Source organism: Eumetopias jubatus, unplaced genomic scaffold (genome assembly GCF_037043125.1).
Source record: "Eumetopias jubatus isolate StellerSeaLion01/CBP00866 unplaced genomic scaffold, mEumJub1_p1.0 scaffold_13, whole genome shotgun sequence".
In the NCBI taxonomy this organism is placed as follows: Eukaryota; Metazoa; Chordata; class Mammalia; order Carnivora; family Otariidae; genus Eumetopias; species Eumetopias jubatus.
In genome coordinates, this window is record NW_028274819.1 from 6606713 (window position 1) to 6831825 (window position 225113).

The 225113-nt window shown below is 52.2% G+C and overlaps 17 protein-coding genes and 1 long non-coding RNA gene across 41 annotated transcripts; 9 read left to right on the forward strand and 9 right to left on the reverse strand.

Annotated features, from left to right (window-relative positions):
- Positions 1 to 308: 308 nt before the first annotated feature.
- SART1 (spliceosome associated factor 1, recruiter of U4/U6.U5 tri-snRNP) lies at positions 309 to 15183 on the reverse strand. Its single transcript, XM_028118152.2, has 20 exons — positions 14798 to 15183; positions 12920 to 12977; positions 12489 to 12544; positions 11790 to 11916; positions 11562 to 11667; positions 11206 to 11283; positions 10990 to 11089; positions 10755 to 10897; positions 10467 to 10673; positions 9380 to 9504; positions 9165 to 9298; positions 8923 to 9065; positions 2814 to 2987; positions 2511 to 2621; positions 2082 to 2169; positions 1629 to 1719; positions 1373 to 1508; positions 735 to 824; positions 505 to 626; positions 309 to 393 (listed from the first exon to the last, which is right to left on the reverse strand). The coding sequence occupies exons 1-20, from the start codon at positions 15108 to 15110 to the stop codon at positions 375 to 377; spliced, it is 2421 nt and encodes an 806-aa protein (XP_027973953.1). The 5' UTR covers positions 15111 to 15183; the 3' UTR covers positions 309 to 374.
- A 1257-nt stretch (positions 15184 to 16440) lies between these two features.
- On the reverse strand, positions 16441 to 24646 carry TSGA10IP (testis specific 10 interacting protein). 4 transcript variants are annotated; one of them, XM_028117973.2, is made up of 8 exons: positions 24509 to 24646; positions 23600 to 23733; positions 22775 to 23496; positions 22467 to 22614; positions 20280 to 20450; positions 17609 to 17708; positions 17274 to 17398; positions 16441 to 16564 (listed from the first exon to the last, which is right to left on the reverse strand). In XM_028117973.2, the coding sequence occupies exons 1-8, from the start codon at positions 24635 to 24637 to the stop codon at positions 16441 to 16443; spliced, it is 1653 nt and encodes a 550-aa protein (XP_027973774.2). In that variant the 5' UTR covers positions 24638 to 24646. The 4 variants fall into 4 exon arrangements, with proteins under 4 accessions (XP_027973774.2, XP_087873871.1, XP_087873870.1 ...); XM_088017745.1 differs by having other exon boundaries at positions 17274 to 17434; XM_088017744.1 differs by having other exon boundaries at positions 23600 to 23728; positions 24513 to 24637.
- Positions 24647 to 49648: 25002 nt separating this feature from the next.
- Positions 49649 to 52018, reverse strand: DRAP1 (DR1 associated protein 1). 2 transcript variants are annotated; one of them, XM_028118415.1, is made up of 7 exons: positions 51708 to 52018; positions 51383 to 51455; positions 51178 to 51271; positions 50763 to 50882; positions 50549 to 50642; positions 50224 to 50312; positions 49649 to 49872 (listed from the first exon to the last, which is right to left on the reverse strand). In XM_028118415.1, exons 1-7 carry the CDS (start codon positions 51747 to 51749, stop codon positions 49767 to 49769), a joined length of 618 nt encoding a protein of 205 aa, XP_027974216.1. In that variant the 5' UTR covers positions 51750 to 52018; the 3' UTR covers positions 49649 to 49766. The 2 variants fall into 2 exon arrangements, with proteins under 2 accessions (XP_027974216.1, XP_027974215.1); XM_028118414.1 differs by having other exon boundaries at positions 50549 to 50663.
- Positions 52019 to 52163: 145 nt separating this feature from the next.
- Positions 52164 to 54440, forward strand: CUNH11orf68 (chromosome unknown C11orf68 homolog). 4 transcript variants are annotated; one of them, XM_028118400.2, is made up of 2 exons: positions 52164 to 52318; positions 53020 to 54440. In XM_028118400.2, exons 1-2 carry the CDS (start codon positions 52188 to 52190, stop codon positions 53777 to 53779), a joined length of 891 nt encoding a protein of 296 aa, XP_027974201.1. In that variant the 5' UTR covers positions 52164 to 52187; the 3' UTR covers positions 53780 to 54440. The 4 variants fall into 4 exon arrangements, with proteins under 4 accessions (XP_027974201.1, XP_027974202.1, XP_027974203.1 ...); XM_028118401.2 differs by having other exon boundaries at positions 53023 to 54440; XM_028118402.2 differs by lacking the exon at positions 52164 to 52318 and adding an exon at positions 52369 to 52737.
- A 12054-nt stretch (positions 54441 to 66494) lies between these two features.
- On the forward strand, positions 66495 to 71956 carry FOSL1 (FOS like 1, AP-1 transcription factor subunit). 4 transcript variants are annotated; one of them, XM_028118432.1, is made up of 4 exons: positions 66495 to 66584; positions 68835 to 69032; positions 71014 to 71121; positions 71537 to 71956. In XM_028118432.1, the coding sequence occupies exons 1-4, from the start codon at positions 66495 to 66497 to the stop codon at positions 71954 to 71956; spliced, it is 816 nt and encodes a 271-aa protein (XP_027974233.1). The 4 variants fall into 4 exon arrangements, with proteins under 4 accessions (XP_027974233.1, XP_027974235.1, XP_027974234.1 ...); XM_028118434.1 differs by lacking the exon at positions 68835 to 69032 and adding an exon at positions 69844 to 69852; XM_028118433.1 differs by lacking the exon at positions 71014 to 71121.
- A 564-nt stretch (positions 71957 to 72520) lies between these two features.
- On the reverse strand, positions 72521 to 74163 carry CCDC85B (coiled-coil domain containing 85B). The gene has a single exon (XM_028117844.2). It carries the CDS (start codon positions 74072 to 74074, stop codon positions 73466 to 73468), a length of 609 nt encoding a protein of 202 aa, XP_027973645.1. The 5' UTR covers positions 74075 to 74163; the 3' UTR covers positions 72521 to 73465.
- Positions 74164 to 76472: 2309 nt separating this feature from the next.
- FIBP (FGF1 intracellular binding protein) lies at positions 76473 to 80546 on the forward strand. Its single transcript, XM_028118186.2, has 10 exons — positions 76473 to 76680; positions 76874 to 77072; positions 77254 to 77380; positions 78239 to 78339; positions 78826 to 78959; positions 79299 to 79407; positions 79484 to 79547; positions 79822 to 79908; positions 79996 to 80093; positions 80425 to 80546. Exons 1-10 carry the CDS (start codon positions 76596 to 76598, stop codon positions 80492 to 80494), a joined length of 1074 nt encoding a protein of 357 aa, XP_027973987.1. The 5' UTR covers positions 76473 to 76595; the 3' UTR covers positions 80495 to 80546.
- A 154-nt stretch (positions 80547 to 80700) lies between these two features.
- CTSW (cathepsin W) lies at positions 80701 to 84136 on the reverse strand. 2 transcript variants are annotated; one of them, XM_028118184.2, is made up of 10 exons: positions 84019 to 84136; positions 83642 to 83726; positions 82684 to 82797; positions 82137 to 82291; positions 81941 to 82037; positions 81784 to 81864; positions 81556 to 81681; positions 81291 to 81355; positions 81012 to 81164; positions 80701 to 80930 (listed from the first exon to the last, which is right to left on the reverse strand). In XM_028118184.2, the coding sequence occupies exons 1-10, from the start codon at positions 84103 to 84105 to the stop codon at positions 80820 to 80822; spliced, it is 1074 nt and encodes a 357-aa protein (XP_027973985.1). In that variant the 5' UTR covers positions 84106 to 84136; the 3' UTR covers positions 80701 to 80819. The 2 variants fall into 2 exon arrangements, with proteins under 2 accessions (XP_027973985.1, XP_027973984.1); XM_028118183.2 differs by having other exon boundaries at positions 81012 to 81215.
- Positions 84137 to 87982: 3846 nt separating this feature from the next.
- EFEMP2 (EGF-like fibulin extracellular matrix protein 2) lies at positions 87983 to 94367 on the forward strand. Its single transcript, XM_028118243.2, has 11 exons — positions 87983 to 88031; positions 88358 to 88475; positions 88690 to 88738; positions 89384 to 89590; positions 90381 to 90503; positions 90785 to 90901; positions 91054 to 91173; positions 92439 to 92558; positions 92646 to 92772; positions 93033 to 93228; positions 94113 to 94367. Exons 2-11 carry the CDS (start codon positions 88365 to 88367, stop codon positions 94272 to 94274), a joined length of 1332 nt encoding a protein of 443 aa, XP_027974044.1. The 5' UTR covers positions 87983 to 88031; positions 88358 to 88364; the 3' UTR covers positions 94275 to 94367.
- A 717-nt stretch (positions 94368 to 95084) lies between these two features.
- MUS81 (MUS81 structure-specific endonuclease subunit) lies at positions 95085 to 101802 on the reverse strand. Of its 9 annotated transcripts, none has more exons than XM_088017721.1 (16): positions 101753 to 101802; positions 100255 to 100468; positions 100035 to 100164; positions 99714 to 99799; positions 99064 to 99162; positions 98878 to 98946; positions 98625 to 98710; positions 97960 to 98100; positions 97684 to 97779; positions 97470 to 97591; positions 97278 to 97375; positions 96605 to 96721; positions 96117 to 96506; positions 95937 to 96040; positions 95343 to 95426; positions 95085 to 95250 (listed from the first exon to the last, which is right to left on the reverse strand). In XM_088017721.1, the coding sequence occupies exons 2-16, from the start codon at positions 100387 to 100389 to the stop codon at positions 95184 to 95186; spliced, it is 1824 nt and encodes a 607-aa protein (XP_087873847.1). In that variant the 5' UTR covers positions 100390 to 100468; positions 101753 to 101802; the 3' UTR covers positions 95085 to 95183. The 9 variants fall into 9 exon arrangements, 6 of the variants coding, with proteins under 6 accessions (XP_087873847.1, XP_087873848.1, XP_087873850.1 ...); XM_088017722.1 differs by having other exon boundaries at positions 100255 to 100447; positions 101753 to 101785; XM_088017724.1 differs by lacking the exon at positions 101753 to 101802 and having other exon boundaries at positions 96117 to 96245; positions 96411 to 96506; positions 100255 to 100642.
- Positions 101803 to 102877: 1075 nt separating this feature from the next.
- CFL1 (cofilin 1) lies at positions 102878 to 106493 on the forward strand. The gene is made up of 4 exons (XM_028118039.2): positions 102878 to 102989; positions 105119 to 105426; positions 105679 to 105755; positions 105972 to 106493. Exons 1-4 carry the CDS (start codon positions 102987 to 102989, stop codon positions 106082 to 106084), a joined length of 501 nt encoding a protein of 166 aa, XP_027973840.2. The 5' UTR covers positions 102878 to 102986; the 3' UTR covers positions 106085 to 106493.
- Positions 106494 to 107667: 1174 nt separating this feature from the next.
- LOC148162587 (uncharacterized) lies at positions 107668 to 118801 on the forward strand. The gene is made up of 4 exons (XR_015766688.1): positions 107668 to 108263; positions 111390 to 111491; positions 117528 to 117685; positions 118478 to 118801. It is a non-coding gene; the product is annotated as an uncharacterized LOC148162587 (long non-coding RNA).
- On the reverse strand, positions 107673 to 119638 carry SNX32 (sorting nexin 32). The gene is made up of 13 exons (XM_088018038.1): positions 119543 to 119638; positions 111849 to 111953; positions 111356 to 111466; positions 111089 to 111210; positions 110783 to 110906; positions 110517 to 110621; positions 110218 to 110323; positions 109956 to 110031; positions 109644 to 109683; positions 108781 to 108867; positions 108502 to 108661; positions 108336 to 108421; positions 107673 to 108001 (listed from the first exon to the last, which is right to left on the reverse strand). Exons 1-13 carry the CDS (start codon positions 119576 to 119578, stop codon positions 107948 to 107950), a joined length of 1212 nt encoding a protein of 403 aa, XP_087874164.1. The 5' UTR covers positions 119579 to 119638; the 3' UTR covers positions 107673 to 107947.
- A 582-nt stretch (positions 119639 to 120220) lies between these two features.
- Positions 120221 to 121958, forward strand: LOC148162588 (uncharacterized). Its single transcript, XM_088018037.1, has one exon. It carries the CDS (start codon positions 120221 to 120223, stop codon positions 121400 to 121402), a length of 1182 nt encoding a protein of 393 aa, XP_087874163.1. The 3' UTR covers positions 121403 to 121958.
- Positions 121959 to 151226: 29268 nt separating this feature from the next.
- OVOL1 (ovo like transcriptional repressor 1) lies at positions 151227 to 161013 on the reverse strand. The gene is made up of 4 exons (XM_028118038.2): positions 160914 to 161013; positions 153809 to 154026; positions 151746 to 151935; positions 151227 to 151522 (listed from the first exon to the last, which is right to left on the reverse strand). Exons 1-4 carry the CDS (start codon positions 161011 to 161013, stop codon positions 151227 to 151229), a joined length of 804 nt encoding a protein of 267 aa, XP_027973839.1.
- A 7878-nt stretch (positions 161014 to 168891) lies between these two features.
- Positions 168892 to 172169, forward strand: AP5B1 (adaptor related protein complex 5 subunit beta 1). The gene is made up of 3 exons (XM_028118451.2): positions 168892 to 168949; positions 169293 to 169460; positions 169564 to 172169. The coding sequence occupies exons 2-3, from the start codon at positions 169311 to 169313 to the stop codon at positions 172045 to 172047; spliced, it is 2634 nt and encodes an 877-aa protein (XP_027974252.1). The 5' UTR covers positions 168892 to 168949; positions 169293 to 169310; the 3' UTR covers positions 172048 to 172169.
- A 20555-nt stretch (positions 172170 to 192724) lies between these two features.
- RNASEH2C (ribonuclease H2 subunit C) lies at positions 192725 to 195396 on the forward strand. 2 transcript variants are annotated; one of them, XM_088017403.1, is made up of 4 exons: positions 192725 to 192961; positions 193149 to 193339; positions 193423 to 193550; positions 195263 to 195396. In XM_088017403.1, the coding sequence occupies exons 1-4, from the start codon at positions 192790 to 192792 to the stop codon at positions 195366 to 195368; spliced, it is 597 nt and encodes a 198-aa protein (XP_087873529.1). In that variant the 5' UTR covers positions 192725 to 192789; the 3' UTR covers positions 195369 to 195396. The 2 variants fall into 2 exon arrangements, with proteins under 2 accessions (XP_087873529.1, XP_027974024.1); XM_028118223.1 differs by lacking the exon at positions 195263 to 195396 and adding an exon at positions 193845 to 193985 and having other exon boundaries at positions 192727 to 192961; positions 193423 to 193542.
- KAT5 (lysine acetyltransferase 5) lies at positions 194289 to 201792 on the reverse strand. Of its 4 annotated transcripts, XM_028118220.2 has the most exons (14): positions 201628 to 201792; positions 201462 to 201528; positions 201068 to 201136; positions 200840 to 200976; positions 200400 to 200555; positions 200236 to 200310; positions 200056 to 200130; positions 199135 to 199383; positions 198968 to 199057; positions 197224 to 197364; positions 197049 to 197142; positions 194932 to 195091; positions 194726 to 194807; positions 194289 to 194631 (listed from the first exon to the last, which is right to left on the reverse strand). In XM_028118220.2, exons 1-14 carry the CDS (start codon positions 201637 to 201639, stop codon positions 194497 to 194499), a joined length of 1542 nt encoding a protein of 513 aa, XP_027974021.1. In that variant the 5' UTR covers positions 201640 to 201792; the 3' UTR covers positions 194289 to 194496. The 4 variants fall into 4 exon arrangements, with proteins under 4 accessions (XP_027974021.1, XP_027974023.1, XP_027974020.1 ...); XM_028118222.2 differs by lacking the exon at positions 200400 to 200555 and having other exon boundaries at positions 201628 to 201789; XM_028118219.2 differs by having other exon boundaries at positions 201462 to 201639.
- Positions 201793 to 225113: the final 23321 nt, after the last annotated feature.

A 225113-nucleotide genomic window follows, 5' to 3' on the forward strand; every position in this document is an offset into this window, starting at 1 on the left:
TCATCAGATGGCCGAGTCATACTGAGCACACGTCAGACTCGAAGCCACCTCTGAGGAGTGTGGCTTGCCTCTAAAATCCAGGTGGATGAATGAGTGAACGAACTCATTTAATCTTCATGGGACATTCTATGAAACAGACATGTTTTGACTGTACGAATGGCAGAATTAAGGCTCAGAGAGGTTCAGTGACTTGCTTGAGGTCACACAGCAACCAGGGCCCGCCGGAGGGCAGTCTGTGGATGCTCCTCCCAGCACCGCCTGCCCCTCCTCCCGGGTCTAACCCTGGAATCTGCACCATGACGAAGGAGGAAAAAATAAGGAGGGAATTTTATTGAATATTAAAGTTGGAGAGGAGATCAGAAGGGAGATCGGCTTCACTTGGTGATGGTGTTCCTGCAGAGAGAAGGGGAGCCTGAGCTGGAAACCGGCAGGGGCCTTCCCGCCCCGTTGGGCACCGTGCCAGCCCTCACCCCTTGCCCCCACCCGCCGTGCCTCCCCACTCACGCGTTCATGCTCTTGCCGCTGCCACTGAGCACGATATACGGCGTCTTCTGGGCCTTCTGCTTCTCCTGGAGCAGAGCCACCGTGCCCAGGGGCGTGTCGCTGGAGCTCATCTTCTTCAGGAGCTGCAGGAGGAGGGCCAGTCAGCACAGGGCAGGAGCGGGCCCCAGGCCACCAGCCACCCCAGCACCGGCAGGTGCGGAAGCCGCCCCACGTCTCCACGGGCCACCCACCGCCTCCTCATCCAGCTTCTTCATCCGCCGCTCCGTCTTCATCTTGCCCGAGCCTTTCCCGTGGAAGCGGTGGGACAGCTGTCGGAAAGCCTGGGGCACGGGCGGGATCGGTGTTAGAGCCACCCACGCGTGGAGGGGGGCAGGGAAGGGTGAGGCCTCCCTCCCCCCCCGCCCCGCCCCTGTGCTGGGCTAAGGGGCTGGGAGGAGGACTGCAACCCTGGCACCGGCACCCCCCGGGGGCTCCCCAGAGTTGGGGAGACGGGTTCCGGGGCTGGACGTGCTGCAGTGGGGGGCACTCGGGATCCTGAGTGGCACCGGCACGTGGAGGCTAAGGCAACCAGAAGGCCGGGGCTCGGGGGCAGCACACCCAGGCGGGGATGCTGCCAGGGGGACGCTGGTGCTTGCGGGCAGCGAGCGCGAGTCAGCCCCCTGCCCGGATGCCACCCACAGAAAGGCGGCCCCTGGGGGAGGCCAAGCCACAAGGGAGCAGGCGGGCCAAGGAGCCAGGCCTGTGACGGGGCCCGCTGGGCCCACCAGGGATGCAAACTGGGGCCCCAAGGTCCCGACAGCTCACCGACCCGAGCCGGCGGTCGGCGCGGCCCCGCCCCCGTGACTCGGGCACCCCCAGCCCCGCTCACCTCCTTGGGCGTGAGCTTCCGGCCCGTCTCGTCCACGTACTCGATCTTCACGTCGGGTTTGTAGCCATCCTTCTCTTTGAAGTCCTGGGTGAAGCCGCGGTACTCCTCCCGCCGGCTGTACTTGTCATCGATGGCCCTGGGCCGAAAGCGGGGCCCTCAGGGCTGGCAGCTGCCCGCGCTGCCCCTGGGGGTCCCTACAGTGCCCCTCTCCCCAGCCCGAGGCCCTCTGCGCCCCCCCCCCCCCCCCCGCACTCACATCTTGTCCTCGATGCAGTACACGGCCGACGGCAGGGATTTGTTGGGTGCCTTCACCCGGGCCACCTTCTGCACGGTGGTCTCCAGCAGCCCTGGGGGCAGGCGGCGGTCGGACTCCGGGCGGCTGCCCTCAGTCGGGGCGGGAGCCTCCCACCAGGCTCTCTCCGCGCCACGGCCTGACCACCTCACCCGCCCGATTCCCCCCACCAGCCACACCGACACTTGCAGGGTGAGCGGTGCTTTGGGGAGGGAAGTGGCAAAGCCCTCAAAAACAGGGTGACGCGGAGCAGAAAGGCCAGAGGCTGCTGTGACCGCCCCAGGACCGGGTGCAGAGGAGCAGCTCCTGGGCCCTGGGGGAGCAGCTCACGGCCCCGGGACCAAGCGGCAGAGGCCGCAGGGGGAGCAGAGGAAGCTGAGCCGGCTCCCCGCCCCGCCGAGGCTCACGGCCCCTCACCTTTGTTCTGACACAGCAGCAGGGCGGCTGCTAGCCCTCTGTTCACGATGGGCTCCTCGTCCAGGATGGTGGTAGACGAGGCAGAGAACTGGGGGGCAGCACACAGGGAGAAAGGCGGTCAGTGGGCCACACTTCTCACCCCCCGACTCATCCCCAGCACACGCAACTGGGGTCCTTCCCAGGACTGGGGGCGCTGGGCCAGACTACTCGCACCACACTGAGCTCTGCCGACCCCATCACACGGCGGGACAGGGGGCGCTCTGAGACCACGGGCCCCTCGCTCAAGGTCCCCTAGCAAGGAAGGGGCAGAGCCGGGGCGGGAGCCCGGTGGGCAGCCTCCCCCGACCCGGCCGTGACCCGGCCGTGCCCCGGCCGTGCTCTCCTGCTCTTCCCCCCTCCCGGCGCCCCCCTCGCTCCTGCGCCCCTCACGTCCTGCTGCTGCTTCTCCTCGTCCAGGTTGACTGTGCTCCAGCCGATGTTCTCCTCCCCGTCCGACTCAGAGCCGCCGTTGGCTGAGCGCTCCTCGTCTCGTTCAAAGTCCTGGGGTCAGAGACTGGCATCAGCCCAGGGAGCCCCAGCCCCCCGGCCAGCCTAACCCGCCGGAGCACCAAGGCTTGTTACCAGTTACGAAGAACCTGACCAGGACCTGACTGGCGGGGGGGGGGGGGGGGGGGGAGCGGCGGAGAGGAGGGGAGGGGAGGGGAGGGGGAGGTAGGCCGCCCGAGGACCCACCATGAGCTCCTCCTGCTCCTCCCGGTTGCCGGCCAGCCCGTACGTGGGGATCTCGCCCAAGGTGCGGCAGAACTCGGACGTGGCATTGAACACGATGGCCCCCTTCCGCTCCGGGTCCTCATCCTCCTCCCAGCCGCGCGGGCGCGACTCCAGCTTCTTCACGATCTCCACCACCTGGGGGAGGGAGCAGCTGTGGGCAAACCCAGATGTTTCTGGGGAGGTGCCATCGAGACCCAGAAACCCCAAATCCTCCCCAGCGGCAGAAAGACAAGCCCCGCGACTGTGCGCAGAAGGCCTCGGACGGGTCTCCGCCGCCTGCCTGCCTCCCAGGCCGCTCTCCACTCCGCACCTACACCCACCGCGCTCCTCTGCTCCTAAGCCCTCAACGGCTTCCTTCTGCCCTTTAAATTCATATCCAAAGTCTACACGGCCCTTGTCCGACACCCCGCCGCCTCACGTCTTCGTCCGGGACTGGGGCCCCTTGCCGCTCCACTGCCACCCTCCCCTCACCCCCCGAACTGTTTCAGACTCAACATAAAAACCGCTTCTTCCAGAACCCTTCCCTGAGGCCACAGGGCGGAAAGATGCCCTGTGCAACTCCCACATGCTTCCAGAACTCACCCCCCACCCACCCTTCGGTCATGGTCCCAGGGTCCTGGGATCGAGCCCCGCATCGGGCTCCCTGCTCGGTGGGGAGCCTGCTTCCCCCTCTCCCACTCCCCCTGCTTGTGTTCCCTCTCTCGCTGTGCCTCCGTCAAATAAGTAAAATCTCTAAAAAATATATAAAAAATAACTAAAATTCATTTTGACCTGAGTGGCTGTACTTCTTAGTTTTTCACTACAGAACCATCACGTGAACGTATCTTAATCTAGTTCCCCTGCACAGCACGGATGGGCCTTCTCCGTTATCACAAATAATGCAAATACAAGCAGTGAGACGCTCATCTCCCGGAGCACCTGGACAAGTGTGTGTCTGGGGTACACATGCAGGAGTGGGGATGCTGGGCCAAAGGGCACACACACTTGCCTTTACACGAATTAGTCAACGCCTTCCCAATCTCATCAGAGTCCCCTACGTGCCTGTACGGTGTATGTAAAAATTCTGGCTGCTCTAAATCCCGACACTTGATATTGTTAAGGCTTTGACATTTTTGCCAAATGATGTGGGTATGATCTGGTCCGTCACTGTTTCAGCTTGTCTTTCCTTGACCATTCATGAAGTTGGGCCTCCTGGGTGTTTTGTTTTAAGAGAGAGAGCCCCATGAACAGGGTGGGGGGGGCAGGTAGGGCAGAGGGAGAGAGATCTCAAGCCGACTCCACGCCCAGCTCGGAGCCTGCCACGGGGCTCAATCTCACGACAACTGAAATCATGACCTGAGCCGAAATCAAGAGTCGGATACTCAACCGACTGAGCCACCCAAGAGCCCCCCTCATCGGGTATTTTATTGACCATTTACCCTTCCACTTCTGTGAACTGCCCATTGAGGTCTTTTGCCTATTTTCCTGTTTTGCCAATTTTTGTCATTTGGATATTCTTGGCACTAACCCGTTGATGGTTATATACACGTGGGCAAACGTCTTCTCCTTATGGTGCCTTTTTAAGAAAACCGAAGTTCTTACTTTTTAAGTAAATTATTAGTTTTTTTCCTCATGGTTTATGCTTTACATTTATACCTTAAAAAAATCTTTCTCTTGAAATAATCCAGTCACAAACAAAACCCCTCAGTGATTGCCCTTATAGACGGTCCCTAGAGTAGTCAAAATCATAGGGACAGAAAGTACGACAGTGGCGGCCAGGGGCCGGGGGAGGGGAGTCAGTGTTTAACAGGAACAGAGTTTCAGCTTTTCGAGGTGAGAAGAGCTCTGGGGGTGGCTGGTGGGGAAGGCTGAACAACAGCGTTGAGTGGATTTAATGGTTCAGGAGAACTGGACATTTATTTAAAAACGATGAAGATGGTAAATTTTATGTTCTGTGTGTTTTAATGCAACTTATGAAAGGAAAAAAATCTTTCTCTGCTACAAAGTCAACAATATCATTTCCTTAACCCTGTTCTGGAATGTTAACTTTAAAGTTCTTTATCTGTAAGTAAATCTTATGTAAGGTACAAGCCCAATTTCACTTTTTTCCAAATAGGTAAATGACTGTCCAGACAGCACTTGCTGAAGTGAGCACCCTTTCCCACTGGGACAGCCGCCATCTCTCCTGAGGAGTCTGGTTCCTGGGACTTCTACTCGGTCTCGGACCTGTCAGTCCGTCCTTATGCCACTACTTCACCACCTCAATTACCACAATGGATAAAGTGAGATCTGTCAGAGCAAAGCTCACCACTTTATTATTGAAAGTATCTTGGCTTTTGTTGGCCCCTTGATCTTCCAAGTAAATTTAAGAATTGGCTTTCCACATTCCACAAAAATCCCTTTGGGATTTTTACTGGAATTGCGTTTAATCTACAAATTAATTCGAGAAGATGAACATCTTTACACTACTGAGTCCTATCCACGAACACGGCTGTTGTGGCCTGAACTGTGTCCTCCCAAAATTCGTATGTTGAAACCCTGACCCCAGTGTGACTGTATTTGGAGACAGGGCCTTTAAGGAGATGATTAAGGTCAAAGGAGGTCATAAGGGCAGGGCCCTAATCCAGTGTTCTCATCCGAGAAAGGGACTCGAAGGATGCAGGCACCCAGGCCGTGAGAGAACACAGCAAGAAGTCGGCCACCTACAAGCCTCAGGAGAAACCAAACCTACCAACACTTTGATCTTGAACTTCCAGACTCCAGAAATTGAGAAATAAATTTCTGTTGCTTAAGCCACCCAGGCTGTGGCGTTGTCATGGAGGCCCGAGCCGCCTAACACGAGTGTCTGTCTGTCTACGACTTCCTTACTGTCTTCAAAGATGGACCGCAATTTTCTCCATATCGATCTTGCACGTCACGTATTCCTTTTTATTTGGTTGCAATCCAGCTTACCTCTCGTCCACTCTGCTTTCTATCGCTTATCCACGTTACTTCCCTAGCCATACTGCTTTCACAAACACTGTATTTTTTTTAAATTATGCTTTCTATCTTTTGCTGGCATATGGAAACACAACCGGCTCCCATCGGGTAATCCTGTACCCGGCAACGCTGCTAAAGCGTGCGTGGTCTGGCCCTCATTCCCCACCGCCCCACAGAGGCCACTTTAGACCAGAGCATCAGTGACCGCCATGCTGCCCAATCCAAAGGTCGATGCTCATCCCTGAGACCCAAATTCTCTGTGGCGGTGTCACAGATGCTTCCTTCCTTCCTCACAAGAGCCTCTTGTCACGGGACTCCCAGGACGACACCTTGTCCTCTCTGCCATGCTCACGCACTCTCCTTCTCTGGCTCCTCTCTCTTACCCACACTCACTGTCCTGGTGACTCCAGCCAATCCTATAGCTTTAACTCCTGTCTACACGCTCACGGACTTCCGCATTTAGAACTGCAGTCTTGGGCGCCTGGGTGGCTCAGTTGGTTAAGCGACTGCCTTTGGCTCAGGTCATGATCCTGGAGTCCCTGGATCGGGTCCTGCATCAGGCTCCCTGCTCGGTGGGGAGTCTGCTTCGCCCTCTGACCCTCCACCCTCTCATGTGCTCTCAAATAAATAAAATCTTTAAAAAAAAGAACTGCAGTCTCAGCCTCTCCCTGAAAAGTTCAAATTCATGTGTCCAACTGCCTGTTCAGTATGAATCACCACTAATAAAAGGGTACCTTAAACTTAACAAAAACCGAATGCTTTGTTATCTCCCCCCAACCTGTTCCTCCCCCGGCTCTTCCCATCCCAGGAATGGCCCTATCTGTTCCTTAACTCAGCAAACGGGCAGCTGTTCAAGTCAGAATTCTCGGAAGTCATCCTTAACTTCCTTTTTTTTTAAAAAAAAAAAAAGATTTTATTTACTTATTTGACAGAAAGGGACAGAGAGAGAGAGGGAACACAAGCAAGAGCAGTGGGAGAGGGAGAAACAGACCTCCTGTGCAGCAGGGAGCCCGAAGCAGGGCTTGATCCCTGGACCCTGGGATCATGACCTGAGCCGAAGGCAGACACTTAATGACTGAGCCACCCAGACGCCCCTCATCCTTAACTTCTTCGTACCCACTCGCAACCTCGCACACAATCCACTGACAAACACTGTTGATTCTACCCTCAAAATGCCTTCCAGATATAGCCATCTCATCTCCGTGGCTGTCACCACAGTCGAGCATCACTTCAACTGGACGACTACAACAGCTTTCCACTGGTCTTCCTCAGAGACAGAACTCTCGGCTAAATCTACCGCAACAGCAAGCGTCTGCCTGACGGGGCCTGTGACCATCTCCTTCCCCGTCACTCTCCCCGCCGCTCCTGCCACTGCAGCCACACAGGCCTCAGCCAACTTCCTGAACAAGCCCAGCTGGCTCCTGCCTCAGGACCTCGGGGGCCAGGTGCACCCTCATCTCGGAACTGTGCCCTTAGATGTCGCTGAGGCTCTTCATCTGGATCTCGAATGTCACCTCCTCAGGGAGACCCACCCTGACCAGCAAACATAAAAGGGGAGGGCTCCTACACTCCTCCTCTCTCCACGACATCACCTCTTCCTGTTTCTGCTCCCAGTGGTTTTCCCGCAGGATGCTTGTCTTTCACATCCCCCCGGGAGAACTAAAGTTCCACGAGGCCAGACTTCTGTGCTCTCAGCTACCGCCCCATGTCTCTGACCCTCTGACCCTCTTGACCCTCTTTACGGCAGCGGCGGCCCACGGATGGCCCAGCACCGGCTCTGGCGAGCCCAGCTTTACTGGATCCCCACCACGCCCGCTCGCCCAGTGATCCCAGGCCGCAGATGCTGCCAAGGCAGAGCAGCCGAGAGACCGCGGCCCCGATGCCTCCGACAGCCGAGCGGTCGGCCGGCGCCCGCTCCCAGGGACTGTCCCAAGTTGCTGCCCTGGCTTCCTCATCGCCTCAGTCTCGTGGACTCCACCGTGCCAAATCTGACCTGCCTCTCAGGAGCTCGAAGACGCCCTCCCCGCTCCTTGAAAGCCCCTCTCGGCTTGCGACGCCGCACTGGCCGCCGCACTCTGCCTCAGGGGCTGCTGCCTCTCGGGCCCCTCTGCGGGAGCCCCCGCACCCCCAACCACGGGGCCGCGGCGCTGGGCTCCCTGCTCCCGCCTCTCTCTCTCTGTCTCCCGAGGTGGCAGGGGTGCGGGGAGAAGTGTGGACGGCGGAGCTGGGCTGTTCAAACCCCAGTTCCGCCACTTACCAGCCCGTTACCCTGGCCCCACTTGCCCAAGGCCTCTGTACCTCAGCTTCCTCATCTACAAAACGGAGAGAAGGCGTAGCCCCGAGCATGAAGTGAGCTGACACACAAAGCGTGCAGGCAGGGCCCGGCCCAGGCCTGCGCCCACTGAGACTCAGCAATGCTCGCGGCCACAAGGCCCCACCGGCCTCTGCTCAGCTCACACCACCAGGCCCTCAAGTGTTCTAGGCCACTCCTCCCAGGACACAGGACACCTGCCGTCTCCGCCGCCCCAGCGCCCGGTCTGCCCGCCCACCCCACCCTGAATCTCGGCGAGATTGGCTCCTTGGTGTTATTTAAGTCTCAATCAAATGTCGCCCCCTGCAAGGTGTCCCCTGAACAGCGGACGCAGAACGCCAGCCCTCCGGCCATCTGCTCTGCCCTCCAGCGGACGGTCGCCCAGCTCCGGGCGCTACCGGAAGTGCGGTGTGCGCATGTGCGCCGGCTCCCCGCCGTCCCGCCCTCCCGCCGTCCCGCCCTCCGGCTGCCGCGGGAGAGGCCCGCTCCGCGAGCACGGGGCCCCTGCTGTCCTGCTCCCCAGTGACACAGCGCCTTACTCGCAGCAGGCACCCAACACCCAGCCACAGAGGGGAAGAAGACAGAGAAGGCTCCAACCCTAAAATATCTTAGAGCAAACGCACTGCTCGAGCTTAAAGAAATCTACCAACACCACATTAAACAAAAAAGAGGACCCGAACTGGAATGCAGATGCCATGGTCATGAGGACAGGTCACCCCAGACGCGCCTGTCCCCGAAGGCCCTGGCCCTGGGGAGGCCAGCATGCGCCCGCCCCGCACCCAGCCTCTGGGACCCCCTCACCTTCTCACCGCTGTCTCGCAGCTGCTGGAGCTGCTGGAGCTGCCGCAGGCGGCGCCCCTTTTCCAGCTGCTTCTGCAGCTCCAGCTCCGCCTCGTCCTCCTCCAGCACCTCTGGGGACCCGGCCTGTGGTGCTCCACCCTCCTCTGGAGGAAACACAGGAGACCCCTGCTTGGATCATCTCCTTGCCCCAGGGCGCTTGGCCCTGCCCTTGCCGCCCACCCTCGGCCGGCTGGGCTCCTCACCCTCATCGCTGATGTCCATGTTCTCCACGCGGGTGTCATCTGACTGCGGGGGCCGAGGTGCCTGCTCCTTCTCCTCCTCCTCTGGGGCCTCCTCGTCTGCCTCAGGCACTCGGCGCCGACCCCGGCCCCGCAGTCTGTGGAAAGGCCTCTCCAGTGAGCGTGAGCCCCCCTAGACCAGTCCAGCCCCCACACCGCAACCCTGTTTCCAAGCCCACCTGGAACCGAAGTCCCCGTCTTGAGTCTGGTCTCCAAGAGGCAGCAAGTCATCAGCCCGGACTACCACCTCCTTCTCTTTCTTGCGGATCTTCTTCACCCTCCGTTTGGTCTTTTTAAAGGTCACCTGAGGGAGGGAGAAGAGAGAGGAGACATGAAATGGGGAAGGTGGACAGCCACGAGCGCACAAGAATGAACACTTAAAAAAATTTTTTTTACTAGGGGTGGGGGAGGGCAGGAGGGAGGGACGGAGGTGTGGAGGAGAGGAAGAGGGAGAGAGAATCTTAAGCAGGCTCCACACCCAGCATGGAGCCCCACGCAGGGCTCCATCCCACAACCCTGAGATCAAGACCTGAACCAGAATCAAGAGGCAGACGCTTAACTGACTGAGGCCCCAGGTGCCCCAAGAACAAATACTTCTTCAGCATTCCTCCATGCCAGTCACTGGCCTAAGCACTTTACACACTCACTCACACACACACTGTATGAGGTAGGTGCGATCTCATCCCACCTCTAAGATGAGGAAAACCAAGGCACAGAGAGGCTAAATTCCTTGCCTAAGGTCACCCAGCTCCTAAATGGGAGAGCCAGGATTGTGAACCTTATTCTTCAGGCTCCAGAGTCCTGCTCTTAATCACGCAGCCAAGAATCTACTGAGCCAGACATCTACCTCTGTGTTCACAATCATCCCAAATACAAAACCCACACACAGTGTGGATTAAATTACCACTTAACCACACTGTTAAGAATCCTTGCACCGCCCTCAAGAGAAGGCTCCTGCCATTCCCATTTCAAACAGGGTGCCTCAGGCTCACAGTTAAATGACTCGCCCAAGGCACAAGCCGGCTGCGCCACGGAGCTCGAACACGAGCTCAGAACCTTCTGTCCCGGCAGTCCCTGTTCGGTCTACGCTCACCGTCTTCCCGCAGCACCGCCCCAGGGCTGCCGTACGCGGCTGACCACGACGGCCAAGCCCCTCACGCTCGCTCTTCCTCCCCAGCCGCCCCGGGCAGCACACGACCCCAGAGGAGAGGGAGGAATCCCACCCCAATTACAAGGTGCGGATGTGGATGCAGGCGAGGAGCTCACCATCTCCTCGGGCGTGAGGTACTCGGAGGCAAGCCGGGGCCCTGCTGTGCTCAGGGACTGGGCCTGCAGCCGCAACTTGGCCCGGATCTCCTCCAGCTCCCGCTCCCGCAGGCCATCAGCGGTGCCACCCTGCTCCAAGCGGAATGAGTGTGGCCGCTCGCCCTCGAGCTCCTCATCGTACTTGGACAGGATAGAGCGGGGTTTTTGCTGCAAGACAAGAGGTACTGGTTGGGACCCAGCCTGGCTCCTGAAAAGCCACAGAGCCCCCATCCTCGCTGCCCAGCCTGCCTGTGCCAAGTCATCCAGGCTCTCATCCTCTGCGTAGGGCAGGTAGTCAGGCTTCTTCTTCCGGAGCTCCACGTTCTTCTCTGCCCGCTCTTTATCTACGAGGTTCACGTTCACCAGCACATCCTCCTCCTCCTGCAGCACACCTGCGGATAGGGCAGGAGCGGTGGCCCATCATGCTTGACCTCGGCACAGCAGTGCCTCTGCCCCCCTACCCGAGCACCGAAGCTTAACCCACCTTTGTCCTTGAGAGTGAGGATCACGGTCTCCCCTTCTCGGAAGGAATCAATAGCATGTTCCACAGTGAGGCCCTGTAGGTCCCGGGCACTGTACAGGTCCTAGAGGGGAGGGGGAACGTCCAGCCAAGTCAGGAGCCCTGACCCACCCAGACCTGGGATCCCACCACCAAGGACGGCAATGCTCCCCACCCACTGCCTCCAGCCCGGCTGCTCACCTGCCGCCTCTGCCCAAACTCCTCCTCCACCAGAGTGCTGACCCCAAACTCTTGGTCCATCTCCTCCAGCAGTTTGGCCTATGGGATGAGAGGGGGGTGACCTATGACCTCAGGCCATTCAGTGTCACTGGAAGACATACGGGGAACAAGTGGGAGTGCCAAAAAAAAAAAAAAAAAAAAAAAAAAAAAAGCAGGCCTTATGGAGCAGCTGCTAAGGATCCAGAGCAGACACCACTGACCATGGACCTCTGACCTGTCTGAGCCCAGTGACCTCCCAAGGACAAGTCTCTGGCCTCACCAGCCAGTCAGGTTACCAGAGGCACTGAGCGACCACCCCCAGCTGCCCAGGCACTCACCCGCTTCTCTGCCAAGTCCTTCTCCTTCTGAAGCTGCCGGCTCCTCTCAATCCAGGCTGCAGTGTCATCCAGCCAGGGGTCATCCTCCCCCAGCGTCTTTATCTTTCTGAAGAGAGAAGAAAGTGGTCTTCTGGGGAGCCCCACTCCTGCTCCCCGCACCCGACTCAAGAGCTCCTTGGCAGCCCCCTCAGCTCCTTCCCTTGCCCACCCTGGCAGAGACCCCCTCACCCCAGCTTTTGGTTCAGGAGGCGCTTTTCTTTGGCGGCTGCCAGCTTCTCCCGTAGCTCCTCTCGCTGTCTCAAGGCCATAGGGTTGATGACATCGGCTGCCACGGGCTCCTCCTTGGTGCCCGCCTCTGGAAGGGGGGCCCAGACGTGAGGCTATGCCTGCCCATGGCTGGTGGGGAGAGGAGGGAGCCACTCACCCTGCCCCCTTCCAGCTCAGGGGGCCAGAAGGGGCCGGAGGGGGGGAGCTGATCCTTCACTGCCCTCCTCCCACTTCAGCCCCACACTTCCACGTCCCCCCCCAACAGCATGATGGGATCCTCCACACCTTACAAGGACCCCCCCCCAACCCCCCGCCGCCCCCAATCATGCTTTAAGAAACCAACAAACCCAACACCTGCATAGCCTAGATCAGTCTGCGGCACCTGTGCACGTGTCTCAGCCTGGCTACTGTGGCCTCATAGCGAGAGCAAGCACACGCTGCTAGCCATCTGAACTTAAAGAATAAGCCTATTCCCAGCCCCCCATCACGCCTGTAAGGAAAGGCCTTGTGCCTATCAACAAGTACGTACACACACACACAGGGCCACTAAATGGTGTGGAACCTGAGCCATAATCCAACCCTCCTCAAAGACCCCTTCAGATGGTCTTTCGCCTCTACCCAAATGCCCTTCCTCACCCCCATTCTCGGCCCCACACTCACCCTTCTTGACGGCATTGACCTCCAAGGGTTTCAACCCCAACTTTGCCCGGAGTTTACTGAGCACAAGAAATAGAAGTGTTAGGAGCTGTCAACGAAATAAGAACATCAAAAACATTTCTGGACAGACAGGGGGTGAAAACAGGATGGAACTGAGAGGTCCTAAGGGTTCCCAAAGCAGGGACTGACCCAGGCAGCCTAGGACATTGGGACAGACACCAGCCTCCAAATCAGGGAACGTGGGCGCTAGGCCTGGCCTGCCCCTAACCAGCAAAAGGCCATCTTTCCTCTTGGGTTTTAGTGTCCTCTTCTATAACTCAAATGGTGATGCTCCAATTCCAGTTAAAATGTTTAGTGGGTGAAAGGCCCCCGAAGAAGCTGTCCCAGAAGCCCCGTCAGAAAATAAAAGTAAACACAAGGGAGACAGAACTTACTTGGTCTCCTCGATGCTGAGTGATGAGGCATCTCCTGAGCTAGTCTTGGAGCTGGCCGCTGGAACAAGAAGCATGGCTGAGGAGCTGAACAAAGGGCCAACAAGCCACATCTCTGGCTCTAGCTGCAGGGACCCCCTCACCAGCACCTGGGCCTTATTGAGACACCCGAAACCAGCAGCCTTCCTTCACCCCAGTAGCTCCTTCTACCTCAGTCCTAATCTCTTGACACCCTGACTCTCTATATAACCTTCCTTTCCTGACCCAAAAGGTCCAACCTTGCTGCATCCTTCACCTTTGCCTCCGCTCCACTTCTGTATACTCTGTTTTCAGCCTGCACTGCCCTCCTTGGCCTAACTCTGATCGACAAGCTCCTATCCAAATGCAGAGACCAAATGCCACCTCCTTCTTGAACTCCTTTCAATGATTGATCCAAATGAACTGCTCTCCCCTGAACTCCACAGCCCCATCACTCACTTCCGAGTCTGTTTCTCTCCACAGGTCAGGGACCATGTTAGCAGCATGATTATGTCCTCTCTGCAGTTCATCCGGTCAAGAAATGTATTTATTGGTCTCTGATTTGTGATGGATGTTAAGAACACTGAGATAAAGCATTTCAGACCTCTTCTACCCACCTCACAATCAGCAAATAATTTCATGGAACCCCACAGACAGAAGTTGGACACCATCAAATGGAGGCCCCCACCCAGCTGCCACCCCCTGCTCATCCTTCCTGCCTCCCCACCCCACAACCTACCTCCTCCCCCTATATCTCACCTGGACTCTGGATCCCAACCTCTCCAGGCTCTCTCCAAGGTCACCAGCCTCCTTATTTTTAAATCCAGTGGATTCTTTTCAGCCCGAATTTCCTTCACTTTCTATGGCGTGTGATACTGTTGATTACTGCTTCTATATCTCTGTTCCCACAGACCCCATGATACAAGATTCGAGTTTTCCTGCCTTTCTGGATACTGTACCACCAGGCATTTTTGTAACATCTTGCTCCACCTATTACTAAAACGTTGGCATTTCTTAGGTTCTACTGTCCACTCTCTCACTCTCTCTCAGTGGACCTCATTTGCCACCTAAATACTCATGACTTCCAAACTGCTCTACCCAGCCCAAACCCTGCACATCAAATGCAACGCTCCCCAAAACTGAACTCTCTCCCCTCAAAAGTCTGCTTCTCTCCCAAAGTCCTCAATTTCAGTACACAATACAACCACCCATCCAGTTGCTCAAACCACAATTCAGGGAGTCATTCTCAATTCCTTCTTCCCACCCTCATCCAAGTGCTAAGCTCTCTTAATTCCTCCTTCAAAACAGTTCTTCAGTTTGTTCAGGTCTCTCCATCCTACTGCTACTCCCTCAGTGCGGCCCCTATCAGCCCTCACCTGACTTCCAGTGTTAACTACTCTTGGGCCAGTTCTCAGTACAGTGATTTTTGCAAAATACAATCAATGCATTCCCCAGCTCAAATCCATGGCTCCCTACAACCCTCAAGACAAAATTCAAGTTTCTATAGGGTCCTTTGTGCTCGGACCCGATTCATATCTCTGCTACGAACCCTACACGATTTGCCCAATACCAGATTTCTTCTTGGTTCTACACACGCTAGCACAACTTCATTCATTCGCTCAACATTTATTGAGGGCCTGTGATGTGCCAATTTTGAGAAAACAGAAAATCTCTGCCCCCGCGGAGCTTAGTAGACGAAGGCAATCTTTAATCCTAAATGACCGTAGGTAGACTCTTTAATAACACAGCCTCGAGGTGCCTGGGCCCCGGCGTGCTCGGGCTGCACACCCAGGCCAGCCAGCCCGCCCGCTCCCGGACCCCCGGCCCGGCCCGCCCCGCCCCCCCACAGGCCCCGCCCCTCACCGGCCTCGTAGCCGTCATCGCGCTTCTCCCGCTTCACGCGCCGCTCAGAGGGCTCTGCCTGGCTGCGCTCCCGCCCGTGCGCGCCGCTGCGGGCCTCGGCTTCGGCCCCGCGCCGCCCGCCCCCGCGTTCGCCCCCACGCTCCCGGCTCCGCTTCCGACGTTCGCCGCCGCTGCTGCCGCCGCCGCCGCTCCGGTGCTTGTGTTTTTTGTGCTCCCGGTGCCGCGGCGGCTGCTCGGTGGCGCCTCCAGTGCTGGCCGCCGCCGTCGTCCCGGCCGCCTCCTTCTCTCCGCGGTGCTTCTTTGACGACCCCATGGTGGTACGTCCGCCCCGAGCCCGGCCGCCGCCGAGCCCCGACGACGCAAAATGGGAATACTTCCGGGTCGCCCGGCAGCCGCTGTCGTGTTGCCGGAAACCAAGAGTGGCTGCTTCCGTCGTTCGCCTCAGAGCCCGCCCCAAAGGTTCATGGGAAGGCCGGGATCGGAGCCCAACTGCGCAGTTGCGGCCGTCTTGGTGTGGGGTGGCGGTCTTTTTAAGCTGGCGGTATCACTGCGCATGCGCTCCAGGGGGCGCGTGGACCCGGTTGCAGGTCCCTGAACTATAAACCCTTTAAGCCAGCAACCTGGGAGCTGGAGGCACCCCCCGGCCACGGGACGCTCCCTGCCTCGTGGTCTTGCCGTGGATGGCACCTGCCGCTCCAGTAGGCGTTCTCCTCCTAGTGGGCTCCCCCGGGACGTGGCTCTGTCGGGTGTGGGACGACGCATTATGTTCTGAGGACCCCCCCCCCTTTCACAGCCCATACTTCCGAGCCCCTACAACCAGTATTGTCAGCAAATGCTGCCTTCCCACTTTCCTTGGATTGTTGTTTACGGTCTATTTATTTGAGAGAGCACAAGCGGGAGGCGCAGGGAGAGGGAGAGAAGCTCGGAACTGGACCCTGAGATTACGACCTGAGCGGAAACCAGGAGTGGGAGCCTTAACTGAGCCCCCAGGCACCCCCATTGCGTTTTTTAATCTGTACTCTGAACTTCCTGAAACAGTACAGAATTTGGCACATCTGTGTATGTGAGCTCCCTCCCACCTTAGGGGCTTCAATTTGAAGTTACTTAAAAGTTAAAATCCCGCGGCTCCTGGGTGGCTCAGTCGTTAAGCGTGTGCCTTGGGCTGAGGTCGTGAGGATCGAGCCCCGCATTGGGCTCCCTGCTCTGCCAGAGGCCTGCTTCTTTCTCTGCCACTCCCCCTGCTTGTGTTCCCTCTCTCGCTGTGTCTCTCTCTGTCAAATAAATGAATAAAATCTTAAAAAAAAAAAAAAGTTAAAATCCCAATTCACATAATCCCTCCTCGGGCCCCTACCCCGCAGTTGCTCGGTCTGGTGGTCCGTTTGCAACCCACCTGTTATAGTGTGAGGTGTGCACCCCTTTAAAGACCCAAATCTTCCCCCCCCCCACGCCCGCCAAGTTCTCAAAGGCCATTATTGCTCTGTGAGGTGACCCACTCAGGAGCAGCTCCACAGCCAGCGCTCCTGGGTGATGGGACAAGCTAAGCCTGCTGCCACCTGCTTACCTCCTACTCCCAGCCTGCAGCCTCTTCCTAGCAGCACCAGAAATTACACACTGTATTTTCCATAAAGCGTTTAATTATTTTCTTAGGGGCTGGACTCTTGGTTTGGGCTTGGAGTGGAGTGCCTGTCAGGCTGGCTTCCAGTGCATTCTGTCTTTGCAGGGCTCTCAGAAGAGTGCTCCTTTCTCACCCCCATTGACCTGTGGCTCCTTAAAGACGGAGACACAGATAGAGACCATGGGCTCTAGCTCCCCACCCCCATGCCTGAGGAGACCTGGGCTTTAGGAGAGGAAAGGCCATGATTGACAATGTGGGTTCAAATCTGGCTCCTATGCTGTGTGGACTCTGAGCAAGTGATTTCCCCTCCTCAAGCCTCAGTTTCCTTATAAATGAGCCTCACAACCCCTGCTGTGCGCCAGGTTGTTCTAAAGCATAAGGGACAGTATCCCGGGGGTGATTCGTGTGACACCACCCCATAACAGGGGCTTGGTGTGTGGCCATTCAGCTGGCCACAGATTCCTAGACTGCCTCTGTGGCTTAATTGCTCGTGTGTCTTCAGGCAAAGCGCCTGCCCCTCAGGTCCTTAGTTTCTTTATTGGGATCTGGAGAACATAACCCTGGTCCTGCCTTCCTCGGGTGACATGGAGGACAGGGCCTGGGGAAGCACTTATTGACCGCTAGAGCTAGGCAGAGCCCTTCAGGCCAAGGGAGTGGACCAGGCCAGGACTGAAGCGTAGATTCAGGGTGGATCAGCCTGGTTGCCCACAAGTTTTCTCAGCTTTTCCCTGGATGTCCAGTCCAGGCTGGAGGTGGGCAGGGAGACAGCTGGGGGAGAGCCGGTAGGGCCCAGAGTGCTGACAATGGCACCCCTTCTCCCTGTAGCTGGGCAGAGCCAGCTCTTTGGCTAGACGGCCTCACCTGGGTTTCCTGGAGGTGCCCTTTGTGTCCCACTTTCCTGCCTCAGTCAGTAGCTGTTCCTCATCCAGTCCCAGTGCTGACAGCACCTGGGAGAAGCGCCGGGTCACCGTGAGCCGGGCATTGACCTGAGGAGAGAGAAGAGTTCCTGCTCTGCACCAAGGCTGCCGAAGACAAATGGTGCTGCGATTACTGAGAGGGTCCCAGGGCTTCCAGATGGGCAGTGGCCCAGGGCCCCGTCCAAAGGGGTCCCTCTCACCTTACATCCCTACCCACTCCTCCAGTGAGAAGTGCTGTTCTCAGGGAAGGGGCATGCTTGTCCAGGTGCTAGCCCTCACCTGCATGGCCTGCTGGAACAGGTAGGGCCGGGCCTGCACCCTGAGCTGGATGCCCTGCAGCTCTGCCTGATACTGAGCAAAGCGCTGTCGCTCCTGGCGCCTGCAGGGAGAGGGGCCTCTGGGCAGCTAACCATGAACACAAGCCAGCTCCACGTCTTGAGTCCACTCATCCTCACTGAGGACTCGACATCCTCCCCACCCTTACCTTGCAAAGCCATTTCATTCCCATCCTCGCCCTGTATTCCTCCTGAGGTCAGTGGTGTGGAAGTTATTTGCTCCATTTTACCCGTGATGAGCCTGAGGCCCAGGAGGGTTGAGGGACTTGGCCAAGGTCGCACAGCTGGGAAGTGAGAGACTGAGCCCTGAGTCCAGGTCCGCAGGCCGTGCAGCCAGGGCTCATCTAGCCTCCCAGCCACCCCCAAGGGAGAGCGGCCAGCACTGGATTCAGAGCAACTGGGTTTCTGCTTGCACAGCCTCTCCCCTCCCTGCATTTACACCCCTGCGCCCTCTCACACTGCACCTGTGAGGGGGAAGCCGGGGCTGTTGACCATGGCTTTGGGCAAGGCCCCACTCTGGGTTCAGTTTTCTCTGCACTATGGCAGGGTTTAGACAAGTTTGTCACCATTCTCTGTGGTTCTTATAAGCACACAACTTAGAAAATGGGATGAAGGAACAAAAGAATTAAGTTGCAAATCAAAGAACACTTCCTGAAAAGACCAGGGTTCCACGGGGGAAGCACACATCCGTTTACAAAAACCTGGTCTGTGGGCTTTTCTGAAATGTGTCTGCTCATCAGGCCGAATATCCGGGCAGCAAGGGGGGCCCTCTGGCCACACGGGACCAGGAATCCTGTGAAGCACGGAAGAGAGGTCTCGGGGTGTGTCGGCAGCACCCACACAGAGAACGGGGGGGGGGAGACAAGACTCCAAGACTCATGTTGGGGCCTCTAGCAAACATGCAGGGGCCCCTCAGAGAAACACCGCCTTGTCGGGCCAGGACTCCTGGCCATGTGCCAGGAAGGAGTCTTCCTCCATGCACGAATGAGAGATGAACTTGAAAACCCGTGGCCAGGAACAGAAGTTATTGCAAAACGGAGTCTTCAGCATTCATGAGGTAATTTCAGCAGTTACAAAAGGCGGGGGTGGGGAATGAGCCTGGCATTCAGTCTCTGTCGCGCCTATGATGTCATGCATATTTTTCCTTCTTGATTCTTGATGCTGTTTGTTAGAATTGAGAGGAAGTCCGTGTCTTGGAGCCCCAAGCAGAAAGGAAGCTTGTGACTGGATGTCGGCCCTGTCCAACATCTGAGAGGAAAAGGAAGGCACATAGCCTCGCTACCACAGGGTGACCTCTCTTGAACCCGCCCCCCTGTGCAGGGCAGAGCCTTTGCAGCTCAGAGAGAGCAAAAGTCACAGGATGTACGGGCTGAGAGACCCCCATGGAAAACATCTGGTCTCAGGTAGAAAATAAAAGAGGTGTGTGTGAAAGACTCCTCTCATGGACATCTGTCACTTGGAGTCCTGAACCTTACGCTTCCTGCCTTATTGAAAAAATAAACACACAAACAATGAACTTGAGAGGTCTGGCAAGGAGAAGGCATCTCCCTGATCCCTGGCCAAGGATTCCTTTAAAACACCCTTGACTTCTTAAGAGCCCTGGTTTTCTCATCTTCAAAATTGGGGATGATAAGCCTGAACTTCAAAGAGTAGGTGATCAGAACTCTGTTGAGTCCTTGGTGGCCCCGCTGCAGGGGCAGAGTCTCTGGTCTCTTCGCAGCCCTCCACTCAACCTTGACCTAGCTCTTCTCCCAGGATGAAAGGAGATGAGCTGTGGAAAGGGCAACCCTGCTGCCAGTGCACCCAGTAGGTGCTCAATGTCCACGGCCCCGGTGATCATATTTATTTGTGTTATCGGTTTCACTAGGTGGGGCTTTTGGGGGAAGACCCTGGCACACTTTATCTACAGATTGGGTATTCGAGCACTTGGGAGACGGGGTAGCAGGGTGGCTAAATGGCTGCCCAAATTGGAATCCTGGTTTTGTAACTCACTTGTGACCTTTGGCAAATTATTTGAGCTCTCTGAGCTCCGCTTCCTCCTCTGTCGAATTATGGGACTGATGATAATGCCCGCCTCGTGGGCCTGTTATATGAGTCTAAAAAAGATTTGCTTTTAAATACACGTTTGCCTCTTTCTTTTTAATGGTCAGCATATAGGAGGAGAATAAGCAGATGACTCTTCACCTGACGGCAAACAATGGTTGTGCCCAGGAGTGAGATGACACGTACTGTTTCTGTGCTCCGTGAATGATTTCAGTAATATCTACATTTTGATAATAAGCATGCCTGGCTTTTGAAATCAGAAAAACGGGATTTGAGCGTGTGGTAACGCATGTAGACCAGTTTAACCGTGAGCTTCTGACAGCTGCAGGATTGTTATCCTTAACTGGGTGACCTTGGCTCAGCCCCCTCTCCTCGAGTGCCTCAGTGTCTTCATCTGTAAAGTGCAGCCAAGTGGCCCGGCCCGCCTGCCACGGCTGTAGGATGGCTGTGGAGACTCAGCCCTGAGGGAAGATGAGAGCCAGGTCTCCTTTGTCCTTCCTCTGACATCTGACATCTTGCACAGCCTTCCCTGCCCTCTCCCCACCGGGCCCTCCCCAGCCCAGGCTTCCTACCTCAGCTCCTCCAGCTTGCGCTGGGTGGCCCCCGGCCCCCGGCTCCCTCTGGGTGTATAGGCCGCCAGGCAGCGAGCCACCTGCTGCTGGACCCGCTGCTCCCGGGCCCTCCGCAGCTCGGCCTGCTGCCGCTCCTCCTGCTGCTGCCGCTCCCAGGCCTGCAATAGGCTTCTTGGGTAGGGAGAGGGAAAGAAGAAGGTGGGAGAAGTCTACGGTTGCGGCGGGGGGCAGCAGTCTCATGGAGGCCAGGAGCAGGGAGAGGAGGATGGGGGCCCAAGGGAGGGATCGCAGGCCTGGGGCAGGGGGTTTGCATGGAAGTCTAAGGTGATGAGGGCTGCATCTGGGGCTTGCCCTCAGGCCCACCTCAAGGCCTTTCCCTACTCTTCCTGGAAGCGTCCTCCCACTGCAGCCAGCTGTGTGCCCCAACTCTGAACTTCCTCAGCCCTGTGGATAGTGCCCCTGTGCCCTCAGCCGTATGGCTAACTTCCCCTGGCAAAGCAGCTCTCCTGAGGGCAAGGGCCAGATCTTGTTCTTCTCTCTGCCTCCCATCTCTGGTAGGAACTAGGTTCATGCCTTTTGGTTTGAGGGACAGATAGATGAATGGATGGGAAACAGAAACAAAATAGTGAGGGAATCAATGGATGGATGAATGGTGTGGATGGTTGAGTAGACAACACCTAGCTCCACCTGGAATGTTCTTCCCCTAGCTCTGATGGCCAGTTCCTTGTCCATGAGGTCGTTGCTCAGATGTCAGAGAGAGACTCCCTGACCACCCCTTTCTACCTCCCAGGTATTTTCCATTTCTAGCTATACATTTTGTTCATTTCTTTACTCATTATCCTTCATCCCATATAGAGTGTAAGCCTCATGAGAGCAGGGTTCCTCACCCCTCTCTTCACCACCAGTGTATCCCCAGCCCCTAGAACAGTGCTTCACATAAACAGAAACTCAGTGTTGGTGAATTCATGCATAATCCAATCATGGCTGGACAAATGAAAGGGTAGATGCACTCGTTCACTCAGCACATATTTCTTGAGCATCAGCTGGGTGCCACGTCCCTTGTAGGGCACCGGGGAGGCCGTGTCCAATAAGATCTGGCACCTGTCCTCAGGGAGCTCTAAGCCTGTACACAGGGAGAGACAGGCAGCCTGGCACCCCAACGCAAGGCCGTGTGGCAAGAGCTGTGGCAGAGGCAAGCCCAGGGGAGAGCTTCCTGGAGGGAGCCTGACTTGGAAGTTGGAAGATGCATTGAGTTAGCTGAGTGAATGAGGGAGAGGAGCAGTCCTGGGAGAGGAAAAGCATGGGGCAATCTGGCCCTTCTGACTGGCTGGTGTGCGAGACAGGAACCTCCTTACTGAGAAATCTGGACTTTGTTCCAAGTGCACTGGGAAGCATGGGAAGCAAGCAGGGGACGACAGAGTAAGAATTGAGGGGTGCTATTAGAATGCTGAAATGGATTCTCACCTGCCACTCCTAACTAGTCACCAAGACCTGCTGAGCCAACCCCCAAATATCTCTTAAGTGGATTCCCCTCTCCATTCACGTGGCCAGCTGGTTCAGGCCCTTATCTAGACAATGCAACAGTGCCCCTTCCCAGGCTTCCCCCTCTGCTCTCATTGTCTTTTGTTCAAGCCCTAAGTATAGCAGCTGTCTACATAGCAGTATAGCAATTGCTGTCTTGCCCATCTGTCTCCTTTTCCAGCAGACCTTGACTTTCTTAGGGCTGGGTTCAAGTCTCTTTATCTTTACATCCTAAGCACCCACGAGTGGACATTCAACATACGTTGCATTAATCATTTAGTTAATAGATTAATGGATGAACAGAAGATGGGAAATGATTGAAAAGTGGCTTGTGCCAATAGACACCTGGCCAAGCAGACAGAGATGGATGGATGGGTGGATGGATGAGTGGGTGTGTGGATGGACAGATGGGTTGATGGACAGATAGGTGGATGGATGGATGGGTGAATGGGCGGATAGATGGGTGAATGGGTGGGAGGGTGTGGGGATGGGTGGATGGATGAGTGGGTAGATGGGTGGATGGATCCACAGAAGATTGGATGCCCAGAAGAGTAGAGAATGGATAAATGAAGGAAAGAGTGAGAGGCTGGATGACTCAGTGTCTCTGGAGAACTGGCTCCTCTCTACTCCCAGCCCTTTAGTCCCACCCTTCTCCTTCCACCTTACCTCGTGGCCTCCCGTCGTTTGTGGAAGGTACGGGTAGGAAAGTTGGCAAACAGGCAAGTCTCTTCATCTCGCAAGGCACAGGTCTTCCCACTCCGATTGGAGGCCTGGACAGCAGCCCGCAAAGCCTTCCAGGGCTGCTTTTCAGGGCCTATCCACAGTGGGACAAGTCAGAGAGTAGCCTCCCTCCCAGCCCACTGGGCAATCCTGCCCAGCACCTGGAGCACAGCACAACCCTGTCTCCCCAACTTAACCTCTCTTCCCAACTGTGTGGTTTCCTGGGGACCCAGGCATTGATAGCCCACACTCACCACAGTCCAAGTCTTGCTGTAACTGCCTCTGCAGCTTCTCCAGGTCCCATGGCCCCTCCAGCTCCTTGGCCCTTGACTTCCTCCTCTGTGATCCTCTGAGGTTGGAGCTGGAGCTGTTCCCCTTGCACTGCAGGTCACCCTCATTGGAAGCCTCTTCGCCAAAATTCTGCCCCTTTCTCTGAGAACCAGCCCTCCTTCTACGGGGGGCCCTGTGCTCCCCCACCTCGGGCTCCTCTGTCACCTCTGCAAATGGCTCCTCTTCTAAGATTGACCCCCTCCCAAGGAGGTGGGGCAGTTCCCCAGGGCTCATACCCCTCTCTGCCTCCTCAGCACCCGGGGCTTCCAGCTCAGTGCCTTCCTCGGACTTGGATCCTGATCCTGACCTCTTCCCAGGTGGCTGGATGTCACACTCACTGAGTGCCTCCGGTTCTTGGCTCTCCCTTTTGCCAGGAGAGATGGGGATGAAGCCGCGGGCCCCGAGCTGTTGGCTCCTCTCCAGGTTTGGCACCTCTGTCTTCCAGCAGAAGCCATGGGCCTCTGGGAGGGTGGCTGTGGACTTGCACCTGGCCTTGTACTTGAGGACTGCTTGGGGCAAAGGCATGGCCTGGTAGCCAGGGGCCGAGAAGGAGCTAGGCTGATGCAGAGCCCGGCCATCAGTGGTGAAGCTCTCCCAGGCCCACTGGAAGGGGAAGGAGGGTTTCCGAGAAGAAGAGGGGATGAGACTGAGGAAGGAGAGGACAGGGAGCAGGGGTCAAGGTCAGGGTGCGGGCCCGCAGTCGGGCCTGATAACCAGCATCCCACCCAGCCTGGCGCACAGATGCTTACTCTTCAGCTTCAGCAGAGCCATGCCCTTTCTTGTTCCGGGCCTGGGGCCTCCGGTCCTTCCTTGCCGTCTGCCCTGCGCTCTGAGACCTCGGCTGCTGGGCCGGAGTCACACCATCGCCACTCCCAGTCCTCCCCTAGGTGAAGAAAGGGAGGAGGCCCAGCTCTGAGCAGCCTCCTGGACCACCCCACACCTCCCCCAGGGGACCCTCCTCTTCTGTGCACCCTGGCTGGCCCCCTAAAACCAACTTGTTACCACTAAAACTGACTGATCACTACCTCAAGTTTTAATATTCAAAGATGCTGCTTACTGAGTACCTGCTGGGTGCTTGGGATTTTCACGCATCAACTCATTTGAACTTTCCCAAGGACCCTATATTCCACCGTTATCCCTATGAGATCTCATCTCATCCCAGAGGAGAACAATGAGGCTCAGAGAGGTGACATCACTTGACTAAGGTCACCCAGCCAGTAAGTGGAGTCAGGATCTGAACATGTTGAGTCTGTCCCCAGAGCCTAGATTTGTCACCATTGTACAATGCTGCCTCTGAGTCCCGGACAGCTCTTCTGAATGCCCCATGGGGCCCTGGACTTGCTAAGTCAAGGTGGAGGAACCTCATTATCTTTCCCGAAACCCTCATCCTTCTGCAGTGTTCCCCACATCGCTCCACTGGAAGCCTGGAAGCCATCCCTGGGTGAATTCCTCGTCTTCACCCCGAACCCTTGAGGCCTCCCTATGGTCGGTCCCTGCCGGCCTTGGGCCTTCCTGTCTCTCACCTGGGCCTCAGGTCCAGTCTCATGGCTCCTCCAGCACCTCCCTCAGCCCTGACCTCCATGCCCCCAGGCAGCCTGCCTGCCTCCAGGCAGTTGGAAGTCCCCCCCCCCCCCCCGCCCCCATGGGGCCTCCCTCACCTGCTCAGCCTGGGGGATGTCTGACAGAAACTTGAGCAGCCCCATGGTCCTCCCTGGAGCCCGGAGCCTCATGTCCTGCCCTGGTCTCCCCGAAGTAGTCCTGCTCAGCTGTTGGTGGGTGTTTCGCATATTGGTGTCCTGCCCCGTCCCCCACCCCCATCTGCCAGCCTTGGAACTGCCCGCCCCGCCATCTCTATGGCAACCAGTTCTCAGCCAGTCTCAAGGGCTCTGGCAAAAAGCAGGCCAGGGAGGGTCAGCCAGGGTATGTGGGGCCTATTTCCTTCCGGGGGGGGGGGGAAGTTCAGCAGGAGGCTGAGGAATAGTCCAGGGCTGGGAGTCCCAAGGCCCAGGGCCAAGCCCTGCCTCTGCAGGACTCTTCATTGACCTGATGGAAGTCCCCTGTCCTCACTTGGCCTGTGTTTCCCCACCTACCTGTGCAAGGGACCTCAAGACTTGACCATTTGGAAGGGTCCTTACACCCTAGGAAGATGGCCGGGTGGTCCCTGAGGTGGGCCCTCTCCCTCCACCTGCCTCCTGGGCTGCCCCACCCCCAGCCCCAGTGGAGGCCTCACAGAAGACAAGCTGAACTCTCTCGTGGCCTCCCAGGTCCTGACAGGGGAAGAAAGGCCAGGAAGTTGACCACCATGCCCAGGAGGGAGGCAGCAGGCAACCAGGGCCCAGAGGAGGCTCTGGAGGGAGTCAGAGCATTTGAATCTTACCCCAAACTTCTAAGCATCACCAAAATGCCTTGACTTGGTAAATCCCCATGGGACGCCCAGGGCAGACCAGTGTAACCAGCAGCATAGGGATGTGGGGCAAGCCAAGGCCCTAGAGACCGGGCGGCAGGGCTGGAGGCCTGGCTTGGCCCCTCACCAGCTCTGTGACCTTGGGCAAGTCACCTCTCCCCTCTGCAAAACTGGAAATCGTGGGCCCATCCCCTAGGTCTGTTGCAAGGATTAAATGAAATCATAAAGGCAGTGCACTGGATGAATGTTTGTTATTATTACTGCTATAACCATAATGGACTGTTCCTGGGAGGTCACAACCCGTAATGGTTAAGAGAACGGAGGAGGCGCTGGGGTTCAAATCCCAGTTCCACTTGTTCCTCTGTGTCCTCTTGGGCAGCGTTGGGCCGGTTGTAACGGCATCTACCTCCTGGGGTCACAGTGAGGATCGAATCAGTTCGTAGGTACAGGTCCACATAGAACATTCCAGCAGCTCATCCTAACTGCTATGGAGGAGCTGTTCCTCCTTAGCCAACAGTGCAGCCCCAGTGAGACCAGTAGAGGAAGCAGATCCCAGCAGATGCCCTACAGGTGTGTTTTTCCCAGACTTTTATTTCTGTAGACTCTCATCTGCTCTCAGACCCCAGCCCAGCTGGTTTCCCGGACAAACTCTGGGCCACTTCCTTCCTAGGCAGAGGGCAGGTCTGGGTCTCTCACGTTAATATTTTCATGAGGTGCGTGCAGACCTCTTTTCTTCTCTAGCCACTCTCACTTCTCAAGGGAGCTCATACGGTCTGACACAAGCCGTCCTTCGCCTTCCACCCGCCCCCAAGTTTATATATATCGGCCCTGACTTCTCCCATAAAGTCCAGACTCCTATCCACCAGACGTTCGACACGCCACTTGGATGATGAGTAAGCATCTTGACCTGGCATGTTGGAAATTAAGACGCTCCCCATCTCAGTCAAGGTCACATCCATCCTTCCTGTCGCTCAGACCAAAACCCCAGCGGCATCCTGGATTCCTCTCTCTCACACTCCACATCCCGTGCACTAGCAAACCCTGCTGGTACCACCTTCAGAATTCATGCAGAATCCAGCCGCTTCTCCCCACCTCCACCAGGAGCGTGCTCCCCCAGACCCACACTGGCTCTCATCTGGGTCACTGCAATGGCCCCTTCACTTGGCTTCTGCTCTTGCCCAATTCTATTCCGTACTCAGCAGCCGGAATGATCCGGTTAAGACCAGAGTCTGTCACACCTTTGTTCAAAACTCTCAAATGGATCCCATCTCTCATAGGGTAAAAGCCAAAGTCCCATGGCCTCCTAGGTCCTGCTTGATCTGTCTGCCCCACCTCTCTGCAGGTGCCATCCCTGCCCCCATCACTCACTCTGATCCAACCACACTGTTCCTTTAGCATACCAGTCAGTCCCACCTCAGGGCCTTTGCACTTGCTGCTGTTGCTTCCTGAAATGCTCTCTCTCCAGAATTGCTATGGTTCACTCCCCCACTTCCTTCAGGTTTCTGCTAAAATGTCCCCTGCCAAAGACGGACTAAGTGGCACTGTGCCCTTACTCTACTTCACTTACCATACTTCACATATATTCACTTATTGCCCGCCCAAGGATGTGGCTCCAGCAATCAGCCCTGTCCTCGGCCACTTTCCACTCTCTTCAGAATCACTTCTATCAATGCAAATGTGCTGTCATTTCTCTCTTGACCTCACTTCTCCTTCCCCAGCACTGCCCCCTTTCTTTGTTCCCCTTTGCAGCAAAACCTCCTGACAGAGTTGACCCGACTTGCCAACATCAATCTCCCCTTCCTGTTCTCTCTTGAACCCGCTCCCATCAAGCTGCCACCGCCTCTGCCCACTGAACCCGCTCCTGCATGTTCCCCAGCCACCCATTGCTAACTCACGGTGCTCTGGATCCTCCTCCTACTGTTCTGGCCGCTCCTTCCCCACTCCTTTGCTCGCTCCCCCTCCCCTCCCAGGAGCAGGCTCAGCCTGCGGGCTCTGTGTCCACATTCACAGTCCCGGTGGGTCTCATCCAGGTTCATCTTTGAAATACTGTCTGTCTGCGAATGAGTCTCAAAGTTCTCAGTACTCCTGGTCTCTCTCTCCCAGACTCGGAACTCCATCCCTCTCTCCCAGACGTCAAATTTCTGCTCCACTCCTCTGCCGGGATGTCTAATAGGCATCTCAAGGGTACCAGGTCCCAAACTGAGCCCTCTGTCTTTCCCACGGCCCTCCCCATCTCAGCCAAGTGCTTATCTATCCTCCCAGCTTCTCGATCCAAACCCTGGACTCCTCTTTCTCTTCTCTGTCCCGCGTGGCAGTTAATCCTCCTGTCAAAGTGTATTCAGAATCGGAACACTTCCCCCCCACCTGAGCTCACACCACTCTCAACGCTTATCTAAATTTACCATTTCAACCATTTTTAAGTGTACCATTCAGTGGCATTATTATATTTACAAAATGTTGTGCAACCCTCACCGCTATCGATCTCCGGAACATTTTTTTATGAAAAAAATGAAACTCGGGGAAGCCTGGGTGGCTCAGATGGTTAAGTGTCTGCCTTCAGCTCCTGGGATCAAGCCCCGAGTCGGGCTCCCAGCTCAGCAGGGAGTCTGCTTCTCCCTCTCTTTCTGCCTCTCCCTCTGCTTGTGCTCTCTCTCTCTCTCTCAAATGAATAAATAAAATCTTTAAAAAAAAAGATTCACTTTTAAAAAAGTGACACTCTATACCCATTAAATAATGACTCCCTAACTCCCCAGTCCCTGGCAGCCATCATCCTATTTTCTGTCTGTAAGTGGAATCATATAACATTTGTCCTTTTCTGTCTTCTTCCACTTAGTATAAAATCCTCAAGATTCACCCATGTTGCGGCATATGTCAAAGCTCCCTTTTTGAAGCCAAATAATATTCCATGAATGTATTTACCATATTTGGTTTATCCGTTCATCTGGGTGGTGGGCATTTGGGTTGTTTCCAGCTTTCGGCTGCTGTGAACAGTCCTGCCATGAACGTGAATGTACAGACATCTATCCGGGTGCTGGCTTCCCGTTCTCCCGGGTGAGGACTCTGAAGTGCAAGTGCTGGGTTATAATGGTAATTCTACGTTTACTTTTTTGAAGGATCATCATACTCTTTCCCATAGTTCATCCCACTCTTTCTCACATTCCCACCAGCAGTGCCCAAGGGTACGAGTTTTTCTGTATCCTTGCCAACACTTGCTGTGTTCTGTTTTTTTGTGTGGGTTTTTTTTTTTTTCCTTTTTTTGGTAGATTTTGTTGTTCGTTTATTTTTTGTTGATAGCAGCCTCCTTGTGGATATGACCTGCGGTGGTCTTGAAACCTCAAGCCCACAGTCCTGCAATGGCCTATGAGGGCTATCGGCCTGGCCCCACTCCCCTGCTTCTCCTGCTTCATCCTCTGCTGCTCACCCCACCCACCCCCCTTTGTTTCTAGCTATTTTCCGGGATACAGATACATGAGATACATCTCACCTCTGCCCCAGCCCTTCCCTCTCCCTGGATGCTCTGCCCACAGATATCTGTGTGGCTCAGTCCTTCACCTTCTTCCAAGGTAGTGCTCAAATGTCAAGTTTTCAGAGACCCCGCTCAGACCACCCTACTTAGAACCACAACCTGCCCCATAAATACACACTCGACCCCTCTCACTCGGCTTTTTCCCATTGCACTAGTCACTTTCTCACCTTCCCTTCTGCTATGGGCTGGCATCCCCCACCCCCAGATTCAGACTTGACATTCCAACCCTCAGCACCTCAGAATCTGACTGTGTTTGGGAATAAGGTTCTTAAAGAGGAGATTAAGGTAAAATGAGGTCATCTGTGTGGCCCTAATCAACATGACTGGTGTCTTTATAAGAGGCGATCAGGGGCGCCTCGGTGGCTCAGTCAGTTAAATGACTGCCTTCAGCTCAGGTCATGACCCAGGGTCCTGGGATTGAGTTCCGCATCAGGCTTCCTGCTCGGTGGGGAGCCCGCTCTCCTTCTGCCCCTCCCCCTACTCGTTCTCTCAATCTCTCTCTCTCTCTCTATCTCAAATAAATAAATAAAATCTTAAAAAAAAAAAAGAGGAGATCAGGACACAGACACACACAGAGGGAAGCCCATGTGAGGACACCAGAGGACAGTGGCCACCTACCAGCCAAGGAGAGAGGCCTTAGAAGAAACCAAACCTGCCAATATCTTGATCTTGGACTTCTTGCCTCCAGATTAGTGAGAAAACACATTTCTACTGGTTAAAGTTCTTTCATCTGTACTGCTTTGTCATGGCGGCCTAGCAAACGAATACACCTTTGATTGAATCCGATTCCTTGTTCCGTGGATCGTCCAGCTCTTGGCTCCCGAAGAGCAGGGTCTTCGTGTTTTTTCACAGCTGTATCCTCAGCACCTGGCACAGAGCCTGCACATCGGGGACCCTTGATAACTAGTTTGTGAGCGAATGGATGAACAAAAACACACTGCAGTGTGCTGGCATCTCAGACAGAAAGCTCAATGGAAGAATTTACAAATGTTTTCAGGTCGTTGCCTCTCATGAACCGCCCTTTGGCTTCCAGATTGGGACCTAATAGCTGCTTAATAAGGTGATGTGAATGCAACGTAATCTTTCAATAACTGACCGCATGTACACCAGCATTTTTTTAATTAAAAAATTGTTTTAATTTCGTTTATTGATTTTAATTTTTTAAAAGATTTTTTATTTATTTATTTGACAGAGAGAGAGAGAGAGATCACAAGTAGGCAGACAGGCAGGCAGAGGGAGAGGGAGAAGCAGGCCCCCTGCTGAGCACAGAGCCCGACGCGGGGCTCCATCCCAGGACGCTGGGATCATGACCTGAGCTAAAGGCAGACGCCCAACCGACTGAGCCACCCAGGAGCCCCCTCATGTATTTATTTTTATGTAATCACTACACCCAGTGTGGGGCTCGAACTCACAACCCTGAGATCAAGAGTTGCCTGCACTCGTGACTGAGCCATCCAGGAGCCCCAAACATTTCCCTTATTTTATTTTATTTTAATTTCATTTAACTTTATTTTATTTTATTTATTTATTTTTTTGAAGTAGGCTCTATGCCCAACGGTGGAGCCCAAACTCACAACCCCAAGGTGAAGAGTCACATGCTCCACTGACTGAGCCAGACAGTCCTCCCCCTACCACAACCAGCATCTTTTTTTTTTTTAAAGATTTTATTTATTTATTTGACAGAGAGAGACACAGCGAGAGAGGGAACACAAGCAGGGGGAGCGGGAGAGGGAGAAGCAGGCTTCTTGCTGAGTGGGGACCCCGCTGCGGGGCTCGATCCCAGCACCCTGGGATCATGTCCCGAGCCGAAGGCAGATGCTTAACGCCTGAGCCATCCACGTGCCCCTACCAGCACCTTTTTAAATATATACACACATACGTGGGAATAAAATATATCTCCCCTGAGGTGGAGCTCAGAAAGGAAGGAGAGCAGAAGGAGGGGAAAGCACTCTGTGGACTGGCAGGACCCATGTTGAGGCTTTCTCTTTGGGGCAATTTATGGGTGCTCCCGAGACCCCTCTGGGAACTTTCAACCAGAGCTGCCCCCCGCCAACTTCAGCCACAACCTCTGGCACCGGGAGCTTCCCTGCACCCAGGATGCCTTTCTCCGCACAGTCCCCATCACCCCATCATCATCGGGCACCCCCTCCTGTCAAGCTGGCCCTGGCCTGGCTCCCTACCCCCACGTCTTCTGCCCCTGGAGATTGGAGGGCTTGCTTCACTCTTGGATCATAGGCAGCCCCCTCCCTGTGCAGCTCTGTCACCAGGACAGCAGCGGCTGCCAGGTGTGTCACCTTTCCACTTCCAGTTCCTTGGGCACCGTCAGACTCCAACCCTCGGATCTTTCCAAATTTCTGGGAACGAAGCTTTCTGAGCCCCTCTCAAAGCCTGAGGAGGGAGGAAGCCCAGCCCACCACCACGGGCTTCTCTTCCCTGCCCGTCTGTCCACTTATACACCCACAGGGCTGGGGTGGGTGCTGGGGTTGGTGGTGCCCTCTCTGTTCTCCTCCTGTTCTGCCAGCAAGAGGGTCTGGAGCCTGCTTAGGAATGCTTGGCTTTCAATGCAAAAACTGAGACCTGAGACAGTGGGTCATTTTAATATCTTCTGAGTGTGTGTGTGTGTAATTTTTCAACAAAACCAAGATCATACTTTTTTTGCTTAATAGTATGTTATGCTCATCGTTCTGTGTAAGTGCAGAGCCACCTTGGTGTTCGCCATCGTCACTGGGGGGTCACAGCACGACCAACGTAATTTACTAAACTTGTCTCTTCCTGTCAAACATGCACGTGGCTCCCGCTAGCTTCCCTGCTACAGACATTGCAGCAGGGACATCCTTGTAAATGCACCATTGCACGTTGGGTATTTCTGCAAGACAAGTTCCTATAAGCACACTTGCTGGCTCTAAGCAATTTACATTTTGACAATGCCTAATCACTCCCTGCAAAGGTTCAATCAATGTAGATTTCTACCAGCCGTGTTTACATTCCCCCCAGCAAAGGTGTATTATAATTTTTTTAAAATCGTTAATTTGATAGATGACAAAATGTGATCTCATTGTTGCTATAACTTGCTTTCCCTTTATTGTCTGTGAGATTTGTGCATTTTCATATCTTTATGAGACTTTTGTGCTTCCTCTGTGAACCACCTGCTTGTGTCCTTCACACATTTCTCTTCTTCCAGTCCTCGGGAGCAGGGAGCTGAGTTTATGGCCTTTCTTATTTCACAGTGACCAGGGATCATCGATGGATACAAGGCCACTTCATGGTTTTGATTTTGTTTTTGTTCTCCTTTATCTTTAATCCCCAGGGTTTACATATCACTTAAATATGAATGGATTCTTGGGAACGATCTAATATCATTTTTATGCATTTGTGGATTTAGTGTATATAAATGCTATTATGCTATCAATCAATCTCATTTTTGTTCCTTATTCTTTGAACACTATGTTTTTAAAAGCTGTGTGTTGATTCTGAGTATTGCCTAGTGTTCCATAGTCTGCGTCCATTCCACATCACTAATCCATTCTCCTGAGGATGGCGGCCAAGGTTGCCCCCGACTCCTGCTTCCACAAGGAACACTGCCCTTGTACATTTCTCTTTGAACACCTGCACACGAATTTCTGTGGCTTATTTAACAAGGATCGAAAGTGTGGAGTCTTGGAAGAGCTGTATACCTCATTTCAGATTGCTCTCAAGAGCCTGTACTGGCTTATAGGCCTATAGATGTGACCAAAGATTTCTGTCTGCCCATACCCTCACCAAACATTTGGTATGATTCGTTTTATGAATTTTCACTCACCTGGTGGTTCTAAAATGCTATCTCATTGTAATTTTAATCGAATCTCACTGATTACTTCTTTGACCACATCGTCATCAATTTCTTGCCATATTGAGCCAAACCTTCTGTGAGTTGCCTATTTATATTCATTGCCCATCTCTCTACTGTGTTTCCTGTCTTTTCCTTATTGGCTTGCAGGCGTTCTTTATTCACTAGATTGCAACCATCTATCTGTCAATATTAGCTCTGAGGGTCTTTGTGGAATAGAAATCCTTAAATCTGATGTAGTTGGATCCAGAGATGTCTGCATAGAGGTTTGTGTTTTGGATGTCTTTTTTTTAAAAAGATTTTATTTATTTATTTATTTGAGAGAGAAACAGCATGAGAGGGGAGAGGGTCAGAGGGAGAAGCAGGCTCCCCGCTGAACTGGGAGCCCAACGTGGGACTCGATCCCAGGACTCTAGGATCACGACCTGAGCCAAAGGCAGTCGCTTAACTAACTGAGCCGCCCAGGCGCCCTTGTGTTTTGGATGTCTTAAGAAGTCCTTTCCCTACCCCTCGGTGGGGTATTCTCCTATATTTAGTCATAGATCATAGTTTAACATCTGCATTCAGAGCGAAATGCTCTACACTTTCCTTTTCTGGTACTGTCCCTAGCTGGTTTGAGAGTCATATGAGGAACTGGGCAGCCTTCTCTCATTCCTTGTCTTGGAACAACTGATACCTGATAAGGACCATTTGTTCCTTGAAAGTTTGCAGAATGTCCCTGTAAAAGCATCTTAGGACTCTTTTGTGTTGGCATCTTAGATGATAATTTTCTTTACTGGTTACTGATCTATTGAAATTTTTGATATTTTGGTGCCAACTTTGACATTTCATATTTCCCTGGAAAGGCATTCACTTTGATTAAGTCTTTATATTTACTAACATCCAATTATTTATAACGTTGTTTGATTTTTTTAAGTTTTTATTTAGTTAGTCATTTAAGTAGTCTCTAGACCCGATGTGGGGCTCAAACCCACAACCCCGAGATCAAGAGTCACATGCTCTTCCAAATGAGCCAGCCAGGTGCCCCTGATATTTGATATTTCAAACTTTGGTGGGGCTCAGGGGTCAGATCACATGGGGCCTGGTGGCCATTGTAAGGACTCTAGATTTGTCTTAAACATGATGGAAAGTGACAGGATATTGGAAAAACCCATTTTGCCACTTTTGGGGGGTTGGGCAGAGGGAGAAGGAGAGAAAGAATCTTAAGCAGGCTCTACGCCCAGCACAGAGCCCAGCACAGGGCTCAGTCTCATAATCCTGAGATCACGACCTGAGCCGAAATGGAGAGTCGGGCATTTAACTCACCGAGCCACCCAGGCACCCCTTCATTTGGCCACTCCTGAAACCCCAGGTCCACCTCAAGAGTATAAAGAGATGGAGTGGATCCTGAAGGGGAAACCTTGCAAGGACATAGATTTGGAAAGGGAGCCCCAAGACTGCCCTCAGGGAGTGGGACCAGGGACTGCCTTCTAATCTCCGAGGCTGAGGAGAAGGGCTTTAAGGAAGCTGCCTGGAGAGCTCAGGAGGGGCTCCCTGAAGCCTGGCAGCCCAGTGGGTCAGGGACACATGAGACTTCCGGAGAGGCTGTGGAACCACAGTGGGAACTGGCTTGCAGCCAGGTAACAGGAGTCCTGTCCAGAGGACTTCTGTCATCTGGCAGGGGGCACCCGAAGGAGGTGGGTGTGTGCCAGCCAAAAGAAAACTGGAACCAGCCAAAAGAGAGTCCCTGCCCACTTTCCAGGAGTTACAGTCGAGGAGGTGGCCCAGAGAGGAGCTGTAAGAGCCCATCTTCAAAAGCTGCCACCCAGCGACCGGCCATCTTATCCAGAGCCAACCAGGGAAGAACTCTCTGTACCCTTGTCTCTCCTTCTTCCTCCCCGCGCTCCAACGGCAGAGGGTTCTCAAGCCAGGGGAGCAGGAGGGAAGGGAGAAGCCAACCTGACTTCTCCCCATCCTCATCAGTGGGGGAGATGGGGCCCTCAATGGCTGGGGAGGAGGAAACTATGTCATCGAGGTTTGAGACTTGGCCATCCCACAAAGCTGGGCAGTCTAACGGAACTTACTGAATGACTTCAGATGATCATGGGACTGTAAGCAAACATGGTACAGGAGGTCAGGACAGAGAGAGAAGTTTGTGGGCAGAGAGAGAAGTTCCCTTATGAGCTTTAGAGGGAAAATGGGAGACAAAAATAATCTTTAATGATATCCCATGAACCTTGTTTGGTGAAAGTAGCCATCAAGTAGAGGATTTTGAGAGGGGGAGTGAGGTGAGCTGGTTTACGTTTTTAAAAGGTCCCTCTCACTGCTGGAGAAATTAGACAGAAGGGTCAGGGGGAACGAGGGACTCTCATCCAGGAAAGGCACTGGAAGGCTGGGGCCGGGAGAGGCAGGGGGAGGAGAGGAGAGGTCTGGAGACGAGACCTGGGCCTGCCGCCATTTAGAGGTCAGGAGAGGTCAGGAGGACATGGCCATGGAGCTCAGACGAGAGCAGCCAGTGGGGAAGAAAGCGGAGAGAGTGAGGGCTCCCAGCCAAGTGAAAAAAGTGTTTCAAAGAGGAGGGAGTGACTAAGTGTGAAGAGAGCCACTGGAAGTTCAAGGCAAGGCTAACGGAATTAAGGACTAAACTTGGCAACCTTACTTGCTCGCAGGCCCCTGCTCCAAGAACCAGACACAGGAGGCTTGTTGCAGACTTTGGCTGTTAGAATGTGGTTGGGGTTGGCCTCTGCCACACCACCCAGTACCCCTGGTCCCTCCTCACGGAGCCCCATCTGAAACTTTTCCTTTAGTCTAGGACAAAGTTTCTTTCCCCTGAAGAACTTACAGGAGCTCTCTTCTCCTTGGGGAGGGAGCTAAGTTACTACGTCTCCCACTTGGCTGCCAGGAAGCTCAGAGATGGACAGGATATTCAGTTAATAGAGCCGAGAGCACTATAGGGGCTTCGTATTTATTTATTTATGTTCTTGATCCTGATCTTCATGTTCTCTTTTCAATTCTCTTTTCACGTTTTTGGTTTTCCACTTCTATTTTTCTTTTATCTATCTGCCTGCTTCTTGTTGGAAACTACTCCATGTGCCTTGAGCATGAGGCAGGTATGCGAATTAATTCTGCTCATTCAGCAAATGCCTTTTACTTGTCAGGTCCCTTTGATTTGCAATTGACAGAACTATATTAAGCCAAAGAAAGATAAAATAAATGACTGGCTTATTTTACTAACTCATAAAAAGGGCAAGGGTGTACCTGAGCTGCTCGATTTTGTGTGGGTGGCAGGACTCAGGTCCCCTTGCCTCCGTGTGTGTGTGTGTGTCTGTGTGTGTATGTTACTCTCCTCATTTCATCTCCATTTCCCTCTCTCTGTCAGCTTCATTCTCTCTGATGGGAATGTAGGCTGCAGGGAGCTCCAGGTTGCTATCTTTGGACCTTTGCCACCAGTGTGAAAAGAAGTCTCTTCCTGGGTAGAAAAATCCCAGGGAAGGGCTCTGATATGTCCTGCCTTGAGTCTCATGGCCAACCTTGCACCAATCAGAGGAACCCAGTGGGAAGGGGACATTGACCAGCATTTCTGGCACTACCACCTGGTTGGAGTATGGGGAGCGGTTCTCTAAAGGTGGGGATGTGATTTGAGGTGGCCTGAAGGAAGACGGGCAGGGCAGACCAAACACCCACCACATGCCTACCATGTGCCAGGCAACTAGGAGGGATGCAGACGTGAATAAAACAAGCCCCCTGCCCTTGAGATGGTCACAGTCCAACGAGGGAGGTAAAACACGCACTGACAATTAAAATAAAATCAGAACATGGGAAGAACCTTGGAAGAGCAACAGGCAAAGGACTTGGGGTATTCCAAGGAGGGTGAGGGACTTCTGATTCTGGCCATGAGGACTTCCTCTGTGGACCAAAATGATCCTTTTGCCACAGACAACTAAGAAACTGGACAAACATAAGAAACAACTACTTTCAGATATTAGAAAACTGGTAGCACAGGACTGTAATCCATGGGCCAAGGGAAGCAAATGAGGTGAGCCCTACCATCACCCAGGTCATCTACATCTGCCATCTGCCGAGAGGTAAATCCCCTGCTGCATGCAGGGAGAGGAACCCAAACAGGGTCCATCAGTCTCACTGATTAAAGAGTCAGAGACCAGAGTTTGGACAGGCAAAAGGCAGCTAGGGTTTCTGAGGTAGAGCATTTAAGATGAAAAACCTATGTAGAAAAAGAGCCCTAAACCCTGTAGAAGGAGCCCCCTTAAGCTTTTGGAAGAACACTAATCTGCACATGGCATAAGGTGAAACCCCACAAAACTGGACAAGAACACATTTCAAGAGAAGAACAATTACTGCAGAGCTGAAGACAAATAATTCCCAGAGCTCACATAGAACTAGAATCTTTCTAAGAAGATTCTCTCCAGTCAGAGTAGAGAAATCTCACTGAATACACAGAAAATTCAGTAGAGAACCAGATGGGCCACGCCTTAGAGGTGGGCCTAAATCAACCCTTAAAGAAAGCTACTCAAGACCCACCATAAAAGAGCTTGAAATAAATCTTGAAATGATCAAATCTAACCCGCAAGTAACTAAATTACCAGGAAAAGTCCAATACTCTTTAAAATAACTCAGTAAAATCCAGATTAATAATGTAAAGTTCACAATGTTTGGCATCCAATAAAAAATTAATATACATACAAAGAAGGGGGGAAATGTGATTAATAACCAGGAGAAAATCTGCCCACAAAAACGAACTCAGAAGATGGCAATACTATCCAAATTGATTCAACTTAGTCCCTATCAAAATCTCAGCTGCCGGGTGCCTGGGTGGCTCAGTCGTTGAGGGTCTCTGCCTTTGGCTCAGGTCATGATCCCTGGGTCCTGGGATGGAGCCCCACATCGGGCTCCCCGCTCTGCGGGAAGCCTGCTTCTCCCTCTCTCACTCCTCCTGCTTGTGTTCCCTCTCTCGCTGTGTCTCTCTGTCAAATAAATAAAATCTTAAAAAAAAAAAAATCTCAGCTGCCTTTTGCAGATATTGACAAGCTGACCCTAAAGTTTTTGTGGAAAGTCAAGGGGCCCAGAAGAGCCAAACAATCTTGAAAAAGAACAACAAAGTTGTAGGACTCACATTCTCCAATTTCAAAACTACTATAATCAAGACAGCGTGGTACTAGCATTAGGACAGACATAGAGATCAATGGAGTAGAATTGAGAATTCAGAAATAAGAGCTCTTACATTGACGGTCAGTTGATTTTAGACAGGGCCATTCAATGGGAAAAGAATAGTCTTTTCAAGAGATGATACTGGGACTGCTAGGTTTTCACATGCGAAAGAGTGAAGTTGGGCCCCTACCCTACACCATATATGGAAATTAACTCAAAATTAATCATAGACTTAAACGTAAGAGCTAAAACTATAAAACTCTTGGGGGAAAAAAACACAGGAATGACCTTGGATTAGGCAAAGGTTTATAACTTAACAGAATTAAAAGCACAAATAATGAAAAGAAAAAAATAGATTTCATCAAAATTAAAAACTTCTGTGCTTCAGAGGACACCATCAATGAAGTGAAAAGGCAACCCACAAGATGGGAGACAATATTGGCAAATCATATATTTGATAGAGGACCTGTGTCCAAAATATATAAAGAACTCTTAAAATTCAACAGTAAAAAAGGCAAAGAACCCAATATAAAAATGGGCAAAGCAAGCACACAAAGAAAGAAAAAACAGAAACAGACTCATGAATACAGAGAACAAACTGGTGGTTGCCAGAGGGGAAGGAGAGGTAGGGATGAACAAAATAGGCAAAGGGGATTAAGAGGTACAAAGTTCCAGTTATAAAATAATTAAGTCACAGGGATGAAAAGTATAGCACAGGGAATATCATCAATAATACTGTAATAACGTTGTATGAGAACAGATGGTAACTACACTTATCATGGTGAGCATTGCATAATATATAAAATCATCAATTCACTGTGTAAACCACTGTGTAAACTAATGTAAACCTGAAACTAATATAATATTGTACGTCAACTATACTTCAAGAAAAAAAGCACATTAAAAAAGGATTTGAACTGGGGCGCCTGGGTGGCTCAGTCGTTAGGCGTCTGCCTTCAGCTCAGGTCATGATCCCAGGGTCCTGGGATCAAGCCCCACATCGGGCTCCCTGCTCCGCGGGAAGCCTGCTTCTCCCTCTCCCACTCCCCCTGCTTGTGTTCCCTCTCTCGCTGTCTCTCTATCAATAAAAAGTAAAAAAAAAAAAAGGATTTGAATTGACATTTTTCCAAGAATATATCCAAATAGCCAATAAGCACATGAAAAGATGCTCAGCATCATTCACTACAAGACAAAAGCAAAAAGCAAAAAGTAACAGGTGTCAGCGGGGATTTGGAGAAATTGGCATCTTGTGCTTTGCTGGTGGGAAGGTTGAGTACGCAGCTGCCATGGGAGACAGTATGGTGGTTCCTCGGAAACTCATAGAATTGCCATATGACCCAGATATACCCCGTCTGCACGTATATCCAAAAGAATTGAAAGCAGGGACTGGAATAGATATTTGTTCATGTTCACCCATGTTCATGACAGCATTATGCACAGTTCACAGTAACCACAAGCTGGAAACAACCCAAATGCCCCTCAGTGCATGAATGGATAAACAAAATGTGGTGTATACATTAATGGAATATTATTCATCCTTTAAAAAAAGAAATTCTGACACATGCCACCGTATGGGTAAACCTTAAAGATATTATGCTAAGTGAAAGAAGCCAGACATAAGGATAAATATCGTGTGATCCCACTTACATAAGATACCTAGAATAGTCAAAGTCAGAGACAGCGAATAGAACACTGGTTACCAGGGCCTGGGGGTAAGGGAGAAATGGGGAGCTGGTGTTTAATGGGGACAGAGTTTCAATTTGGAAATATGAAACGATTCTGGGGCGCCTGGGTGGCTCAGTCGTTGGGCGTCTGCCTTCGGCTCAGGTCATGATCCCAGGGTCCTGGGATCAAGTCCCGAGTCAGGCTCCCTGCTCAGCAAGGAGCCTGTTTCTCCCTCCCCCTCTCCCTCTGCTTGCTGCTCCCCCTGCTCGTGCTCTCTCTCTCTGTCAAATAAATAAATAAATACGATCTTAAAAAAGAAAGAAAGAAAGAGAGAGAGTGAGAGAGAGAAGAAAGAAAGAAAGAAAGAAAGAAAGAAAGAAAGAAAGAAAGAAAGAAAGAAAGAAAGAAAGAAAGAAAGAAAGAAAGAAAGAAAGAAAGAAAGAAAGAAAGAAAGAAAGAAAGAAAGAAAGAAAGAAAGAAAGAAAGAAAGAAAGAAAGAAAGAAAGAAAGAAAGAAAAAAGAAGTGATTCTGGAGATGGATGGTGGTGATGGTTGCACAACACCGTGAAAGTACTTAATGCCACTGAACTGTACCCTTAAAAGTGGTTAAAATGAGGGGCGCCTGGGTGGCTCAGTCGGTTAAGCAGCTGCCTTCGGCTCAGGTCATGATCCCGAGGTCCTGGGATCGAGCCCCGCATAGGGCTCCCTGCTCAGCGGAAGGCCTGCTTCTCCCTCTCCCACTCCCCCTGCTTGTGTTCCTGCCCTCACTGTGTCTCTCTCTGTCAAATAAATAAATAAAATCTTTAAAAAAAAAGTGGGTAAAATGATAAATTGTACATGTATTTTGGTACGATAAAAAAAGAAAGCATGTTGGGCGCCTGGGTGGCTCAGTTGGTTAAGCGACTGCCTTCAGCTCAGGTCATGATCCTGGAGTCCCGGGATCGAGTCCCACATCGGGCTCCCTGCTCAGCAGGGAGTCTGCTTCTCCCTCTGACCCTCTTCCCTCTCGTGCTCTCTGTCTCTCATTCTCTCTCTCAAATAAATAAATAAATAAAATCTTTAAAAAAAAAAAAAAAGCATGTAAATGGTGTAAACATGCCAATTAAAAAGAAGAGGTTGTCAGATTGCATTAAAAATGCAAGACTCAATTTATTTATTTATTTTTATTTATTTATTTGAGAGAGAGAGAAACAGCATGAGAGGGGAGAGGGTCAGAGGGAGAAGCAGCCTCCCCGCGGAGTTGGGAGCCTGATGCGGGGCTTGATCCCAGGACCCTGGGATCACGACCTGAGCCGAAGGCAGTCGTTTAACCAACTGAGCCACCCAGGAGTCCCTGCAACACTCAACTGTATTCTGCCTGCAAGAAACCCACTCTAAATGAAAAGACACAGATAGGTTCAAATGGAAAAGGTATATCATGCAAACACTAAGCCAAGACCTAAAGGAAGGAGAGGCCACTTTCAGCCAGGCCCCCAGGAAGGCCTCCCGGAGGAGGTGACACTTGAGCTGAGCTTTAAAGGCTTTGTAGTATTAGGGACTGTGAAGGCTAAGAAAGCCCACGTGGTGAAGGCATTGAGTGTGCACGTGCGTGTGTGTGCGCATGAGTGTGCATGAGTGTGTGCACGAGTGTGCATGTGCATATGTGCCTGTGTGTGTGTGTGCATGAGTGCGTGCATGTGTGTGTGTGAGATGAGTGGCATACAAAGAGTTAATTACCACACTGGTGGAGGGAGGTGAGCTGGGTTAGGTGCGGTTAGATAATTACTTTGGGAGGAGAGGAAGAATTTTCCAGTCATGAGTGCAGTAGGATTCAAACTCAGGGAGACGGGCAGCCGGGAGATTAAAACTGAGCTAACAAAGATGAATCTGGCCCCACAATGGAGAAAGACACAGCACTGGTGGTTCTCAACCCTGGCTGCACGTTAGAACCATCTGGGAAGCTTTTGTTTTGTCTTTTTTTGGAAAGATTTTATGTATTTATTTATTTGTCAGAGAAAGCGAGAGAGAGCACAAGCAGGGGGAGCAGCAGGTAGAGGGAGAGGGAGAAGCAGGCTCCCCGCAGAGCAGGGAGCCCAACATGGGACTCGATTCCAGGACCCTGGGATCATGACCTGAGCCCAAGGCAGACGCTTAACCAACTGAGCCACCCAGACATCAAATGTACCAACGCCTGGGGCATCCCGGCCAGTTAGATCAGAGTCTCCATAGATGGGCCCAGGTCATCAGTCGCCTTCAGAGCTCCCCAGTGATTCTAAGTGCAATAAGGGGTGAAACCCCCACCCTCGCCAAAGGTCAAGTGCACGGGGCCAGGGACTGGGTTTGCTCACAGTCGAATGCCAGTGCCTAGAACTGAGCCTGGCACAAAACAAACAGTCAACAGACCTCTATATATGTCAGTTAATCCTTACGACAACCCCATGAGGCAGGGAAAATGATGATGCCCATTTCATAAGAAAGAAACTGAGGCATAGAGAGGTCAGGTTATGGGCTACAATGTTATGTGACTACAAGGCTGATAAGCCTTGTGCTATAAAATACAGGCAGCATCACCCCAGAGCCCAAACTCTTATGAGGTGCTCTACTTCCTTAGGGGCCTGGATCCCGAGAGAACATCTGAGGAGGCCCCTAACTCCACCATCTGCTTCCCTCTCCCCCAGACTGAACCAGCTTCCCTGCAAGGTCATATGTGGCTCCAGACAGAGGGGGCAGGCGGCGCAGAGAACCCAGGAGGCAGAAACAGAAATTGAAGCACTTAGGGGAAGGGGAAAGTGAAACCTGCCCAGGTACCAGGCCATAGGCCACAGCAGAGACTCTGTGGTTGGAAACCCGCAGCATGCCCCTCATAGGAACAAGGAAGGGGGAGGTCCTCAGTGGCCAGGGCCATGCCTCTGAGCGCCTGGAACAGTGAGCCCACACACGCCCTATCTGTCTCCCTTCCCCTCTCCCTGCTTTCTTCCCCTTCCTGGGACCTACCACCGAGCCCTTAGGTGTTCACAATTTTGTTTTTGGTCTGCCAGTTACACCATCCCTAACCAGAATGGAAGCCCTCCTGAGAGCAGGTTGTCTTTTTTTTTTTTTTTTTGGTCTAGAGAAGGGGTCAGTTTAATAACATAAAACAGAACAAAACAGAAAAAACAGTCACCCAGAAGCCCCACTTACTGGTCAAGGTACTCATTCCACCCCCAGCTTCTTGCCCCATCCTCTGGCTCTTTTACACAGACACAGTCTTATGCTTTTCCAACGAGTGTTATTAGTTACGCCATGATTCAAGCTCCTGGGGTGGGGGTCACCGTGTACCCAGGTCCCCGATCACCACCCTGGGAGAAGGATGGAGGACAGAGGAGGGGTGGGTGGAGCCACTTGAGATTTTCCCAGGACACGTGTCTTCTGCCTGGCGGTTGTCCCAGGCTGACAGCCAGGATTCGGGGCAGAGGGACTTGTATACACGCCAGGAGCCGTCACCCCTTTCACAGTTACAGTGGAAATCCAGGCAGTCCCACCAGCAGTTCCTGGTCTGGTCCTAGTTGGAGAAGCAGCTGTCCAAAGGGGCAAGACGAGTAGCTCTTGACTTTGGTCTTGATGTCTTCTGATGCTGAGTCCCAAAGACACCCCTGAAGCTCGCAGCTCAGTGTGACCCTCAGCAAAGACACCAGAGTCGGACCAGAAGCCGCAGCTTGTCAAAGTTTTTGTGTGTTTGGGGCACCTGGTGGCTCAGTCAGTTGAGCATCTGCCTTCCGCTCAGGTTTGATCCCGGGGTCCTGACTCCTTGCTCAGCGGGGAGCCTGCTTCTCCCTCTCCCTCCACCCTCCCCCCTGCCGGTGCTCTGTCTCTCTCTCTCTAAGAAGTAAATAAAATAAAATCAGGGGCGCCTGGGTGGCTCAGTCATTAATCATCTGCCTTCAGCTCAGGTCATGATCCCAGGGTCCTGGGATCGAGCCCCACATCGGGCTCCCTGCTCGGCGGGAAGCCTGCTTCTCCCTCTCCCACTCCCCCTGCTTGTGTTCCCTCTCTCGCTGTGTCTCTATCAAATAAATAAATAAAATCTTAAAAATAAATAAATAAATAAATAAATAAATAATAAAATGGTTTTAAAAAAATCTTTTGTGTGTTCTTCCCCAGAGCCCAGAACAGGGCTTGGCACAGAACAGGGGCTCAGAAATATTTGTTGAGTGAATGAATGATAGAAACATACATGATCCCATAAACACTGCAGGGCCACCGTTTTCCTGTCCTTATGAGACACTGTCTAGGAAGATAAGTGGGTTTAGCTCATTTGGGAAGATAACAATTGGCAATATCTTCTGTTAAAATCAGGGGTGCCCGGGTGGCTCAGTTGGTTAAGCGACTGCCTTCGGCTCGGGTCATGATCCTGGAGTCCCGGGATCGAGTCCCGCATCGGGCTCCCTGCTCGGCGGGGAGTCTACTTCTCCCTCTGACCTTCCCCCCTCTCCTGCTCTCTCTCTCATTCTCCCTCTCTTAAATAAATAATAAATAAAATCTTTTAAAAAAATAAACCTGGGAGCATAGACAGGAGCAGCCCATGCTCCTTGGTTTGGGGCACTCCGCGCATCACCGCGTCCCAAAAAAGCCTCCCTTTGAAATGAGCTTTCCCTTCGGCCCATCCCCAATCCTCTTCCAGCATCCCATAGCCCCCCTCCCCACTCTTGTGTTTGACGCATGCCCTTCCAATCTGCTTTCTAGGCTTTGAGCCCCATATGCATCAGTGACGGGAGGCACCATTTACTTCACACTCTGTGCTGGGCACTTTGCTAAGCACTTAATGTAGCAAATCCCACTTCATCATCACCTGTCCCTGAAGGAGTTGCTACTGTTGTCCCCACTTTATAGATGAGAAAACTGAAGCAGAGAGACCTTCCATCAGTTGCCGCAAGTCACAGAGTAATTGGCAGGAATATACAAGATTGTCCTGCTCCTCTCTGTTTTTAGTTTCCATAAACATGGCTCTGCTGAGGATCTGGTTCTGTATTCTTCTGTTTTTCATGCAACACTGTGTGTTTAAGCCTTGTCCACACTGCTGACACTTAGCCTCTGGTTCTTCAGCACCTCAAACCATCCCAAGGACACATCCATTTGCGAGAGCTTTTACCCAGGAGTGGACCTGCCGGGGGGCACGTAGGTGTCAAACTGCCCTTTCAAACCTCCTGACTCCCACCAAAAGCATCAGACTTCCATTTACCAGCTCCCTACCAGCTCCCTTGTTTATGTGGCTTCCTATTCTCGCCAGTCTGGCAGGTGCCATGTGGGATCTTGGGTTTTCCTTTGCAGCTCTCCAATTACTGGGGTGGGTGCAGAGATCTTAGTCCTCGTTCCATTTTTTTTTTAATGACATTTGAACATACACATGCACAGAAAATAGGAAGGACATGATTTCAGAATAGAGTTCACTCGATGAAAGGAGGTGAGGGTCACCCAACTCCTGCCCCACTCCCCAGCTACAAGGACTCCGCTACAAGGACTCCACTGGCCCCCCTTTACTCTCCCAAAGGCTCTGCCCAAGGAGAGGGGCATCTGGGTTGCAGGTGTCATCCCCCTGCCATTGTGCCCATGGCCTGGAACAGCAGGAAGTTGGTTCCCTCCATGTCCTAGAGCCAAAACTTTTGCACCTGAGAAAGGATGGCCCTCGGGTGAGAGGAGGAGACCATTAACTCCCTTCTCCTTCCCCCCTACCGGCCCCCCCGCTCCCCGCACAGGGCAGGTGTGGATACGAGCTCCTCCTGTGCTCATACCACTACCTTCTTCCCCTTCGGGAAGCTTCTGAGGCCCTGAGAGGCTGCCACAAAAACACCCCCCAGCCATGTCAGGCCAAGTGCAGGGCTGGTGGCTCCTAAATCAGGCTCCTGGGTGGTGGCTGAGGTTATGGGAGCCAGGGGAGCCCATAGGGAAACCTGACAGGATCAAATTGCCATCCTCCAGGACTTTGCCCTCGCTGTCCCTCTGCCTGGAGCCCTCTCCTCAGTTAATGGGCTTTTCTACTCCAATCTCACCCTGGCAGAGTCTCCCCTGAACCCTGTATGGGATGGTTGGGGGCACCCTTCCTGCCCCAGGACTCCCGACTCCTCCCTAATTATGCTTTATTTTCCCCAGGGCACGTACCACCATCTGACATACTATTTGTCTTCCTAATTGTCTCTTTCCACCCATCAGAAATAAACTCCGAGAACACACATAATCGTCACTACCTAGCAGGCCATGGGTTCCCAATAGATAGATAAAATTGTTATGAGGTTATCATAAAAATGTACATCTTAAACGTGAGGCTTTAATGTATTTTTATATACAATCACCACCCAGTTCAAGTGGTGAAACATTTCCAGAGGGCTCCTTTGCGCCCCCTCCCAGCCAGCCCGTACCCCCTGTGGTAACATCATACTGCCTCCCACTGCCCGCTCCTGTGCATCATTTGAATGAGTTCGATCATAGCGTGTAGTCCTGCGTTCAGCTTCTTTTGCTCAACAGAATGTCTACGAGATCCACCCGTGATGTGTGCAACGATGGTTAGTGCTTTTCTATGCCTCTGCTATTGCCCAATATTCTATCATTTCTTTATTCATGCCCTTGCTGCTGGCACTTGGGGTGTCCCTGGCTGGGGGCTATGAACATTCCTGTATGCGTCTGTCGGGGGACATGTGCCTAGAAATGGAATCATGCGCGCAGGGAAGCGTAGGTCAACAGACTCAAGAAGCTGCCAAACCATTTTCTAAGGTGCTCGCAGCATCTGAGATTCCCACCAGCAGTGTGAGCTCTGGTGCCACTAGCCTCGTCTCCAGCCCCCCGCGATTGCACGCTGTTTCCGGCTCCCCGGGGGGTGATGGTGGCCTCTCCTCTCCCTGCTGAGTGAGGATGTTGGGTGCTCAAGGAACGTTTGCTGAACGAATCCTCAGGTGCGCTATGGAGGGGGCCTCTGCACTTGGCAAGGAGGGGTGGGTCTGTAACTTTCACCTGAGGGGGGCAGCGCCTGGTGGCCAGGCTGCCTCAGAAGCCGCGGGCCATTTCACACACTGGTCGCACTTACACCCCGGGGTGGAGCCAAAGCTGGGCTGAGGCATTCAGATAGGACTTGGCGCAAGGCTCCGAGGCCCCCTGATGGAAATAGAGAAGGGAGAAAATCATCCGGGCCCAGACAGAGCTCTGCAGATGGAATGTTGACAAGCCGCCGGCTCCTGGTGCCCAGGGGTGCCCACCGGGCACAGCCATCTTTCCCCTTCCCAGGATGCACCTAGAGGCCCAGTCAGGGGTACCGTCTCCCCGGGGCCCCTGCCCTCACTCGGGAGGCTGCACTCCTAACACTTGGCGAAGGCTGGGTCAGGCCCTTCCCAAAGGCCTGTGAGGTCCTGCGGCAGAACCAGCCAGTCGGTCACACCGGTTGGCTAGACCACTTTTCCTAGCCTCCCTCAGGTGGGACCTTGTGACAGGTCCAGTAGGAAGTGAAGAGGCGATGGGGCCACTTCCAGCCCTGGCCCCAAAACACCTCTGTGGGCTACAAGCTTGTCCCTTCCTCACTGGCCTTGAAAGTCATGGGTTGAAAACGATGGGGCCCCAAGATGGAAGGGGCCTGGGCCCTGAAGTCCCTCTTGGAGAAGCACTGTCACTGATCAGATGAACCCCATTATGAGTCTCACATGAGCAAGCAAGAAACATCCACTGCATTTGAGCCTATGTATTTTGAGTTTAAGTCAGCCCTTTGCCCTAACTAATAACTAGTACATACAGCATATATAATACTAACACAGGTAATCCCTAGCCCCATTTTACAGATGAGAAAACTGAGACACAGAGAAGCTATAGAACTTACTCCAGGCCAGCAAATGGAAAAGTCAGGATTTAAACCCAGGGCCTGGTTCATGCACCCAGGTCACGCTCATCAGCCCACCGCCCAGGCCGAAGAAGCGGGCCTAGAACACAGAGACGCAGGCCAGCGGCTCCTGGGTGTCTCCCCCTCACCTGTGCCTCCTCAAGTCTTTTGCCTGGAGGCCTGCTCCCGGCCTCCTTGCCTTCCCCAGTCATCCCAGCCTTGTCACTCTGCGCCTTCTCAGTTCAGAACCTCACCTCTGGACACAGCCCAGCCCCCGGCTCCAAGGGTCTCTTCCGCTCCCACGCCCACCCACCCATCACACCTGCGTGGCATGCCATCGGCTCCGTGGGCCCGGCACCCACCTTCCCCAGACTCGGGGGAGAAGACTGCCCGTCCTGCTCCTGGGCCGCTGGGGACCACCTCCTGCTCGTGGTCCCCGTCAGCCAGCGCTCTCTCAGTTACGAGTGACCAAAAGCCAACTGGCTTCGAGGGGGAGAAATGTTTATTGGCTCATGTGACTAAGAAGTCCAAGGCATACAGGGTTCAGGAAAGCCTGGGTCCCGGGGTCATCAGAAACGGGTACCTCTGAGGCCCCTGGCTCTCCTGCACCGACTCCATTCTCAGTCAGGCTCACCCGTCGGGGTGGGAACCGGCTGCCAGCAGCACCCAGCCTACACTCTGTCAGCTTTGCTACCCCAGGGTGGCCACCGTCACCCTCACCAGGGCTCTCTGCTGCCTCCAGGGCCATGGCAAAGCTAGCCATCTTGTCAAGACCTGTCCCCAACGGTCCCCCCTAAAGTCCCAAGGGCTCAGGCGTGTTGGCTGGCCCCTTAGGGTCATAACCCAGCCTCCATCGCTCACTGTGGCCAGAGTACGTGGTGCGATGTCCCCACCCCTAAACCCCAGGGAGTGGGCTCAGCTGCACACACTACAGGTTGAGTAGAAGAGAGATGGTCCCCAAAAGACAGCAAGGGGCTCTATAACCACGGCAGAGGCAGACAGGACTCAGGTGCCCCTCGGCTCCAGATGCCCGGGCCCATCCACACCTGCCGCCTGGCCTCCTATGCCCCAAAGACACTGTGGCATCAAAACTGAATACCTCAGTGCCCCTGCCAAACCCTCTCATCGTCCCCCGCCTCGCCCTGGTCCGGCTGGGGTCAGCCTCAGGCAAGCTCACCTCACTGCATCCATCTCCCTCCCGTCCTTCAGTCTCCTCCTTCGCTACAGCCTGCCTTTCTGCTATCTTCAAAATCAAAACCCAAAACTGTCCCTCTGTCCTCGCTCTGAGCCACAGCTCTTGTCTCTGCTTCTCAGCCCTGAGCGCTGCCTCCCCTCCCCTCCGTTTCTCACCTCCAGCTCCCCGCTGTCAACACCTGCCAAGCCTTCCCTAAAGCTTGCGAGCTGTTCTGACAGCTGACCTCTCCCTCCGGGGGGGGGGGGGGGGGGGCTGGGTGTGGCTGCTCTTCAGTCTCCTTTGGTGGCCTGCCCAGGCCCTACCCTCTCTCCCTGGGGCGAGGTCACCTACTCTCAAGGCTCATACAAGTCTCCAGGCCCCTAATATTCCAGAGCCCGTTCTACGCCTCCCCTCGGCAGCTTCTCGGGCACCCAAAACTCGCCACAGCCCAAGCTGCGACCCTGACACCTAATCTTGCTCTTTCTCTGTGTCCTCCAGCTGGAAAACGGCCCCTGCCCAAGTCGCTGCAGAAAAAAAAGCTGGCAGTGCCGAAGGCTTCCCTCCCTTTCAGCCCACAGCCAATCAGTTCACGGCACCCTTGAGTCTACTGGTAACTCGCACCTCAAGTCTGCCCACAGCCGCCATGTCTCCTGCCCAGCCTCACCGAGCCCCGGCTCCCTGAAGGCACACGTCTGCCTTGAGGGCCCCACGGTTCGAGGGTCTGCTTAGAAATGGGGGCGGACCTATCACCAGGGCCACTATCCTACTTGAAAACCCATCTTTGAGGCCCTCGATAGTCCCACCTACCTCTGCTCCCACTGCCCCTTTCCACATGCCCTTCATGGCACCAGGCACCGAGCTCTGCAGTTTTCAAGGCCTCTTCCCATTATTTGTCCCATCTGTCCCTTTGCAGCAGGCCAGAGCGGTCAGAAGAGTCTCCACCGGAGAGGTAAGCGGCCACTCGAAGAAAAACAGGAACCTCTCCGGGGTCACACGGCACAACGGAACAGGTTGTCCCCCAGCATAACCAGCACCCCTGGCTCCGGCCCTACACCACCGCTCTGCCTACCTTCATTCTGTCAGCACCCCTGCTCCTACCCGGGCAGAACAGTGGCCTCTGGGTCCTCCCTTCACTCAGGTGCTGCCCTGCCCGCCACCGCTCCTGGCCTCAGCTCAGCATGGGGAAAGCAGGTGGATGGATGGGAAGGTGGCCACGGAGCCCTGGACATAGGCTGGGACAGACACTGGTGTTCCCTTTTATTATTAATTTTTTAATAAATTTAAGAACAGCTCTATCTTCTCTCCTCCCCCCAGAGCAACTAAAACCAACTAAAAGGGGGCATGGCCTGGGGGGCAGAGGGCGCTAGGAGTCATAGTCTTCTTCATCCTCTGCATCAGGAGCTGAGGGGCCCGGGGGTGCTGGGGGCAGAGGCAGAGTCGAGGTGAAGGGCATGAAGGGTGTCGGAGGGCTGCAGGGCAGAAACAGGAGAGAAAGATCAGGCCCCTCTCCGGTGCCCATTTGTGCCCACTGAGCCCTACCCCACCCCCATGAGCATGGAGCCCATGGCCCTCTGTACCAAGGGGCAGCCAAGCTCAGAGAAGGGAAGGACCCAGAGCAGGTCACACAGCTCCTGCCCAGGCCCCATCCAATGGGGCTGGGTGCGGGTGGAGGAGGAGACCTTCTGAGAACAATCTCCTGCCATTAAGCCATGCTCAGTTCCCACCCCCCGCCCCGTCCCCCAAATCGGCCAGAAGGACAAGAAAGACAAGTCAGCCTTTCGGAGTCTGCTAGCCCCCTCTGGTACCACTGAACTGCTTACCTCTGAAAGTGGGCAGGGGGATGACTGGCCTGGGGTGGGGCCTGTGATGTCTCCTCTTCCCCATCAGTGTCTGTGTCGTCAGACTCATCCTGGGAGCAAGGCAGGGGTCAGAGAGGACAAGAAAAGCATGAGCCCATGACTGTAGAACCTAGACCCCTGGGAGTGGCAGGGACAGATGACTGATCTCTATAGCCTGATCTTTATAGCCCCAATTTACAAAAAACCATAGGTGAGGATGGGACCAGGTGTCCAGCCAGCAAGGCCTGATGCAAGACTGCCTGCTCCACACCATGGGGTAGGGCAGCAGGCTGGGGGCCTCACTCACCTCCTGTTCCGAGTCCGTCCCTGACAGCTTCTTGTCCTTGCTTTTGCTTCCCATCCCACCATTCTTCCGGCCACTGCTTCCTGGCTTCCGGCCCCTTCGGGAAGGTACAGTCCATCTGCCCAGAGATCTCACCACTCCCTGACCACCCCCCAACCACCCCCAGCCCCAGTGGCCTTGGCCTTCCTTGCCTGGACACCTGGCCCTGGCTCCCCACCTGCGGGTACCCTTGTCCCCGTCCATGTGGTTGTCTTCCCCGTCTCCCTGCATGTCAGGCACAGAGGCCACCAGGTCCTTCAAGAAGTCAAACTGCTGCTCCAGCTCAATGCACTGCTTCCTGGAAGGGGGGCGGGGAGGGGAGAAGACAGCATTCAGGCGGGGGCCAGATGTCTGGGCCCTCAGCAAGGGACAGCAAGGGTCTCTGGATGTCAGAATAGAGCCTGGAAAACCTCCACCCCATCTCCACTACCGGACCTTTCCGCCTGGCTAGACCACCCAACCCCTCCTCCCCCACTTCAAACCAACCAGTGTTTGAGGCATTGCTGGTCTCCCAGCAGCCTCCCACCTCCCCTAAGTGTGTGAACTCCTGGGGCAGGGTCCCACTGGGCCCAACCAGCTCCCAGGCCACTCACAGGTGGGATGTGGTCATGGTCTTGGCATTTCGGGACTGGGTCACCTGGCAAGCCTTCTTCAACAGCGACTCCAGGAACAGCTCAAGCGCCCGGGCTGAGGAGCGTCAAGGAGAACACGGGTGGGGGATCCCCAGCCTAAACAAGGCGACCCCGGGCTCCCTCCCTACCCCACGTCCCTCAACCTGGCCAGGCCCCGACAGGATACAGATGATGACAGGCACTGCCGCCGCCACCTTCCCAATTTCTTCGTCAGTTTGCATGATCTTCTTGATCCGCGCCTGGGGAGGGGGCAGAAAACTCGGACCCTGTCACCTCCGTCCCAGAAAGGGGTGCTGGGGAGGGCGGACCGAGAGAGGGTATCCCGGGAGAAAGGGGGCGGGGGGCACGGACGCGGGGAGCACGGAAGGGGGCGGGGCGCCCGTGCCCCCGAACACCGCGATGCGCCCAACGTCCCCCACCCCCCAGCCCGGCTTGGGCCCGGGCCTCCCGAGAGCCGGGCCCGGGCCTCCCGGACCCGGCCACGTGCTCACCGGCGGGAACCGCGCGTTATACTTTTTCTTCTTGCTCGGCATCTCAGGGCCTCTCTAGCCGCGCCGGGCCCAGCGCCGCCGCCCGCAGCTTCCCGGCCCCCGGGCCTGCTCGCCACCCGCCTGCCGCGGTTCCCCCGGGTCCTGGTGCCGCCTGCTCCGCCCCCGCCGCTCCCCACGGGGTCCTAGCGCCGCCGGTCAGGACGTCGCTCGCAGGGCCGGAGTGCCCTCCCCTTGGAGCCTCCCTGGCGGTGAGCGTCGCTCCGGGACCGGACCGCCACTCCCGCCGGCCCCCAAGCTTAGGAGAGCGAACGTTAGCCCCGCCCCCGAAGCCCCGCCCCGCCCCGGGTCCCCGACGGCCCCGCCCCCGGGGTCAGCCCCTCCCCTCGCAGGTCCCGCCCCGCGGCGCGGCCGCCCGGCCCGGTGGCCCCGCCCCGTGCTGCGCTTGTCTATAAAGTTGTTGTTGAGACGGCGGGCGCTAAGATGGCGGCGGCGGCAGCCGTGGCGGGGGCGGGGCGCGGCGGAGGCGACGGCGGCGCAGGCGGCGCAGAGCCCCGGCAGGAGCGGAGCCGGGCGCGGGGCTGGGCCGGCGCCGAGCGCGGCGAAGGCCGGAGGTGACGGCGGGGCTGCGGGAGGGGGCAGGGCAGGGCAGGGCTGGGCGGGGGCGCGGCCCGGGCTGTGGGCGCTAATGGCGGCGGGCGCGACTGGCCCGAAGCTGGCGCTTTCGTAGGCTCTAACAAGCCTGGGTTCCAGGCCGGCCACCGCCCCATTGGCCTTGGACTGGTCACTGCCCTTTGTGGGCATCAGTGTGCTCGTCTTCAAGTGGGCCCGACAGCTCCATCCTCGAAGGTGTGGCCCTATTGGGCCTGCCTCGATGCTGCGCGAACGTGCGCTTCTTTGCCTCCCTCCGTTAAATCCCAGCGCTCGGGGTTCTTGCCAGGTATTGGCAGGGCCAGGAGGTGTAGCGGGGCTGGTTGCTCCCACACCTGAATTCACATTTCGGCCTTGTCACTCGTTGCAGGTGTGACCTTGGGTAAGTCACTTCTCTCCGAGCTTCAGTTTTCTGGTCTGTAAATCGGGGAGAGTGGTAATAAGATCAGCAACAACCTTTATGCAGCGCTTATTCCACCTTAGGCGTTTAATGCTCAACAACTCTAGGGGACAGGAACAGTTGTCCGCTGTAAAGGTGAGGCAACTGAGGCAGGGACGTTAAGTCTTGCCCAAGGCCACCGAGTTTAGCCCATTGGCTGCACCTGGTACGGCCCAGCAAACTGTCGATGTGTCCTGGGCCTGCCCTAACTCCGTTCCTTCACAGCAGGATGGAGCCAGGTGAAGAGATGGAGGAGGAGGACTCTCCAGGCGGCCGTGAGGATGGCTTCACTGCTGAGCACCTGGCCGCAGAGGCCATGGCAGCTGACATGGACCCCTGGCTGGTGTTTGATGCCCGAACCACACCTGCTGCCGAGCTGGATGCCTGGTTGGCCAAGTACCCACCATCCCAGGTTACTCGCTATGGGGACCCTGGCTCGCCCAACTCTGAGCCTGTGGGCTGGATTGCAGCATATGGGCAGGGCTATGTCCCCAACTCGGGTGATGTGCAGGGCCTGCAGGCAGCCTGGGAAGCTCTGCAGACCAGCGGGCGGCCCATCACACCGAGTACCCTGCGCCAGCTGGCCATCACCCATCATGTGCTCTCTGGCAAGTGGCTGATACACCTGGCACCTGGCTTCAAGCTGGACCATGCCTGGGCTGGCATTGCGCGGGCTGTGGTCGAGGGCCGGCTTCAGGTGGCCAAGGTGAGCCCACGGGCCAGGGAGGGTGGGCGCCAAGTCATCTGTGTTTACACGGATGACTTTACGGACCGCTTGGGTGTACTGGAGGCAGATGCTGCCATCCGTGCGGCAGGCATTAAGTGCCTGCTCACCTACAAGCCTGACGTCTACACCTACCTGGGCATCTACCGGGCCAACCGGTGGCACCTCTGCCCCACGCTCTATGAGAGCCGCTTTCAGCTGGGGGGCAGTACCCGCGGCTCCCGTGTGCTGGACCGCGCCAACAATGTGGAACTAACCTAGTGTGGCCAACTGGGGGACACCACCTTCTGCCCCTTCCCCCCCCCCGCCCCCGGCTCCCTGCTAGGGATGGATCCTCCGAGCTTCCTCTTCTTTGTCCCAAGGAGTTTGAGCCCTCTAGCTCTGAGGACTACGCCAATTGGGAACTGCCTGCATCTTCGATCCCTTTGAACTCTTGCCCTCTGTTCAGGGCTGACTCTCGAGTCCCCACCACCTGGAGGCTCTGGCTCCCTGAGGGCCGGACCCTCAGCCTCTCTTTTCACTGCTGCTCCCCTCTGTCATCCAGGACCACAGGCTGGGTACAGATTCCCAGGAGGAGAGCCTTCCTTGGCCACCCTCACCCCCAGCTGTACCTCCCTCTCCTCCTGAATCTTTTCCTTCTCCTCCCTCACAAGAGAGAAAAATTAGTGCTTCCAGTCCTTCTTGGAGCCTTCACAGTCCAAGGGGCAAAGGCCCTGCAAGGCCTAAGCATGCTGTTTTGTTGGGGGGGAGGGGGTGATTGTACCCGCTCAGCCCTTGGCAGAGAGAAGGGATGCCAGGGCCATGGACATGGGGCCTGCCCCTCCCTGCCACCTCATACTGCCTGCACCACCTTCCTTCCTTCCTTTTACTACTTTGACATGTGCCTGCTCCTGGCATTTCAATAAAACCCAGTTTGGGTCTGTGTCTTGAGTGTTTTTTAAAATACTGGTTACCTGCTTTGGTTGCTGGGGAGAGGCAGGGCCAGGAGAGATTGCTTCTCTGCCCTAAGTGGGCACCCCTAACTGCCCCCAGTAATAAGATTCACCTCATTGCCAAGGCTGGGAACCTCGCTGAGAGCCTCTGCAAAGCCAGTCCTGCTTCTCCTCCAGCCCAAGACTCAGAGTCAGTTTCTCAGCGGTTTCCCGTAAATCCAGGGGCTTGACCCAGCAAAGTCTGAGCACAGGGTGTATCTGTGTCCGTTAGAGAAAAGTACCCTCTTGGTCCTGGCATTTCTAGGTTAGGGAATAGGGTCTGGTGAGCAGAGGATGGGCTAGACTTCGGCAGCCTGGGTTGGACATCCTTGCGCAGTAAACAACCTGCACAACCATAAGGAGCTCTGGAAGCTCCCGCGTTTGGACCCGCTTCTCCCACCCTGACTGTCCTGGGCCAGTGGACAGTTGGCATAGCACCTCAATACGTCTCATTTATAAGTCTCAACAACCTGCTTTGGAGATGTTGGTCCCATTGTGTGGTCAAGGAAATAGAAGCCAAGAGGGAAAAGTTCTCTCAGGGTCATGCAGTGAGTTGGGCAGAGTAGGACTTAACACCCTGGCCCTTGCCTCCTCTCAGACTGTTATCCAGGGCCTCACCCACCATGAGTTCTTCACAACCCACAAGGCACATTCACTCACATGATCGTGGGCAGCACCACTCAACTAGGCTACTGTAATCTGGGAGTCTGGCTCCGACATCCCCCAACCCTGTGCCTGGCCCTGGCCTTGATTGGAGGCCAGGGTTTCTGGCAAGGAGCCCCTTGGGACGCTGCTCTCGTGCCGTGCCGGAGCTGACTCAGCCTCCAGCAGCCTCACCAAATTGGAATTTGGAGCAGGGGAGCGGAGATGCCACTGGGTTGACTGGGTGGAAGTGGGTGAGTCATGAGATGCTGGCTCAGCCCCCTCCCCAGCTTCCTCCTCACCCCAAGTTTCCCCAGGGCTGAGTTCCCTCAGCCCAGCCCTGGGAAGTCCCAGAGCTAGGTGGTCTCGGACTTGGAGCCCATTGCCCTGCCTCCCTCAGACAAGCAATGCTTTGCACTTGACCAAATTGGGTCAAGGCTTGGGGGGATCCTGCCAGGCCCCGATGGGTCCCGCAAAGCAGCCCAGGTGGTATCAACAGCACCCTGATTCTCCTTTCCTAACAAAGCATTTCACACACTTTCCTCTCTCTTCCATCCTCATGGCCCTGCCGTAGCCCACTCCTCTCTCTCTCTCACACCACTGCAGCTTGCCTCCTCTGCCCCATTCCCTCCCACCGACCCCATCTCTCCCCCTACAGCCAGCTCTCCTCCTCAAAACCCTTCTGTTGGGGCGCCTGGGTGGCTCAGTTGTTGAAGTGGCTGCCTTTGGCTCAGGTCATGATCCCAGGGTCCTGGGATAGAGCCCTGCATCAGGCTCTCTCTTCAGTGGGGAGCCTGCTTCTCCCTCTCCCTCTGTCTGCTGCTTCCCCTGCTTGTGCTCTTTCTCTCTCTGTCAAATAAATCTTAAAAAAAAAAAAAAAAAACCCTTCCGTGGTTCCCTGTAGCCTGCAATATAGAGTCCACTCTCCTGAGGCAGCCATGACCCTAGACCCCTGCCAAGCCCCAGCTTCCCTCAGGTGCCCCTTCCTGCCTGTGCTCACCCCACTGGAACCAAATGGCACTTCCTTCACCCCTTGGCATGCAGCCCTGGGCCTCAGGATGTTCCTTCTGCTTGAACACCTGTCATTCAGCAAGGATCGGGAGGTTACTTATGTAATCACTTGATTGATGCCTATCTCTCGCTGGTTCCTAAGCCATATGCCCAGACTGTGGGGCTTAGTGAAAGCAAGAACAACATCTAAATCAGCCCTGTCCCCAGAGCCTCGCACAGTGCTTGGCCAGAGCAACCTCTCCATAAATTTAACCAAAATCCGAATCCAAATTTCAATCCGAATCCAGTCCCTACCTGTTCCTCTGGACTCCTCTCCTTCATTCTCTGCTTCACCCTTCTTGTTCCAGAAGCATGAGCTGCCTGTTGTTTTCTTGCAGGCATGCTGGCCTTTCTCACTTTTGTGTCTTGCTCATGCTGTCGCCTCCCATTTGGTGTGCCTGACCCTCATGTGCTTTCCTGGCTGAACACAAGTCACACCTACCAGCCCATCCTCCCAGAGATTTGTCCTTTCCCATTCACCCACACCCCAAGCTCCCATAACACCCACCCCGCTGTGGCTCTCATCTGTGTGTCTGGGGCCCCCCTGACGCAAGGACAGTAGCTCCACTTTATCCTGCAGGGTGTCTTCAGGGTCCAGCATAGGACCTGACCTAGCACAAGTGCCAAATAAACATTATTGAATAAAGGAGTGATTGAATGAAAGTCACTCTCTCTCCGGGCCTGTCTCCTCATTCCGTTCATAACAAGAGCGAGGCACTGTGCTGAGTGTTTCCCTCCATCATCTCATCGAAGTCTCACCTGGCTCTGTTATTATTGCTGTTTTGCAGAAAAGGAAACGGAGGCCCAAAGAGGTTCAGTAATTGGTTCCAGGTTACAAAGCCATAAGTAGCAGAGCCAAGATTTGAATCCAGGTCCTCCAACACCAGAGTGCCTGACGGCATTGTTGAGCCCCCCACTATAGGAAAGTGCTGTTAGAGTGAGGAGATGCAACGATAAATAAGCCCCGGCAAGGACTTAGGACCTGACTTGTAAACCACACAAGTTAGGTCCTCAGAACCGCTGGAGAGAACAGACTGGGCCAAGACCAAGGTTTCCATTTTACTGATGGAGAGACTGAGACCCAGAGAGTACAGTGACTGAACCTGCCTGGGCAGGAAGGATCTCCCAGGCCTATGGTAAAGACTGCTTCCCTCCCAGGCCAGGAACTCCCCAGGATCCACCCCCTCAGGCTGGCAGGGGATTCTGCCCCGTTTTGGAGTAAGGAAACAGCCCAGGCCCAGGGTGGGCTAGGCTGAGTAAACTTGGAGAAGCCGCTATGCTCAGCCCTCTTTTATAAAACCACATAGAGGATGACTGAGACCAGGGAAAGGAGACCCCCCCCACACACAATCTACCTCCTCCCACTCACATGTCCTGTGGACCCCAAACCCCAGGGAGGAGGCTCTGGAGGGGCTGGCTGGGGAATGGAGAGAATAGCTACCTGACCCCTGATTTCAGCTGGGGCCAGGGGGCTGAGCCAGAGAAGACAGGAAACAGCTGAGTTGGGAGAAAGTTTTAGCCGGAGCTTTGGTGAGGTTCTGGGGATTTTCCCAGCAGGGCAACTGCACCCCACTCCCGCCCACTGGGAGGGGCCCTGGCAGGGACGAGGCTTGGGTCACATAGCTGATTCATCCAGGGAGGGAAACTCCCCACTTCTCTGACGTGCATCCCGCAGACACTGAGGGGGTAACCTGAGGGCACACAGCCCAGAGACCCACTGAACCCATTTTCCCTTGATTATTGGCTTCGCACCAGGGCATGAAAGCCCCCCCCCCTCCATTTGGTGTGCCTGATGGACACATCAGGCTGCACCCCGCCGGCTGGACGGAGGGACAGAGTCAGGCAGTGGGGCAGGGTATGGGGCAGCTTCCCAGGGAATGACCTCAGAGACTGGAACCAAAGCAATGGCCACACAAGGGGCGCCCTGGCCCCCTCCCCTCACCCATTTGTTTAGTTGTGGATGCTGGGGGTCAGATAGTAAGAGCGAACGGGCGCATGACCTAGTCGGCACCTGGCACTCCTCCAAGCAGTTTGCATGCATTAATGCATTTTGGTCCTCACAGCCCTCATTTTACTGAGGAAGGAATTGCAGACAGAAGAGGTAAAGTAACTTGGCCATGGTCAAGGCTAAAAACACTCTGGCAGCCCCCACAACTCCCCCAAAATGCTTGTACACACCCCTGTGGCAGGGAGCTGTGTCCCCCGTCAATGAGCAGCTCTGGCTCCTGGGAACTCTACAGGACAGACATGTCACCCACTGGGCCCTGGTTCCTCCCAGGCTTAGAAAGAGAAAGCTTGTCCTGCAGGGGGGAGAAAAAAATCAGTCAAACCCCCAGAGGCCAGGAGAGGGCAGAGAAGCATTCCCGCCAAAATCTCCTCTCTTAAGGCTTTGACTCCTTTCCAAACCCCCATCCTTTCCTCCAGAGCCAGAGCCTCCCTTTCCGGTCTGCCAGCCCGGCGCCCCTCCCCGAGCCACACATACACACTCATGCAGGAACACACGGGCACGGGTGTGCCCTCTGAGTCCAGCCTCCAGATCCCTGCCCCTCGGCCGGGCAGGCTGGGGTCCTGCCGGGTGTTGGAGGGGCCCTGAGAGTTGGGGCTTTTTGAGGCATGGCCAAAGGCCCTCCACAGGCAAGTTCTGCCCCATCTGGCTCCCACTCACAGGCCGCATGACTCACCCCCTCGCCCCCCATGACTCAGTTTACATGGGTGCCCAGAGGTCCTCCCAGCAAGGGTGGGGTGGTTTACTGGCCCAGCCTCGGCCTGCCAGCCTTTTATCCCAGGATGAGCGTTTCATCCCCCTCCTGGCCCGGAGGAGGATCTGGCACCCTGGAGCCCAGGGGTGGGGGTAGGCCTCAGGTCCAGGACGATGAGGAGAGCCCAAGAACTGGGTGACAGGCCCTAACTGCCCTGGGCTTCGGTCTGCAGGGAGCAGGAACTGCTCCAAGAAACCTAAGGGGTGAGGCTGAGCGGGCAGAGCCGTCCTGAGCACTGACAGCAGGACCCCGAGGCCCTCCATGCAGAGGGAACGGTCCACAAGGCACAAAACTCGACGGCACGAACATGCTAATGCTTACTGAGCCCTTCTACAGGAAACCAGTCCTGTGCTATCCCCACCTAATCTCATTTACTCCCCCAACAACCCTGAAAAGCAGGTACAGACATTATATTATTTTCACAATGAGGAGACTGAGGCATAGAGAAGTTAAGAGAATGGCCCAGGTCACACAGCCAGAAAGCGGCTGAGCTGGGGCTCGAACCCAGGCCACCTGACTCCAGAACTCTTATGGTTATCCTCTGCTGCTTCCCCAAGCTGTGCTGGTTGCAGCAGGGGTGAGGGACCTGGGTTCTGCCCTGCCCCTCCCCCAGGTGGATCTCCACTGAAACTTCTGGTTTTAGGGCTTACGGTGTGTAAATTACCTGCAAGAAGAGAAAACTGAGGCTCCCAGAGGAAAAGGGGCTGGCCTGTTCTGAGGCTGCAGAACAGATCAGAGATGCAGGTGGCTGGGACCATGTCTTTGATGCTCTCTAGGATGCCCTGGGCTGGAGAGGGGGCTGGTCGGGGAGAGAAACCCAGGACAAGAGTGGGGACACGGCAGCCCTGTCCCTGACTCCTGCTTAATCCAGCCCCTTTCTCCTCTGGAGCCTCAGGGTCCTCATCTGCCTCATGGGGACAGGCCTGCCATCGCAACAGGGTGGCATGAGCCTCAAAGGACAGCAGAGGGACAGGTCCCTGTGCATGCTCAAACAGTAGGCCCTGGAAACAGCAGCCCACTCCCCACTTGTACCTCAACCTCTTCCTTGCTCGGGTCCCACCACATGACTCCCTCTGACCTTGAGAGCCTGGAGGGCCAGGCCCAGGAGACCTTCCCACAAGGGACTCCAGCCCCCTCTTCCCTAGATTCCAGCCTCAGCGAACTGGGCACAGGTCACTTCCCTGTTCAAACACCACTCAGGAGTCCCCTTGTCTCCCAGCCCAAGTCAAGTTCCTTGGCGGGGCATTCAAGGACCCTGGCTTAGGCCTCACTCTGCCCACCCTTCCAGCTCACAGCCCAACACACATTCCACCACATGCTCTGGACCTCAGCGTCCCCGGGCCTTTGTGCCCAACCACTTCAACCCCAAGAACAGCTCCCCCAACCTCAACTACTCCCCTGCCAGGAAGCCTGCCCTCCCCCTGGTGGGAAGGAATCCTTCCTTCCTGGGGCTTCCTGTAGTGCCCCCTGGTGCTCTCCAGCTCTCCAGCTCTGGCCCCCAGCATTGCCAGCCTACTGCCAGGGCTGTTTTCCTCAGTGTCTGATCACCTCTCGGCGCTGTAAGTGTCCTGGGGCCAAGACCAAGTCTTTAATCATCCCTACCTCCCCCACAGCTGGCTCCATTCAACTTTATATTCAGTTAATTCAGGACAATGGATATAGAAACTGGTCCATCATGCAATGGGGTCGGACTCAGCAATCAAAAGGAGCGAGCTGTTGCTCCGCACATCCAGGTGAGTCTCAGACCTAATGGTGTGAGACAGAAGGCAGACACAAAAGAGCTTGAACTATGGGCTTCCACTGATGTGAAAGTCCAAAGAGACCGAACTGACCTGTGGCAATAGAACTGAGATAAGTGACTTCCTGGGGGATGGGGGAGAGAATGACTGCAGAGAGGCAGGAGAGAACTTTCGGGGGTGGGGGAGGGTGGAAATGTTCTATATCTTGATTTGAACATGCTCACAGGTGTCTAAAATGATCACACAACCGACCAATACATGGTACTGAATGTAAAATATAGTCCAACGAAGTAGACCTTTTTTTTAATGGGGCAGATCTACATATACTTCGTGGAAGGATTTCCAAGATACAAGAAAACAAAAAAGCAAGGAGAAAACAGGATGCAGAGCAGGCGACCTTCTGGGTAAAAAAGATACACAAGAAGTGTAGTTTCCACCGTGTACCCTGGTGTAGCTTCTGGATCTTGAAGCATGTAAAAGTATTACCTAGTAAAAGAGAAATGCAATGAAAAATTTAAAAATAGAAGGCAAAGTAAAAAAGATCATGTTTTAAAATGACTTAAGGGTCACCTGGGTGGCTTAGTCGGTTGAGCTTCTGCCTTCAGCTCAGGCCCATGTACCCTGTGACCTAATAATTCCACCCCTGGGTACTTATCCTGGAGAAATGAGTGCGATCAGCCACCGAAGGACGCATCCGTTTATAAGAAGTTCAAGAACAGGCAAAAGTCATCAATGATGCTAGAAGTCAGAATAGTGGTACCCATGGGTGGGGAGTGGTGATTGAGGGGGGCCACAAGGAGCTTGGGAGCTGCTAGAAATGTCCTCTATCATGATGAGGGCAGTAGCTACACGGGTTTACATACACGTAACAAGTCATCGAGCTGAACATGTTGGATGAGCGCACTTCACTAGATGTATATTAAACTTCAATTTAGGCAGGAACCTAAATATAAGAACCAAAATTATAAAACAATTAGAAGAAAACATAGGGGTAAATGTTCAAATTTGGCAGTAGATTCATAGCTCTGACACTGGAAGAATGAGCAAAAAAAGAAAAAACAGAAATTAGACTTCATAAAAATTTTAAAAACTTTTGTGCATCAAAGGGTGTTCTGAAAAAATGTGAAAAGACAACCTACAGAATGGGCAAAAATATCTGCAGATCATATTTTAAATAAGGGTTTGCTAGACAGAATATATGAAGAACTCTTTTTTTTTTAAATGGTTTGTTCTTTTTTTTTTTTTAAAGATTTTATTTATTTATTTGAGGGAAAGAAGAGAGAGAGAGAGCACGAGAGGGAAGAGGGTCAGAGGGAGAAGCAGACTCCCCACCAAGCAGGGAGCCCGATGCGGGACTCGATCCAGGGACTCCAGGATCATGACCTGAGCCGAAGGCAGTCGCTCAACCAACTGAGCCACCCAGGTGCCCTGAAGAACTCTTATAATTCAACAACCACACACACACAAAAAAAACAAACAATTAGGGGTGTCTGGCTGGCTCAGTTCGTATAACATGGGACTCTTGATCTCAGGTTGTGAGTCCAAGCCCCACATTAGGCATGGAGCCAACTTAAAAAAAAATTAGAAATGGGCAGAGGACTTGAATAAACATTTGCCCCTAAAGTATATATAAATAGCAAAAAAGCACATGAAAATATATTCATCATTAAGGACCATGATCTGTTATTAAGGAAATGCAAATTAAAACACAATGAGATACCACATCACACCCTCGAGGATGTCTTTCATTTCAAAAACGGAAATAATAAATGTTGGCAAGGATGTGGGCAAATTAGAACACTCAAACACTGCCAGTAGGAATGTAAAATGGTGCAACCGCTTTGTAAAACAGTCTGGCAGTTTTTCACAAGGTGAAACAGAGAATTAACTATATGAGCCAGCAATTCTACTCTTAGGTACATATCCAAAATAAATGAAACATATGTCCACACAAAAACTTGTACACAAATGTCTACAGCAGCATTAGTCATAATACCCCAAAAGGAGAAACATTCAAATATCCATCAGCTTATGAATAAATAAATAGTGGTATATCCATACAATAGAATATTATTCAGCAATAAAAAAGAACAGAGTATTTATACATAAGACAACATAAATGAGCCTGGAAAACATGCTAAGGGAAAGAAACCAGATGTAGAAGGTCACATATTGTATGATTCCATTTATATGAAATGTACAAAATAGGTAAATCCATAGAGACAGAAAGAGGATTTGTGGTTCCCAGGAAATGCGATTGGGAGTGATTTCTTCATGGGAAGGGGATGATTTTCTGGTATAATAAAAAAGTTTAGAAAACGAGAGAGAAGTGGTGGTTGCACAACATTGTGAATGCACAAAATTCTATTGAAGTCTATGCTTTAAAATGGTTGATTGTATGTTATGTAAATTTCAACCTCATTTATAAAATAAATAAACTTCAACTTAAAAGGTGAATGGAGGGGCAGCTGGGTGGCTCAGTCGGTTAAGCGGCTGCCTTCAGCTCCGGTCATGGTCCCAGGGTCCTGGGATCGAGCCCTGCATCGGGCTCCCTGCTCAGTGGGAAGTCAGCTTCTCCCTCTCCCTTGTTCTCTCCCTCTCTCTTTCAAATAAATAAATAAAATCTTTTTTAAAAAGTGAATGGAGGGGTGCCTGGGTGGCTCAGTGGGTTAAGTGTCTGACTCTTGATTTCAGTTCAGGTCATGATCACAGGGTCCTGGGATCGAGCCCGAGTAGAGCTCCATGCTCAGTGGGAAGTCAGCTTGAGGATTTCTCTCCCTCTCCTTCTGCACCATCCCCCCAATCTCTCTCTCTCAAATAAATAAATACATCTTTAAAAAAATAAAAAGTGAATGGAAAATGAAACACATAAACATAAACATCGCCTCACATCCTAGGGGCACTGACAGAACTTGCTGTGTGCCAAGCACACTCATCCATCGCCTCCATTTGCCTCACTGCAGCCCCAAGAGGTGGGCATTCTCTGGGGCTCAGGGAGGGAAGTGACTGAACCAGGCTCACACAAGGTGCCAAGGGACAGTGCCCTGGTTTCTCAGACCTCTGGGCCCCCGGACTCCTGCAATCACAGTGGCCACTTGGGAATCTCGCCTCGCCTCCCTGGGTGGGAGCTGGTGAGGTCAGGGGCCCGGAACGTTTCTGCAGCCGCGAAGCAGAAGTTAGTGACTGAGGAGCTTGGAATGTGCTGCCTCTGAAAGGTCCTCCTTGTGGCTCCACCAACGGTTAGGGCAGGAAGGGACTTTCAGAACCACGCAATCACATACACACACACACACACACACACACACACAGATTTGAGACCTGAGCCCCTGAGCTCAGTCACTGCCCCAGGATGCTGGGGGGAGTGGGACAGGTTCGTGTTTCTGGATCAGGCAGATGTATGCAGTCAAGGCTGACCTGTGTCAGTCCTCACATGTGCCACCACCTGGCCGCCTTTGTCACCTTGACCCATCCAACCTGGGCTCAGCCAAAGAGTTCAAACATCAGTTAGTGTGTGTGCTGCATGATTGCCTTAGTATTTGATTAGAACCCCAAGGGCTCCCGCTTCTGGAGCTTTTTATTAACATGTGTATTTGTTTTTGCTATTTTTAAAAAAGATTTTATATATTTATTTGACAGAGAGAGATAGCGAGAGCAGGAACACAAGCAGGAAGAGTCGGAGAGGGAGAAGCAGGCTTCCCGCCGAGCAGGGAGCCCGATGTGGGACTCGATCCCAGGACCCTGGGACCATGACCCAAGCCAAAGGCAGATGCTCAATGACTGAGTCACCCAGGTGTCCCTGTTTTTGCTATTTGTCAAGTTCTTACTATATGCCGGGCTAAACATGTGATATTATTTTATTTCTATTCCGTAACAACCCTGACATGTAGATTGTGTGTCTCATCTAGATCATATAGCTGGTGAGCAGCCTAACCAGAATTCAAACTCCAGAACCCAGAGCTGTCTGATTTCAGCATGCATGTTCTTTTCCATAGATCACACTGCCTCAAATCACTCTCTTTCTCTCCCTCTGTCTCTCTCACCTCTCTATTTCTCATTCTGGTAAACTGCTGTTGGTTTCTTTTTAGAGAAAGACAAGCATTGAGTAGAATAAGGGCAAGGGAGAGGCACCAAGCTGGCAACCACCTTCTGAGCGAACAGCACTTTAGAGCTTACAAAGCTCTTTCACATTTATGATCTCATTTGATCCTACAGCAACCCCATGAGGTCAGCAGGAGGCTCAATCACTCCCATTGGGACTGGGACTCAAAGGGCAGGTGACCCACCCAGGGTCATAGAGACAGAAAATAGTAGCTCAGAGACTGGAAGCCCAGGGCCAACCTGGCCTTCTGTGTCTGAGTCCTGAGTGCATCCACAGACCCCTGGTCTCAGTCCCCAAGGAGGGCAGCCCAGGACCCTGCTTCCCCAAACTCTTCCTTCCCTGAGGACAAAACTGGAGCTGATCAAATGGAGGTAGCAGTGCGAAGCAGGAGAGCCCAGGTCTCTTTCTGTAGTTGTGTGACCCTGGCCACGGCAGGAAGCAGAGAAGCTTTGGGGTGGTCCTCTCAGCGCTGACATTCTGCACCGGTGAAAAAGTGTCTGGGAGGGCTTTGAGAAATCTTGACGGAGTGTGGGCTTGGGGCTCCCACAGCCCTGATTTAGCAAACTGCTTCAGCCACTTGCTTAGGGACATTAGGCACTTCCTTTCAACATCCCTCAGCCTTAGTTTCCCCATCTGTAAAATGGGGATGACGATGGTACCTACTCCCCAGGGTTGTTGGCCTTGGTTGTTGAAATTTGGCCTCGGCCTCACATTCATACAGACCTTTGACATAATCTCCAAATAAGGCTGGTGACCACACAGCGCCCAGAGAACGGTGACGATATTTAAAGAAGATGACCTTTATCAGACCACAGGACAACTGTGTCTCGCTGCAGGCTCTGCAGGCTCTTAACCGCTTATGGAGGCTCTGAATTAAAACTTGTTACAACTTCTGAAATTATCCTATGAGTAGCACAATCATGTTGCCTTGTATTTGTGGGTAGTTCAAACCATTAACTTGTTCACTGTAAACATTTCCCTTTCGGTAAGCCTGGTTTATCACTTACCCACTTTTTAGTATACCTGAACCTTAGAACAATGCCTTGGATGGCAGTAGCACGGTTCCTGGCATGAAGTAAGCACCCAGCAAATAAAATAATAACCACCACAATCACATTTATAAACCACTTTACTGTTTCCAGACCCCTTTCTCATTCTTCATTTCAACCCCCCACGCGCTGCAAGGCGTGATTCTCTCGTCCCATCTGACGGATGTCAAAACTAAGGCCAGACCAGGCGGTGAGTGGGCCACGCGCCCCGAATTGGGAAGGCGGGCCCAAAGCCTGGGCTCGCCGACGGGGTGGGGCCCGGCGCCCAGCCGTTTACAGGTGCGTAAATCCTCGGGGGAATCCTCGGTTCCACCTGGCCGCGGCGAGGAAATTGCACCATGTATGGGCAACTACGTCAGAGGAGGCAGACCGCCGCTATCGTGGGGGACGCCAGGTCCGTCCCTTTCCCCCACGAAAAGGCGGCTACCGGACTGTAGGAGGCGTAGACAAGTTCCGTGCGGACTGGCAAAAGGCGGCGCTTCTGGGGAGGTGGAGCCCTGAGGTGTCCAGTGCCGTTGAAAACCGCCCGCTCCGCCCCCCCCCGCCCCGCAATCGAAGTGGTTCAGCCCGAGAACTTTTCATTCATTAAAAGAAAAGACTCCGCGAGGAGCCAGTGAGTCAGAACCGAAGCCGGCGAGGCGGACCCCACAGAGCAGCCAGCCAGGGCATGTTCCGAGACTTTGGGGAACCCGGACCGAGCTCCGGGGCCGGCGGTGCGTACGGCGGCCCGGCGCAGCCCCCCTCTTCAGGCCAGCAGGTGAGAGGGACCCGACGCCTGGGGTTCCCGGGTGGACAGCGCCTGGGACGCTGCGGTCGGCTCCGCACACTTTGGGATCGGGGCCGGGAACAGGAGTAGGGACTGGGTCTGGGGCCGTGGCCGTGGCCGTGGCCGCGGATGCTTGCCCGTTCTCCACCGTCTAGAGGCACATTTCGCCAGCAGCCCAGGGGAATGCGCGCGGCGGGCACCGCAAGGATCTGCGAACGTCCCCTCTCGCTCGCCCCTTTTTCCTTCGCTGTCTGCTGTCCATCTGTCCCACCGTCTCTGTTACCTTCTTTCTTTCTTCCCGTCCACAACTAATTTTTTTGTCCTGTCTGCGTCAGGAGGACGCCCCTTAGTCCGGGATTAGTCCCAGCTCGGACAGGAGCAGAGGGTTTGATCCATCGCAGACTAAATTACCGGGATCCGGAGTCTGGGCTGAGGCCGAGAAGTCCCCACACAGGAGGGAGGCGGGATCCAGCGGCAGGCTAGCCCCGACAGACTGGGAATCCTCAGCACAGTCTGTGACCATCTGTGTGTCCGTTTGTCTGTCCCTCTCTCTCCTGTCGCCAAGTCCCTGTCCCCTTCTTGGCGCAGTGGAACCTGGTGGGATCCCGGAGACTGGTTCTCGACCCCTAATTTACAGGCTGGGGCCAGTGGAGACTGAGAGATGCCGGGACATGCGCAGGGTCTTGCAGCGGGCAGCTCCCGCGCCCCCGACTCTCGTCACCGAAGGGCGCCCCGCTGCAGGCTGGGGGGACTTGGGTGGCTGCAGGTGCCCATTTCCTGTCGAGGGGCAGCGCGCACGTGTCGCTAGGGGAGGGAAGGAGCGGCGTCCGTTCCGCCGAGTCACAGCGGCCGAGTCACGGTGGCTGACTCACCCGGGGCGCCCCTCCCTTCCTGGCCCGGAGCGGCCCGGCCCGGACTACCTCGGGAGCGGGAGATGCCGCCGGCGGTGCCTCGGTCCCGGAACTGGGGTCACTGGGCCACTGGGCCCGCAGCGCTGGGCCGGGGACACCGCTGTCTGGACTTGCCTGGACTTGTGGCGCGCTTCCCGGAGGCCTGGGCGCCAGAGCCCAGCCCCAAGGCTTGAACCCAGGTCTCCTCCCCAATACTGAATCCCCATCTCAATCCCTTCCTCAGATTTCTGGCTGAAAGAAAATCTTGGCAGGTAATACATAGAGCGCATAGAGTGCCGCCTGCATGGTCCCTGAGGTTTCTGCCTCATTAACCGTATTTCACAGAATCTAAGAATTCATTGATTTGAAAACCCACCATTATATTGTGCCGCTAAATTTTTCTTTTCTTTTCAAGATTTTATGTATTTATCTGACAGAAAGAGATATCGAGAGAGGGAACACAAGCAGGGGGAGTGGGAGAGGGAGAAGCAGGCTTCCCGCAGAGCAGGGAGCCGGATGCAGGACTTGATCTCAGGACCCTGGGATCATGACCTGAGCCGAAGGCAGATGCTTAACGACTGAGCCACCCAGGCGCCCCAATGCTGCTAAATTTTTCTAAAGCTGCCAAGTGAACTGTGATTTCAGAGCTACTAAAGGGCATCTCTTAGCATCAATGAAATGCCATAATCCTCACCTATGACACTATTAAGAGCAAGGCAACAGAGGCACATTGAGATTAAATAACTTGCCCAGAGTCATAGCCAGTAAGTGGCTGAGCTGAGAGCTCACTGGGACAGCCTAAACCCAAGGCAGTGGTTCTTGCCCACCACAGCCCCTGGGCACTGGACACCTGCCACTTACCAGGCCCTGTCACACACATTCTCTCACCAGGTTCTCTCAGCCAGCCTTGGAGACAGGAGCTGGAATTCTCCTCTTTGTGCAGATGGGACTCAGGCAGAGTACAGGAGTATGCCTGGGCCCAAACTCCACTTCCCACTTACTGACTATGTGTCTGTGGACAACTGTTTTCCCGACTGAAAATGAAGACACTGTTGTGCAAATTAGATGAGTCAGTATTTGTAAAGTGGTTGGGACAGTGCCTGGAATTCATACTTTATAGTATGTTCCGCTAGGAAAATGAAGGCACAGCAAGGTTATGAGAGTTGCCCAAAGTTGCATAGCTCTTAAGCAGGGATTTGTCACCAAGTCAGTCTCTCTGTCAAGTTGTGCTCTTTCAGGTCTCTCGGAAGCAGCAGCTGCATTAAGGGTGGATGGTGGGGTGGCTTCTGTCCAGTGAAAACCCTCAGGCTACACAGATCTCATCCTTGGCTTTCCATTTCTCATCCCTCAGAAGTTCCACCTCGTGCCAAACATCAATGCTGTGAGTGGCAGCCAGGAGCTGCAGTGGATGGTGCAGCCTCACTTCCTGGGACCCGGCAGCTACCCCAGGCCTCTGGCCTACCCCCAGTACAGTCCCCCGCAGCCCCGGCCAGGAGTCATCCGGGCCCTTGGGCCACCTCCAGGGGTTCGTCGACGGCCCAGTGAACATGTAAGGAGCAGAGGCATTGTACTGGTTCTGATGGCCACAAGGGTGCTGAGGTGCAGAGGACAAGTTCTTGGCCAAAAGAACACAGGCTTAGAAAGGGGGGAGATGGGGAGGTGGGGCCACTGGTGACTCCTGGCCAAGGGAGAAAGTAATAGGAGCCCCTGGGGTGATCCAGAGGGCAAAGAGGTCACTTCTAGATCAGGGAAAGCTTTCTGGAGCTGGAGGTATATTCGCCTGGAAGGATGGGTAGGATTTGCATAGGTAGAGATGAAGGAAAAGACATTCTAGGTAGGGAGGATGGCAGGAGCAAGAATGGAGGTGGAGGTGAAAACATGTAAGGTGTACATGTGGAAAGGTGGGTGGATGGTAGAAGGTCTCCACCTGCTGACATGTATGGTGATGGTGAACATATGCTGTCTATGGAGCTGGGGAGAGAACAGAAAGGGGCGGGTTCCCTGCAGCTACTCTCTGGGTCTAAGTTTCCCTATCTCATTTAATCTTTACAAAATACTTCTGAGGAAGGCACTCTGGTTTTCTCCATTTTACAGCTGGGAAGTGAAGGCACAGAGAGGTAGTCACTTGCCCAGATCACACAAGTAGTGAGCAATGAGACAGGTCTTTTTAATTCTATTTTTTTTAAGATTTTTTTTTTTTTATTTGACAGAGAGAGACACAGCAAGAGAGGGAACACAAGCAGGGGGAGTGGGAGAAGCAGGCTTCCCGCGGAGCAGGGAGCCCAACGTGAGGCTTGATCCCAGGACGCTGGGATCATGACCTGAGCCTAAGACAGCCGCTTAACGACTGAGCCACCCAGGCGCCCCAGGTCTTTTTAATTCTAAAGTGAGATCCTAACCATCAAGCCACACTATCTCATCCAGAGCTAACAGAGGCTCGAAGCAGAGTGAGCTGGGAACTCTTGGTTCCCCAACCAGGGCTCCAGCTTTCACGGTGCTAAAAAAAAGTCTTTACCAAAATAATTAAGAGATAGAGGGTCTTTAAGGGAGTGGCTCCTCCTTCATTTTGGTATATGAGACTGTAGTGGAGTGAGGCTTGTGCATTAGGGAGCTTACCCTGACAGCAGGATAGAAGAGAAGAGAGGTTAGGATCTTGGAAAGATGTGCAGTTAAACAAGACTTTATGACAAACTGGAGAAGAAAACCATGCTGTGAGCCCCAGAAGCAGGCTCCTTCTTCAGGACTTCTTCAGCCCTGTCCTCAGGGGGGCTCTTTGTTTCTGGGACTCCTAGACTGGGGCTGTGAGCTCTAAGTGGGGTTCTTTTGCGGGAGGTGGTCTCCATTAGCAGGCCTCTTAGTGTTGAATAGAGTGAGTGGATTTTAATTTCTGCCCTGGGACCATAAATGCGTTATTCTTCAGGCTTCAGTTCCTTACACAGAAAGTTGGGTTAAGAATCTGTGTAAAGCTCTTCCGTGGGCATGTAATAGGTTCCTAATAAAAAAAACAACTTGCTCAGCCGCAACACTCATGAATCCCTCCTAGTGCTCACAACCTCTGGGGGAAAGGACACTCGGTTGTCAAGAGATTGAAAAGAATGAGGGTCCTTCGAGAAAGAGCGATTGGTTCCCAGGGGCTGAATAAGAAAGGCCACTTCTGGCTGGACAATGAGAAAGCTTCCTGGAAGAGTGGGGGTATCTCAATTGAGTCCTGAGAGAGGGGTGTGTGTGTAAAGGTTTGTGGAGTGTGTGTGTGAGTGTGGGGGGGGCATTCTGAGAGAGGAAGCAGAGGAGGCAAATGCGGGGTGCGAGGAGGGAATCTGATTAATTCCATCTTACTAAAGCGTGAATGAGGGGAACTGCTCGCGGTACAGTGTGGTCCCTGAAGCGCAGGGCCGGGGCGGGGGGGGGGGGGGGGAGGCGCTGCACCGCCGTGTCCTCCGCCAGGATCCTAGCACTGGGCCACCGCACAAGGCGAGTGCCGGGCAACCAGTGGCCCTGGGTCTACCTCACTACTCCCTCTACCCGTCCAGATCAGCCCGGAGGAGGAGGAGCGCCGTCGAGTGAGGCGTGAGAGGAATAAGCTGGCCGCGGCCAAGTGCAGGAACCGGAGGAAGGAACTGACCGACTTCCTGCAGGCGGTGAGCATCGGCCGGTGCGGAGGGTGTCCAGGCCCCGGCCCACCAAACCTCAGAGGGCCGTCACTCCCCTGAGCCTGCGGGGCTCCAGGGGGCGCCCGTATATTAAATCCCCTTCCCCCAGGCTCCCGTCGGAGGAGCATTCCTTCGGAGAAAACGACGAGAAAAAAGCGACGAAAAATTAGTTATAGCGCGTCTCACTCCCAGCAAAGCGAAGGAGCGTTGAAGCTTCGGCGGACAAGCTCCTTCTAAGATGCTCCGGGGCTTGATGGGAGTCGAGCCCATATCTCCCAAGGGCTCATGGGAGTTGTAGTCCAGACTCGCTGGAGACCCACCCCCACCACCCAATTACCACCACCTCCCGAGACTACGCGGTATTCAGCCCTCATCTTCTAACTCCTCTCCTAACCCTCCACAGGAGACTGACAAACTGGAGGACGAGAAATCCGGTCTGCAGCGGGAGATTGAGGAGCTGCAGAAGCAGAAGGAGCGCCTGGAGCTGGTGCTTGAAGCCCACCGCCCCATCTGCAAAATCCCGGAAGGGGCCACGGAGAGCGACTCGGGCGGCCCGGGCGGTACCAGCGGCACCAGCAGCCCACCAGCCCCCTCCTGCCCTGTACCTTGTATCTCTCTTTCCTCGGGGCCTGTGCTTGAACCCGAAGCATTGCACACCCCCACACTCATGACCACACCCTCCCTGACTCCTTTCACCCCTAGTCCAGTCTTCACCTACCCCAGCACCCCTGAGCCCTGCGCCTCAGCCCATCGCAGGAGTAGCAGCAGCAGCGGGGACCCATCCTCTGACCCTCTCGGCTCCCCCACCCTCCTTGCCTTATGAGGCACCCCAGCCCCCCTACCAGCGGGTCCCACTCTAGCCAATGTCTCCCCACCCATTGGTCCAGCTGGTCTGGACCATATCCCATGCCCATCCTCAGCAGGCTCTTCTCCATCCCTCCAGATGAGACAGAGCATATTTCGCTTCCCAGTAGAGCCAGCTTGGGGCCACCAAAACTGCCCACTGTTTTTCCAGAGCTGGCTTCTCTAGCATAATTTGCACTAAATCAGAGACAAAATATTTCCCATTTGTGCGAGGGAACTCCTGGCAACCAAAAAGGACTTCGTAGATCCCTAGAGGTCCTCTAGAGCCCTAAGCCCCTCCAGACCACACCTAGTCTTCATCACACTCTTCCTGTGATCCACCCAACCCAGTCGGACAGAAGATGATACTCTACCAGCCTAGAACACTAATTCACCCAGCCCCACACTGCCAGCAGCACCAAGTGATTGAACCAGGGCATTCTGCTGGCCCCTCCTGAATGGCAGGAGAGTGCCAGAGGCTTCTGTGATGAGCTGACCTGCAGCAACCCCCCCCCAGCTCTGAGAAGACTTTAGCTCCAGGGAATCCAAGCCTCCACAACGAAGGCAGCTGCTATTTATTTTCCTACAGAGAGTATTTTTATACAAACCTGCCAAAATGGAATAAAAGGCTCGAAGTTCTGGCCTGGTCTCATTGAACCCAGAGGCGAAAGGGAGAACATTTGGAACCAGAAGCCCGAGGCTCCGGTCTCAGCTCTATGGACTTACTGCATGAGTTTGGACAAATTATTTGATATTTCTGGACATCGGTTGTCTTATCTGACGAATGAAGTTACATCTGCTCTGCCTCGTCTCTAGGACTGAGAGGAGGACTAGAGTGATGTTGGGTGCAAGCCAAAAGAATTATTATCTTCCTCCTGACGGGGGCCCACAGCGCTCCTGCGTGGGCCACAGGAGGGCGCTGTTATGCCCAGTTCAGCCTCGGGGGAGGCCGCTGAGTGGGTTCTAGGCCCCCAACACCTGCTTCCTGCCCCATTGTCTTGGACAGGAAGGAGCCGGGAAGGGAGCTGGAGCCACTTCAGGGGCCGGATCACGGCCTGTCCCGAGCCTAATGGGGGGAGCCAGGGGCTTACCACGGTCGCACATCCCGCCCCAGGCTTGAGGTAGTGGGGGAGTCAGCCACCTTAGGTCTGCAGCCCCTCAGGATGGGAATGGTACCCTGTCTCAACGTCCCCACCCTCGTCCCCACCCCGGCGAGTCCCAAACAGACGCTGCCCAGGCCACGGGCTCTGCTTCCGTTCCAGTTTATTAGCCCCCACCCCGCCCCCAGCAAGTCCCTTCTTTCCAGCCTCCAGTCCCCCTGCTGCCCCACCAGCGAGAGAGAGGGGCCCTCCTTGGTGCCAGAGTTTCCAAATCCATGCCAGTGGCCCCTCGTGCGCAGGCGGGACGGCGTCCAGGTCCCGAGGTCCACCGCAGTCCCGGCGCTTGGGAAGCAGTCTGGTCGGGCGTCGACGTGAAGGAAGCTGAGCTCTCAGTCATCTGGGGAGCAGGCCAGGGGCAATTGATCGGGACTGCCCACGCTGCCGGTGCTGGAGCTTCCATCGCCCAGGTCGCGGGGCCCGCAGGGGGGCAAGGCGAGCTCGGGTGTCGGCCCGGCGCTTGAGCCCCCAGAGCCGCTAGGGCCGCCCCGGGGGCCCCACTCCTCGCCCAGAGCCAGGCAGAGCTCCTTAAGCGCCAGGTTCTCCCGCAGCAGCTCCTCCTGGCGGCCCTCCAGCTCGGCCAGCTTCTGCCAACAACCGCCCAAGTCCTCGCGCACAGCTCGGGATGCTTGGGTCCCGAAGAGCTGCCACTGGCGCGCGGCTCGCCGGCCGCGCTGGCGCTCCGAGTCCAGGAAGCAGCAGAGGTCGCGCAGCTCACGGTTCTCGGCCTGTAAGCGCCGGTTGAGCTGCTTGAGCTCGCGGATCTCGCCCAGGTGACCCTGCAGCTGCCGATTCACCTCCTGCATGAGGCGGCCGCGCTGCACCAGAGCCGCCAGGCGCGCCGCCTCCTCCCGCCGCAGGCGCCGCACCAGCTCTTCCTTGCCCAGTGCCGCCATCTCCTCGTCCGTCAGCTCCTCCAGGCCGCCCGCCTCGGCCTCCATGGCTGCTCAGGCCTCTGGAGCATCGCCTGCCCGCCGCCGCGGCCCAGGAGCCCAAGTCGAGCTCTGCGCGCTCCGGGTCGGGCTCCGGCTCCGCGGGCGGCAGGCTGTGGCAGTAGAGCGTAGGTTGCAGCAGCCGCCCGGGGGTGGGCACGCGGCGGGACGCGCGCCGGGGCGGGGCCGTATGACGCTAAGGAAGGACAGCCAATCCAGGGAAGGCTCCCCGGAAAGGGGCGGGACTTGAGCGCAGACTACAGAGAAAGAGAGCGCCGCTTCCCCGCCCACTCCGGACCGCGGAGTTACGGACTGTCTCGGACGCTGTGTCCCAGCGCCACCACCCTCCGACAGGTGACCCCAAACTAGGCGCTTCGTTCTTCCCAGTTCCAGACTTCCTCAAGCTCTCGCCTAGGCCTCTCAACTCCTGAGGACCAAGACTCCGGCTCGGCCACTGACTCTCCTGCCCACCCCTCGACGGCACCCAGACGGATCTCGTTACCAACTTTCCTAGCTTAGTTCATACTCGAGAGTCTCGGCTCACTGAACATCGCTCCCAGCTCTTTGGAACCCTGAGTCCAGACGTGCGTGACTCAGCATCAGCCTGCCCTTTCATGGAAATTTTCCTGCCCGGGGCGGGGGGGGGGGGCGGAGGCGCATACAGGGATTCATTTGTTCAATAAACTTTTATTGTATGCAAAGCTCAGGCAGAAATAAACTTGACTAAGATTCTGATCCTGTCCTCAAAGGGGTGGTAATTTATTTTTTTAAAAGATGTTATTTATTTATTTACTTGAGAGAGAGAAAGAGAGCACGAGCGGGGGGAGGGGCAGAAGGAGAGGGAGAAGACGACTCCCCGCTGAGCAGGGAGCCTGACCGTGGACTCAATCCCAGGACCCTGGGATCATGACCTGAGCCGAAGGCAAAGGCTTAACCGACTGAGCCACTCAGGCGCCCAAAGGGGTCGTAATTTAGGGGGGGAGACAGGCTGTGTAAAATCAGAAGTAAACGGGGGAGGGGCATGGTCTGAGGGATCTCCACCCCCCAAAAAAAGGTTTCCCCAAAGAGGTGGTAATCTGAGGGGCCCCGAAAGATGTATAGCAGTTTGCCAAGTAAAGAGAAAGCTATTTCAGGGAGCGGGAATAGCATGGTGAAAGACGCTGGGGGCCTAGCTGCTTTAGGAACCGTGAGAGTAGCTCAATGTTTCCAAAGGGTAGTTGTGTGGAGAAAATGGTAAAGTGAGGGAGAGAAGCAACAAATGTAGTTGGCTGGAGCATTGCCACAGGCCAGCCAGTAGGATTTCAAGCAGGGGAGTAACATTTTAAAATATGCATTAAAAAAATTATTCCGGGTGTGCCTGGATGGCTCAGTCCTTAAGCGTCTGCCTTTGGCTTAGGTCATGATCCCAGATTCCTGGGATCGAGCCCCGCATCGAGCTCCCTGCTCGATGGGAGGCCTGCTTCTCCTTCTCCCTCTCCCCCTGCTTGTGTTCCCTCTCTCGCTGTCTCTCTCTCTGTCAAATAAATAAATAAAATCTTAAAAAAAAAATTATTCCGGCTGCTCTGTGTGGGATGAACCATGGGGAAGAGATGTAGGCAGGGAGATTAGTAAGAACACTGTGTCTATGGGCAAGGTAGAGCTATGCAGAAGGACTGGGCTGGGACAGTGCCTGTAGGGGTGGAGAGGACAAAACATCCTAGAAAAATTCAGGAGGCAAATCAGCAGAACTGAATGTGAGGAGTGAGGACTCTGGGAGAAAGCACAGGGTTCTGGCATGAGAACTGGGTGAACGTTGGGACTGTCACTGAGATAGGAGCGCAGGAAAGAAACAGATCGGAAAGAGACCTGTCTAGCTTTTGAGGGACCTGTAGGGTAGACAGCGTAGAAAGACGGGCAGATAGGCAGCCCTCTGATGTGGACTTCCAAGCCAGAGCCCTGAGCTAGAGTAAGAGAAGTCATTAATGCACGGCGGTGGTAAGGTGGGGGGTTAAAACCATGGGAGCAGGTGCCCCATGCCCAGAAGTGTTGCTCAGCTGCAGGATGGACTGAGGCGCTCCCAACAAGGGCCCTTGGAAGTTAGGTCAGACATATTTTTTGCAGAGAAAAGATTTAGGACAGAGACCTGTGAAACCCCTACATTTAAGATACACGTCAAAGTAGGGAGGCCCAGAAAAGGGCAGAGAAAGTGGGAGAAAAGCCAGAAGGAAGAGTGGGGGAAGGCTGCCAGCGCAGGGGAGACTGGCTGTTCGCCTCGACTCCCGAAGTCTTCCGGCAAACAGGGCCAGGAAGGGGGCGGCGGGCGGGGACGAGGAGCCTGGGATTGCCCCTCCCGCCGGGAGGAGGGGCTACTCCTCTTCCTTCGCCGCTTCTGCCCCCACCCTCTCTGTCCCGGAAGTGGTCCTTCTCTGGCTCCGGGTGCCGGGAGCCGAATCTCGGCGCTCCCGGAAGTAGCCTTCAGGCGGCGCGCCCGGCCCGGGCAGTGCTCGCTCCAACCGGGGCTCTGCAGCTGCGCCCGGGTCCGGGCGTCGCCATGACCAGCGAGCTGGACATCTTCGTGGGGAACACGACCCTCATCGACGAGGACGTGTATCGCCTCTGGCTGGATGGTTACTCGGGTGTGTGGGGGGCCGTCTGCCGAGCGGGTCAGGAAGGGCGGTTGTTTGGGATGGGAGAGGGGGCGGGGCCAGGACTCCGGTCCTTTGGGGAAGTGGGCAGAGGGTGGAAGGGGTGTTTAGAAGTCGGACTTGGGATCCCCCGAGGGCCTGTGGGTTCGCGGAGCGGGGCTTAATGCTAGCGCCCACTCCCCAGTGAGCGACGCGGTGGCCCTGAGGGTGCGCTCGGGAATCCTGGAGCAGACGGGCGCCACGGCGGCGGTGCTGCAGAGCGACACCATGGACCACTACCGTACTTTCCACATGCTCGAGCGCCTGCTGCACGCACCGCCCAAGCTGTTGCACCAGCTCATCTTCCAGATCCCGCCCTCCCGACAGGCGCTGCTCATCGAGAGGTGGGACACCAATCGGTGTGACCACATACCCATTTTGCAGGGCGAAACTGAGGCCTGGGTTGGGGTGGGACTTACACAAGGTCTGAGAAAGTTGAGAGCAGGAGGGGCCAAACCTAGGCCCTGTCGGACCCCCGTTTCCCTCCTATGTGGAAAGTCAGTGGTGTCCTCTGCCTCCACGCAGGTACTATGCCTTTGACGAGGCCTTTGTGCGGGAGGTCCTGGGCAAGAAGCTGTCCAAGGGCACCAAGAAAGACCTGGATGACATCAGCACCAAAACAGGCATCACCCTCAAGAGCTGCCGGAGACAAGTGGGCACTGCATCCCTGCTCCTCAACACAACATCCCATGTCCAGTCTGTCCCTTCACTCCATCCCTTTGGTCACTGCCCCAGCTCCGTTCTCCTCCCCCACCTCTGATTGTGGCAGGGGCTTCATACCCAGTCTCTTGCCCCTTTTTTTGTTCTTCCAAAGCATCTCCTACTCCCCTGCGGGAGCTACTCTTTCAGAAGCTCAGATCTGACCATAGCTTTACCCTCCTGGTAAACTTGAATTGACTCTCCCACTCCATCCTGGATAGTAGCCACACTCCTTGGCCTTGACCGTCATACTCTTCTGTGATCTGGTCTCTGCCAGCCTTTCTCAGCTCATATTTCTCCAGCCCCTGGCTTTCTTTTTGCTCCTGCTACTCCTCCCTGGAGGGTACTATTCTTGGCCTTACCTACTCCTTGAAATACAGGGGGTCAGATGCCACCTTCTCCACAAGGCTTTTTGGTGGCCCAGAAAGGAGAAGTAGCCCTTCTGGGCCTTTAGTATTTTTTTCTCTGTCTTTTGTGCACTCCTTCTGAACCGCTTAGCATTTGCTTGTTTTTTTTACTTCCTGGACCTTAGCCAGGAGAGTCAGTTCCAGCACGAGCTCATGAAGAACTGGAGAGCATGATGCTAAAGTAGGGGGAATTCAGAGGTAGGAGTGAGTAGACGTTTATACAGGGCAAGATACTTGAATTGATAACAGGTATTAAGAGTTAATAGTTTATTGAAGAATACCACATGCTAAGTCAGCATCTGTTGACTGGATAGATCGATAGGTGAGGGAAGGATGTTCAGTAATCAGTTTATTGGATGACCGGCCTCTGACCAGTCCTCCCTCCTCCCCTAACTGCCCTACAGTTTGACAACTTTAAGCGAGTCTTCAAGGTGGTGGAGGAAATGCGGGGCTCCCTGGTGGATAACATTCAGCAACACTTCCTCCTGTCTGACCGGTTGGCCAGGTGAGGGGCTGGGCAAAGAGCCAGCCATCTCCCTTTCCCTGCACGCTTCTTCCTTGGGCCATAAGGCAGGTCCACCTTCTCCACCCCAACCCAATTGACCTCCTGGTTGTATTGCGGGATGGCTCTCCTCCTCCTGGTCTGCGCTTTGGATCAGACTGGCCTGGCTTCAGATCCCAGCCTGGCCATTTACCAGTGGGGCTGTTGTGAGATACCACATGTAAAGCCTGTGTTGCAGCCCCTGGGGCTTAGGAAGTGCTCAGTAAATGATAACTGTTATCCTCCGGTCTCCCTCTGTTCCCCTTCGGAGACCTGGGCTGAAACCTCTGTACGTGGATGGGGAGGCCCAGAGAGAAGTGGCTTGAAGCACGTCACGTAGTGAGCTGGGGCAGAGACAGGCCAGAAGTCAGATGCCCTGCCAACATCACAGGTTCGAGCTGCTCGCTAAAGAGGAATTTGAAACCCTGACAGTCTCTCCTCTCCTTGCAGGGACTATGCGGCCATCGTCTTCTTTGCCAACAACCGCTTCGAGACAGGGAAGAAAAAACTGCAGTATCTGAGCTTTGGTGACTTTGCCTACTGTGCTGAGCTGATGATCCAGAACTGGACCCTCGGAGCTGTCGGTGAGGCCCCTACTCACCCAGGTGCCCAGATACCTCCCCACCCTCTCAGGACCTGGTTCCCCACCAACAGTTTCTCCTGCAGGCCCCAGTTTCCAGCATCCTTTCTTCTTCAGTGCCCCCCGCAGCAGCCACCACTGCTCATAGCCGTGTCCCCACGCACAGCTCATCTGCAGACAAAGGGCCCGCCACTTGTCTGTGGCCCGGGACAAATCACTCCGCCTTTCCGCCACTCCCTTCTCTGTGTCACGGGGTGCGCTGAGATGATGGGTGTGGAAGGCTCCGGATATCACCAGAGGGGTTTTTACCCCCCACCCCCATTCCTTGCTGGGCCTCCCCCAGACTCCCAAGTGGATGACATGGATGTGGATCTAGACAAGGAGTTTCTCCAGGACTTGAAGGAGCTCAAAATGCTTGTGGCTGACAAGGACCTTCTGGACCTGCACAAGAGGTGACCGTGGGGAGTCCTCGGGCCGGGGCATGAGTAGGGGCCCCAGCACCTTTGGGCTTACCCTGTCTCCCTGCAGCCTGGTGTGTACTGCCCTTCGGGGAAAGCTTGGTGTCTTCTCTGAGATGGAAGCCAACTTCAAGGTCTGTGGCCTAATCCAGCCTCTGTCCCTTGGGCATCTCCAGCCTCACTGCACTGTCCCCACGGGGCAACTCTGCTCATGCTGGAGGGGGTAGCCCTGCTGCTGCTCCTTCTACCCACGTCAGGTGGGCGGGGCCGGGGGGGGCACATCGGGGAGTTATTTGATTGAGGGAGGGGGCTAGATTTCAGGGAGGGACATGCCCCTCCTCCAGCCGCTGGGCTCAGCCTCCAGCCTCAGGGACAGAAGGCAGAACTCCCAGGCTCTCTGCCCCACAGAACCTGTCCCGGGGGCTGGTGAACGTGGCTGCCAAGCTGACCCACAATAAGGATGTCAGAGACCTGTTTGTGGACCTCGTGGAGAAGGTGAGCCGTCCTGCCTGCTGCCCTCTGATCCCCTGCCTGGCCTATCCCTGGGCTGTACCGGCGCTAGATGTTTCCTTGGGCCCACAGTTCGTGGAACCCTGCCGTTCTGACCACTGGCCACTGAGTGATGTGCGGCTCTTCTTGAATCAGTATTCGGCATCCGTCCACTCCCTGGATGGCTTCCGGTGAGAGACCCCGGGCTTCCTTTCCAGCTTGGCCTTGCTGTAGCCAGCCTCCTGCCAGGGCGTAGCCCTCCTGCAGATGCGGGGTTCTCTCTTCTGCCCTAGGGGTGGAAGTCTGTGGGCCCCCCTCTTAGAGGCTGTGACCTGGTCTTAGGTAGGCTCCTGAACCTCTCCACGCCTCAGTTTCCCCTGTAGAACGGGAGGATCATGATGATCATAACTGTAAGAGCGGTGTGAGAAGTGAGGAAGCACTTAGGTGTATGAAGCTCTTGGAGCAGCATCTCACACATGATGGGGATTCAGGCAATGGCCCCTGTCACTGTTTCCATTGCAGGCACCAGGCCCTCTGGGACCGCTACATGGGCACCCTCCGTGGCTGCCTCCTGCGCCTCTATCATGACTGAGGTCCCCTCCCACCGCCCCGCCCACACGGACAATAAAGCTGCCATGACTTTGGAGGAGCCCGTGCGCGGGAGTGTGCGCGGGCGTGCACACATCTGTCTCTGAGTGTCACGGTGACCGTGCATAGGGATGTATGTGTATGGGGGCCCCACAGAGCCTAGGATGTGTCAGAGCGTGGGGTGCCCCAGCTGAGTTCACGTGCAAGACAGGGAGCTCATCTTGGTTTATTCAAGCCATAGCAGGATTAGGAGGACAGGCAAAAGGCTTGGGTGGGGGCGAGGAGACAGCAGGCATAGCGGGAGAGGGCTGAGGCTTGGCGGCGCAGGCTCAGGGAGGGCAGGACACTGGGCGCTTCTTCACCGGTAGGTCCACGCGGGCCGTGAGCGGGTACTTGGTGATGCCGCATGCATTACTCCCACGGTGCAGCCGGAAATAGCCCTAGGAAGTCCAGGGGACGTCAGAGCCAGAAGGTGGGGCAAGGCCTGCCCTGCCCTGTCCCCTCGGGTAGATCACACTCACCTCCTCACCCCATTCAGCACCCCAGGAGTTCTTCAGGATCCAGTACGGGATTGAGCGGCGGGGATGAGGCTGGGATGCACCTCCCTCTGCCCGCCTCCCCGCCACCGACTTGCTCTTCCCAAAACCCACCAGCAGGACAGAATGGTCCACAACCTGGGGGTCACAGGTGGCGGGTGTGGCCTTGATCACACCCTTCTGGTATTGCTGCAAGGGCAGAGGGGCTGAGTGTGAGGCCACCTACCCTAGATGTCCCTCCCCCCATTCCCAACCCTTTCCCACCTGCAGTAGCTTCATGTTGATGGTAACGGTGATGGGGCCTTCGGTGGCCAGGTACCGGGCAATTGCTGGGGGTAGAAGGTACTATTAGGCCCTGCTTCCTCTCTGCGCCTGCTCTTGCCTCATAGTTCTACCCCCACCCCACCCCCCACCTCTCTGTGCCTACGTCTCTGTCTCTAGCCCAGTCTTTTGCCTCTGTCCTGGTCTGTCATCCTGCCCCCAGGCCTGCTCCTGCCCCGCTCTGCCCGCATCCCCGCTCTGCCCGCACTCTTCTCGTTGTCCTGCAGCATGATGAAGTCCTGGATCCAGGCCACCTTCTTGTACTTCTTGGCCAGGCACTTGTGGGGTTTGACGTCCCCCTGGAATGGGTAGTCCCTTTCACTGGCCAACCCACCTGCAGATAAGCAAGGCCAGGGCTGAGGCTCAGCGCCCGAACATCACCCCCCCTCCCCCACCCCTGCCCCCAAAAAGCTGCCCAGAGAGGCAGGGCACTCACTGTTGTTGAGGACAGTTATGAAGGCGTCCCAGACGAAGCCACCCCTGCAGCCGTCCCCACAGCGGCCACAGTCAAGCAGCTCTGGCGCAAGAAGGGACAGTGTGGGCTGACCGTGCCCTGGTGCCCCCCCCCCACATGCCCCCTCCTTCAGCCATACCCTGCACGGAGACTTGCACCACCTGGTTGTACTTGATGCCCCACAGGGCCTCGATGTTGCCCGCTGTGGCCATGGCCCAGCAGCAGTTGCAGTTTTCCTGGCCGGGAAGGGGGGCGGTGGGAAGGTGTCCGGGCCTCTCCCGCCCCGCCCCCCGCCATGCCACCGAGGCTGGACTGGGCCAGATGGGGGCAGGTACCTGCTGCCTGATGGGTGAGATGATGCCCTTCAATCTCCGCCAGTCACAGCTGGAGGGCAGTGACTCCCCCGACTCTTCAGACCCCACCTTTCTGCCCATGCTGGGTGCCTCTCCAGCCATCCTCTGGTGCCCATAGAGCTGGCCGAACTCCTCCTCTGGGGGTGGGTGGACAGGGCCGCCAGGGTCACAGCTTTGACCCCTTCTCCCCCATACTCTGCCTCTCCCACTCGAGCCATCCACACACTGGGTTATCTGAGTCCCCGTGATACCCTGGGAGATAAGCATAAGGGTATGGAGGCCCAGAGAGAAGCCAGGTTTCTTCCTGGGATGCATTCACCTGCACTTGCTGCCTCATCCCCTAAGCTGGACTAGGACCCGGACCCGCCCCTGTTTTTTGTGATTTGGGGCAAGCAAACAGGCCTCTGGTCCTCGGGCTCCCTCTCTCTGGGAAATAAAAGCTGAAGGTCCGCCCTGCCCATCCGCCAGTATCCCTGCAGAAGTCTCTGCCTCCCCACCTATCACCTAGGGTCCAGGAAGCGTCCAGTACCTGTGAGGTCACTGAATGGAGTCACCCCAAACTCGGCTGTGCCCAAGTCTTCCGCCTCCAGCTGCTGAGCGTGGGCCAAGTTGCGCGCAAAGATGTCCAGGCGACGAGCATACTCTGGAGCAAATAGGGGGTGGTTCTAGGCGGCCTCCCAAGCCCCCAGAGGCAGGAAGTGGCCGCTGGCTGGGCATCCTCCCACTCACACCCAGCCAGGTGAGCACAGCTCCTTTCTTGTGGCCACTGCAGGCCCCACCACAGACATCTGGGCCAAGGAAGTGGCTCCCCAGCCCCTCTAGGGTTGGATTTTCCTCAGAGGCAGTAAGGGGGACATCTCTGCCCACCCACAGGGAAGACACGTAAAGGGTCTGAAGGCAGAGTGACTCAGAAGTTAAAGGTGGGTGGTCAGAGACTGGCTTCCTGCCAGGTCATATTCTCCCTTCACACCTCTGACTGCATGTTCCGAGCTGGAATATGGTGAAGGTGGGGAAGGGGTGGGGTATGGGTCCATGGCATGGGCAGCCTGGGCTGAAAGATGCCCACAGACCATCCCCCTATGGAAGACGAGACCCAGAGAGACAGCAGGAGCAGGGCTGGGACCTGGGCGTGGAGAGTGAGTCCCCAGCTTGAGGACAAGATGAATATCCTTGGTGTTTCTGAAGGAACTCATGACTAGATGGTAGTCGGCCTGCTGTGCGGAGGGACAAGAAAGTGGCTGTGGAGGCAAGGGGTCCTCTGGGACGGGTAGACCCCCAACAGCTGCTGCCTGCCCTCCAAATTCATAGCAAGGAGTGATCCTGTTGCCCCTTGTGCATTTAGGAAACCAGGGAGTACACCCCCAGCCCTGCCAACTTTCCTGCTGAGGGGCTTTGGCCCAGCCCATTCCCCACCTGGAATCTTGATTTCCTTATCTATTAAAGTGAGAGACGGGGATGGGACTGGAGATGTACATGCCCCATGATACCTTCTGGGTTTGAGTAACTCCGGTTGTACTGGATCTGGAACAACATGAAGACCTGTTTCAGCTCCAGTGGCTGGGGACCTGGGTCCTGGCAAGGAACCAAGGGGGTGGGGGGAGAGCAGGTGAGGAGTCATTGCTGGGACCACACCTCGCCTTCTAGCCATGCAGGGATGGGGCTAGGGGATCAGCTGCTTAACCTGCACTGTCTCCCTGCGTTAGCTTGGGCCTCATGGCATCATGTCAATCACCTCTCCAGCCTCAGTTGCTTTCTCTGAGAAATGGGAATAAGGCAGTTGTTTCTGAAAGGGTGAGCCCTAGGCAGGAGTCTCACAGAGGGAAGAGGTTGGGAAGCGGTGGGGGGGGGCGGGGGGGGCACTTACCTTGTTCCTGAGGGAGCCCTTGATGCCTTGGGGCAGGCCTGCCACCAACAGGGCCAGGAGGCAGGAAAGGTAGACAATTACTGCCATGGTGCTGCAGGCGAGAGTGCTGGGAGCAGGAAGCTGTGCAAACCAAGCTGGAGGGGCTGAGAGGGCGGAGCTGGAGAAACCGCAAAGGAGAAACCAGTTTGAGAGGGGGAGGTGGACCCCTTGATAACAAGAGCTGCCTCCGGCCTTTAGGCCTTTGTCCCCTACAGCCCTCAGCCTGCCTGTTTCCCACTCCACCCTTTTTCTTCATTCAGCAGAGACCCGCTGCCCACCCTGTTCTGGGCAATTCTAGGGGTACAGAGAAGGATCTGTCCTTAAGGAAACAGGAATAGACAGATCCCAAGTGAGCAGTTGCCATATATGGACATCAGTGTTGTGACAGGGAAGTCCAGGGGGCTATGGGTGCCACAGGTTTTGAAGCCCTGGGTGGGGATGGAGGGTGGTCATTGACCCCTGGGGAGCACTCTTGCTCATCCTGGGAAACTGAGTCAGCTCAAGGGTCATCCTCCAAGAAGCCTTTGCTGCTCCCCATCCTCTGGTGTAACCTGCAGCCCCTTGAGCCCCTGCTGTGCCTGCCTCCCAGCCACACCAGAAGCATCTGATGCACTTATGTCCTCCGCACCCAAGCCAGGGCCCAGCCCTGAGCAGGCTTGGGTGTTTGTAGACCTAACAAGTGGTTGTCATTTGGGTTTTTTTTTTTTAATTTTTTTTAAAGATTTTATTTATTTATTTATTTGACAGCACAAGGCGAGGGGAGCAGGAGGGAGAGGGAGAAGCAGGCTCTCTGCTGAGCAGGGAGCTGGACGTGGGGCTCGATTCTGGGATCATGACCTGAGCCGAAGGCGGGCACTTAACTGACTGAGCCACCCAGGCGCTCCGGCTGTCATGGGTTTTAAATAGGAAAGTTCAGGGTCTAGGGTACAGTAAGTGGCGGCTACTGCCTTGTTCTGTTCCTCATTCTTTTTTAAGATTTTATTTATTTGACAGAGAGACACAGTGAGAGAGGGAACACAAGCAGGGGGAGTGGGAGAGAGAGAAGCAGGCTTCCCGCAGAGCAGGGAGCCCGATGCGGGGCTCGATCCCAGGACCCTGGGATCATGACCCGAGCTGAAGGCAGATGCTTAACGACTGAGCCACCCAGATTCTTAGCACAGTCTGGGGATGGGGATGAGGGGCCACGTTGAGTGCAGAAGGGATGAGGGCAGGGAAAGTCAGGGTCCTGGAGGTCAGGAGAAGCATTGCGAGGAGGCAACCCTGAGTGGCGGGCGTACTCAACGCCTAACACTGCAAGGACTCAAAAGTTGAGTCACCAACTGTGTACCCAGTCATTCCCCTCTGGGCCTCAGATCCTCATCTCTAAGTGGCAACAATGCCTTTGAGTGGAATGACTGTGGGCACCTATGACCCTGGTGTTCAAATGGTGGGTCCTTAATACTCAGAGGCAGGGAGCCCAGAGTCTTGGAATCAGAGTGACTCGAGTTCGAATCCTGTCCTTACCACTCTAGCTTTTCCTGGACAAATCTCAGCCTCTCTCATCTATGAAATAGGGTGGTAACAGCGCCCCTTCCCTGGCTTGGCAGGATTGCATGAGGTGCATGCAGGTGCCTGGAAAGGTTATGCCTTGATAATCAAGAGCTATTATTTTTATTATTTTTTTAAATAGCTTTATTGAGACATAATTTACAAGACATAAAATTCAGCCTTTTTTTTAAAAAAGATTTTATTTATTTATTTGACAGAGAGAGCACGCACAAGCAGGGGGAACAGCAGGCAGGGGAGAAGCAGGCTTCTTGCTGAGCAAGGAGCCCCATGCGGGACTTGATCCCAGGACCCTGGGATCATGACCTGAGCTGAAGGCAGACACTTAACCAACTGAGCCACCCAGGCATCCCAAGATTCAGCCTTTTTAAAGTGTACAATTCACTGGAGCACCTGGCTGGCTCAGTCAGAAGAGCACAAGACTCATGATCTCGAGGTTGTGAGTTTGAGCCCCATGTGGAGTGTAGAGATTACTTAAATAAAAAATTTTTTAAAAAAACTTTACACAATTCAGTGGTTTTAGTGTATTTGCATAACTGGACAATCACCACCATCTGATTTCAGAGTATTTTCATCACCCCAAAAGAAACCCCATGTCCATTAGCCATCACCCCCTAGTTCCCCCTTCCCCTGGCAAATACTAATTTGTCTCCTAGATTTCTCTATTCTGATGTGTCCTATAAGTGGAATATGAGGATGTTTGTGTCTGGCTTCTTCCACCTAGGGAAATATTTTCAAGATTCATCCTTGTTTTAGCACACATCAGTACTTCATTCCTTTTTATGACTGAATAACATTCCAGCATATTACCACATTTTGTTTATCCATTCATCAATTAATGGACGTTAGATTGTTTCTACGTTTTGGTTCTTATGAATAGTGTTGCTATGAATGTTGTGTATAGATCTTTCTGGGTGGACATATGTTTTCAATTCCCTTGGGTATATACAGGGGAGTGAAATTTCTGGGTCATGTGGTAACATTTTGAGGTCCTGCCAAACTGTTTTCCAAAGAGGACCATCCTACATTCCCACCCATAGTGTATGAGGGTTCCAATTTCTCCATATCCTCGCCAACACTTGTTATTGCCTATCTTTTGGTTTTAAAGAGCTATTATTTTTAGCATCCTCGCCCCAGTGGCTGGGAAGGATCTGGGGGGTGGGGGGGTGCACTCTCCAATTCACCTTGAACCCCAGGGCTGACCTCGGGATCCACGTGCCCCCATCAGCACACCCTCTTCCTGGGCAGGGCTGCACTGGGGGCGATCGTGAGGATAAACAAGGGTGGGAAAGGGAAGGTTGGGCTCAGCAGTTCCCGCACTTCGTCTGCCCCCGGCCGGAGATCCCTGGACACGCGTCCCTTTCCCGTCCGGCCCCGCCCTGAGACGTGGGCAGGAGGAGGCTCCGCCCCTTCCTGGGAGCCAACTCCGCCCAAACTCCTCCCCAAAAGGCGCTCCCTCTGCTTGAAAGAGAAGGCAGAAATCCCGGGGTTGGGGGTGGGGGTGGGGACCCATTTGGGAGGAGGGCCGGTAAGGCACTGGCACCGGACTCGGGCGTCCTGGACGCGAAAGTTCAGCCCTGCGTGCCTTCTCAGGGGCTTCCATTCATTCTGGGCCAAAAGGCAACTGCGGACCCCGCTCCCAAACTGTTGTAGTTTCGCGGACCGATTGTTGGGAGGAGGCTGTCCTCGAGTGAAGGGACCACCTGGCTGACAGACCTAGGGATGGAGGAGAGAAGGGACAGAGATGAACAGTTCTGGGCCTGAGAGCGTCTTGTCCTCGGGCGAGGGTCTGGGGACCCTGAATGAAATTTTGGTATTCCCAGAGGGACTGTCCGGGTGCACAGAATAAGATTCTGGAGGGGGTAGAGCGAGGGTCTGGAAGCTCCAGGATTGGGTGGGGTCCAGGTGCCCGGGATGACATTCTGGGAGGGGCAGAGTGTGGAGGCCCTGGCATTAGGTGGGTGCACAGGGTGGAATTCTAGGAGCCCGGATTAGGTAGGGTCCAGGTGGGCAGGATGACATTCTGGGTTGCGTAAAGTGAGGGCTTAGGGGCTCCCGGGTGAGTCTGGGGGCCTGGCATCAAGGCCATGCCCCCAGGGTGGGGATCTAGGGGTACCCTGGCCCTGCGCCGGGAGGCGGCTCCGCGCAGCGCCGCGGGGGACCGGGTGGGGGCCTGCGGCTGGCCGGGGGCGGAGAAGCGGGGGGTCGGGGTCCCTCCCCCTGGCGCGGGCTCAGGAATCCGCCGAGGGGCGGGCGGAGGCGCCGGGGTGGGCCGCGCCGCGGCGGGCGGGCGGGCGGGCGGGCGGGGGGCGCTTCCTGGGGCCGCGCGTCCAGGGAGCTGCGCCGTCCACCCGTCCGTCTGCCCGCAGGCACTGCCCGAACCAGCCGAGCGGCCGGAGACGCGGGCCCCGGGGGCGTCGCGGGCTCAAGTGAGTGGCGGTCCGTGGGGGGAGGGCGCGAGCCGGAGTCTCGGCCGAGTCGGCGTCAGCGCAGAGCCGAGAGGCCCGCGCTCCTGAGCCCGCGCCACTAGGGGACCGGGCGGGGGCGGGGCGGCCGCGGACGGGTGGGCCCCGAACCCCGGCCGCGGGAGGAGTGGGCCCTCGGCCCTGGGAAGCTCCGGGGCCCCAAGCCCGGCCCCGAGCGGGAGGCGGCCGGGGCCAGGGGTCTGAGTCCTCGAACGGGGCATGGGGGGTGCGTGGCAGAAGCGTCCTGACCCCCCTTCCCCCACTACCCCTGCACCACCACCACCTCCCAGCCCCAGGATGCTCCCCTTCGCCTCCTGCCTCCCCGGGTCTCTACTGCTCTGGGCGCTGTTGCTGCTGCTTTTGGGGGCAGCGTCTCCCCAGGATTCCGAGGAGCCCGACAGCTACACGGTGGGGACAGCGGGGCCACGGGCCTGGGATGGGCTGGGTAGGGCGCAGAGACCAGGATCCTGGGGGAAGATTCTCCCTCCCCTGGTTGGTGAAGCATCTGGGGGGCCATTGTTTGGAGCAGGCTGGGAGGGTGGCCAGGCTCAGGCCCTGATCTTGGCCTGGTCATTTGAAGGGGACTGGGGATGACTACTGGTCATCTCTGGTCCCTTTGTAGGAATGCACAGATGGCTATGAGTGGGACCCCGACAGCCAGCACTGCCGGGGTGAGTGTGCCTGGGGGACTGAGCCACCCCCAGGAACTGGGAAACGGATTGGCACCTTAGCTCCAAGAGCAGCATCGGGGAGCCCGATGACCTGTCGTCTGCCCAGCCTGGCTTGGCAGAGGCCAGCTCTGATTCTCTGGGGGCCAGCTCAGCTAGGGGTGGAGAAGCCATGCAGGCCCCTCCCTCTCAGAGAAACCCAGGACACCCTGCCCCCACCCCTCAGGAGGCAGGAGAGCAACAGGGCACTGCCCAGAGGAGCTGGGTCTTGGATACCTCTAACCAGTCTTCTATCAAGCTCTGTCCCATCAGGGCCTGGGAGGGCAGTGTCTATGGGGTGGGGGTAAGGAGGCCTGCATGTCACTCTTGGGCTGAGCCAGGGCCAGGGCTTTGGGGAGGGGTAGAGACCCTCTTGGGGACAAGAGTATGGGGGTGACTCTGGGAACAGTCACCAACCCCCACCACCACCATCAGCCCTGGCAGGCCTTGGGGAGGGGTCCTGGGCAAGCAACCTTAGCTCGGTGAGTAGAAAGAGAAGGCCTTGCCTGGGTCACACAGCTTATAGAAGGCCGAGCTGGGCTCCTGCCTGCCGTCCACTTCACAGCCAGCCCAGGAGACTGGCTGTGCCCAGCAGGCCCCTCTCTGCAGATGTCAACGAGTGCCTGACCATCCCTGAGGCCTGCAAGGGGGAGATGAAATGCATCAACCACTATGGGGGCTACCTGTGCCTGCCCCGCTCAGCTGCCGTCATAAATGACCTGCATGGCGAGGGACCGCCACCACCAGTGCCCCCCGCTGAACACCCCAACCCCTGCCTACCAGGCTACGAACCTGACGAGCAAGAGCGCTGTGTGGGTGAGTGAGGGTCACCTTGGCACCAGGGCTTTCGGTCCTCCTGCTAAGCATCTATCACTGCATCTTAAAAACTCAGACCTCGGGGTGCCTGGGTGGCTCAGTCTGTTAAGCGGCTGCCTTCGGCTCAGGTCATGATGCTGGGGTCCTAGGATCGAGCCCCACGTCCGGCTCCCTGCTCGGCAGAGAGCCTGCTTCTCCCTCTCCTTCTGCCTGCCAGTCTGCCTACTTGTGCTCTCTCTCTTATCTATCTGTCGAATAAATAAATAAAATCCTTAAAAAAAAAACCCAAAAACAAAATCAGACCTCAGTTGCTCCCTTGCTCAAAAGCAAGGGTTACTAGGATTGCCATCCAGATCCTCACTTTGTGCGGGGCCTGCCACAGCTGGTCCCAGCTCCTGTCCTACTGCTGCAGCCAGCACCTGGTACCCCCTTCTCAACTGCTGGAGACCCACTGCCAGAGCTCTGCTCCCTACCCTCTTCCTGATCTGGACCCCACCCCTGGCTGCCATGGGCCTTGGAGGAGGAAGGCCCTGGAATCAGCATTCCTGGGAGTCTGGGCAGGGCCTTATTTCCTGTGCGCTTAGGGGTGCCTCTCCTGTTGGCTCCCTGGCTGATGGACTATTATTTGTGCTGTCGGGAGGGTCTAATTCATGTGCTTCTTTCTCGGGGGTGCCAATTATCCACACACCCACGTGAGCGGTACCTGACCTGTGTCCTTCCGTGTGGAGGTGTCTGTCACGTTGGGTGGTGCATGGGCTCCCAGGCCGGGGCTCAGTGGTGTCTCCTGCAGACGTGGACGAGTGTGCCCAGGCCTTGCACGACTGCCGCCCCAGCCAGGAGTGTCATAACCTGCCCGGCTCCTACCAGTGCACCTGCCCCGACGGCTACCGCAAGATTGGGCCTGAATGTGTGGGTGAGTCTGGGGAAGAGCCTCTCTGTCCCTGCTCCGTGCCCTTGGCCTGGCTCTCACCCTAGCACCTGACCCCCCATGCCAGCTCACCGCCAGGCTCGACCCTCGTTCCCTGCCACCTCTGCCTTCCTGTCACCGGTCACAGGACTGTGAGGGTCTGTGTGTGCGTCCTAGCTGACCTGGCCCAACTCAGCCCTCCAGACCCAGGCGAGACTGTGGGCGGTGAGGCCTTGCGTGCCTGCTGACCTGTGCGCTCTGCCCCCTTCCCCCGGCCTCCCTCCCAGATATAGATGAGTGCCGTTACCGTTACTGCCAGCACCGCTGTGTCAACCTGCCCGGCTCCTTTCGCTGCCAGTGCGAGCCAGGCTTCCAGTTGGGGCCCAACAACCGCTCCTGCGTAGGTGAGGCTGGGCCAGGCCAGGCTCCTGGGCCCCGGGCAGGACGGGGCGGGGCGCCGGAGCTCGCTTTCTGACCAGCCTAGGGAAAGTGGGCCCTCTGGGCGGCTCCTTGGCTTTCCACCCCGTCTGGGTTTTTTTCTTCTCTGAATCCCCAGATGTGAACGAATGTGACATGGGGGCTCCATGTGAGCAGCGCTGCTTCAATTCCTACGGGACCTTCCTGTGTCGCTGCCACCAGGGCTATGAGCTGCATCGAGATGGCTTCTCCTGCAATGGTGAGAGCCCCCCCACTCCCCTGGGCTCCTCCACGGGCCTCCGAGGCCCTGTGTCATGCTGTGTTTCCTGCCACACAGTCCTCCATTTGATGCCTCCGTGTCCCATCCATTCTGTACCCACCTACCTCCTCTGTGTTCCACCCCTGGCTGATTGCAGGGCACCTGCACACCTGCCCACCAGAACTCCCAGCCTGGGGTGGGGTTGGGAGGAAGGCACGGAGGGAAGCAGGAGGGAGCACTGAAGCTCAGAGGGGAGACTGGCAAAGGATGTGGGTGCTCCCCTCTTTGGGAGTCAGGTGGACCTGCATTCAAATCCTAGACTAGGGCCCGCCACTCTTTTGAGCCCATTTCTACTTCTGTAAAATGGGTTGTCTTGAGGATGGAGTGGGACAGAACAAGACAAGCTTCATCAAGTCCCAAGCCACAACGTTTTAAAGTGAACTACCATTTGTTGAAAACCTTCTCTGTGCAGCACATTTCCCTTACATACTTGGCCTCGTTTAATCCTGCCAGCAATCCTATGATGAAAGTATGAATTTTTCCTTCCTCTGCAAAATGAGGATGGTAATGTCTCCCTCGAGGTTTTGGGGGGAGGATTGTTAAAAGAAATAGTAAGCATAAAGTCCTTCAACGAGGAGAGGTTAAGTGACTTGCCCAAGGTCATACAGCTAGGGTGAGGTGGCACCAGGGTTCCACTCTGCACTTCTCACTCCTTGTCAGCTGGGCAGGTACCCTGTCTATGTTAGGCTTTGCTGCTCTACAGCCCCACTGGTACCCGGCTCGGTGCTAGGCAGCATGAAGGGATCCAGAGCAGAAACCGTGGCTCCTGCCTGTGAGCACGCAGTTGGCAGGAGGGGGCTGTATGCTTAGGCTGGTTGTGGGTTGCAGGAATTGGGCAAGTTACTGGAAACCGTAACAGGCTGGGTCCTCAAGGCTCATCTAGTCTAACCCACTCATTTTATTGACAGGGACATTGAGGTTCCCCAAACTCAGTCAGGTCTTAAAGCCAAGCCTCTAGATTCATAGTGCTTGCATTCAGTATTGTCTTGCTGTGCTGGGGCAGAGAGATCTGGGAGCTGGGCGGTCTGGGCAGACCTTTCTTTGAGTCCTCTGATCCCTCGCTGAGCTTTGCATGGTTTGTCTCACCCTGCTCTATCTTTCCATACTGAGCCTAACATAGGGCTGGGCTCTCTCTGTAAACCTTTATGGGACTGAATTGAGAGGATCGCCTTCGGTCCAGAGCCCTCATCCACACTCTCCCTCAGATATCGACGAGTGCAGCTACTCCAGTTATCTCTGCCAGTACCGCTGTGTCAACGAGCCTGGCCGCTTCTCCTGCCACTGCCCGCAGGGCTACCAGCTGCTGGCCACGCGCCTCTGCCAAGGTACAGGGGGCCCCAGTGGGGCGCATAGGGTGGTATCAGGGGCTGGTGGCCTGATGTCTGGGTTCCAGCCCCTTTCCCCTGACACAGACATTGATGAGTGTGAGTCAGGCGCGCACCAGTGCTCTGAGGCCCAAACCTGTGTCAACTTCCACGGGGGCTACCGCTGCGTGGACACCAACCGCTGCGTGGAGCCCTACATCCAGGTGTCTGACAAGTGAGTCGTCGCGACGCCAGACCCCCCCCCCCCCCCCCCCGCAGAACCTGCGACTCCCAGAGGGCTCCGCGGCTGACGGGCTGCCATTCGGGCAGGCTAGTGCCTCGAGGGCCTATGGGAATTGTAGTCCTTCATGACAACCATGCGAACTGTTCTAGCAGGAGTGGGAGGATCTTTGGGGGATCCCTATTTTTAGGGGTGGGACCAAATTTGGGGTGTGGGCCAGGACCTCATTCGTGTCCCCATTTCGGGGTCTCTAGTCGCTGCCTCTGCCCGGCCTCCAACCCCCTGTGCCGGGAGCAGCCCTCGTCCATCGTGCACCGCTACATGAGCATCACCTCGGAGAGGAGTGTGCCCGCGGATGTGTTCCAGATCCAAGCGACCTCTGTCTACCCTGGCGCCTACAATGCCTTTCAGATCCGTGCGGGAAACTCGCAGGGGGACTTCTACATTAGGGTAAGGCTTTCCCCTAACTGCACCCCTCAACTGACATGCGTAATCCAAAATTGAATTCCAGGAAACCTTAAGTGGGAGACTCGGCTCTACCACCATGTCCCGCCTCTTCTCTCAAAGCCCCGCCCCCCGGGAGGTGGAATTTCTGTAGAAAGGTAGGGGTATTCTAAATTCCCTCGGTACAAACTACAGGTTGTTAAATGCAATTCTAACCAGGCACTTGGACACTGGGGTTTGAGTCCCTGCACTGGTTTCCGTATGTGGCCTCAATTTCTTCACCCTTAGAACAAGGCACTGGCATGAGAGGCCCGCCCAGGTAACAGACACAGCAGAATCTGGGGAAGGCAAGCAGATGGAGCTGGGCCTTGGAGAGAGAGGCAGCAGGGGTTGGTGTGGGGGGCCCGGGGTCCAAGAATCCAGCTCTCTGCTGGTGGAGCTATTAGGAAGGAGGGATCCAGGCATGATTCACAATGAGAGGGATCCAAGGGGTTTATCTGATATCAGTCCTTGTTTTCTCTTTCTGAAATTGGATGCTCTGAAGGGAAGTCTGCCTGCTCCAGGTCACCAAAGGCCCCACCACTCCCAAGAGTCTCCCACCTGGCCTTGAATCATCAGTTGACCCTGGTTAGACAAAAGAACTAGGTGGAAAGGGTGGGAAGAGCACCAGCGGGACATTTCCGAGGGCGGGAGCCTGGGTGCACCAGAGCCGACATGTCAAGGGTATCACAGAGCCGATGAGAGCCTGAGGCCGCAGCCTGCTGGGCTCTCTACTTCACAGCCAACTGCTTGTGGGTTCAAGATACGGGACAGGGAGGTGATGCTGGGGCAGGGTCTTGGCATGTAGGTTGATGCAATCTACGTGTCCCCCCACCCACTGTACCCTGCAGCAAATCAACAATGTCAGCGCCATGCTGGTCCTCGCCCGGCCTGTGACGGGCCCCCGGGAGTACGTGCTGGACCTCGAGATGGTCACCATGAACTCCCTCATGAGCTACCGGGCCAGTTCTGTACTGAGACTCACCGTCTTCGTGGGGGCCTACACTTTCTGAGGAGTGGGTGGGGAGCCCTCAGGGAGGGAGAGGCTTCCTGCAGCCGAAGAGCTTGGGGCTCAGGGATGACTGTGCTCGCTGCAAGGGCAGATGCTGTTGTGAAGAGTAGAAAGAGAAAGGCAATAAAGGGAGAAAGAAGGAGTCCTGGTGGCTGAGGTGGGTGGGTAACGCTGTAGTGAACCCCGGACGGGGGGAAGGGGCCAGGCTGTGGGAGGCGGGCCAATCACCTAAAGGCGGAGATGTCTCTGTCCAGGCTCAGGGGGCGCCATAGTAGGAGCTGGGAACTGCATCCCCAAGGCTGGGATTGATCCACATACCATGCACGTCGGAATCACTTTGAGAAGGGACGTAAGAAGGCTGCAGACTCCAGGACCCAGCCCAGGAATTGGGGTTTGACTGGTTTGTGGGGGACCTAGGAAACCCGATGGTAGACAGTGGAGGCCTTGGGTTTCAATTCCAGCTTGTCCTCAATTTGGCTAAACCCTAGTAGCTTCCTGGGCCTCAGTTTTCTAATTCATAAAACGAGGCAATTAGACTAGGAGCACTTTCCAAACATTTCTTTTCCAAAATACAGAACCTGTTATCAAAGGAAATGTTATTTGATCAGGAACTCTGATGACATAAACTAGATTCAAAGTTGCAATGCCTCACTGACTCCCATCTCCCAGGATGGTATCAATGCTCCCCCAGGGAACCCGAGTCCTGAGGAGCTCAGTTTAAAAACCACTGGACCTGCTGGTCTCCCCAGTTCCTGCCTGGATACTTCACTAGGCCGCTGGGGCGTGGCATCACCTCCATAATACATAAAGCTGCAAATACTTATATTTTTATTGTAGCCCAACAAATTCTGATTAAAAGGCTGGCTAGCCTGTGAAGGGGGGGGAGGTGGAGTCAGCCTCATGGCACAGCTCAGGTCAGGGGGCCATAGCAGCAGTAGAGTTGGGAGAAGGTCCTGCTCAGAGCGGGCCCCAGATTCCTGCACAAAGAGAGAGGCAGGTGAGGGCCAGGCCGTGGGCCAGAGCACCCCAGCCTCAGCCACTCCCTCTGGGCTCTTTTCCTTGCCGTCACCTCTGCAGTTGGCCACACTTGATGGTGCTCAGCAGCATGTCCTGTTCCTTGGGGGTGGCACAGGCATCATAGGCGGCCAGTAGGCTGGGGGCGGGGTGGGGTGTTTGAGTTTCTAAAGCTTGACAATAGCACACAGCTGGCCCACTCTGGGTGGCTGGGCCACCATCAGGGGAGACAGGCAGAAGGGGTCAGCATGGGGTAGGGGAGTCGGGACCGCTGCTGCACTTCCTGAGCCTGGCATTCAAGGCCCTATTCCATCCAGCTCACCATCCCTTCATGCAGCGGCAAGTGTTCTCCAGGTATGGCTATTCTTGGCCCCATCTTCATGGCCCAACCCCCTCCTCCAGAAGCCTTCTCTGCTGCACCAGGCAGCAGGTCCCCCTCCCTCCTGTAGCCTCCCCTAGTGGCTGAGATCCTGTCTGGTCCGTCTGGTCTGAGCTGGCTCTGTCTGCCCTACCACCTGACCTCTGTGACCTCAGTCGGGTCTGTCCAGCCCTGGCAGGGCCAGACCCCTCCACAAAGCATAGGTATAGCTGAATTCCACGCAGGCAGGGCAAGGGCAGAGGGCCCCCGAGGAGCTCTGGGGGGGCCTACCTGGCAGGGGTGCCGTACTGGTCCACTATGGCTGCTGCCTTCTCCCCACTCACCCCACGCACCTGCATCAGCTGCCGGGCGAACACCTCCCGCACAGACTGGGCCTGGGATGGGGGGAGGACTGTATCAGCAGTGGGCCGGGGCGGGGCCGCATGAGGAGGCCCTGGGAGGAGGCAGTACCTTGTTCTTGACGGCTCCTGTGTTGAAGTCACTGAAGGTGAAGAGTGAGCAGAGAGGATTTGGGGAGGACCCAGGCCTTGATTCAGGGTCCCCTGAGGGTCCCCAGGGGCGACTGCGGAGGGTATGGCCCTGAGGGAAGAGGGAACTGAGGCCAGGACAGAGCTCTCGGGGACCAGCCCCAGCAAGTCCTTGCCCAATCCTAGGCCTCTGGGGGCCAGCCTGAAAAACAGGGCTCTTGCTCACTTCACTTCCTCGTGGGGAGCATAGGGCCCAGGGACACGAGCGCCTGCTCACCTGGTAGAGTCTCTGCAAGCCCCGAGTCAAGAGGGCCAGATAAGCAGCTGACTCCTTAATGTCCGCCGTGCGCTTCACAAAGAAGCCATCGATGACCTGGGGAAGAGGAACCCACCCAAGAGAGGAAGGGGACTCCTGGCTGGAGCCACGGACCGTGGGGTCCCTACCAGCCTGGCCTGGCCCTCTTGCCTCACCTGAGTGTTGGTGACAGCCTGCAGCAGCGTGCTCTCAGGAAGGCTGAGGTGGTCCGCTGAGCCATGCTCCTCCACCAGGTACACGCGGTGGCCCAGGCCGCAACGCTTCAGCCGGAACTGGGGTGGCAGGCAGGGGGGTCAGGCCTGGAGGCCCATGGGCCAGCGGTCCATTATGTCACATTCAAAACCATCACGGGACCCTGGCCCTCCCAAGCCACCTCCTCATCCTCCCTAGCTTCTCTGCCTGTCTCAGAGGGCCTTCACCTTTGCTCACACCGTTATTACCGCTGCGCGGAAAAGCCTTACACCATCTCTGAATGATGTCCGTTCTCCAAACCTCTCGGCCTACACATGGCATGACTCTATGGTCAGCCCAGCAGCCAGTACCCACACTGAGGTCTGCGTCTTGCTTATCCCAGACTGGAGGGCCTGGCCACCCAAGGGGTCTCGACTGTGCTGCTCAGTCCAGCCCCGTCACCCTGCGCACCTACTGTGCACCTGCAGGGGCCCTGAGGGGTCTGATCTTGGGGCTGCCTGGGTGCAGCTCTGACGGGGGTGTGGCCATGGGAGCTCTGCCTTGAGGCCAGCCCGAAGTGCCGTGGACACCTCTGGACCGCGGAGGAGCCCTAGGGCAGACAGGGAACGGGGAGCACGGCGAGACCAGTCTAGGAACCTTCTGCTCGTGGAAGCGGCCATCTATGATGCTGCTACACAGGTCGTCCAGCCGCTTGCGCTCCACAATGTGGTCCAGGACGAGCTCCCCAGGTCTTGCTGCCGGGAGGCCAAGAAAGGTTCTGCTGGCTCGAGTCCTCCCCGACCCACCAGGCCCTGCCTCTGATACCCGCCCTCTGTCCACACCCCTTACCTGGGTCTCTGGGCCTGGTCTCTTGAGCCACCCACACAAAGTCCCCGACGTGTAGCCTGCGCACTGTGTGGGTCACACGCAGCCGCTGTAGCTCAAGGAGCAGCTCTGGCCTGTGCCCCGCCCTGCAGTAGTGAGACAGGAGACCCAGATCAGGGCAGGCCCCTGTCACCCCCCCACCCCAGCATCCTCTCCTTTGCTCTTCACCCCCACTCACCCCTTGGCTTCGCCAACGTCCACACACAAGAGCACCCTGTACTCTCCAGGCCCAAGCACCAGTGGCGGCTGCTGGACACTCCCTTCGCTGGCGCCACTACAAGGGGGAGAGGGGTGTTGGTGTGTCTGAGGCCAGAACATCAGTGTCAGGCAGTTACCCCCCCTCCCCCGCAACCCACAGTGGGTGGGGCAGCTCATCTGTAGATGATGGAGACAGGGCTGGCCTCATTTCTGGGACCCCTTTTGCTCCCGTCATGCCCCTCCCCCTCCTCCTCACAGCTCAGCAGAGGCTGCTCCTGGCACTTCTGGCTCCTCCCCAGGGGGCTGCTCTGGCCCGATGTCCACATTCAGTGAGCTCAGGCCCTCTGACTCAGCCAGCTTCTGGGCCAGCTCCAGACCCTCCGGAGTCAGTGAGTACCTGGTAGATGAACACAGATCTCCCTCTTTCACTTGCACCTGGCAGGCTCTCCTGCCTGCCCCCAGCTCGGCTGGTCTCACCAGCCTTGGCGACCCTTGCACAAACAAGTCACCCCCCAGGCTGTGTTCTCGCTCCTCAGATCAGCCTCCTTTGGACCTGCCCAGGGACATTTCTCAGTCTGCAACAAGCACATCTCAGATCACCTTTCCCTCCTCTCTGGAGTGCTCCTCCTACATCTCTCCCTCCTAAATTCTAAGACGTGTCCAAACGCCGTGTCCTCAGCAAAGCTGTTCTACTCTTCCAATAACCTGTGGCACCCTCTCCTGCACCCTACCTACTGCTTGGTCTCTCAGATCCTCTTGGTACTCCCCCAGTATGGGCTCCTAGGAGTAAGGCCTCCCTTCCCACACCCATCTCAACAGCACGAGGCCTGCAATTTGCTGGGTGACTGTAGAGCCCCACTCAGAACGTCATGCACGTTCTCTCCCCCCCCACACACTGCCTGCCCCTGTAGTTGACCCCACCTGGCTGGCCGGTGTGTCCTGAGAACCAGGTTCCTGTGGAGGAGGGAGCGGAGGGCTGGCCAGGGTCGAGTACTCCCAGGGGCCACCTGTCCACAGGGGAGGAGATCCTTAGAAAGCTCCTGGTGCTACCATAAGTCCAACTCCCTGGGCCCCAAACCACTGCTTGCTTCCAAGAAGTGTCTGGTGGGCTTAGGGTCTGATCCACAGCTCCATTCTTTCACTCGGCTCCATCCTCTCCCACCTCAGGGCTCACCGTGGGAGCTTTCTGGGCACACCTCTGCAGCAGCTCTTCCTTGGTTAGGAAGCCGGGGCCACTAGAATTCTGTAACCAAGGCAGAAATGTAACCAAGGGAGTGTCAGTGCTGGGGCTGACCTCTTCCAGGAGCCTCAGGCCCCACTGCCTGGGTGCTCCTGACTCCTGGGTTGGCCACGTGCTCACCAGGTGCTCCCTGTAGAGCAGCAGCAGTACCCCGCGTGCGCCGGAGTGCCGAGCCGGCCAGTAGCTGCCCGAGCCCCCTGCTTTGGGCTGGGCTGGAATCTGAAAGATACACCGAGGCTTTGGACACAGAAACCAATCAGCTATCGTGGACTGAATCCCTGGCAGGGCTGAGGGTCGGGTTCTGTCTCGGCAGGCTACATGGCCCTGAACAAGTCCCCCCAGCCGCCTCTCGGTTTCCCTACCTGGAAAATGGGTCAGATGATGAGATGACCTGTAAACCTGGGCTGAGATGGCGAGAGGGTTGCAGGGGTGGGAGTGGGGCGAGGGGTGTAGTCTGCCTGACCCAGCCTCAGTTCTACCATTGGCTGCAGAACAGAGGTGGTAAGGCAAGAAAAGCCAATAATAGCAAACCTCACGACTTACTGGGCTTGGCCCCTTAAATAGCCTGGTCATGGAACTCTCACCTGACTCTACTATCATTCAGGATCTCCATCTACAGAGAAGAAAACTGAGTACCAGAGTAAGTCATTTGCCCAAAGCCAGGCCTCCTGGTGGCAGATCTGGACGCAGGCCTGCCAAGTCCCCCAAGCCAGAAAATCTTACTCCCGGTGCTCCCACTTTCCTTTTCACTGCCCTCGCCCACTTCTCACTGGCTTGGAAGAGTCCTGGACTCTGGCAAGGGGCCCTTCCCGGGCTGGACTCTTCTCTCCGGATGGTGAACTCGGGGCATGGTCACCTGCGGGAGCAGAAGAGAGTCAATGCCACGGAATCCAGCAGGCGGGAAGGTCTGGAACGCTGCCAGCTCCCGTGGTGGGTGAGAGGGGTGAGATTCGGCAAGCCAGCCACTAGCCTGAGGTCAAACAGCAACTTGGACGTGAGTGGGGAGCCTGAAGCTAAGGTATCCCAGGTGGTTATGGAGGCTGCGCCTGGGGGAGGCTCAGGGGACCACCGACCCTGACTCTGGCGCTCACCGCCTGATGCTTTGTGCTGCTGCAGCCGCTGGTCCAGCATACGGCAGAGCCTGTCTCCGAAGTGCTGTAGGATCTTAGCTTCCTTGCCGCTGCGCAGAGGCAGTGGGTACCGCCGGAGGGAGCGCAGGGCCTGGGGGGGGGGCAGGGGTACCGTACTGGGTCAGGGTGGGCCTGGTTGTCTGGCTCCGCCCGCACCTGTCCGCGTCGAGCCGGGACCCACCTTCTGAAACACGAATTGCGTGCGGCGCCCCCTACTGGCTGCCTCGTCCCGCCATTCGGTTAGCCAGCGTACGAAGAGCGGGTTGGGGCAAACGGGCAGCGGGCGTTTCCGGCCCAGGCGGACCGGCGCTGCCATTAGCCTCAGGGCGGGTCCTCTGGCGCCTCACGCCGACCCGACTGGGACGCCGCCAGTTCTGGAGACGGGATTCGAACACCTGGCTCGGGAGGGTGAGGGCGGGACCTCTCCAATCACGTGGCCCCACGCGGGGGACTAACTAGAGAACAGCCTCCTGCTGCCCTCCCCGCCCCTGCACTACTCTAAGTGGTCGGTGCCGAGCACTTTTTCTCCGGCCTTCACCCTCTCGCCCCTCCCGGCCCAAACCAGTCTTTTGGACTGGCCCCACCCACACCCCCACACCCCAGCCTTGATCCGCCCCTTCCTCCCATCCCAGATTCGAGTGCGGGGTCCTCTTTGTGCGGGACAGAAAGCCGACAGCGCCCCCGTGTGGCTGGGAGGGCTGGCTGGGGGTGGTGCTTAATATCCAGGAACCGGAGGCTGTCAGTTTCAGTCTCACCTTTGCTGAGGATGCTGGAGAGCGACTGGGCTTCTGAAAAGCCCAAGAGGTGGGGGGGGGGGGGGAATGAGTGCAGGTATATTTGTAGGAGGGACATCTAGAAAGGGGTACTGGGGATGAAGGTACAAAGGTAATGTAGGAGGACCTAAAGGACTCTCCGAAGAAAAGGTGATCCCGAGCTGGGGTGGTGGGAGCGGGGCGTGGAGATCCAGCAGTGGAGGAGGGGCGCGAAGTCGGGGACATTCAGGGAAGAGCTAAGAGGACGGAGGGAACAGAGGACAAGTAGAAGGGGGACAAATGGGAGGTGCTGGGCCAGAGGGCGGGTAGGGGGGGGGTCTAAGATGGGCACCTGGTTAGATTCAGGGGCGTTAAGAGCCCGGACGAAGGTGGAAAGGGAGAACACATAGTCATTTGGAGGTGGGAGACCCTCAAGGAGGTTTAGGTTTAGGATTATGCAGAAGGGTCCCAGGTTGAGGGACGCGTACAGCCGAGTTCGGCTCCAGGATCTCGCCAGGGAGTTACATTCTCCCCCAGCTGTTTTACCGAAGTCGCGAGGAGCTAGTCTGGGGCCTTCGAGGAGCGGAGAGGCGGGAACTGCAGCTCCAGGCCCGCCCCTCCAGACTCCGCCCAACAGCGAACCCGTCCCCGCCCCCCCCCACCCCCACCCCCCACCGAGCCAGCTTCGAACTCCCGCCTCCCTCCCGAGGCTGCCTTATAAGGAGCCTGGAGCGGGCGTTCGGGTTGGCCCCACCCCCTCCAGTCTCTTGTCCTAATAAGGACATCTAGGGCATCCCGTGGCTAGGGGCGGGCGGGAGCGTGTCTCCAGGGTAACTTCGAAGTCTCTCTCCCCCTCCTCGTTACTCTTGGAAACTCCGAGGCTTGAAAAAAGGGGAGCCAGTCTCCTTTTCTGGCAGGGTCGCTTACCCGGCTGTGGGTCGAGCGGCGGCCTCCACCTGGGGCTCCCGGGAACTCGGTTGGTGGGCGGTGCAGCGGGATGTCCCTGACTACAATCCCCGGCATGCCCTGCGATGTGCCCCACTACCAGTCTTGAAGACCAGGCTTCCAGCTCTTCATTTACGCTATTCAGCTGATGGGACCAGTACTCTCAGTTCCCTTGTTGGCGATTCTGTAGTGTCTTTCGGCAGAGCCGAAGGCCTTGGTCGTACTGCGAGGCCAACGAAAACTTCCCGTAGTCCCCACCCGTTTCTTTTTTTGAAACTTAGGCTAACACAGAGCTGTGTCTTAATTTTTCCGTGTTTTAAGTTAACTGTATGCCTGGCTATCCACTCGAGAACATGATTCAAGTCTGGTTTAATATCTGTTTCTTCTTTTCAGTGTGTTTAGTAAAAGGCACACAATCTTTGAATTGATCGCACAACCCCCTGCCCTTCTCCATTTTTCGTGAATTTGCCAGACATCTTTAAAACAAGGACAAAGCTCTATCTTTTAAAGACTTCCTTGTAGCCTTTCTCTTGTGTTTTTTCTTCTTACTCTAATTTTACTGAAGTTGCATATGGCCTTTTCTCAGGAGACGAGTGGCTTTGCACATGAAGGGTACTCAATGAATTGTTTATCGGGTTGAAGACACTTTACACTTGTGATTCTCCTTGCTCTATCTAGGACTAGATTCCAGGCCAATAAATAGTTGCTTCAATTCAGAAAAGCAAAACACTAAACTCGGAATTTTCAGACCAGAACCTGCCAAAATAGATCTTAGGAAACAGTTTCGCCGCGGCTGAAGAACGGCGAGGTCGAGGGCTCATTTTTGGGTCACATTACCTAGCGCGGGGGGGGGGGCCTTTGCTCAGCTGAGCGTTTCCTGGAAAATTCGACCAATGGGCGCGCTCTCCGTGCCATGGCCCTAGTCCCTCTTGGCTGTCTCGGACTACATTTCCCAGCATGTAACGTGGCGCTGGGAGGCCGGCTGGCGAAAAAGACTCCGTTACCCAGTGAGCACGAGGACGGCGCAGGACCCCTGGACTTCATTTCCCGTCGGCCCATGGGGGGAGCGCCGGAAGCCCGCCCCGCCCCTCATTGTGCGGCTCATACTAAACGGAAGGGGCCGGGAGAGGCCGCGTTCAGTCGGATCCCGGCAGCAGCTGCAGCGGCTCTCATCTCTCCTGACTCTCCTTGCTATCTCTCTTTCGCTTCCGGAAACATGGTGAGCAGCAGGCCTTGGCGACTGACGGGAGGGGGCTGCGAGTCGGTCGTCTGAGCGCAGGGGAGGGAACGGTGGAGCGACGTCGGCACCCCCTCCCCCAGCGCCCCGGGCGGGATGAGGGTCTCGGGCTGAGAGGCGGGCGGCGTTGGGACGCGCGTGCGCGCCCGCGGGCGCTGGAGAGGGCTGGCTCGGCCGTAGCTCGCGCGCCCCCTGGGCTCCCTTCCCCTCCCCCACTGCGCTGCTGCGCCCGCGCGGACACCGGCTATGGGGGAGGGGTCCTTGGCGCGCGCGCGCCCGCCCCTCGCGGAGCAGCCGGTGGCGCGCGCTGAGGCAAGTCGGTTCACGGGGGCGCGCGTTTTACGGGAGCACGCGGCATCCGAACACGGCCCGAGGGCGGCGAGGGAAAAGCGCGCGAGCGGTCTCGGCGCGCGCGCCCCACCCAAGGGCTGTTCCTGTCTCCGCGTCACCCTCCCTCGGCTGGCGGGTCTGTAGAGAGCAGGTGGCAGGGATGTCTGCGCCCAGGAGGGGCGGGGGCGGAGGGCCAACGGAGATGCGGGGGCGGAGGGGTCCGAGTGCTAGCGCTGGGGATTAAGGGCTTGCACCGCGCCACCCGGAACTGCGGGTTTGCACCGCGGAGCTTACGGCCCTGCGAGGGAACCCACAAAGCGATCTGGGTTCTCTGCTGTGTGCATCCGGCAAAGGCTGGAACGGCACAGTCGGCCGGCGCGTGCGCACACGCTCAGGCCCCCGCCGCTGGGCCGAAGCCCTGGACAAGCGGGGCCTTCGGCTTTCCCGGATGGGGCCTGAGGGTGGAGCCGAGTTTAGGGAAGTGACCCAGGCAGGCATCGCCCGGAAACCACCCCGCCCCCTGTGTTCGGCCCCAGGGCTACGAGAACTGAAGGTTGTGTAAATCGTCCAGGCTCCGGCCGGCAGCGGAGGGGGCTGATGCGCCTGTCGGTAAAGGTGATTCCTCGGGGTTGAGGCTCTGGGGTGCTACTGCCTCCGGGTACTGCTTTCTCCCGGACGGGGCAGGGGCAGGGCCCGGGCGAGCGCTTTTCCCCCCGCCTACTCCGGAAGCGGCTGAGTCACGTGGCCGGCTTCCTCTGCAGTTCCGGGAGCGGGGGGCGCGGCAGATTTCACTGTGGTCTGTAGCCCCCCTCCTGGCTAGGGTGTCCCCCCAACTCGACCCAAAACAGACGTTTAAAGAGCTCTCGAGGACCGTGGGTATTTGGTTCTGACCTGCTAACTTATGTCAGCGATCTTTGAGTCCTACATTTTCTGCGGAGGACGGGGAGTTAATGGGTTAGGGCTTTAATTAGGGATCGTGATTCTTGCCTTGAAGAAGACCCCAGCAAAGAAGAGGGCGGTTTGTGAACAACTGCACTGAGTAGTTCTGATGGACTTAACGAGAACTGTTAAACTCGTTGGTGTCTTGTCTACCATTGTGGGGTCCTGTTCTCCTTCCAGAAGAGGTGGTTATAACCTGGGTGCTTTGAGTCTCTCTTTCTTGTGAAGTTTTGAGTCAGCACTCTTATCCAAAAGCTGAGATGCAGTACTGTGAGTAAGAAACGAGTCAGTAGGGTGCCTGGGTGGCTCAGTTGGTTAAGCAACTGCTTTCAGCTCAGGTCGTGATCCTGGAGTCCCTGGATCGAATCCTGCATCGGGCTCCCTACTCGGCAGGGAGTTTGCTTCTCCCTCTGACCCTAATCCCTGTCATGTGCTCTCTCTCATTTTCTCTCTCTCAATAAATAAAATCTTAAAAAAAAAAAAAGAAAAGAAACGAGTCAGTAGCCTGTGGATTCTTTTAATTCTGGGCTTACATCAAAGCCAAGGTTCTGCTTCTTACAGGTCCTCAGTTTCTAGGCTGTAAGATGTTGGGTGAGGAAGAATGATGTTGAATTAGATGATTAGAGGTTCTTCTAAGGCTGCCCTTCTGGGGTTTTCTCATTTGGTCCTTGGACAGTGGCTTGGGTGGGAAAATAGTGACACTTGGCTTGGGAAGGGGAAGTGATGATCTCTTGGTTGAGGACTTGTTGGCATCCAAGATGGATCTCTTAAGATTACAAAGGAGGGACTTCAGGGGGAGTCCCAAAGTCTTCTTTTATGAAGTATATGTGGCTCGTCCCTAGGCCTCCGGCGTGGCGGTCTCTGACGGTGTCATCAAAGTGTTCAATGACATGAAGGTGCGCAAGTCCTCGACACCAGAGGAGGTGAAGAAGCGCAAGAAGGCGGTACTCTTCTGCCTGAGCGAGGACAAGAAGAACATCATCCTGGAGGAGGGCAAGGAGATCCTGGTAGGTGATGTGGGCCAGACTGTAGACGACCCCTACGCCACCTTTGTCAAGATGCTGCCAGACAAGGACTGCCGCTATGCCCTCTATGATGCAACCTATGAGACCAAGGAGAGCAAGAAGGAGGATCTGGTGTTTATCTTCTGGTGAGCTCCCCTGCGGGCGCTTCTTCCTACCACTTGCCCTAGCTCTGCCTCTCCCTCCTTTCTCAGCATGGGAACCTCTGTGAGTTTTGGGGGGGAGGGTGTTGTAACAAAACACTTGTCAGTGGGGAACTTGGTCAAAGCTTGAGTGCGGGAACCAGCTCAAGGATTTCTCGAAGTGTTCTCTCACTTGAGGGCACTTGCAGACTCGGAGAGGGAACTTTGTTGCATATTCTCTGATTGTCTTCCCTCCAGGGCACCTGAGTCTGCACCTCTTAAGAGCAAAATGATTTATGCCAGCTCCAAGGATGCCATCAAGAAAAAGCTGACGGGTAAGGGCCAGCATTGGTGCCACGCACTTCTTCGCTCAGGCTTTGGCTGTAGGGTGGGGTGAAAGGCTTGGTATATGAGATACCTCCCCCCTCCTCTTCCCTGCCTGGTGGAAGGTAACCTTGTCCTTTCCATCTGTTTTGATTGGCTCCTTCCCAGCCCCAACTTCCCCTCCCCCAGTGCATCCTGCTCACAGATGCTCCCCTTCTTCCTCACAGGGATCAAGCATGAATTACAAGCAAACTGCTACGAGGAGGTCAAGGACCGCTGCACCCTGGCAGAGAAACTGGGGGGCAGTGCTGTCATCTCTCTGGAGGGCAAGCCTTTGTGAGCCCCCTCCAGCCCCCTGCCTGGAGCATCTGGCAGCCCCAGACCTGCCCATGGGGGTTGCAGGCTGCCCCCTTCCTGCCAGACCGGAGGGGCTGGGGGGATCCCAGCAGGGGGAGGGCAATCCCTTCACCCCAGTTGCCAAACAGCCCCCCCTCACCCCCTGGACCTTCCTCCTCCCTCCACCCCTGACGGTTCTGGCCTTCCCAAACTGCTTTTGATCTTCTGATTTCTCTTGGGTTGAAGCAGACCAAGTTCCCCCCAGGCACCCCAGTTTGGGGGGGCCTGTATTTTTTTTAACGACACCCCAATTCCCCACCTGTTCCTCCCTTTTCCCATGCTGCCAACTTCTAACCGCAATAGTGACTCTGTGCTTGTCTGTTTAGTTCTGTGTATAAATGGAATGTTGTGGAGATGATCCCTCCTTGCGCCGCCTGGTTCCCCTCCCCTTTTCCCCTGGTCTTGGCCACCCATGGAAGCAGGACCAATAAGGGACCTTCAATTAAAAAAGAAAAAAAAACCACACACACAACAATAAAAAGGCTCACTAATGGGATGTTTGTTTCAGGGTTGGGGCCCAAGGGACCTTGCAGGGGAAGGTATGCTGAGATAATGAACAGCATCTTTTCTCTATACCCAGCTTCCATCCACCCCCTTAATTTGGCCCTAGCGACTGGCTGAGCCTCTTTCTGACAGCTGTCACTCATAAGTGGTACCACAGTTGGGCCCAAACTGACCGCTGGGGAGTTAGGTGAACTGGGGTGTGTGTCCTGCCAGCTGCAAGAGCCCTTTGGGCAAAAGGGGCTTTGTGCCTGAACTCTTTTCTCCTGTAGCCTCTTACCCAGGTGGGCAGCTGGGCAGTGAGGCCTATTCTCCAACCCTATGCTCAGGCCTGCCTAGTGTGGGCTGTGAGATTGCAAGTTACAAAGCGCTTCTTGAGCTGTTCTGTCTTCAAGGTTCTTTCTGGTTTTTGTCTGCCTTCTTTCATGGATGTCTGACTCATCTATGAGGGCCGGGTCCAGTGGCTGCTGTGAGTCAGAAGCCAATGAGCCTTTGGCCTTCTGCAGATGTGACTGGAGTCCAGGGTGGGGCCAAGCCAGCTGGAGCCCAGGACTTCAGACCGGAGTGTCTTGGGTCCCACCTCCCTGTGTTTAACCAAGAGGGTGTTGGCTAGAGCCCCAAGCCTTTTGTCAGTATTGCTGCAGGCTCTCTCCAATCTACATTGGGTTTTTGCCTGCCTGGGAGGTAAAGGTATCCTAGAAATCTCACCCTAAGGGTGTGAATGTAGGGTTTATCACATACACACCCCAACCTGAACTGTTGGCGGGGGGAAGCCTGTTAAACTTGGTTCCTTAGTTCTTTGGAGCTTGCCAGTATCTCTAAGTGGAAAGCAGGAAGAGTAGTTATTTTTGACACTGCGGCGGGTGGTGCACAAGGGTCCGGTGTCCATAATGCCCTGGGTAAAGGTGTACCTGGTGGGTCCTGGAGCTGTGGGAAGTAAGGACAAGCAGGCCTCCTTGCGCAGGCTTTTTATTTGTGAACAGGCTGGGGACAAACGAACTTTGGGGGGGTGGGGAGGCGCAGAGGGTTGCTGGGGGCAGCCTCTCAGATTCCAGGAGAGGTGGGAGGTCCAGGCTCCTGGCCTCCCCTAGGTTGGGGTTCTTACCTGTGGCCCAAGTATGGTACACATGTTGCCCTAGCTTCCTCTTGCAGGACCTGGCACTTTTGGGTGGGAGTGGGGCTTGGGCTTGCCCTGGGAGATCATGGGGCATGGCTAATAGCTGCTGTGGTTGGGGAGGTGGTATCTTGGGGTAGGGAATCTGGGGGACTTTTGCCAGTAAAGGCTCTGAAGTAGGCTCTGGCTGCACTAAGGCTCCCCCTTGAGGGCGACAAGGGTGTTCCGGAGAAGCAGGGTGCTGGCCTGCAGAGGAGAGAGGTCTTGATGTCCCTGGCCCACTGCCAGCCTGCTGCCTGATAAAATGTGCTGTTCTTTCCACACCTATTAACTCCTGCCCTCCTCCCTCTTGCATCCCTGTCCTTAGCAATAGTGCTGCCATTTATTGAGGGCTTAATGATGAGAAGGGAAGAGTCCTGGTCCAAGATTGGACATGACCCTGAAAGTCAATGGGGACTGCTCAGGGATGCCAGACCACCTTCCCCCAACACACGTTTGCCAGTACTTGGTAAGAACCTAGAGGTCTGGGAGTGGATGGCAGGGAGGCAGCAAGAGTGCACAGTGAGGGTGGAGGGCTCACCTTGGCATGTTTGAGCTCCAGCTCTGCCAACTCTATGAGGTTCTTGCGGAAGGAGGAGACACGGCGGGACTTGAAATCCATGAGCTCTGGTGGGGAGGGAGGAGAAATGGGGACCCTGGCAGGGTAGGCAGCCCAGCGGCAGGGGCTCTGGGGCCATGGGGCTTACCCTGCTTGGCTGAGTCTGAGAGGCGCTCAAAGCGTTGGCAGCACTGTTGTTGGTGGCTCTCAGCAGTCCGCACCTCCCGGTTCCTAGTGCGTGCCTTGTCCAGTGCTTTGTTGGCGTTCTCATAGTCAGCCAGTGCTCGAAGCCGCCGGTACAGCAGGTCCTGGGGCCAGCAGGGGCACGGGATCACTGTTGCCCATTGCCTCATCTGCCTGCCCTCCCCTGTTGCTCCAGTCCTGCTGTCCTCCAGCCCTGAAGTTTGTTCTGGGGGCCATAGCTCACCTTGGCTGCCTGTGAGTCTCGCATGTAGTATCTCAGCATGTCTGACAGCTTGAGGTCCTCATCAGATGCCACTCGGCCCTCCAGCTTCTGAATCAGGAAATTTGGAGGCTGGGGAGGGAACTTGGAGAGGAGCTGCCAAGGGCTGGTGTGCTGCTGCTCATCTCAATATCCAACAGAGTCACTTGATAAACACTCTAGGTCAAACCCTGATGTTCAGGGGAGCAGGCCAAGGAAAACTTGACAGAAGAGTGGCATCTGACCTAGATCTTGGGGGTTGACTAGGAATCTGACAACAGCCAAAGGCTCTGCAGGTGTGCAAGCCTCGTATGTGTTCAGGGAGCCGTGAGGTCAGTGGGAGCGTTTGGATGGCAGTGGCTGGATTCCAAAAGACCTAAAATGTAAGCTAAGGACTTCGGGCTTTGTGTTTTGGGTAGTTCTGGGAGGGGCAGGGTCACTGAAGGCCCTTGAGAAGAGAGGTGGTCCAGCAGACATTTTAGAAAGATTGGCACACTGCAGTGACTCTCGGAGAAGAGTTCAGGAAGTATGTGTCTGGGGCAGGGTGTTGGCAGTGTGTGCAGCCTGCCAGAGGCACGTGGCACATCCTTGTAAATGGCTTGCCAGGCCTGGTTCCCACCCCTGCCCCCATCACTTCACACACACACTTGAGGCTGGATCCCTGTCCACCCTCCATTTCATTTAACTACGGCTTAACTGAAGGTGAGTCCAGGGTATCAACTGGGCCCAAGTTATCACCAAACGTTCCAAAATGATCCTGGAACTTTCCCCTCTTTCAGGAGGAGATATTTCGTCCCTGCAAAGGATCATTGATTGGGTGCCCTTCCAGTACAGAAGGCAGGACTCACCCTTAGTCGTTCAAAGAGTTCTGCCAATTTGAGGAAACTCCTAGGAGGCAGTGGGGGAGAGTTAGGGCAGGGGTCTTGAGAGGGTGTTGCTTAAAGCCTCCCTGCCCTTAGCGCTGCTGTCCCTAATGCCCTGTAGTGGGGAAATCTCCCTCTGCTCTTTACCAAATCCCAGCAGGAACTTCACCTCCCACCTACAGCTGATGGTACATTTCCATAGTGACTCCTCATGGGCAGACACAGTATTACAGGCATAGAGAGAGGCGGGGGGGGGGGGAGGGCGGAAGGGCAGGAGGGGTGAGAGGGAGTCCTCACATCTTTAGCTGGTTGACTTCTTGTGTTCCCAGACTATTCAGTGCAGCAGAGATAGGGATATAATCATCTGCCAGGCCTGCTGGGGAACAGCCCTCCATCAGAACCCCTTGGTCTGCACATCAAGCCCCACCCCTGGTGTTTGTGTCATGGAGAGACACAGGGCATTTCTTGCTCTTTTCCCTCCCCACAGGGAGTAGGAATGCTGAGAAGGAATGCCAGGGAGAAGGGGCAGGGAACCCAGGGCCCCTTGGGCCCTGCGTACACTTGTGGGAGTGCATGACACGGTCTGCCCGCAGGCAGGCGTCCCGGATGCGGGTGTGGTACTCCAGCAGGAAGGTCCTCTCATGCTCAAAGAAGTCATCCACCTCCTAAGGGAGCCAGACAGGAGCCACTTACACTGAGTCAGCAGGGACATGGTGGCCATGGACACGCAGGAATGGCACAATTTCCCTCTAGGCCATGCCCCACCAGTGGTTTCCCTCCCACGGCCACCCTGGGCCTCAATGTTTGCTGTGGACTTGAGGCCCTGGGTTGAATCCACAGAGGGGTCCCAAGGGTCACCTTTAGCCCTGACATGCTGGTGATAAGGGCTTCATCTGCAGACTTCACAATATTCCTCAGAAAACCCCCAAGAAGCTCCTTCCTGTTCTTTCCTCGGACACTCAGCTGAAGCACACGGAGAGAGTATGGTGTTGGGGTGGGCATTCGCACCTCCCACCCCAGGCTCATGTCACTCATGGAGCTGATGAGACAGAGGCTTGAGCCCACCTAGTGCCCTGCCCCCTACCCCCAAGGGTGACCCAAGGGTGTACTCTGGCCCAGCTCACATCCTGGCCATATTCCAAAAAGACAAAGAAGTTGTGGTCTCGACGCAAGGTAGGGTGGGCTGCCAGGCGCTGCAGAAAGACCTCATGCATTGCAACTGTCTTCTTAAAGATAGCCAGGTACTCCCTGCAGGAAATGGCAGGCAGCTCATGGGCCATCCTTGGCTCTGATTATCCTGCCCCCTTCCCCTCAGAAGCCCTGAGGTCAGAGGTCAGGGTCTCTAACCATAGGTGATGAAATCCTGGGACTCGCAGGTGGGGGGTGGGCTTGGAGCTTCATCATAGACAAGGAAAGGAAGTAGCACTCACGCTTCCAGCTCCTGCTTCATTTTGGCAAACTCTTCCCGCGTGATGGAGCTGTCCCCCTCACCCAACTTCTGCAGCTTTTCCCTTGAAGCCTCAAAGTCTGGCCTTGGAGGGGCTGGGGGGATCTGCTCAAAGGAGGGACAGAGCTGGCAGGCCTCTTGTTGCTGAGAAGGCCATCACCCACACCCAGAAGTGTTGCCCAGCCTTCCATCCCCACCCAAGCACCCTGGCCTGCCCCTCACAGCCCCAGCCCATCCAGCCCTTCCTCACGATGAGGCCGGCGTACTCCTCATTTTCCACGTAGGCGTCATGGAGCCAGATGAACTCCTCATGCTGTCGCACGACTGAGAACTCCGTCTGGGCGAAGTGAGGGAGGCAGCTCTGGAAGCCGGGAAGCCTGTCTGAGGTATCTCTCCTCCCCTCCCAAACCCTGCACCCGCCAAGCATCCTGGGCACCCACTTTGGGGCTTCCCCAGTCCCACATCCCAGGTGAGGCCCAAGGTGGGCCTTGGTGACTCAGGTGTCCATGATTTCTGTAAGGATGATGGACAGGGCATGGCTAGGACTCAGCAAACAATCGATGCTTGCTTTCTCGGAGAGGCAGGGGGCAGGAGTCAGGTTGAGGAACAGGGCTCAAAGTTGATGTTGGCATCTGCCCCCCACCCCCCAGGCAAGCAAGGCTGGGGGAAGCAGGCTCCTCAAGCTCCTGAAGCCTCCCAAGGCAGCCTCCTGAACTGCCCTCTCGTTCCCCTGGCAGCCTCACCTTGGTTTGAACGGTGAATTTCACCTTGTCCCGCTCGCTCACTGCATCAGAGATCTCCACCTGTAAGGAGCTGTCTCCCTGCAGGTCCGCTGATACGGAGGAGGGCTGTCAAGGAGGGGAGGTCTCTGACATGACTGACCACAGCCCCTGACCGCATCCTCACCGCAGACTTCAGGTCCTCCTGCAAAGCCCACCTCAGCAGCATTGCTTCTTCAATGCCCTGGGGTCACCAGCTACCCCTAGAGGGATCCTGATAAGTCACTGCTCAGGGCTTTACAATTACTACAACACTTTCCCACATTTCCATCCTCAGAAGCAGGCCGACTTCCCACTTTATAGATATGGAAACTGAGACCACCAGAGAGGTGAGATAAGTTGTCCAAAATCCCACAGCTGCAAAGTGGCGGGGCCAGATTTGAACCCAGTTTCTCAAATTCCAAACCCCAAGTACTTTCTCAGCTACCAGCTCACCTCTTCCCCAGCTGGTTACTTCAGGCACCTTTTCACCAGGGCCCAGAGTGAGCTAGATAAGAAGCTCTCACCCCTTTTGAGGGGTTCTTGAAACCATTCTATTCACCTCATTTAGTGCCAAGAGGCATTGGCTTGTGGGCAAAGCACATGCGTTTCTCTAAGTGAAAAGATCCGTGAGGCACCAAACTACGAGCTCATCCTTGCATTGAGCTTTTCAACACGGTTATTGAACACCTACTCTGTCTATACCACTGTGCCAAGTGAAGGGAAGAAGCCACTGTACCTTCAAGCGTTCTCACCAATATATAAACTGGCACCTGCCCACGGCTCACTTCCCCTCACTCTCTCTCACAGGCTCTGGCACACATTTGGCACAACTATGGACAACTATTCTGACTTCTGTCACCACAGATTATTTTTACCTGGACTTAAAACTTCATGGGAGTGCAATTACACAGTCTATATGCTCTTGTGTCCGTGGTCTTTAGTGAGACCCATCTATGTTGTTGAGTGCAGCAGGAATTCTCTTTCATTGCTATGTAGTATTCCATATGAATGCATCATAGCTTATGTATCTATTCTACTGTTGGTAGTCATTTAGATTATTTCAAGATTGGCCTATTATGGATAAAGCTGCTGTGAACATTCTTGCGTATGTCTTTTATAGGGTAGGCATGTGTTTAAATGCTTTTGTAGACACTGCCAGTTTTTCAAGGTGATTGTAAAAATTTATACTCCTGCCAGCATTGTATGAAAATTCCAGTTGCACCACGTCCTTGCCAGTACTGAGAGTTCTTAGTCCTTTTTATGTTAGCCATACTGGTGGAGGCATGGTAATTGAGCATTGTAGCTTTAACTTGTATTCCCTGGGGAGGAATGATGTTGAACACCATTTTATGTATCTATTGCCCACTTGGAGATCTTTTGTAAAGTGCCTATTCAAGTCTTTTCCTCCTCCCTTCCCCTCCCCTCCTCTTTTAAAATTCAGATCGTCTTTTTCTTACTGATTTGTAGGGACTCTTTATATACCCTGGATACAAGTCCTTTGTCAGTTATCTCTGTTGCCAATATCTCCTACTCTTTGGGTTGCCTTTTCACTCTTTTAATGACCTATAATTTTACAAGCTCCAATATGTCAGTCTTGTCTTTTGTGATTAAGGATTTTTGTGTACTCCTGAAGAAAATTTTGCCTACCTCCAGGTCATGAAGATATTCTATTTTTTTTTCTTCTAGAAATTAATAGTTTAAGCTTTTATATTTAGGTCTATGATCCACCTTCACTTCATTTTGTAAACAGTGTAAGGTATAGGTTATGACTCATTTTTGCCATATAATAGCCAGTTATTTTAGCACTATTTGTTTAAAAAAGACTATCTTTTGAGTATTGATTTGCTTTGGTGCACATCTTGATAGAAAATAAATTGACTTCGTAAGTGTTAGCAATTCTGTACTATCTTTCCTCTTCCACTGATCCATATGTCTGTATTTTTGATATATCACACTGTCTTGATTACTATAATTGACAAACTTGAAATCAGATAGAATTAACAACTTTGTTCTTTTTTTTTTTAAAGATTTTATTTATTTATTTGAGAGAGAGAATGAGAGATAGAGAGCACGAGAGGGAAGAGGGTCAGAGGGAGAAGCAGACTCCCTGCTGAGCAGGGAGCCCGATGTGGGACTCGATCCCAGGACTCCAGGATCATGACCTGAGCCGAAGGCAGTCGCTTAACCAACTGAGCCACCCAGGCACCCAACAACTTTGTTCTTTTTCAAAATCATTTTGGCTATTTAGATCTTTGCATTTCTGTATAAATTGTAGACTCAGCTTGTTATTTTACACCCAAAACACTTGCTGGGATTTTGATTGAGATTAAATTGGATCTATAGATCAATTTGGGAAGGATAGACATTTTTACAATTTTGAATCTTCCAATCCATCAACATGAAATATCTTTCCAATTATTTAGATCTTCTTTAATGTTTCTCAGTAATGTTTTGTAGTGTTCTCTGTAAAGTTTTTGCACATCTTTGTTAGATTTATTCCTAAGTATTTTGTGATTTTTTATTGTTGTTGCTATCTGAAATATTTTTAAAAATTTCATTCCCTAGTTATTTGTTGCTAGTATGTAGAAACACACAATTGATTTTTATATATTTACTTTGTGTCCAAGAACTGTGCTATATTTACTTACTACTTTTTTTTTAAGATTTTATTTATTTATTTGAGAGAGAGAGAATGAGAGAGAGAGAGCACATGAGAGGGGGTAGGGTCAGAGGGAGAAGCAGACTCCCTGCCGAGCAGGGAGCCCAATGCAGGACTCGATCCAAGGACTCCAGGATCATGACCTGAGCCAAAGACAGTTGCTTAACCAACTGAGCCACCCAGGCGCCCTTTACTTACTACTTTTAATAGTTTGTAGATTATTTTGGATTTCTTCCATATACAATCCTATAATATAAAATAATAACAGTTCTAGTTTTTCTTTTCCAACCTTTATACCTTTTACTTTTTCTTGCCTTATTGCACTTGCTAGAACCTCTAGCACAATGCAGAAGTGGTGACATGGTGAAAAAGGAAATCCTTGTCCCTGATCTCAGAGGGAATGCATTCAAAATGTAATCCTAAAGATGATTAATTCTGAATCAGATTAATGAGACTCCCTTCTATGCCTAGTTTGGTAAGAGTGTTGATTTTTATCAACGTTCCCTCCATTTATTGAGATATCAAATGGGTTTTCCTGTTATTCTGTAATGTCCCAAATTTCACTGATAGATTTTCAAATACTGAACCACCCTGCATTCCTGGAATAAGGCCTTCATCATGAAGTATTATCTTTTTGTTTTTTAGTTTTTATTTTTTTAAAGGTTTTATTTATTTATTTACTTGAGAGAGAGACAATGAGCATGCAAGCAAGTGATCGGGCAGTGGGGGGCAGAGAGAGAGGGGCAAGCAGACTCTGCGCTGAGTGTGGAGCCCAATTCAGGGCTCAATGCCACCACCCTGAGATCATGACCTAAGCTGAAATCAAGAGTTGGACGCTTAACCAACTGACCTACCCAGGTGCCCTGAAGTATTATCTTTTTATATATTGCTTATTCAACTTGATAATATTTTATTTGTGATTTTTCCATTTACGTTCACAAGAGAGATTAACTTGTGTTTTTTCCTTTCTCTTAATGTTTTTGACAGGATATTTTGTGGTAAAATATGCATATCATAAAATTTACCATTTTAACTATTTTAAAGTGTACAGTTTATTGATATTAAGTATATTCACACTGTTGTGCAACCATCACCATCATCTACCTCCTCTTGACAGGTTTTTGTATCAAGGTTATATTGTCCTCCGAAAATAAGTTGGAATTGTGCCTTCTATTTCTGTTTTTGGAATAATTTATATGAGAATGGTATTAGTTTTCCTTTAATGCTTCAAAGAATTCACATGTGAAATTATATTGCTTAGAGAGGTATTTTTGGAAAAGTTTTTAATTATAGATTTACTTCCTTTAATAGACATAGGACTATTGAGATTTTCTACTTCTTATTTCAGGTTTGGTAAGTTGCATTTTTCAAGTAGTTTGTCCATTTTGTTTAAATTCTGTCATTTGTTGGCATAAGCTTGTTCTTAAATTCTTTTATTTTTATTTATTTATTAATATTTTATTTATTTATTTGAGAGAGAGAGTGAAAGCATGAGCGGGGGGAGGAGCAGAGGCTATGGAGAAGCAGAATCCCCACTGAGCAGGGAGCCCAATGTGGGGCTCAATCCCAGCACCCAGGATCATGACCTGAGCCAAAGGCAGACACCTAACCGACTGAGCCACCCAGGAGCCCCTCTTATTATCTTTTTTTTTTAAAGATTTTATTTATTTATTTGAGAGAGAGGATGAGAGAGAGAGAGAGAAAACACATGAGACGGGGGGAGGGTCAGAGGGAGAAGCAGACTCCCTGCCGAGCAGGGAGCCCAATGCTGGACTCGATCCAGGGACTCCAGGATCATGACCTGAGCCAAAGGCAGTCGCTTAACCAACTGAGCCACCCAGGCTCCCATCTTTTTTTTTTTTTTAAAGATTTTATTTATTTATTTGAGAGAGAGAGCATGAGGGGGGAGGGTTAGAGGGAGAAGCAGACCCCTGCTAAGCAGGGAGCCTGATGTGGGTTGATCCCGGGACTCCAGGATCATGACCCGAGCCGAAGGCAGTCATTTAACCAACTGAGCCACCCAGGCCCCCTCTCTTAATATCTCTTTAATGACTGAAACATCTCTATCAACGTGCACTTTCTCATTCTTGATATTGGTAATTAATATTTTCTCCCTCGCTCTCAGTCTCCCTCTTGCTCTCTCTTTCTCTCTTTTATCAGTCTTGCTAGATGCTTATCAATTTTTTAGTATTTTCAAAAAACTATTTTGGGCATTCTTGAATTTCTATATTTGTATATTTACCTTCTATTAATTGATTTCTGCTCTTTATTATTTCCTTCCTTTTACTTTCTTGGGGTTTAAATTGTTCTTCTTTTTCTAGTTTCTTGAGATTGAAATGTAGATCACTGGGGCCCCTGGGTGGCTCAGTTGTTTAAGCATCTGCCTTCAGCTCAGGTCCTGGGGTCCTGGGATGGAGTCCCACATTGGGCTCCTTGCTCAGCGGGGAGCCTGCTTCTCACTCTACCTGCCACTCCCCCTGCTTGTGCTCTCTCTTTGACAAATAAAGAAATAAAATCTTTAAAAAACAAAACAAAAAAGAAATGTGGATCACTGAATTTTTCAACCTTTCTTCTTTTCTGAAATATGCATTTGGAGGTGTAAGTTTCCCCCTGGGTACTTCTTTAGCTGCATCTCCAGTTTTGACATATATTTTCAAAATCATTTCTTTAATTTCTAATTTTCATTGTAATTTCTTATTTGACCTATGAATTACTTAGAAGCATGTTGCTTACTTTCCAAATATTTTGGAATCTAGTTATCTTTTTGTTTTGATTCCCTGTTAATTCTAGTGGGACAGAGATCTCATTCTATGATTTCAATGTTTCAAAACTTGTTGATACTTGCATTATAGCCCAACATATAATGTATTTTGGTAAATGTTTCAAGTGCACTTGAAAAGAATGTGTTTCCTGCAGTTGTTGGGTACAGAGCTCTAATTAAACCAATTAGATCAAGTTGATTAATCATGGTATTTTATTTATTTTATTTATTTATTTGACAGAGAGAGAGAGCAGAGCGGTAGGCAGAGGAAGAGGGAGAAGCAGGCTCCCCACTGAGCAAGGAGCCCGTTGTGGGGCTCAATCCCAGGACCCTGGGATCATGACCTGATTTGAAGGCAGACGCTTAACCGAAAGAGCCACCCAGGCACCCCTAATCATGGTATTTTAAATCTTCAAAATCCTTACTTGATTTTTTTTGGGGGGGGGCTTGTTGAGAGAGTGTGTTAAACCTCTAATTGTGAGTTTGTCTTTTTCTCCTTTTAATTCTGTAATCTTTTACTATGCATAGTTTGAAATGATGCTATTCATTGCATATAAATTTAGGACTGTTTTCTCTTCCTGTTGAATTGACTCTTTAATCATTATAAAATGATTAAACGACACCCAGTATGTGTCGTTTGACAGAATATAGTTGTCTTTTAAAAATCCAATCTGAGGGGCGCCTGGGTGGCTCAGTTGGTTAGGTGTCAGAATCTTGGTCTCAGCTCAGGTCTTGATCTGGGGTTGTGAGTTCAAGCGCCACGTTGGGCTCCATGCTGGGCTCCATACTGGGCATGAAGCCTACTTAAAAAAAATCCAATCTGAAAAAAAAAATCCAGTCTCAATTTTTTTTTAAGTAACCTTACACTCAAGGTGGGGCTCAAAGTCTCAACCCTGAGATCAAGAGTTGCATGTTCTACCAACTGAGCCACCCAGGCCCCCTGAATATGTTTTTAATTGGAGGGTTTGGTCTATTCATAATTACTGTAATTACTGACATAAGCTATAAACCTACCATCTTGCTTTTTATTTTTTTTCTTTTTCTCATCTGTTTTTTTTTTTGTTGCTTTATTCTTTTTCCCTTGCCTTTTGTTAGATTAGTCAAGTATTTTTATATTATTTCATTTCCTCTTCTATTATATTTTTATTTACATCTTCATTTAGTATTCTTTTCATTTCTTTCTATTTAAAGGAGAATCTTGGAGATGGCGATGCTTACTCTAGAGGACAGGCTCTAATACTGGACTTTGAGAGAGTCTGGCACCTACAAAGTTTGGGAATGGACCCATCAGTTTTATAGCCCAGTGTACATCCCATATGATAACAGTAACAACAACAACAACAAAATAGCTAACACATACTTGAGCTTCCTATATGCCAGGTACTGACCTAAGCATTTTACATATATTAACTGATTTAGCCATGAATATGAACATAAACATTGAAACAGATATTTTCTGCTCTATACTTTGTGTCTCTCAGCCCCTCTCAACTCTCCAAACTCTTCACTTGGCTTCTCTGAAATCCCCAGGGCAGCCTTCCCCTTTGTCCAACTGCAACCCCCCCAACACACACAATCTGGCTCATTGGTACAAGGGGCCCCTCACTCTCCTGTCTCCCTCCTGCTACCTTAGTATCTCTGCTCTAACCTGTACTGTTTGGTAACTGCTTGAGAGAGATGGAACTTCAAGGATGGACCACAGCTACTCCATCCTTGTCCTCAGCCACAGCCCACTATGCACATGCCTCCAGTGCTCAAAAGTGTGCACCTCTGTGAGCCCAGTGATGCTCAATAACTATTTGTTGAATGAAATCAAGAGGAAAGAGTGAAGAATTAATGATCTTATGATTATATGAACACAGGTGCACAAATGAAGCCATTAATGCTTAACTGGATTCCAACCCCCATTGGAAAAGGAGAAGGGTACTCCATCCTCTTCTCAATCCCTAACATCCCTCCTTCCTCTTCTTCCCTATTAGGCCAGGATCGTAAGTTGGTCCTGGGCAGGGGAGGAGTGGCAGTGACCGGTCCCTTTCCATCTGTCAGGGCAAAGGTGAATCCTGCCTCCTTTGGCATCCTCACCAAGCCCCATGCAGGTGCCACAGAGGCGCCCCACCCCTTTACCCCCTTGCTCAGGTCTCTCTAGCTCACGCGTGCGCGCGAACACACGCACACACGCCCCACTCCCTGATTGGGCATCACCGGGTATCATGGAGCGAGGTGAAGGTTGGGAGGGGGTTTGCATCCTTTCTTTACCTTGCTCTCCTTCCCAGTCTCTTGACGCCCCTCCATCACCCTTCTTCTTGGCTGCAGCACACAAGTATTCCGCGGCGGGCCAGTGCCCGCGCGCTCCCGCAGCTTCGTGCCCGGTAACTCGCCCGAGGCACGCGACCCTACCCGCTGACGGAGACACTCTCCCCTCCCTGCTAGGAGTCACCTGGAATCAGGCGTGGTTCCCACCCGTTCCTTCGCAGCTGCGCCTTTTGATTGGGTACCGGGTTCACCGTGAGCGACACCATTGGCTGCAACGCCTGTCGTTCCTTTGCTTGGCCCCAGCTTTTAAGGGGAAGCGCGTAACCCAGGGCCGGGAACGGGCGACAGTATGGGGGCTGGGGTCGGGGGTTCTGGGGTTACTGAGGTCTCGAGCCACGTCAGCCCCCGCCCCCAGGCTGGCAGTCTGTCGCCTGCCGCAGCTCCGGGCGGTGCCTTCCAACCGCCTCGCGCGGTCTGCGCGTGCGCACTAGCCAGGTCGCGCGCCCTCCAGGCGGTGGGCGAGGCGGTGGGCGAGGCGGCGGGCCAGTGGGCAGGGTGGCAGGGTGGGAGGGTAGGGCGGGGTGGGGAATGGGGAGGAGGGGTGGGATGGTGGACCAGGGATAAGGGTTAGGGTCAGCGTCTGTGGAGAAAGGAGTTCCGTTAGAATTTTCGCTCTGGGGCATGAGGGATCTGCGGGGTAAGGCGCACAGAGCCGTGAGGAGACGCCGTAAGGCCCGCGGCCAGGGCGCCCGAGGCCAGGCCCGGGTCCACGGGTGGTCGCACCTGGACCCGGGAAGCAGAGGGGCACAGATGCTGCGAGAAAAATTGTGGGTGCCCTGGAACGGGCTCATTGTGATCGGGAAGAGAATGGATCTCCTGGGTAGAAATACACAAAAGCCTAGGATGTGCGACCCAAAGCTTGACTCTGAGTACTGGGGACGAGAAGATGTGGAAAAAATGGTCTTGAAAGCGAAGTCAGGCCAAAGTCAGGAAAGGATGGATGTGAAGCTACTGCACAGTGTAGCAAATGCATTACGGGCTTCAGCAGGTTTGGGGAAAAACAGCCCAAAGGAGATGGGGGGAAAGCAAGAAATTAGAGGCAAAATAGGCGCTGAATCCGAGAGTGCACGGACTACAGCAGGGTCTAGGAAGGGGTCTGGCTTTAAAGAGAGGTTGAAATTTACTGGAGTGGGGACTGGAGGAGAGGACTTGAGATCCAGACCACATACACTAGGGCAGAATGAGGAGGAGCTGAGGTCGAGTGGAGAGGAGCTGAGGTCGAGTGGAGAGCAGCTGAGGTCGAGTGGAGGGGAGCTGAGGTCGAGTGGAGAGCAGCTGAGGTTGAGTGGAGAGCAGCTGAGTGGAGAGAAGCTGAGATCAAGTGGAGAGAAGCTGAGATCAAGAGGAGAAAAACTGAGGTCAAGTAGAGAAAAGCTGAGGTCAAGTGGAGAGAAGCTGACATCAAGTGGTGAGAAGCTGAGTCTGAGTGAAGAGAACCTGAGGTCAAGTGGAGAGAAAGAGGGATCCAGGGGAGAGAAGCCGGAAAGTAGTGGAGAGGATTTGAGATCCACCGGAGATAAACTGCAGTCAAGTGCAGAGAAGCTAGAGGGTTCAGGAATGGAGAGCATAACTGAAGAGACAACTGAGAGAATGGTAGAAGTTACTGGTGATGAAAAATGGATTAAAGTTCCTGGTGCTGAGATGGAAAATCGTTTTGAAAAGGCGGAAGGAAGTGACGAAGAGCTGGAAGGGACTGAGGAAGCAATGGGAGTTGAGGATGTCTTGGGTGGAGTGAATGATGTTGCTGATGAATCTGTTTCTATGGAAGAGAAAGAGGTTATAGATGAAGGTAATGGTGAATGAGGCAGATGAAGGACTGAAGCTAATGAAGGAAAGAGAGTCAGATAGAGGGTGTTGCCAGTCAAGGAGGAGAAATTAGAGCCAAGCAGAGCATTACTGACCCTGAAGAGGTAAGTATGAGAGAGGTAAGGAGAGCATGGGGATGAAGAATTTGTAAGGATGAAGGTGGAGGCTAGGGCCAAAGGACATGAAGAAGAATGAGAAGGAGGGAAATGGGAACATTTTGAGGAGATAGAAAGGATCTGATAATGTCTTGCTATGTCGAGGAAAGGTGGAGATTTTTTTCTTGGAGAAGAGCTGTGACTGAAGGGCTTGTTGGGAAATGTTCGAGAAACGGATTTGGGAGGAGCTAGAGGATTTTGTTTAATGTGTGGTTGGTTTATAAGATAGAGAAGAATGCATAGTGAGAAAAATGGGGAATTACAGCAGGATAAAGGGTGGATAATGAAGGTTGTGAAGGAAGATGCAAGCTGGAGCGAGGAAAGAAAACTGAGAGGATCCTGAAGAGGAATGAGGGGCTCAAAAATGACACAAGCAAGAGAAAAGAAAGAAGTGAAGAAAAAAAGTAAGAAGTCAAATCCCATCATAATGATTATGTTTGTTGGGTTTTGGGGTTTTAAAGTTATTTCCTTTACTCTCTCTGTACGCCCCTCTCCCATGTAAGCTAATTTTACAATCGAATGGGACAGGCCTCTCGCGGGGCCCTATACATCTGGACCAAGCCCATCCTCATGGATCTATCCTCTACCTAGCCTCCAAATGTAGCTGGAATAATGCTGGGCTCGCTTCACCATGATCACCATTTCCGTGGGTTTCCCTCACCTCCACACATCAAATTTGAGTTGCTCAGACTTGATATGAAGATACCTCAACTGTTTGTGTTATTACCGTTTCCATCTTTGACTTGGTTATTCATCTAATCACGCGGACTTTTCCCCTTATGTCAGTCTCCTTTGGGGCTTTCTCCTATGACTTCCATATGCCATCCATCATCTACTCTCATCCCAGGGAAGAGAGAAGACTCCCTGAGTGCCTACTGTCAAGACATCAGCGTCAAAACTTAGGCTCTTAGATCCTGTTTGTCTCTTCGATAAGGATATAAGAGGTAGAAAAAAAAACAGCCATGGATGGTTTGGATGAAAGAAATATTTCACCCTTTTCCCTCCATATGCCTTTTTTTGGGAGGGGAGAGAGAGTGGCAGTAGAGGGGCAGAGAGAGAGGGAGAGAATCTTCAGCAGGCTTCACATCCAGTGTGGAGCCCATTGTAGTGCTTGATCTCACGACCCTGAGATCATGACTTGAGCTGAAACCAAGAGTCAGACACTCAACCAACCAAGCCACCCAGGTGCCCCTCCCCCATGTACTTTTTAAAGTCTATAATATTGGGGCGCCTGGGTGGCTCAGTCAGTTAAGTGTCTGCCTTCAGCTCGGGTTATGATCCCAGGCTTCTGGGATGGAGCCCCACATCGGGCTCTCTACTCAGTGGGGAGCCTGCTTCTTCCTCTCCCTCTGTACCTCTCCCCGTTTGTGCTCTCTCTCTGTCAAATAAATAAATGAAATCTTTAAAAAAAAGCCTGTAATATTTCTGAGGAGTAGAAACTTCATCATATCATAAATATCATGACACAAATTTATTATAGGCTCATGTTTTTTAGTTGTTTTATACATACCCTTTGCTGATTTTCCCCAAAGCCTCCAAAAGATCTGTAAACCCCATGCCATATTTTTTGTTCATGTAGTCAGACCTAATGATAATTCACCAATTTCATTTTTTTCCCTGGCAATTTCCTTCTTTGAGTCCTTTATCCTCTGAGTCTGATGTAGAGTGGCTGTGTTCTAGGCTTGCCCCATTGCTGCTCTCCTGGGCTTCTTAACACTTCTTTCTGTTTCTCTGTGTTGGATCTCCTACTGCCTGGATCTTAGATCTTCTCCCTCTTTCTTGTTTTACAGCCTCATTTTGGCCAACCACATCATCTAATAGCTTCCAGAGAAAGAGACCATGGGAGGTAAACTTTGTGACAGCTTATCTGCCTGAAAATATTGATTCTTCTCTCATATTTGATGGATTTATTGCAAGTCAAAGAGGATAAATTAGAGCTAAGCATAACATTATTGACTTTGAAGGGGTAAATATGAGAGAGGAAGGGAGAGCATCTGAGTCTGCGAGGAGGGAATGGGGATGAAGAGCTACGAGGCTCGAGGTTGGAAATATTTTTCCCTTAGAATTGTAAAGGCAGGGGCGCCGGGGTGGCTCAGTCGGTTAAGCGTCAGCCTTTGGCTCAGGTCATGATCCCAGGGTCCTGGAATCGAGCCCCGCTTTGGGCTCCCTGCTCAGCAGGGAGCCTGCTTCTCCCTCTCTCTCTGCCTACTTGTGCTCTCTCTGTCAAATAAATAAAATCTTTAAAAAAAATTGTAAAGGCATTGCCCCACTCTTTTCTAACTTCTGAGTGTTGCTGTTTATAATTGCAGTTTTGTTCTTAAATTTTTTTTTTTATTCTGTGGATATGACCTATATAAATTACTTGTTTTCTACCACTCTAATGGCTCACCCTGCCCTCTCCTTCTGTTTTCTTTCTTTTTTTTAAAGATTTTATTTATTTTATTTAAGATTTTCTTAAGATTTTATTTATCCATTCATGAGAGACAGAGAGAGAGGCAGAGGGAGAAGCAGGCTCCCTGTGGAGCAGGGAGCCCAATGCGGGACTCGGTCCCAGGACCCTGGGATCATGACCTGAGCCGAAGGCAGACGCTTAACTGACTGAGCCACCCAGGCGTCCCTCTCCTTCTGTTTTCTATGGTTCTACTACAGGACATTGGAGCCTGAGTTAGAGCTCTTATCTTTTTTCTACTTTTGTCCTTTTTTTATTCTACTCTCTGGACAATTTCATTAATTTTATCTTGTTATCCTTTCTATTGAGTTTCTTTTTTTAAAATTTCAACTCTTGTTCATTGATTGCTTCTTTTTTTTATATATATATAGCACTTCTCTTTTTTGTTTTGTGTACATGTTCTCTTAGATCTCCAAGGAAGAATTTTTCTGTTTTTAGGTGTTCTGCTTTTCATATTATTTCCTCCAAATTCTCCTCCCCCTTTGCTGGTGTGTGTGTGTGTGTGTGTGTGTGTGTGTGTTGGAGGTTTTCCTAAAATGTTTGATCTTACTCTGTGTGCACAGATGGGGCTTGTTAATTGATGGTCTTCATTCTTTATTGTTTTATATTGTATTTATCCTTTTATTTTCATCTTGATCGGGTTTGGAGATAAACACATGTATGTGTTCAATCTGCCCTGTTTGACAAAAAGTCTTCTCCATTACATTTTGATTGTTTTTAATTGAATTCTTAAGTGTAACCCTGATTTTCATCTTGAAGGTAACTTGTTATTGCCTTCATGAATTTTCCTGTGTGAAAGTGACTAGCACAATGAACAAATAAACCTCAGTGCACAGCAAACTCTACATCAGTTACTATAAACATGCTGTGAGTGCTCTCATCTTTGAAAAAGCACAAAATTTCTCTTGACTCCACACTCCCCTCTAGCTACTGCCCCATTTTTCTTGCTCCCTGTGGTAGGCACAAAAGTGGCCCCCCAAAGATATACTCACTTCCTAGTCCCGGGAACCTCTACATATTACATCATATGGCAGAAGAGTGAATATTACCTTACATGGCAAAAGATGTGATTAAATTAAAGATCTTGAGAGGAAGAGCTTATTCTGGATAATCTGGGTGAGCCCTAAATGCTATCACAAGCATCCTTACAGGAGAGAGACAAAGGAGATCAGATATCCAGAAGAGGAGGAGGCCATTTAACCCCAGAGGCAGACTGCAATGATTTGGCCACAAGTCAAGCAGTGTCAGGAGCCACCAGAGGTTGAAAGGGCAAATAATGGATTCTTCCCTAGAGCCTCTGTAGGAACTGTGCACAGCCTTTGCCAATACCTTGATTTTGGATTTTTGGCCTCCAGAACTTTATTCTCCAAAGAGAATAAATTTCTGTTTTTTAAGCCATGCAGTTTGTGGTAATTTGTTACAACAGCTCTAGGAAACTAATACATTCCCTTTACAGCAGAATTGCTCCCAAAAGTAGTCTATGCTTACTTTTTCTGATCTTCTCCATTCCTTTTTATCCAACTTCTTATATTAGACATTTAAAAATATACAGAAAAATTGAAAGTTTAGAGCAATTAACAACTAAATATTCTTTACCTAGATTCAGCAGCTGATAACAGTTTGCCCTATTTGCTTTGTTTGTATGTACTTCAGCACATATCTCCTAAGAATGAAGACATTCTCCTCCATATCCACTACCTAAGTAAATTAAAATCATTTTAATTTAATAAATTAAAAATTAAGAATAATTTCGTAGGGGCACCTGGGTGGCTCAGTCAGTTAAGCATCTGCCTTTGACTCAGGTCATGATCCCAGGGTCCTGGGATCGAGCCCCACATCGGACTCCCTGCTCAGCGGGGAGCCTGCTTCTCCCTCTCCCGCTCCCCCTGCTTGTGCTCTCTCTTTCTCTCTGTCAAATAAATAAATAAAATCTTGTAAAAAAGGAAAATTCCCTAATATCATTTAATATTCAATATATATTACAAATTCCTTCCATGTCCCCAGAAGATCTTTTATAACCTTTTCCTTGGCCCAGCATCTCATCAGGGCTAATATGTTGAATGTGCTTAATTCTTTTTAATCTACATTAATCTCCTCTAATTTTGTTTTTTTCTTTGTTTGTTTTTAAAGATTTTATTTATTTATTTGACAGAGAGAGAGACAGCGAGAGCAGGAACACAAGCAGGGGGAGTGGGAGAGGGAGAAGCAGGCTTCCCGTCGAGCAGGGAGCCCGATGCGGGGCTCGATCCCAGGACCCTGGGATCATGACCTGACACTTAACAACTGAGCCACCCAGGCGCCCTCTAATTTTGTTTTTAACAAGCTTGATTTTTTTTAAAGAATTCAAGCCTATTTGCTTATAGATGTCCAGTATTTTTTATTTATCTGATTGTGTCTAGATGGTGTCATTTAGTTCATTCTTCTAACCACTGTAGTTTTTATGTACTGGAAGTTGGAGCTATATAGGTCCTGGCTTCTTTCTCTGTAGGACTTATCACCTTCTGACTCCAAGTTTCCCTTCTGTCATTGTTTATTATCTTTTGCCTCTAGAATGGAAGTTCCATGAGGGAATCAATGTGTGCCTGTTGGGTTACCTATTCTAGTCTGCTGAGTAACCAACACATAGTAGGCACTCAGCATGTATTTGTGGTATGAATTAAAGTCACATTCAGTGATTTTACCTGTGTCAATACTATGTAACATCTAATGAGAAATTGCTGTAATAATTTACCCTGTTCCTTAGAATATCTCACCTTTTTTAAAGGCTCAAATGCCTGAAAATGTCTTTATTCCATACTTGAGGTTTGTCTAGGTATAGAATTTTCCCTCAGAAGTTTGAAGGCATGCCCCTTTGTTTTCTCCCTTCATGCATGGCCATTGAGAGTCCACCTCCATTTTTATGCTTGAGTCATTGCACTCGACCAGGTGATCTGTGTATGTAGTCTGCCTTCTTCTCCCTCTCTCTGTTATTTTTGCTTATTTATTGGTCCAAAGTTTATAGATCGCTCTCTCTTCCATGCTGTAGGAACTCTGATCCCACAGTTGGACAATAAAGTAGAGATACTGGGTGTGGGCAGAGTTGTAAAGATAAGCTACAGAAGGCTCAAACCTGGTAGTAGGATCTTTTTGGCAAGTGATGATAGCTAACAATTACTGAATTCTTAGAATAATCTGAATACTTTCATAGGTACCATGCTAAGCACTTTTTACATGCTCTCTATCATTTAATCCTTCTAACAACTCTCTGAGACAGGAACTATTACTCTGTCAGCTCTGCTAGCTAGAAACTGCCAGGGCCATGCCCTGAGCCCAGGCAGCCTAATCCCAGAGCTGTACTGGAAACCACTTTGATGAACTGCCCCCTCTGTTTGTATTAGAAAAGCCCCGCTACTCAGTTCCCAGCCTGCCAAAGCCAGGCCTGTAATCCTGCCCAGGGGGTGGGGAATGAGGCTGGGTAACAACCCTTCCATTTATTCAGTGAAGCTTGTTGAATGAGTGCTTCAGTGGCAAGTTTTTATGAACATAAATGCCAAAAAGCAATGATGTTTGTTTTCTTTCCCAGATCTCTGCCTTCCCAAGATCATCTACTCTTAGCCTCCTCTGGTGAATCTCAGAGCACTGAGAAATTGTTGCCTCTTTGATAGGCGGCTTACATAGGCATGAGATCAAGACAGCTGTGTGGGTCTCTCAGATGGCACTGCACAGCATATAAATCATGAACCAAATAACCAGACTTGTTCTTGGCTGGATTACATGTTCTCCTGAGATACCAGAATCATTCCACCGAGGCCATGGAAAGAAATAGTGAAGATCAAGACACCATGACAAACGGCAGCCACCTTGTAAGTACAGATATTTTCAATCATCTGGGTAGCTAGAACTTTGTATATGTAATATCCTTTTTTACTAAAATTAACCAAAGTGAACACGTTTGAGGGAATTGAGGACTCCTGAGTGATTTTATGTATCTCCAGTATACATCTTTCTTTGGACATTCCCAAAGATCCCTGTTTCTTGCAACAGGCTGTGTTAAAAAACGAAATTATTGTTTGGCTTTTGTCAAATGCCCCCTTCGCTAGTCCCATTAATTCATTCAGCAAACACCAAACACTTACTGTGTGCCAGTTGGGAATGCAACAAATGTGTAGGACCAGGTTCCTGCCCTTGGCCTCCTATCTCGTGTTGAGACAGACATCTCTACAGGTAGATGTCCGTGCATCGTGAGGGTAGGAGGGTGCTATGTACTAAGTGTGGTGGAACCGCAGAAAAGGGAGGGCCTGGCCATGAGGCTGGTTAGGGGGGCAATCAGAGGAGGCTTCCTCATGTTGTTGACCACTTGGGGCTGGACTAGTGAGAAGAATGGTGAGAAGGGGTCAGCACTGGATGAGGAGAGGGCAAACAAACATTCACAGCGGAAAGAAGAAGATTGCTGACCATGACAAGGGACTGCAGAGCTCACTCAGGAGAGGGCAAGAACAGTAGTTTGGGACAGCTGGAGCAGAGGGAGTATTATAGAGACTGGCAGAATGTGAGCTTGGGAGAGCCTGGGGATAGCCTTGAACGCAGGAATAAGGAAGTTAGCCTTTGCTCTCTAGGTGACAAGGAGAATGACACCACGAAATCTTCGCTTTACATAGTTTACCAAGCTGAGAGGTGGAATCAAGTGGGTGCAGCATGAGGGTGGGTCAGAGTGAGGTGCTGAGTAGGTGCTCAGTAAAGCAGGAGATGGGATCATTAGATCATTATAACGAACAGTTCAAGATAAAGATGTCAAAGCTATGAACTAAGGCAGAGAAAGTGGGGGCAAAAACCAGAGGATAGATTGTAGAAGGTTTCAGAAGTCCGAGTGAACAGGATTGCTAATTAATTGTGAATAGATGGAGGCGCCAAGCTTACAGATAACAATAGCTGACATGTATCATCCAGGCTTATTCTGTAGTTAGGCACTTTGCATGCAGTATCTTTTTAAATCATAATAGCCCTATGAAAGGGGTTGTATTCCGCTTTTTATAGGAGAGGAAGTTGGAGCCTGGAGTGGTCAATCAAAGTGACAAGGCAGGTATATAGTGTGGTAGTAGTTAAGATTTGAACCCAAGGGAATCAGCACCCTTAGCTACTACCCAGTAGCGTCAGCAGCTGACTGGATTTTGGTACCAAGTGATTGGGAAGTGAAGTGACCACCTCAGGAAGCAGTTAATGAGTGACAGATGAGGGCCTGGAACCCACTGGAACCAGTTCTTGTCCCCCCACCACCCCGAGTTCACAAACAGGCTGCTGGGTACCACATCAGGTCATAGCCATGTTGTGTTTGGTTTATAGAATATTTTTTAAAAAGTTTTTAGAACTAACTGCTAACATTAAAAAAATCTAGAGATTCACATTAAAACCTGCTGGATTATCTTGAAAAGTGACAAGATCTGGCCATACTGGGCCCATATAACAGCAACCTTTGCTGCGTCTTTTGTGTTTCCTTCAGCTGGGGCCTGTGCCCCCCAGTTGGCCAGAGCCCACCAGCCTGGGATCCATGGCCACCTCTGCAGGTACCTGAGTTTGCATCTCTCTGCCACAAGCTGGTCCAGTTTTATGCTAGGCTGTGTTTTGTGCATTTAATCCTGTGTCGAGCCCAGGCTTCCACTGATGGTTAAATACTCTTTTCGAACTTTAGGGAATATAAGATAAAAACAGCAACATGTTTTGTATTGTTTGTTTTTTCCCTTCATACTGTGGGAACTGAGAAAAAATAACTACTGCTCACACTTGAGTGCCCACAAGAGGAGGGTGACATACAGGTCATGCAGGGCGAAGGTGAATGGTCATAGTGCCTGAAGCCAGCACCAGGTAAAAAGAAATATCAATCATACCATGGGAAATGGCAGACATACTGGTAGCTTTACAAATCATGCTGTGACTTTTTTCTGTTTAGTTTGTTCAGTAATTAATTATTTGCTTGAATTTTGAAACTGTGTACTTTAGATGTATTATAAGGAAGATTTTGGGGAAAATATGCATGCACGTATGCATGCACGTATACATGCCTGTGAGATGTGGGTGGGCCATAGCTTACATTCCATCGCTTGGAATTCTCTGCAATTTCAAAATGTTATTTTTTAAGTTTGATGATTTATCACAGATTTGAAAACATGTTTCTGTACACTTAAGTTAACATGCAAGTCACAGGATGGCAAACAGGTTTTTTTTCTGTATTAAATATTTTGTGACGTCTAAGATGTAATAGTCCCAGTGGCAGTGGTCAGGTTGGACAAATGACAGGTTTTATGCTTGTGTGTTTGTCTGCAGTTTGTAAACTACACTTAGAGACACAGATTCAAACAGGTGCAAGAAATAAAGCTGACATCGGAGCTTCAGGAGTTTTGACTCCTAATCTGTGCTCTTTGTGGGACACCGGAAAAATCGTCCTCATGCCCGGCTGCCCGATTCAGGAACTGGGGGAAAGCAGCTGCTGATGAGCTGCATGAATTTCTCAGAAGCCTCCAGGCACCATTCTCGGGTGGCCAGTGGGTCTCAGAGGTTCACTGTCCATCTCTAAAGGGTCATCTGTACTATCAGACCACAATGACCCAACTCTCAATAGGCCAGCCCTGCAGGCTTTTCCCTGGGAGCTAGACATCCACATACAAGGCTCCTATTGCAGATCAACTCAGTCTCTGGAGCCATTTGTACACGGTTAATGCTGGACTCATGACGCCACACTGCTGCTCCTTGGACTTTGACCCCTGCCCAGCACATTCTCCTTCCTCCTTCCCCTTCCCCTCAGAGACTCCCCGCCCCTGACATACACACCCAGGGTGGGACCCCAGCATGTGTTTTAGCCAGTTCTTCAGTTCTTGTCCGTACCACTCAGAAACCATGGTTTCTTATTGATATCATATAGACAAGTGCCTGATACTAGGTACTTAGCCCCGTGCTGACCACCGGGGATACAACAGACAAGTTCCCTTGCTCCTGGGGACAAGACCAGCATGCAGGGATTCATTCGCGAACCAGGTGGCACTTTGTTTCAGTACTAAAACAAGTGGTATTTTGTCTCAGTCGCATTATAATTTCATTTTTGTAGTGTGGCCTAAAAAACCTAGGCTCCCCCCACAAATCAGCCAAATGCATGGTAAAATTTGACTTATTCATTCATTTAACAAATATTTAGTAAGCACCTATTATTAGCCAGATGTCAGGACTATAACAGAGGACAAAACTGTCAAATACCCCTATTCTCTTGGACCTTACGCTATCACAGAAGGAGACTGAAAAATTGTATCAATATGTAATCTGAGCTGAGAATTTTGAAGAAAAACCAAGCAGGGTGAGGGAGAGAGAATGACCCAAGGCAGGGGTAGGGGGCCTGCTCTTTGAGGTAGGGTGGCTAGGAAGGCCTTTCTGATGAGGTGACTCTAAGCAGGGCCCAGCAGGAGATGAGGGAGAAGCAGCAGTTTGGAGGAAGTCCTTCCCGGGGCGGTGGGGGGGACACAGGGGCAGATCCTCCAAGTGGCCAGTGGCCTGGCCTGTTTGAGAAAGAAGTCACCAGCTGAACTCCTGGACTCCATTTCCTTGTCTGGAGGTCTGCGGGCTTGTTGGGAGGAACGGATGAAATCATTTATAGAAATATTTATGTCCACCATCAAGCACTGTGTAAAAGTTGTCCTCTTTGTGTTGACTTTGTCAAATTTTTGTAGCGTGCCTAAACCATCAGGATTATAATTATTATATTACAACTCTGCCCTTTCCTTTTTTTTATTACTGTGGTGAAATTCACATAACATACAATTATCCATTTTAAAGTGTCTACTCCAGTGGCCATCTAGTGCATTCACACTCTTATGCAACTACCACCTCAGTCTAGTTTCCGACTTTTTCATTATCCTACTCCTAAGTTTTTCATATTAGTTTATGTCACCAGTCTCGAAAAAAGATCTGCCCCCCCCATGTCTGACTTTGTCCTGTTTCTGACTGGCCTTCACCAGTTCCTATGACTCATCCATGTGTTTATTCAACAGATATCGAGTATCTACTATGCAGTAGGTACTATGCTAGGTAGGTACTGAGGTCACAACAGTGACAAAGGACACACAGGTTCTTGCATTTAGGGGACTAATAATCTAGTGGGGATTTAGACACTGAATATATAATTACCAGAAAATTAATTTAAATTAGATCAATGCTTGGGACGCCTGGGTGGCTCAGTGGGTTAAACATCTGCCTTCAGGGGCACCTGGGTGGCTCAGGTGTTAAGCATCTGCCTTCGGCTCAGGTCATGATCCCAGGGTCCTGGGATCGAGCCCCGCATCAGGCTCTCTGCTCTGCGGGAAGCCTGCTTCTCCCTCTCCACTCCCCCTACTTGTGTTCCCTCTCTCACTATGTCTTCTCTGTCCCATAAATAAAATCTTAAAAAAAAATAAAAATAAAAAAATAAACATCTGCCTTCAGCTCAGGTCATGATCCCAGGTTCCTGTGATCAAGTCCTGCATCGGGCTCCTTGTTCAGTGGGGAGCCTGCTTCTCCCTCTGCCTGTTGCGCCCCCTGTTTGTGCTCTCTCTCTCTCCGACAAATAAATAAATACATCTTTAAAAAAAAGAAAAATAGGGGCCCCTGGGTGGCTCAGTCGGTTAAGCGTCTGCCTTTGGCTCAGGTCACGATCCCAGGGTCCTGGGATCGAGTCCCACGTTGGGCTCCTTGCTCAGCAGGGAGCCTGTTACTCCCTCTGCCTGCAGCTCCCCCTGCTTGTGCTCTGTCTCTCTCTTTGACAAATAAATAAATAAAATCTTTAAAAAAAAAAAGAAAAATAAATTAGATCAATGCTTACATAAAAAAATGCTTTGAAAAGTGTGTTTAAAACATTTGTGGAATTATTTTTTAATTTTTAAAAAGATTTTATTTATAATTTGAGAGAGAGAGTGTGTGAGAGGAAGCAGGGGGACAAGCAGACTCCGCACTGAGCTTGGAGCCCAATGTGGGGCTTGATCTCAGGACCCTGAGATCATGACCTGAAATCAAGAGTCGGACGCTTAACTGACTGAGCCCACCCAGGCTCCCCAGTATTTGTGGAATTATTAAAGCTACCAGCAATGAGATACCACTAGCTAGTAAAGCTTAGGCTAACACGACTGTATTGTTTTTATAATTGTGTCAGAGACACTGGAAAGAAAGATCACCTCAGGGAAGTGACCTGGATTATGTTAGGGCAGAGAGTGGGAAGGCAGGCTAAAGTAAAAGCAGTTGTACTTCATTCATTTCCTCCTGATAGCAATCTGTTGAGGTCTGCCCGGACAGCTAGTGTTAGCACTGCGCCCATTTTATAGATGTGGAAACGGAGACCTAGAACGCTGTGCCTTGCCTCATGCCACCTGGTGGGGATTTTATTTCGCTTTAGCCCTGGTAAAGCTGAGAAGCATTTTGCCCTATAGGGGTCAGTGATGCACCTGGTTGGAAGAAGACCTGCAGGGCTGGTCGGCCTCCACCCAGCCTACTTGGTGTGTTCCAGCCTTCCAGGAGAGGGCACTGCTAGGCTGGCCTGGGAGTCTCCTCGCCCGACCTCCTGGGTCCCGGCCTCCTGCAGCCCCGCCCCCCCTCCCCCGGACTCCTGACCCAGCCAGCTCTCAGCACCCTCCGGCCTTTCTTGCACACTGATGCGTGCATCTGTGTTTTCCTGGATGATTGTTTCTTAATCACGCTGTGGAATAACAAATCATGGCTGGGAACCCAAGTTACCTCAAGTGATGAGCCTAGTGATCACCAAAACCTAGGTACAGCCCCCGGGGAAGAGAGCCACAGAAACTGCTAGCGTGGTCCTCGCAGCCACGTGGTCCGGCGGTGGCCCGGCGGGGCCAACACTGCACGTCTGTCATGTCGGCGCGCTCGCCGGGTTTCTTTAGGCAAGGTGACCTGGCAGCATTCCCACCCCACCCACAGCTAGTTTCGCTTTCCCAATGTTGTTAAAAAGTGCCTCCTAACTGAAGTAGGGTGGTTGAACAGGTTCCAACATTTTACTTAATTTTTTAACATGGCCATTTGAGCTGGCTTCCTTCAAGTGGGTCCCTTTCGCGGCTCCTCAGCGAGATGCCCACAACTGTCCTCTTTGGCATTTGTCCAGAGTCCAGGTTCTGGTAGCTTTGTGGCTGTGGTTTAATTTTAACCATAAAACCTTCTTTCAGAATAATTACTTTTTAATCTGGAAAGAGCCAGTTTGATAGCGAGCAGTAACACCTCCTGCCCCGGGATTGAGTAGACCCAGTTATGTTCATTTACTGCTGATCCCTCTCTTTTTAAAAGGGGAGACTGTCTGCCTTCAGCTCGGGTCACGATCCTGGGGTCCTGGGATCGAGCCCCGCATCGGGCTCCCTGCTCGGAGGGAAGCCTGCTTCTCCCTCTGCCACTCCCCCTGCTTGTGTTCCCTCTCTCGCTGGGTCTCTGTCAAGTAAATAAATAAAATCTTTTTTTAAAAAAGGGGGGTGGGGAGACCGATTTGGTGGGAAGAAAGGAAAATGAACATTGTGGATAGGGCAGTTTGAAGGACTGTTTGAATGTCTGCCTTAATCAACGGTATAAACGCCGGGTGTCCAAGGAGAGTGGGCTGGGGGGAGCACCGAGGGACAGGATGACTTGGAGACACCTGAGCGGGCCCTCGGCGGAACGCAGCGGAGAATGGCTTCTCGGAGCTGTCCTGCGGGCATCCACGTGGCATCAGTTTTCCGGGAAAATCTCAGTTCCGGAGACAGAAGACACACTGGCCCTTTCCCAGGTCATGCCTCAGACGGCTGCCACTTCTTGGTTCTGAAAATATGGTCACCAGAGAGGCCTGTGGGCAGTGACAGGTGTTATCCCCTTAGCAGTGAAGCCGAGCTGGGATCCCCCAAGCTCCCTGCACTGGTGGGGATACTTCCGATTCCTTTTTCGCCTATGATGCAGGTCCGTTGGTAATAATTACTTGTATTTGTAGGACATTAAAGATTTTGATGCAGAAAGGCAGAAACCTGTTATCAACCGTTTTGCAGTTTAGGTGGCAGACTTCTTTTTTGGTAATTAAAAAAAATCAAAGATGAAAGGAATATGGAATATGCGATGGAGGCCAAATCTAGAAAAAAATGATTTATGCCAGTCCCAACTGAGGCAAACACATTTGGGAAGACTTACTCGTTTTATAGAAAGATTCATGCTTGGACTTACTTAAATATGAAGCTCTTCTGGTGCATTTCAGTAGGAGGGAGGACAGAAAACCTGGAGACTAACTATCACAAGCTATTACCAATGGAAGATGAGTCTTAAGTGAAACTAAAGGGTCTGATTACCCAGCAAGTCAGGAAGGGTTGAAGCTTCCCTTTAGAAAAATCTGACCTTGCACAGACTCTTTTAGGGGCATGTGCAGGAAGCCAGGAATAGCCATGCTGGCCTGATCAGACAAAAGCTCCTAAATGCAGAGACTGTGCCTTTCATGGCCCCTCGCTGCTGGAGTTACTGGTTCACAACACTCAGTAAATGTCAGACTGACACATTTATTGGTTAGATTTGATGCACGTCGGGAGAAAGAGCTATCCACTTGTGACCTAATCTGTCATAGCATCAGAACCCGGTGTTTCCCATTTCTCTTGTCCCTGGAGGAGTATTGAAGAAGAGAAAAAAATGCAAGTTTCATGTGCCCAGAGGAAAAAATTCATACAGACATAAATTAAAACAAACAAACAAACAAACAAACAAAAAACGGAAAAGAAAGAAAGCCAAGCTAATCTGGGATTTCAATCACCACTATGAAGGTGTTTCTGTTTCGTCATTCAGTTTCTAGCAGGGCCTCTAGCTCAGACCTGTGCAGCCGTGTCTCAGGAAACTCCTTCCCTGTTCAGGCCCTCTCCCTGCCCCCTGGGCTCAGTTACTCATTTCGACCCAGGCTGCCACATCCCAAGACACCCCTCTTTCCTGAGTCCTCCCCATGTACCTACCAAAGGCAGAGGGGTTGGGTGGGGTGATGCTAGCCTTCCCGAATGGCGCTGTCTCCCACCTAGGAAGGACTTCTACTTGGTGATGCCCTCGAGGAGCCCTGGGAGGTAACCGGTGGGCACTGATTCAGTGGGGAGAGCACAGATGTAGATGGGTAACTGGTGGAACTGGTGGAGCTAAATCAGCCCAGGAAAGGGCGGGTCTGTATCTCCACCTGGTTCGGGGCTGGCAGGGTAGCGTCTGGAACTTTGGCAACATGACTTCTTAGGATGTCATGATGATTTTTCCGAGAGAGTCCCTTGTCTTAAGGTTTTTACTCATTCAACCAGCACACACAGGATTGGGACTTTCCCTTTGTCTCGGCTATATCCTCCGAACCACAGGAAAACCCATGAGGATGATAGGGGCAGAAAAATAAAAACTCACAGAGGAGGCTCTGCATACTGGGGTAGATGTCCGAAGTTGTGGGGGAGGGGCGCCTGGGTGGCTCAGCAATTGTAATTAAGCAATTGCCTTCGGCTCAGGTCATGATCCTGGAGTCCCGGGATCGAGTCCCGCATCTGGCTCCCTGCTCGGCGGGGAGTCTGCTTCTCCCTCTGACCCTCCCTCCTCTCATGTGCTCTCTCTCTCATTCTCTCTCTCTCAAATAAATAAAATCTTAAAAAAAAAGTTGTGGGGGATTTGGGGTTAGCTGTGGACTGAGGAGTCCACCTCGGGGCATGAGAACACTTCTGCGTTATTGGTCGGTGAGAAGTTTCCTCTAAATAATTTTGGAGAGAAAGGAATGGAATCAAGGGCTTAAGTTGGAATATATGAGGTTGACCTAGTTCTAAGGTTGGCTGTCTGTTTAATTAATAGATCGTTCCATGGTGTGGGATAGCAAGGTCACGCGCGGCCCCGGATATTAGCAATGCTGTCCTGGGGCTTTGGAAAAAGTGGTGACAAAGTATTCAGCTTCAGGCTTATTTTTATCTAAGTCCCTGGGCTGGCATTGATCAGAAATAGAGTAAAATATTGAAGTGGCATCCCAGATATTGGTTATAAAAACAAACTGGCTGGAAAGGGTGAGCATCTTAGGTCCAGCCAGGGTAGCCATGCTCCAGACCAGTGACATCACCCACGTGTGCCTTGTGGGAGCACCTGCGGTTGTTTTGGATTTGTAGTCCTATGTGGGCCAACAGTGCTGACAGGGTTATTCCTGTGTTAGACCTACCCTGTCAGCAAAACACTGTTTATGTGATTCGTTTGCCACATTGTGGCACATTATGCACAATCGAAGTTCAATTAAATTAAGGTTTAGAAATACTGTAGGTAGAAAAGGCTAGAAAGCACTATAGCAAACAAAGATTACTGAAATTAAAACGCTTTGAATTGGAACATTAGAGAAGCTTGTGAATTTGTAGGAGTTAACCAGGATGGGTACCATCTCTCACAAGAAGCATCTAAGTTCCTAAAGGATCTCCGCACTGTTTAAGAGGTATTTCGGGTAGCCGGGGGCAGACCAAGGAGGGACAGCAGGAGATCAAACCTCACAAAGCTTTGAATGCCAGGAGTTATCTCCCTCCACAAAACCCTGGGGACTGAATCATTTGGGTCAGTTGCCTGTGTGGGTAGATGGTGAAACTGTGAGGAAGAAGTCCTTGGAGCGGAGTCTGGAGGAAATGTTCAGGGATGAGCACCCTATAGCAGCCTCTTTGATGTCAAGGGTGAAGTAGTTGAACTCCAGACCTCACTACAAGATATGAAGAGTCACTCTGAATTTATAAGCTCATTAAACTTGTATTTTGGACGGTCTACACGTCCGGCTTTAGAGAAAACACATAGCATGCTCCAGCCACACCTTCTCAAACCACTTAGCTGACAGTTTTTGTTCTAATTACTCTAGTGAGCGTCTCTGTTATTTACAAAGTTTGAGGAAGGCAGGCCGGGGGGTGTATTTGTGTTTTGGTACGCTTTTTAGCATAGAGGTTATCAAATTCAGCCATCTTTTGTAGTCAGTCTGAACTGTCAGATTACCAGAGACTGCCAGAGTAGAGGACCCCCACCACACACACACACACACACACACACACACACACACACACACACACACACACACACACACACACACAGAGTCAGCTATCTGTTTCACTTGTTAGGGCCATAGGGCCAGGGTCCATGTTTTTAAGTTTGTATGTACTTCTTTTTGTCATTAATTTTTTTTATTGGGGTTCATGGGGTTTGATCCCACAACCCCGAGATCATGATCTGAGCTGAAACCAAGAGTCGGATGCTCTGACTGAGCCACCTAGACACCCGTTCACTTTGTTTTGATGAAATGAGAAGGCTTCTGCCCTTTTCCTTCCTTCTTTCTTTCCTCGGATATTAGTAGGATCAATGAGATAAAGGTCATAAACTACTTTGAATTACTTCCAGAAGACTACAGCCTGACTTGCTACTACCCTTGGATCACTTCACGTACCCCCACAGTCTAGGGCTTCCATCTGCTATCCTGGGGATGCCGCCCTAGAGAAAGCAGGAGGGGCTGGGACCCAGCACCACAGGGTACTATTGGTGGGAGCTGCTCATTCCTGACCTTGGCATCAACACTCTTACCTCCAGAAATAGGATACATGGTAGTTCAGCCGCGATGTCTCCTCATCACAGGGCCTTCAGTCACTTCTGGTGCAACTTGCCAGGCTAGATATTTCTAGCCCCTGTTCCAGGAACTATTAAAAGGTAGACTCAAGGTGGGATGATCTGGGTGGAACCTAGGAACCCAGGATGCACTCTCACAAGGTGTTTTCAAAGACGAGGCAGCAGGCAAATGGTGACCCCTGCTCCCTGGTGTGTTGAGATGCCAGAACTCTGCTGGGAGGCCACAGTGAAGCCCCACCTTCCCAGAGAACTCTGGCTCAGAACAGCCAGTTAGCCCAGGATCAGGGAACAGCAAAGTAACTGTAAACACTGTAAGCTAGATACTGTTGTGCTTCTTAGGCCAGTAATGCTGCAAGCTGCTGCGGATAGGCGTGCAGCCAGGGCCTGGGCAGGCAGCCCTTTCCAGACTGGCTCTTCTTGGGTAGTGGCTCTTCACTAGGGACTCTCAAGCCTCTCCTTCACCCTGAACCACTTTCCTTCATGGGTGGTAAAGGAGTTAGATTTCTTATAAGAAGAATATTAGATCTGTGTGCCCCAGAGGAGGAGGAACCACAGTGATCCTAAGGGTTATCCCTCCATGGGAGAGCCTCAAGGACAAAGGAATCTTCTAGAGACAATGTGTGTGTGGGGGGGGGTGGTTGCAGAAGGAGACTCTGGAGTGAGCCCAGAGTCCCGTGGGAGCTCCTTAAAACTTCACTGAGCCTGGCAGTGGGGAAAGGGAAATAGCAGAGGCTAAGAGAGATTGAGAAGGTGGAACAGTGGCCAGGGAACATGCAAGAGGAGAAATTTAATTATGCTAATTAACTAGACTAACTAAAAGGGAATATGACATTTATTTGGTTGCCAAAAGGTGTCCTTAGCAGAAAAAAAATGTGTCCTACACTGGGGATTGACAAAGGTTTGGTAGCCAAGGTCTTGAAAAGGAGAGAAACAGCAAGTCTTGCAGCTATCAATGGGTCATTTCTGTGTTTCTGTCACCAAAATTTGCCAATTTGATGTCAAGTGACTCTTAGTGTTTGTACAAGCGTGTTTGTGCTATTAGATTGTCTTCTGAGCAATTTGGAGTGTTAAGAAAACATTGGCGAAGTCAGCAACCAACAATTCCAGGAGCTTAGGTTCCACCCAAGCCTTCCCAGGGAAGATGAGGCCCTTCCTCCTACCCTTCACCATGTGGCGCTCCTGTCATCCTCTGCCTGGACACTTGCCCTTCCTCAGGAGAGCTGGGCTCCTGCCCGGACATTTGTGCGTGTGCGTGCGTGTGTGCATGCGTGTGCGCATGTGCGTGTGTGTGTGTCTACGTGGGGGAAGGGAGAGGGAGGAGAGAGACTTCTGCCCCTCTGTGGTGATTGCCACCAGTGGAAAGCTTCGAGCTGAAGCAAGGTGAAGCAAGAGTGACACCAAGTGCCAAGAATAGGAGCTTGCTGTGGCATCAGATGGTGTTTTCTCTCCTCAAATTATAGGAGCAGAAACATTTAGGTCCTGTCTGCAGCATTCACCTCAAAGAGAGGGTGACACGAACCTCCAGAGGCTGGCTTGATGTCCATATGGCGCTCTGTTCATTTAGATGAAGGGATTGACTCTCTGGTGATTAGATGCAGAACTGGGGCTTTGAGGGGTGCCCAGGTGGCTCAGTTGGTTGAGTGTTGGACTCTTGGGTTTGGCTCACGTCGTGATCTCAGGGTCTTGAGATCAAGTCCTGGGTCAGGCTACATGTTCAGCAGGGAGTCTGCTTCCCTTCCTCTCCCTCTGCCCCTCCCCCTCCCCTCATGCTCTTTCTCTCTAAAATAAATAAATATATTCTTAAAAAAAAAAGAATTGGGGCTTTGGATAGATTTTTAAAATAAAAGTCAGGGTGAAATGTCTTTGTTGGCTAGAACATGATGCAGAGATCCATGTTGCCTTTTCAACCCCAAACTGATCCTTCAGCTTCTTCTGGAGAATAAGAAGGACCACAGGTGGACCCTCCTTGCTGGTGACAGAGAGCTGTCAGGTTACCAAGGCGGGTGGTGGGTCACCTTTGTATGCAGGGAACAACCCGCTTCACTTGTTAAAACAAAACAAAACAAAACAAAACAAAAAAACACACTGACCCACTTCTCTGTGTTTGTTCTAGCGGCTGCTCCTGACTCAGGATCTCTAGGACCAGAAATCTACCCCGTTAGTCACAGGTGGGGAAGTAGGATGCATATTCTTATGAAATGGCCCTCTGGGAGGGACTGGGCACTTTGAGGGGCAGAGAATTCTGTGGGTGCTTAGAGAGGATCTCCCTGGTTCAGGCTGGACTTGCAGTGAGAGCCCTTTCTCAGACACCTCCCCAGGGGAGGAATATGGCCAGGTTGGTATTTGTCTTATGGCCAGTCCTTATTCTCAGCTTGAAGCCTACTTGGTTTCTTCCTTCTTGGGAAATAAGGAGGAAATAGTTTTGTTTGTCCAGGTGCCACCAGTCCAATGACTGATTCGGGCACACAAGTGTCTTCAGGGCGTAGTATCAGATCTGGTGCCCCCTGACATCTCAATTCCTGATCTGGGTGTGCTGTAAACAACAGGTTGATTCAAAACTGGGAGGCATTGGGAAACCCTTTGGGTAGGAGATTTCGCAATGAGATTTTGATTGGAAAAAATACAGTGGGGTGAGGTTCTAAGGAATAAAAGAGACAGAAAACACTCCCATGCTGGCTCTCGGCTAGATCGGCAGATAAACAGAAGAGCCTAGAAAAGCCTAGAGTGGGGGGGGGGGCAGCCGACAGGAGCACACGGCTGTCCTTGCCTCTTCCCCCCACCGATAAGGAAGCGAAACCACACCTGGGCCAGGCTTTCAGTCTAGGACATGTCAGCACCAGCAAGGTCCAGATAGATCAGAGGCCCCGCAGAAGAGAGAGGGGGCTGGGGGGCTGGGGGGCAGGGGGGCAGGGTTGGCAGCAGGATTAGGAGGAAAACTTAGTTACAGAAAGATCTGAAGAGGCTTGTTGGATAATTGAGGAGGGGACTAGGTGAAGCAAGGAGTAAAGAAGCTCATGAACCCAAAGCTTCAGCGACCCCTGCAGGAGGCGGAGCCTCACATTGCGGACAGGTGGGCTCTAGCTCAGGACACCCCAGCATCGAGTGGCTCCGAGTAGCGGGTGCCTCTGACATGAAGAACGCAGAGGAAGATGCTGCCTGGATCCAGAACCACACAAGGGGGTTGCGAGAAGGAGAAGGAAACCTGAGGAACAAGGAGAGGAAGAGCAATGAAACCAACTCCAAAGAAGAAAAAGAGGCAAACAGAAGGAAAGGCGGGAGGGGCATCCTAGAAGGAGCGAAAAAGAAAGAAAAGGAGAGTGAAGATCATGCTCCTCATCTGAAGGCCTTTGGAGTGGCGTGGTCAAAATGGAGTCTCCAAACATGGTCGGTACCCAGAAAGCTTGTCATCTGGTCAATAAATCCCTTTCATCTAGTGGGATGAAGAAAGTAGTGCTCTTTGAGGGTGTATGCTTGGCACCATACTGCGTAAAAACCGTGCGTGGCCCTGTCAGAACCAGCTAACCAGTTATGAATGAGAGGGGTTTATGATTCATGAGCGTGCCTACTACCTCCACCCAGAAGCCGTGACTTCCCTTGTCTCGTGCAGGGTGCGGACCCATCTAACCAGAACCACCACCCAGCCTCTCCCAGTCTCCTTAGATGACAAGCTGTGGCATCCTTGGTCCACCCAACTCAGCCCCCAAGCATCTTGCCAAAACATCAGTAAACAAGTGTAGGTAAAGGAAGTCACAGACCTACTTCTATGCTTTGGGCCGTTTCTCTTCTTTCCTGGTGCCCAACACATGACTAACTAGGGATTTCTCATCACAGGCTATGTATTCTTTCCTTAGAGGGCAGTCAGAAGGTCTCTAAGCACCTTCCTCTGAGCTCAGAGTAAGTTTACTTTCTTTTGCTTTTTATATTCTATGACCAGGACATCGGTTTGCCTGAGCCACGTGGGAATATTGCATTTCACCTCCAGCGTATCCAACATTCTCAGCAGCCAGCGCGAACTTGACCAGTTTGCACTTGGCCTGCTTTCCTGCTAAGGCTGAGCCAGAGATGAATGTTATTAACGACATCATCTCACATTTGTTTAGGGATTCATACCTCACAAAGCAAATAATTATCTTATTTAATCCTCACAATAATCCTCTGTTACGGTTACTTCCACTTTACAGATATTGAGTTTCAGAAAGATACAGTGTCTTCCTCAGGGTCAACTGGTAGACTAAGATGCACTCATCCTCTGACTGCAAATCCTCTGGGCTTTCTCTACAAGGTCATGGGTCCCCTAGAGATCTCAAAGAGCACAGTTGTGATTCCTGGATCTCTTTTCTGACCCCTAGTTCTGCACCCCAGGTGACCTCCGACATCAGCCTCCTTCGTACGTTTCCTCTGCCAAACACTCTTTCGAAGTCCCCCCGAAAGTTTTCATTGCAAAATCAAAATGGGATAATTGTAGGAAAAGTACAAAATATAGACAAACAAACAAGACAATAAAACCATAATTCCACCATCGAGTCATAACTCAGTACTATAAACGCTGTGTTTAGTCTTCTGTAATTTTTACGATGTACACGTGGACTTACTTGTGATTACCAAAATGTAAAATGGGCCTACCCATAACACTGTTTTGGAATCTGCTCTTTAAACTTACTATATTGCAAACATTTTCCCGTTAGTAAATATTTTTATAACATCATATTTATTGAATACATAGTATTTCATTATAATTCTTAATGGTACTCTAGAGTTAAATATTTAGATTGTTCCTATTTTTTCATTATTATGACCAGTTTTATGATAGAGTTCTATGTCTGATTTTAATTTTCATTTCTTTAATTTTGAATGAAGCTGAATTTTTTCATATGATTTTTATCATTTAAAGCTCATTCATGAACAGCCCATCCATACTATTTATAGCTTTCAATGGTGTGTATTTTCTTTTTTTTTATTGATATGTAAGAACTCTTTATATTGAGACTGAAATTGTATCTGCTAAAAACTCATTTACATCGCATTTCAATGCACCATTTTGAATTTGGGTACATACTTATTTCCCCCACTCTCCCAACCAGACCATGGATGCTTTGCTTTTTTTCCTCTACTTTTTCTGTAACAAGTTCCCCCCAAACAAAGTAAACTTGTGAAGGGCTCCTCCTCCTGTGGTCACCCCCACAAGCACTCTGGCCTCCTTAGGGAACGCCATTCCTCCCCACCTAGGCACTGAGGCCGGTAAGGATGGCTCCCATCCCTTCTGCCCTGACCTCCAGTTCCTTACCGCCTCCTTCCCTTACACCGGCCTCTGGCTGGGAGCAGGGAGGGTGGTGATGGTGGACCCCTGGAGGCTCCTGCATAATGCTTCAGAAAACCCTGACGTGAGCCTCTCAGAACCGCTGGGAAAATGCTGGAAGAGAATGCTTGCGGGGTGTTAGTATTAGAAGAGAATCGTCTTGTGGAGGAGGAAGTATTAGGTGTCTTGTGGCAGGAATGGAGACAGCCCCACTCTCCAAGGGCCCCTCTTGCTTCTGAGCAAGGACCTAGTGGCAGAGGTGGCTGGCAGCGAGCCTGTGGTCCTCCTGAGTCTCAGGCAGTCCGCTCCTTTGCCCTGCAACTACCACTGGCAGGTTTGTTTGTGCCTCTGGCAGAAGGGACACAAGTCCTACCAGTTCTCCTGGTGTCCTTCAGCAACTCACCCTGGGCCAGGGAGGAGGCAGTGCCCAGGCCTGTTACCTGGAGTCCCGCCCCCCCCACCAGAGGCGGGGAGGCCAGAGGGGGCTGGGCAGGAGCCAGCTGGACAGGACAAGCCGAGGTGGTGAGGACAGGATCAGTGCCTTCCCCGCCAAGATCACCACCTTGGAAAACTGGGACTGTAGGGGAGGAGGTCAGGGTACACGTGGGGGTGGATGTTGGGAGTTCACTTCGGAGCTCCTGTAGGTTTGGAGCGCCCTGATCCGCTCTCACTTCCCTAAGTGTCTCCCCTCCGGCCCTTTCTCCGGGTTTGGCATATTTGCAAGATGGCCGTGGCTGTGACTTTTTTATTTTTTTTTTTTATTATTTTTTAAAGATTTTATTTATTTATTTGAGAGAGAGAGAGAATGAGAGATAGAAAGCACGAGAAGGAAGAGGGTCAGAGGGAGAAGCAGACTCCCTGCTGAGCAGGGAGCCCGATGCGGGACTCGATCCCGGGACTCCAGGATCATGACCTGAGCCGAAGGCAGTCGCTTAACCAACTGAGCCACCCAGGCACCCCGTGGCTGTGACTTTAACAGGAACAAGACACCTGGCATTTCTGTGGTGGGGGTTAGGTTCTCACACTCTGGGTCCCTGTGGTCTCTGCAGAGGACTTTGGCTTTTTCCCTGCAGTCAGGCTGAGAACTCCCTCTTTTTCTATTTCCACATACTTTCTGGGAAGACAGTGCGATGCTCGACAGTGAGAGGCTGGGGGTTCCAGCCAGGTGCCAGGTGGCCGTGGTGACCTTGACAGCACGTGACCTCTTTAGGCTTCGCTTTCCTCGTCTGGACAGACAGCAACAGCGCCGACCTTGGGGCTGGTGCATAGTACACCAGATGGATGGGAGGTGGGTGCTCAACCATGTTGGGTTTTCTCCCTCCTTTCCTTTTCTCAACCCTACTGATGTAGGTGACACTGGGGAGCTTCCGAGATCTCTGAGGGTGGGGCCCTGGGCAGCCCGGCCCCTTTCCTGCTGTCCTCAGTGCTCACCCGCTCATGCACCTGTCCCACCCCCTGCAGGACTGGGCCACCTCCGTTTCCCCCAGCAGAAGGTGACCTCTGGAGCCCGGGCCCCATGCCTTATTCATCTTTGCAAAGCCAATGCGCCAGCACAGTGCTTGCTTGACACAGTAGGTTCTCAGGGTCCAGAGAACAAGTAAAGAACTGAAAGGAAAAGATCTCCCATTTCAAAATCATTGAGAATCGGAGAGACAGCAAAGAGCCCCAACTTGAGAGAGTCCAGCAAACCTCAGGCTGGAGCCTGGCCTCATCGCTCGCTATCCATGTGACCTTGAGCAAGATATTTAATCTCCCTGAGCCTCAATTTCTTTGTCTAAAAATAGAACAGTAATAGCTACCTCCTAGGGTCGTTGTGGGGATTAGTGATGATGTCAGAGGGAAGCGAAGCTGGATGCTGCCTGGCGCGTAGTAGGAGCTCAGCGAGTGGAAGCGGTGATTAGCTGCCATTACAGGACTGCTGACGTGTCCTCCTGAGGCAAACGCTCGTTCCAGGAGTTCTGGGGTTAGCAGTGAGTGACACCGGTGTCCCAGGGGACTCTCTGGGTCCTTCTGCTCTCAGGAATGAGATGGCTACTGCTGATGCCAATGGGCCGTGTGGCCTGGCAGCCGGACACAGAGCGGCCCACCCTGCGGCACTCACTTGCCCGGGTTCCTTCTCCGTGGGGGTGGGGATGGCAGCCCCTTGAGCTGAAGTCGGAGGAGAAGTCTAAGGGCCGGTGGGGCCCCCGGTTGCGATCGAGGCAGGTTACACAGGGTAGCTGGCTGTCCGCCCCTCTCCTCCCAGCGCCTTGTGAGACACCTGATTTGTGTTGTACTCTACTCTGAAAGATTCATTAGGGCAGAAGTCCTCACCCAGTTTATGTGGAGAGAATAGGGAGGAACAGAGGAAATCAGTCACTTGATACCCAGCTCTTACATTCAGGAAACAGAACTTGGAAGATCTAACTCGCAACGCACCGCCCCGTCCCAGGACCAGAATCCGCATGTCTGACGACCGCCCCTCCAGCGCTGGCCCCGCGGCGGCGCCTGGCCTGAGCCCCACGGGCCGGCGAGCCTGCCACCCAGGGGGAGAGCTGCCCGGCAAGAGGAGCAATCTCAGACGGAGCCTCGAGAGGAGTTGACTGATTGGCTACAGGAACCAGAGTAAAAGTGGGAGGTGCGAGGCTGGGTGATGGGGGGTGCAATGTCAAAACAGACTCTAGAAACCCGGGAAGGGGGCTGGCGTGAGGAATGGAGGAGGGCACGCTGGTCTTGGACACGAAGAAGGTGGGACACCCTGGGTCAGGTGGCTGCCATCTCCTGAGGGAGGGGCCTGGTTCTGGGCGGCCCTCGGGGATGGGCCAGGACCAGAGGCAGTGAGAAGAGGTCTGCGTCGCCTCCAGCCCAGCGTACGACACAGGCCCCCCAGCTGCTCTCTTCCCAGTGTTGTCTTTCCCATTCCATTCTGTTCACTAGCATTTCACCCTGGCTCTACCTTCTTGGGAATGGTAAACAGGCCGCGAAGTCATGACCACTGTACTTTGGCCTGGCCTTTTAGAATTTCGAGGGTAGAAAGAGTCTTGAAGATTGTTTTGTCCAGCCTTCAGTCCCATGACAGAGTCCTGTTAGAAATCACTAACGAATGGCTTCCAAGCCCCAGCGCTCGGGTGACAGTGCCCAGGGCTGCCCTCCTCCCCGCCCCCCCCCCCCCCCCATGCAGCAGCCCCCTGGAGAAGCCATGCTGGGGCTTGGAAGGCTTCTACTCCCTGCAGTGGGGGCTGCCCCCCCACTCCCCCTGCCGCCGTCTAATCCTCACCTCTCGGCCCAGGCTCTACAGCTGGAACCACCTGGGATAAGCCTTTCCCCCTGCTTCAAGCCAGCCACCGTGGCAGTTGGTCTTTGCCACTCACTGAGCAACTTCTCAGCCTCCGGCGTCTCCTCATCTCCACTCCAAGTTGTCAGTGAGCTTCTTCAAAGCTTTTATCAAGATGGGGGCCTAGAGACATAAAGTCTTTATATCAGAAAGGGACTTTCGAACTCAGGAACCCACCTCATTTATAGATGAGGAGACTGGGAGGTTAGGTCACTTGCGCAAGGCCACACAGACAGCACGAGACAGGGCTGGGCCTCAGACCCACTGACTGGGGACCCGCCCAGAGTGCAGGGCTGTTGACGCCACGCTCCTAATGTTGTCCGAGATCCCGCTGGCTTTTGGGGGGGGGGGGCTAGTGTGTTGAATTTTGTGTCAGCTAAACCCCCTAAATTGTTTTACAACTTTATTTTCTTCTGGTTGTAAAAATAATATATGCTTATTGTAAAAAAAAATTAGAAAATACATAAAAATATAAGGTATAAACCTTCGTAGCGCTTCCTGTTGTAAAGTGCTCCCACCCCACATTTGTTTGCTTTGTTTTTGGCTATAAAAATAGGACTCTGCTTTCATCCTCCGTAAGGCCATCTTGCTGGGCCCCAGCCGGCTCTCCTGTCAGAATCTTGTCTTATCAGCTCTGACTGGCACCTGGGCGGGGTTCCAAAAATGCCTCTGGCGTGCTGAATGAACGAAGCAAGCGTCCAGATTGCTGATGGAAATAGTGAGACCCTCTGCCCACACCTCTTCCTTTCTGGGCTTGATCCCGTTCCACCCCCAACTTCCTAGGTTCTATTCAGATGCCCTGTTTTCCCAGCCTAGCTGGGGCTCCACGTCTTTCAAGAAGTCTTTACTCTTTCAGATGCAAAAGACTCCTTCAGCATTTGTAGTCTGGCGACACACGTGTGCCCTTGGTTGTATGTTGACCCCCATTCCTCTCTTTTCCCTGCCTGGCTGGGGCCCATTTCCCAGTCAGCAGGGGCCCCGTACTTTTCCTTTTTCTCTCATGGCACCCATGCTACAGTGTCTGCGGGTTATTACGGTCCCTTGAAATGGGGCTGTCTGACCTGATGCTGCTAGGGAAGGGCTCCTCGGAGAGGTGTCCTACACTGGAGTTCTTCTAAGGAGTGGGAGAGAAAGTAGAAGCTCACCGGGAGTCCCGGGGAACATTCCCCACCCCCACCCCTAGCTTCCTAGAAGCTTATCCCCGGCTCCTCCTAAAGTTGACGCAGCAGTTAATCATCTGGGTTCCCAACAATGGGTTCTGCTCATCTTGGGACAGGTAAAAATGGGATTTGGTTGGTCTTTCACACTGGGAGGCTTCTCGAGATAAAAATCCTCTGGCTACTTAAAGAGACATAGGGAGGGTTAAGGGGCCCCTGCCAATCCTCTGGGCTTCTCACGGGAAGCCTTACCTGCAGACCTGTGTTTTCCTTTCTCTTCACAGCACCAGGGCACGAACCCTTTTCACACCTCCTGGAACATCACATCTAAGGCCCAAGCCTGGGAGCCACCCCCGCCCCTTGGTGTCCATCTAGCAGGGGGGACATGATGGAAGAACATGGAACTGGGTCCCCAGAGTGATAGGTCTCTGCAAGGGATCCTAGGTAGGTGATGGGAAAGGCCAGTTAGTCTGTAAGTCCCCGTCTGGTTTGAATTGCCCGGAGGGGCAGTGCACACTGTGTGCTGGGCTCTGTAGAAGCAGGGTGCGTGGTGCTTCAAGCACAGCCCCTGCCAGGCAGTCTGGTTGGCACCCCAGCTCCACCTTAGTCGGTCAGGAGACTCTGGCCCACTACCCAACTTCTCTCTGCCCGCGGTGATGGCAGTGAGCTAATGTGGGTGAAACACAAGTGTGCCCGGCACCGAACGTGGGCTATGCAAATGTGGCCAGCCCTATAGCTGGGTGCCTGACCCGGAAGTGATATGACCTTTGTGCCCTGTCACTTGGGATCACCGTCTTCCTTCTGCGGTCCTGGCAGGTGCTAGGAAGAGAAGCGGAAACTGGGAAACTGGACCCCGAGCGACCACACTGGCCTGGTGGAGGGCCCCGTCAGGATGCGGGAGTGCCGGGCAGGTGAAGCAAGCGACCCAGGGGTCGGTTGGCAGGCACTCAGTGCCGCGCGACCACGGGCAGGCCGCTCCGGCTGTGCAGGCCAGATTCTTGGCTTGACTGGAGGCTCAGTGGTAACCGTAAAAGGGGAAAGCTTTGACTAGAATGCAACCACTGTTTTGATTGATTTCCCTGCAGGTGGAAAGAGAGGTCTATAAGACAAAAAAGCAGAAACGCAGAAAACGACAATTCTTTGATTTTAATAGTTGGGGGGAAAGTTATAAAATAAAACAGGCAACACAGAGCATTAGGACTCCCTCCAATTGCAATAACACAGGGATACAGAAATGTAAACGAAACAGAGCTTCCAGATAAGGTTTATACTATATAACTTCCAGAATACAGCAGCTCCCAGACACTCTAAAGTAAAATAAAACAGGAGTCTTCCAGAACAATCTATACACAGTCAGAAGGTGGCCCAAGAAAGCGCCTTCCCCGCGGTCTGGGGCTGGTTCTGCTCAGGGGCTCGGCTTCGCTGCGCCACCCAGCCCACTGCATTCTTTGGACCTCTTTCGAGTTTGCCTTCTCATTCTTTGGCAGGCTGGCTCCAACCCTGCCCCTCTCTCCCTTTTGACCCACACCCTTTTTCCTGTTTTTAGCAGGAAACACAGCCACACCAATAGAGCCTGGTGGCCGATTTCCTCCGATGGAGCCAACCAGCCCCGGGATGGCTCGCTCCTTACATGCTCACAACCCAGCCTAGTCGTGTGAAAGAGTCAGAAAATAGGCTACAAATAGAACTTGCTAGCCCTCCAATACTGCCCTCCTGAGAGGCCTCTGATGGGTCTGGTTATTATTCTGTCCCAATTTTTTGCTGCTGCCCTAGGGTTTTGCACTCAACCAGAGAAAGGGCAGGGCTTGCAGTCTGGTCCCATTCTCTTCTCAGTCTCGACGGTGGACTCTGGGTGCACCAAAGACTCATCACCCCACCGGCCTTTCTCCTACAGCCGCAGCTGGACAAACTCTTGGTCTCCACACTGGTGAGTTGTTCCACAAAAGGTCTGTTATTGGGAGGCAAGCAGGCTCTCAGTAACCCCCAGGCATGCCCTGAAAGGATTTGGGAGGGAGGCAGAGTCCCCGGGGGTGGGGGGAGGGGAGGAGCCAGTGCAGCCCAAGCTACCCCAGCAGACCGGCAGCCCCCAGGCAGGGCTGGAGGAAGGTGTTAGGTGCAAGGGGTGGGGGTGGCTGAGGGCAGCACCCCCAGAGCCAAGGCACAGAGGAGGTATGAAATGTCCAGGATAAATAGAACTGCATAGAGAGGGAACAAAGCCAGCTCCATCCTCTCTTAAAAATAGCCGCCATCGGCTATTTTATATATATATTAATATATCTGTACATGTGTCATCTTTAAAAAAAGGAAATAAAACTTCCTTGGCACCTTGTTGTCGATTTCCTAAAAATGAGGTGATGTGTGGAAAGGCCTCCTGTGTGAGCACACGGGTCCACGGCTGAGCACGTGTATGCATCTCCCTGTGGGAAGGGCCGAGCCCCCCACGGCCCTGAGCGCTGGATGCACTGCGGGGCAGGTGGGCACCAGCTCCCCCAGCAGCACCTTGGGTTTGCCCGGCTGCTCTCTGCCCATGCTCTTTCCTCTGCTGTCCACGGTGGACCGGCGGTCCCCGCCCCTGTGCTCCATAGGAGGAAGGCCGCCGAGCATCCTCAGGTCCCTCCTCTGGGAAGGAAGTCCTCTCTCTAAAGGTGGGCCTCACCCATGTCGGCCCGGGGCTCGGAGCGGCCTCTGCCCATCAGACAAAAAAACGCAAACGTGAGCAGAGCTCAGTGCAGGGCCTCAGTGCAGCCGGCACATGTGCCCGGGGCGGGGGGAGTGGGTGGGGGCCTCCAGGCCTGGTCCCCGTGGCCTGCGAGAGGCAGCGGGAGGGTGGACTGGCCGGGCAGTGGGCAGGCGACCCAGGCCGGGCGGTGCCACTCAGAGGTGGTGGTTGCTCTGTAGCAGGGAGGTGACAGTATTCTGCAGGGCCACAGCCACCTTCTTGGAGGTCTTGCGCAGCAGCGGGCTGTCGGGGTGGTGTTCCTTCAGGTGCAGGACATGGCCCTCCTGGCTCTCAGACGTGCAGCCACACTCCTCACACACGTACAGCTTGGCCCGCCGCTCCTTGTACGCGTACTTCTGCTGCACGCCGTGGATCTTCTTGAGATGAGACTCCAGAGAGCAGCGCTGCGTGAAGGCCTTGTCACACAGGCTGCATTTGTAGGGCCGCACGCCTGCAAGGAGGAGAGCGCGGGGTGTCAGGGAGCAACAGGAGCCCCATGAGCAGCTCCCCCACCACAGCGAGGCCAGGCCACCTGACTCTGGGGGAGAGGAACCAAGGAGGCCTGTCCCGTCTCCAGCTCCCTGAGGGACCAAACCGATTAGCCGAGGGGGGCTTCTGCCCCACCGGGTAGGGGCTGGAGGAGCTCACTGCCTCCCCCAAGGGGCTCCTCTTACCAGTGTGGGTGCGGACATGTCTCTTCAGGTCGAATGTGTCATTGAAGCCCTTCCCACAGTAGGTGCAGAGGTGCCTCTTGACGTCGTTGTGACACTTCATGTGGCGGTTCAGCATGCGCTGGTAGGTGAAGGCCTTCTGGCAGATGTGGCAAGTGAAGAGGTCTCCACTGGGACTGTCCCCGAGGGTCACCTGTGGGCGAGGATGGTGTCTGTGCCAGCCGTCCAGGAGCAGGGGCTGCAGGTGGGCATGCTGGGAGGATGCAAACACGGGCCCCCAGCCGCCCCCAGAAAGCCGAGCTCGCCCTCCAGAGGCCGCACCTCCGCGCCCCTGGCTCACAGATCAGCGCTGGTGGGGCTGGAAGGAACCTTTGGGTCGGTGGTCAGGCCTGCTGTTGGGTTCCCGAATCCCCTGCCACCCACCCCTTTACACCTCTAGAAATAGGCAATGAACTACCTGTAGAAACAGCTGAGGTCACCATCACCTGTTAGGAAGGCCTCCCTTCCAGGGGCTCAAAGCTGCTGCCCTGCACCTGGGCCTCTGTCGGCCTTCTCTGAGGGACGACAGGGGCACGACCAGGGCATGGCCGCTGTCATGGCCATGGCCCCCCGAGGCCACTGCTCGGAGCCCGGAGCCCAGCCCCTTGCTTTTGCTGGAGCCAGGCCTGATGCAGAATGAGGGGAGGCCCCCTGCCATCCTCACAACCCTCTTGCTTATAAACCTGCCTCATTTCTTTTGTAACTACGGAAAGGCTCAAATATTTTCAGATGTGGAGATGAGTACCAGGAGTAGGGTGACTGTCATTTAGGGCCGGTCTTGTTTTATCTTCACCTCCCAACCTCCCCCTGGCCCTGGATCATTTGGAAGCAAATCCTGGCCACGCCCTGCCCCTCGGGAAGGATGCTGCTCCGAGTGACGGCAGTACCTTTCCGGCCCTGTGGCCGGCACAGACAGACATGGTCTCGATCCTCCACGGCCATTAATGTCCAGAGGCTGCTTGTGCTGCGGGTGGCCCTGTTGCCGCCACCTCCTCCTGGCACCCCATCACATCACACTCCTCCTCTACTGCTTCTGGCCCCAGGGAAAGGCCCCTTGTTGCAGGCTAGTCAAGACCTTTTGGGTCAGGACCCACTCCTCGGGCGCATCTGCCATCCCGTGCCCTCTGGCCTCTCTCCACGCCCTCCCTACCGACCAGGGTCCAAGGGATGAGAGGAAGGCCCACAGGGGCTCGGGGCCACTGTGCTGGTTCCCTGGTCAACCGACCAGCACGTGTCTGGGTGGTTCCCCTCTAGTTACAACACACGCTTGGCCTACACAGGAAAGAGGGGAAGGAAGGGCATTCTGCTGCCAGCTTTCTTCAGTGCTTTGGCACACAGAATAGAGCTACAAGAATCCTTCCACTAGATCGGTGCTGGCAGGTGCTTCCAGATCCTAGACCTTTCAGGAATGCAGGCCCGGCCAGGGACAGCCTTGCTGTCTGCGCACTCCTCGAAAGCAGGAGCATCTCTGTTGCCCCACGCCCTCCTTACTATTCCCACTGCTGAGGCCGAGCACAGAGGGCTGCTCCCCCCCGACCTTGCCCTAGATGCAAGGCCTCAGATGCCGACGGGGCCGGAAGCGGCACACTCGTGTGAGGTGAAGACCACCGGGCACGTGCCTCAAGGGACAGCTAACCACCAAGTGGACTCCAGAGCTCACTCTGGACGCGGCATGGAGGGGAAGCCAGCAGAAGGGGTTGAGCCGGGCTCATGTCTCCCGCTTTTCCTAGGACTAGCAAAGAGGTACCTCCCCTTAAGGACAAAAACAAACCGAAATAACTCCTGGAATGGACTCCAAAGGGTGAATGAAATGTCTCTAGAACCCTGCCGCTTCTTCCCAACGCATGACATTGCTGCTTTAGACCCGCTTCTCTTCTTCCCCCACCCCCCATGCCCTTTCTCGGCAGAAGCCTGGACCCAGATCCAAGGCCAGCCTCTGTCTGGGTCTCATCGTACCCGGTCTTGTGGGCTGGACACAGATCTATAGACATGCTCCTGATCCTCGGTGACAGTGTGAGGGGCAGTACCTTCATCTTGGTGCGCAGGAAGCCGTGGTCTCTGCTCTGGGGGTCTGCCAAACGACTCATGTCTTCGGAGGGCAGCTGGGCTACCACACAGGGTCCAGGGGCCACACTATAGCTGGAGTCCCGAAGGCTCATGTCCAAAACCAGGGGGCAAGATGGGGGTTCAGCCACTGACGGCTCTGGTTCCCGGTAGGGCTGGGGCGGGCAGAAGCCCAGACTGACTGCAGAGAGAAGAACAGCCAGCTGATGGGTTTGGTGGGGAGAACAGGATTCATTGGGGTCTCAGGACAGTTGCCTGGCAGTGGGCTGGCTGGGCCCGGGAGCCTCCGCCTGCCCCTTGCAGGCACATGGCAGAGCAAGCTGCCCCCAGCCCATACATGGTGCCCCTCCCTCCTGCCCCATTAAGGTAATTACAGGGGACGCCCGCCAAGCACCACAGCCCACAGGCCTGCCCGCTGAGTAATTTGTGTCTTAGCGGAACTGGGAGGACCGAACCTGCCCTGCCAATTATCCCTCCCGAGTTGTCTGCCTGCCCCACCTGGGCCAGTCCCTCTGGATTCCAGGTCTCATCCATGCTCCTGCGTGGACAAGGGGCACCACCAGAGGCCCTGGGCCCAGGGATTCATCCCTGGCCCTGACGGCCCCCCCCCCCCCCAGTGGCCTGGGCCACTCTGGGCTGCTTCTTCAGGCCAATTTAGCTGCTGGCCTTGGGGGGACCGGGTGGTCCTCCAGGCTGGCTGGTGTCTGCTGTTGCAGCTCCTCAGGGTTCTAGGCTCCCCACTCCCACTGGCCAAGCTTGGCAGGCAAACAGGCCAGGTGAGGTGGAGCAGGGAGGAGGTCAGGGAGCAGCAGGTGGATGCGGCCTAACAGTCTCCCGGGCGTCGTGCCCAGCTATTAGGCAACCCGCCCCCACGGCAGGGACCGCTTGCTGCGGCACAGTGAGGGCTGGGCTCCCAACCTCCGCCCTCCAAGGCACCGATACCTGGCAGCCCTTTGCAGCGGCCACTCCCCACGACACACACCTCACACTAAACCCCGTTGCGGAGCAGAGAAGAGGAAGAGTTGTCTGAGTGACAGTGACACGGAGGGGACGGGTCTCAAAGCTGAGCAAAGCAGAGCAAACTAGCTAATGTTTTAATTTATCAGTAGTTTTCTTCCCCAAAAGGCTAAACTCTATACAGTGGACCCTTTAACAAGGCAGGGGTTAGGGGTGCTGACCCCCCACTCCCACAGTCAAAAATCCAAATATAACTTTTGGCTCTGCCAAAACTTGACTGCCCAGAGCCTCCTGTTGCCTGGAAGCTTACCAAGAACAGAAACAGTCGAGTAACACGTATTTTGTACATTCTGTGTATTATAACAATAAAGTAAGCTAGAGGAAAAAAACGTTATGAAGACAATCCTAAGAAAGAAAAAATACATTTACAGCACTGTGCTGTATTTATGGGAAGAACCACGTGTCTGAGTGGCCCGGTGCCCAGCTCAAACCCATCCTGTTGGGCAAGGGTCCGCTGTACTTAAACCCCATAAGCTACGAGCATTTTCCAAGCTTCAAAAGGAAGAATCAAGAGGGGCAGGGGAAGGGAAGGATGAGTTGCTTCCGGGAGACAGAGCTGGGAGGCCGAGTAAAGGTCTCGGACCCGCGGACAAGGCCCAGTGCACCCCTTGCCCCACGGCTGCTGAGACACAGAGGCCGGGGACCCAGGGAGGGGCGGCCCCAGGGCAGGGGGGCCGGAGGCAGAAGACAGGAAGGCCGAGGAGTACTGATGGAGGAAGGGTGAATATGAAAGCACTGAAGAAGTTTCGGGAGAGGCCCTGGCTCTCGCCCCCTCAAAACACAACAAAGGTCTGACGAGGGAAGAATGCGCCTGCCTGCCGCCCAGAACCCGTTCTGCTGGCACTGGCGTCCGTCTGTCCGGGGGACTTTAATGAGCCACCTCATTCCCGGAGTTGATTCACCAGTGCCTGGCCCCGGCCCGGCCTCTGAGCTGGCGTGGCGCCTCTTTCTGAAGCCTGGGAGGCTGGCCGGCGGGCCCAAGCTCTCGGGGTCCCTGCGGCCTCCCCACAGGGATGGCCGTCTGTGCACGCCGGCCGGGGACTGGGAGGGGGCAGGGGTGTGTCAGAGTGCTGGCAGCTTCTCGTGCCACTTTACCAGCTACTGGAGGGAGCTCTTGGCCAAGAATTCAGAGCTGAATGACAATTTCCATTTCTCAGTCCAGGTAGAGACAAACAGAACGGAAACCTCTTCCCTCTTCTGTCTTTCCGTATCGGATAGCGTGAGTGAAGCTCCTGGAAGCTGGAGCCCGGCCACACGGCCTGCGCAGGCAGCAGCTGAGGGAGGAGTGACAACAGGTGAGGGCTCACTGGTTTGTGCTCCGAATGAGTTGTCACTCTTGGCTCCCTTGCGCCGAGGGGGTGGCGGTGTTCGGGGTGGGGGCGCTGCGGATCCACACCAGCCGGGGAGATGGGGGGGACCCCAACTTCCTGGGCCTGCCTTTCCCATTCCGCAGCAACCGCGCCGAGCTGGTGCTGAGGAGCAGAGGACAGGGAGGAAGCCAGGGGCAGGGGACCCTGTGGGTGGGGATGTTTGCCTCATGCCATCCACCCCGCCAAACCTGTCTTCCCGCCACCCCCGTGAGCCTGGCCCTGCTGCTGCTGCACGCACACGGAATGCTCATCGGCGTGCCGCTCCTGGCACTGGGTGGCACTGGGTGTCACAGGGTGGCAGGAGGCAGGAAGCAGAACTGGTTGGACCCTGCCTCTGCTGCTCTATGTCCCCTAATTAGATGTTTCCGGCAAGGCGGTGGCTGCAGCTACGCATCGCCCGCCCACAGCTGTGGAGCCCAGCAAGGCCAGACCAGCCGGCCCTCTCCCTACTCCCTCGGGCCTTCGCCAGTTCCCCTGCGGTCGGCCCAGCTCACCTCTGCTGGATGACGCCGAGGTCACGGGCAGCTTTCCACCCAAGGACTGGCTCCCCTCTTCTGGCCCCCAGCAAGTCCCCTGTCTCGCAGACTGCAAGCTGGCCAAATACTGGACAGAAGGCCAGGTCCTACCCCTCGCCGGGCCTCGGGTCAGGGCCGCTCTCTAGGGCGAGCAGGTGAGGCACACGTGAGGACGCCTAACCTCTGACCACATGGGGGCGGGGGCTGACCTGGGGGGGTTGGGGGGGGTGACTCAGCGCTGAATGGGGAGTGACAGTGTATCAGCAAGACCCACGCTGGTGTGAGGTGGCCTTGCCCCCTCATCAGGAAAGGCAGGGGTCCCCTGTGCCCATCTCCCCCAGCCCCCACAGGTCAGCTAGCAGTGCCCGAAAGGTGGCGAGTGTCAGCCAACTGGCAGAGGTGGGCAGCCCTGGAAACAATGGGCCCGTTCCTCAGCCTACTGCTTCCCTTCTGTGAATGCCAAGTTTCTCTCGCCGGCAATATCTTTCTCCCCTTTCCCAACTGCCTTTTGTACTGTGTCCATAACGAAGTCAACACCGGGCACCTCAGCCCGCGCGCCAGGGTGGGCAGCCCTGACCAGCCGTGGACTGTGCCTCCATTTGCCTCCTCCCCACCTCTTTCCGGCCAGCACAGGGCTGGGCACCCCGTGGGACTGTGAACTTGTTGAAAGTGGACATCAACAGTGGCCACCCTTCGCTCTAGTCTTCCCTGTGCCCAGAGGACTTGCCCTCACCTGCTCTCTTTCTGGGACAAATGGTGTGGCAGGAGTGTGTCTTGGGTCACCGCAGCCTGGAGCAAACGGCTTGGCAGCTTATGGGACAGCGCCCCACGGGACAGGCCCGAGCCCCATCCAGGCCACTGCGCAGGCCCAAGCTGCCTTCCTGTCCCCATCCACAGCAGACACGTCCTTCCCTGCCAGCACTTCCCAGGAGTTAGAGGAGGACCCTCACTGGGGGCCTGATCTCCCCCAGCGCCCTCTCCCTCCCACCCACACACATGTACTCTGGGGCGCAAAGCGGACTTGAGAAGCCTGTCCGCCTCGGCCTAGACACGGAGGGGCCCAGACCCCTGCACTGCCCAGCGAGAGCTGGGCTGAGCAACTCCGGTCCCGCACACCTCGGCCTGGCTGCCTCCCGGGGGTGGGCATGTTGGTGAACTGGGAGGACAGATTGCAGAGGCCCCAATGCCAGAAAGGGGGTGCCTGGGGGCCTGGAAGAGGCCCTGCGATGCCCACATCTGGGAGCATGTCATTTCGGCTTCCAGGCTGCTAGCAGGCTCATCTACCCTCAAGTACCTTCCTGGCTTTTCATTGTGACTCAGCAAGCGCTTGGAGTATGGGGCTTCATCCCTGTTTCTCCGGCTTCCCCTTTAGCCCAAGAGATGGAATTTAGCCCTTGGGTACAGGCGCTTAGGTTCCTCCTCAAGAAGCCAGCATTACTCCCTGCATACTAATATTGCTATAACAAAGAAGAAATGCCCTGGGAGATGAGGGGCGGGGAGTGAAGGGCTTAGGCCAGGCTCTTGGGCCCAAATAGGTAGCCTGCAATCTCCTTTCCGCCGTGAGCTTTCAGCCCCCTGTGCCCACCTCTGGGCTTTTCCCTTGGCTTTGGAAGGGGAATGAAGCCAGAAAAAGGTTCTGCCCTGGGGGTGGGAACTTCTAGAATCGTGCCTCAGGGAGAGAAGCTAGAGTGCTGGTCAGACTGGCGCCCTGAGCCTTCAGTCAGTAAAAGCGTCTCTTTCCAGGGGCTCTCTGATGACTTAAGGGTCTCAGAGGGCCCCCGGCAGGAAGGTCAGACCTCAAACGCTTCCCTGCTCCCCAGCTCCCCCAGGGCCTCTCCCGGTGGGACTGGGGTCAATGCTTAGCTGGTCACAATGTGCTGAGTCTGTGAGGTGGGGTGAAGGAAACGTGCCCAGTCGGCTCCTGGGGTCATGGTCGGCTAGTGATGGAATGGCTCAGCCAGGGGACAAGCCACCACAAAACACACTCCCCACTCTCCAGCCATCTGAGGCACCCAAGCGTGGCCCGAGAACATTCCCTTTCTCATTTCCAAAACCTGTGGGAAAACTCTCCAGTGGGCCACATGGCTTTTAGAGGCTCAATTAAGTGCTTTGCCTTCTACCCTTTGCTTTACCCCAACAGGACTCTCCCTCCCCAGAATGATGAGGGCAAATTCTCACCTGTGCCCTCCAGGTTTTGACCCGGACCCAACCATCTTGGCCGATCCTATAGAGTGAGAGGTCTGCACAGCTCCCCTCACCTGGACAGCACCAGCAGGCGGCACAGAGCACCCAGAAGCCCTTGCCTGTCACCTGATGGGACAGCCCCTGGGATGGAGGCCTCCCCCACCACTCCCACAACGGCCACCAGAACTGTGGTGGGAGAAATCACCAGGATGCAAGGAAGTCAATGATTTGAACAAACGGAATTTCTTTGTCCTTTGTAAAAGTCAACACATGATCTGTTACTGATTGGGATGTAAAATAAAACTAAAAATAACAGCACACCGAGTCTCAAAAGGCTCAGCTCACCTTTAACACAGTCCAAGTTCAGTTTATCAGATCCGAAGGAGCAGCTAAGCAGCAAGACAAACACAGGTGAGGGAGGAGGCAGGAGTGAAGAAGGGGCTCCGTTCCTCTCCTGACCCTTCTGGAGATGAAACACCAACCTGCCAACCCGCCAGGGAACTTGGTCACGCAGGAAACTATAAACAGAATCCTGGGCCCACACCCTAATCCACCTCAGGTGAGCTGGCAGCTCACCTGCCTTTTGGTCTGTTTCCCCTTGTTTTAAGGAAGCTGTAGAAGCAGCGCCTTGAGATAACCTGTGAAACATCCCAACAGCGTCACAGGCCATTGGATCCTGGCAGGTCAGGCCACAGAGATCTCACCACTACACCCACTGTCTCCACCAATTTATTCAGGAGAGAAACTGAGGCAAGAGCCCTTACAGGGCCCCTCACTGCCCTCATTTCACCACTTTCCTACAAGGCCTGGGGCGGTGCCAGAGAACCTGCAGATCAAGGGTCAAAGTCGGTTGGTTAATTACAACCTCTGCCCCCCCCCCCCACCTCCTTTGGAGGCTCTGGGCAGGGTGTGCAGCGCAGCCCCCGCCCCACCCCCAAGTCGTGGGGAGGGGGAGTTCCGAAGGAAGCTGGCTTTCTCCTGACTAAAGATTTTCTCGGGTTGTGGAGGACAGAAGGCACCAAAGTGTTCTCAGGGCTTCCAGAGGAAGATGCCACTGGAGAGTGAAATAACTCGGGTTATTCATTCAACGTTGATTCAGACGCTGTCAAGGCGTCCTCCCAAAACAAGCTGGGTGCACCAGCTGCCCCAGGGGCCTGGTCCCCTGGCTGTGGGCTGAGCTCCTGAAAAACACTTTCCACTCAACTATGTCCTCTGCAACCATGTCCTCTTCAAGGAGGCGCGTTTCTAACAGCGGTGAGACCTGATCCCACCTTGGTCCTCGGGACAAGCGGGGTGCAGCCGGGGCACCTTCCCCACGGTCTCCGCGCACTCCGCGGGGCGGCTGGTCGGGAACCCCTGGCGGCCTGACCCGCACCACGACCTTCTGGCCACCAGAGTGTGGGAAAGACGGACAGATCCATGAAGGCGGCTTAAACGAGTTTTCTCTTAACACTTTGCACAAATTGAGGCCGAAGCTCCAGCTCACTCCCTGTGCCGCCCCCCCCCCCCCAGATGGCATCGCTCCGGTGCCCTCCTCCCGCCTCATAAAAGTCCCGGCTTTCTGGATTTACGACGTGAGAGTGGAGGGTCGCCTGAGCGGTGACACACCCCGTTGCCTCCCCTGCGCCGCGGCTCCGGCCAGTGGAGGGGAGGGCGGCACCGCGCGGGCCCGCACGCCACGGACCCGCCTGCCCCCTGGCCAGCCGCCGGGCTTGGGAACGGCTCTCGCCCCCTCCCGCCGGCCCCCGCCCCCACCCGGCACCGCCTCCTCGGCCTCCCCTCCCCCCGCGCCGCGGGCTAACGGGGCCGCGGCCGCTTAAACATTAAATCGGGCGCCCCGGCTGCGCCCGCCGCGGGACTCCGCATCGCTGCGCTCCGCACGCCAGCCGCCTGGACGGGGCCTCCCCCCCCCCCCGCCCGGCCCCTCGGGCGCCGCAGGCTCGAAGGCGGAGGAGGTCTCGCGGCCGCGGACTTGGCCTCACCTGGCACGTAGATCTCTCCGCGCTCCTCGTCGGGGAGCTCGCTCCAGTTCCTCTTGCACGTGGAGACGCACGGCTTCTTCACCAGAAACGCGCGGGGCATTTTCGAACCCTCCTCGCCCGGCACCGTCCGCTTCCGTGACTAGAGCCGGGAGCCGTCCCACCGTTCCCGGGCCGAGCCGGAGGCGGGGGAGGGGAGGGGGCAGTTCAGGGAACGAGTCGCCCAAGTGCCCCCACGTTCGGCGGGGAGAACGTGCCTGGGACGGCGCGCGCCCGTTTCCAACTCCGCGGGGCCGTCGCCGCCCTCCCTCCGAACGGAGGCCCTTGCAGCCAGGTGCACCGGGCGGCGGGGGGAAGCGGCAGGTAAGCGTCTCCCGGCTCGACTGGCGTCCCCCGCGGCCGCTCGGGAAGTCTTAAAGTGCGAGCCGGACGGACGGGTTCACGCTTTATTGGCTCGCGGCGGTGTGTGTTGGTGGCTGGGGCGGGGTGGGGGGGGTGATCTGAGCTAATTAGCTTGGAGCGTCCCGGGGAGCGACGGCGCATGCGTTGGGAAATAACGGTGACAACCCACCTATTTGTTACCTGTCGAACCGGTTTCCATTCCGCTGCCGGTGAGGTGGCCTCGCGGCCTGGGCGGGGTGGCCGGGCGGGGGTGGGGGGGGGGCCGGCGTGGGGCACCCAGCACCCGGCGGCTGCCCCGCTGGCCCGGCCGCCGCCCGCCCCGCCCGGGACCTCCCAGGCGGGAGCGCTAGCGTGCGCCAACGGAAGCTTCGGAGTTTCGGAGGGAGTCGAGGAGGGGAGGGGGCAACGTTATGTGCACCCGCGCTCGCACGCTCTGCGGGTGATGAAATGAAACTCGCCCAACGGGGCCCGGCCCGTCTCGGCGCGCCCCGGGCGGCTGGGGAGGCCCGAAGCCGTCGGGCGGGAACGGGCGGCCCCGCCCACACTTGTTGAACCGGGCCTGGGCCCAGGCGGCCCGGATCCCCAAGGCCTGGCTGAGCAATTCGTGGTTCAGCCCAGAGGTATTTGCTGGGCTCCGGCTCCGTGCGGGTAGGCACGCGAGGCCCCAGGAGCGCGTAGGCCAGTGGGCGTGCCTGCGGGGACGACGCGGCCACAGTACAAAGCGGAGAGTGCCGGCCGGAGAGCAGATAGCTCATCACTCTGCCCAGAGCCCGCTTTCTGGCCAGGGAAGTGTGGAAGGCTTCGTGGAGGATGGGGCGTTTAAACCTCCTCCGAGTCCACTGAGATTCGGAAGACCTCAGCGCCTTAGTCATTGGGGCTTACGCTCCCGCAAACACCCTCATCCTGGGCCCAAAGGGCCAGATTTCAGGTGCAGCAAGGCCGAGGCCGAGGCCCCCTGAAGAAGTCAGGCCCAACGTACTTTGCCTGGTGGCGGCCACTGCAAGGCAGAGGGCTCTTGTCTGCTTCCCTCCACCACCCCCCGTCGTAGGCCACCCTCCGCTGAGGTTCAGCCTGGGACACACACCCTCCCCCTCCCCCCCAACCATTCAACAAGCTCTGCCCAGCCCCCAGATTTAGCTGAAGGGAGGCCCACCCTCGGAGCGCTTGTCGCCTTCCAAGTTACTGTGACACTTTGGCGCCAGGCTGCAGCTGGGCTTCTCTTACCAGCCGGCCTACTGAGGTCAGGAATGGGACCCCTTCCTCTCTTTAGCTCTCCTTCTACCCCCATATAAAATAAACATTTCAGGATCTCTACCACACATACACCTTTCCCACGTGTTAAATGTTTGCTGGAACAGATTAAGAAGAAATGAGTCTGATGAATGAATTCACACAATTCAAAAGTCAGGAGTCAAAGGGGAACAGAAGGCTGGTGGCGGGCTTCGGGGCAGGCCCTCTACATCCCCCCACAGGTGGTCCAGGAGCACCCCGAAGGTGGGTGGGGGGAGTGTGCACTTCAGGGGCAGATGGGCCTCCTCCCTCCCTCCCTCCTGGGGCCTATGAGTTTGGCCAAGGGGCTTTCCTTTCCAGCCTGTTTCCTAGTCTATCACCTGAGAATCCTGTCACCTACCTCCTGGGGTCACTGTGGGTTCCCGCAGCTCAGAGCTGTTTGCCCCTTCCTCTCCCAGGGCTCTGCCTTCTTGCACCCAAACGTAGTTTGTGAGCCCTCCCTTTTTATTTGCACCCTTTGGTTCAACTGGCATGAAGTGAGCACCTACTATGCACTTAACCTTTTGAATAAATCCTGGAGAAACAACATTGACCAACACAGTCTGTCTAGGAGGTAAATTTAGTTAATTAATTCAACAGATATTTATTGAGCGTTTCTGCTGTGCCAGACCCTGCCAGGGGCTTGTTACACAGTAGGTGCTTAGTGGAAACTAAGTCTTCACAGATGACCTTGGACACAAGAAGCACAGGCTTTCTCATGGGTGGGGGGGTTAATAAGGAACAACTCACACATCTCCACTTGTAGTAAGAATGTTACACAGTGTCCAGAGGAAGGGGATAGTCACCCACGCTGTCCCCTCCTATGTCTCTAGTATCTACAGCTGTACCTGGCACATAGTGGATTATCGATAAATATTTGTTGCATGAATGAATCTCTCTTTTTCTTGACTCATGTGACCCATTCAGCCTTTCATGTTCCAACTTTGGGTAGAGGCATGGACACAGAGCACATTTATTATAAGGAAAGCAATAGGGCAGGTTCAGTGATAAAAGGCAACTGACATGGGTTGTCAGGGAAAGAGAGGAGTGGTGGGGACGGTGCAGAATGTGCCTATCTAAAAGGGCAGTGACAATCATGTCATCTGAGCATAGAAACCCAATGTGGCCACGTCTGTCCATTTTTGAAAAGAAGCCAAAAACCCAGATTTGTATGTGAAATCTACCAATTTTTAAAAGTTCGCTCAAAAAAAATTTTTTTAAGATTTTATTTATTTGACAGAGACACAACGAGAGGGAACACAAGCCGGGGGAGTGGGAGAGGGAGAAGCGGGCTTCCTGCTGAGCAGGGAGCCTGATGTGGGGCTCGATCCCAGGACCCTGGGGTCGTGACCTGAGCTGAAGGCAGACACTTAACAACTGAGCCACCCAGGCGCCCCCCCACCAAATTTTTTTTTTTATTTAAATGTGTAACGAGTCAAACAAAATACCACTGAGGGTCAGATTTGACCCACAGGCTGCTGATGTGTGGTCTGTGGTTCATGAGCAGCCCTGGAACGAGACAATGTGCGTGAACTTGGATAAACACCAGGCTCCGTGAGGGCAGGCACCTTCTGCTCCGTTCACACGGTGTCAGATATCATTCATTCATTCCTTAATTCAGTCAACAAATATCGAACACCTATCATTTGCTTGGTACTGATGATTCTGTGATGCAAGGCAGACAGAGAAAGAAGGAAACTTTTAGTGTGATGCATGACTTCAGTGATGGGATAATGATTTATCATTAAATCTGAGATCTGAACAAGAGGTAGGGGCCAGCTGTATGAGCAGGCGAGAGCCAGATCCACAGCAGGAACAGCTGGTGCCCCAGATTGGGAGTGAGCCTAGTGTATGTGAGATGAACCAAAAGACGAGGTGGCATTAGGAGGGGATGGGAGGGTGTGGGAATTGAGGTTGAAGAGGCAGGTGTGCCATGTCACGTGAGGCTCAGTGTGGTGGGAAGCTATGGTAGAACGGAGTAGTAGAGAGACCAGTAAGGAGACTACTGCAATTGTCTGAGCAGGAGGTGATGGTGGCCTGGGCCACTTGCAAACGGAGCCGTGAGCTCTGATTCTGGCTGTTCTGAGTAGACCTCTCTTGTTGGTATAGTGTTGGGACAAGGGTGTGAAGCAAAGCAGAACTCCAGCGAGCAAGCAAGGACCGTGCTCCCCAAAGAGTGGTGGCTGGCTCCCGCCTTTGGTGCTGGGCTCCCAGCCTGAGCAGCCCGGGGAGAGCTGGGGCAGGAGTTAGATGGAGAAGGCATGGAACAACCCCTTCCTGTTCTCAGAGAAAGCTTAGCAGGGGAGCTTCGAGGGGGGTGGAGGTGGGTCAGGGGCTGGGAAGCAGGGAGGCTTGAAGGCAGAAGGGCTTCCGGGAGATGAGATGTGCTGCAACAAGCAGGAAAGGGCCTGGAGTTGGGCTGCCCTAGACTTTTAGTCTCTGGGTACTCGAACCAAGCCACCTAACCTGTCAGGGCCTCAGTTTACACATCTGTAAAGTGGGGCTCCTAGTTCCAGCTCTCTTTCTCAGAGCAGTCAAGAGATATTGATTTGCTTTTGCCTGGAAGTCTAGCAGCCTTTGAAAATGGACTCAGCCTTAAAGCAGGCTGATGGTGCCCCGGCCACCAAGGCCTCTGCGCGGCTCAAACAGTGGCCTTTCCAGCGTTATTTAACAATAACCTCGGGGAGGCTGCAAAGCCCCTGAGAAGCCATGAGTGCTGTCAGGACACCGACCCTGCACCTCTGCAGAGTTCCTGCCCGTGGGCCTCCCAACGTCCTACTGCAAGGGTGGGCAAAAGGCTCCCTCGGCGGAGCTGGGGGGGGGGCGGGGGGGCAGTAGCCAGAGGAGGAGGCTTCCTGGGCCATCTGGAGCCTCTGGAACAGTGCAAAGAGAAGCCAAAGGTTCCTGCTGGAGGAAGCCAAAGAGCCAGGTGAGGCTCTCCATGGTGGCCTCATGTCTGACCTGCCAGACTTTATTCCCTCCTCAGTTCCCACAGCCTTCCTCATCGCGGGGACTGGAATCATCAGCCCCCAAGTACTCAGGGCCAAAGCCCACAGTTGTCTGTCCCCTCTTCCCTGCCCCTCCACATCCACCCACCACCAAGTCCCGGGAGCTCCCAAATCATCGGGCACGCGCCCACACCTCCCTCCGCAGCTACCACCCTGGGCCAAGGCCCCGGCGCGTTTCACCTGGCCACAAGGCAGCCTCCGGAGTAACCTTGGCCCCCTTCCCCCACTGGCAGCCAGCTGTCTCCCCTCGGCCCAAGCCCTCCCGTGGCTCCCATGGCAGCTGGGGGCCTGGTGCACTCTGGTCCCTCCCAGCCTCCTGACCGCTCGCCTCTCCCTTCCTGCTGGTTCTGCGTGTGCCAGCCACGCTGCTTGCCCGCCATCCACCGAGCCTGCCAAAGCCTGGTCCTGCTCAGGCCTCTCCTCTGGTGTGCCTTCCTCCCAGAACACTTTTCCCCACCTGATGACTGGTTACCTCTTGTCATTCAGGTTTCAGCCAAGTGTCCCCCTTCCAAGAGGCCTCTCTGGCCACCTAGCTAAATCCTTGTCCCCCAGTCACCTCCGGCCCATTACCCTTTCCTGTTTTCCGTGTAGCATCTTTTACTCTGAAATTTTGGTTTGTCCTCTTTGTTTATTGTCTGTTATCCGCCCCCCCCCCCCACCGTAAGTTCTGTATACAAGGGACCTCTTTCTTTTAACACCGTTTTAGTAGCTTTATTTTGATATAATTCATATACCATAAAATTCACCTTTTTAAAGTATACAATTCAGGGGGTTTGGTATCTTCACAGAGTTGTGCAGCTATCACCACGGTCTTCCAGAACATTCTCATCACCCCAAAAGTAACCCCGTAAACATTAGCAGTCAACCCCATTCTGCTCTTCTCCAAGCCCCTGGCATCCATTACTCTGCTTTCTCTCTATGGATTTGCCTACTGAGGTGTTCTTTTTAAAGCATCCCCGTATCCCCAGGGAACACCCAGTGCTGGGAAGATGGGTTGGCCATGTCCCTATTTTACAGATGAGAAAACAGGCTCAGAACCCCTGGGAAACTGACTTTCCCTTTTCCAAGCCTTGTGTCTAGGGTCTCCCCAGAGCTGGGCTACACCGGGGAGGCTGGAAACCCATCAGGAAAAGAAGGAATGAGGTGTGAACATCGAGTTGGGGGAGTTCCCTGGCTGCAGCCCATACCTGGGCCCTCTTGGCTGGGAGGTCCCTTTCCCGGGCAGGCCTGCTGACTGTGGATTCAGGGAATGTTCATGCCGTCAGTGCTGGTGGGCTGAGCTTAACTCTCTGCCTGGCCTGTGCCAGGGACAGACCAGTGCCACCCTCCCACAGGGGAACAGAGCAGGGACATCTGGGCAGGCAGGTAAGGGGAAGGTCCATCCCAGGACCTGGACACCCCGGAGGGCTGCGGGTAGCTGGTGTGGAAGGAGGGCCAAGTCAGGGGCAGCAGGGGGCCGTTTGTTGATGTCCAGCCTCCACCTCTTAGGAGCTCTGTGACTTTGGGCAAGTGACTGCACTTCTTTGGGCCTTCATTTCCTCATCTGTGAATGGTACCCATCCCCAGGTACCCCAGGGTTGCTGTGAGCCTGGGAGTCCATGTGGATGCACCCACCACACCATCAGGAACCACACGCAGGTTCCCTCCCTCCCTCCAGACCCCTGGCCCCAAGGAGTCAAGGCCCAGAAACACTGCTGTCAGAAGCTGAATGAGGGCCAAAGCCAGTGGCAGATTTCCTGACCCTTTGAAGCCTGTCTCTTCAACTGTAAACGAGGTTTAATAATCATTCCTCCCTCCCTATGAGTGGTGAGGGCTAGGGGTGTGTAGTTATCAGCACCCTCTGGGCCTCAGACAGGGAAACCAGACAGGCTCCTTGTTACCCCCAAGCTGCCTTCCCTCCCAGGGCTGCTCTCATCCTGGCCTCTTTCATCTTAGGTTTAATTAGCCAGGCTGCCCCACCCCACAGTCTCTTGGGCGGGAGTCATCACTCCCATTTTATAGATGGGGAAACTGAGGCACCTAGAGGGAAGTGGTTTGGAGCTGCCGCCTGTGAGTCAACTATGGAGCCAGGGCCCAGAGGAGCTGGGACTGGGCTTTCCAGCTGGACCTGTCTCCATCCCCCTGGCATCCCTGGCACCGCAGGCACCCAGACAGCCTCTTTTCCAGCTCTCTCTACCCCACCACTCCCTACCACCTCCCATCTGGAGGGCAGCAGGACGGGGTAGGGAGGGGCCTGCGAAGCTTGGAGAAAGGAGAGAAACTAGTTGGCAGCGCTAACATGGGGGCTCAGGTCTGTTTCATCTTCAAAGCCGCCTAATTAGAGCCCAAGGTGTTACTGTAGCCGCCTGTGGGGCCTGGACGCCCGCAGTTCTGGGCCCTGGAAGCCAGCGGTCAGTGGGGCATCTGCCGTGGGGGTCCCGGGCCCAGGAGACGCCAGTTGGTGAGCACCAGGCGAGCCCCCTGAGTGTCGCCAACCAGCTCCGATCCAGTCCTCTGGAATTCCAAGAGTGCTGGGTTCGTGGGCTGCTTGGCCCTAGGTCTTTAGTGGCGAAGTCTCCGTTTCCAGGTCCGTGCTAGGCATGCCGTGAACCCTGTGATCCACCGGGCCCTGCCACTCGGCACGTCTGCATCCCGTTGTTTCCCCGGCTTCATCCAGGATTATGGCCTTGCCCTGCCAGCTTTACACTGGCTCGGCTGGCCGCAACCCTTGCCGACTGTCGACTACTGGTATGGCCTAAGGCAAAGGTCAGCAGCTTCCGCCCGCGGTGACCCCGGCTCCGGCTCCGCGCCCCCAAGCCCAGCCGGTGGGGGGCCAGGGCCGGCGTCGGAGAAGCGAAGCCAAGCCCTGAGGCGCCCGCCCGACCGGTTCGGCCGGGGCTGCGAGGAGCACTTCCTGCGGGCGCTCTGGGACCGCACCTTGCACACCCCCCAGCGGACACCGTGGGAGCCCAGAGACCCTCACCCCACGCCCCCCGCATGGTGCGGAGCGCCCGGGCGCCGGCGGGGGGCGCGCTGATTGCCATCGCGGGCGCGGCGGGCGCTGTCCCCTGGAAGGCCCTGGGATCGCAGCCCGCGCGCGGACGGGACCCCGGCATCCGGGAGCCCGGGCCCACCCAACTCCACCGCCTCTGCCCGGGCCTGAGGCGGTTTCGGGGAATGGGGGCCCGCGCGCAGCGGAACAGTTACTCAGCCCCAGCGAAACCGGCGAGTCGGCACCTGCTGGAGGGGCGGGAGGGAAGGCGGTGGCCCCGTTACGGCCCCGCCCCCGCCGCCCACGCGCCGCGCGCCCCGCCCCGCCGCGCGCCGCCGCCCGGAAGGAGCCGGCCGGCCCGAGCGCCCGCCGCGGCTGAGTCAGGCGAGGTGAGAGCGGCCGGCCCGTTACCGCGGGCGCCGGGGGCCGGGGCGGCGCTGTGGTTTCGGTGTCTGCAGCGGGCGGGCGGCCTAATGAGCTCTCGGCACGCACCCCGCGCCGGCGGCCCTGCCCCGCGGGAACCCGTGGTTGCCCGCTCTGGCGTCGCCCCCGAAACCTCTCGATTTCATCTCGGGGTCCGGGCGCTGGGTCCCCGCTGGCGTCTGCGCGTGGCAGGGGGCGGCTGGGATTTGCGAGGCGGCCCTGGGGTGACGGAGGCCCCTTCGGGGTGCGCACAGGTGCTCGGGCGCCCTCTGGCGGCCGCGGGCCTCACCTTCCCTCGCTTCTTTGCAGGGACCTGGGTGCTGGACCATGGGACCCCTGAGCCGGGAAACCTGGGCCCAGCGCCTGGGCGCCTTCCGGGCCAGCCCGTCCGCCTTCATGGCCGGTCCCGAGGGTGAGGATCTGGGTCGTGACCTGCTGAACGAACTGAGAAGTGAGAAGCTGAGCGAACAGACCAAGGTAGGCCCTGTGTGCACCCTCTGCCCTGGCCCATCTCGTCACCTCAGCCCACCGCGCCCTGAACCTCACTTTCGTGATTCCCACCCAAATCCCCCATCCCCAGGTTTCCTTGCTGGCCCTGAGCCTGGAGTACCCAGCCCAGCTGTGGCCGGATGCCGCTGCGGCCGAGGCAGCCGCCACCTCCCTGTTGGACACCTTGGTCCTTCTGCCCCCACGGCCCTCAGCCCTGCGGCGGCCCCTGCTGCTGGCGGCCACCACAGCCCTGGCGGCCGGAGATGCGCTGGGCCCCACCTCGGGAGCCTCCCGCCGGCTCCTGCCCCTACTTCTTGGCTTGGCCTCGGGCCGCGATCTGGGCCGAGGCTTTGGCCCCGCCTCGGAGCAGCGCCCCCTGCAGGCCACAGCTTGTGAGTGCCTGCGGGAGCTGGAGAGCTGCAAGCCAGGGCTGCTGGGGGGCTGCCTCGGGCTGCTACGGAGCCTGCTGGGGCAGGAAGGCCCGGTCCAGCCGCTCAGCCTGCTGCTGGCACTTGCTCTGCGCAACACCTTGATGATACAGGCCAGGGCGAGGGCCGGCCTGCAGGGCCTGCTCGTGGCCGGGGATATGCCCGCGGCAGGTGGTCCCTGGAACTGGACACTAGCTGAGGAGGGGGATGCCCACCTTCAGCCCCAGGCACCTAGCTGGCCGGCTGCCGAGGAGGAGGAGTGTGGCCTTGCAGTGCTGGAGCCCAGTCCTGAGGAGGCCCGGGAGCTGCGGGCTGCTGTGGCCCAGCTTCTGGACACTTCCTACCTGCTCACTCCTGTGGCTCAGGCCCAGCTTCTGTGGCTGCTGGGCTGGGCTTTGCGGGGGCTTCGGGGACAGCCACCAGTGCTCTTCAAGCCACAGTTGGTACGGCTGCTGGGCACGGCCCAGCTGACGCTGCTGCATGCCGTTCTGGCGCTCAAGGCGGCCTTTGGTGAAGCCCTGTTCACGGCCCAGGATGAGGCCTTGCTTCTCCGCCGGCTCACCTTGGCTGCCCAGCACCCAGCCCTGCCCCTGCCCGCCCATCTCTTCTACCTGCACTGCCTGCTGAACTTCCCTGAGAACTGTCCTCTAGGCCCCACAGGAGAGGAGACGGCCCCCCTGCTGCTAGGGCCCCGGCTGTGCCGTGGCCTCCTGCCCAGTCTCCTGCATGACCCGTCAGCCCTCCTGGCCCACCTGCATCTGCTGTGCCTGCTCTGTGCGGAAGATGAAGAAAAGGAGGAGAAAGGCCAGGATTGGTGTCCCCGGCATTACCTGGGGGAGCTGCTGGCTGGCCTGCGGCAGAGGGCAGCCCTGCATGGGGGCCCCCGGGCCTTGGCCACTCTCTGCTTCCAGGCCTCCTACCTGGTGGTTCACTGCCTAGCCACGCAACCTACGGTGCTGACACCCTTGACCCACGGACTGGCCCGGCTGTACCGAGCCCGGCCTGCGCTGGCTCCCCATTTTGTGGATCTCTTGGATAGGGTGGGCCCTGAACTGGGGGAGCCCCTGAGAACGGCATTGCGGCAGGAAGTGGTGTCCAGGCCGGGCAGGGATGAGGCCCTTCGTTGGCACCTGCAGATACTGTCCAAAGTGGCAGACGGGAAGGCTCCAAGTGCCACCCTAGGCTTCCTGCGTGCGGCGGCGGCCCACTGCACGGACTGGGGCCTCCAGCAGGCACTGCTGCAGGTCTGCCGGGCTTTGCTGCGCGCGGGGGTTGGGGAAGGCCTGGCCGACTTGCTGCAGGCACTGGCCAGACAGTTGGAAGACCCTGATGGGCGGGACCGCGCACGCCTCTACTACATCCTCCTGGCCCACCTGGCAGGGCCCAAGCTGGGGGTGGCCCTGGGCCCCTCGCTGGCCGCCCCAGCTTTGACCTCCTCACTGGTGGCCGAGAACCAGGGCTTTGCCGCAGTGCTGATGGTGCAGGAGGCCCCGGCCCCGATGCGGCTAAGTGTGGGGCCCCGCAGAGCGGCCGGCCCAGTCCCGGTGCTGCAGCTCCAGGTGGAGGTGCTGGAGCCGCTGTACTCCGTGGAGCTGCGCTTCCGCGTAGAAGGACAGCTCTATGCACCCCTGGGTGCGGTTCACGTGCCCTGCCTGCTCCCGGGCCGCCCCTGCCGGCCTCTGCACCTGCCGCTGCAGCCCCGTCGCCCGGCTCCCGCACAGCTGGCCGTGCGCGCCCTGTTCGCCACCCCCGCTGGCCTCACGTGCCACGCCCACCTGCCGCCCCTGCCTGTGAACTTTGCCGACCTTTTCCTGCCTTTCCCTCGGGCCCCTGACAGGGACAAGCAGGGCTTCTTTGAGGAGCTCTGGGACTCCTGCCTGCCAGAGGGCGCCGAGAGTCGCCTCTGGTGCCCTCTTGGGCCACAGGGGCTGGAGGCCTTGGTGGCCCGCCACCTGGACCCTTTTGTGGTGGTGGCCCAGCCCCCCACCAGCTACCATGTGGCCATCCGCCTGCCCCCAGCCTCGAGGCTGTTGTTGCGACTGGAGGCGGCCCAGGGGGACGGAGTGCCCGTGGCCCTGCGGACTGACGACTGGGCCGTGCTGCCCCTGGCCGGGGACTACCTCCGTGGGCTGTCAGCCGCCGTCTGAACCGGGAGGCCAGGCCAGACCCTGAGCCGGTCTTGCCCAAAGGAGGGCACCAAGGGCCAGGAGACAGTCCTGCGGCTCCTTTCTCAAAAAAAAAAAAAAAAAAAAAAAAAAAGATTCACCAATGACCTTCACTGGTTGGTTTTCTTTTGAGCCCTGGATGGGCATGCACACGGGGATGGGGGAGGAGAGGCTCCGGGAAAACTTCCAGACTAGGAACCCCCGTACTGCAGGGCTCCAAAGTTTCTTCCTGCCAGGCAAGTGGGAGAAAAAATATCCTTGTCTCTACTTCCCAGAGAGGGTCAGGCCTTGGCCCAAAGCCATGCAGCAACTTAGGAACATGGGAGCTGGCCTTGGGCTTCCTCACCTGGGGACCGGGGCTCTTCAGTGCCAGAGCTTTGCGGCGTCCCTGCCCCAGTGAGCTCAGGCTGGCTAGGACGATGGTCCAAAGTCCAGAAACAGGAGGCTGCAGGGGTCCGGTGGCCCCCTCCTGGGGAGGGGGGCTCCCCGTGCTGCGTTGATTGGAGCCAGTTCTAGGAAGGGTCCATCAGTACAGTTTCGGAGCCGAGAGAGAGAGAGGCCCCACGGAGTGGGCTGCAACGAGGCTGACTTTTCCTCACCCCAACCCCACCTGTGGACTTAAGAATCTTCTAGGTAAGACAAACTCGTCCCCCGTGGCCTTTTTCCAAATACGTGAGATTCTTTGGGTTCAAACGTATTGAGGCCATCTCTACTGCCAGGCACCAAGCTGGTATTTTCCACAGACGATGCCTCACGTCATGCTTGCGACAGCTCAGCAGGGCCCCACAGATGCGGAAATCTGTAGGCCAGAGGGGCTGAATGATTTTCCTGTGGTCACCCACCTGGTTAGTAATTGTGTTTTGTCATCCCGGAGCAGGTTTCCATTACCACACTGTCAGAAGGAAGAGCTGCGTGGGCCAGAGGGCCACAGGGTCCCCAGGCCTCTCTGCCCTGGGCCAGCCTTCAGGCGGTTGCAGGAGCTGCAGTCGGCAGCGGTGGGCCCAGAAGGACCAGGGGCTTGGGCCTAACTTCTGTGGCCCCTGCCTCTCGGGCTCCCAGCGCACAGGTTCCTGTGGGCCATTCCTGCCCCTCCTGATTGCGGCAGGACAGGAAATGGGAGCAGGGCCTGGGACAAGTGGGGCTCTTCTGGCCCAGGTCAAAAGGTCTGTCCTGAGTTTGAGGTACGGCAGTCAGTCGTGTGATCTGGGCCAGCCATGGCAAATCAGGAAGGGGTTGGTTCCAGGAAACCAGCTTGTCTAGCTGTTTGTGGCAGAAAGGGAGTGAAGATGACTGACTACTTCCACGATGGCTGGGAAGGCCAGAGGAGAGGGCCTCCGGGAGCCAGCCCCGGCACTGCTGAGTTCCAGAATGCACCGCCCTGCCTGCAGTCCAGCTCCTCTCAGCACCAGGTGCTGGGCGCAGACTCTGGAAGGTGGGTGCAGCTGCCAGCAGGGCCTCCTGACCCCCCGCAGCGCCAGCGTGCTGGCACCCTACAGAAAGGCTGAGCTCCCAAAGCTGCCATAGAGCCTCGGCCTTCAGAGGGCATCCAGTGAGTGGGCCGGATGTCTCCCACAGACCTCCAGCACAGGGAAGTCTGGAAAACGTGCCTGTTTCTTTTTGCCCTCAGATGCAGGAGGTAGGGTTAATCCTTACCCTAAGATTAAGATCACTGGCCTGTGTAGGGACTCACCAGCCATCCTTTTGTTCATCCGGCTAGCCATCCATGCATCCACCCACCTCTCCAGTGCTGGGCCCCAGATGACCCCCAACTTCCCCATCCCCACCACACATCTGCCACAGTGGGCGTCATAAATGTCCCCTCATGTGTGTCTGTGACAATTTCCCTAGGATACACACAAGGAGCAGAATTGCTGAATCATAAGGCATGCATATGCTTTATTGGACTAAGAGATGTCTGAGTAATTAAAGTTTTCATTTTTTATTTATTTTTTTAAAAGATTTTTATTTATTTGACAGAGAGATAGAGAGCGAGCACAAGTAGGCAGAGTGGCAGGCAGAGGGAGAGGAAGAAGCAGGCTCTCCGCTGAGCAGGGAGGCAGACGTGGGGCTTGATCCCAGGATCCTGGGATCATGACCCGAGCCGAAGGCAGCCGCCTAACCAACTGAGCCACCCGGGGCCTCTGAGTAATTAAAGTTTTTAGTTTTGCATCCTCTCAGTATGCCTAGGAAAGTAGGGATGGACATGAGCGAACCAGCTCACGACATCCACCACAGTCCACCCCTTTGCCTGCTCCACGTCCACATACCCCTGCTCATACTTCAACCTGAAGGTCGTAGCAACAACAACCTGCTCCCACAACAACCCGTCCTACAACCAAGACTTCTTGCCAAAAGGGAAGACTCCAATTTCCATTGGCCACTGGCCACCTGTCTGGACATTCACAGTGTTTTCCAGCTGCTGGTTCTCCACTTCCTGGTACATTCATACCCTTCCCCACCTCCCTGAGGTTAGGCCCGGCCATGAGACCAGCTCTGGCTACTGAAATGGAGAGTGTCGGTTCTGGGGCAAGACATTCACTGCTAGCACTCAGCCCCCTGGCCCTCTCCCGCCCTGGCATGGCCGTGGTGGAAATGTTCATGGATGTGGATGTGCTCGATAGTTAGGTCACAATCCTGTCTTGGTATCCTTTACCAAAGGCACTGGACTAAGAAGGCAATCATTAATAACACACACTTTTTATGACACAAGAGGAAAGACATGGGCAGGGATAGTTGTTAAGCTATATTTTACTTGCAAGGAAGAAAGTATTGTGTAATGAGTTACAAGGCCACAATGGGGGCTTCCAACTTTCACAAATAAGAACATTGTACAGGGTGTCCAGTTAACTTCAAAGAAACAACAGATGATTTTTTTTCATGTCAGTATGTATGTCCCAAACATTAGGACATACTTTTACCCAAAAAAGAAAAATAGTTGTTTCTCTGAAACTCATATAGAATCAGTCATCCTGTATTTTGTCTCTCCACCCTAGGTTGGTATTTATAACTTATTTCTTCTACGATCCATTATATATATGTGTGTGTGTGTGTGTGTATATATATATATATATATATATATTTTTTTTTTTTCCTTCAAGGCTCTTTACATGGTAAGGTAACCTTCATCCCTGAGAAGTCTGAGTCCTTGGTAAGTCTGCTGCCTGTGTTGAGTGTCTTTAGTTCTTTGAGTCCTGGGAACTCCCCCTCTCCACTGTGTGACCACGGCAATTTCTTCCTTGCTCATCAGGACCAATCCTCCTTTCAGAGCTGTTGGTTCCAAGACATGAAAAGGGCAAAATGACAAGGTAGCGGTCTTCCCTTCCAGTTCAAAAGAACCAGTGCTTTATCCATTAGCATTCACTCTTGGGTACCAAGGACTCTAAACTAGCAAGGCCCAAAACTGGAGGGAAGAGAAGCGAATATTTTGAGAGGGACTTCCAGTAGCAGCGCAGGTTCTCATCCCCCCCCCCAAATAATCTGGCATAAAGACAAGAGAAAGATGTAATTACACAAAACCAAAATGCTCAAACTTAAAAGTACCTGTAAGTAAGAACAAACAAAAAACAAGGGACAGCGCACCATCTCCTACGTCCCCGTCCCAGCCCCACCTGGCACGGGCTCCGGGCAGACTGGCAGAGAGAAACTAGGAGAAGAGGGGAGCTAGTAATGGCTGACGCTTGATGGAAGACCTCCCAGAAAGACTGAGTCCACCTGAAGTCTGAAAATGTGAAGACATGTCCAGAGCAGGTCAGAGGGAGAGATTTCAAAGTACATGGTGATTTGACTGGACAGTCTTTGAAACACACAGATTCGGGGAGAGCGAAGGGCAAAAAGGAAGGGAGAAGTGCCTTTTGGCATTTGGCCGTCAAAGGGGAAGCAAATGGAGAAATTTCATGGCTCTGCAAGACAAAAGAACAAAATCAAAGGACCCACAACTCCTTCCCCACTCTCCAAACAAACAAATCCATGAAAGCATCTGGACTCTGCTGAGCTGATAGAAGAGGGAGCATTAAACTTGGAATAAAACACCCAGCACCGCAGAAATGAGCAAGAAAAGATTAACAGGTTCATATGGAGTCATTGCAAAATATCAAAAAAGGAATTTCGTTGCATATCAACCAAGGAAAATTTACACACACCCCTGAATAAACAGCCACAAAACATAAGAAAGCTGAACACAGCACTATAAACAGAGCTACATATACTTAAAACAAGTGTTTGAAGATATGCAAAATCACCCAGAATGAGAAATTTTGAAAGGAATGGAAATAGATAAAACCCAGGAAAAGAATGAGGAAGGTTGACTGAACTCAGGAGAAAATTGGAAGAAACAGACAAAATTATCCAGAAATACAGATTACATTATAAGATGCCCAAGGGAGAATGGACTCAAATAAATGTATAATAAGGGACATTGAAGAGAGACAGAAAAACAACCAAGAAAATGAGATAAAGAAGTAGAAGTCAGAACAAAATAATGGTAGAAGATGGCAAAGAAGGAATCCCATTTGCATTGGTGGAGTCTTAGAAGAAAAACCAAACAATGAACCAGAACTGATAATTAACACCGTAAGAAAACTTTCCAAGAGCAAAAAATCTGCACATTGGAAGAGCCCACTGGGAACCTTGGAAAATTAGAACAATCAACGTTGAGACATATCCTCATAAAACTATTAGATTTCAAAATATTTTTTAAAAAGAATTCTCAAGGGGTGCCTGGGTGGCTCAGTTGGTTAAGCTTCCAACTCTTGATTTCAGCTCAGGTCATGATCTCAGTGAGGTCGGCCTCTGCGCTGGGCGTGGAGCCTGCTTAAGATTTTCTTTCTCCCTCTCCCCTTGCCCCCTCTCCCACTGGCTCCTGTGCTCGCTCACTCTCTCTCTCTCTCTCTCTCTCTCTCTCTCTCAAAAAAAAAAAAAAAAGCGCTCAAGATCCTCAGGAAGAAAGATCAAATAACTTACAAAGGCAAAAGAATCAGAATGGCATCAGATTTTTAAAAGCCAACATACAAAGCAATACAGCAATGAGACAGCTTTTTTTAAACATTCTGTTTTTTAAAGTGTGAACCAAGAATTTTGTATTCAAACAAGTTGTCCTTCAAGTATCAAGGCCATAGGAAACAGTTTTCTGTTTTTCAACAAGTACTTCAGGAATTCGGCACCCATGAGCCAATCTGAAAGAGAATGCACTTCATCCAACCAAGAGATGATGAATATCTGTGGATATGACCTAAGGCTAAAACAAAGGTGGCATGAGGGTAAATAAGTAAAAATGTTTTATATTGTGATAGCTCATGTAATTAATGTAATTAAAAACGTGGGAGGGGCGCCTGGGTGGCTCAGTCGTTAAGTGTCTACCTTCCGCTCAGGTCGTGATCCCAGGGTCCTGGGATCGAGCCCCGCCTCGGGCTCCCTGCTCTGTGGGAAGCCTGCTTCTTCTCCCTCTCCCACTCCCCCTGCTTGTGTTCCTGCTCTCACTGTCTCTCTCTCTCTGTCAAATAAATAAATAAAATCTTAAAAAAAAAAAACGTGGAAGAAGAGAGAAGGAGGGAAATAGGATAAAGCTCACTGGTGGTGGTATGGGTGACTCTCAGCTCCAAATTCACTCTCATTGGCTGCTCTGTGAAAATAAATCTGGGCCCTTTAAATATTGGTCTCGGCCAGCTGGCTCATTATTAAGCTTGGTCGGCAGAGGGCGCAGAGGAGCCACTGCAGAAGGTAGTTTGCGGTCCACCGTCTGCAGGACTCACCAGGACAACCTCCTGCAGCTTCTCCAGTACCGGAGGCTCCAGGGATCAAGCGACTCCAGCACCCATGGTTTTGCCTGCACCAGCCTCCTCTCGCGCATGCCAGCCAGCAGCCAGCAGCTTCCCAGCACCTCACCTTGGACAGTTTTGCAGCAAACTATCTCGAGTGAGAGGGGCGCCTGGGTGGCTCAGTTGGTTAAGCGGCTGCCTTCAGCTCTGGTTGAGATCTGGGATCCTGGGATCCAGCCCCACGGCGGGCTCCCCGCTGAGCGGGGAGTCTGCTTATCCCTCCGCCCCTCCCCCTGACTTGTGCCCTCTCTCTCTCAAATCAATTAATCAATCTTAAAAAAAAAAAAAAAGTATCTCCAATGAGACACCTCCCCATAAACAGGCTTCCCTGGCACCCTACAGAATGGTTTTCCAGCAAGTTCCACCAGCACAGCACCACAGTAACTTCTCTGTCACCCTGTGAGCCACAGGCATGCTGTGTCCAGCTGGATCTGGATCTCAGACTTGTCGGTAGGAAGGGAGGTGCTCTTCCGGGCACAGCGTTGCTGTAAATGGGGGGTGGGGGGGCTGCTTCCTGTATCTTCTATTTCTATATGCTTTGGAGTTCTCTTTTCCTATTACTGGCCAATGCCTTGTACTTCAGTCCCCTGTTATAGTTAATAATTCTTTATATTAAACTTCCCCCATTCAAATGACTGTGTGATTTCTCTCCTGATTGGGCCCTGATAAAACAGGCAATAGGTGGGAGTTAAAGGTATCAGTAAAAATGGATAAGCCAGACAAAGTTTTGAAACTGAGGGTTTTTTTTTTAAAAGGTATAAATACAATGGTAAACACTAGAACAGAAAATGTAAGTCTTCCTATTTATCTTATAAATTAAAGATCAAAGACTAGGAGCGCCTGGATGGCTCAGTTGGTTGAGCATCCAACTCTTGATTTCGGCTCAGGGCATGATCTCAGGGTTGTGAGATCCCACACCCCACCCCCACCCCCACTCAGCGTGGAGTCTGCTTGAGATTCTCTCTCTCCCTCTGCCTCTGCTCCTTTCCCTGCACACATTTTCATTCTAAATAAATAAATAAATAAAATCTTTAAAAATTATATCAAAGAATATACACCTCATAGAGAAAGAAATGTCAGAACGAGAAAAGACCCCAAATCGCCAAAGTAACGTTGAAAAGGAAAACCAAAGCTGGAGGCATCATAATTCTGGACTTCAAAGGATATTACAAAGCTGTAATCATCAAGACAGTATGGTACTGGCACAAAACCACATAGATCAGTGGAATAGAATAGAGAACCCAGAAATGGACCCAGAACTATATGGTCAACTAATCTTTGACAAAGTAGGAAAGAATATGCAGTGGAAAAAATGACAGTCTCTTCAACAAATGATGTTGGGAAAATTAAATAGCAACATGCAGAAGAATGAAATTGGAACACTTTCTTACACCACACACTAAAATAAATCCAAAATGGATGAAAGACCTAAATGTGAGAGAGGAATCCATCAAAATCCTAGAGGAAAACACAGGCAGCAACTTCTTTTACCTCAGCCATAGCAACTTCTTACTAGACACATCTCCAGAGGCAAGGGAAACAAAAGCAAAAATGAACTATTGGGATTTCATTAAGATAAAAAACTTCTGCACAGTGATGGGAACAATCAACAAAACTAAAAGGCAACCAACAGAATGGGAGAATATATTTGCAAATGACATGTCAGATAAAGGGCTAGTATCTAAAATCTATAAAGAATTTATCAAACTCAACATCCAAAAAATAAATTCCCAGTTAAGAAATGGGCAGAAGACATGAACAGACATTTCTCCAAAGAAGGTGAACAATCGGCTAACAGACATTTGAAAAAAATGGCCAACATCACTCATCATCAGAGAAATACAAATCAAAACCACGAGATACCACCTCACACTTGTCAGCACGGGCAAAATTAACAAGTCAGGAAATGACAGATGTTGGCGAGGATACAGAGAAAGGGGAACCCTCTTACACTGTTGGTGGGAATGCAAACTGGTGCAGCCACTCTGGAAAACAGTACGGTGGTTCCTCAAAAAGTTAAAAATAGAACTATCCAGGGCGCCTGGGTGGCTCAGTCGGTTAAGTGTCCGACTCTTGATTTTGGCTCAGGTCATGATCTCATGGTCGTGAAATCAAGCCCCGAATGAGGCTCTGCACTCAGCAAGGAGTCTGCTTGAGATTCTCTCTCTCCCTCTCCCTCGGCCCCTCCCCCTGTTCTCTCTCCCAAATAAATAAATAAATCCTAAAAAAAAAATAATGGAACTACCCTATGACCCAGCAATTGCTCTACTAGGTATTTATGCAAAGAATATAAAAAATACCAATTCGAAGAGGCACATACACCACAATGTTTACAGCAGCAATGTCTACAATAGCCAAAGTATGGAAAGAGCTGAAATGTCCATTGGCTGATGAGTGGATAAAGAAGATGTGGTGTGTATATATACAATGGAATATTACTTGGCCATCAAAAAAAGAATGAAATCTTGCCATTTGCAAGTTGGGGTCTGACTGTGGGGAGAGTGGCCACTTCATCCTGACTCCATCAGTGAAAGAGGTATGCACTAAACTTCCAAGCACCTACATTTGTGCATAACTTATTGGGTGGTCAAGCCTGGTAAAATGGTCCGGATGAACATGTGATTCTTTTAAATGTTAAAGATTTTTGTATAGAAAAAAAATCCGTGATGTGGATGGAACTAGAGAGCATTATGCTAAGCGAAATAAGTCAGTCAGAGGAAGACAAATACCATATGATTTCACTCATGTGGAATTTAAGAAACAAAACAGACGAACATAGGGAAAGGGAAGGAAAAATAAAATAAGATAAAAACAGAGAGGGAGGCAAAACATAAGAGACTCTTAACTACAGAGAACAAACTGAGGGTTGCTGGAGGGGAGGTGGGTGGGGGGATGGGCTAAATGCGTGATGGGCATTAAGGAGGGCACCTGTGATGAGCACTGGGTGTTGTACGTAAGCGATGAATCACTAGATTCTACCCCTGAAACTAATACTACACTATACGTTAACTAATTTGAATTTAAATAAAATCTTGGAGGAAAGAAATAGCAAATATAACAAGCATAAAATATTATGAAGGAGAGTTAAGACCAAACATACCAATTATATTGATAAATGTAAATGTAAGGCTTAACTCGCCTATTTTTTTTAAAGTTTTCAGTAGGGCTCAAATAGCAAGACCCAACTATGTGTTACCTACCAGAGAAACACCTAGAGCAACATGATTCAGAGAAACTAAAGATAAGGGGATGGACAAAGGTGTACCAGGTAAAAGGAAACAATAAAAAATCACAGGTAATGTTCTTGATATAAAGCAAAGTAGAATTCAAGTTGCAAAGCATTAAACATGACAAAAATATTCTGGAATTTGATCATTGTGGTGGTTTCACAATCTTGTGAATATATTAAAATGACTAGATTTTATACTTTAAAGGGGTGAATTTTATGGTCTTTGAATTATATATCAATATGGAATTTTCTAATGATGGCAACTTTTTCAACGTATGAAGGCAGTGAATTTGAAGGAGCTCTCAATGGCCAAGCCTGGAACGAGTTAAGTAAGAAAATAATGATAATAATGGATTAAAACCTATAGAATGAGTAAATATCCATGAGCCCGTGTTGCTATAAGTAAGTAATTGAATGAATAAATGAGGGAAAAGGGAAAGCTCTAGAATTCCAATTAATTAGGGGCGCCTGGGTGGCTCAGATGGTTAAGCATCTGCCTTTGGCTCAGGTCATGATCCCAGGGTCGTAGGATCGAGTCCCGCATCGGGCTCCCTGGTCGGTGGAGAGCCTGCTTCTCCCTCTCCCTCTGCTGCTCTCCCTGCTTGTGCTCTCTCGCTCTGTCAAATAAATAAAATATTTAGAATTCCAATTAATCAATGTCGAAGGAATGCCAGAAATAGAATCACCACTAGGCAAACATCATAGTGGTAATAGCTTCAGGCAATCATCAGTGAATTCTTAAATAGTGGGAAAAGTGTGATAAGGGACAGATTATTTGCAGAGTCTCAAAATATCTCCCTATAAGATACTTATGAATTATAAAATAAAATATAGTAACTCTGGAGGGGAGAACTCTGACAGACACCACCTTCACCAAGTGATTAGAGTTAACATACCAGTAATATGTGATGGGGCATCTGGCTGGCTCAGTCCAAGGAGTGTGCAACTCTTGATCTTGGGGTTGTGGGTTCGAGTCCCATGCTGTGTATAGAGATTACTTCAAAATAAAATCTTTAAAAAAAAAGTGCAATGATATGTTGATGGAGAAAGGCACAATAGTGTTTCTGTGGTATTCTTGCCAAAAATAAATATCTTCAATCCAATTGGGAGAAAACATCAGGCAAATCCAAACTGAGAGAGATTCTACAAAATAACTGGCCAGTGCTCTTCATAAGTGTCATGGTCGTAAAAGAAAAAAAATGACTAAGGAACTGTCACATATGGGAGAAGACTAGAAAGCATGGTAATTAGATGTAATGTGGGATCTTAGGTCAGATCCTGGACCAGAAAATGGGCGTTGATGGGAAATCTGGCAAAATTTGAATATAGTCTGCAAATTCGTTCATAGTGTTGTATCAGTGCTACTTTCTTGTTTTGATCATTGCACTCTGGCTCTATAAAATGTCAACATTAGGAGAAGCCAAGTGAAGGGTATTTGGGAACTCTTTCAGGTTCTCTGTAAGTTTAAAACTAGTTCAAATAAAAGTTGAAAAAAAATGTGAGATAATCACTTTATATAAAAGAAGCCTCTCCTACTTTTATCCCTTGGTTCCCAGACCCTTATATTCTGATCAAACGTGAAAAAACACGGCATATAAGTCCTTGATTCAGAGGATTGTTCTGTTTTCTTAGATTCCGTATTTGTCTATTTGGCATCTGTTAATTACAGCACCAAACTAACAGCCAAGTTGTTTACATCTCCCCTGCGATCCAGAGCCCAAACCCTGAGCCACCTCCTCTACTTACTTCTCAAAAACCAAGTCAATATTCCCTTGCCCTAAATCAGCCCTGGTACCAGACACCTAGGGACAGTCCCTATGTCCCACAGTCCACCAGAATTATTCCAACTAGCCAATCCTAAGCTGTTTACCCTGCCCTACCTTGACTTTCCCACAGAAGCTCCCCAAAAGGCAGTGTCCTATGTCTTCCCTTCACTCCTCTCTGACTCCTGGTCAACTCTGGTGCTACCCCACATGGCCCCGTGTGGCGTGTTGTGCCTCTTGTTTCCAGGGGAACTGTAAGTAACATTGAACTTTTCTCTCAAAGACATTGATCTCTCCATGTCATCACTCAGTCACCACTACTGATGAAAATTTATAGGTACCATTAGGATAAAGACATACCATATCCTATAGGACAGCTGCCTGAAGCTAGCAAGATATTATCCCCCAGTAGGCAGAGTAACTGTTCTGAGTAAGCCCCCCACTGTTCTATAAAGCCTGCTATTCCAAGATGGCTCGTGGTAAGACCTGTGATGCCCATGGTCCTGGCCCCAGTTGCCCCATTCCTTTTGCAGCCAAGAGAGGTTCCAGGCTTGGAAGCAGTGCTGTGGGGTATACGGCCAATGAAAATCCTGGTTGAGTGAGGCACTGTGGTCAGGGAAAGCAAAGCCATCTCCAGAATAAGCAAACTCTGGAGAGGAATTTCTGCCACCTCCATCACAGAGGCAATCCAATGTCGTCAAACTTAAACTGAGTGTCTGGCTGATCTCTTGGAATAGATTCTGCTATATCAGGAGTTCAGCACAGGACTCTCCTTTTGGACCGTGAGGCATTTGTCTGTGGCAGTGGTCAGATCAGCTTCGCTGGAGAGAAATTCATGTTGTTGAGCTCACCATGCAGTCTCCATCCCTGGCCCAGAACGACTTTTTTTCATGAACCTATCGGGCAAGAAGAGGTATGATTGGGAAATTAACGTGTCACCTTCTACACCTTTATCCGGGAGATACAACATTACACTCTGAACCCATTCCAAGAAGTCTACGCACATACCTCTTTATTAGACCTCTTTGCCACCAAGTTTCTTTTTTTTTTTTAATTTAAGATTTATTTATTTATTTATTTTAGTGAGAGAGAGTGCAGACAGCAGTAGGGAGGGGCAGAGGATGAGGGAGCGAGAAACCCAAGCCGACTCTGCCGGAGTGTGGAGCCAGACCCAGGGCTTGATTTCAAGACCCCGAGATCAGACCTGAGCCGACACCAAAATTCGGACACTGGACCAACTGCACCACCCAGGTGCCCACTAAGTTTCTTTTTTTAAAGTTTATTGAGGCAGGGGCGCCTGGGTGGCTCAGTTGTTGTGTCTGCCTTTGGCTCAGGTCCTGGGATTGAAGCCCGCATCGGGCTCCCTGCTCCATGGGAAGCCTGCTTCCCCCTCTCCCACTCCCCCTGCTTGTGTTCCCTCTCTCGCTGTGTCTCTTTGTCAAATAAATAAATAAAATCTTTAAAAAAATAAAATGTATTGAGGCATTACTGACACACTATTATATTAGTTTCAGGTATACAAACAACATAGTGATCTGAGCCACCAATTTTTTAATTACATTCTTTCCATGTCCCAGAACATCTGCCTAACCTTTAGCTTCCACCATGAATCACTATAGAACAGTGGTTCTCCACTGGGAGGGGGGGTGTCTCATTTTCTAAGAGATATCTAGCAATAGATGGAGACATTCTTGGTTGTCACAATTGTAGGGGACTTTGGGGGGGCACTGCTATGGCATCAAGTGTATAGAGGCCAGGGATGCTGCTAAACATCCTACAGAGCATAGGACAGGCCCCCACAACAAGAATTATCCAGCCCCAAATGTCAGGAGTGTCAAGGTGGAGAAATCTTTTTTTTTTTTTTAAAGATTTTATTTATTTATTAGAGAGCGAGCGAGAGAGAAACAGCATGAGAGGGGAGAGAGTCAGAGGGAGAAGCAGGCTCCCCGCTGAGCCGGGAGCCCAATGTGGGACTCGATCCCAGGACTCCGGGATCATGACCTGAGCCGAAGGCAGTCGCTTAACCAACTAAGCCACCCAGGCGCCCAAGGTGGAGAAATCTTGATATACAGCCACATTGCTAGTCATCCTCTTTCTAGGCCAAGTGGGTAACTAGCTGTCCACTTCTCCTTCTGGACCCCTACCAATGGGCTGTAACGATATAGCATTCTATGTCCAGTTGGTACCAGCTTATGATGCACACCACCTGTAAGCCCAGTTGGTACCAGCTTATGATGTACACCATCTGTAAGCCCGGCTTAAACTTTTTATTCTTCAGCTAGTTGGTCATAGAGAACTACCCATGAGGTCAAATATATAGTAAGCTGGAGACTTGACTGCAAAGAAGAAGTGGGACCCTGGGGGGCAGGAACAGTTAACTTCAAGAAATTATAGGGACATGTGAAATGAATGGCAGCAATGTAACAAGGGAATGTTACAAGCAGAAACTGGGAATACTTTGTTACAAAGTACCTATAGTGTTATTTGAAAGCAGGCTTAGATGAATTATAAACATATATTGCAAACTCTAGGGCAACAAATAAAAAAAATTTTTTTTAGGGTGCCTGGGTGGCTCAGTCCTTAAGCGTCTGCCTTCGGCTCACATCATGAACCCAGGGTCCTGGGATCGAGCCCCGTGGGAGGCCTGCTTCTCCCTCTCCCACTCCCGCTGCTTGTGTTCCCTCTCTCACTGTGTCTCTCTCTGTCAAATAAATAAAATCTTAAAAAAAATTTTTTTATGTATAATTGATATACTAAGAGAGGAGAGAAAATGGAGTCATATGAAATGCCAGTTAAAGGCAGAGAAGGCGGGGGTGCCTGGCTGGCTCAGTCAGTAGAACATGTGACTCTTTATCTCAGGATTGTAAGTTTGAGCCCCATATGGAGATCACCTTAAAAAAAAAGAATAAAGTATTTTTTTTAAAAAGATTTGTTTATTTGAGAGAAAGAAAGAGAGGTGAAGGGCAGCAGGGGAGGGAAAGATAAACCCAAGCAGACTCTGCTCAGCATGGAGCCCGACATAGGGCTCCATCCCACGACCCTGAGACCATGTCCTGAGCTGAAACCAAGAGTCGGATTCCCAACGGACTGGGCCACCCAGGCACCCCAAAGAATAAAATCTTAAAAAAAAAATAAAATAAAGGCAGAGAAAAGAGGGGAAGATTTTTTAAAAAGTGTCACAAATAAAACAATGAAAACATGGTTCATATTAATCCAACCATATCGATAATCACTTTCATTGTGAGTATGCCAATTAAAAGACAGAGACTGTCATCATGGATTTAAAAAAAAGACCAAACTATATGTTGTCTACAAGAGACCCACGTTAAATATAAAGACACAGGGAGAATAATAGTAAAGGGATGAAGACAGATATACCATGCTGACACTGATCCAAAGAAAGCTGGACCAGCTATGTTAACTTCAGACAAAGCAGGCTTCAGAATAAGGAAAAATATCAGGGATAAAGAGGGGCATTATAGAAAGATAAAGGGGTCAATTTTCCAAGAAGACCTAACAATGCTTAATGTGTATGTAATGTACCTAACAACAGAGCTTCAAGATGTATGAGGCAGGGGCATCTTGGTGGTTCAATTGGTTAAGCGTCTGATTCTTTATTTGGGCTCAGGTCATGATCTCAGGGTCGTGAGATCCAGCCCCGCGTTGGGTTCTGTGCCAGTTGTGGAGCCTGCTTAAAATTCTCTCTCTTGGGGCACCTGGGTGGCTCAGTCATTAGGCGTCTGCCTTCGGCTGAGGTCATGATCCCAGGGTCCTGGGATCGAGCCCCGCATCGGACTCCCTGCTCGGCGGGAAGCCTGCTTCTCCCTCTCCCACTCCCCCTGCTTTCGTTCCCTCTCTCGCTGTGTCTCTCTCTGTCAAATAAATAAAATCTTAAAAAAAAATTTCTCTCTCACCCTCTCCCTCTGCCCGTCCCCACTCCCTCTCTTAAAAAAAAAATATGAGGCAAAAACTTGGTAGAAGTGAAAGGAGAAATAGACAAATACACTGCTTGTGGGAGACTTCAACACCTTTTTATCAGTAAATGCCAGATCAAGGAGGCAGAAAATCAGTATTGATGTGGTTGAACTGAATAGTACCATTAATCAACTGGATTTAATTATAGAATACTTCTATAGATTATAGAATATTGCACTCAACAGCAGCAGAATACATGTTCTTCTCAAGTGCAGTGGAACATTCACCAAGAAAGACCACATTTGGGGCCATAAAACACACCTTAACAAATTTAAAAGAATAGAAATCTGTTCTTCAACCACAGTGGAATTAAACTAGAAATCAATGACAGAAAGATTGCGGGAAAATTCTCAAATATTTGGAGACTAACTAACACCCTTTAAATAACACATGGGTCAAAGAAGTTTCAAGAGAAAATTTTAAATATCTTGAATTAAATGAAAATAAAATATAACTTGTCAAAATCTGTGGGATTCAACGAACGTTCTACTTAGAGTGAGGTTTATGGTATTGAATTCATATTTTAGAAAAGAAGATAGCTCTAAAACGAATAATCTAAGCTCCTGCTTCACGAAACTAGAGAAGGAAGAGGAATATAAGCCTAAAGCAAGCAAAGGGGAAAAAATAACAAAAATTAGAGTAGAAATCAATGAAACTGAAAGCAGGAAATCAACAGAGAACATTAATGAAACCAAAAGCTGATTTTATGAAAAGATCAGTAAAAATTGATAAGCCTCTAGCCAGACTAAGAAAAAAAGAGAGAAGACACAAATTACTAATACCAGATATAAAAGAGGGGTCATCACTACTGATCCCATGGTCATTAAAGGGATAATAAAGAAATATTACGAACAACTCTGTGTCCACAATCTGGTAACTTAAATGAAATGGACCAATTCCTTGAATGAAAACTTACACAAAGAAAAATAGATTTTCTGAATAGACCTATCTCTATTAAAGAATTTGAATCAATAATAAGTATACAAGGGTCCCTGGGTGGCTCAGATGGTTCAGCATCTGCCTTCGGCTCAGGTCATGATCCCAGGGTCCTGGGATCGAGTCCCGCATTGGGCTCCCTTCTCAGTGGGGGGCCTGCTTCTCCCTCTGCTTCTCTGTCTGTCTCTGTCTCTTATGAATAAATAAATAAAATATTTAAAAAATAAGAAGTATATAAAATATGATATTTACCATTATATATTATTAATCTATAACATAATTATAACAATAAACATGTGAGGTGATGGATGTGTTAATTAACTGGATGGGAGGAACCCAATGTATCAAATCATCATAATGTAAAATTTAGAAATAATACCGTGATAAATCTGAAAAAGATAAAAATCTATTTAAAAATGAACAACAATAAAAAAAAATTAATAACCCTCCAAAAAGGAAAACATTGGGCCAGTTGGTTCCCCTGGTGAATTCTAGTGGTGAAAACTCATTTAAGAAAGAACAATAAAAATTCTCTATAATCTCTTCCAGAAAATAGAAGCAGAGGTAATACTTTCAAACTCGTTCTATGAGGTCAGCATCACCCTAGCGCCAAAACCAGATAAAGACATTACAAGAAAAGAAAGCTACAGATCAATATTGCTCATGAACACAGGTGTAAAAATCCTCAACAAAATATCAGGAAATTGAATTCAATGTACGTAAAGTTAGGCTACTAATTTAAAAGAATAGACAATGTTACCAATGTTTACTTTTAAAAACAGTAAGTAAATTATATATATCTGCAGTGGAATACATCATAAGGAAAAGGGAAACTATAAAAATAAATGATTAAACTGTGTTTGTTAATTATTGTTAGTTGTGGTGTTGTTATTTTTCTTCCAAGACTGTTGCGTATATAGTGGGGAACCAAGTGGATGAGAGCTGGCATTTTTCAGTGCAGGAGAAAAAAAGGATACAAATGTACAAGCAATGAGGTTAGTAATGCTCTGTCCTCCGAGAGGTAACAGTAGGATCTCATGATGTATTTTCCCTTTAAAAGAGAAATCTACATATTTCCTAGCTTTGTCCACTGAAAACATCTAGAAACTGAAAACATCCACTAAAAACATCTAGAAACAATCTAGTGGCAATGAGCACATCTAGTTTCACATTGGTTTCGTAAATACAATTTCCTAGTAAGAAAACCAGGGATCCTTGGAGAAATGGATGATTCAAGTCGGGGGCAGGAAAAAAAAATGTACAAGCAATGAGGTATAAGATGAGCCAGGAACGTCTTGTGATTCTGGAAAACAAAAAAACTATAAAAGACTAAAAAAAGGTCGCATAAAAAGACTCATGGGCTAACTTGAAGAGGCTTTCATTGGCAAGATGGGACAATGTGGGGATTGATAAGAATAATAAGCACAGGGCACCTGGGTGGCTCAGCCGGTTAAGCGCCCGACTCTTGGTTTTGGCTCAGGTCCTGATCTCAGGGTTATGAGATCCAGCCCCGCATCTGGCTCCGTGCTCAGCGTAGTCTGCTTAAGACTCTCTCCCTCTGCCTTTCCCCTTCTCTCTAGAATAAATAAATAAATCTTTTTTAAAAAGAATAATAACCACAATTAGCTAAATTATATCAAAATGTTAAAAATCTATTTAATAATAATTTTTTAAAAGAGTCATAGTTGGAGCATTCCAGGGAAACAACTTATTTTAAAAAATGGAAATAAAAGGAAAGCATCAAGCATTTATTTTGCTTTTCTTAAACTCACTGTACCAAGGGGCAACCAGATAGTTGATGAGGGGGAGTTGTCTTTATAGAAGTATTATAGACAGTGAAAGAAGAATAGTGGACTTAGGGGGACCTGGGTGGCTCAGATGGTTACATGTCTGCCTTTGGCTCAGGTCCTGATCTCCAGGTCCTGAGATCGAGTCCCATGTCGGGCTCCCAGCTCAGCGGGGAGTCTGCTTCTCCCTCTCCCTCTGTCTTTCCCCCTGCTTATTCTCTCTCTCTCAAATGAATAAATACAAAATCTTAAAAAAATAAAAAGAAGAATGGTGGACTTAGAATATCAGCTTTTTGTAACCCCTAATGAATGAAAGGATCTAGGTAGTGATCATCTATGACAGCTAACCTCACAAAAAAGGGACATGAGGTATCCCGACAGAAGAAGATGCCACCCCCTCAAAATAATCTTGCCTCCTCCCCCCAGAGAATCTGATGACACTTCTAGATCTTACTACTAATTTGCAGGAAATATAGGACAGATGACCATGACCCTAGGAACACAATCAGTAGAATCCAGACTGTGGGAAAGTTGCAAAACCAAAAATATAAAAATAAAATCCAACATCTACTCCTGCATTAAAAAACAGTTAGTAGGGGCCCCTGGGTGGCTCAGTCTTTAAGCGTCTGCCTTCAGCTCGGGTCATGATCCCAGGGTCCTGGGATCGAGCCCCGCATCGGGCTCCCTGCTCAGCGGGAAGCCTGCATCTCCCTCTCCCACTCCCTCTGCTTGTGTTCCCTCCCTCACTGTCTCTCCGTCAAATAAATAAATAAAATCTTTAAAAAAAAAAAGTTGGTAGTATAGGTTTAACCAGACATGTGTAACAAATCGAAAGGCAGCTTCATGATTATTGGTGAAATAGCAAAGAATTCCCATGAAAATTTCAGGAAAAAGAAAATGATGTCCACTGATATTAGTAACGTGTGAGATTGTTCTGAAAGTGCTAGAAAATGCTACAAATTACACAATACAACGAAGAGGCAAAGTTATCATTGTTTGGAAGTGGAAGGACTTAATTCTGGAAGACCCAAGAAAATAAACTGAAAACTCTTAGAAATAACAGAAGAATTCAGTATCTATCTGGTTTAAGAACTAATGTGTGAGAATCAACAGCTTCCCTGAAAACTGTGTCTGCAGACCAAATCCAGCTCACTTCTTGTTTTTGCAAATGAAGTTTTTCTGGAAGACAGCCATGCTTATTTATTTACATATTGTTTATAGCTGTTTTTATGCTACAATGACAAAGCTGAGTAATTGTGACAGAGATCATATGTGAGATTTGCCAACCTCTGCTTTAATAAAAAAAGAGTTAAAAATAAAATGGAAAATGGGGCACCTGGGTGGCCCCGTTGATTAAGCCACCGACTCTTGATGTTGGCTCAGGTCATGATCTAAGGGTTATGAGATCAAGCCAGGCATCAGTTTCTGTGCTCAGCTCGGGGTCTGCTTGTCCCTCTCCCTCTGCTCCTCCTGTTGCTCTCTCTCTCATAAATAAAATCTTTTTTAAAAAATCTCTCTCTCCCTCTCCCTCTGCCCCTCCCCACTCCTCCATCTCTAAAAAAACTGTAATAATATAAAATGGAAAAAATCTAATTTATAACAGAAACAAATAAAAGCTATCTAGGAATACACTTAAAATATGTAACAACTATTATATACAAAGAAAACTTCACAATTGCACAGACATGAAAGAAGATGTGAATAAATGGTATTATGTATCTTTTTCTTGATAGAAACTAAATAAAGCAAGACTCTTTGATGTTAATACCCTCCAGCCAAAGACTGCCAGGAATACATCTATAGTTGAATAAATGGGTTTATTACTCTTACACTGTTGGGCATCTCAGTAACGGTATTTAAGAAGGGTTTATAGGATTTGGGCTTGTGCTAGGTGATTTGGGGAGGGTTTAAGAAAGCCATAGTTTTGGGGCACGTGGGTGGCTCAGTTGTTAAGCGTCTGCCTTCCGCTCAGGTCATGATCCCAGGGTCCTGGAATCGAGCCCCTGATCGGGCTCCTGCTTGGTGGGAAGCCTGCCTCTCCCTCTCCCATTGCCCCTGCTTATGTTCCCTCTCTCACTGTGTCTCTCTCCGCCAAATAAAAAAAAAAAAAAAAAAAAAGAAAGCCATAGTTTTTCTCTGGATTGGATACTGTCAGGAAGTGAGAGTATTTCTAGGATGGGATATGTTAACAAATCTTACCTAGACAAAAGCTAAAGCTGTAATTGGTAAAGTTCACTTATATTACCCAAGATGGAGGGATGTTTCATCATTTTTGTGGTTTGGACAATGTTCCTGTCTTTGTTGGTGTTCACATGATTATAGAATGATCTTGTTTTTGTCTTGATCCTGCACGTCACATAGTGACTTGTCTGATGTTGATGTTCTGTGAAATTGTTCATTTTTTTTTAAGATTTTATTTATTTATTTGACAGAGAGAGACACAGCGAGAGAGGGAACACAAGCAGGAGGTGTGGGAGGGGGAGAAGCAGGCTCCTGCAGAGCAGGGAGCCCGATGCGGGGCTCGATCCCAGGACCCTGGGAACATGACCTGAGCCGAAGGCAGCCGCTTAACCGACTGAGCCACCCAGGCGCCCTGAAATTGTTCATTTTTAACAGAACACCACGCACAGCACCTGGAGGTCTAGAGGTGTGTTTCACTTTCTCAAATCTATAAATTAAATGCAATTGTAATCTTAATCGCCAGTTTTGCATGTGTTTGTTTTATGAAAGAACTTGACAAAACATATCTAACTTGGGTATCTGAACAAATAAACATTAGAGAGGACTTAAGAAACCAAAAAAGAAAAGTACTGCGAAAGCAAAAAAGACATAAGAAGAAAAGATTGATAAATCTGCTACAAAAAAATAAAAGTCACGGTTTGGAAAACAAGACGCAAACTCAGATAAAATATCTTCAACTCATTTGAGGAAGGGTTGATGTTCCCGTAAAACAAACAAGCAACTCTCCCTACGAATAATATAAAAAGAGTTCTTTTCGGAATAGTTTTAATTTTTTACAATAAGAACGTACCACCGAAAAACATTTTCAAGAAAAAAAGACTGGGACTTGAACACAGAGAGACGGGGCTCACAGAGGCTCCGAGGAGCCTCAGGGAAGGACTACGCCTCCCAGGGGCCTCTGCGCTGATCGTCCCCGGCCTCCCGACAGGCTCCGCGCACTTTCCGCGCCAGCTTTGGCCTTAGCCAGCGAGCGGCGGAGGATGGAAAGCAGCGACGAGGCGGCGGTCGAGAAGTGCCGCGTCCACTTGCGCCCCGGCACGCTGCGCGACGCCGCCCGCGCCACGCTGCACCTTCTGCCCTGCGAGGTTCTGGTTAACGGGCCCGCCCCGGTGGAGCGCTTCTTCACCCCAGCCATCCGGCAGGGTACCGATGGTGAGTGCTCAGCTCCGGACTACGGCTCCCGGCAGCCCCCGCGCCCACGCCGCGCTCTCCTCGGCGAGGAGCGGCGCGAGGGCTCCTGGGGATGGTGGTCCAGCGGAGGTGTGGGGAGGGCCCCAAGGTCTTGCCCCGCAAGGCCGGAATCGGGCCCTCGCCGAGACCCTGCGCCTACCTCCTCCAGGACTCGAAGTGTCGTTTCGGGGCCGCAGACTACGGGGCGAGGAGGTGGTGGTGCCGCCCGGCCTCGAGGGATACGTGATGGTGATGGAAGAGAAGGGAGAGGTGGTGGGGAAGGACTTCTCGGAGGGTTCGTCGAACCTGCGAGAGGAGCAGGAGCCGGCGGCACCCCCAGAGGCGCTGGAGCGGGACTTTGTGAGCACGGGGGGGGGGTAAGGGCTGGAGGGGGGTGCGGGCGGCAGCGGCGGCCCCGATGTTGAGCCGGGCCCCTTCCTCAGGACCGATTTATCGGAGCCACCGCCAGTTTCAGCCGCTTCACGCTGTGGGGCCTGGAGACCATCCCCGGTCCGGATGCCAAAGTGCGCGGGGCCCTCACCTGGCCCGGTCTGGCTGCAGCGGTGAGTAGGTGGTGGGCCTTCACTCTTCCAGGCCCCATCCATTAGTTACCCTGTGATTTCACGGTTATTCCCTGGGTTACCCAGAATCTTGCCCGAGTGGATTTGGGGCTTCGGGGCTGGGGTGTACAATAGGGCAGATGGAGCTTGGGTCTGAATGGAGGATTAGACTGGTCAGGAGCATGTGGCTTCCCCACCTCAGACCTGTCTGGGAGGGGCTCACTCTGAGTAGCTTGGTCCCTCCGAGAGTGTGTGGGCTACCCAGTCACTGTGTGTCAAAAATCCAGTAGTGACTCCTGTTGCAGATTCACGCACAGGTGCCTGAGGACTGAGAACTGGAACTTGACATTGAAAGCCACCGGTCCCTCCACCCCAATAAACCAGCTCTTCGTTCTGGAACCACTGACTGATTCCATCACCCCCGAATAAACACGCTCTTCACAGCACCTGTGAGTCTGTGGGCACCTTGGGAGTCCCAAAGTTGGCACTGCCCCTTCTCCCACAAGAAACTTCCATGGCTCTGGCCTATAGAAACAATTTATTGCCAAGGGGCAGTGAGGGCAAGAGAGGCCAGAACTTTGCAGCCAGTACCCACCCCCCCAACTCCTATTTTACAAAAGAAATTTTTACAGCCACTGGCCCTCTGTCCAGCGTGCGCCCCCCGCCCACCCCCCACCCCCTGGTCCCCCCCATCGCACTATACACAGCTGCCTGGCTCCGTAGAGTCCCTGGTTCATAGCAGGCCCAGACCTGCAGCCAGCTGACCTTGGAGCTGACCTGAGCCCTGAGCTCACCTCGGTGCTAGGCACCAGCCAGGCCCTACCAGGCCTGTCCTCTCCTTATGGAGCTGTCCTCAGCCCCACCTCCCTTGGTGTGCCTCTTGGGGGCCCCGATAGGGGTGGGATGTGCTGTCAGCCCCAGTTCTGCTTTGTTGCCACTGCTACGGACAGTGTCTGGTCACCACTTTCCCCTCTTGCTCCAGTCCTTGGGAGTGAAGTGCAGACACTTGGAGTCGATTCGAAGGAGCCGCTTGAGCATAGCTCTTTCATGTCCATCCACGATGTCCTCCGACAGTGTGAGGATATACTGGCCCTGGATGGGAGATGGGGCCAGGGCGAGTCAGCCCACGCAGGGCCCGCACTCTGCAGCCCTACACACACCTGTCTCCCCCTGCCTGCCTCCCTACCTTGTAGTAGTTGATGAGGTTGAGGTACTGTAGAGTGGAAATGACATCCTCCTTCTTGATGCTGGTGATTTCACTGATCTCGCTGTGGGAGGGCAAAGATCAGGTCCTCTGGAAGCCTTCATCTCCGCCCCAAGCCCCCAGGAACCCCAGGAGTGAGGATGGACCATGCCATGCACCCCCAGGGTAGGAGGTAGGGCCAGGCTCACTTGATGGTGATCTGTGGCCTCTCCCCGCTCTCTGACTTCAGCCCCATCAGGATTTCCAGGATGGTCTGGGACCAGTAGCTCCGGTAGGACAGGAGGCCAAGGTCTGAGAGGGGCTTCTCAGGGGTTCCCGTTTTCCCTTCCACTTTGGAGAGTTCATAGCCTACAGCAAGGGAGCAGGAAGGGGTGGGTAAGCGATCACACCTCTGTGCAACCAACGTTTCAGAATATGAGTTAGAGAAGTAAACTGCCTGGTTTTCATTTCGGCCCCACCGTGTGGGAGTCTGTGCCCTGGCACATGGGGCTTGTCTGCTGCGTGTGTTTCCTCAAAAAGAACTATGGAGCATTCATTCTTCATCTCTGTGCTGTGGAGGGTTCTGAGAGCAGCTATAATCCACCTGGAGGAGTACTCAGGCGCCAGGGGAGTGCAGAGAAAATGACACGAAAGGCAAGTGCCTCTGATTTTCATCATTCCAGACTCTGCCTGGGTCTGTGAGAAGGCAGGCAGACCCCCACGTGCGGTCTAGGCCTGAGAATGTTTGGATTTGCAGTCAAATCAGTCCCCCTAGCTGTGACCCAAGGAGCATCAGCTGCTCCAGGACCAGGCTGCCCCAACTAGGTGTTGACAGGAACCAAAGAGAGAGGCACCAATGCACTTCCCAGGTCAGAAGGCGGCCATTCCTCACAGATAACTGACCTCTCCAGGGGTTCTCTCTCTCTGCTCCGCTCTCCTCTACCCTGACTTCTGGCCGCTGGCAGACAGTTCCCAGTGAGCCCCTCAGGCCCTGCGAAACCTTATATAGCTTTGTGTCTTTTGGTAGAGTCTTCATTCTCTCCCTCAGGGTCCTGGGGTGTCTCCCATTACCTCTAGAAGCCCTTCTTCTCCCTCAGTCATAACTATGTTGGGTCACGGACCTTTCTGCCCACCCCTCCCAATCTTTACCAGCCAACCTGGCCCAGTCTCCTGCGACTTCCACCAAGCAGCCTGGCTGGGAGCAGGACAGAGAAGCTGCTGCTTTAGAGAAAGGCAGCACGGAAGGGGAAGGGGGCACGGCTGGGTTCCCACTCAGCTTTGCTGGGCCCACCAGTGCGTGTGGGAGTCCTGACAGATCAGCTGGAGGCCACACACTCGCCTCAGCAGGGAGCTCCCGGCCCCTCCCGGGCAAATATCTACCTGCCCTCAAGGACTGCCTGCAATGGGCACTTCTTCTGGTATACCTGTACGCTCCTGCGGGGCAGGACTGAGCATATCACACTGGTGACCTTGCCCATATCCTGTCTCCACTGAGGTCTGAGCTTCCAAACTTAGATTCATTTTAAGTATCTGCCCATTCTACCAAGCTGGGGGCTTCCTGAGGATGGGACTCCACCTCGGCCTCATTCTATTAATAAAATTCCTCAAATGGACCATGACCTGGATCAAATCAAGCCTCTATGTCTTCACCCAAGAGTTCAGGCTCACTCCTGTCTCTCAGGTCAGAACTTGATTATCCCAAGGGTTCCGTTAAGTGGTGAGTTGAATGGAGTGGGGTAAGCTGCTGGGAAGCAGAAGGGGGCCTTGCAGTTGGAGGACACAGAAGAGTTCATGTACGAAGGGGCAGAGTCGCTCGTGGGCTTCATGAGACGGACCTGCCCGAATCCAAGGAGCAGAGGCTAAAATCATATGAGTCAGTGCTTCTTGCTTTTGCTGAATTAACAGCATTTTAAACATCCACTGTGTGCAAGGCTCAGGCCACAACTAGGGAAACGAAGCACTGGTCCTCACTCAGGAATTTGTATGATGGCCCAGAACCAGACAGATGAGCAACAGGGGCTCACCTGGCTTCTGCCCAGGGCCCTCGGTGGGAGCATAGGAGTCAGACTGGGAAAAGTTGGGTGGTGCTTAGAACCTTAGCCAAGGAAGAATGAGGGGCTGAAAACCTAGCCCACACGAGCAGGGTGGTCACCCTGAGCAGGGAGAAAACCTTGGGAGAGTCCCAGCTTTCTGGCCAGCTCACGTGGTGGTAGGGCTGACAATCACAGCAACCCAGCATGCTATTATGGGGGAGGTGCGATGGCAGCACCGGCCCCGGGCCTGGGCCTGCAGGTGCCGGCCCCCGGCCCAGCGCGCAGGTACTCACTGAACTCGATCAGCAGCTTGCCATAGCCCCGGCGCTGGTAGGGAGGCAGGGTCAGGATGCATGCCACATTGTAGTCTTCTGTGGATTCCTTTTCCTGGAAGACGGGAGTGGTGGGTGAGTGAGGAGGGGACACGGCTCGGGGCAGGGCTGAGAGAGGGTCCAGGTGAGTGCTCACCTTGGAGAAGTAGCCCACGATGTGGAAGCCCTTGCAGTCATACTCTGTCATGACATAGAAGAGGAAGGGGTCTGTGTCATAGTACAATGTCTTGTGGTCGAGGAAACACTTGGCCAAGAGACACAGGTTCTGGGAGTAACTCTGCAAAGGAAAAGGCCTGTCACCACTCTGGGTACCCTGTCTTAAATGTGGCCGTTATTGTGGTTTCTTTACCGGAGGCTGATACGAGACGAGCCTTCCTCCCTGGGGCCTGACCCATTCTCTCAGTCAGGCTGTCCCTGCCACACAGGCAGAGCTACTTCTCGGTGTTAAGGAGCTGGTGTACCAGCTCCAGGATAGCGTCTGACCAGCAGCCTTGCTGGGGAGCTGGGGCAGCTTCACCCGTTCCCCGCACCTCCACCTAACTCCTGCCGGGGGGTTGGGGGGGGGGCTTCCACTGCCCTCTGCTGTAGCAACAACCGTCAACACATTGTGGCATGTCTCCAGGAAGACAGACTCTGCCAAGATTTAGGAGAGCAGCTCTACCCTGGTGACAGTCTAAGGATCAGCATGTCAAAAACCACAACAGTCTCCCGCCTACAGTCACACCTACTGGAGACTGATTTCCTGTCCTACAACGGAGAAAAGGTATTCTGAAATTGAAAGTAACAGCCTTAGGGGCGCCTGGGTGGCTCAGTTGGTTAAGCATCTGCCTTTGGCTCAAGTCATGATCCTGGGGTCCTGGGATTGGGCCCAGCGTCAGGCTCCTGGCTCAGCAAGGGGCCTGCTTCTCCCTCTCCCTCTGCGTGCTGCTCCCCGTTTGTGCATGCGCTCTGTCAAATAAATAAAATCTTAAAAAAAAAAAAAATGAAAGAAAAAAGAGAAAGTAACAGCCATAGGGGTCACCCCAGCAAAATGATTAATCTTGCCGCTTTGCTTTACCTCTATACATATGTTCTCCTACACATCAGACATGGCTTTTTAACCAGCCTGCTAGGCCCTGCCATCTGGATGCCTAAGTCCACACTTAATAACAGGGCAGTGGTGAAAGCAGCAGTATCTCCCTCAAGCTTCCTCAGCACCCAGGCCAGAGCGCTCCCCTCGGTTCAGGATGCCTCCCTCTCCCTCACTGCCCTCCATGCCCCAGGGGCGGTCTCACAGTCTTAGCTGAATGCATCTACATTATTCCCTTCTTCCTCCCTGCAGCCACAGACTAAGGCAGCTTTGAAGCCCAAAACCTGCAGTGACCCCTGCTCTTCCCCCAACTGATCTTCTTCTCACCAGCTGAGCTCTTGTCTCTTGGAACCGCCTCACCTCCCCCTCTCTGCCTTTAAGCCAGAATGATCTTTACCTTTCACACCATCTGTACATCCATGCCTGCCCTTCAGAACCCCACTGCGTGGGATCCCCTTATCCACCTTATCCTTCATGTCAAGGATCAAAGATCACCTCCTCTGGGAAGCTTTGTGGGCCATCTCCAGGTCCTCATAACCCACCCTTTGTTTCATGACACTTAACCCTGGGATCTGAGTGGATGTTGGCAAATCTGTTTTTTCTGTGGACTGTGAACTCAGAGATTTTGTCTAATTACTGATCATCTTTATACCTCCCATTACCTGCCTTACGGCAGGAACTCAACAAAAATGGGATGAACTAATCTGCGGGCCAGACTGCTCAGTGTTTTCCTGAACAGGGAAGAGCTGTTCATTTCATTTCCCCCAGACCACCAGTGCCGATGACTCCCCACTGCCCCTCAGCCACAGACCTTGTTCTTACGGCCGTCAATCTCAAAGAAAGAGATGGTGCCCTTGCGGTAAATCTCATTGCCCGGAGGATGTCGCAGGTCACACTTGGTCTGAGGAAGAAAAGAGGATCAGAGGCAAGGGCAGGGTGGGGGGTGGTAGGAAAGCAGCCCCCTGGGGCCCCTCATACCAAGTGACGCTGCAGACACTTGAGGCTCCGGCCGTATTTGAGGCAGAACTCACAGAGGTAGAGGACGGGCAATGTGGTGAGCTCCTGTGGGTACGGAGAGAAGTACCATGGCTTCAGGCGGTGCCGGCCCAGCTCGATGCACTCAATGTTCTTCATCCGGGTGACAATGTCGTCGTGGCTCCGGTCAGACACCAAGCTGCCAGTCATGCGTGGCGCTGACGGTATTCCATCTGAGCTGTCCTGGGAGTCCTGTCCAGGGCCAGTGGAAAATACCAGGTTACAGGAGACAGCTCAAGCAGGACACCTGACAGCTCGCATAACCCTTCCATAGCTTTTCTTGTTTGAGCCTAACCACCACCCTATGGTGGGGCGGGGGGGGGCTGGTACTGTATTATATCCCCCGCTTTCCAAATAAAGAAAAGGAAACTAGGAAAGTTCTCAATTGCAGTTTGAAAAAGATCACCCAATGACTGACCTGAACCAGCTCTACCTGGTTCCTAATCCTACCAACAACCATCACTGCCTACCACCGCTTGTTTATTTAAAAAAAAATTTTTTTTATTAAAGATTTAATTTACTTATTCATCAGACAGCAAAGCAGACAGAGAGAGAAGCAAGCTCCCTACTGAGCAAGGAGCCCAACGCAAGACTTGATCCCAGGACCCTGGGATCATTCCCTGAGACGAAGGCAGATGCTTAACTGACTGAGCCACCCAGGCATCCCTAGTTTATTTAATTTTTAATAATCTCTACACCCAAGGTGGGGCTCGAACTCACAACCCCGAGATCGAGAGTGGCACGCTCTTCCGACTGAGCCAGCCAGGTGCCCCTTCTTGTTTATTTTTAAACCAATCACTGAACTCTCCATCCTGCCTATGTTCCCTCCCCTTTTCACCCAGCTTCCCTTCTCCCCAGACCTACCTCGTCAGTGCCCAAGCAATTTGATTTTCGCTTCCGTCCTGGCTGAGCTGCCACTGCCCTACGGGCTGATCCATTCTGCAGGTAAAGTGGTGAGAACAGAAGGGAGGGTGGTGAAGGGAGCCTGAAAGCGGCTGCCAGAGGGGAAACAACAGGAAGAAGAAAAGGGTTTGGGGGACTCACCTGGGGAAAAACTGAGGCTGGGGCTGTCTCGCTGGGCACTGGAGTTGCTGGTGAAACCACCTCCACCTTCCGTTTCTGCAGAGAGAAACCAAGAAAGGTGGGTCAGAAGGTAGGGAAGGTGGGACCTCAGAGGAAAGCAAGGTCCCTGGAATTGCTGAGGGTACCGTTGAGCGGTGGTTGGGCTGCAGGCAGGAGCTGGAGGAGAGCGGCTGGTCAGGCTCGCCACCGGGAATGGCCTCCCGCTCCTTGGGCAGGTTGAAGCGGAGTGTGATCTGGACCGGGATTGGCAAGGTCTTCCCGCTGGCCTGGGCGGAGGCCGGCTGTAGAGATAGGTCCAGGGTCTTCCTCTGGGGTGGGGATGGTGGTGGGATGGGAAAGGGGAGCAGGGGCCCCTCAACGTGGAGTAATCAAGCCCCACCCTCTGCCCTCTCAAGGACATAGGAATAGCTACTGGACTCTGGAAGCTACAATTTGGCCCCCATCCTTTGCAAGCTGAAGCCAGAGTGGAAGGGTGCAGCCTTCTACCCATCCAAAAGCCCCTGAGGCCAAGAGATGAGAAAAGTAGGAGGCAGGAGAGAAAAGGTGAAGCAGGGGACCTACTCACCACCTCTCTCTCTGGAGAGCCGGGGCGAGACCCAGGAAGTCCGTTCTTGGTGGGAGTCTTGGCCTCTTTCTTGGGGAACTGAATCTTCTTTAGGTCCAGCCGCTCGTGGGTCACCCATTCATCCAGGCGTTTGTTGACTGCAGCAGTGGGGATGGCTCAGGAAGGAATGCCAGAGGCTGTCTCCCAACCCCACCCTGCAGCCCTACCTCACCCCAGCCCAGGACTCACAGTCAATGTAATGGACGTAGAAAAGCTTGCGACCACTGATGTCCTTCACGCTCAGGATCTCGGCCAGGGCTGTGGGAACAACACAGGCAGGAGCCTTAGTTGAGCCAGGCGATGAGAATCCACCCTCCTGAGACCTGATCTCCACCCCCAGGCCGGATCCCTAAGCCCCAGCACTTGGAAGCTTTCGCCCAAACCCCCTGTAGTCACCAAGTGCCGCCCCCTCTCCAAGCCCCGCCCTGTTCTTCGGTGCGGCAGAAAGCCATGCCCCTCGGGGGGTATCTGCGCCCCGCCCGCCCCAGGATTATAGAGGCCCCACCCCCTCCCGAGGGTTCGGTTGGCTCCCTCCCGCCCCTCGCCCTCAGGTTCCTTAGCCCCGCCCCCCGACGTCACTCACGCCACTCATCTTCGTTGTCCTGGTTCCGCCGAAGCACGGGCAGGCGGCAGCCCTCGATTATCTCCCCCTGGGGAGACAGCGCGGCGCCAGGGTCGGCTACTGGGGGGCCTCGGGTTCTACCCACCTCCCCTGGCTCCCTCCGCCCCGCCCCGGGCACCGGACTCACCACCTCCGCCATCTTCCCTCCCTCCACTGCCACTTCCGGCCCCTCTGGGAGACGTCACTTCCGGGACTGAACGCGCTGTAGGCCCGCGTCTCCTGAAGCCGCTCTAGAAGAAGATTTTTGAGAGACACCGCTGCCCAGCTGGAAGCAGGCAGCCGTGCTTTTTGGCTGGCGGGAGAGTGGGGTGTTTTAAATTTCTGTCCGAGTCCTGGGCGGAATCCCCGAAAGGCGCGCAATGATTGGAGGAAAGCTGAGTCCGTCACGTGACGCCCACCGGGTGCGACGCCGGTCACGTGGCTACGGCGCGGGTCACGCGGGACCAGGTTTGTGCTTGGAGGACGGCCGGGATCGGGCGTCGTCGCCAGGAGGAACTGCGCGTGCTTGGCGCCGGGGCCGCGGTGGGGGGGACTGGGGGAGACTGGGAGGCTGGAGAAGTGGGCGGGACTGCGAACCGTCGTTATGCCTGGCGGGTTTGTGGACTTCCTTCCTTGGGGATGGGGATGCAGATGCTTCGGCTTGTTTTGTATATTAGGTTTCTCAAAAAATAATATTCATGCATGCATTCAGCAGACATTTAGTGATCCTCTAGCATGTGCCAGGCATTATTCTAGGAGCCTGTAATACATTAGTGAATATGGTAAAGGAGCCTGACCTCATGGAGCTTACAGCCTTGTGGGTTGGGAGGAAAAAGAGAGGTATAGATAACAAGTGTATTTAAATTTAAATTATTTAGTATATAAAAAAGTGATACGTATTATGAGAACACCCCCCCCCAAAAAAGTGCAAGCCAAAGGAGATGGGTAAGGAGGTTGCAGTTTTAAGTAGAGTACTCGGGGCAAGCCTGGCTGTAAGTCTATTATTTGAGCAAAGCTTTAGAGGGGTGAAGGAATGAGCCAAGCAGATATCTGGGAGGAAACTCTCCCCCCAAAACAGACCACGATAAAGGGGAGAAAAGTATGATCTCAGATCATCAGAAGAAAATGTTTACGGTGAACATTTTGGTTGATTGTCTTGTAGAACAGGGGTGGGCAAACTGGCCTATGGGCTAAATCCAACCCTCTGCTCGTTTTCCTACAGCCAATGGGATGGTTTTTATATTTGTTAATGGCGGGAAAACATCAAAAGAAGAATATTTTGTGATACATGAAAATTAGGAGATTCGAATACTCATTTATGTTTTATCTATGAGATAGATAAGACTGAATAATTGTGCCTGGGATATGGTCCACAAAACCTAAAATATTTACTGCCTGGCCCCTTACAGAAAATGTTTGCCAGCTTCTGCTTTATAGACTATTGTGTTGTCTGTTCAATTCAAAAGTAGGTTCTTGATTGTGTATATTGTGCTGTTCCCAGTTCATTTGCTTAGCAACATAAATTGAACACTTGCCACTAAATGCTCTGTAGCAGTACTTTAATGGCTACATTGTGTTTTGTTGTTTAGATGCATTTTAGCTGCCATTACCAATTTCCTGTTGTTGAATATTCCAAGTTATTTCCGATTTTCCCCTATTACAAACAGTGCTGCAAGCATCCTTCTTTATATGTACAACTTTCTAGATATTCATCCCAGCATGATTTGCGCAGAAGATATAAATGGGGTAATGATTTTATCTGCCTTTTGGAAATATCACCCTGCTGGCACTGTCCTTGGATTGAAGGAGGTAAAACCAGAACAGGACAAATTGGAAGACTGTCAAAATTGGCCATTCGCTGATAACAGTCAATAAATCAATAAATGTTTATCCAGGGCCTGCTATGTATCACAGTTAGCACTAGTTCAGTCCCTGCTGCCTTGTCAGAGTCACAAGCAACCCATGTTAATCCCATGGCTGCTTCTTAATCCTCTTGGCAGTGGCATTTGGCGTGGTTGGTCATTGTCCCGTCCTTGAAACACTCTTGTCCTTGTTTCCAGGATACCAGACCCTCCTGGTTCTTATCCAACTTCCGTGGCTGCTCCTTATCTCCTTTGCTGGTTCCTCTTCCTGTCCATGACCGCTAAATGTTCACGGGCCCCAGGTTCAGCCCTGGATTTCATGTCTGTTGCCACACTCTCCCTTCAAGATCCCCTGCAGGCTTGTGGCTTTAAATACCATTCATGTGCTGAGGTTTCTCAAATTCATATCTTCAGCTTAGATCTCTCCCCCCAACTCAGCCCTCACTGCCCGTTCAGCATCTCTACCTGGTTGTCTAGAGATCATGTCCAAAACCAAACTCCTGGTCTTCCTTCCCAACTGTCTCCTTCCACTATCTTTCTTGTCTCTGTCAGTGATGCTTTATCCATCCAGTTTCTCAGACCAAAATCCTTGAAGTCATCCGATTTTCCTCTCACAGTCAGTCAGCAGACACTCTAGGCTCTATCATTTCTCTCTGCCTTCACCACTACCACATGCATGCTACCACCATCTTCTCCCAGAACTATTGCAATAGCCTCATCCACAGGAAAAAGAGGGATCATTCAAAAATATTAATTCACACCCGGGCGCCTCGCTGGCTCAGTCAGTTAAGCATCTGACTCAGGTCATGATCTCAGGGTCCTGGGATCTAGCCCCTAGTCAGGGAATCTGCTTCTCCCTTTGCCTCTCTTCCCACTTGCGCACATGCACACACGCTCTCTCTCTAATAAATTAATTTAAAATATATATATATATATAAAATTCACACCATGTCACCCTGATGATCAAAATCCACCAGTGGTTTGTCACTCAGAGTAAAACTCAAAATCCCTGTATAAATCCATTCCCATTACCACTCTGCTGCTTCTTCTGCTGTTCCCTCACTATGTTCTAGCCACAATGGCCTCCCCATGTTTCCAGGACATAGCAGGAAGTTCCTTTCTCTGGTCCTTTGCTCTTTCCTACCTGCAACATTTTCTCCCCATTTATCCACCTGGCTCAGTCTCTCACCTCATGCAAGCCTTTGCTCAAAGGTCACCTTCTCAGTGAGGCCACCTCTTACCTCCCCAGTTAAGCCTGCCATCCCCCACCCACCTCATCACCCTCCTCCTTTGCTTGTTGTCCTATATAGCCTTGATCACCAGCTGTCGAATCATGTTTTTCTTACTCACTTGTTAACTATCTTTTCTTCACGAGAATGTAAGATCCATGAACACAGTATTTATATTGTTTTGTCCAGTGCTGTTTTCCCACCTTCTAGAATAGTGCCTGAATCATAGTAGGCATTCGGTTAAAAACTGTCAAATGGATTAAGCACATGGTCTCCCCAGGGAGCCAGAGATGTGAACTGATATTTACTGCAGAGAGTGATTGGTCTGGTGAGATGGGAAGGAAAGCTAGGGCTCAAAGGAGGCAGATCCACAGAGGGATCCCAGAGCATCTGATATATGGCCTACAGTTTAGAGGATGAGTAAGTGTTGGCCAGAGAAAGGATTTGGGGATATTCCAGGAAGTGAGGACAGCAGCAACAAAGAGAGTAAAAAAGGAGAAAAGAAACAGCTCGTGAACAGCGCATCAGGCATTCAAAAACATTAATTGAGCACCAACTGTGTGCCACACTGTGCCGGAGCAACTTGAGTGAAAACAGAGGAGATCCCTATTCAAGGGGGATGGACAAGAGCAGTTCACAAAACAAAACGAAAATAATCCCGGTGGAGGTTGGTAAGTGTCCATGATAAAGCAGTGTGATCTGGCCAAGAGTGAGGCCCGGCCAGTGTGGGCCTCTCTAAGGGCTGTCAGTCAGGATTTCTACCACCCAGAGTCTCACTGTGCCCTGCTTCCAACTGGTTCAGTGAGGAAATGTCTTGGTCCATGTGGCCCAAAGGCATGCAGGGCTTGAGGATGGCTTCACTGTCAGTGTCCTCAACAACGAAACTTCCGTCTTCCCACTCCAGCCTCCTCATGGTTACCTTCCTCCAACATCAAGGTGGGCTCCTCTCACCATCGAAGGACAGCAGCCCCAGCTGTAGGGCCTACCTGTGTCCAAGGCCATGCCCAAGGAGAAAAATGTCTTACCCAGCTATGGAAGGAAAGTCCTAGGCTTCCCTCAACGTGAACCATCTTAGGGCTCTGCCTCAGCCAATGCCTCTGGCCAGGGGGATGGAATTACACTGGTTTAGACAAACCAGGGTCCATCCATCCAAGCAGCACAGCAGCTGCAGCTGGGAGAGGATAGAAGGGCTGTTGAGGCAGCCAGGATGGCCCCTGCAGGAGATGACATGTGACCTGAGACCTGAATGAGGAGACAGATGAGTGGATAAAGAAGACAGGGTACAAACACACAATGGAATATGACTCAGCCAGAGAAGGAATGAAATCTTGCCATTTGCCACAATGTGGATGGAGCTAGGGAGTATAATGCTAGGCGAAATCAGTCAGAAAAAGACAAATACCGTATGATTGCACTCAGATGTGGAATTTAAGAAAGAAAACAAATGAACAAACAAAAAGAGACGGACAAAAACACCGACTCTTAAATACAGAGAATAAACTGGTGGTTACCAGAGGGGAGGGGGGATAGAGGTGGGGGGGTGAAGAGCACACTTATCACAATGAACACTGAGGCATGTACAGAGTTTCTGAATCACTATATACCTGATGCTAATCTGACATTGTAGGTTAACTATACTGGAATTAAAATTGTAAAAACGAGGAAGGACAGCCATAGAAGATCCGGAGGAGGCTTGTTTCAAGCAGCAGGAATGGCAAGTAAGGAGGTCAAGTTCAGTGTTCTCCAGGAAGGAGAAGCCCGTGTGAATAGGAGGGATGGTGATCTAGGAGTCAGAGAGCTGGCAGGGCCCAATCACAGAGCCTTTTATGGCACATGTATGAGGAAATCAGGTTTGGCTTTAAGTGCCATGGGAAGCCATTGAAGAATTTGAAACAAGAAAAATAAGGTATCTGATTGAAGTTTTAAAAGATGACTGAGGGGGCGCCTGGGTGGCTCAGTTGGTTGGACAACTGCTTTTGGCTAAGGTCATGAGCCTGGAGTCCTGGGGTCCCGAGTCCTGCATCGGGCTCCCTGCTGAGCAGAGAGTCTGCTTCCTCCTCTGACCTTCCCCCATCTGGTGCTGTCTCTCACCCTCTCTCTCTCTCTCAAATAAATAAAATATTTAAAAAATGTATTAAAAAAAAAGACTGAGGGAATGAAGGTTGCTGGGGACACGATGCACAAGTAGCAGCCTGAGTACAGCTGGCTCTTACTGCCATGGAGGCAGGGACTGAAGGTGCCTGCAGACTGAGGTGTGGCCAAAAGCATGGTAGAGAAGGCCATGCCTGGCAGGGACCCGAAGACAGGGGCCTCAGTCCTGTTGGGGGCTTGTGGTTCTCCACCCAGGCCCCAAATCTCTGGGGGTCTCAGATCCTGCAGGAGGAGGATCCTTATGCCAAGAACTCATCTCTTCAGAGGAAATGAACATGGACTTGTGTTTTCCAAAAGCGTGCACTGTAGTTATGCCTCATGAGATCCCAGTCCACTGAAAGGCTTGCTGAACTCAAAGTGGCGGTAAAGGCTGCTTGGCACAGGATCCTAGGCTGAAGGCTTAGGTCTGGGAATCACCAGTGTAGACAGGAGCAAGGCCAAGAAAATGCCCACTGGACTGAGTAGTTCAGGAGGGGCTCTTTGCTGAGGTGGTGGTAAGTGAAAGCTAGATTGTAAAGGGGTTGAGGAAGAGGAAGCAGCAGACACCCCTTTAGGGTAGTTTGAGCTTGAAATGTTGGAGAAGCTTAAATGAAAAATGGAAGAAAATTATATAAAACAAACAACTATGAAATGTGGGGCTGAGCCTAGGTGGCTCAATTGGTTAAGCGACCGAGTCTTGATTTCAGCTCAAGTCATGATCTCAGGGTCATGAGATCAAGCCCCGCATAGGGCTCCACGCTGGGCATGGAGCCTGCTTAAGATTCTCTCCCCCCCCCCCGCCCCGCGTCGTGTGCATGCGCACACTTGCTCTCTCCAAAAAAACAAAAAACGAACAAAAAAACAAATACACTATGAGTTTTTGTTTATTTTTTTGTAAGGAAGATAGTGGTTGGGGGGGAACCAGAGGGGGCTGTAAGGACGAGAAAGGAAGTTTCTTTAAGACATGCATCAGTTGGACACTCTTGGTTGTAAATAACAGAAAACCAGGAATAAATTGGTTGAATAAACTGAGCTTCTTACCTCCTTGGAGGTAGAGCAGCCCCAAGACTGCTTAACCCAGTAGCTCAAAGATGGCACCATCACCCCTAGGGTCTCTCCAGACCACCAACTCAGTGGGTTGGCTTTGTTCTCTAGGGGATTCCCCTTAAGGTGGTAGGATGCCTACGGTAGCCACTGAGCCACGGACTTTTGCTTTTACACCAAGCATTTCCATGCAGGAATTCCTTCTCAGCATTTCTCAGGAAATGTGTTTTTCTGAATCCTGAGCAGGGCCAATTTCATGGGTGTGTGGACCTGTGCTGTTACGTAGGGCCCAGAGCTTAGAAGGGTCCTGCACTTAGTTTAATGTTCTGTTGACATCTTGAAAATTCTTAATAACTTTTATACAAGGGCACCACAAATTGTGTGCCTGGTCATGATCCATCAAAAAATCAGGAAAAACGGCACGCCTGAGTGTCTTAGTCAGTTAAGCGTCTAACTCTTGATTTCGGCTCAGGTCATGATCTCATGAGAGATCTTGTGAGATTGAGCCCCACATCATGCTGGCATGGAGCCTGTTTGAAGATTCTCTCTTTCTCCCTCTCCCTCTGCCCCTCCCACCCCCCAAAATCAGGAAAAAGTCTTATAATTCTCCTACAGTGGTTAAAGCTTAGCAGTCAACATGGGCACATTAATGCTTAATGGGCAGTCATTAACCCACTGATGCCAAGTCAACAGCAAATGCAGAAATAGGAGTACAAGAGGGAGAAGTCACCATGATGAAATTAGTTTCACTTATAGTTGCTTCCATGTTGCAAGTATGGGCTCGTGGCCCTGTCTCTGCTAACAGTGAGGCATTCTTTTTTTTGTTTGTTTGTTTTAATTCTGGTAAAATATACGTAACATAAAATTTAACATTTTAACCATTTTTAAGTGTACAGTTCAATGGTATTAAGTATATTTACGTTTTTGTGCAACCATCACCACCATCCATCTCCAGAATATTTTCCTCATCCCCAATAATCCCCTATTACCCAATAACTCCCCATTCCCCCCCCTCCCCAGCCTCTCATAACCACTATTCTACTTTCTCTCTCTAAGAATTTAACTGCTCTTGGTAACTCATGTAAGTGGAATCATATGGTATCTGTCTTTTTGCATCTGGTTTACTTCACTTAGAATAATGTTTTTAAGATTCATCCATGTTGTAGCAGGTGTCAGAATTTCATTCCTTTTTAAGGCTGAATAACTTTCCATTACATGGATAGACCACATCGGTGAATCATTCCTGCAACTTACATACTAATAAGTCTATATGCAGAGTATCCTTCATACAAATCCTATGAATGGTGTTCCAAGAGCTAATACCTTTTGGAAGTAAAATAAGTCCTTAAATTTGTCATTTTGACATGGGGTTCCATGTAGTACTGCACATCCTGCTAGGAGATCCAAATGTTACATTATTCAAATACCACCCAATAATGTTCACTGGAATATTCCAGCATTTAAGTATCAGCTGTAGGTGGGGCACCCAGCTGGCTCAGTTGGTAGAGTGTACAACTCTTGATCCCTGGGTCCTATTTGAGCCCCATGTTGGGTACAGAACCTGCTTAAAATAAAATTAAAGATTAAAAGATATGTATATTAGCTGTAGGCTACAGTTCCTTGCAAAAACTTCAAGGGGAGAAATGCAAAGAGATAAAGAAGCAACAGCAAAGCCAAAATCAGAACAAGCAGATAAAAGGTTCTCCCTGTTAAAAAAGGGAAATGGGGGGGTGCCTGGGTGGCTCAGTCGTTAAGCTTCTGCCTTCGGCTCAGGTCATGATCCCAGGATCCTGGGATCGAGCCCCGCATCGGGCTCCCTGCTCAGGGGGAGCCTGCTTCTCCCTCTCCCACTCCCTCTGCTATGTTGTCTCTCGCACTGTGTCTCTCTCTGTCAAATACATAAAACCTTAAAAAAAAAAAAAAAGGAAATTGACTTATATGAAGGATATATGCCCAAGTTGAAGTTGCTTGCGGACGCCCTTTCAACGATTTGATCAAGGTCAATGTAAAATGAAAGAGAGGTTTTTACATCTAGAATATTTGTCAAAAAAATAATTGTCAAGACTATCAAGTAGGCCAATTAATGCTTTGTATGGTTTTTTTTAAAAGATTTTATTTATTTATTTGAGAGAGAGAGAGAGCACAGAGGGAGAGGGAGAGGCATGCTCCCTGCTGAGCAGAGAGCCCCACGCGGGGCTCGATTCCAGGACCCTGAGATCAGGACCCGAGCCGAAGGCAGATGCTCAACTGACTGAGCCACCCCCAGTGCCCCAATGCTTTGTATGTTTTACATTTTCATTTTAAGAAGTGGTAACTTCTAAATATTAAATACTTGTCATATTTAATTCTCAGTAATTGGCTTTTAATTGGCATTGAACTTGTTTCCCTTTTTCTAAGATTTTATTTGAGAGAGAGCACGTGCATGCCTGCACACAAAGAGGGGAGGGGCAAAGGGAGAGAGAGAGACTCCCCACTGAGCAGGGAGTCTGACATGGGGCTCCATTTCAGGACCCTGAGATCATGATCTGAGCCAAAGGACGCCTAACCGACTGAGCCACCCAGGTGTCCCTAAATAAATTTTTTCTTTTTTAAAGGAAATGAAGAGTTCCTGGGTGGCTCAGTCAGTTAAGTGTCTGCCTTCAGCTCAGGTCATAATCCTGGGGTCCTGAGATCAAGTCCTGCATTGGGCTCCTTGATCATCGGGGAGCCTGTTTCTCCCTCTGCTGCTCCCCCTGCTTGTGTGCACTCTCTCGGACAAATAAAATCTCTTAAAATTTTTTATTTATTTATTTATTTTAAAGAAAGAGATTGCATGAGAAAGAAGGGCAGAGGGAGAGGGAGAGAGAATCTCAAGCAGACTCTGTGCTGAGCGTGGAGCCCAGTTCGGGGCTCCATCCTATGACCTTGAAATCACAACCTGAGCCAAAACCAAGAGTTGGATGCTTAACTGATGTGCCACCCAGAGGCCCTTCATTTCCCTTCTTTTAATCTTTTCTCTCTTCAAATGTCTGAATCAGATGGAGATTATTTTTAGTTGTCATTGACATATACAGTCTTGTGATATATTGGTTCATAATGATAAATCTTTCAATTATTATATCTTTTTTACAGAAAGCTCTGAATCTTTTAGTCTATTACAGGAAATGATTCAGTGTTTCTGTTCAATCATTTTTATTTAAAAATATATAAAATATTGGGGCATCTGGGTGCCTCAGTTGGTTAAGTGTCTGCCGTTGGCTTGGGTCATGATCCTGGGGTCCTGGGATTGAGCCCCACATCGGGCTTCCTGCTTGGCAGGGAGCCTGCTTCTCCCTCTCCCACTCCCCCTGCTTGTGGTCCCTCTCTCGCTGTCTCTCTCTCTGTCAAATAAATAAAATCTTAAAAAAATAAAAATATATAAAATATTGTGAAAGATACAGAATGACTTGTGGGTTTGGCAGGATCATACATGGGAAGGGAGGAGTACATAGGTGAGAGAAAGAAAGGAGAGGGGGGTGGGAAGAGAGAGAGGCCCCCTAGAGGCTAGAGATAGGCAAGGGTTGTTGCCTCTCACAGGAGGTCCAGGACACTTCCCTTCCCACCTGGAGTCCTTCCTCTGACCTTTCTCTGCTCTTCCTCTTTGCCCCCTCGATAGTGTGATAATGCTTTCTCAGCTCAGATGACTCTTCCTCTGGACCTCATGGCCCAGGTTGCTTGTCATCTGGTGACATGTCTCTTTCCCTCCCCACCTTCCCAAACTCAGGCTCTTTGAGGCCAGGGACATTTCTGTGTTGTCTGTCCCTATTTCCCCAATGCCTGCAAAAAGGAGGCTCTCAATGAACATTTGCTGGAGAAATGAATCTGACCCCACAATTACCCTCAAATGGGGTTAGGTGCTGTACCCCTTTGACAGGTAAACCATGAACGAAGCCATAGGACCAAGGATTAGCTGAGACATCATTTGAACACAGACACTACCTTCCAATCCTCTGTCCAACCCACTGCCAGCCCTGCTAGGAAACCCAGAGCAAATGGGGCAGGGACCCCGGGAGCACAGACCCCACCTCAGCAGAGAGTCTCGGGGAGTTGTCTGTGTGGCTACAACAGTGGCTGCTGGGCAGGAGATCCTTTAAGTATTGTCTGTCATCTTAAAGTTCATGTGAGATTTTCTTACCCTAACTGAACAAGTTGGACTTTCGTTGTTGTTATTAGGAAGCATTTATCTGGTGCTTGCTCCATTTGTCCTAATAAACACACTTTTGCATGTCAGGTGGTCTTCTGAGCCATAAGGTTGACTTGGGCTCTGCCTAGAACCCTCTTGAAGATGGAGGGTTCAGGAATGCTTTTCAAAAGTTTTATTTCACCTCATGGGTGCTTGGGTAGCTTAGTCAGGTAAGCGTTCAACTCTTGGTTTTGGCTCAGGTCGTGATCTCAGGATCCTGGGATCAAGTCTTGCATCGGGCTCCACACCCAGCATGGAGTCGGCTTGGGGTTCTCTCTCCCCTCTCCCTCTGCCCCTCCCCCCTGCGCTCGCTCACACGTGTGCTTTCTCTCTCTCTTCCAAATACATAAACTAATTTTTAAAAAATTTTTATTTATTTATTTGACACAGAGAGAGCGAGCGAGATCACAGGTGGGGGGGGCAGAGGGAGAGGGAGAAGCAGGCTCCCAAGGAGCAGGGAGCCCAATGCGGGGCTCGATCCCGGGACCCTGGGATCATGACCTGAGCCAAAGGCAGATGCTTAACCAACTGAGGCACCCAGGTGCCCCCATAAACTAATTTTTTAAAAAGTTTTATTTCACCATAAATATACTTTTTGCTTAAAAATATTTCTATTCTTGGGCGCCTGGGTGGCTCAGTTGGTTAAGCAACTGCCTTCGGCTCAGGTCATGATCCTGGAGCCCCGGGATAGGGTCCCGCATCGGGCTCCCTGCTCGGCGGGGAGTCTGCTTCTCCCTCTGACCCTCTTCCCTCTCATGCTCTCTGTCTCTCATTCTCTCTCTCTCAAATAAATAAAATCTTTAAATATATATATATATATATATATATACATATATACATATATTTCTATTCTTGGGGCACCTGGGTGGCTCAGTCGGTTAAGCGTCTGCCTTCAGCTCAGGTCATGATCCCAGGGTCCCGGGATCGAGCCCCGCATCAGGCTCCCTGCTCCACAGGAGCCAATGCTTCTCCCTCTCCCACTCCCGCTGCTTGTGTTCCCTCTCTCACTGTGTGTCTGTCAAATAAATAAATAAAATCTTAAAAAAATAATAAAAATAGTAAAATATTTTTATTCTTGGATGATCCACAACCATTATAAAGCCTGGTCCACCTCCAACAATGTTACCCTCCTGTTGGTTTTGTTTCTCTGGAGAACCTGATGAATACATGATCATAACACGTGTGTTTTTATGCCCATATAGGATTGTAAATATGTGCCAACGTCTATACACAGGATGTGTTTTTGCTTGGTTTCTTAGTCATTTTTAGTGCTTTGACCAAATGCACTTCCCTCACTCAGCAGTACCTCGTGGGACCCCCTTCAAGCCAGGTGCTACGGCCCTGCTTTACTCTGTAATGCCTGCAATATCTCACAGGTGGAATTCAGCTCTCTGGGGCCTTTTGCTTTGTTCTTGGCCTTATGCCAACATGAACACAGCTACAAAATATCCCTTGGTGTCTAAGGGATGGGTTCCCATGAGTGGGATTGCTGGGTTGAAAGAATTTTCAGTTTAACTCAATATTCGCTAAATGTGTGGGGTTCTTTTCAAGCAATGAAAAATGTATGGAAATTCCTGCTTCCCCATATTCCCATCAGCAACAGGTCTTAAAGGCCTTTTTAATTTCTGCCAGATTGGTGAGTCAAGTGATGCAGTAGCATAACTTGAATTTGCATTTCCCAGCCTTTTGGCAGTTGAGCATCTTTCCTTGTGTTTGTTGGCCACTGGAGATTCTCTTCTGTGAGTTGCCTCTCTATATGCTTAGCTCATTTTCTGTTACGTTGTTTGTCCCAACCTTGATTGGTAAGAACTTTGCTTTGCAAATATCTTTTCTAAATCTATCCTTTGGGGCGCCTGGGTGACTCAGTCATTAAGCGTCTGCCTTCAGCTCAGGTCATGATCCCAGGATCGAGCCCCGCATCAGGTTCCCTGCTCCGCAGGAGCCAATGCTTCTCCCTCTCCCGCTCCCCCTGCTTGTGTTCCCTCTCTCGCTGTGTCTTTCTCTGTCAAATAAATAAATAAAATCTTAAAAAAAAATAAATCTATCCTTTGTCTCTTTACTTTGTGGCTGACATCTTTGGCATGGGTACATTTAAGGGTTTTTTATTAGGTCAAAGATGGCAATCCTTCCCACAATAACTTCTGGGTTTGCAGCCTTGGTTAGGACGGTCTTCTCATCTTTTCAAGTTTCTTATGAGATTTTTATTATGTTATTTTTAACATTTAAGTGTTTGATCCTTCTAGAATTTATTTTGGTCCAGATTAGCAGTGAGCTGTGTGCCGGCATCTCTCATTACATAATTCAACTCTTTCCTGCTGAATCAGAATACCCTATGTGTCATATATTAATCCTAAAAATGGATTGGGACCCAGTTCTATGTCCCTGATTTGGTTCCATAAATTTGTTTGTCTACTTCTTTGCAAATACTATATGGATTTGATCATAGTATCCTTTTTTCTTTTTTTTTTTTTAAAGATTCTATTTATTTATTTGACAGAGAGAGAAAGAGCACAAGCAGGGGGAGCAGCAGGCTCCCAGTGAGCAAGGAGCCTGATGCGGGGCTCGATCCCAGGACCCTGGGATCATGACCTGAGCCGAAGGCAGACACTTAACCGACTGAGCCACCCAGGTGCCCCTGATCATAGTGTCCTTATAATGGCTCCTTTCTGGGAAGGCAAGGCCCCCTCACTATTCTTTTTTATATATTTTGACTATTCCCAGGCTTAGTATTCTTCAAAATAAGCATTAGGATCATTTAAACCATTTAAAAGAGAAAACTTGTTAGAATTCTAATTTAAATTGTATGAAATATATCTATTAATTCGGGGACACATGACCATTTTATGCTATTTTGTCTAGCCATCCCAAAACCTGAGATACCTCTTTGTTCCATTTTTATTTATTTATTTATTTTGAGAGAGTGGGAGGGAGAGAGAGAGAGAATTTTAGTGCATGGGGGGGGGGCAGAGGGAGGAGGAGAGAGAGAATCTTAATCTTAAGTTGCTCCACGACCAGCACAGGGCCCGACGTGGGACTCTGTCTCACCCCCTGAGATCATGACTTGAGCTGAAATCACGAGTCAGATGCTCAACCAACTGAGCCACCAGAGTCCCGTGTTCCATTTTTAAAGCATCTTTCAATGTGATATTATAATTCTGTTCATATTGGTATGTGCTTTCCTTAAAAATTTAGATTTATCTTTGATCCATTTTGAGTTAATTTTTGTACATAATGTAAGTTGAGGGTCTGACTTCATTCTTTTGCATGTGGATATTCAGTTTCCCCGACAGCATCTGTTGAAAAGACTGTCCTTTCCCCGTTAAATGGTCTTGACACTTGTTGAAAATCCATTGTCCATATATGTGAGAGTTTTTTCTGGGTTCTCAATTCTTTTTTTTTTTTTTTTTTTGAGATTTATTTCTTTATTTGAGAGAGAGAGCACAGGGAGGGGCAGAGGGAGAGGAGACAGAGAATCCCCAGTAGACTCTACACTGAGCTGAGCATGGAGCCCTGCTTGGGGCTCCATCCCATGACCCATAAGATCACAACCTGAGCCGAAACCAAGAGTTGGACGCTTAACCTACTGAGCCACTCAGGAGCCGCTCTGGGGTCTCAATTCTATTCCAATCAGTCCATATTTCTGTTTTTATGCCAGTATTACACTATTTTTGGCTGGTTTGGTTTTTTTTAACCTAATCTCGTAATTTACCTTTTATTGCAAGCATTTCAGTCCCCACGTTTAGTGTAATGAATGATATACTTAGATTATATCCTGTCAATATTACTTTATGGTTGGAATTTATTTTACACTGTTATTTCTTCTTTTACTTTTGTTTTTTTATTTAAAATAAATCTTATCTTTTTTTAAGATTTTTTTTTTATTTTATTTGACAGAGAGAGACACAGCGAGAGAAGGAACACAAGCAGGGGGAGTGTGAGAGAGAGAAGCAGGCTTCCCGCCAAGCAGGGAGCCCGATGCGGGGCTCGATCCCAGGACCCTGGGATCATGACCTGAGCCGAAGGCAGACACTTAACGACGGAGCCACCCAGGCGCCCCAATCTTATCTTTTTTTTTAAAGGATTTTATTTATTTGAGAAAGAGAGAGAGAGCATGAGCAGGGTTAGGGGCAGAGGGAGAGGGAGAAGCAGACCCCCAGCTGGGCAGGGAGCCCAATGCGAGACTCGATCCCAGGACCCCGAGATCATGACCTGAGCCGAAGGCAGATGCTCAACCAACTGAGCCACCAAGGCCCCCCAAATCTTATCTATCTTAAAAATGTTTTAACATACTATTGAGTAAAAGTGATGTTTCAGAAAGAATCCCTGCTCTGCCCCTTACTAGCTATCTGATTAGATAAGTGATTTAACTTCCCTGAGCCTCAATTTCCTAATCTATAAAGTGTGAATAATCATACCTCTTTCAGTCAGTAGTTGTGACAGATAAATAACTATCGAATGTAAAGGTCTCAGTAGAGTAAGTACACAATGATAGTAGCTAAAATAAATTTGGTTGTTGGGGCACCTGGGTGGCTCAGTCAGTTAAGTGGCTGCCTTCGGCTCAGGTCACGATCCCAGGGTCCTGGGATCAAGCCCCACATCGGGCTCCCTGCTCAGCGGGAAGCCTGCTTCTCCCTCTCCTACTCCCCCTGCTTGTGTTCCCTCTCTCGCTGTATCTCTGTCAAATAAATAAATAAAATATTAAAAATAAAATAAATTTGGTTGAATCAAGGACTGCATGGTTAGCTTGTGATGTCATGGGACCTTAGCACTGCTGAGGTCTTGTGAGGTTTGAGAACTTCTTGCTTGGTCTCTTTTTTGGGAGGGAGTGGGAGACCAGGTGCTTTGTTGAAGGTGTGCATGGGTGTAGAGGCCAAAGAAGGTTTGGGTTTGGAGCAGTTGACAGAACTGGAGAGGGAGCTGTCCAAGGGGTGGCCTGAGATCAGGATGCAAAATGACTTCACTGTGGCATTCAGGGGGCTTCTGGGGTCCTCAGAAGATTGATCAGAGGGAGTAGGGACTTTGCTGGGCAGAGCGTGGAGGACCTGGCCAGAAGAGGATGTGTGAGAGAATCTGGAAGAGTTGCTAGTTGAGAATGGTTTAGAAGTCGAGAGAAGCTGCTGCTGGGGAGGAGGCTGACAAACGGGGAACACGGGAGGAATAGATGGATATTCTATCTAATGTCACAGACAAAGGATAGCTTTGTCTGTGACATTAAAGAGCATCCATCCATCTATCCATCAATCCTTCCATCCATGCAGTAATCCCAACACTGTTGAGAAAGCAGAGAACCTTTATTTTCTCCACAATTCAGCTGAATCTTTGTTTTGAGATCCATCATGCCTGGAGGGTGGGGAAGCTAATCTCAGTAATTTTTGTGATGTGGACTTGAATCTAAGGTAGAGATGGAGGGAAGAGGGGCTTACCTGGAGCCGTGATGTTAGTCATTTGACCTGGCAGTTGAGTGCTATACTTCTCTTTGGAACAAGAAATACTACCAGGGATAAAGAGAGACATTTTATAGTTGTAAAGGGGTTATATCATCAAGAAAACATAGAAGTCCTAATTGTATGCATTCAATAAGAGTTTCTAAATACATGAAGCAAAGGCTGACAGAACCAAAAGGAGAAACAGAAAAATCCACAATTAGGTACTTCAGCACTCATCTCTCAGGAACTGATAAAAACAGGTACAGAAGATAACAGTAAGTATATAGAAGACCTGAATAATACTATTGACCACCTTGACCTGACTGATATTTATGGGCCGAAGATAGTGTCTTTTCCCACGTCAGAATGAAAGACTTCATAATACATGGGACATTGGGTCCTAGATGGGTCTTGCCTCAGTAGTGAGGAATAATTAGCCCCAAACTAAATGCTGCTCTGGTCTTAGATGCTCACATCTAATAGATCTGTGGTATAATCAAAAATATATATTTAGTCTTTGTCCTGGTTCCTGGCACAGAGCTCATAAACCCCTTGTGATTTACTGAATGATAGGAATGTCTTTTGTTATTCATAATGAGTCCTTAAAGTGATACTCAAATTTGGGCTAACGAGGTGACTATTGGTGGGCCCCTTAATAGCTTCAGGATGGGAGCTGGTAGCCAGAGGAACCAACCATGTGATTAGAGGATTAGAACTGTTAGCCCCAACCCCAACCCTGAAAGAAAGGAGAGGGTCTAGAGGTTGAGTTAATTACCAATGGCCAATGATTTAATCATTCGTGCCTACATAGTGAGATTTCCATAAAAACTCCTAAACAACAGGATGCAGAGTTCTTCCAGAGTGGTGAACACCCAGTGCTAGGAAGGTGGTATGTCCAGAGAGTGCGTGGAAGCTCTTTAACCCCCATACCTTCCCCTATGCAGCTCCTCTATTTGGCTGTTCCTAAGTTATGTCTTTTATGATACACCAGTAATTCTAAGTAAAGTACCTTCCTGAGCTCTTCTGAGTTCTACTAAATTATTGAACCTGAGGGAGGGGGGCCATGGGAACCCCCAAATTTGTAGAAGGCCAGGCAGAAATGTGGGTAGCTTGGGCATCCCATCTGCAACTGGCATCTGAAGGGGAAACAGTCTTGTCAGACTAAGCCCTTAACCTGTGAGGTCTGTGCTAACTGCAAATAGTGTCAGAACTGAAATGAATAGTTGGACATTCAGTTGGTGTCAGAGAATTGGTTGGTGTGAGGGAAAAAAACTCAAAATTTTAAAAGCAAGACTCAAAAGGATCAAACCATTTCAGAGTAATTTAACTGTGTCCCAAAACACAAGTCAAGTATATTTATAGGGATACAAAAATACTCTAGTGCCCCAAAAAGTAAAATTCATATGCCTGGCATCCGACAAAAGATTACAAACATGCAAAAATGTAGGAAAATATGACCCATAGGGAAAGAAAAATCAGTCAATTAAAACTGACCCAGAATGAACAGATGTTAGAATTGGCAGATAAAAACATTTAAAAATATAACTATTCCATATGTTTAAAAAGCTGAGACATATAAGATACAAAAATTCCCATATCAAATTTACTGGGATGAGAACTACAATGTCCAAGATGAAAAATATGCTGAATGGGATTAATAGATTAAACACTGCGGAAGAAAAGATTAATGAATTTGAAGATACCAAGTTTTATATCTTTATATCTTTGATAAAAGAAACTATCCAAGGGCGCCTGGGTGGCTCAGTTGGTTAAGTGACTGCCTTCGGCTCAGGTCATGATCCTGGAGTCCTGGGATCGAGTCCCGCATCGGGCTCCCTGCTCAGCGGGGAGTCTGCTTCTCCCTCTGACCCTCCCTCCTCTCGTGCTCTCTCTCTCTCATTCTCTCTCTCAAATAAATAAAATCTTTAAAAAAAATAAAATAAAAAATAAAAAAAAGAAACTATCCAAAATGAAACAGAGAAAAAGAATACAAAAACTGAAAAGTGCATCAATGAGCTGAGACAACTTCAAGTGGCCTGAGACGTGTGATTGGAGTCCCTGAATGAGGAGAGTGGGACAGAAAATATTTGGAGAAATAATAGCTAAGGATTTTCTAAATTAATGAAAACTGTAAGCTCATAGATCCAAGAAGTTCAACTTCCCTCAAGCACAAGAAACATGGCGGGGGGGGGGATCTCAAAATCAAGTCACATCATAATCAAATTGTTCAAAACCAGCGATTAAAGGAAAAGCTTGGAAGCAGTCAGGAAAAAAAAGTAGATTCGTTATGTATAGAGAAATAAAAGATAAGGGTGGCAACAGATTTCTCGCTGGTAACAATGCAAGCAAGAAAACAGTGAAGCAACATCTTTAAAGTGTTGAAACAGAAAAGCTGTCAGCATAGTAGAATTCTGTACCCAGCAAAAGATGTTCAAAGATGTTGACAAAGACTTTTTAAGACATAAAATTCACACCATAAGAAATGTTAGGCAAAAAAATGTTAAGAAGTCCTTCAGGTGGAAGGAAAATGGCATCAGATGGAAGTGTGGGTCTACAAAGAGGAATGAAATACACCAGAAATGATAACTATGTGGATAAATATATAAGATTTTTTATTTAAATCTTTTTAAAAGATAAAAAAAGGGGGACGCCTGGGTGGCTCAGTTGGTTGAGCGTCTGCCTTCAGCTCAAGTCATGATCTCAGGGTCCCGGGATTGAGTCCAGCATCCAGCTCCTTGCTCAGCGGAGAGCCTGCTTCTCCCTCTCCCTCTGCCTGCTGTTCTCCCTGCTTGCACTCTCTCTCTCTTTCTGACAAATAAGTAAATAGAATCTTTAAAAAAAAAAAAAGATTAAGAAGGATAGCAAATAAATATTCTGAACACTTTATGTTAACATATTCAGTGATCTATGTGAAATGGACAAATTAAAAGACACAAATTACCGGAACTGATTCAAGAAGAAATAAAAAATACAGAATAGTCCTATGTCTATTAAAGAAATTGAATCCATAAACTAAAACCTCCCCACAAAGGGAATGCCAGGTCCAGTTGGTGAATGCTATCAAAGCTGAGGAAGAGAGAATACCAATCCTACACAAATCCTTTCAGAAACAGAAGAGGAGACACTTTCCAGCTCATTTTATAATGCCAGCATTTCCGACACCAAAACCATAGCTATCACAAGGAGAGAACACGTGAACCAGTATCCAACATGAATAGATACAAAATTTCTTAACAAAATGTATCAAATAATCCCTTTTCTTCATTGCACTTACCTCTACTTGATATATTGCCTCTGAACTTGATCTATTACCTGTATCTTCCAAGTAGAATATAAGTTCCCTGAGTGCAAGGACTTTGTTTTGTTCCTGGCTATTCTTCCCACACCACCATCCCAGCATTTAGAACAGTGCTTGACCAATACTAGATGCTAAATAAATATCTGTTGACTGAGAGATGGACTCCCAGGTGATTTCAAGAGACACATTGTTGACCTCGTGAGCCCAAGTACAAACTAAGATAATGGGGCACATTTTTTTAACCTTTTTTTTTAAGATTTTTATTTATTTCACACACACACACACACACACACACACACACACACAACACACACAACACAACACAACACAAGCAGGGGGAGTGGCAGGCAGAGGGAGAGGGAGAAGCAGGCTCTCCGTGGAGCAGGGAGCCAGATGTGGGGCCCAATCCCAGGATCCTGGGATCATGACCTGAGCCCAAGGCAGACGCTTAACTACTGAGCCACCCAGGTGCCCCAATGGGGCACATTTTAAAAAGATTAAAATAGGGGCGCCTGGGTGGCTCAGTCGGTTGGGTGGCTGCCTTTGGCTCAGGTCATGATCCCAGGGTCCTGGGATCGAGCCCCACGTCGGGCTCCCTGCTCAGTGGAGAGTCTGTTTCTCCCTCTCCCTCTGCCTGCCTCTCTGCCTGCTTGTGCTCTCTCTCTCTATCTCTCTGTCAAATAAATAAATAAAATCTTTAAAAAATAAAAAAATAAAATAAAAAGATTAAAATGAGGAACCCAGTTCTGGCCCATGCTTATACTATTCCATTTTTAAACATAACTAAATATATGCCATTAATTTATTAATAAGGGTTTACTTTTTTATTTTGGTAAAATATACATGGCATGATATTTATCAGTGTAACCATTTATAAATGTACAACTGAGTGGCCTTAAATGCATTCACAATGTTGTGTAACCATCATTACTATCCATCTTTTTCATCATCCCCAACATAATCTCTGTACCACAAACAGTAATTCCCCATTTCCCTTTCTCACCCCTGGTAACCTCTATTCTATTCTTTCTGTCTCTAAGAATTTCCCTATTCTAGGTACTTCATATAAGAGGAATAATACAATATTCGTCCTTTTGTGTCCGGCTTACATCATGTACAACCAAGTCTTCAAGTTTCATCCATGCTGTAGCATGTGTCAGAACTTCCTTCCTTTTTATGGCTGAATAAAATTCCATTGTATGTATAGACCACATTTTGTTTACCCATGCATGTGTTGATGAATATTTGGGTTGTTTCTGCCTTCTGGCTACTGTGAATAATGCTGTTATAAACACTGGTGTACACCTCTCTGTTTGGGTCCCTTCTTTCCATTTTTTTGGGATATATACCTAGGAGTGGAATTGCTGGATCATATGCTAGTTCTGTATTTAACTTTCTGAGGAATCACCAAACTGTTTTCCATAGTGCCTGTACCATTTTACGTCCCTACCAGTGAAGCAAAAAAGTTCCCATTTCTCCACATCCTCACCAACACTAATTTTTTAATAAGGATTTAAGTTTAATAATTATTCAGATTACACTGTTTGGTTGCCCCATGGCTACAATTCATAATTATATATTCTAGAAATTTGATTAAAATGTATACTGTTGGGATGCCTGGGTGGCTCAGTTGGTTAAGCGTCTGCCTTTGGCTCAGGTCATCATCACAGGGTCCTGTGATTGAGCCCCGCTTTGGGCTCAGCAGGGAGCCTGCTTCTCCCTCTCCCTCTGCCTGCTTGTGCACTCTCTCTCTCTCTCTCTCTGTCAAATAAATAAATATCTTTAAAAAAATGTATACTGTTTCTAAGCCTTTCATTTTGAGAATGAGATTCAATTTTATAGATTCGGAAAAGAATCTCAATCAAAATTTCAGCAGGCTTTATGGGTAGAAATTGAGAAGCTGATTCTAAAATGAATACAGAAATTCAAAAGGACCTAGAATAGCCAATGTAACTTTTGAAAAAGAATGGGATCAGAGGACTTAAAACACAGTGTAATATTAGCGTAAGAATAGAAACATATATCAAAACAGATTTATGGAACAGAAGAGAGTCCAGAAATAGATCCACACATATACAGTTAATTGAGTTGAGACAAAGGAGTCTGGATAATTCAATGAGGAAAAGACAGGCTTTTTAACAAATGAAGCTGGACCAGCTGGACATCTGTTTGGCAGGGGGGAGGAGGGAAGGAGCTTTGATCCTTAATTCTTAACCTATACAAAAACTAATTCAAAATAGATCATATAGGGACACCTGGGTGGCTCAGTCGATTGGGCATCTGCCTTCGGCTTGGGTCATGATCCTGAGGTCCTGGGATCGAGTCCCACATGGGGCTCCCTGCTCAGCAGGGAGTCTGCTTCTCCCTCTCCCTTTGCCTGCCACTCCCCCTGCTTGTGCTCTCTCTCTCTGACAAATAAATAAAATCTAGAAAAAAATAGATCATATACCTAAATGCGAAACTACAAATATTAAAGTATAAACTATAACTATAAAACTTCTAGAAGATAATGCAGGAGAAAATTTTTGTGACCTTAGGGGTCTTTGATAGGACATAACAAGCATGAACCATAAAAGAAAAAAAATGATCAAATAAATAAAAGTCCATTCTTAGACATCATTAGCAAATGAAAAGGCAAACCACAGCCTGGGAGGAAGTATTTGCAGTACTTGTATTGCAAATTCAAGACTTGTATCCAAACATATAAAGAACCCTAAAAACTCAAACAAATAAGGAGCAAAAAATTGAATGAAAACTTTACAGTAGGGGACACATGAAGGCGGATACAAAAGAGTACTCATCATATTGTATGATTCCGTTTTATGAAATTTTAGGAAAGACTGAATTAATAGTATCAGAAAGCAGATCACTTAGGCCTGGGGCATGGGATGGGTGTAGAAATTGGGAAGAGGCATAACGGAGCATTTTGGAAAAATGGAAGTGTAATGTATCTTGATTGTGGTGATGGATACATAGATGTGTATGTTTGTCAAAATCCATTGAACTGCACACTCAAAATATATGTATTTAGTGAATGCAAATATATCTTAATAAAATTGATTTTTTTTAGTGAAAATACCTGCCCTGCCATTTTTGTATTGTGTCAAGTGGGTGTCTTCACCTCTCTGTGCCTCAATTTGCTCATCTGTAAAATGGGAATAATAGTATCTCACAAGGTTGTTTTGAGATGTAAACGAGCTCCATTCACATGAAGTGTCACATTGTGAACACTCCACAAAGGCTAGGTAATGTTATTATTGGGGGAGGGCATCCAGCCCCTGCTGGCACCTATGGGAAGCCCACTTGGTCCCTTCTGCATTTTTGCCCTCCCTGCCCTGAGGTCAGGGCCACTCCAGGTCTACCAGCTCTTGACGCCAAAAACCATACAACTCTTGGTGGCAGGAGTTCTATGCCCCATTCCTCTCGATGCCCAGGGACTCTGTGAGATCCCTTGGATCACTTTCCAGGCTCCCACTGACCATCATCCTTGAGGACATCCTTGACCCTGGCTCCAGCCCAGAATCACGACACAGGCATGGGGCTGTCAGCAACCCAATCTCTCTGGGTCCTGTTTTTATTTCTGTACCTCAGCCAGGGTGGGGGCTGGTGGGGGGGTGGGATACAGAGGGAGACCCCAACTTCTTGGATCCTTTCTGAAACCTCTGCTGTTCCTGTCTTCTCTGCTCCTCATCTTCTCGTGATTCTCCTCGGTGGGCATTCATTCTCCGACATCTATTGTTAGGACACTGAAACCAGAATCATGACTTCTTTTGTTCCAATGTGTCCTGAGTCAGTGACGAGGGAGAGTCACGGGATAAAAGGAAATGTGTGTGTGTGTGTGTGTGTGTTTGACCTGGATTCTATCTCAGATGTCCTCCTATTCCAAATACCCGTTGGAGTAGCACTGGGGAGGTGAACAGGAAGGGTGTAAGTCTGAGGGAACAGTGCCAACACTTGATGTTGGGCCATGGCTGAACTGGAGAGAGATTTGGGAGGTGGAAGAGGCCAGAAGACTGGGGGAGGGGAAAGGGGGCTGAGACAGGGAGTGGGAAGTAGTGAGAACAGGCAAGGAAGCTTTGGGCTGCAGAAGCTCGGAATGTGAGAGGAATGTGAGATTAGTCGGAAGTTCCCATGCGCTCTGGCTAGGGGAGGAGCTGGGGACAGGTGCAAGAGCTAGTTGGCAGGGGCAGGAGTGGAGACTCTGGAGTTTGGAAGAGGGTAGGGAGGCCAATGAATTGGGCCTGTCCTGCTGCCTGCTTGTTTGGTGTATGGAGATGGGGAGACACAATTTTCTTTCCTTTATTGCCAGGACTGGGACAGAGTAAAACTTTGGGATTACCCTGGATCTAGGGCCCCTCCAAACGCTGGAAACAAGCCAGAACATCTTGCATGGGGTCATCACAGCCAGCTCCATGACCTTGTTCTTTGTACAGCTACCTCATCT

What these genes read in the sequence shown, in the direction of transcription:
- SART1 (XM_028118152.2), bottom strand. Translation starts at nt 15,110, where the DNA reads ATGGGGTCGTCAAAGAAGCACCGCGGAGAGAAGGAGGCGGCCGGGACG. An exon ending in CTCAGCATCGAGGAGACCAA is followed by an intron (nt 12,545 to 12,919) that starts GTAAGTTCTGTC and finishes TCTTGTGCTCAG; the next exon opens with TAAACTCCGGGCAAAGTTGG. An exon ending in AGGAGCAGGAGGAGCTCATG is followed by an intron (nt 2,622 to 2,813) that starts GTGGGTCCTCGG and finishes CTCTGACCCCAG; the next exon opens with GACTTTGAACGAGACGAGGA.
- TSGA10IP (XM_088017745.1), bottom strand. Translation starts at nt 24,637, where the DNA reads ATGCGAAACACCCACCAACAGCTGAGCAGGACTACTTCGGGGAGACCA. An exon ending in GGCTCTGCTGAAGCTGAAGA is followed by an intron (nt 23,497 to 23,599) that starts GTAAGCATCTGT and finishes CTCCTTCCTCAG; the next exon opens with TCTCATCCCCTCTTCTTCTC. An exon ending in ACAGCAAGACTTGGACTGTG is followed by an intron (nt 22,615 to 22,774) that starts GTGAGTGTGGGC and finishes CACTGTGGATAG; the next exon opens with GCCCTGAAAAGCAGCCCTGG.
- DRAP1 (XM_028118414.1), bottom strand. Translation starts at nt 51,749, where the DNA reads ATGCCGAGCAAGAAGAAAAAGTATAACGCGCGGTTCCCGCCG. An exon ending in GGCAGTGCCTGTCATCATCT is followed by an intron (nt 51,272 to 51,382) that starts GTATCCTGTCGG and finishes GACGCTCCTCAG; the next exon opens with CCCGGGCGCTTGAGCTGTTC. An exon ending in GGGGACAAGGGTACCCGCAG is followed by an intron (nt 50,664 to 50,762) that starts GTGGGGAGCCAG and finishes ATCTCTGGGCAG; the next exon opens with ATGGACTGTACCTTCCCGAA.
- CUNH11orf68 (XM_028118400.2), top strand. Translation starts at nt 52,188, where the DNA reads ATGGCGGCGGCGGCAGCCGTGGCGGGGGCGGGGCGCGGCGGAGGCGAC. An exon ending in GAGCGCGGCGAAGGCCGGAG is followed by an intron (nt 52,319 to 53,019) that starts GTGACGGCGGGG and finishes GTTCCTTCACAG; the next exon opens with CAGGATGGAGCCAGGTGAAG.
- FOSL1 (XM_028118432.1), top strand. Translation starts at nt 66,495, where the DNA reads ATGTTCCGAGACTTTGGGGAACCCGGACCGAGCTCCGGGGCCGGCGGT. An exon ending in GTCGACGGCCCAGTGAACAT is followed by an intron (nt 69,033 to 71,013) that starts GTAAGGAGCAGA and finishes CTACCCGTCCAG; the next exon opens with ATCAGCCCGGAGGAGGAGGA. An exon ending in TGACCGACTTCCTGCAGGCG is followed by an intron (nt 71,122 to 71,536) that starts GTGAGCATCGGC and finishes AACCCTCCACAG; the next exon opens with GAGACTGACAAACTGGAGGA.
- CCDC85B (XM_028117844.2), bottom strand. Translation starts at nt 74,074, where the DNA reads ATGGAGGCCGAGGCGGGCGGCCTGGAGGAGCTGACGGACGAGGAGATG.
- FIBP (XM_028118186.2), top strand. Translation starts at nt 76,596, where the DNA reads ATGACCAGCGAGCTGGACATCTTCGTGGGGAACACGACCCTCATCGAC. An exon ending in CTGGCTGGATGGTTACTCGG is followed by an intron (nt 76,681 to 76,873) that starts GTGTGTGGGGGG and finishes CCCACTCCCCAG; the next exon opens with TGAGCGACGCGGTGGCCCTG. An exon ending in AGATGGAAGCCAACTTCAAG is followed by an intron (nt 79,548 to 79,821) that starts GTCTGTGGCCTA and finishes TCTGCCCCACAG; the next exon opens with AACCTGTCCCGGGGGCTGGT.
- CTSW (XM_028118183.2), bottom strand. Translation starts at nt 84,105, where the DNA reads ATGGCAGTAATTGTCTACCTTTCCTGCCTCCTGGCCCTGTTGGTGGCA. An exon ending in GGTGCAAGTCTCCGTGCAGG is followed by an intron (nt 81,865 to 81,940) that starts GTATGGCTGAAG and finishes TTCTTGCGCCAG; the next exon opens with AGCTGCTTGACTGTGGCCGC. An exon ending in GCTGCAGGACAACGAGAAGA is followed by an intron (nt 81,356 to 81,555) that starts GTGCGGGCAGAG and finishes TTCTACCCCCAG; the next exon opens with CAATTGCCCGGTACCTGGCC.
- EFEMP2 (XM_028118243.2), top strand. Translation starts at nt 88,365, where the DNA reads ATGCTCCCCTTCGCCTCCTGCCTCCCCGGGTCTCTACTGCTCTGGGCG. An exon ending in GATTGGGCCTGAATGTGTGG is followed by an intron (nt 90,504 to 90,784) that starts GTGAGTCTGGGG and finishes CCTCCCTCCCAG; the next exon opens with ATATAGATGAGTGCCGTTAC. An exon ending in CAACAACCGCTCCTGCGTAG is followed by an intron (nt 90,902 to 91,053) that starts GTGAGGCTGGGC and finishes CTGAATCCCCAG; the next exon opens with ATGTGAACGAATGTGACATG.
- MUS81 (XM_088017719.1), bottom strand. Translation starts at nt 99,543, where the DNA reads ATGATAGTAGAGTCAGGTGAGAGTTCCATGACCAGGCTATTTAAGGGG. An exon ending in AGGACACACCGGCCAGCCAG is followed by an intron (nt 98,101 to 98,624) that starts GTGGGGTCAACT and finishes TTCATCTACCAG; the next exon opens with GTACTCACTGACTCCGGAGG. An exon ending in GACCAGGCCCAGAGACCCAG is followed by an intron (nt 97,376 to 97,469) that starts GTAAGGGGTGTG and finishes GCCTCCCGGCAG; the next exon opens with CAAGACCTGGGGAGCTCGTC.
- CFL1 (XM_028118039.2), top strand. An exon ending in GATCTGGTGTTTATCTTCTG is followed by an intron (nt 105,427 to 105,678) that starts GTGAGCTCCCCT and finishes TCTTCCCTCCAG; the next exon opens with GGCACCTGAGTCTGCACCTC. An exon ending in CATCAAGAAAAAGCTGACGG is followed by an intron (nt 105,756 to 105,971) that starts GTAAGGGCCAGC and finishes TCTTCCTCACAG; the next exon opens with GGATCAAGCATGAATTACAA.
- SNX32 (XM_088018038.1), bottom strand. Translation starts at nt 119,578, where the DNA reads ATGGAGGGGCGTCAAGAGACTGGGAAGGAGAGCAAG. An exon ending in AGACTGGGAAGGAGAGCAAG is followed by an intron (nt 111,954 to 119,542) that starts GTAAAGAAAGGA and finishes CCTCCTTGACAG; the next exon opens with CCCTCCTCCGTATCAGCGGA. An exon ending in CTCAGACTCAGCCAAGCAGG is followed by an intron (nt 108,422 to 108,501) that starts GTAAGCCCCATG and finishes CCTCCCCACCAG; the next exon opens with AGCTCATGGATTTCAAGTCC.
- LOC148162588 (XM_088018037.1), top strand. Translation starts at nt 120,221, where the DNA reads ATGAGGGATCTGCGGGGTAAGGCGCACAGAGCCGTGAGGAGACGCCGT.
- OVOL1 (XM_028118038.2), bottom strand. Translation starts at nt 161,013, where the DNA reads ATGCCCCGCGCGTTTCTGGTGAAGAAGCCGTGCGTCTCCACGTGCAAG. An exon ending in TCCTGCGCACCAAGATGAAG is followed by an intron (nt 151,936 to 153,808) that starts GTACTGCCCCTC and finishes CCTCGCCCACAG; the next exon opens with GTGACCCTCGGGGACAGTCC. An exon ending in ACATGTCCGCACCCACACTG is followed by an intron (nt 151,523 to 151,745) that starts GTAAGAGGAGCC and finishes TCCTCCTTGCAG; the next exon opens with GCGTGCGGCCCTACAAATGC.
- AP5B1 (XM_028118451.2), top strand. Translation starts at nt 169,311, where the DNA reads ATGGGACCCCTGAGCCGGGAAACCTGGGCCCAGCGCCTGGGCGCCTTC. An exon ending in AGCTGAGCGAACAGACCAAG is followed by an intron (nt 169,461 to 169,563) that starts GTAGGCCCTGTG and finishes CCCCATCCCCAG; the next exon opens with GTTTCCTTGCTGGCCCTGAG.
- RNASEH2C (XM_088017403.1), top strand. Translation starts at nt 192,790, where the DNA reads ATGGAAAGCAGCGACGAGGCGGCGGTCGAGAAGTGCCGCGTCCACTTG. An exon ending in AGGCGCTGGAGCGGGACTTT is followed by an intron (nt 193,340 to 193,422) that starts GTGAGCACGGGG and finishes CCCCTTCCTCAG; the next exon opens with GACCGATTTATCGGAGCCAC. An exon ending in CTGGCTGCAGCGGTGAGTAG is followed by an intron (nt 193,551 to 195,262) that starts GTGGTGGGCCTT and finishes TTCCTCAAAAAG; the next exon opens with AACTATGGAGCATTCATTCT.
- KAT5 (XM_028118219.2), bottom strand. Translation starts at nt 201,639, where the DNA reads ATGGCGGAGGTGGTGAGTCCGGTGCCCGGGGCGGGGCGGAGGGAGCCA. An exon ending in GGACAACGAAGATGAGTGGC is followed by an intron (nt 201,137 to 201,461) that starts GTGAGTGACGTC and finishes TTGTTCCCACAG; the next exon opens with CCCTGGCCGAGATCCTGAGC. An exon ending in AGGCCACAGATCACCATCAA is followed by an intron (nt 194,808 to 194,931) that starts GTGAGCCTGGCC and finishes GCCCTCCCACAG; the next exon opens with CGAGATCAGTGAAATCACCA.